This window comes from Lepidochelys olivacea, assembly GCF_965140295.1.
Source record: "Lepidochelys olivacea isolate rLepOli2 genome assembly, chromosome: 6".
NCBI lineage: Eukaryota > Metazoa > Chordata > Testudines > Cheloniidae > Lepidochelys > Lepidochelys olivacea.
In genome coordinates this window covers 121451069-121718180 of record NC_140416.1, presented here as the reverse complement: position 1 = coordinate 121718180, position 267112 = coordinate 121451069, and the positions used below count along the sequence as shown (strand labels likewise).

Genomic DNA, 267112 nt, shown 5'->3' with positions numbered 1-267112 from the left:
TCATATGTTGCTGGCGGGGAGAGGGAGAATGTTTGGTGCTGAAACTTTCCATGCTTAGACTTAGCTCTAAAGGTGACTTTCTTTTCTTTTTTTTTTTAGAGTGAGCTAAATTGTTTTTGGATTGTGAGCAACTGGGGAGGGTGGAAATGCTTTCCTACTCTAAGAAATGTTTCCTACCTTTGTGTGTGTGTGTGTTTGTGTGTATACACACACACACACACACACACAGAGTTTGAATCAGGCCATCTGTAGATGATTTAAGCAATCTTAATATGCCTAGGTATAAAAATAGCCAAATTATCATTACTTCAAATTCATGGCAGATCAGAGATCATTGTGCAAATCTATATTTTAGAAGATTATGTTTCATACAACATATGACACAACCTGCAGTATGTATTATCTTGGAGCAGTTCACATCTCCCCCATACATGTATTCAGTAATCAGATATGCAGAAATCATAAACATATAACGGATAATGATACCTAGATGTCATTCCTAGAGGACTAGAGAGGTATAAAGAAAATAATTTTTAAACCATTTCTTAGTGGGCAAAAACCTCACCTTAGTTTAAGATTATATGGCTAGAGCCCTGCAAATCTGCAGATATCCACAGACCGTGTTTGTGGATTGGATGCAGATATAAATTTTGTATCCGTGCAGGGCTCTATCTATGGCCGATGTTATGCAGGACGAGAGATTAGATCTAATTGTTCCTCCTGGCCTTACACTCCATAAACTAGGAACTGTATTTAAATAAGAGTTTGAATTGACATAAAGGGAAAAGAAATTCTCTGCTCCCTGTACTCTACCATCCAATGATACATATGTTCCAACAAGACTACTAACTAGGCAATGTAGTCTGGGGGTGACCCTAGCAGGATGTCAGCCTGATGGGCTTTAGTTTTAATATATAAAATCAGCTATGTGGATGTTAAACAGGATGTACTGTTCTTCTTAAGAGAAAACAGGAGAAGGGAGGGATCGTGACACCTCGCAAGGGTCCTTTTCTGTCCAAAAACTCTGTCCCCACCAGCTTCCAAGAAGGTCTTGCCTTTCCTAGAGAATATAGTTTCTAAAGGGGTGTGGACTTGATCCTACACATTAGTCAGAGTTTTTCCATTGATGTGAATGGATGCAGGATCAAGCCCTATAATAGAGGCTTTAATCTGTTATATGACTAAATTTATAATAGTAGTAGTAAAAATGCTGTAAGGTATGTGTACACAGCATCTCGGAGCAAGCCTCAAAGGCCAGGTCCACAGACTTGTGGTATCGGGGCTCACACCAGTGCACTAAAGAAAGACGTGTAGGTGGTGCTTTGATATTAGCTTGTGGGGTAGGCTTTAGAGCCCAAGCTCCAGCCCCAATGGCAATATTAAGGCAATGTCTGCATAGGTATTTTTTCCATGCTAGTGTGAGCTGTGTTGACACAAGTCCAGACCCAGGCTGGGAGGCTTGCTCTCAGATGCAGTATAGATAAACCCGGATAGGTTTATAATTTTTTTTCCCCGTTTCCCCCGTAGCCTTACAACAACTGTGGTTTCTGGGAGCTTCTAAACAAAAGTCAACCTCAAGCCTCTCAAGGTCTGTGTACCTAGCCCTCTGCTTTGTTCTGAGACTTGTAGAATTTTGTTTACATGGTGAGTGACTAAGAATAAGGAACAATTGTTTTAACATTTAGAGGTTTTGAAACATTGTATTATGTTGAGTTGCTCCAAATTGAAAACACTGGGGTAACAGTATTACAAATGGGATAGTGTCAACTTAAAAATTTGGACTAGATCTCCAGTTCATGTAATTCAGTGTAGCTCTGTTGAAGCAAATAATGCTGTAGCATTGTCAGTTCATACTATGGTATGGATGGCCATTGTATTCCCATACTCCTAAAACAATTTTGCATGTTTGTTTGAATGAAATTGGGCAAAGCTCTGATCTCTACAGTCTTGTAACTTAGTCTTGGATAGAGCTGTTGTATGACATTTTCCTTAATACTTTTCCTTTCCTCCCAGAACTTTGTTGCTCAACCATGTGAGCGTGGATATGCAGTCAGCCTTATCTCAAATCCTCTACTGAAACTCAAAGGCAAGGTTGGAAATGTAAAGCTGAGGCACTTGCGTCAGCAGCAGTGAAGTAGCTGAGAGCTCTTCTCCCTGTTTGTAACAACTGCTCGCTCTTGAAAAGCAGCAATAACCAAATAAGGTGCCAAAGCACAGTGCTGAGATTTAGACATAAATGATACCTACCAGATCTGCCTTCAGTTTAGCTCCCACGCCTGACACTTCTTGTGGACTTCTGCCTTTTCTTTCTGTGACTCTAGGTAGAATGCTTTCTCTGACTACAGGAAGTTTTATTTAGAAAACAGCTATCCTCGGTGGCAATGGTTGGCCTCTTTGCAACAATTGGTTTGTTAGATAAATATAGCCCACTTTTCTGTTTATAAACAGTACAACCCACTTCATGCAAACCAATTTCAGCTCATGGACTGTGGACAAGCTATGGGCTATTTGCAGTCTGGGTCTGGTCACCTAAGTCAGTTGGTGTAGTTTCTGCTCCCTGATTAAATGACTGAGGCAGGAAAATTATGTGTAAGGAATAGACATAAATATTCACATGCAAATACACTAATTTGTGCAGAGGAGAGCAATTCCCTATGTTGTACCAATAAAATAAAAACCAGCAGGATCTTATTAAAGGGAAAAAGGCAAAATACCACATTTATTGTGAATACAGAAAGAATCATAGTAAGCAGTTAGTTATAGCTATAACATTCCATTCAATCTCATATTTATTCACACATTCATTCATACAAACACACGCACACAGGTTCTGCAAGGTTGTTATCATAGTTACCAGCCTTAGAGTTGCTCATGCCAAGCCACTGGCCAGGTGGCCTGGACATGAGGAGGGAGCAGGGCCTTGTCAGATGCTCATCTGATGCTCCTGGAAGTTGGTTTGCAGAATCAGACCCCAAAGTTCTCACTTTTTAGAGTCTATTTTTATAGGAATTTCTTCCTATGCCAGTCTATGGGAATTGCTTCATCATGCTGTTGCTGAATCAATCAGCAGATAGCACATTCCTGACGGCTCCAAGATGTTATCTTGTTCTTTGGTTCTCCCATTCTTGAGGCTGTTGGGTGGATTCCAGTCTGCCCTCCGGGGGGGGGGGAGGGGGGGTCCTCTGGTTATTTCCACTTGACGCCTTCTTCAGCCAATGGACACTGGATTCTTAGGCTGGCACCTCCCTGATCATTCAGTTATTATCCACACCAAGCATCCATCCACATACTTCCTCTATCTCTATTTTAATCACAATTGTTAATACAACAAAAGGGCGGGGAGTCTCTGGGTGCTGTTTCTGTTGTTAGAGTATTGCTTTGAGTTTCTCTATTGGTTAGTCTCTAAGGTGCCACAAGTCCTCCTTTTCTTTTTGCGAATACAGACTAACACGGCTGCTACTCTGAAACCTTTGAGAACAGACTCTGTCTTAGAATGTACGAACACAATTAGCAGCTTGCAAGTTTCACACATAGAGGGAGAGAAACAGTACCAAAAACCAAGAGACCTCTTAATTAGTAATACCCTGGAATTGAAACTCTGGGGAATCAAACTCATTTGTGATTTTTAATACAGAACTTCTTTAATATGATCCAACATAATCCCCCTTTTGACACTAAGATTTATAATCGTCAGTGTCACTTTCTATGTAGCCTATTCAAGAGAAAGTACTGTGAGGCAATTTGAGTTTGTGATTCCAGTTCATGCCACATACATGATCCTAGTGATGTATCTTTACTACAAGGTTCTGGGGCAACAGGCAAGGTGAGGCACACCCACTTTTGAGGAGTCCATTCGGTACAACCTCTAGTGTCCAATAGCTTCCCTCCCTCCCCAGCCCACTGGCTCAAGGTCCAGGGTAGCCAAAAGGATCCCATGTGTAATATGGGGAGTGGGTTAACCTTCAATACCTTTGCCTCCAGGGACTGTTGGTGTGCAATTTTGACAACAATTTCTCCCATTAACAAGTCTGGTTTACAATAGTGGAAACATATTGCATCCATTCATATTGATAGGTGTCAAACAATGATCTCTTTCTTTTTTAACAAATGCATCAAACCCTTAATATTTCCCAATATGACCCAGAACATTTTGTGTTCCAAAGTAGCTAGTGCAAGTATCTGCATTTCAGTGCATCCCATAGCTATGGCTGTGTAGTTTCCTATTTCTAATATATATATTTTTTTCTTATGGATAAGCCATGTGGTAGTATTAAGCCATTACTAAAGATTCCATTGGCCTTTTAGGTTACCCAGACCAATTTGGACCAAGTCTACATTTGGCATGTACTTGTTTTTGTATCAGGCTGTCCTGTAGCTGGGACAGAAAGCTTAATTTATTTTTAAGTTCCTGCAGGTCTTCAGTATTTTTTTTTAAACACACAACAGTGCTAGCAACAACACAAAACACAAGACAAAACATAGAACACAGAACACAATTTCTATTGTGACAGTAGATTCATGGTATTGGGTTGCTTTTCAGCTGGCAGCTTTTCCTGATTTTCTGAAAGACAAAAAAACATGTTTCTACCCCTTTTGGGGTGGCAGATTATTGCTTAAAATATTTCTTTTACAAATACCCTTGCTGATTGCAGGCAAAACAGAGAAATTGCCCCCATATTTTCCTGTTTTTGTTCTATAGGCAGGCCAGGTTTCAAAGGCTTTTATCTTTTAAGGGTTATGGGGAAATTCTCCCACTGTTTAGTCATTAAATCCCTGAGTTTTCCTTCTTATACAGCAGACCAAGTTTATAATGTTTTTCCTGCTGTGTTAAGCTTTAAGTTTTATTTACAGGTAATAACTGAGAAGCATCATTACCATACGACCTTAAAGGATTTTTCCAAAAATCATACACACTATACGTTGTTACAGGGATACTTATTATCATTACATTTATTAAAATTATCTTGTTATCCCATGCCTTTTATTTAGACAATTTGTTTGCTGACCAGGTATGTCCTTTATCTGCAGCTCCTTTGTGCTGCTAGTTCTTTCCTTCCTTTATCATTTAGGTAATTTGCATTTTCACAGAAACTTCCTGCTTTTGGATTTAAAGCCATCAGCAGCTCAGAGACTCTATCTTAAAAGGGACACAATCAACTTTCACCAGAGTTTTGATTACTTTTAACTTCTGCTTCCAAAACACACAGCAATCTGAAAAAGAAAACCCAACCTATTGTGGCTCCCTTTGGAGCCCTAATAGCATTTTAATTAAGTAGCATGGTATGTTTGCATTTCTTTTGCCCCTTCTACAATATACCCTGCACATGTTCTGGGGCAAATGCACATTTCTTCCATAGTTTAACTTCTATAACATTATCCAGATCCATTTTTACATAAGGTGTCACTATTTCTTTTTTTGCTTACAGAGTTTTCATGTACCTTTATCAAAGTGACAGTCTGATTACTCAGAGCCATTTTAAGACTCAGTGTTTCTAACATTGCTTCTTTTTGTTTTGTGCACCTCACCCCTGCTGTTGCTTCAGAGAGGCACTGTCTTTTTTAATTTTTTTTTTTACTACAACTCTCATCTGCTATTTTGTTACAAAAAACAAACAAAAAACAAACAAAAAGAATCCAAAATTATTTTTTTTTATATTCTCCTGATTTTGACTGCCCTGCTGCAGCCACAACTTAAAAACATTTTAAATTTTGTAAAGCATTGAGTTACCTTTTAAGGGTTAAATGCCAAATCCCAAAGCCAAACAACACTAATTACCTGTGTCTAGCAAAAAGGTCTGTCAGTTTTGCAACTTTGAATTAAAGAGTCAAATGGATTTTTAGTGGCATTATTTAAAACAAAAACAAAACTAACTGGTCCTTAGAACTTTACATATTTACACACACACAGATACATACACATTTTCTTTTCCTTCAACATCCCTTCCACACTGCTCTGTTTTTTACATCTTACATTCCCTTTATACATTTGACGCAGTTAAGTTCCAATAGAACCCTCTTATGTTCTTTTAGCAAATTTGACTAAATTGTCCAGTCAAATGATTTTAATCAGATAGTTTATTTTTGCCTGGCTAATTTACAGACATTCCTTTGGAAAAGGGCCCATTTTTCTTTCAGAATGGCTGCAAAGAAACCAAGAATGCTCTAACACTTTTCCTTTTTAACATTTTCGGTTAAAAGTTGTTTGGGTGAAATACAAAGTTTAACTGCTTAATTCCCTCCAGCCTCTGCAGAGTTAACTTTTTCACTCTTTTTGTATTCCTGGAGTGCCTCTTTCACTATTTTCAGCTGGCTTTGGGTATTTGTAGCCAGCACCTTCCAATTGTCTGCTCCCTTTTCCATTTGTGCCTTTTCCTCTTTACATGAAGACAAGCGGAGGGAAGAATCCTTACATGCCTCCCACAACAACCAAATTGCTGCTGCATCTCTTTTGGCAGCACTAGAAGGTTTGTATATGAGGATATACTGAGCCAATCTATCCTCTAGGTCCGAAATAGTGCAGACATCAGCTAGGGCTTGTTTAGTCCAAAGACTGTGCCCAAATTTTTGAAGGATTTGTTTAAAAGGTGTAATTTCTTTAACAAAAGGTGAGGTTGGAGTTCCTTCTGACTCCATTCCTCCCTCTAGTACTGGCTTACCCTGTTTTCTTTTAAACATCTTAACATGGATATTTCAATCTCTTTGTCACTGCTGGTATTACTTAGCAAGTGACACAGCCTAGATTCTGAAATCATAGCTTAATCTATGCGTTTTTCCCTTGCTACCTTCCCGGAGGCCAGCAGGTCCCCTGCTACCTTCCCAGAGGCCAGCAGGTCCCCTGCTACCTTCTCGGAGGCCAGCAGGTCCCCTGCTACCTTCTCGGAGGCCAGCAGGTCCCCTGCTACCTTCTCGGAGGCCAGCAGGTCCCCTGCTACCTTCTCGGAGGCCAGCAGGTCCCCTGCTACCTTCTCGGAGGCCAGCAGGTCCCCTGCTACCTTCTCGGAGGCCAGCAGGTCCCCTGCTACCTTCTCGGAGGCCAGCAGGTCCCCTGCTACCTTCTCGGAGGCCAGCAGGTCCCCTGCTACCTTCTCGGAGGCCAGCAGGTCCCCTGCTACCTTCTCGGAGGCCAGCAGGTCCCCTGCTACCTTCTCGGAGGCCAGCAGGTCCCCTGCTACCTTCTCGGAGGCCAGCAGGTCCCCTGCTACCTTCTCGGAGGCCAGCAGGTCCCCTGCTACCTTCTCGGAGGCCAGCAGGTCCCCTGCTACCTTCTCGGAGGCCAGCAGGTCCCCTGCTACCTTCTCGGAGGCCAGCAGGTCCCCTGCTACCTTCTCGGAGGCCAGCAGGTCCCCTGCTACCTTCTCGGAGGCCAGCAGGTCCCCTGCTACCTTCTCGGAGGCCAGCAGGTCTGGTTTAATCTGTTTTCCCTGCTACCTTCCCGGAGGCCAGCAGGTCCAGTTTAATCTGTTTTCCCTGCTACCTTCTCGGAGGCCAGCAGGTCCCCTGCTACCTTCTCGGAGGCCAGCAGGTCTGGTTTAATCTGTTTTCCCTACTACCTTCTCGGAGGCCAGCAGGTCCCCTGCTACCTTCTCAGAGGCCAGCAGGTCTGGTTTAATCTGTTTTTCCTGCTACCTTCTCGGAGGCCAGCAGGTCCCCTGCTACCTTCTCAGAGGCCAGCAGGTCTGGTTTAATCTGTTTTTCCTGCTACCTTCTCGGAGGCCAGCAGGTCCCCTGCTACCTTCTCGAAGGCCAGCAGGTCTGGTTAACCTAATAGAAATGCCTAGCTCACTAGAGCTGGCGGTGTGCACACCAATATTTACAATAACTGAGGTTTTTTACCAATATTCCCCCTTTCGCAATTCTCCACCAAAATGTTGTACCAATAAAATAAAAACCAGCAGGATCTTATTAAAGGGAAAAAGGCAAAATACCACATTTATTGTGAATACAGAAAGAATCATAGTAAGCAGTTAGTTATAGCTATAACATTCCATTCAATCTCATATTTATTCACACATTCATTCATACAAACACACGCACACAGGTTCTGCAAGGTTGTTATCATAGTTACCAGCCTTAGAGTTGCTCATGCCAAGCCACTGGCCAGGTGGCCTGGACATGAGGAGGGAGCAGGGCCTTGTCAGATGCTCATCTGATGCTCCTGGAAGTTGGTTTGCAGAATCAGACCCCAAAGTTCTCACTTTTTAGAGTCTATTTTTATAGGAATTTCTTCCTATGCCAGTCTATGGGAATTGCTTCATCATGCTGTTGCTGAATCAATCAGCAGATAGCACATTCCTGACGGCTCCAAGATGTTATCTTGTTCTTTGGTTCTCCCATTCTTGAGGCTGTTGGGTGGATTCCAGTCTGCCCTCCGGGGGGGGGGGGGAGGGGGGGTCCTCTGGTTATTTCCACTTGACGCCTTCTTCAGCCAATGGACACTGGATTCTTAGGCTGGCACCTCCCTGATCATTCAGTTATTATCCACACCAAGCATCCATCCACATACTTCCTCTATCTCTATTTTAATCACAATTGTTAATACAACAAAAGGGCGGGGAGTCTCTGGGTGCTGTTTCTGTTGTTACAGAGTATTGCTTTGAGTCTCTCTCTCTGTGAATTGCTTTGAGAACAGACTCTGTCTTAGAATGTACTAACACAATTAGCAGCTTGCAAGTTTCACACATAGAGGGAGAGAAACAGCACCAAAAACCAAGAGACCTCTTAATTAGTAATACCCTGGAATTGAAACTCTGGGGAATCAAACTCATTTGTGATTTTTAATACAGAACTTCTTTAATATGATCCAACACCTAAACATCCATGCAGACAAAATCTTGTTTGCTCAAATGTTCATGAGTAGCAAATTTAACAGGGCACAGACCTGCTCAAAGTAAACAGCTGTTTCGAATCCTAAGGAACGTTCATGAACACTGCACTATTTGCCCAACTCTAGATTTTTACCCTTCTGTCTGAGTTGAGTTTACTCTTCAGCAAAGGCAACATTTCTGAAAAATCCTAGAAAAGATGAAAGGAGCAATCTTTTTCTCTGTGGCATTTTTGCATTTGTAATGTGTTCCTTCCTATATACTTTTAATAATTATTAAAATAATAATTTCATTTGTGTGTTTATATTTCCCTTACATAACACCTTCCATCTGAGGATTTCAGAGTGCTTTACAGACTTAACTTAATTAGCTTCAACCAATACTTTCCTCCCTCAGAAACATTTTGAAAAGAAATGTAGTATTGGGAGTAAATTCTGAAGCAGTAGCAAGTCCAATATTAGAAAGCAGCTAAAAAGAGCTTAGGCATAGGAATGATAGCACCCAGAAGCACCCACCCCAATCAGATAGAATGAGAATCAGAAGAAGAAAATTCTGCAGCTGTAAGTGGTTTAGCAGATCTGGTACATATCTCCCGGTCCCTCAAATATTCCACCCAGCCCTCCTCCCCTAACAATGCTCCTGCTGACCACTGAGAGCAAGAGTCCCTTTCCCTCCAAGGGAATTACTGCCTTGTCAAATGGCAAAACCTGCTTTCTGTGAGCCCAGGTCTCTGCAACTTGTTTATATTCTGCTGCCCACTTAATTGCAACAGCACTGACGTTTAAACTGAGTGCCATTGTCCCTGTGATTGACTGGAACACAGACTTGCAGGGTGGAATGCCGCAGCATATAAACAGACCTAACCAGTAATATGAAAATCCTGCTTTTAAACCTTGCAGTGGGGGAAGGGGGGAGAGAATTGCTCCATCTATTTCCTGGTGACTGTCTGGCATGAGAGTACTTGCCAGAAGTTCACAGTATTACTGACAAGAGCTGGTGAATAGTGAAAAATTTTTGAACAGGAGAGCTCATTTGGTCCAGCCAGCTTGGTCCATGTTTTACTTTGCCGTTTCAAAGATGTTTGTATGATGGATTTTTGTTCACCTGAATATTAGGGGAGGATCTTTTATTCTTGTGCTGAAGTGTATTAATTGTTCTGCATATACACACAATTTTTCAAGGGCACTGTCACAGAAAGGAAGGATTGGCTTGTGGTTAAAGCACTGGACAGGGGCTTGGGAGATTTAGTTTCTATCCCCAGCTCAGTCACAGACTTTGTGTGTGACCTTGGGTAAATCACTTACCTCTGCATATGTCAGTTACCCATCTGTAAAATGGGAATAATGCTACTTCCTGTCTGGTTTATCTACTTAGGACATAGACAGTCTCTTACTATGTTTTATAGTGTGTAGCACAATAGGGCCTTGATCTCAAGTGCCTCCAGTTGCCCCTGTATTACAAATCATTAATAATAATTTTGACATGAGAAAAATAAATGTGAAATCTACTAGACAGACAATAAATCTGGTTGGTGTCTTCCTTAGGAGAGAGCTCAGTTATATTTGAATATGAATCTATAGATAAAATCATAATAATGATGCTTAGCTCCTCAGTAGATCTTAAGTGCTTCAGCAAAACATAATGTTCTTTCTTGTGCAATAGATCAGGAAAATATTTTAAATATCCCAACTTTTCCTAGGCCTTCTCATCTTCTATAGCTCTCACCACAAAAGGACCCCCATGGGCTCTGCCGGCCACATTCAAAGCTCTAATGGTTTCTTCAGGTGTCACCATTGTTTATAAAATGGAACAGAAACCATGCCTTCTGACTTTGGTGACCAAATACCTACTTCAAGATTCTGAAGATCCAAAGGATTGCTTGCAGGCAGGTTTCAGAGTAGCAGCCGTGTTAGTCCGTATTCGCAAAAAGAAAAGGAGGACTTGTGGCACCTTAGAGACTAACAAATTTATTTGAGCATAAGCTTTCGTGAGCTACAGCTCACTTCATCGGATGCATTCAGTGGAAAATACAGTGGGGAGATTTATATACACAGAGAACATGGACCAGTTCACACAAGAGATCCACTTCCTGGACACTACAGTGCTAATAAGCGATGGTCACATAAACACCACCCTATACTGGATTACTGACTGCTATTCCTACCTATATGCCTCCAGCTTTCATCCAGACCACACCACACGATCCATTGTCTACAGCCAAGCTCTATGATACAACCGCATTTGCTCCAACCCCTCAGACAGAGACAAACACCCACAAGATCTCTATCAAGCATTCTCACAACTACAATAACAGAAACATGGTGGAATAGTAGTCATGACTGGACTACAGGTATTGAAGGGTATGTGCTGTTTAGGAAAGATCGAAATAAAGGTAAAGGTGGTGGAGTAGCATTGTATATTAGTGATGAGGTAGAATGTAAAGAAATAAGAAGCGATGGAATGGATAAGACAGAGTCTGTCTGGGCAAAAATTACATTGGGGAAGAAAACTATTAGAGCCTCCCCTGGGATAGTGCTTGGGGTGTGCTATAGACCGCCGGGATCTAATTTGGATATGGATAGAGCCCTTTTTAATGTTTTTAATAAAGTAAATACTAATGGAAACTGTGTGATCATGGGAGACTTTAACTTCCCAGATATAGACTGGAGGACGAGTGCTAGTAATAATAATAGGGCTCAGATTTTCCTAGATGCGATAGCTGATGGATTCCTTCATCAAGTAGTTGCTGAACCAACTAGAGGGGATGCCATTTTAGATTTGGTTTTGGTGAGTAGTGAGGACCTCATAGAAGAAATGGTTGTAGGGGATAATCTTGGCTCAAGTGATCATGAGTTAATTCAGTTAAAACTGAATGGAAGGATTAACAAAAATAAATCTGCAACTAGGGTTTTTGATTTCAAAAGGGCTGACTTTCAAAAATTAAGGAAATTAGGGAAGTGGATTGGACTGAAGAATTTATGGATCTAAAGGTAGAGGAGGCCTGGGATTATTTAAATCAAAGCTGCAGAAGCTATTGGAAGCCTGCATCCCAAGAAAGGGGAAAAAATTCATAGACAGGAGTTGTAGACCAAGCTGGATGAGCAAGCATCTCAGAGAGGTGATTAAGAAAAAGCAGAAAGCATACAGGGAGTGGAAGAAGGGAGGGATCAGCAAGGAAAGCTACCTTATTGAGGTCGGAACATGTAGGGATAAAGTGAGACAGGCTAAAAGTCAAGTAGAGTTGGACCTTGCAAAGGGAATTAAAACCAATAGTAAAAGGTTCTATAGCCACATAAATAAGAAGAAAGCAAAGAAAGAAGAAGTGGGACCGCTGAACACTGAGGATGGAGTGGAGGTCAAGGATAATCTAGGCATGGCCCAATATCTAAACAAATACTTTGCCTCAATCTTTAATAAGACTAAAGAGGATCTTAGGGATAATGGTAGCATGACGAACGGGAATGAGGATATGGAGGTAGATATTACCACATCTGAGGTAGAAGCGAAACTCAAACAGCTTAATGGGACTAAATCGGGGGGCCCAGATAATCTTCATCCAAGAATATTAAAGGAATTGGCACATGAAATTGCAAGCCCATTAGCAAGAATTTTTAATGAATCTGTAAACTCAGGGGTTGTATCGTATGATTGGAGAATTGCTAACATAGTTCCTATTTTTAAGAAAGGGAAAAAAAGTGATCCAGGTAATTATAGGCCTGTTAGTTTGACATATGTAGCATGCAAGGTCTTGGAAAAAATTTTGAAGGAGAAGGTAGTTAAGGACATTGAAGTCAATGGTAAATGGGACAAAATACAACACGGTTTTACAAAAGGTAGATCGTGCCAACCCAACCTGATCTCCTTCTTTGAGAAAGTAACAGATTTTTTAGACAAAGGAAATGCAGTGGATCTAATTTACCTAGATTTCAGTAAGGCGTTTGATACCGTGCCACATGGGGAATTATTAGTTAAATTGGATAAGATGGGGATCACTAGGAAAATTGAAAAGTGGATAAGGAATTGGTTAAAGGGGAGACTACAACGGGTCCTACTGAAAGGTGAACTGTCAGGCTGGAGGGAGGTTACCAGTGGAGTTCCTCAAGGATCGGTTTTGGGAGCAATCTTTTTATTACTGACCTCGGCACAAAAAGTGGGAGTGTGCTAATAAAGTTTGCGGATGATACAAAGCTGGGAGGTATTGCCAATTTAGAGAAGGACAGGGATATCCTACAGGAGGATCTGGATGACCTTGTAAACTAGAGTAACAGTAATAGGATGAAATTTAATAATGAGAAGTATAAGGTCATGCATTTAGGGATTAATAACAAGAATTTTAGTTGTAAGCTGGGGACGCATCAATTAGAAGTAACGGAGGAGGAGAAGGACCTTGGAGTATTGGTTGATCATAGGATGACTATGAGCCGCCAATGTGATATGGCCGTGAAAAAAGCTAATGCGGTCTTGGGATGCATCAGGAGAGGTATTTCCAGTAGGGATAAGGAGGTTTTAGTACCATTATACAAGGCACTGGTGAGACCTCACCTGGAATACTGTGTGCAGTTCTGATCTCCCCTGTTTAAGAAGGATGAATTCAAACTGGAACAGGTACAGAGAAGGGCTACTAGGATGATCTGAGGAATGGAAAACTTGTCTTATGAAAGGAGACTCAGGGAGCTTGGCTTGTTTAGCCTAACTAAAAGAAGGTTGAGGGAAGATATGATTGCTCTCTATAAATATATCAGAGGGATAAATACTGGAGAGGGAGAGGAATTATTTAAGCTCAGTACCAATGTGGGCACAAGAACAAATGGATATAAACTGGCCACCAGGAAGTTTAGACTAGAAATTAGACGAAGGTTTCTAACCATCAGAGGGGTGAAGTTTTGGAATAGCCTTCCAAGGGAAGCAGTGGGGGCAAAAGATCTATGTGGCTTTAAGATTAAACTCGATAAGTTTATGGAGGAGATGGTATGATGGGATAACATGGTTTTGGTAATTAAATATTCATGGTAAATAGGCCCTGTCATAAATATAAAGGGAAGGGTAAACCCCTTTGAAATCCCTCCTGGCCAGGGGAAAGCTCCTCTCACCTGTAAAGGGTTAAGAAGCTAAAGGTAACCTCGCTGGCACCTGACCAAAATGACCAATGAGGAGACAAGATACTTTCAAAAGCTGGGAGGAGGGAGAGAAACAAAGGGTCTGTGTCGGTCTGTATGCTGGTCTTTACCGGGGATAGACCAGGAATGGAGTCTTAGAACTTTTAGTAAGTAATCTAGCTAGGTATGTGTTAGATTATGATTTCTTTAAATGGCTGAGAAAAGAATTGTGCTGAATAGAATAACTATTTCTGTCTGTGTATCTTTTTTGTAACTTAAGGTTTTGCCTAGAGGGGTTCTCTATGTTTTTGAATCTAATTACCCTGTAAGATATCTACCATCCTGATTTTACAGGGGGGATTTCTTTATTTCTATTTACTTCTGTTTTTATTAAAAGTCTTCTTGTAAGAAAACTGAATGCCTTTTCATTGTTCTCAGATCCAAGGGTTTGGGTCTGTGGTCGCCTATGCAAATTGGTGAGGCTTTTATTCCAACATTTCCCAGGAAAGGGGGGGTGCAAGTGTTGGGAGGATTGTTCATTGTTCTTAAGATCCAAGGGTCTGGGTCTGTAGTCACCTAGGCAAATTGGTGAAGCTTTTTACCAAACCTTGTCCAGGAAGTGGGGTGCAAGGTTTTGGGAAGTATTTTGGGGGGAAGGACGCGTCCAAACAGCTCTTCCCCAGTAACCAGTATTAGTTTGGTGGTGGTAGCGGCCAGTCCAAGGACAACGGGTGTAATATTTTGTACCTTGGGGAAGTTTTGACCTAAGCTGGTAAAGATAAGCTTAGGAGGTTTTTCATGCAGGTCCCCACATCTGTACCCTAGAGTTCAGAGTGGGGGAGGAACCTTGACAGGCCCAATGGCCTGCGATGGGATATTAGATGGGGTGAGATCCGAGTGACCCAGGAAAGAATTTTCTGTAGTATCTGGCTGGTGAATCTTGCCCATATGCTCAGGGTTTAGCTGATCGCCATATTTGGGGTCGGGAAGGAATTTTCCTCCAGGGCAGATTGGAAGAGGCCCTGGAGGTTTGTCGTCTTCCTCTGTAGCATGGGGCACGGGTCACTTGCTGGAGGATTCTCTGCTCTTTGAAGTCTTTAAACCACAATTTGAGGACTTCAATAGCGCAGACATAGGTGAGAGGTTTTTCACAGGAGTGGTGGGTGAAATTCTGTGGCCTGCGTTGTGCAGGAGGTCAGACTAGATGATCATAATGGTCCCGTCTGACCTAAATATCTATGAATCTATGAATACCCACCTGCTGAAGTGAAGAAACAGATTGACAGAGCCAGACGAGTACCCAGAAGTCACCTACTACAGGACAGGCCCAACAAAGAAAATAACAGAACGCCACTAGCCATCACCTTCAGCCCCCAACTAAAACCTCTCCAACGCATCATCAAGGATCTACAACCTATCCTGAAGGACGACCCATCACTCTCACAGATCTTGGGAGACAGGCCAGTCCCTGCTTACAGACAGCCCCGCAACCTGAAACAAATACTCACCAGAAACCACACACCACACAACAGAACCACTAACCCAGGAACCTATCCCTGCAACAAAGCCCGTTGCCACATATCTATTCAGGGGACACCATCACAGGGCCTAATCACATCAGCCACAGTATCAGAGGCTCGTTCACCTGCACATCTACCAATGTGATATATGCCATCATCTGCCAGCAATGCCCCTCTGCCATGTATGTTGGCCAAACCGGACAGTCTCTAGGTAAAAGAATAAATAGACACAAATCAGACGTCAAGAATTATAACATTCAAAAACCAGTTGGAGAACACTTCAATCTCTCTGGTCACTAAATTACAGACCTAAAAGTTGCAATTCTTCAACAAAAAAAACTTCAAAAACAGACTCCAACAAGAGACTGCTGAATTGGAATTAATTTGCAAACTGGATACAATTAACTTAGGCTTGAATAGAGACTGGGAGTGGATGGGTCATTACACAAAGTAAAACTATTTCCCCATGTTTATTCCCCCCCGCACTGTTCCTCAGACGTTCTTGTCAGCTGCTGGAAATGGCCCACCTTGATTATCACTACGAAAGGTTTTTCCACCCCCGCCCCCCCGCTCTCCTGCTGGTAATAGCTCACCTTAAGTGATCACTCTGGTTACAGTGTGTATGGTAACACCCATTGTTTCATGTTCTCTATGTATATAAATCTCTCCACTGTATTTTCCACTGAATGCATCCGATGAAGTGAACTGTAGCTCACGAAAGCTTATACTCAAATAAATTGGTTAGTCTCTAAGGTGCCACAAGTCCTCCTTTTCTTTTTGCTACAGGCAGTTCATGAAAACCCAACCAGGTTCTTCAACAGTGTGTGTCAACCTTTGACAAACTGTCACGGACAATTCCTGAATAGAAGACAGGGCCAAATTCCACCAGTGAATTGTTCATAACAAATAGTTCAAACAGCTCTATTGGCTACACTTAGTTTAGATTTTTCAGACATTTTACTTTTAAAAGAACTAGACTGAAGACTGACTTCATCTTTCATGTGCTGTCATATGGAAACCACGTGAGCTTGCACTTCCAACAGTAGCTCCCAAGTCACAAATGCTATAGAATGGGTCTGTTGCAATTTCTCAGAAGGGAGTCAAGTTGTGGGCTTCAGCCACAGATCTGATTGATACTCTCTATCAAAGGACAGCCCATAGAATCACAGAATTTAAATGCTGATGGAACCATTATAATCATCTAGTCTGAGCTCTTGCATAATACAGGCCAAAGACTCTCACAAAGTTGTTCTTGTATTAAGCTCAAATTCTGTTTGAGCACTGAAAGACACTGTGCCTTGATGTAAGGATGTCAAATGAGAGACTCCACCTCCTCCCTAGTTCTTCTAGTAGTTAATTACCCTGACTGTTAAAAAAAAAATTGCTCCTTGGATGCGATTTGTCTAACTTCAGCTTCCAACCACTGGTCTATTTAGCAGACAAGCATATAACAAAAGAGTCCTCTCATATCAGAAATGATCTCCTCACACGCTGCAGGAAGCGGTGCTGATGTCTGAACAGGTTGCAATACTGCCCCAGTGATATAGCACGGGGAGTCTCAACATTTTTAACAGTGAACCATCTCTTCAGAGAGATTGTTGTGTGGACAGATTCCTCTCCTGTTCACAATCCCATAGGACTGCCTTCCCCCTCTTTACAATAGCGTAACATCTCCAGGGATACTACAGCAATGACTTGCGTGGAAAAGTAATATTAGGATGGTATTTGTATATTCTTTGCTGGGATACAGGAGGAGAGCCAGCACTGTTTCACCAGCCATCTTGGACCATACTTTGAGAATGACCGCTCTAATCTGTCTGATATTAGAGCGCATCCTGCTAATGGAAGTGCCAGATCTAGGCTGAAATACAAAACTGAGCTCCTCACCACTTTGCGGTTATTAAAAAACCTCCATGGAATTCCTCACAGAAGAGGGGGTGTTCAGCCTTCTGGTTAAATTCCACATTCTGTCTACCTACAGTTTTACACAGTAAATTACATGGAGTAATTACTATGGAGTATTTTTCAAAGTCTGTTTTGCATTATTGTCTATTCTTGCTACACCAACCATGTAAAGGCTGCCATCTTCCACCCCAGAGAGAGCTGCATTTTAATGATATAATTCCTGTATGTAATCAGTTTGTTGAGCTCTCTGGCTAAAAGGGAGTGTTTAAATGCAGTCATGGCCATTTATTAGGAGAAGATAAATAGAAGAGATACAGTTCAAAGCTGATTCAAAGAATGCCTTACAGGGTGGCTGATTAGAATTAAAGCTGGAAGGTCAGCAGAAATGCCACCCCACTTTTAAAAAAAAAATTTTTGTTTGCTTTCTTATTTTTGCATCTAGATCTTCATAGTTTCAAGTTTTTCTCCACAACCGTAAGGCCTTCCTTTTATCTGACTTAATTTTTTTAAATTTGAAACTCTCACATCCCCAGGAGCTGTTGAGAGATGCACACTAAAATTCCTGGAATTGACAGTACTGGAAAAAAATATCAATATAATTATTCACCAACCATTAGGAAAAAATTTCACCAGTCATTTTCTGACTATTATTCCACTATCTAAAGAGCTGACCAAATAGTGGAAAACATCTATTTGTAAACAATTTGTTGGGCAGCCAGTGGGAAAAATGCATCAAATAAATTATTCATATATGCTATTCAACCATCTCCAGTGAGAATGCTGTGATAGCAACCAGAGGCTCTGCAAGCCTTCACAGTGGAGTAAAAACCAATGTATTCTTCACCAGCATTATAAAAACAAAGCAGCCTCCCGCTAAACAAGGGAAGTGAAGTTTTATTCTATCGGATCCAGCACCCATCACCATGGGATTTGCACCCTACCTTCCTCCCGTCATTCTATTATTTGTAATGTGTTGTTAACATGAAAACCTTGGTGTCCACTTACATGCTAACATTATTAAGCACGGCAGTTTAAAAAAAAAATCACACACACACACACACACATGACACTTAAACCAAACCACATTTTCCTTTATCACTTTTCTTCCCCCACATTCTTCTAGGATGGGCTTTTTGCCCAAGTTCTTCCAAACAGGGCTTTTTTCCCTCACACTGTTAGCCCTTGACTGGAGTTTTCCCTTTGCAGAACATGCATTTAGCTTCAGGCTAGGCTGATGACTGTTTTGTGTAAACAGTTTGAAACAATTATTACATATCACCTGGAAGGAAACTCTGGGAAAGAGTCAAGCCTTGGATTTGTTCCCACAGATTCACAGCTCAGATCTCGCTTTGCCCTGCAGACTCAGACATGAACTGGAAGCCAGAATCCAAGTCTCAGTTTTGATCTTGGATGCATGCAGAGCTGGGCTTCTGCTATTTTAACAAGTGGCTCCCACAAAAAACCTCAAGAACCCTGTCTCCTTAAGGAGTGATAAGCCTTGTGTAGTAGGGTGCCTGTGTTTGCAGAGGAAAGAAACTAGGGACTTGGGGACTGTTTCCCTGTTTAAACAGAAACGCTTTTTTCCTGGCTGTAATCAAGGAAGGAGGCAGACGAGCTTCTATCAGTAATTGCACTGACTGGAAATGTTTATCTTTGCTGGCTGGGCAAATCCCAAGGTAGAGCACACTGTCCTGTTGTGTAATCTGGAGGTGGGGTAGGCGTGGAGACCTTGTAGGCGACTCCAGGAGGCCCATTCAGCCTATCAATGCTTTTGAAAATACCTGATGCCTGAGGCAATCTGGTGCATTCCAGAGCAAATTTTTGTCACGGCTGGGAGGGGGCCCATCTGTGGTAGGGATGTAGCCACATCTCGAGAAAGGGATGACCACACCAGAGACTCACCCCTCTGTCCCTTCAGTTAGGGACTCCTTGTTACATTTGTCCTATGGTCTGATGTTGAATGTGTATTAAGAACCTCCCTGCGAGGAGGGGACACATGATGTCCAGATCTCACCCTCACAAGGGTGGCAGATGCTTCCAGAACCTTTTCATACTTGTGCACGTAGCCGTTAGTCCTGCAGTCGTCCTACTCAGGATGAAATAAACAAGATAGAAGGTTAATGGAAAATTCATTCAGTATGGGAGGTACCGCTTGAAAAGTGCAAAACGTCCTACAGCTTTAACAAAACTAATCCCCACTCCCCCACCGTTTACCAGGGGGATAAGGACTGTAGACATCCTCAGTTTAAGATGTCTCTGTAGAAGAATTAGGAACAATCATTTGGGTTCAAAGATGATCTTTCAATGCATGCCAAGAACGGTGGTGCAGCGACTGATCTTGGCTTCTCTGGGGATGTTAGTTGCAAAGCTTGTCTCTTCCCCCCCGTCCCCTCAGGACTTCATCTATGATGTCACTTTCCCTCCTGTTGCCCCTGCACTGGATATAGTTGGTGGCTTTTTAAGTCCCTCCTGTTCTGATCAGGAAGAGGTGATCTTGTGAGGAAGGTGAAGATCTCCTGGTCTCCTCTAGGAACTAGGCATCTTTGGATCATGTTAGGATTCCATAGCAAGCTATGCATTTTACAGTGGAGGTTCCCTGCAGCACTGGAGGGGGAAGCAGGCTACAAGCATTCATCTTAATAATGGGAGTCTTTCCACTGACTTTAGTGGATATTAGCTTAGGCTGCAAATGGGCTACTTCAGATCTCCAGGAGCATCAACAGAGTGAGGGGCCACCAGTCACTTTGCCAAGGAGTTGTACAGATGATAATGAAGGGTCCTTTGGTGCATGGAGCTGGAGTCTGGCCAAGAGAAGACTGGAGCAGAGCCCTGTATGATGTGGGAGAGGGGTCTGAGGATTCATGTCATTTGGGTTTTAGGGCGGCATAGGGGAGTGATGGGGGATGGAGCTTCTGGTATTTGAGGGCAGGTGAGGAATCACACGCATGTGAGCATTTCAAATCAAAAGTTGAGCAAAGAAACCCAGAGCAAATGCTGAGATTGTAAATCTTTCTCCACTCTTTCATTTAACAGCACTGAAAGATTCCATAATATTCACAGCTGCTTGGGGTGACGGTATAGCATCCAAAAGAATAAACCACTGGAGCAGTGGCTCAGCTGAGAGAAGTGCTGTTCCTTTAAGCACTGGAAAGAAAACAAAGAGCTCATGTAGGATGCAGCTCAGGAACGGGATGAGGTCACCTCTGCGCACGTAATGTAGCATGCAAGCAAATTAACTGCTCGGGCACAGCAAACAACAAGCCAGGCTGCAGGAGACCAATTTGATTTGCAGACAGATTCCAGCTTTAAGCTTCCACATTATTAATGGCCCATCTAAGTGAAAGGGATTCATACTGAAAGATTACTTTTAATACTTTGCAATGCTGTTCCCCTCATCCAGAGATCCCAGAGTGATTAGAAACATAAGTAACCGAATGCGATAGCAGCCGTCCATGATGTCGGTATTGCAATCCCTACTTTTATAGGCCCACAGAGAGGATTAGGTTTACTTAAAGTCTACAAGAAGCCTGCAGCAAAGCCACCTGTGGAAAGAACCCAGATTTCCTGCCTTCCAGTCCTGTGGTTTAACCGCAAGATTATTGTTCTTCTTAAGCATGGACAGCGCTGACCCTTTAACAAATCATTGTCCGCATTAATTTCATATAACCACTAATCTCAGATGACACACATAGGTTTGTGGGTGTCTTCAGTTTGAAGGCATTATGTAACTAAGCACCCTGGCTATTAAATTGGGAAACCTGCCCCTTTAGAGAGTTAATAAGTGACCGTTTGGAAGTTCAGCAGGCTGCACTGTAATGCCAGAACAGACTAACGCTGTTTTTTAAAAACAGAATAAACATGCTCCACAGCGTGGTTGTTTAGAAAACTAACATTAAAATGCCACATAAGCAGATTAACCGTGTTTGCTCAATAATATTGTTAAACTCGCTTCAAAATGGGAACTGCAAGCCTTAGACAAATGGTTTAAACGCTTGGCCAGTTTCACAGGTCCAGTGACGTGCTGGACAGAAGTGAGATCCTGGGGGCAGCTGGTTGAAGGGATGTTTGGGATGATTCCCAAGTCCCTCATCCCCACCTCCCCTTTGCAGCCCATATGTCCCTACTACATCAGGGTTACCTTAGGCTAAAAGTGAACATTTCTGTAGGAAGTTAATATATTGCCAGGACATCACTGCCCGGTCAGATGAGTTAATGTTTGCAAAGCAGTGGTAACTGTCCCCCTTCCTTTAGGCCAACCAATTCTGCCCATCTCTAATGGGCTGAGGACCAGCCCCTGGGAAATCTAGCCAGGATGTTCATCTTCCAAAGCTGTAAACAGGCAGAAATTAGATGCCCCCATTCACAGAGGATTTTAAAGGGCCTGCGCTACTGATCTGTAAACACACTCTTGAAGGTTTGTCGTAATTGTAACGGAAGGAGGTATGTTAAGAGGAAGTTCTCCTGAGGCACCGACACATCTGGGCTTTTTCCTCCCTCCGCGCTGGAGGACACCGTGAGCTCAGCTAAAGAGGAAGCCTAGAGCATGGCAGTTATCCCTTTGTTCCATTCACCCTACTGCCATATAGCGATGGGGAAATTCCCCCTAATTGCAGCCAACTATGACAACTGCAGGACCAGACTTTGCCAGATTCAGCGTGTGGCTATAGGCCGTCTCTGCCATGCTTCTGAACTCACAGCTTATAGGTCTCCGAGGAGGACTTGTAGACCAGGGCACACGCTTAGCAGCACATTGCAGCTCCCAGACCAGACACTTGGGAGTCCCTTGCTGCAGATCTCTCTCTCTAGGTCGTTATCCCATGCTCAGCACTATAGTATCAACTGCAGCTGGGACCAGCCAGCCCGCAGCTGTACAAGCCCTAATGCAGGAGGTGGCGGTAGCAGGGGTGACGTGCACCTTCTCTGATTTTGCCTCACAGATCTTCTCACACAGTGGCTTGCTGTGGATCCTGACAGGGTGCCAGCCTGCCTCCCGAGCCCAGGAAAGCAGCAGTGCCAAATCCAAGCCTGGGCCAGTCCCTTTTTCTCACAGCTTCAACTTGGTTCCTTCCAACTAACACAATTCAGCACATCTATCACCTCTTCCCTGCCAGCCTGGGATCTTCTGCAGGGGGCCGATCTATTCCCAGCAGGTTCCCACTCTACCTGTCACATGTCTGAGAGAGTCACCATACTCCAGGGCCTGACATGATAGGGGTGCCAGGCGCTAGTCTGGTCCCTGTAGTACTCTTCCCCCACCGTGACCCAGGGGCTTCCTACCAGAGCCTGCCTGCTCCTGGCAGCAATCTCCTCAACAGGCCTACTCGCCAGCTTTTAGAATCACCTGATCCCTGGCGGATCAGTCTGTGAAGAGGTAGCTGATTCAGTGAGGTTGGGCCCAGCTCCCCTTAAAGGGCCAGCCACCTGGTGATAACCCCCTTGGAGGCTCATCCTGAGGTTCTCAAAGGAGGCTACATGGATCATCCCCTGGAAAGCAAGTGTGGCTGCATTCAGTCTTCGCCTCACCTGGCCAAACATCCAATGGCAGCAACTCACAAGCTTTCAGTGGCTGCCACCACATCCAGCATTAAACCCGCGTTGCTGAGTACCCGGTGCAAGAGCCCCATGTAAATAGTTAGATTCAGGGTCACTTTGGTTGCCTTTCTAAAAACGGACTCTCGGCAGGCTTCTGCACAAATGATCTCAGAGCTAGCAGCACTCGATGCTCTAGAGAATCTTAGTACCTTGCCTTTCCCAGGGGCAGAGAACACTATCCAGCCTCAAAATAAATTCTATTTCCTGGAGACCTCAAGACATAATCGTACCAGCCTTCTGTCTGCAGCCCAGACACGGAGCAATAAGTAACAGTACAAATAAGACCTCAGGTGGGCAGTCGGGCCACACAGCAATAGAACAGAGTGCCATAGAAACCACATCTTCCGTTAGCCCACCTGTGACAGGGCGCTCTACTTACTGCCGGATGCTGCTGCCTCCCGGCGGTCCTGGGGATTAGCTCTGCCAAGCAGATGCCCCTGCCAGCGGTTGCACTGCATCATGCTCTCTCATGCCAGGGCCTGCGGCCTCCTCTTTGTGACTCAGCCCTCTGGCCAGGTCACTAAGGGGTTTCCCCCTTCCTGGAAGTCCCTGCTCACTAGCAGTCTCAGGCAATGCCCCGTTCACTGCCCCAGGCGTCACTCCATCAGTGGCTGGTAGGGGAACCTCTGGGTTCTGGCTCAGGGACCCTCTACAGAGCAGCTGTCTGTTCCCTCCTGTCTCTTGCTGCCTTTCCCTGCGCCTCTTCCTTACCTCCTGCCCCACACCTCTGGGTTTGCCAGCCACTCAACTCCCTTATCTCAGGGAGTAACCGTGGGCTACTTCATCTCTACGGCCTCCAAACACAGTTCCCTCCTCCCAGAGAGTAACTGTGAACTGCCTCCCTGCAGCCTCTATATGGTTGCCAGCCTCCTGGCTTTGTAGAAGCCCCACCTGTGCCCTTACAGGTGAGCCTCCCTCTGATTAACTTCCTCCAGCCTCAGTCTCCCCCTTTTGCAGCCTAATTGGCTGATTGGGCCCACCTGGCCTAGTTCAGCTCCTGCCAGGAGTACACCCCAGCGAAGCCTAAAAGCAGCTGACATTTCAGCAGCACAAAGGATTGACAAGTTTGCGTTGCAGATGCTGCGAAGGCAGGACATTCCAGGCCACCACAAAATATAGTGCCCAATCTCAGTCTACAGCAACATAGAACCTCAGGGTTGGAAGGGACCTCAGGAGGTCATCTAGTCCAACCCCCTGCTCACAGCAGGGCCAATCCCCAACTAAATCATCCCAGCCAGGGCTTTGTCAAGCCTCACCTTAAAAACCTCAAAGGAAGGAGATTCCACCACCTCCCTAGGTAACGCATTCCAGTGCTTCACCACCCTCCTAGTGAAAAAGTTTTTTGTAGTATCCAACCTAAACCTCCCCCACTGCAACTTGAGACCATTGCTCCTTGTTCTGTCATCTGCTACCACTGAGAACAGTCTAGATCCATCTTCTTTGGAACCCCCTTTCAGGTAGTTGAAAGCAGCTATCAAATCCCACCTCATTCTTCTCTTCCGCAGACTAAGCAATCCCAGGTCCCTCAGCCTCTCCTCATAAGTCATGTGCTCCAGTCCCCTAATCATTTATGTTGCCCTCCTCCGGATGCTTTCCAATTTTTCCACATCCTTCTTGTAGTGTGGGGCCCAAAACTGGACACAGTACTCCAGATGAGGCCTCACCAATGTCAAACAGAGGGGAACGATCCCGTCCCTCGATCTGCTGGAAATGCCCCTACTTATACAGCCCAAAATGCTGTTAGCCTTCTTGGCAACAAGGGCACACTGCTGGCTCATATCCAGCTTCTTGTCCACTGTAACCCCCTAGGTCCTTTTCCGCAGAACTGCTGCCGAGCCATTCGGTCCCTAGTCTGTAGCTGTGCATGGGATTCTTCCGTCCTAAGTGCAGGACTCTGCACTTGTCCTTGTTGAACATCTCCCTCAGCAACACCCTTTTGCCTTGCCATGCCACTGGGAGGACTGGTGGTGAATGTGTGACATTTGATAGGACCTTTGCTCGCCATCCATTCTGTTGAATGGGCCAGTTTCACTGCTGGAAAATGAAAAGCTCCTGAAAAGTGAGTCTATAAATCAGCCTTGAGCCAATTCCCAAGGCTCCCCACTGAAAATATCACTCTTCCTATGGCCATTACCAGCGCCGACCTTGAAGCTGTCAAGGCAGCACAGGATCAAAATGACTGTCCCCAAGAGGAGTGACAGGATGGGGTGGTGGAGTTGTTCCCAGGGAACTGGGGCCGCTCAGCCCCTGGCAGGGGGACAGCCCTCCATGGCTCTGCACACCTGGCTGCATGGGGGAATCAGCCCTTCTGTGTCATTCAGAACTTTAGCTAGGTGGCTTCCAACCTCAGACAGATGGCTCCAAGCACCAGGGACATTTACAGACCTTTAAACAAAGCCAAAGATGAGGAGGTTTATGGCCTGTTGGGTAACAAGCTTGTTGTCTCCTTGCCTGCACCTGCATGTCCCTTCACTGCTCAGGAGCACTACGCCTCTTGCCCAAATTACTTGCCCCCAGCGCTCTGCTAATGCTGCTTTTCTGCTCAGCACCTGTTTCTAGCTTCCCCTCCCCCTTCAGACCTGATGTCTCTCACCTCCCCTGGCTTTAAACCCCGTCCTGCCTTCTCCATCAGTTTGCCCACACTAGGCACTGCCATTCCTGCAGCTCTGGCTCCTTGGATTGTCCCGTGCTCCCCTCCTCTGCAATGTCCTCTCGCGCTAGTTACTCATCTGGCTCTTAGCAGCAGCCTCGCACTCATGCATGGTTTTGATCCTCTGCACCTCCTGAGGTGGGACAGTGCTATTATCCTTCCTTCCCCGTTCCTCACTTTGGAACAAGCGAAGGAGACACCTCTGCAAACCTTCCATCCCATTCCCCAACTCCAGGATTGGGAAACATGCCAATTACCTTGGCATCCCCAGCTACTCAGATTCTACAGTGATGAGCGTGAATCTCTACAGACTGGAATATGAAGCTGTTACTTCCTGGGAGACTTCCCAGGTCTTATCAAGAAATAAAAATGTCTTGTGTTTTATTGAACCTGGACTACTTAAAATATCTCAGAGCAGCCATTCTCAAACCGTGGGCAGTGGGACACCTGCTAGTTGTCCATGGCTGGCTGGTCACATGTTGCTGGCTTTGCAGCCTTTTTTCCAACTGCTACCTCGCATTAAAAGAAGCTAAAAGTACATTAAATACTTCCCTATTTTTTTTTTCATGATGGGATGTTGTGGAATTGGAATGAGAAACAAGATGGTTTTAGTCGCACAGTAATAATAATACCCAGCTCTTACCTCGCTATTTTCAGCCTTAGTTAGCAAGGTGCTTTACAGAGGTCAGTACCATTAGGCCCATTTTCCAGGTGGAAAAACTGAGGCACAGGGCAGGGAAATGACTTGCCCAAGGTCACCCACTCCAATCTCCTGTCTGCTAAGCCACGTACCTCCCAGAAGTGGGGGAAGAGGTGATCCTTGCCATTGTGAATGGGAGGAGCGGTGGCCTAGACAATCTTGGTGTTAAGATATGGTCCACCCAATGGCAAGGTGCAACAGTTCCCATCTCAGACCAAACCTGCTTCTCTGTGGCCAAATGATGCCACAAAGCCGCTGCTGGAAAATGGCAGCCTTCTGGTGTACGTGGCAATCACAGGTCGAGTGCCCAAGCCGGCCTCAGTTAGCTAAGCCCTTTGCAATTGAAATGCTGCATGCCAAAGCACAGGGCACCCTCAGAGTGTGGCACCCACGGCTCTTCCCATGAGCCCAGCCCAGCAGAGGGCAGATCGAAGTAACCTGGACCATCCCCCCAGAACAGCTAGGCAGGGTGCGGGGAGGTGGGGGGAGTAGCAGGGAACAGTTTCCATAGCCTCCACTGGCCCCACAGGAGCTCCAGGGCAAGCAGCTGCAGAGGTTACTTAGGGCTTGAGCCAACCCTGGTAACAATAGGTCTGATTTCTCTGATCTGAATAAGTTTTTAGCTCCTGCTTCAGCCGGTGTAAATCAGCATTGCTCCTCCAAATCAACCGAACTACTCTGCTGTATGCCAGGAGGCCGTTAAAATGCAACCTGACTTCTTTCAGGAAAGAGAGAGCATTTTGGGGGCTCTATTACCTATTACTATGTACATCCATGGTAGCATCAGTGCATCACCCACTGACCATAGCTGGGGGGGGTTGTGAATATACAAGGAAAACCTCGTCTCCTTTAACAAGGCCTTCTGGACCCCAGAGAGCACCTACAGCCTTTTAACACTGTGAGGACGGCAAGGGCTCAAAACTTTACAGCTGCCTTTCAGGAAACACTCCAGTAAAAATATCTGGACCCCACCAATGATGTGTCAGTGAACCAGCTGATTAACCATCATTTATTGAGTCTTGTGAAGAGTTTTTTGAGTCAAAAAGAGACTACGGGAATGTTCCATAAAAACACAGGCGTCTGTAAAAGAACAAAAATAAAGCTGTACCTCTCATTCTCCCCCTGTGCTTTTAAAATTGGAGTGGATTGACTTGAATGAAGGCAATTTAAATCATGATTTAAATCACCAAGTGGAAAGCCTCGATTTAAAGAATCGATTCTAATCAACTTTTCCATTTGTACGTCAGTTACTTATTTTCTAAAGAAAGGGGCATTCCACTCCTTGATATAACCGTTAAAACATGTTGATTGAGTAGATTTGATACATTGTTTTGCTACATAGGAGGTACACTAATAACTAGACATTTATTTAAGCAATTATGTAGCATAATATTTTCAGATTCTTATTCAGTCTACATTTTAGTATGTGAGAAACTGGAGAAAAACTTGCCTATTTACTAAATAATTAACTTTTTGTCGCAATTTGTGTCTAGCTGCATAAGGGTGGTAAATGGAATGTAATTAAACACGTAAAACAGGATAGCAATTTTATTTTTGTGAAACAAAACAACCTTAAATATTTTGGATACACAAACATCTCTTATCAAAACATATTTCACATTTACAACAGAATTATAAGTAGTTAAGACCGTAACATATTTTGTATTAAATTCAGATTTCATTTTAAACAGGTTTATTTTTAAATAGAAAAACAGAATTTAAATAAAATTAAGACAAGCCGATTTCAATTAAAAATCCATTTTTTAAAAAATCATCTATTCTTATCCACTGTGGAACCATTTAATCTCCCCCACTATGGTGCCAGTAGATACTGGGACTATTTATACAGTAGAGCCGGTACCCACAAAGGTAGATCAAATAATATACTTATACCTTTAACGAATGATTTAATCAATTTTCCTCCCTATGACTTTAAATATACACAAACTTATTTCTAACCAGGGTAATATATACTTACCCTTGTCCTACAGATTTAAAGGGAACAAGTTAAAAAATCATTACAGACATTTCTCCCCTGTGTTACCAAAATGAACCTTACCTTGTTTCGCTTATGAAATGGGGACTTCAAGACAATTCATTTACTGTTCCCCACTCTGTGCTAATTAACATTTGTTCTTCAGTCAGCTTGCAGGGCAGGACATACTGGGACAGCTTCGCTGTGTGTTCACGGTCAGGGCATGAGAAAACCAGGAAAGGAACTGACCAACATGGGAATGCATTTGTCTTTCCACCATTGAAGCGGACTTTTAAAATTGTTACACATATCACTTTGTACTGCCATTTCAAATAAAACCCCGGAGGACATTTTTATTCACACTGGGTCAGATCTGTAGGTGGTGTAAATGACCACAGCTCCATTAATGTTCATGGGAGATTTTGCTGATTGACACCAGCTGAGGATCTGGCCCCTTGTTTTATGAACTCATCCAACCCCCTTCACCTTCCCTTTGCTGCAAAAACAAACCCTATATTTTAGGTCTAAACTAGCCAACCTCACCTGGTTACATTTTACACGAACATCCTTGCAAGAAACTCACTAATAAGCTGGTTTGGATGTTTTGTTTAGACCCAAATGTCCAGGCAGTATTGGAAAGCACATGGACCATCTGTAATTTGGGTCCAATAAAAGGAAAATGGAATATTTCTCATGGCAGTTTAGATCTACGAGATATGCTGAAGTCCCTCAGCCTAGGGGACGGCTTTCCACAGGCTGCACTTGTCATCCTGCTGGATATGGTTTGAGGATTGTGGGTGGGGTTTTTTTTAGTGATGGTTTTGTACCCTTGCCTGCAGTCCGAATGGAATCCACCCCCGGGCTGCCCTTGCATTTATGTGGAAACTTAAACAGCTATTCTTGTAAGCCTAGGCATTTGGCGAGGCCGATGTGTTCTCCTGAAAGGCCACAGTAGGAATCTGGCTTTTAACAACGTATATCGCAGTCCTTTTACAAGTACAAATGCACCAGAAGGAACACAGCCAGCCAAGACAGGCTCCATGTAGCGAGGATCCGCATTTCCTCCTTAAAACTCAAATACCCTGTATTTATAAAGCAGATTTCTAGTCTGGGCTAACAGCTTATAGAATCAAACAACATACATGGAGCTGTCGCCTCTTCGCAGAAAAAACATCTAAAGAATATGGTGCACTGCTGCCATTCCAGCATAACCTGTGGCCCAGAACATCACGGATCAGCTGAGCTATCAGATCAGGAGTGGCAATAGAGGGGAGATCTGTATGGAGCACAGTGAGGATTTAGGGCTAGATCCTCAACTGAGCTTGATAAAGCTGAGGTCAATGGGCATTTGGTTTGCAGGGGACCAAATGACTGTATGCTACCTTTGTGCTCATCCAATGGCAGGAGGGAGGGATGGGAGACTGCTTCCAGAGTAACCTAGAGCAGCCTGAGGGCCACTCTAACATATATACTAGCTAGGGACCTCCCCCACCCCCGGGGCTCCCTTTTGGTGGGGCTGGAAGAGGATGGTACAGAGCTAGCTGGCTAAGCCAGTTCTGTACCTACTAGGCATTCCCCTATACCAGGACACCTTTTTGAGTCCCTGGGATATGTGGACCAGGATCGGAGCCACTTGAGTAATTTACATGCTAGTTTTTGCAGGTTGTGGCTCCAGGAAAGCCCCAGTTAATGACACAACAATAACATAACAAAATCAGGATCAGGTACATTGTGTGTGCCTACCTTGCGCTGCAGTCAGTAGGAAGGACTGCAGGATCGGGCTACGTTAACAGAGTCACCAGTCGAAGGACAGGGCTTGTGTTCTAACTATCCTCAGTCCAGAATGGATCTCTGTGTTCTATGCCTGGACACTCTCCATATTGCCTTCAGCCCTGCCCCAGAAACATCTCTTTCTAAACCATTTGTATCAACAGCACAAACATTAAATACTGTTTCCATACAACTGCTCTCCTCTATCGCAGCTCCCGTAAGCTGCTCTTAAACAAACGAGTTCTTCATCTGCCTAAAACATACACCAGGAGGACAGAACCCTAAACCAGCTCAAAAATATTAAGGTGGGGAATAAAGTAGCCTGAAGATCAGAGGCTTGTTTCAGATATTTTGCTTCCTGTGCTAAGAGCAGAACATTCCACGGTGTGGTCTGAACGGGCTTTCCCAGCACATGCAGCTCACCAACGGGGCTGGAGAAGATCCAAACCACATATTTCCTGCGCTGTCATTTAACAAAGAGTGAATGAATTCAGTGCACATGGAAGGTGCCAGATTGATCAATGCCCTCAATTTATCCTGCGCGCCAAAGACTTGGGAGGCATCATACTGCTAGGGTTAGAAATGTATTCATCCTCTCTACGTGCCTTCTCTTCAGAGATTGCTTGTAGCCACCACTCCCACGCACTAGACTGACACTAGTGTCTCCTTTTGTACAGGTCACTTAAGAGCCATCCGAGGGGAGTGACGGACGTGGCTATGGTTAGACCTGTGGACCAAAGGAAGAAAGGCTTGGTGTACGCCGCTACCAACCCCCAGAGCCATCCAGTCACCTCTCCCTTTCACCATCTCTGCAGAAAAGAGGTTCCCAGGGTCCATCCCTAGCCAAAGGAACATTGCTCAATCTCAGCATATTTTCTAAAGGCAAAATTTTCAAAAGCGCCTGCGTGATTTTGGAGCCCAAGTCCCATCTCCAAAAGTGATGTAGGCACTTTAATAGACTTAGGCACTGACATTCCCTTTGAAAATGGGACTCAGGCCCTTCTGAAACGTTTATCCTAGATCCCTGGTAGTTTCCTAGAGCTCTGTGGTGCTTAGTGGTTTCAGTTACAATTGCATCATCTCTCTCTCTCTCCAGTTTTCTTACCAGTCTTCACAAGCTTTAAACTGACCCCTTCCGGTTTTTGCCCAGAGAGGTAATTTTGCCTCAAATCACAACATACGTTTTTGTAACGTCCTCAAAATTCCTCTTGAATAAATCAGTTCCCGTTCTGAAGAGCCTTCCCATTGCAGAGGATATAAACCTGTGAGCTATTTGCCAGCACCATGTGTGCTCATGATGGCCCCCACCACCGTAGTGTCTGAGCCTCTGATAGTCTTTGATGTGTTCAGCCTCACAACAGCCCTGGGAGGTAAGGAAGGGCCCCATTGTACAGTTGGGGACCTGGGGTACAGAGAAGCTAAGTGACTTGCCCAGGGTCACACACAAAGTCTGGCAGAGCAGGGAAGTGTCCCTGGGTTTCCCAAATCCCAGGCTAGCTTCCTAACCCCTGGACCATCCTTTCTACCCATCGTGGAGCCCTTGCCAACTTGTGTCTATTTCTAGGCATGCCGGGCTGCCTTCTCCCAGTGATTTCATTAATTCAGAAGAGAATTGAATTCAACGTCGCACACAGACATCCACATTAAAGATTAGTCTTTGATTCCTGAAGACTCCAGGGAGATCCTGTTGAATGGTACCTTCCTCCATGAAGTCAGTGGGGACTTTTGCGAAGTGTGACGCTAATAAGGATATTGGAAATCAGATGAAAAAATGAACCAAGTAAGGAGATTGGCTCAAACCAGGAGACGGGCTGGTAAAATGTAAGACTCACAGCTACCCATGTGGTGAACCAAGTCCGGTGACTAGGGCATGGGCCCACAGAACACCAGTTGATAGACTTAAAGACTAAAACGTTGGCGACTGGCTCTAAGCAATGGACATTTAAAGGTAACATTGTAGTGCTCTAGTAGCAGGACGGCTGGTGTGTATAGAAGAGGAATGCCAGTACTTTCTGGCCACACTCATATGGAAAAATCCTTAGATAGCAGCACAGGGATTATTACACAAAGGAATGTGCAAAGAATCTTAGTTATATACAGTAGGCTCTGGGGTCAGCCAGTTTAGTAAAGGAAGCCAGTCGTCATGACAGAGAGAGAGGGAACAGGCCAAACACACATCAAGAGGGTGGGAGAGGGGGGAGGAAATCATATCATGGACCATCTGACTGTATCAGGCTGAAGGAAAGCACTGGGTAGAGAGGCTGCAAAAAGCAAGACCTGAATGAGAGATGCCACACAACAGGGTAATGAGAGAAGCCTTCAGAGGAGAGGAAATCTGCAAGGAAAGAAAGAAATGACTGATTATTACTATTTGTGAGCTGGTAGCACCTGGAAGCCCCAGCTAAGATCGGGACTCAGTGTGCTAGGTGCTGTACGTACACATAGTGAGAGACAACCCCTGCCCCAAATTGCTCACAAGCTCCATAGACAAAAGGAAGAATGGGAGAAAGGATGATTATCCCCATTTTACAGATGGGGAAGTAAGGCCCAGAGAGATTAAGTGATGTGCCCAGACTCACACAGGGAGGGCGTGGTCCAGCTGTGGTCCACCCAGTGCCATCATACTACAGGTCATCCTTCCTCTTGATTAAGAATCGGGTCAGGAAGAAGGGACAATGCTAGAAAATGAGGCTTGCAATTATCCCGCTAACTTAGCGCACGCAGCTCCCACTTGCCGACTAGGCCCTAGGGGCATGTGGCGATAAACGGAGTTTTTTCTGAGCTGGTGGTTTCTACAGCTCCATCCACTGAGGGCAATCAGGACCATTGGCAGTGGCAGGAACTCCATAGCTTTTTTTGCACAGCTAGGGCATATGCCTCAATGGACATGCCAAGTGCCTGTAAGTCCCCTTAGGGTTAAGTGTGGTGACACTGTGTCTTTGAGGATGACTAAGGGAAAGCTGATGTGCCATCTGGCAAAGGCAAGCGGCAATCTGCAGAACTCCCCTTCTCTAGGCACGGCTGCTCTGGTGACTACCTCTTCCTCTTTCATAGGATGTTTAATGTCGTCCCTGGGGACTTGATTCAGAAGCCCTGGCCTGCCAACAGAAGCATGGAAAAGAAAGCCAGACAATGTGAGATTCAAGGGCAGGAGGAAGACTGGACTGCTCTTGGGAAAGAATATTTTCTGTTTCATGTCTCAGATGGAGAAGCATTAAAGGGAAGGCGCACAAGCTCTTTGATCAGGGAGAAGACTGCCCAACATCTCATACGAATGCACAAAGGGCTAGAAAACTCCCAAGACTGCTGTTATTCTGACAGCACAATTAGCAATGAGAGGAAAAGAGACCGAATTTGGCCACCCAATGCAGAATTTCTCCCCACAGGGTCTGATTCAAAACCCACTGAAGCCTATGTGAGTTTTTTCATTGACTTTACTAGGGTTTGGATCAGGCCCCAGGCCTCCAGTTCTTTATTTTGTGCAGTTTAAAGTAAACACAAGTAACAAGGTTTCATCATTTCCTTTGGGAGACTGTTAAAGACTAATGGAGTCCAACAGATCTCGTTGCCAGAATATTTTTTTCCTAACATTAAGTTTAAATATCAGACCCCTCCCTTCTCAGTAGTTGTTTGGCCAAACTTTGTGTGGGTAGCTTTGAATTTTATTTTCTGTATTAGGAGGACTTCCAGCTGTGAAAAAATATTCCACGGTCCAATTCCATCCAAGAGAACACTTGAGTTTTGAGCATGGGGCCTCCAGATGGCGCACACGATGTCAGCTCCAGGGCACAAATCAACAGTGCCAGTGGAAAAGCTGCCACCAAACGAAAAGGGCCTTGAAAAAGACAACGAGAATGGAAAGATCATAAACCAAAGCTAAATAAATGATGTAGAATGCCCGTGAAATTAGCACTCAAAGGTAAGACAGAAGCAGATGCTCTAGTAGCATGGGGATGGCAGAGATGATGATAATCCCAGAGGGGCACAGACAGTGCTGGAAAGATTACATTTGGACAGCTCCTACAACCAGGGTAATCTATCCCAAGCCGCCAGAAGTGCAGTAGTCCTTTTATGTAATAGATTGTGACAAAGTTCCTCCTTGACCTTGGTGGGTCCTGTGCTTATTGGCGGATTTGCTCGCCTTGGAGCCTCACGGCAGCCCTCAGTTTGGCCGTTTTTGTGAACCCACAGTCCAGGTCGACTCCCCCTGTGTCTGACCAGGAGTTGGGAGGTTTGGGGGGAACGCAGCTGTCTAGAGTGCCTCCTGGAACAGCTGTACGACAGCTACAAGTCCCTGGGCTACTTCCCCATGGCCTCCTCCCAACACCTTCTTTATCCTCACCATAGGACCTTCCTCCTGGTACCTGATAATGCTTGTTGTACTCAGTCCTCCAACAGTCCATGTTCTTACTCCTAGCACCTCTTGCTCCCAGCTCCTCACACTCGCACCACAAACTGAAGTGAGCTCCTTTTTAAACCCAGGTGCCCTGATTAGCCTGCCTTAATTGATTCTAGCAGCTTCTTGATTGGCTGCAGGTGTTCTAATCAGTCTGTCTGTCTTAATTGTCTCCAGAAGGTTCCTGATTGTTCTGGAACCTTCCCTGTTACCTTACCCAGGGAAAAGGGACCTACTTAACCTGGGACTAATATATCTGCCTTCTATTACTCTCCTGTAGCCATCCGGCCCGACCCTGTCACAAGACGTACAGAAAGGAGGCCAAGAACCCTTTCAGACTAACAAAAAAGCAGAGCATGCAGTGTAAAGGATGAGAAAGAAATTAGCCTATCAGATGGGACAATGAGGGCCCAGAGATAGGAACTGTACAAAATTCCCGTTACTATGTAGATACATGGCAATTGTGTGTCATACCCCTCCGACAGTGGCTGGTTCACTGGCTCTGCTGTACCCACCACCTCCTGATGTCAGTACACTGAGACTGGATACCTTTCTGGAAGGTCAACACACAAGTTATTGGTCTCAGCACAGGAATAAGGGGAAACAGTTCTTTGGCCTGTGTTATATGGGAGGTCAGACTAGGTGATCTAATGGTCCTTTTTAGCCTTAAATATCTATGGCTCTAGAATGGCATATTATTGCTACCAGAAAATGGAGTTATCCCTGTAGTTCAAGTAGAAGAGTTTGCATTGCAATGCTGAAGGATTTGGTTCAAACCCATCCATGGGCCTAGTCCGTGAGTGGGAGCTCTGTGTGCACAGCGAGTGGGAAAATTGCAAGCCTCATTTTCTAGCATTGCCCCTTCTTCCTGTACCCCTTCCCATCTTAACTGAGAGGAAGGTTGGCCCGTGTGGTTATAGCACTGGGACTCAGGAGGCGTGTGGGTTCAAGTCCCAGCTCAGCGATAATAATCTAGTCCCCAAGGATGACAAGCATTACCTCTGCACGGAAAAAGAAAAGGTTTGATGAATCTGGTATTTTGGCATATTTGTTGCATCTCAAAAAAACCTTTAAAATATGCACTTTTTATTTATAATGGTCAGTGTCATTAACCATTGGAACAACTTATAAAGGGTAATTGTAGATTCTCCATCAGTGGAAATTTTTAAACCCAGATAGGATATTTTTCTGAAAGATCTGCTCTCGTTCAACCACAGTTATTGGGCCTGAGACAGCAATCAATTCAGGGAAGTCCTAAGGCCTGTGTGATGCAGGAGATGAGCACAAAGGTCCTTCTGATCTTCTAATCTGGGGCGAGGGAATCCAGAAAACAGATGTTTAACAACTGTAATTTTGCTCATCTGAGGTTTGTGGGTCACTGCCTGAGCACAGGGTTCCTGTGACCGATTCTATGGCATGGGATGGGGTGGGGGGTTACCACAGCTCCCCCAGGAACTAAAAAGCAGTGTGTGTCTGGGGGTAACTCTGGCAGATTGCTGAGACCATAAACAGCTCCAGAGACATACCACCATTGGAGGGTTTGTGATACAGCGTGGCCAGAGGGCAGCAGGAGAGTGTTAGGAGGGTACCATATTCCCTGCAGAGGGAAGAGAGTTTGCTGTAGATTAATTAAAGCACCTGAAGCCAGTCACCTTATAAAACCCCCCTGCTTCAGTCGGACAGGAGGAGGAGTTGAAGCAGAGTGGTTTGGAGCAGAGAGCAGTGTGGAGGAATTGAAGCAGAGTAGATTGGTGTTGGAGCAGAGGGCAGTTTGGAGGGAAGCAGAGGAGAGTTTGGAGAAGTGCTGTGGTGGACTAAGAAGACCAAGACCCTAGGTAAAGGGACCCTGGTTTGTGTAGAGGGAGGGCAGGAAGCCCCATAAGCTGAAGAACAGGAGAGGGAAATAGCCCAGGGGAACGAACTGCTAGTTCAAGTGGTTTACTGCTATCCCTGAGCTGGGACCCGGAGTAGAGGGCAGGCCTGGGTCCCTGCCTCTCCACTCCCCTCCCCTAGGACACTAGTGGGGCAGTTAATGCCCCAGTTCAGGGGCAAGAAACAGAGCCCTGAACCCCCACCCCAAGAAGAGAACACGTGAGACCCATCATAGTAGTGCCGGGAATTTGCCACAGGTTGCTTAGACTGGGTTCAGGGCAATCCTAGAGGAGAGGCAAGAGGCAAAAGAACGAACGAACTTGGGATATAAAGACGGAGCTTAAACAGACTCGGGGACTCCTTTCTGATCCAGCAAATGAATAGGACCTTTTGTCCAAGTGAGGGGCTCAACCCTCGCTGAAGGTTTGGAAGGGGTTTGGCCTGCCAGGGCCAATCCATGACTAGTGGTATGTTTAAGTAAGCGTGTAGATCAGGTTATTGCTCTTTATATGCTTTCGCTGGGATGCTTTTATCCTTAAATGAATGGGCTTGCTTTGGCAGACCCATGTGATCACTGGTAAAAACACAGTTCTTGTCCTTGGAGAGAAACTACAGAGCAGGGGGCTGGACATTTGGCAGACCTGCTTGGGCTAATCAGTCAAGAGAGGGCAGCGGCAGCCTGAAATCACCGGGTCAAGAAGGGAGTGGGACGTTTATCCATGCCCAGAGACAGGTGATGGCTAGATGTCTCACACCGAAGAGGGCATTCCTTGAGCAGCCCATGGAAGGGGGTTAAAGGTGCCATTACCCAGAAACACTTAATTTTGAGTCCTGTCAACCAAACCCTGCACTTTTGCTGGCATAATTATTCCCCTTCCCTGAGCGACATAAGCCCTCTACCAGTAGAGTTCTGGTGGCATACGGCCACTGCAGATGCAGAAGGTAGAAGCAGTCTGCTAGAAAGAAACCCACAATGCAACTGTCCTTTCAGTGGTGTCTTGTCTGGTCAAAGTTTTGACCTCTGCTGCACACACAGAGACCGCCTCCCATTTAAAATGCCCTCTGTGTAGGGTTGCCAACTTTCCAATTTCTGGAAACTGGACATACCTGCTCCGCCTCTCCCCCTGAGGTCCCATTCCCTGCTCTACCACCTCCACCAAGGGCCTGCCCCCCACTCACTCCTCTCACCCCCCTGCACCCAGCCCGGGAACCACTGTACTCTCCCCACCCCACTAGTTACCTGTGGGGGGTGGGAGGGAGGAGACTCTCTCCTCCCGCTGCACCTGCCCCCCTGGCATGTTTGGACAGTTTCCGGCAGCCGGGACTAGGCAGGGGGTGGCCTGTCACTGCTGCCTTCCACAGCCAGGCTCTCTCTCACGCTGACCCAGAGCAGAGCGGTCCCACCCTTTCCACTCCCCGGCATGTTTCCAGCTCATTCAGCCTCTGACCCTGAGAGCCTGGCCCAGGTGGGGAGCAGAAGGGCGGGACTATCCACTTCTCCTGCTGGCCGCTCCACTCTGGGTCGGTGTGAGAGTCCAGCCAGCGCAGTGGCCGCCTGTGAGAGAGAGCCTGGCTATGGGAGGTGATGATGGTAGTGGGAGAAGGACAGAGCCCCTCTTCCCCCCCCTCCCCCAGCAGGCTAATCTGGGGAAGTGCTTGCTCCCGCATGGGCCCCCCCTCCAAACACATCACCCCTGCTCCTGCAGGTGGCAACCAGACTTTTGGAGTCCGGTCAGTATTTCTGACTGGACACTGTCAGGTGTCCTTTTTGACTGGACATTCCGGTTGAAAACCGGACACCTGGCAACCCTACTTCTGTGTTTTGAACTGATGCTTCTTTCCTTGTCTCCTCTACATGGCAATTACAAACATGGCTCAATCTCGCCCCCTGGTGCATCACAGTCCAGGAAAGAGATGCTGAATTTCCTCTGCTTGGCAGGGAAAGAGCAGTATGGCATTCCTGCAGGAAAGAGAACGTGTTTGCTGACCTGAGGACAGGCAGGGGGACCAGAGAATGGGGATGTGGGTCCCATCTTTTGCCTCAGCTCAGTTGGGGAAACCCAGTTTATAGATGATTTAGGATGATTGATGGATGATTTAGTTGGGGATTGGTCCTGCTTTGAGCGCGGGTTGGACTAGATGACCTCCTGAGGTCCCTTCCAACCCTCAGATTCTAGGATTCTAATCCATCTATTATTTCCTGCACATGGCCCAGGCTGACAACCTTGTACAGCAGGACGTGCTTAATCACCTAGCACACCTGGATGACAACCGTCTCTGCCATTGATTTACCAGCACCCACCTGATTGCCCACTTTGGGCCGACCATAGCTCACCAAGTAAAAACGGGACACTGCATGGGGCTGGCCTGAGCTGCCAGGTGGTGCCGCTCGGCTGAGCTGTCCCCCGTGCACGGTTGCCCCGGACCAGCTTGAGTCTCTGCTCGCCTTGCGCCACTCAGGGCCGACAGCTTGAAATGTGCTGCCCAGCACCTCTTGTTGCTGCTTGGCACCCCCCTAAGAGTTCCTCCACATCCTCATAGGGGGACACACCCCACCCTTTTGGCAAACTGGGCATTTGTTCTATTTGCTCTTGCTAACTGATGATCAGTTGGCAAGAGCAACGGGAAAAATGCGCATTTCTGCCAAAAAATACCAGGATGTCCGGGACAGGGCTTAAAAAGGGGACTGCGTGGCCAAAGTGGGACGTATGGTCACCCTAAGCCTGAACAGTAGCAATCCCACCTGTTTCTCCACCGCCTGAGAAACGCTCATCTTCTTGTCTGGGCAGGGCTGGGGTGAGGTGAGCTCACAGCTCCAGGAAAGCGGATTTCTACCTCTGCAGCCACTTCTGGTCATCCCAGGTTTGCCTCTCGATTATGTCCTTCCACTTGATACCTCAAACCCCACTCCACCCCATGTAGTCAGCCAGTGAATATCGGCAACAGTGGGTCAGGTTCACTCACTGTCCATTGGTCCTCAGTAGCTTGTGGGCTTGCGAATACACAAGAATCCCTTGTTCAGTACTTAAAACGGGCAACAGTCCTTCTGCTCAGGGCAGCGTCCTTGTTTCTAGAAGCAAGATTGAAAACAAAGCGAATTATGGGATAGAACAGTGGGATTTATGGGAATTTGCCCCCCAGTCTCACATTTCTCTGAGAGGCATGAGGGCATGTAGCTCCATAACACAACGGGAAGACTTCCTACAAGGCATCACACCAGGAAGCGGTGGCACCAGGATGCCTATTCACAATGCCACACGTCTTTTGCTGATACAACCTGGTGCTGTTTGGACACACAGAGTCTCAGCACAGGCAGCCAAATGGGAACATGCTTTGCTGGAATCACTTTGTCAGTAGCTGGCTGCATTTTTGCTAGTAAAAGTTTCTAGTGAAGACAAGGGCCAAAATAAGTTATCCCAGAAAAGAAAAAAATGTTAAAGGAAATGGGAAATATGTAAAATCGTGAAGGACTTAGTGAAAATTGATCCATCTCTTGTCTTCACTCAGTCTCCCGAAGCAAGAGCAAAGAGACACAAGATTATACTAGAAGTAAGGCTAATTGGAAATTTTGATTTTTTTTTTTTTTAAGAAAGAGGCCATTTTGATCAATACTGAAATGTAGATTTCAATGAAATTTCATTTCAAATGACTTTTCAAAACTTTTTTCACATTAACAAACATTTTTAAAAGTCAAAATAGAAACAAAACATTCTGATCCATCCGAAACAGATTTTTTTCTCCCCTGAATTTTCTTTCATGGGAAATTCAGAAACTTTTTGCTTACGTTCTGTTTTGGAACAAGAGAAAATAGTAGAATTTCCTGCAAAACAGAAGATGGGGCCCCCTCCCAGTTCTAGTTAGAAGGCAGTGCACTTAGAACAGATCCAAGGAAATGCGTTTTCACAGCCGGCTGGATCAATGAAATTCACCAGTACTGGAGTTCCCAGAGAAGGATGGCTTTGTGTTTAAAGCATTGGGCTGGCACTCAACGAGACCTGGGTTCAGTTTCTGGTTCTGCCACAGATTCTCCATGTGACCTTGGTCAAGTCATTTCTTGGTGCCTCAGTTCGTTATCTGTAAAAAAGGGATAATACTTTTCTCCCACCTTTTGATCTTCCCTACCGCTTTGGATAGTGAGCTCTTTGGAGCAGCGGCAGACCCTTACTGTGTGTGCACACCTAGGTGCTACTGTAATACAAATAATAAATAACATCCATCAGATTGCTTGGCTGGCTTTTAAAAATGGCTGCTGACACAGGTAACAGGGTCTTACACTTGCAGGTGTGAGCCTACTGCCAGTGAGGTCACAATCACAAAGCGTAGGCTAGATGATTTATGGTTTGCTTAACAGGAAGCTGTGGCATGGGTTTCCCTCTCTCTCAAGCCCTGGTACTGCTACAGACAGGATTCCAGGCTAGATGGGTTAATAATTTAATCTAGCACAGTAAATTCTGTGTTCCTAATTTACCAGTGCAGTGAACGCTTTGACTCAGAGACAAAGGTCACGGCCCTGAGATTTATGTGGCGCTACAAGTGGAAGATGAAATTCATTTCCCCAAAATATCCCTGAAAGTGGGCAACTGTTTCTGTAAAATTCTTTATAGTCGAGCCAGCAGAGTTCCCAAACGTCACTGGTTCACATTACCACTGTGTTTACATACCGCAGTTGGGGAACTGATGGGTGCAGATCTCCCGGGCTGCGGGGAAAAGAGACCTCCCCCCCATACTGCTTGAAGTGTGTCGGAGCAAATCAGAGATGGTTCCAATTATTTAAAACTAATTCCCGGAGGAGGGGGGCAGGGTGGATTTCTAGAATTTACTTCAGAGAACAAGAATGATGGTTAAGTAACTTTCTGCTCTGCAAAAGGCGAGTCTGTTTCCCAGGAGATCCCCCCACTCCTGGGACCTAGAACATTTGAGAGAGAAGTGAACAATTCTCAATGTTAATTACAAACACTGGAAACAGAAAAACCTTATGTCAGGGGAAAAAAAAAAAATCACAAGACATCCTGACCAGAAACATACTTGGGGTGTGAGTCAACCGGTGGGTGGGGGAAGAGAAAGTTGTGCTCTTTAACTTGATGAAAAAAGCATAAGGTATCAGACAATACTGTGAACTACATCTGCCCATCCACAAATAAGGCCAGAGTGAAAACACACGACTCACCCATTATTTATACCCAACCCTAAAGAAAAAACATGGTTTGGATGGGTCTCTCTAAAGTGAGTCAGAGATAATTGTGTTAACAGGTTAATTAATACAATAACCTGGAGCAGATAAAATTCTGTGTATGTAACATATGCTTTAGACCAGGGGTGGGGAATCTTTTTTCTATCAGGGGCCACTGACCCACTGAAAAAAATCAGTCATGAGCCACACACAGCCCCGTGGGGGGGAAGAGGAGGGTGTGGAGGCTCGGGGGTTCCCCCCGCAGTGGGGCAAGCTGGTGCTCGCGGCTCCTGGCCTGCAGGGAGGTGCAGAGGCTTGGGGCTTCCCCTGGGCTCTGGGGTGGAGCCAGAAATGAGGTGTTCAAGATGCAGGAGGGGGTGAGGACTCCAGCTGGGGTGTGGGCTCTGGGGTGGGGGTGGGGCTGGGGGTACGGGAGGGGGCTCTGGGCTGGGGCAAAGGGGTTTGGAGTGCGGGAGTGGGCTCAGGCAGTGGTGCGGGAGAAAGTGTGGGGTGCAGACTCTAGTAGGGACTTTGGGTATGGGAGGAGGCTCAGGGCTGCGGGTTAAGCTGCAGGAGAAAGTGCAGGGTGCAGGCTCCGGGAGGGAGTTCGGGTATGGGAGGGGGCTCAGGGCTGGGGCAGGGGCTTGGGGTGCAGGGTCTGGGAAGGAGTTGGGGTGCAGAAGGGGGTTCTGACTGGGGGCAGGAGGTTCAGGATGGGGCAGGGGGGTTTGTACCTCAGGTGGCTCCCTGTCAGTGGCGCAGTGGGGCTAAGGCAGGCTCCCTGCCTGCCCTGGCTCCGAGCTCCTCCCAGAAGCGGCTGCCATGTCTGGCCTCTAGCTGGAGGAGCCAGGGGGCTCTGCATGGTGCCTGCTCCCACAGGCCACGCACCTGCAGTGCCCATTGGCCACGGTTCCCAGCCAGTGGGAGATGCAGAGCCAGCGCTGGGGGTGGGGGCAGCACGCGGAGCTTCCCTGATCACCCCTCTGCCTAAGGGCCGCAGGGACATGCCAGCCACTGTGCGGAGCCGACCAGACTTAACGGCCTGGCAACCCTACCCCCGCAGCGAGTGAGATGGAGCTCAGGGCTCCAGCCCCGTGTGTGTGTGTGGACGCTGAGGTGCAGGGCTTCCAGCCCAGGGTGTTCAGACTTGCCATGGGCTAGATGAAATGAAGCAGGGGGTCGGATTCAGCCAGCAGGCTGGAGGTTCCCCACCCCGCTTTAGACATATATTAAATAAAACGCTGCTTTTTAACACTACACTTACGTAGAAACATATATATATATATACACACACACACACCCCCAATGACATACACACACGCGCTCCAGCTATCCCAGAATAAATCCATGAAGGAAAAATTAAAAGACTTTTTACTATCCAGAAACATGTCTCACACCCAGACATTTTTTTCCCTATGAAGTTTCATAATGTAGGTTGAACTGTAGTCTATATATCGAAAATACTAATAGTATAATTGTGCAACATAACCAAGTTTGACAAAATATTTATTACAAAACCTTACATTCGGGATTATTTTCCCCACATGGCTGGAAATTGTCTTAAAAGCCTTAATGATGCACAGCAATAGGAAATACCATGAATCATATAATAGAATATCAGGGTTGGAAGGGACCTCAGGAGGTCATCTAGTCCAATCCCCTGCTCAAAGAATATGGCACTAATATGAATATATCTACATACATTTGCATGGCTTTCCAGGATCAAAATTTATTGAAAAAAAGTGTCAAATAGTCCCAAAGTTTGCAACCACAAAGTCTTAAAAAATGCTGTTTAATGCCTCTCTGGCCCAGTGACTAGGGAGTGAAAACTCTTTAGAGAGCAGCCCAATAAAGCTGGGAACAACTCTCTGGCCTGTGCTATGCAGGTCAGACCAGATCATAAGGGTCCCTTGTGGCCTCAGCATCTATGAACTTCTACATTTACACAATGCCAAAAAAACCCTTTAAGGTTCATGTTGTCATCGCATGGAATTTTGGCCCAATTTCCCTGCAGAAGCAGCCTATTGAGAAGCTGAAAATAGAATGAACAAGGGACAGTGGATGAGATAATCCCATGGCAGGAAAAGCCACAGGAGAGCGTGCCAAGTTCCCACCCAATTCCATTGAGGATGATGAGGGGTTGGGCCTTCACGAGCCTCAAGATTCCATGAGATGCTGCAGAAGCAGAACTCCCACAGGTCCCTTCGTGGGGTGCTGCCCCGAATGGCCCTCAGGAACGGCTGTGGTCACTTGGGGAGTTGGTTCTGATTGCACCGCCCTTCTTTTCTCTACCGTAAGATTCCACTCCATCCACGGGTAGCAGAATTCTCTGCAGGGTGTCATGCCCTAGAGCATGCTGCGATCCCACCTCTTTTCTGCCCACTGGGCTCAATCCGCTGCTTTCCTGGGGTTTGAAGGAGGAATAAGACCAGCACACCCCACAGCCAGACCAAACTTCCTTCAGTTGGCAGGACAGAGGATGATCTGCCCTAGAAGGGTGTAGAATTAAGACCCAGTTTCAAGACCCGCCTCCTTGAACTGAAATTTCTTAGGGATCACAGCAGCCGCGCCATTGATTTCAGCAGGAATCGGGGGAGGGGTATGACGTCAAAATTGAGCCCGTGCTTGCGGGTGAACCAAATTTCTACCTAGAATCTACACCCTTTAATCCTACTTAGTGGAGGTAGGTCTGCAGCTGTTACTCCTTGCTCCCATTTGTATCACAACCAGACCTCTGACCAAAGCAGCAGGGTGGAACATGCATTGAAGATGCACCTCCTGACGCCCATCACATTGTTCCAGTGATAAATTAAAATATTTTTTTGCGCGGCTTAAACTTGAGACAATTTTAAGCACAGATTTGATCGGTCACCCTAGGACCAGATACTGTTTTGCCATTATTTAATCAGATTTTTCCTTCCCAGTTTTTAAATATAGACACTTCAAATTCTGTCCCTTTCACAAACGATAAAGTCAGAACTCTCCTCCCATTGCAGTGCTGCTCTCCTCCCTCCTTAGTTGCACATGCTTCCTACTTTCCCTTATTTAAGTCTAAGGCCTTGTGTACATTAGGGCTGTAGGTACACGAGTATAGTCAAACTGTCCCAAACCACTGGTTGTAGACACTCTGCATTTGATGTAAACTGGGTCTTCATTGTCACTGGTGCGGCCGACCCTGGCTTCACATAATACTTGTTTCAAAACTGAGTGAGCTGCACTGGTACACAGCCCCGTTCACTCTGGTGCAACATACCTACACTAGGAGTGGCTAAAACCCCAGTGTTGACAAGGCCCATGGTTTATTTCTTTGGCACAACGCACACACCTTCTGAAACAACATTTTTATTTTGTCATTTTTCCTCGTCTCTTTATTGCACTGAATCCATGAACTTCTCTTGGCACACTGCCCAACAGCTCATCTGTAATACTGGTCGAAGTTTATTTGAAAATTAAAAACAAAAACCTTAAACAAAAAGTGAGAACTTCATGTAACTGGAAACAGGTGCAGCCTGTGGAAAATGCAAATGAGAAACTTGGTAACTACTTCAATAGAAGCGGCTGTCTCGTCCTACCCTCTTTTCTCATGACCAAGGGAATCCAGCTGAGACGTCTGATCAACATAAACCCTCAGTGTAAAGGGTCGATTAGTGAGGAGAAATGCAGTCAAGATTCTTTAGTGAAGGTACTTCTCTGCACATTAGATCAAGCTGTGTATCGGACACAGTGCTTAAGCACAGATTTTTATTCTCATTCCAGCAAAAGAAAGCTAAGGGCTATTCACATTCCAGCAGGTGAAGAACTACCTCTTGAAAGTACTAGCAATATGCAGTCATGATTTTCCTGGAATAAATTCCTTTAATTCTGCCATGGAGGAAACTGTATTGATTTTGCTTCCTCATTTGTACCCTGCCAGCTGACTTCTATTGAGACTACTTCCAGCTACAGATGAGCCCAAATTGTAGTGCTTAATACAAAAACCACCCCTAGCTCCAGGGAAGTTCGGATCCAAATTCCGTCTTTGCAGCTCAGGCCCCTTGCTGCTCTGCAAGCCTCACTTGGTGTTCATTAGCATTGCTCCATTGCCGTTATGCCAGTTTGCACCAGCTGAAGATTTGGAGCAACATTCCAAACCTCGGAGCAGCTTTTGGCCAGCCAGTATTTTGCTTTTCCAAAGAACCTGGTGAATCAACTTTTGTTCTTCCTCAGACCACACGGATGCTTCCCACACAACAGTTAATTGGCTGAAGTCCAGGAATGAAATTACAGGTGTAGTCCAGGGAGTGACTAAATTCCTGTATTACATGAAACAGCAGGGCTAGAAATCCAAGCTCTCTCTCATGGGAGAAAACTGGGAGTGCAGCCTCTTTCTAGTGGTTTCATAGACTCATTTCTAGCTCTGGCTAGTCACAAGACAGTACTGGACATTAAATTTGAGACACCTTGATTGATAGAGAAGATAATAATTTTTCTCCTGACACAGTTGGACTCCTGTTGTTAAGGCACTTTGGCTTTACAGAGGGATGCGAAAAAAAATCGCAATAAAGGTTTTGCGCTAAGTATAAACTTTGCTGTAAAATGTTTGGCAACAGCGAGATCCATGTTGTGGTGCGGTGGCCAAAAGGTCACTGGCAGCGGATGTCCGGGCTGGCTTGCCCAGCTGACCCAGGGGCCTGACACTTGCAAAGTGACTAATTCAAATGCCAATGCAGCAGCGTTTTCTTCTCAGACGCAGACGTCAGAGCTTGTTGTGCCGGTGCTGTAACCAGAGGAGAGCCACTGAATCCAGGGAGGCTAGGCGTGGTAAACCGCCCTCCAGATCTCGAGGGAGGCACTCTTCCACCAGATGCATTGCTGTCCGCAGCATTGCCCCACGGGCACAACATGGGGAGGAAATCAGGCCAAGCCGTAGCACAGTTGCTGCAATTCCAGATGAGCCAGAAAATAGCCTGTTGAGCCTGGTCTGGACCTATGACCAACTGGACAAGGAGGCAGGTCCAGGGATGGGCTCCCACCAATGCGTTCACTCGCAACACCTGTGCACGGGAAAAGGCCAGTACGCTCTTGTCCAGAAGCGGGTGAGCTGCTGTAGACAAGGGGTGATCAGCCGTGGTGGCATACCCTGGTCTGCAGGAGCGGGATTCCTCCCCTGAATACATGCAAACCTTTGAGTTGGTGCTGCATGTTTCCTGTATGAAGATGGGGAATAGGGCAAATGGAGATGTATTAAGTTGGTTTCACCTGTCACAGCTCTCCAAGTATTAGCATCTTGTTGAAGGTCTGGCGGAGCTATGTGCTTAGCACATATTAACTGGAGATTGGTGAAGCACTCCAGCAGCCACTAATAGTAAGAGTGGATGAATTCAGCTCCATGTCGACAAGCAGAGTGTGGCAACTACTCTCCAAAACTGCAGAGCAGCATTCAGTTGGAGCAAACAACAGGCTCAATACAGATGTACAAACGACCAAAGGGTCTGGTCCCAAGGAGGTTCCCTACACTTTCCTTAATCTTTCTCCCAAATGTATGTATAGAACCTCTTCTTCTTGTTTTTTATGTCCCTTGCTAGGTGTAACTCATTTTGTGCCTTAACCATTCTGATTTTGTCCTTATATGCTTGAACTATTCGTTTGTACTCCTCCTTAGTAATTTGTCCATATTTCCACTTTTTGAAGGATTCCTTTTCATGTCATTAAAGAGCTCCTGATGGAGCCATATTGGCCTCTTATTATTCTTCCTATCTTTCCTTCACATCTGGATAGTTTGCTGTTGTGGCTTTAATATTGTCTCTGAGAAACTGCCAAACTCTCCCGAACTTTTCCCCTTAGCTTTTTTTCCCATGGGACCTTAGTTACCAGTTCTCTAAGTTAGTTAGTCTGCTTTTTTTCTTTGAAGTTCCTTGTTCTTATTCTGCATCTCTAACTCCTTCCTTTTCTTAAAAATCAGGAAATCTATTATCTCGTTATCACTTTCACCCAAAGTGCCTTCAGATTTGCAGTTGCAGCCAGTTCCTCCCTGTTGAACAGAGGCATAAGACCTACAATAATAAACTGGAGGAAGCATTTAGACACCTGGAATGATACTGTTGATAGCTACTATCTACAGCTGAGGTAATATTGTGACAAATTTCCACGTTTATGGCCAAAGAAATACAATTTCATAATGAAGTCAAGAACAGCAAAATGCAGCACACTTTGGTTAAGAAATTAAATGAGAAGTTAATCAATCTGTGACAGACATTCACATAACTGGAGAATGAAAATGAAAGCCTCTTTCTTGATAAACTATTGAGGCATTCAAAGCCACAAGAGATTACACATGGGACTGACGTCTTTGCAAGAGACTCACTGACTCCTCATACTCTGACCAAAGATTAGCTGAGATGTGTTAGCTGACAGTCTCTACAATTGCTCTCAGAGGAAGATTTTTATTCTGGAATTTGCTTCCCAAGAGCAGCAGAGTTTATTGAACTTCAGAGCTTGCTGCAAACCGGTTTGCCCAGGTATTTCTCTCCTCAAGATTAGAGGTTTAATTTTTGGAAGATGAAAACAGATTGTTGATGTTTTGTCAGTGCCAGATGTGTGTGTGTGTATTTTTAACTGGTTTCGTAATCGCACTTGGGGAACCACACAACATTGCAACAAATACAGCTAAAGGTGAATCAAATAGATTTATATATCTATGTACAAGAAAACCTCAAAAAGGTAGAGAATCCAGCCTCCGGGGAAGCCATCCCAGATCTACTGCTTACCAACAGGACAGAATTGACTGAGGATGAGAGTGTCAGAAGGAAGTTTGATGCTGCCAATGACCTCAAAGTTGCTTGAATTCAACACAGAGGTCCCACCTGAGCAAAACATCTAAATTCACGCTTAAAGTTAAGCACATCCGTAAGTGCTTTGCTGAATCAGGGCTTCAAGGAATAAGTTTAATAGGATACAACAATACAAGGCTATTTGATTTCAACAAAATCAATGTTAGGAAATAAGAAATCTGGCACATATGTGGCCATGCAGTATTTGAGTCCATGAATTTTGAAGACACAGGACATCCTCAAAAGACACTACCATAATGCAAGCTACAATTCCAGTGGACAAATCAAGGCACAAGAAGCAGCCAAAGGCACTAGGAGAAATTAATTTAAGAATCACAGGTCAGAGAGAACTTGTACTGGAGAATATACACTGAAGAGGGAGAGAGAAACTAAAAATAAAGGTCTAGTGTTGAGGAAAAAGAAGGGCTTTTTACAAACTCATCAAGAAAAGGGTGGGGTGGGGAAAAAAAGAAAAGAGAAAGTAGGTCCATTCAATAAGCTGGAACACAAAGATTCTAACATGGATGAGATTGTGAATTGCTTAAAAAACTTTTCACAACAAAGAGAAAAGACAGGTATAGGAAGGAAAGAAAATCTGCTCAGTATAGTTGTTGATGAAGAGTACAGTTGATAGGGTAATACCTGGAAAAATTGGAAAAAATAATTCAGAAGGTCTAGATACAGCTCCCTGGGGTCTTAAGGCAAATATGTAGCGAGCTTACTGAATTAGTGTCAGTTTTTGAAAAATCATGGAAATCCAGCAACAGAAGGAGAGAATGGGAAGATAATTTTGCAAATTACCATCAGATAAATTAAGGTCAATCCTAGTTAAATAAAGCAATGCAGAGGGGAGGTTAAAAAAAAAAAAGTATCTAGCAATTAATGGACCCATGAGAAATAAACAAAGAACAAATTTTGAGAGAAACTTGGCTGCTTGTTTGATAGTTACAAAGTCAGTAGAAAAAAAGACATTCAAGAAATACGTTCTTGTACCTGACTTTAGTAAAAGATTTCATATGGTGTCTCATGAATTCTTACTTGCATTAAGTAAGAATTACAATGCACTTACTCCATTGCAAATAAATTCAAACGGACTTGGATTTGGGCAGTCACACCGACTGACGACTGGCTGAAGAAACAAATGGACAACAATAAATCGCAAGTGAGGAAGAGATGCAGATCAGGAGAGTAACGAAAATGTGAGAGCGAGGCCCAGTTATGTTTACCCTCTTCATTAATGGAACCAGAAAAAGGACTAAACTAACTGGATGGTTTTGCAAGTAACAGTTAGGAAAGTGAAATAAAATAAAGGGATTTTGCGGTTAGACATATAGGCGATAAAAGCCGAAAGTAACAAAAGAAGAGGAATTCCTTAATGTGGCCCAAGGTGGTAGAACTCGGAGAAAGGGATGGAATTGAGTAAAAGAATATTTATGTTCTTATGAAGCTGAATACTAGGAAAAATGACTTAACAGCAAGGACAGCAGTGAAAGTCCTGTGGCCAGAGTAATTTAAAACTGACAGAGCACTCAAGGACAGACTACTGGAAACAGTCACAGATTGGTAGGGAGGTAGACATGACAACCCAACGGGTGGTCTCCATCTCTAATGATTTCTGAAGAAAACTACCAGAAGATGCACCTTGCAAAGCCAAACTCCTCTCTAGTGGAAGAAACACTGGCAGTTGGATGATCTGACATTCCAACTATACCTTCAGATCACATGATTAGGGCCCTACCAAATTGACAGTCCATTCAGGCAAATTTCATGGCCACAGCATTTTTAAACATCTTGAATTTCACCGTTACAGATATTTTAAAAAAACGGTTACCTACCTTTGTAACTGTTGCTCTTCCAGATGTGTTGCTCATGTCCATTCCATTCTAGATGTGTGTGCACGCCCACGTGCAGAGTCATCTAGGATGACCAGATGTCCCGATTTTATAGGGACAGTCACGATATTTGGAGCTTTTTCTTATGTAGGCTCCTATTACCCCCTCCCCCATCCCGATTTTTCACACTTGCTCTCTGGTCAGCCTAGTCATTGGAGATTTTTGCCTTAGCGGCATGAATAGCATCGGCTGTGGCGGCCTCTGGAGAGCTGCACTCATGCGTCGGTATATTAGGTGCCCCAGTGCCAGTGACCTAAGACAAACCAGTGACCTGGGCTGTTGCGGAGACCTGGGGCAAGGAGACAGAGACTGCTGCCTCAGCTCCAGGGACTGGTGGTGTTCGCTTGCCCTCTGGGGGGTTTTTAAGGCAGGCTTGCCCTTGTAGGGAGCCTTTATCGGGTCCAGCATTTTGTGTGGTGCTGAGTCCATTTGCTCTCTGGGCACCAGGAGGGTCTGGGGACCCGCCATGATTCTGGGTCCCCTACTACTCCCGAGAGTCAGTGGTGGATCCCTTAAGGGGCCAGAGGACCCCATCACGGAGGTACCCCCATGTAGCTCCAGGGTGGGTGGGTGGCCCAAACTGGATCCTTTAGCTGAAACCTCTTGGCCTTTCTACCTTGGTGCCGGGGAGTCACACTTCTCTGAGGTCTTCCTGGACACTGAGGAAGGAAAGCGGTGCCGGGTGGAGCCCGATGCCGGGAGTGCACTATGCATTGAGGCTGAAGTACTCAGAGCAGAGTCCAGCCAGGACAGCTCCAAGGCCGGGCAGAGAGCAGCCTCCATGAGGAGGGCCCTCAAACGGATGTTGTGCTCCTTCTGCGTTCTGGGATGAAAGTTCTTACAGATGTGACACTTGTCCTTCACATGTGACTCCCCCAAGCACTTCAGGCAGCTGCTATGGGGGTCACTAACAGGGACAGGCCTGTTACAGTCAGAACCGGGCTTAAAACCTGGAGACGGGGGCATGCCCTGCCTGGGGCAAAGTCCCTACCAGGACAATAACTTACTAACTACAGTCAACAAACTATTTACAAGACACTAAAAGCTCAACGAAAGGAGAGAACCGCTAACCACTTGCTAGGCAATGGAAAAATGTGCTCCGACCAACTGCTATGGGCAGTAAGAAGGACTTTATACTGACGCATGAGCAAACCACTCCAGAGGGCACCACAGTCAACCCTACGGATACCGCTAAGACAAAAATCTCTGACGACTGTACAGGGGTGTGCACAGGTTCCCAGCAGATGAGACAGCACTTGAATCTCAGCGATCCTGGCATACCCCAGCAATGAGCCCCAAGGAGAACCCCAGACAGAGGGGGAAAGGAGGAAGAGAAAAGCTTAACAGAGGAAAAAATCCCATTGAATGAAGTAAAGGAACTATAATACTATACATAAAAGAGAAAATACTAAGTAACTACACAGAACTAATACTCGAGAAACCTAAGACTAAGCTAAAGATTAAGTTAGAAGTAGGTATGCAAGGCACTCTCTCTCAGGCCAAAGCAGCTGAGGTGGAACTGGGGGCGGTTTGCCTGTACAGCTCTGTGTATCCTCGGCGTGGGGCATGAGGATGTCGGGAGTGCCTGCATGGGCTGAACAGGCACTGCTACCAAATATCTGACCAAAGCCACGTGGACACATCTGGACACGGAGCACCCATAAGGACACTACTCGAAGACATGTTCTTCCAGACAATGGTGCCAGGGACAAATGCCTTGGAGGGCATAATTCCATTTTTAATTATGGTCCATGGGCCAGGGTAAAAATTTAGGATTATAAAACATCCTTAATCCACTGAGATAAATGGAAGGTTTTCACAAAATTCAAAATTAGAGCATAGCCCTTTGTAGGTATATCAATGGGAGAATATGCCAGCTTTAGAACTCTTCTATTTCTGCCTGATCTCTTCCCTCCCCAACCTCCATTTTCACCATCTTTTCTGTCTTTGTGTCTCTTCTCCTTTCTTTTCTCTAGCTATTACCAAATTCTTAGTCTCAATCTGTGGGCTTCCTTTCCAAATTCCACCAATAATATAAGCAATGAAATAGCTACCGCTTACACTAAAGTGGTCTTCAGATTTAACACCCCAAGGGGTGCATATCTCACAGACGTCATTTCATAGGATCATAGGACTAGAAGGGACCTTGAGAGGTCATCTAGTCCAGTCCCCTGCTCATGGCAGGACTAAGTATTATCTAGACCATCCCTGGCAGGTGTTTGTCCAACCTGCTATTAAAAATCTCCAATGATGGAGATTCCACAACCTCCCTAGGCAGTATATTCCAGTGCTTAACCATCCTGACAGTTAGGAAGTTTTTCCTAATGTCCAACCTAAACTACCCTTGCTGCAGTTTAAGCCCATTGCTTCTTGTCATATCCTCAGAGGTTAAGGAGAACAATTTTTCATCCCCCTCCTTGTAACAATCTTTTATGTACTTGAAAACTGTTATCATGCCTGCTCTTAGTCTTTTCTCTGCACTAAACAAACCCAACTTTTCCAATCATCCCTCATAGGTCATGTTTTCTAGACCTTTAATCATTTTTGTTCTTCTCTGGACTTTCTGCAATTTGTCCACATCTTTCCTGAAATGTGGCGCCCAGAACTGGACACACTACTGCAGCTGAGGCCTAATCAGTGTGGAGTAGAGCAGAACAACTACTTCTCGTGTCTTGCTTACAACACTCCTGCTAATACATCCCAGAATGATGTCTGCTTCTTTTGCAACAGTGTTAGACTGTTGACTCATATTTGTGGCACCCAGAACTGGACACAATACTCCAGCTGAGACCTAATCAGTGCACAGTAGAGCGGAAGAATTACTTCTCGTGTCTTACTTACAATAATCCTGCTAATACATCCCAGAATAGTATTTACTTTTTTTTTTTTTTTGGGCAATAGTGTTATACGGTTGACTCATATTTAGCTTATGATCTACTATGGCCCCCAGATCCCTTTCTGCAGTACTCCTTCCTAGGCAGTCATTTCCCATTTTGTATGTGTGCAACTGACTGTTCCTTCCTAAGTGGAGTATTTTGCAGTTACCCTTATAGAATTTCATCCTATTTACTTCAGGCCATTTCTCCAGTTTGTCTAGATTTTAAATTTTAATCCTATCCTCCAATGTACTTGCAACCTCTCCATGCCATTATCTAAATCACTGATGAAGATATTGAATAGAACCGGACCCACAACTAATCCCTGCAGGACCCCACTCGGTATGTCCTTCCAGCTGGACTGTGAACCACTGATGACTACTCTCTGGGAATGGTTTTCCAACCAGCTATGCACCCACCTATAGTGGTGGGTTGTATTATCCATCTATAATGACAGGTTTCAGAGTAACAGCCGTGTTAGTCTGTGTTCGCAAAAAGAAAAGGAGTACTTGTGGCACCTTAGAGACTAACCAATTTATTTGAGCATAAGCTTTCGTGAGCTACAGCTCACTTCATCGGATGAAGTGAGCTGTAGCTCACGACAGCTTATGCTCAAATAAATTGGTTAGTCTCTAAGGTGCCACAAGTACTCCTTTTCATTATCCATCTAGGTTGTATTTCCCTAGGTTGTTTATGAGAAGGTCATATGAGACAGTATCAAAAGCCTTATTAAAGTCAAAATACACCATATCTACCTCTTCAGGCTGTCTCCAGTCTCAGGAAGACATTACTGCATCTGTTTACACTGGGTTTGGATCTGTTTGCAACCACCAAGAACGCTTTTTAAAAAAATATATGACATAGGTCACATGAACACATCATCTGGGTCCAGCACACAGGTCGCGTATTTGACCCTTCTGCTCCAGAGCCTTAAAATTCTGTTTTATGATCCCAGAATTGACTTAGTTCTTTATTTGAAGATTTCCTTTCTTCGTAACAGTCCTCTCCTGGCTCCTTAGGAATTTGATCAAGCTACAACTGCAATCCTTTTACAGAAATCACATGATGGGGTCTGATTTTCATAAAATGAAACACGGGCAGAACTCTTTTGTTTGGCTTTTAATAAAAAGTATCACACTGTTTGCTTCTGATATCAATTATGCAAATGCTTCTGAGCTCACCAAATTCGTTTTAAGTGGCACTCTTTCTTCTCAATACATTATTGCACATATTTTCAGTAGCAGTAAATGGAACACACTTGGCTACTGCAAATTAAGTCTAATGAGAAGTCCAAAATAAGCCCTCAGTCATTTGTGAGACATGTGACCAAAAAGGCAGGGGTCTATGAAAGAGGTTACTTACCTTTGAGAAGAATGTAACTAGTGTCATTTGTGTGAAACCACAAAGATTTATTTTTAATGAAAAAAATACTGAAAGTGTGCCACAGTGTCCATATATTCATTTGAATAGTACAAAGATATGTATATCTGAGAAAAAGTCTTAACACTGTAGAAAATAAATGTGGTTCTTAAATTAAGCCAAAAGAAACCAGTAAAAAAGTAATGTTTTATACACTGGAATAAATGAAGCAATTAGTCAGAGGTAATAATAAATTATAATTACAGTATTTCAAATATTTGTCTCATGCTTTTCCAGCAGCTTCTAAACAAGTTATGTGTAATACACCCTTGAAGTCAGCAGTAAGAATGGTCTTTCAAAGGAACTGTGGGTAATAACCTGTAGATTTGAATAAAGTCTTAGAAAAATGACACCAATGTTTATTATTTACTGGTACATAAAACATAGGAACATGGCAGTTTTAGGTTTGCAGCTAACGTATGTTTTGTTAATGAAAGTTAATTAGTTTCAGTTGACTAATCTTTATATTTTAATGAACTAAACAGCAGTTATGGTCATTAGCATGTGTCACCCAAGCACATTGCACCAACAGTGCTTATGTGATGCTACATCTTCTGGCTTGTTTATACAATCAAAATCATGAGAATTTGGAATAATTTTAGGTCTGTAAATATTTAAAACGAAAGTGTTTTTAAATATAAGTCATTTTTGCTCTTTAAAAACAGGAAAAAAAATCCAAACATGCACTTAAACCTGAAACTTCCATGCCTTAGACGCTATGTTTTAACAGTAAAACATCAGTTTTGTGCCATTTGTTGTAAAATTTCCCACCCTCCACAAAATAAAACAAAACAAAAACAAAAAAAATTCAAACAGGGTCTAAATTTGATTTGTCAGCATCTTCTTGGTCCTGTTTATACATGAAGGTTAGAAGAAAGAGAGCAATATCCATAGATGACCAATATGCAGTGTGCGATGTTACTGCAGACCAGTATCTGCTCTCCACAAGACCTTCCCTGAGCTCAAAATCAATCCTGTGCTCCAGTTCCACTAGAAATGAAACAAAATAGAAACAGGAAGTGTTACTAGGATCCATACTTTGAAAAGAAAAAACACATGCTAATTCTTCTATCATTTGTTTTTGTTTCTACTTGCCTGTATATAAAAAATACCCAATATTCCTGTGCTGAGGGTTTAAAGTGTTCTCATTTTGTAATTAGTATATATATGTATGTATGTTGTGTGTGTGTGCACGTGTACTCACGCATGTATGGTTTTATATATATATATGCAATTACTACAAATAATACAATATTGATGGATAGATCACACAGAAAACACTGAAGGTCGGGAAAGAACAGTTTTTTAACAACCTTAATCTTCATTGTAACTAGCTGGAATTACTTGGGAGATGTCCTGATCTTTTCTTCTAAAAAACAGGCTTAGGCCAAGATTTTCAAAAGTGACTAGAGATACACTGATAAGTTAATTTTTAGGGGCCCAACTTAAGACACCTTGAAGGTTCTCAGATTTTCAGAAAGTATGGAGCATCCGCCCTTTGAAAATAAGGCTCCTTTAGGATGTCTCAAGTTAGGCACCGAAACAAATAAAGGTACCCGACAATCACTGACACTTCTGAAAATTTCAGACTAACAGCCATGTTAGTCTGTATTCGCAAAAAGAAAAGGAGGACTTGTGGCACCTTAGAGACTAACCAATTTATCTGAGCATAAGCTTTTGTGAGCTACAGCTCACTTCATCGGATGCATGGCTTTAGTCCCAGTCCCTATTCAGAAAGTCAGTCCTTTTAAGTTTCCAGATTTTTGCAAAATGTTTCGGCAGCTGTTCTTTTATTTCAACAGCTATACCACACACATCAAAGCAGCCTTTACTGCACATTTAACTGGCTTAGTTGCTACCACAATTAACACACTGTTGCAACTCATTTGCAGAGATTTTCTTAGCTCTAAAGGAGCAACCGCATGAAATGGATAAGCTAAAATCCTAGTTAGCCACAAAGGCCAAAAAACATACTGGAGAAAAATAGAATTGCTTGTCAAAGCCATTGGCACAAAGGGTAAAAAACTATATCATCACTCAAAATCTCCACAATCAAGATATCAACAACATTCAGGGAGGTATAGGGCTTAATATTTTCCAACCAACATCTAACTGGTTTCCAAATACAGTAATTCAGATGACTCTGGTTTCTCTGCAAGCAAACTGCTAAAACACTTTTATCTCTTGGCGATTTCACTACAGAACCTTGGGATACAAGCAAGATTTACACACATCCATGCAGCAGGCCTTTCTGAAGTTAACACTTCAGCCATGGATTGAGTCAGCCTGGCTGGGCTAAACTGTGGGATCTCCATCTATGGAACACAATAGAGAGATACAGGGTTTGGGTGGCAAGGCTGGAGTTGCTGAGTTTCCTGAAAAGAACCCCCCAATAGGATTTAACAACGATCACTGTTACTCCTCCATATTTTCCCTAAATTTAAAATTAAACCTATGCCCTGTACGATGAATGAGTCACTCAGATTATCTGTTGAAGCTAGCTCTGATCTAGCTAACTGATGTACCATGTGGATGCTACCACAAGATGCAGCACGGCTTATATTCTTGACTCATCTGTTACTACAGAGATAATTTAAGATGCACAAGCCCAATCCAAAGCCCACGTTGACAACACTTACATTTTTCAGAAAAGGAAAAACAAAACTTCAGCTTTATCTTAATGCCAACATTAAAATTGTCAGAGTGAAACATCTGACTGCACATATAGAGCTTTGACTTCCTATGATTATTTAAAGTCATCTCTTTGAACTTGATTGACTGGGCAGTACTGTGTATATGAATATAGGGAAAACACCTTTGAGAGCGTGTGAAGTCAAAAAAGATGAAATAAGGGGTCACTGAAAAATTGTTGAAAGTTCAGATTAGACTAAATTTTTGACAGTAAATGCCTTGACAATAGAGTGACTGAAAGTTTTGAAATTAATTTGATCAACATTTTGAATTTTGGCATAGAAAGTGCTCTCTTTTTCATAAAAGCTTTTGCTAAATTTTTGTCCTGTATTTGGACCAGCTCTGTTAGGGGCAAGGACTGTGTCTCTCTCTTTATTTTGTACATCACCAAAAAGTATGTCTTAGTGCCAGACATATACTGGAGAATTTAAAAAAATGCATTCTACTATAAATGAAACTGGATTTCTCTGAGGCAATTATGTTGAATTTTTCCAATGATCTTTTAGAGACCATTGTAGCAGAGAATGGACAGTAGAAGCTCAGAGTTATGAACACCAGAGTTACGGACTGACCAGTCAACCACACACCTCATTTGGAACCAGAAGTACGCAATCAGGCAGCAGCAGAGAAAAAAATAAAAAGCAAGAAAGCAAATACAGTGCAGGTTTCAGAGTAGCAGCCGTGTTAGTCTGTATTCGCAAAAAGAAAAGGAGTACTTGTGGCACCTTAGAAACTAACCAATTTATTTGAGCATAAGCTTTTGTGAACTACAACTCAAGGTACCTTAGAGACTAACAAATGCTCAAATAAGTTTTTTAGTCTCTAAGGTATCACAAATACTCCTTTTCTTTTTGCAAATACAGTACAGTGCTAACCATAAACTACTAAAAAAATAAAGGGAAAGCAGGATTTTAATCCTGAATAGTAAAGTTTCAAAGCTGTATTAAGTCAATGTTCAGTTGTACTTTTGAAAGAACCACCATAATGTTTCGTTCAGAGTTACGAACATTTCAGAGTTACAAACAACCTCTGTTCCCGATGTGTTCATAACTCTGAGGTTCTACTGTACTAGCTAAAGTTCTGTGAAATATATGTACCATTTAAAGAGCAAAAGAAAAAAAAAGAACAGATCAAAGATTTAAGCCTCTGGAAATAATTGAAAAATATTTAATGAATGGGAATGAACCCAATTTTTACCATAAAGCTACCCAGGAAACAATTTAATAGGAGCATATGTTTGTTATAACACACACATTTCCATGTCCCCCGTTCCCCCCACAACAAATCCATCCAAAGTCAACTTAAAAAACAGTCTCCATTTCCAAAAGAGAAGCCAGAAGATACAGCTAGCTGCTAAATGTAAAGGTACACTAACATGTGGGGTCAAGGAAGCCAGAGCTGCTGTGTGGGAAGGTCGGCATTCCAACAGTAGAATGAATGGCAACTGGCTTCTTGTCTTCGCCTTCTGTTCCGTCTTTTCCAGTCTCAGAAGTTTGTGAAGTGGGTGCACTAGATCGGCCAAATCTTGAGAACAACATCCCTCCAAGACCCTTCCCAATGCTAGCAGCTCCTGCATTCAGCACAAAACAGGACAGGCACCATGACTGTTAAATCATACCACAAATTAAAGTGGCTGTAACACTCATCAATTACAGCTGAATGAAAGAGAAAGAAAAACACTACTCATGTTTTTCCAGGGTGGAAACAACAGCTTATTTAAATTAAGTCTACATTTTTTATCATGTGACTCACATCTAGTGTACAATCAAGGTTATAATTCAGAAACTGTAGCCAGGGAAACAAAAATATGCAAGAACAGTTTTGGACCCCCCCCTCAAAAATATCCAATACTGAAAAGGTCTATTTTAATTCCTGTTTTACAGACAAATTCTTTTACGATCTCATTCATTTTGCAACACACTGGGTTTGGGTACTTCACAATATTTACAGTACCTTCTATGTGAAAGAAGAATCACATTATCATCTTTAATGAGAGGACACTCCTTTCATCAACTTCTTATGCTTGCACTATTTCTAGAGAGACTTAGAAGTGCTATATCATCACTGAAAGGGGATGATTATTGTTTGAGAATCACTGCATGAAAGTTTAAGATAGTTTACAGATTCATAACCTTAAGAATGATAACATTTTCTCCTGACAGGTTTCAGAGTAGCAGCCGTGTTAGTCTGTATTCGCAAAAAGAAAAGGAGTACTTGTGGCACCTTAGAGACTAACCAATTTATTTCAGCATAAGCTTTCGCGAGCTACAGCTCACTTCATCGGATGCATGAAGATGAAGTGAACTGGAGCTCACGAAAGCTTATGCTCAAATAAATTGGTTAGTCTCTAAGATTTTCTCCTGACTTTGCTGCCATCTTGTGGCTATGTTAAAAAGCTACTTTCATAGTAAAATGACGTTAAATATACAGATCTTACATAGAAAAAAAAGCTATGTAGTGAGATGTCAGATCTTGCTTAGAAGTATTCTATAAATCAGACTAATTCCTTAAGCAGATAGAAAATAAAGATTTACTTGCTCAGTAGGGAAGAAACTCAAGAGCAAGCTACCTTGCTTAAACTTCTTTCTAGTTATTTTAGTATAAAACCCAAACAGTGTAGGCCCACCCTGAGCAATGCTCTTAGGCACATACTTAACTTTAAGTACATGAGTAACCCCATCAAAAGCAAAAGAGACTGTTTATATGTTCAAGGGTAAGCTAGTGCTTAAGCTGGATCAGGATGCTAAAGGACAATGAAGGGGACAGAAAAACATGTCAGGTTAGAATTTTGCACCTGGAAATTCATGTTATATTAAGTTAAACGAAGACCAACATTTCTCATTACTAACCAAGGACCTTGCTGCCACTTGCCAATACTGTGAAATGTGATTTTAATGCAAACATTTTAATTCTTCATGCTGCTAACTGATAACATTTGATTATTAGATACTGACTATTAACCCATCAGGAGGTTATTTCAATTAAACATGCAACAAATAAGACAGCAGTAGCAAAAAAATAACATTGGCTGTAGTTAATATAAACATCCCATTCCCTTAAATAAAAGTTTATTTGGATTTAAATTAGCACTGCACATATGGTGTGGAAGTACAGGAAAGATACCACAACAGCACATTTATTGTTATGCCTTCAATATCACAAAGGAAAAAAATGAAGCTTTGTATGAAAATAGGGCTCTATTAACAATTAATCAAAATGTTATTGCATGAAACCTAATTGAAAAGTGTTATGTACATATGAAAAGATTTAATTAGCAGTTACCTAATATACTTGCTTTGCCTATATTTGTTATTGACTCCCCATAATGGCGTCGAACCATGACTGGTGAAGTAGCTGGGCTTGGTATGGTTGGTATACTTTCACTCTCGGTGACTGAGGTAGGTTCTTTTGTTGGGTTGAGAAAGCTTGGCTTCATGTGCTCATAAGGTAGAGGGTTTGCAGTGTTGTACCAGTGGATCTGGACAGGTGAAATGTTGCTGTAGTGTTTCAAAATTAAAGGTTCTAGTCTATAGGCCTGCAAGATAAATTCAAGAGAAGAAAATCCTGAGCAGTGACATACACTGCAGATTAAATTTACTTACCAATATATAGCGCTCTTCATCCTCAAACTACTGAACAAACACTAATGATTCATCCTCACAGTCCCCTGGGGATGAATGGATAAACAGCAGCAACCCCATTTTACAGAAGAGATACATATAAAAACTAAAATAACTTGCCAAAGGCAATAAAGTGAGTCAGTGGGATAGTCAGAATTAGAACTCAGGAGTTCGTTGCTCCCAATCCCTGTCACTCTGTTAAGAAAAGAAATCTTGCTCTGTTACAGCAAATTAATAGCCAGAAATTGACTAATGTTGAAGATACACTGTGGTCATATTTGTTTTCACTTTCTGGGAAAACTGACTCGTTTCCTCGCTGCTTATGCATATATCCTTGTATATTACTCTGCAACACTGCTACTACCATATTGTTTAATCAGAAGTGAAAAGTACCGTTAATATTACAGCACAGCAAAATACTTTCATTTCTATATGGATAAACGGATTCTGCATTTCACAGCAAATCATTAAAACTGGCTATTTAATTTTGCTTGCACAAGCTGAACAAACAGATTTATTATGCAAATGTGGCAATTGTAGACACAATTTAGGTAGCGAGCTTTGAAAGTGTGAGGAGTAAGATAGAAGCCTGATTACACTTATTTTCAACAGAAGCCATTTCTGCACAGTACAGGTGACAGCAAGTTTTACTTTTCTGGCATCTCCTTACTTGCTCTGTAACTCACCACTGAACAAAATCTAGGTAATCTTTAGGGTAAAGAACAAATGGTTGTAGCCTGGATCAAATGTGTAGGGAGTGGCCACGCTTGCCTTTGAATTAATTGGCACTCAATTAACTCGAGGTAAAAAAAGTGTACTGTAGATGTATTCAATGAGCAGCTCTTCAGTAGATGGGCTGTGGTGGAGAGGGAGAAATAAAGACTTATGGCCCTAATTCAGCAAACCATTTAAACGTGTGATTAGTTCAACTGAACTTTAATTAGACCATTCATGAGCTTACATACTTTACTGAATTGGGGCCTATAGTGAGATAAAAGTAGTAGACTGGATGGGTAAGTCACAGTCCCGTGATGGCTTTTATATTCAGAAAATTCCAATATCCTTAACTGTGTTTCAGGGAGCAGAGATCTTGGCCTCACTTTTGGGATATGTATTTGGCTAGGGCCAGATGACAGGATGGCACGTCAGTTCTCTAGGGCCCCCGTCACCAAGAGTTAAACAGCAGTTTTCTTTAAAATAAATCCTTCTTACATGGATCGCGCTGCAGCAGCAGTCAGATAAGCTAGCAGAATGTTAGGAACGGCTAGGAAAGGGATAGTAAGACAGTAAATATTATGCCTTTATATAAATCCATGGTATGCCCACACCTTGAATACTGCATGCAGTTTCTGTCACCCCATCTCAAAAAATACACATTAAAACTGGAAAAGATACACAGAAGGGTAACAAAAAAAGATTAATTTCAGAGTAACTGCCGTGTTAGTCTGTATTCGCAAAAAGAAAAGGAGTACTTGTGGCACCTTAGAGACTAACCAATTTATTTGAGCATAAGCAGCAGGAGAGAGAGAGAGAGTGTGTGTGTGTGTGTGTGTGTATGTAGAAAACCTGGATTTGTGCTGGAAATGGCCCAACGTGATTATCATACACATTGTAAGGAGAGTGATCACTTTAGATAAGCTATTACCAGCAGGAGAGTGGGGTGGGGGGAGGTATTTTTTCATGCTTTGTGTGTATAAAAAGATCTTCTACACTTTCCACAGTATGCATCCGATGAAGTGAGCTGTAGCTCACGAAAGCTTATGCTCAAATAAATTGGTTAGTCTCTAAGGTGCCACAAGTACTCCTTTTCTTTTTAAAAATGATTAACGGTATAGAACAGCTTCCAGATGAAGAGATATTAAAAAGACTGGGACTGTTCAGCTTTGAAAAAGAGATGACTAAGGGGGGACGTGACTGAAGTCTATAAAATCATGACTGGTGTGGAGAAAGTGAAAAAGGAAGTGTTGTTTAACCCTTCCCATAACACAAGAACTAGGGGTCACTCAATGAAATTAATAGGCAGCAGGTTTAAAACAAATGAAAGGAAGTACTTCTTCACACAACACACTTGTTCCCAGGGAATATTGTGAAGGCCAAAACTGTATCTGGGATTTAAAAAGAATGAGGTAAATTTATGGAGGATAGATCCATCAATGGCTATTACCCAAGATGCTGGCGCGCAATCCCATGCTCTGGGTGTCCCTCAGCCTCTGACTGCCAAATGCTGGGAATGGATGACCGGGGACGGATCGCTTGATAATTGCCCTGTTCTATTCATTCCTTTTGAAGCCTCTGGCATTGGCCACTGTCGGAAGACAGGATACGGGCTAGATGGACCATTGGTTTGACCCAGCATGGCCATTCTTATGTTCTTATATAAAAAAGGTATTAGCCCATTAACAAAGCCTGTATCATGCATGCGCCTAATTAAAAATTTCCAGCTGAAATTATATGCAGCGTTATTGTAGCCACGTCGGTTCCAGGATATTAGAGAGACAAGTTGGTCGAGGTAATATCTTCTTTTGTTGAACCAACTTCTGTTGGGGGAGAAACAAGCTTTCAAGGCACATAGAGGCTTGATGTGCATTACATATTTACTTTGGTATAACTACGTTGTCGCTCAGGGGTGTGAAAAATCCATACCCCTAAGCAACGTAGTTATGACTACTGTAATCCCCCCTGTAGAGTTTCAGTTATTAAGCCGACGGGAGAGCTTTCTGCATCGGTGCAGCTGCGCTGATGTAAATTTGTAGTGTAGACCTGTCCTCAGAGCGTCACAGCTATAAGGCAGTGAGTGGAAGACTGCCTAGGATTGCTGAAGGAAGACTCGTACCCAGGAAGGAGAAACACATATAGTGACCTGGCTGGAGGGCCAAGTCATGAAGAAGGAGCACCTGGAGTTGCAGATACAGGTGGAGAGACTGCCAGAGGAAAGCACAGCACCTGGAAGGAGCTAATCCCCAGAGAAGCCAGGAGAGGTGAACCTTGTAAGTGGACCCTGTGACAATGAGGTACACTACACGTTGTGGGACTTCTGGATCTTGAAAGGCGTGTTGTGGGGGGCGTAGATCATTGTAGCAGGGGAGCTATGTCTGCAAGTTTTGCATCTGTTCTGGCAGGGTCTGGTGCTGCTTTGAGTTGGTGTGTCCTGGTCTGTGGGGAGCTTGCTTCTGATGATGAGCTTGGAGAGGTTGGAGGGGAGGGGGTTGTTTGAAGGTCAGAAAAATGGGTTCAGGAAAGATTTCATTCAGGATGGGGTCATTGAGTCTGGATTGTAGTTTGATGATAACCCCATATGGATTCCAGGATGGGGTGGTAGGTGACAACCAGGGGTGTGCAGTAGGAGGGGGGTTTATTTCTGTATTGAAGCAGGTTCTCTTGGGTATTTGGCTGGCCCATTACATGATGTGATCTACTTCTCTACAAGGACACTGCACCCTTTTTGTCCTATGACTACAGGGGAATTAACGGGCCAATTCACCTTGAATGGTCTCTTAGAATATGGGTTAACCACTTATGCTAAATAATCTGTTCAATCTCTTATTTAGCTGTGACACTGAGTACCTTTCCCAGCCCTGAAGAAGAGCTCTGTGTAGCTCGAAAGCTGGTTTCTCTCACGAACAGAAGTTGGTCCAATAAAAGATATCACCTCACCCACCTTTTCTCTCCAACTGAAATTGTACTTTTGCATGCCAGCGGAAATATACATTGGAATTTTCAGATTGTCTTAATAAATAGCTCACTTATTGCATATGGATCAAAGGCTAATTTTCAAAAGTCATTACCTATTGATCTGTGATCATATTGATTTTCATTAAGGAATTACATTCAGCATGACCCTTTCAGTTTTCTTTGTTTTCATAAGGTAGGAAAGTATTTTGCATCTGAGCAGTATGACTGCTCAGAGCTCCGGTACGAAACTGCAGAAAAACCTGAGTGTCTCTGGATTAAGTTTAGAAGTGTGAGCAACAAGAGTGATGTAGTGGTGGGAATCTGCTATAGATCACCGGACCAGGGGGATGAGGTGGATGAGGCTTTCTTCCGGCAACTCGCAGAAGCTACTAGATTGCACGCCCTAGTTCTCATGGGTGACTTTAATTTTCCTGATATCTGCTGGGAGAGCAATACAGCAGTGCATAGACAATCTAGGAAGTTTTTGGAAAGCGTAGGGGACAATTTCCTGGTGCAAGTGCCAGACGAGCCAACTGGGGGGGAGCTTTTCTTGACCAGCTGCTTACAAACAGGGAAGAATTAGTGGGGGAAGCAAAAGTGGACGGGAATCTGGGAGGCAGTGACCATGAGTTGGTTGAGTTCAGGATCCTGACATAGGGAAGAAAGGTAAGCAGCAGGATATGGACCCTGGACTTCAGGAAAGCAGACTTCGACTCCCTCAGGCAACGGATGGGTAGGATCCCCTGGGGGACTAACATGAAAGGGAAAGGAGTCCAGGAGAGCTGGCTGTATTTCAAGGAATCCCTGTTGAGGTTACAGGGACAAACCATCCCGATGAGTCGAAAGAATAGTAAATATGGCAGGCGACCAGCTTGGCTTAACGGTGAAATCTTAGCGGATCTTAAACATAAAAAAGAAGCTTACAAGAAGTGGAAAGTTGGACATATGACCAGGGAAGAGTATAAAAATATTGCTCGGGCATGTAGGAATGAAATCAGGAGGGCCAAATCGCACCTGGAGCTGCAGCTAGCAAGAGATGTCAAGAGTAACAAGAAGCGTTTCTTCAGGTATGTTGGCAACAAGAAAAAAGCCAAGGAAAGTGTGGGCCCCTTACTGAATGAGGGAGGCAACCTAGTGACAGAGGATGTGGAAAAAGCTAATGTGCTCAATGCTTTTTTTGCTTCTGTCTTCACTAACAAGGACAGCTCCCAGACTGCTGCGCTGGGCATCACAACATGGGGAATAGATGGCCAGCCCTCTGTGGAGAAAGAGGTGGTTAGGGACTATTTAGAGAAGCTGGACGTGCACAAGTCCATGGGGCCGGATGAGTTGCAACTGAGAGTGCTAAAGGAATTGGCGGCTGTGATTGCAGAGCCATTGGCCATTATCTTTGAAAACTCGTGGCGAACGGGGGAAGTCCCAGATGACTGGAAAAAGGCTAATGTAGTGCCAATCTTTAAAAAAGGGAAGAAGGAGGATCCTGGGAACTACAGGCCAGTCAGCCTCACCTCAGTCCCCAGAAAAATCATGGAGCAGGTCCTCAAGGAATCAATCCTGAAGCACTTACATGAGAGGAAAGTGATCAGGAACAGTCAGCATGGATTCACCAAGGGAAGGTCATGCCTGACGAATCTAATCACCTTCTATGATGAGATTACTGGTTCTGTGGATGAAGGAAAGCAGTGGATGTATTGTTTCTTGACTTTAGCAAAGCTTTTGACACGGTCTCCCACAGTATTCTTGTCAGTAAGTTAAAGAAGTATGGGCTGGATGAATGCACTATAAGGTGGATAGAAAGTTGGCTAGATTGTCAGGCTCAACGGGTAGTGATCAATGGCTCCATGTCTAGTTGACAGCCGGTGTCAAGTGGAGTGCCCCAGGGGTCGGTCCTGGGGCCGGTTTTGTTCAATATCTTCATAAATGATCTGGAGGATGGTGTGGATTGCAGTCTCAGCAAATTTGCGGATGATACAAAACTGGGAGGAGTGGTAGATACGCTGGAGGGCAGGGATAGGATACAGAGGGACCTAGACAAATTGGAGGATTGGGCCAAAAGAAATCTGATGAGGTTCAATAAGGATAAGTGCAGGGTCCTGCACTTAGGACGGAAGAACCCAATGCACAGCTACAGACTAGGGACCGAATGGCTAGGCAGCAGTTCTGCGGAAAAGGACCTAGGGGTGACAGTGGACGAGAAGCTGGATATGAGTCAGCAGTGTGCCCTTGTTGCCAAGAAGGCCAATGGCATTTTGGGATGTATAAGTAGGGGCATAGTGAGCAGATCGAGGGACGTGATCATCCCCCTCTATTCGACATTGGTGAGGCCTCATCTGGAGTACTGTGTCCAGTTTTGGGCCCCACACTACAAGAAGGATGTGGATAAATTGGAGAGAATCCAGCGAAGGGCAACAAAAATGATTAGGGGTCTGGAACACATGACTTATGAGGAGAGGCTGAGGGAACTGGGATTGTTTAGTTTGCAGAAGAGAAGAATGAGGGGGGATTTGATAGCTGCTTTCAACTACCTGAGAGGTGGTTCCAGAGAGGATGGTTCTAGACTATTCTCAGTGGTAGCAGAGGACAGGACAAGGAGTAATGGTCTCAAGTTGCAGTGGGGGAGGTTTAGGTTGGATATTAGGAAAAACTTTTTCACTAGGAGGGTGGTGAAACACTGGAATGCGTTACCTAGGGAGGTGGTAGAATCTCCTTCCTTAGAAGTTTTTAAGGTCAGGCTTGACAAAGCCCTGGCTGGGATGATTTAATTGGGGATTGGTCCTGCTTTGAGCAGGGGGTTGGACTAGATGACCTCCTGAGGTCCCTTCCAACCCTGATATTCTATGATTCTATGATCTTCCGAGTCCATGTAAAGAATAGGAGTACTTGTGGCACCTTAGAGACTAACCAATTTATTTGAGCATGAGCTTTCGTGAGCTACACCTCACTTCATCGGATGCATACCGTGGAAACTGCAGAAGACATTATATACACAGAGACCATGAAACAATACCTCCTCCCACCCCACTCTCCTGCTGGTAATAGCTTATCTAAAGTGATCATCAAGTTGGGCCATTTCCAGTACAAATCCAGGTTTTCTCACCCTCCGCCCCCACACAAACTCACTCTCCTGCTGGTAATAGCCCATCCAAAGTGACCACTCTCCTCACAATGTGTATGAAAATCAAGGTGGGCCACTTCCAGCACAAATACTGGTTTTCTCACCCCCCCACCCCCTTTTTTTTTCAAAAAAAAAAAAAAAAAAAAAAAAAAACACACAAAAACTCACTCTCCTGCTGGTAATAGCTTATCCAAAGCAACCACTCTCCCTACAATGTGCATGATAATCAAGGTGGGCCATTTCCAGCACAAATACAGATTTTCTCACCCCCCCACCCCCATACACACACAAACTCACTCTCCTGCTGGCAATAGCTCATCCAAACTGACCACTCTCCTTACAATGTGCATGATAATCAAGGTGGGCCATTTCCAGCATAAATCCAAGTTTAACCAGAACGTTGGGGAGGGGGGGTAGAAAAAAATAAGGGGAAATAGGCTACCTTGAAAATAGGCTACCTTGAAAGAATGTTTCAATTTGTGAGAGGGTCAGTCAATTACAATCTGATTGACCTCTTAGTACAAATTCCACTAGGCATTTTAGTGTCGTCTGGCAAGTTAGAGATGTTGGGACAAATCCTTAAGAGGATGTAAATCAGCGAAGCTCCATTGCAGTCAGATGATATTTGGCGCCAGGCAAAGCTAAAAAACTGCTAGTAACACTATAATGATGTAGAAATAGAAGTTTTATCACAGAAGTCTCCAAGTTTTTAACTGGAAAGTGCAGCTTCTTTGTGAATGCAACATTATATCATTAGTAGGCTTGGCAGTAGTCAATTTTTTTCTACTTTTGACAATTAATATTTATGTTTAAGAGGTTTTCTATTTTTAATTTTTTTTTTAATTTTTACAGTTGCTAGAAATGAAAGGGGGAAGGGATGGAGTTAGGGCAGCACTGATAGTGGGGTTACAGTGGGTTCCCCACATAGTCCAGGGGCCCAAGATGCAGGGGAGGATGCAAGGCCAGTGACACCCAATCCATGCAGATATGTTGCTATTGACTATATTTTTTTTCGTCAATTTCACTGTCAGCTGAAATCAACATTTACCTAACCTTTATCAATTGAAATCGAATTCTACCACAACTAATCATTAGTGATTAGTGATTTAGTAGTGTTCAAATTATGCATAAAAAAATCACTCTGTTACGGAGTAAACTATTTCCAAAGGAAGGATAAGTACTGTATAGGACATTATTGCATTTTCTAGTGATAATTTATTTTGCAATTACAAAACCCAAGACACTGGAAGATGACTGGCAGCAAGCTGTTCTGCAAAACCATGTTGCATGCAGAAACATACCTATGTTGATGTAAGTACTTTGAAGATCACTTCTTACATATTATCTTTTATTGTCCTTCAGCAGACTTTATTTAAAAATACTCTTGAGGTAAAAGCTTGTAACTGCAATAAAAACTCACCACTGGATCTGTTGGATGAAAAATGTTTAGCAACCGGTTACAAATAGTTCTGGGCAGAATGTGATCTTGACTTCCACTGTTTCCTGGACGGATGCCACGCAATGCCAAAAATACTGCTAATGGAGATCCCATACAGAAGAAATTCTCAACCTAAGGAGACATTTCATTTTATATTAATAGCTGGAGAAAATGTAGCTTTCTAACATACTGCGGGGTTTGGTTTAAATCTCAATGTCTCAACAGAGGGACTTCAGAAACACATTATTAAGTACTAGTAGTAAAAGTGAAGAAGTCCACAATACAATACAGGTAAACTTTCCATCTCCCTTAAACGTGATAAGAAATTTACATGTTACTGCACAATGTAAGACAAACTTTGGAAAGTTACAAACACTGTCTCAGTTCAGTATGATACCTCTACTGAAGGAGGCATACAAGTGTTATAGGGGGTGGGGTGAGGGAGCTGATTTTGGAGGATATTAAAGAAAAATTATGAAGTTCGTAATGCTGAAGTCTGATTTCTCATGAAATTGCAGGAAGCTTACCACAACTACTTAACTTCACTTTAAAGAAGTGCTCTGTGGCTGTTTCTGATACATAGACCATCAAGGAAGCAGAAAAGCAAGTTATATTGAAAATCAAAAACTACCTACGTTACATCTGTAGTACACACACACACGCACACACCAGTGTTATGCACAACCTCTTAGAAACATCTTAGGTTGAGTGAATGATTTGGTACTTGTGAAAAAGACGCCAGTATGACAAGGACTGCGAACCGTTACATCCAGAATAGGTACAGTACAGTGGTAGTTTTGCAAGCTCCCCTCATATGGACCCAATCTACTGCAATCTGGTTCTGGAGGGACTGCCTCTGACATTGAGAGGTTAGTTCAGTCTCCACTGACAATTTAAACTTGCAAACCTGTCCCCTGAGAACTGGGCTGAGACCACTAACTTGTCTGACATAGGTCACTGAACATGCATCAGTGGTAACGACTTTTGGTCACTACCAACCTGGGCCGGGATTCAACATTGACCTAGAGGTGAATGGCTTCGTATCCCATTACCAATCCTCAGACTTCCAGTCCCCTAGAAACATCAAATGTAAAACTCTGTAGTCAAATATATTTTCACAAGTCAAAATTACTTTTCAACCTTTAGTATATTTTCTTATCAGAAAAATTCATTCTATTATCATCAGAACTTCATTGTAACTTTCCCGATATCTGGCAGTTCATTACAACAGAATAATTACTAGGGCAATATCATTTAGTGGACAAAAGAAACGGCTGCATTTTTATTAAGTGAATATGCTGAATTCTTGGATTCTTGAAGCAACTGTTACATGTCAGGCAGCATACGGAGCAAGACAGAGGAAATAATGGTCCATTTCATTCACCAGACTTCAGTACTGCTTAAGAAATTCTTCCTCCTCTAAATTGGCCTTGGTAACACACTTCAGAACAAGATTCTCTCTTCAACAGGGATGTTCTTTTCAAACTCCATTTTAATATAAGGACTTTATTTCTACAGCAACGCCAGCCATCTTGCAAGCCACAAAACATCATCTATATTACCGCTCCAGAGCAATTACAGAGCAGGTCTTCTCTTTTATAACCAAGCTTTGCACAGAATCCTGTATTTTCCTAATTGACTGAAAACTTCATTTTATCTTCAATAGCAACAATAAAAATATGGTGACCATTAAATGCAGGAAGATCATCATTGCATAATCCTTTAAATCATGCAGGTAAGCTTCAACCCTGCCAATCTGACACACCTGCATTCAGGGTCTGCGCAATTCCTGTTTCAGAAAGGGGTATCATGAAAGCTGCTGTGACTGCCATCTGATACTTGATAGCTGATACTTAAAAAGGAGTTTTCAGTAAACTCAGCTTAGGTGAAATGCAGACTAGACAAGTATTTGAAAAGGTAAATGGATCCAGTGATTACAAGACACAGGAGGGTTTTTCCTGTTCCTTCAGGCCCATTGATAATTCATCACTGACAATGTCCAGGTGGACAAGGGTTTCCTTCTTGGGTCAGTGTTCTTTACTATATATTCTCCTATATGAAGAAGTCTTTTGATGTGGTGTCCCGGCTAGGTTAGACTTGTAGATTCAAGACTTAATCAACTGTAGAGTTTCAGAGTAACAGCCGTGTTAGTCTGTATTCGCAAAAAGAAAAGGAGGACTTGTGGCACCTTAGAGACTAACCAATTTATTAGAGCATAAGCTTTCGTGAGCTACAGCTCACTTCCTCAGATGCATATCGTGGAAACTGCAGCAGGCTTTATATATACACAGAGAATATGAAACAATACCTATTCCCACCCCACTGTCCTGCTGGTAATAGCTTATCTAAAGTGATTTCCAGCACAAATCCAGGTTTTCTCACCCTCCACCCCCCCACACAAATTCACTCTCCTGCTGGTGATAGCCCATCCAAAGTGACAACTCTTTACACAATGTGCATGACAATCAAGCTGGGCTATTTCCTGCATAAATCCAGGTTCTCACATCCCCCCCACCCCCATACACACACAAACTCACTCTCCTGCTGGTAATAGCTCATCCAAACTGACCACTCTTCAAGTTAAAATCCAAGTTAAACCAGAACATCTGGGGGGGGGTAGGAAAAAACAAGAGGAAACAGGCTACCTTGCATAATGACTTAGCCACTCCAAGTCTCTATTTAAGCCTAAATTAATAGTATCCAATTTGCAAATGAATTCCAATTCAGCAGTTTCTCGCTGGAGTCTGGATTTGAAGTTTTTTTGTTTTAAGATAGCGACCTTCATGTCTGTGATCGCGTGACCAGAGAGATTGAAGTGTTCTCCGACTGGTTTATGAATGTTATAATTCTTGACATCTGATTTGTGTCCATTTATTCTTTTACGTAGAGACTGTCCAGTTTGACCAATGTACATGGCAGAGGGGCATTGCTGGCACATGATGGCATATATCACATTGGTGGATGTGCAGGTGAACGAGCCTCTGATAGTGTGGCTGATGTTATTAGGCCCTGTGATGGTGTCCCCTGAATAGATATGTGGGCACAGTTGGCAACGGGCTTTGTTGCAAGGATAAGTTCCTGGGTTAGTGGTTCTGTTGTGTGGTATGTGGTTGTTGGTGAGTATTTGCTTCAGGTTGCGGGGCTGTCTGTAGGCAAGGACTGGCCTGTCTCCCAAGATTTGTGAGAGTGTTGGGTCATCCTTTAGGATAGGTTGTAGATCCTTAATAATGCGTTGGAGGGGTTTTAGTTGGGGGCTGAAGGTGACGGCTAGTGGCGTTCTGTTATTTTCTTTGTTAGGCCTGTCCTGTAGTAGGTAACTTCTGGGAACTCTTCTGGCTCTATCAATCTGTTTCTTTACTTCTGCAGGTGGGTATTGTGTATCCCATGTAATGGTTCGGATTAATACCAAAAAGTGAATCTCCACAGAATCAAAAGAGAGCCTTTCAGAAATGAATTCCTTCAAACTGAGGAACTGAAGCCATTAGACTCTCGGCATTATCAAGCATGTTGTTTATTTGGCAAGTTACCATATGATGATCTATTGAGGTCAGGAGGCCAGTGTCTTTAAAAACTAGGTAGCATTCATTTGGATAGGCCAGATGTTGAAGCAGCGGCGGGGAATATTACCTATTTGTATGAAATACAGCAGCAAGTTGTCAATGGCACAGTTTAATAACAGAAGCAATGTTTATTTTTAATGTTGCCTTCCAAAGATAGATTATGACGACAGCTATGATTCAGAAGACAAACTGAATTACTGGGGAGGAATGATACACAAGAAGCAGAGCTAAGCTACTTTAGCATCAAAACTTAAATCACCAACAATACCATTCAAGACTTTGTGTAATTCTTCCAGACTAGAAGAGCAGCTGAATGAGAAAATGAATGTGTGACAATGCACCTTTCAATGAGAGAATGTGTGCAAAATGAAGGGGACACCTGGGGATATTTACAGGTGAAATTAAAATGGGAGGCCAATGAAGATAACTGCATCATATGTTTATATATTGTCTTTCATCCAGAAGTATTGCAAAGAACTTTACTGACCGAGGAAATACTTCAGCTGAGCACGAAACTGCAGCCACCTCTAGAGTGTAGCCCATAGCCCTTTAACTGCACCAGAAACACCATGAAACTTTTGAGGACAAGAAATGAAGGGACGAAGCTAGCAGACTAGTATTACATGGGGAATTTAACTAGGCAGTTCTGTTCCGAATTGCTACAGAGCGTTGCTACAAGAAGTCTGAAGACCTCCTTTTCTCTCAGATATGGCTGCATTTCAGTTGTACTCCTAGTAATTCATCAGTGTCTTTTCAACACCATTGACATCTTTGGATAGAGGATGCTGCTATACAAAAGTTGAGTTCTAATATGTTGAAATTTCCCCAGGGAACCAGGGTTATCTGACCTTAAGAATCTTTGTGAAAAGTGCCACAGAATCTTGAAATAGCTTGGGTAACTGTATTGACAAACGCAGAGTTAAATAAACTAATCACCAGCTTTGGGGTCAGGAAGTAATTGTGGTATGTCCCTCCTCTTTTCCACTTCTTAAAGGAAAATCCTTCTATCATGCTGTTATCTTTGACCACTGAAGCAAAAATGACAACTGACATGCCCCAATGCCACAGCACGGCTAGCTTTCCCAGCATTTTTACATTCTTCAGATAAGAAACACATAGAATTCTTCTTTAGCCTTTTCCTCCTTTTCCACAGCTGTTGTCCCACAGACAAGGCCAAAACGAGACTGCATCCCTAAACTTTACATGTCTGGTGAGATACTAGTAGAGTTCTGGCATTCAACTCCTGGTCCCCTCAGTGAGGCCTACCATTCCTAGCCCTGAGAGTTTTAGTGAATCCCTCATTAGGGCTATCAGTGGGGAGGAAATTTAAAGTCCTTAACTCCAAAGATCCTATTTTGGTGGCCACCACCTTGACTGGGATGATGAGTTGGGGCACTGACCAAAGACCCTCCAAATCTTCGTTTTCCCCCCCTGCCAGAAGGAGCAGTTATATGCACCACTTCCTTTCCCATTAATCACCAGGCAATGTAGCTTCTGGATTTCTTCCTGAACTTGTCTTGACAGAGAAATGTGTCTATTTGCTCAAGATCAAGCAGGCATTTAACTCTCACTTAAGTAGGACTAGAGACTTTCCCTGATCTTAGGAACTCTGGGCAATAAAGCAGCAGTGGCCACATTTTTCAATTAATGTAGTACAGGCCCATTCAATCATATACGAAAGCCAGATGTGACCACTATGACCATCTACTCTGATTGCCTGCCTGTCTTCTTTGGACAGCCAAAGAATTTTATTCAGCAAATACCGCAACAAGACCAGTAACTCATGGTTAAACTAGAGCGTTATTAAAGGAATCGCCCTGTCTGGGTAGAACGAGCCAAGACTTTGGTGGATGATATCTACACAGCAGTTACTTGTCGCCACGTCAGTCACATACAACCAGCTGGACTAATATGTCGCTGTGAAGTTGTCCTTCAGTGGAAGCATCCTGTGAAATCTTCCTTTAGTAGAAGCATCTTGCTCTCATATTTAAGGTAAGCCTCTCCCCTCCTCTTGAACTGCTCTCCATCAGAATGAAGGTACTCAGAAACTACAGTGATAGGCACCAGTATAAAACCCTTTGATAGACTATTTAACAGTCTATGGAAAATTCAGCAGGATGAGGAAGAGAGAGGATGTATGACAAGGGAAAATTACTTATGAGTAATTTGGTTTGTCATAGTTCTCTCCTCTTTCCCCATCCTACTTCCCTTGCTTCGTGCCCTTTCTTAGGGCTCTTGTTCTGAAAACGTTCAGACTGAATGCAAGTAGATGAACAACAAGTCTTTGTAAAGAATTGAGGGGTGAAGGGTATCAGTCTATCTCCTGTTTCCCAACCGGCAGAGATAATAGCATGATGTAGATTATGTTTTTTTAAATGATGGTGAAGAGAAGAGGGTTAGGACAAACTGAATTACTAGTAAGTAATTTTTCCGTTTTTCTATCAGCTGATATTGACTTTAGTTACTAAGGCCCAGATTCTTAAAGCTATTTAGGCACTGCTGTGCTCAATGACTCAACACCTCACTGATTCAGGAACTTAAAGCAACAGTCGATGGGATTTAGTCTCTTAAGTGTCTAAATCCCTTTCGAAAATTAGATTTAGGCTACTAAATTTGCTACATATTGCATCGCTGAGCACAGCAATGCCTAAATACCTTTAAAAATCTGGGCCCATGAGTACAAAAGCAGTGACATCAGAAGGAGGAAAAAAAAATGATAATTTTAAAAACTCTGAAAAATGAGCTAATTTTCTTTATTACATAAGGTCATATTTTAAGGTCCAATATCTAAAGACATTATAGGACTATAAATTAGCAAGTCTTGTGCAACCAGTTGGAAAGCTGGGAATCTCCTCTTTCCAATGGCATAAAGCGCCAGTAATTGGCTCTATTGGCTTATAAAATATCAACCTAAACCTATCACTAAAAACAGCTTGTTGTGTGTCTCAGCAGGCCAGTGTAATCTGGGGGAAAATTCCACATTTGGAGGAAGTTCAGCCAGGTTTGAAGCTGTTCAGAGGTTTGGCATGTTAGAAGCAGTCCCAGGGCAAGATGGATTAGTGGGCAGAGTAGAGGTGAGACTGTCAAAAGGTGCATGATAAATGCAAATTTACAAAATGGATTTTACCACCACATGTGGTATAAACAAACATGTAATATTAATATAATTCATATAAATAATATATAATATATATTTTAGATATAAATATATATGATTAATTTTAAATTAAAGACCCAAATAAATATATGAATTTATATTAATCCTTTTATATACATATGCAAATATTAAAAAATAATATCTAAAAATTATGTTAGTACAAGCAGAAAAAGCAGCTTGGGTAGAGTGTATTGAAAGCAAACTTTTATAGTAAATACAATAAATGTTTATTCATTCAATAAAAATCCTCTGAACATACATACCTTAAATTTTAAGGCAGGTGTTTTCGATATTGTTGATGCCTTTAATTCATGTAACCTTTCTTCTATCTCTCTCAACCTAGAAAAAAGGGGTGTCTTCATTAGGCATGGTGTGTACAAAAAGCAGTTAGCCAATTTTTGAGGTTGTATGGGCTCTTTCTGTTAGGAGAAGGAACGGATGTAGGAGTCGCATATTTGTTTGATGCAGTCCTATTTATTAACAAAGAACATACAAAGTTCTATTCCCTGAGCGCAGCAGGAATCAAGCAGCAGGAGACAGTTTCTTCGCTCACCGTCCCAACCCTTTCTCAGCCAGAACTTTACCCAATACATGCATCCCTGATTGTGTCTTGGCTTCCTTCTCTATCTGCTTCTGTGGTTGTTTTGCTGCTTCTCTCCTTTCCTCCCCCCAGTTCACAGCTACAATCAAAACAATCCCTCATTCCTGTGTTTATCAGACCCCAAGAAACCTCTTGGACTGCCTGGCCCAGCCACTGCCTGTATTTGAATGCAGTCTAGTCCACTGCTTCAGCTATCACAGGGGCCTTTAACTGTTCCCTTGTTTTGCATGAACGTAAGGCGGCTATCATGCCCGCCAGCTTTGCTCAATCCACAGCAGAACAGTAGTATTACAAATTCTTTACAGAATCAAAGAAATGATTTTATTCAATTTTCAAAGTGTGTTTTATGAATAAAATGTAGAACATACCTATTCTGCTGTGTATCAGTCTAACTAGCAAAAAATGGGTTTTGGGGACTGGAGCTTACTGAAAAGCAGCATTTTCAACAGTCCACATGTGTTCAAGAGTATGACCCAGGGTCATAGCAAAGAAACTGAATATTTATCTCCACCCATTACATATTGAGATGTACCATATGCTGTAATCACACATGCCACTTATAGAACATTACATAGGTAAGTACAATTTAAAACATTTAAGAATACAATCAACAGAAAAAATCAAACTACTCCGGGAACAAAAATTTTCACAAGCCCAATATTACTTTAGGAAGATTATAAACTTTGAAATCCTGAAGTTACAGAATGTAATTGTATGTTTTACAGAAACATACATATTAGATTCATACTGAACTGCATTAATAAAATTTAAAGATGGCTGTATTCATTTATAAATGCATATGTTGTGTAACATTAAGATTAATGAGGATCAAGCTTGAAATATTTCTGTGAATGGCTAGGCATCTGGGGCAAGAGTATGGCAATGGTGATGTGTTTCACTGGTCGGATCCTAATGACGTCTAAGAGGTTATCCTTCCTCCACGTGTTTTGGGATGCTGAGGAGGTTTCTTCATATTTCTCTCAGTTGAGTCTGCATGTTAAGAGAGAACAGCTGCTAGCACTTCACAGTGGGTGATGGAACTGAGCTGCACGTCTGGCACAGTGAAAGTCTTGTTCCTCTCTATATAGTGTTGTTGTAGCCATGTTGGTCCCAGGTCCTGTGCTGGACCTGAAGAAGAGCTCTGTGTGGCTTGAAAGCTTGTCTCTCTCACCAACAGAAATTGGTCCAATAGAAGATATTACCTCACCCACCTTGTCTTGCTCCTCTACAGAAATTCAAAGGCACAAATGTTGGTAAGCCAGGTACCAGGGCGGAAAGGGAAAGAACTATTTTCCAGAGCCACCATTGGCTTTTGTTGAGAGGAGCTAATTTAAAGCTTCCATCACTTCTTGCAGGATCCCCCTGCCTCTGCCTTATACCCCAAAGGAGTCTGGAAGATGCCCTTCCCAATGCTGCATAAGAGCCCTGAGTATTTGGGGTGTGAAAGTGAGGTCACCACCAATGCTCTGTCACGGTCACCTGCAGGGTCTCCCTGCTGTTGAAGGCCTCCTACCAACACCTACACACCGCAGCTGTCGAGGTCCCATTTACCAAGATACATGCTGGTTGTGAGACAACGCAGTATTAAAGTTTCAGGCTGAAAGATGGCAGCAGGTAAAGGTAGGCAGCAAACGATAAGATGGTCTCCAGTTACAGGTAAGTACTTTGAGGTGTGTGGCCCCTATCTGTATTCCATTGAGGATTACACATGCACACCATGCGTCCAGAGTTGGAGAATTTGAAAGTAGCATCTGCTGGTCTGCGCTTGTGCCCTGGCTCGCCTCGTGTTTCTGTCTGAGGCGATAAAGGGTGGGGCAGAACTTCGTCTTCAGTTCCTTCTTCATGGTGAATTTCACTAACCCGCAGCAGAAGGGAGGGTGAGTGGAATGTGGAATACAGATAGGGACCACACACCTCTAAGAACCTCCAGTTAAAGGTAAGTAACTTTCTCTTCTTTGAGTGATGGTCCCTATTATATTCCACCGAGTGTGATTATCAAGCAGTATCACAGAATCATAGAATATCAGGGTTGGAAGGGACCTCAGGAGGTCATCTAGTCCAACCCCCCGCTCAAAGCAGGACGGATCCCCAATTAAATCATCCCACCTAAGTTGGAGGAGGGTGGCAAGGATAAGGATGGAATGGTTGTCCGGAGATCTGCCATGCTGAAGGAGGCATCCACCGTCAAGTCCTGCTTTAAGGTGTAGTGTGCTGCAAAGGTGTGGACAAACTCCACATGGCTGCTCTACATAAGTCCACGAGTGGCATGTCCTGAAGGGAGGCTGTGGTTGAAGCCTGAGCTCTCGTGGAGTGAGCCCGCAACCCTGTAGGGGGAGGTAGGCCCGACAGCTGGTAGCAGACTTTAATGCAACCTGAAATCCATTTAGAGATTCTCTTGATGGAGATGGCCTGTCCCGAGTGTAAAGTGTGTAAAGACAGAGTAACCTTCTACTGGATGGTGGTATAGACAAATCACTGCCAGGTGGCCTCTCAAAAAGATGAGGATGAGACTTGATGAGTTTTGATATTTCCTTGGGGGCTCATAAGGTCACTGCGGATAAAACTGAGGAGACCTGTGGCACTGGGTGGATGAGTAGAGCTGGAATTTTTGTTTCAGGGCAGGAGTGTAAATGCCTAACAAATGAAGAGCAGCCCTAGAGTCCTTTCGTGTCTGTAGTGATTTGTCTGTCTTCTGGTTAAAAAGATGGGATTTGTCAAAAGGGAGGTCCCTCAGTGGTGTTTTGGACCTTCCTAAGAAAACCAGAAGAATGGAGCCAAGACTCCACACATGACTATCGCTGTAGCGATGGCCCTGGAGGAGGTATCTGCTGCATCTTCTGTTGACTGGACGGCAGTTCTGGTCATGAGTTTCCCTTCATCAACAATGCTTGAAAACAAGCACAATCTTGTTGTGGAAGACTATTAGCAAACTCATCGAATTTACTATAATTCAGAAGATCATATTTGGCTAACAATGCCTGATAATTTGCAATCCTGAATTAAAGGCTAGAAGATGAGAATATTTTACATCCTCGAAGATCTAGATGCTTCCCTTCCTCATCTGCTAATGTACATTGAGGATTGCTGTTTGGCTCTTTCAGCAGCAGCCAGGACTACAAGGGAATTTGGAGGTGGGTGGGAGAAAAGATATTCAGAGTCTTTGGCTGGAACATCAAGGCAATTCCATTCTCGCCAGTCCCAAGATATGAATGATATCCAGAATCTTGTGCTGGGAAGAGGAAGTTACTCATCTTGTGCCGTAACGATGGTTCTTCGAGATGTGTGTTCCTATGGGTGCTCCACTTTAGGTGTCTGTCTACCCCTGCACCTCTAATCGGAGATTTTTGGTAGCAGTGTCCCGTTAAGCCCGTGCATGTGCTCTCCCTTCCTCGTGGTCTGCCTCAAGGCTATTTAGCACTGCACAGGCGAACCCCCCTCACTTCCTTCTCTACCACAGAGCCCTTTAGAGAACTCCGAAGTAGAGGGGAGGACAACGGGTTGTGGAGCACCTATAGGGACACACATCTCAAAGAACCATCATTACTGCACAAGGTGAGTAACTTCTTCTTCTTCGAGTAGTATCCCTATGCGTGCTCCACTTTAGGTGACTCCAGAGCAGTACCCACCACTGGAGGCTGGGACTTCAGAGCGGAGTCTTTTACTACAGAGAGTACTGTGGAGTCAAAGATGGTGTCAGCGGCCAAATCTTCAGTGATCGCATAATGTTCTGCAAAAGTATGAACAGAGGCCCCAATCATTGCTCTATAGATTGGGGAGATAGGGGTATCTCTGTGGAATGTGATTGAGGTAGGAACTGATCTCATGGACTGTGTATGGACGGAAGCAAGTAGCGAATGCAACTAGAGACCCATTTGGATAGTCTTTGAGGAGATATCACAGAGCTTTTGGATCTTTCTGTGGACGAAAGGAAGAGTTTAGGGGATTTCCTTAAGTCCTTAGTCCTGTCCAAGTAGAATGCTAACGTCCTTCTAATATCTAGTATATGCACAATTGTCTCCCAGTTGTCACAATGTGGTTTTGGGAAAAAACAGGGAGATGGATCTGTTGATTCATATGGAAAGCGCAGAAAAAGTAGGGAGAAACTTGGGATACGGCCTTAGAGGTGTGTTTTATTTTTTTAAAGACAAAGGCAGTGAATGAAGGGTGTGCCATCAGGGCCGCTATTTCTCCTATGTGTCTAGCTGAGGTGATGGCAATTAGAAATGCTGTCGTCATGGACAGGTGTAAGAGAGAACAAGTTGCCCTGGACTCAGAGGGACATCTAGTCCAATCCCTGAGAATTAGCTTAAAGTCCCAGGCTGGAGAAGGTGGTGTCACATGGGGGAAGAGAGTCCCAATGCCCTTAAAGAGTCTATGCATTAGTGGTTGAGCAAACTCTAAGTGGGAAGCCATGTTCGCCATGAGATGTACCTTAAGGGAGCTGAGTGAGAGTTTAAAATGTAGTGCAAAATCAGAGGGAGAAAAAAGGGGTTGGGTCTGTCCGTTTGGAATGGTACAAACTTGGAGTTGTTTCCATTTTGTAGATAGGTATGTGGAGTGGTCAACTTGTGGTTGTGTTGCAACATGTGTTTCAGCTTGTCAGTGCATTCTGCTTCTAAGCCTTGGAACAAAGAAAGATCCAAGCCTGGAGGCGGAGGACCCATGGGTTAGGGTGAAGGGTCAGCCCATTGTTTTGAAAGAGCGGGTGAGGAATGGGCTGACGTCAGAGGAACAGGAGGGCATACTGCCATCTGCATCAGGTAAGGGAGCCAGACTTGTCATCGTCAAGAGGGGCAATCACAATAACTCTCGCTTTGTTTCATTGAATTTTCAACAGAATCTTGGACAGGGTAGGAAACTGGGAAAAGACATACAAGTGGGCCCTGTCTGTCTGGGAAGATGAGGGCACCTGCCAGTGAATGTTTCCCCCAAGGATGGCTATATCTTGAAGCACCTGTGAATTCAGTATACACTCATTGTCGTGAGAAAATTCCAACTGAGACTGTTGGTTATCCCATTCTGTATCCCTTGTAGACAGACAGCGGAGATGAGCACATTGTGATGGGTGCATCAATTCCAAAGTTTGAATGCTGTCTTGCAGAGGGAGGGAGATCTGGAAGCTCCTTGGCAGTTTATACAAAACATACAGGTCACATTAAGTCCATCATAACCTTTGTGTGTTGTTTTTGATGAAATATAGAGTTTGTGCACAGGCACTCCTAACAGCCCCTAGCCCCAAAAGAGTGATATGGAAGGTCATTTCTGTGGAAGGCCATTTGTCCTGAACCTTGTTGTTGTGTAGGTGAGCTCCCCAGCATATTAGGGAGATGTGTCCCAAGGTGGTGAATGTGGGTAGTGAGAGGAGTGCTCTCGCTTGTACTGCATCAGGCTGGTGCTGATAAAGTCCAGCCACTATACCGGGGTTAGTATGCTACTACAATGAAGTGAACCTTGGAGACTACCTTGTGTGGAGCATACCTATAATGATCCTGCCCCAAAGGTAAGCAGTAGGAAATCTCCTGTGTGATGGTTGTATTGAGATATGGAAGAAGGCACCCTGTAAGTTCAGGGCTAGAAATCACTCTCTTTGTTCTAGAGCTGGTCCTAACTGCTGTGAAGTAAGGTAAGGTGACTTCTGAGTGGCGTGTCAGGTGTATAGATGGCAGCTGATGCTGTAAGGGATCATTGTTCAGGTCCCTGACCAGCTCATCAAAGTGCTTATAAGAGGCAGTTTGAGAGGTCATGGACTGGGGTGCAGACTGTTCTCACTTTTGAGCCCTGGGCCTCTTACACTGTGGCTCATAACAGCACAGAGATGGTGAGTATTTGAGAAGATTGTGATCTGCGGTGTGGTTGAGAGGTATATCTTTGCTTCTGTTCCACAGTGTAGATTCCTAAGGAGCGTAGCGTGGTCCAAGAAGTTCACCGTGCAATGCTAAATAGCCTCGAGGCAGACCACCAGAGAGGGGGAGCACATGGCCAGGCTCAAGGGGACACTGCTCACAAAAATCTCCGATTAGAGGTGCAGGGGGCACGCAGGCCCCTAAAGTGGAGCACCCACAGGGACGCTACTCGAAGAAGAATCATGGCTCTCCTCCAAAGGATTTTGGCATTTCCCCATGAGTCTCTTTAACAGCTCCTGGAATTGCCTAAAGTCATCCGGTGGGGAAGGGTCTAATGTACCCACCGCCTCATATGGAGAGAAGGAAGGGAACCTTGCCGGTTCTGGCTGAAGAGCCAGAACCAGGCTAAAAATTCATCCTCCATCATTGGAGCTGTATACCTGTTGAAGGATCCTTCAAGGTGACAGTTCCCTCGTGGATTGGGCAGGTTCCGAGGAGAGGTATTATGGCCAAATCTGATGGAGATTGTGAGGGTCCCCATAGTATGGGGAACCAGTGGCTCTGTGGTGGTTCCGGCGGTAGATGCTGCCATGGACATGGTGGACTCCGTGATGGTGCATAAGAGTGGTATGATCACGGTGATTCTCCTTCTGGTTCTGACTTGTCAGAAGAGGAGAAGGTGGATTCCAGTTCTAATGGTGGTACTGGAAGAGTGTAGTGCATCAGTGTGGACGGTGAGGGACCCTTTATCAGAGGCACAACTCTTGGTGGAGATATAATCTCTCTGGAAGTGGCAGAGCCGGATGGAGGGGGTGACTCCAGATCTGGGAAGGCAAAGACCTCCTGGGGTGCTGCAATGGTTCTGGATCTCCCTTGTGTAAGAGGCACTCTCACTTTCCCAGTCATTGATGCCGCCCTTGGGATCTTTCCTGGTGCGGGAGGGTCCCATATCTCCAGGGGTGCTGGAGATGGCAGTACCAAAGGATCAGTGACTGGAACTGCCGGATCCCATTGTATATGGGTCTTTTTCTTGTACCTGTGGGATTTAGAATGTACTTTGTCCCCTTGGGCTGAGCTGGTAGAAGGAGCATCCATCTCCTTTGATTTGGAGAAAGACTTAGTCCCATGCTTATAGGAGTGCTTCCTTACCTCCTGACTAGGTCCTACCAAAAGGTCCGTGGGGGTGGTTCCACTGGCACCAGATTAGGATGTAGATGGAGGCATCCTCCTCGCTAAATGAGGCCAATGTACAGGGAGCAGGGTGTTCCCCAGCCTGGTTCTGAGTGTGATCTCATGGAGAGCTCCATGAGATACTTCTGAGGGTGAAGTGCCCAGCCTTCTTGGGTGTGGGTGGGGAAGGATTGGCAAATACTGCACCTTGCTGTGATGTGAGCTTCTCCCAGGCAGTAGAGACAGAGCTGGTGGTCGTCGCTGACCAAGAAGGATTGCGGGCAGGTGGCATAGAGTTTGAAGCCTGGAGTCCTGGGCATAATCCGGTACCCACACCAGGGTATGGGGGAAGGAGGTGGAAACACCAAATCTATCTAAAAACAAGCTGAAACTATTAACTATTAAAACTAAAAGAAAAATATAACTGGTAAAACTACTATAAAACTTGTTAAAACCACGTACAACGATCTTTTTTAGAAGTGCCTCAGAAACAAGGGCACAGAGTTCCGATCCGGACCATGTAGTGGTCAGAAGGAATTGAAGATGTGGTTGTTCTGCCCTGCCCTTTATCGCCTCAGAAGGAAGCATGGGGCAAGCCAGGGTGCATGCGCAGACCAACGGACACACTTTCAAATTCTCTGACTCCGGATGCATGGCACGCATGCATAACCCTCAGTGGAAGAAGGGACCATCACTCGAAGCAGAAGTAATTGCATCCCAAGGAGCAGCAACTGCATAAGTAGCAGCACATGGCCCTGCCAAGCCCCATCTCCAGTTGGTGAAGCTTGGCGTATTGGCAGCGTTTGGAAGAGAAGAAATGGTTATTAATCCTTCCGTAATTATTGTTCTTTGAGATGTGTTGCACTTCTCCATTCCACTGTAGGTATATGTGCATTCCAGCGCACAGTTGTCAGAGAGTTTTTCCCCTAGTGGTAAACATCAGGGTGGCATGAGTGCCCTCTGCTGCCTCGCACGCTGGGTTCAGGCATAAAGGGCAGAGCCCCTCCCACCCCTCCTCAGTTCCTTCCTACTGGAAAGACTCCGGCAGAGAGGAGGACGACGGCGGACTGTGGAATGGACATACGCAACACTTCACAAAGAACAACAGTTATAGAAAAGTTAGTAACTGTTTCTTCTTCGTAGGGCAACTACCTGTGTTCATTCCACCACAGGTGACCTACAAGCAGTCCAAACCGATAGTGGGCTCGGAGTTTATTTGCACAGGTATTGGTAGAGCACTCGTTCAAATCTGGAATTGTCTCTCACTGTTGAGAGTTTACGTAGTGACAGACAAATGTATGATGTGATGACCAAGCTGCTGCTTTGGAAGTGCCTAATATGGGGGACATGAGCCAGAAAGGCTGCAGAAGCTAGTTGGAACCAAGATGAATGACCCAATGCTCTATCTTAGCAGTTCTCAAACTGTGGGTTGGGACCCCAAAGTGGGTCACGACCCCATTTTAATGGGGTCGCCAAGACTGGCATTAGACTTGCTGGGGCCCGAGGCCAAGCCTAAGCCTCCACTACCAGGGGCTGAAGGGGCTTCAGCCCCTGGCAGTGGGGCTCAGGCTACAGGCCCCCTGCCCAAAGCTGAAGCCCTTGGACTTCGGCTTTGGCTCCCTCACCCAATGTGGTGGAGCTAGGGCTTTGGCTTTGACCCCCTGCCCCACACCCAAGGTGGCGGGGCTCGGGTGACCTCTGGGTTCAGTCCCCCTCCTGGGGTCGTGAAGTAATTTTTGTTGTCAGAAAGGGGTCATGGTGCAATGAAGTTTGAGAACCCCTGCTCTATCTGGAGGCATCACACTAGCCAACTGGTAATGTAACAGCATGCAACTGGCTATCCAAGATAAGATCACCTTACTGGATAGCCCTTCATTCTGTCCACACACATGATCAAGAGTTGTATCAAAGACCTAAAAGGTATAGTCTGGTCCAGACAAAAAGCTAAAGCTCTTCCAACATCTAGAGCACAAAGCCTCTCCTCACCTTTACAACCATGAGGTTTCGGGAAGGTCAATAAGAAGATAGCTTGGTTAATATGAAAACTGGAAACCACCTAAGAAAGAAACCTTGGGTAAGGGCAAAGGTAAACTGTGTAGAAAACAGTATATGGAGGATCTGATACTGATGCCCTCATTCCCCCCCTTTACTAGCCGATGTAATGGTCACAAAAGATGCATCCTCCACAGAAAGGTGCAATAGGAAGTAGGATGCTGGAGGTTCAAAAGGGGAACCCATCAGTTTTGCTAAGACAAGAGAGTCAAGCTCCATGGGGGAACAGGATCCTACATGTGTGGAAATAGTTTGTCCAGGCCTTTTTCAACTCGTATGAACAACAGGTTGGAAAAAAGTGAATGGCCATCAATAGGTGGGTGGAAGGCAGAGAAAATCACTAGGTGCACGCTGAATGAACTAACTGCTAACCATTGATGCTTTAGGAACAGAAGATAGTCCAACACACGCTGAACAGCAAGAACGAGGGAAACGCCTTTCAGTCTGGACTAGTTGGAGAACCTCTTTCATTTACCTACTTTTCTACTATTTAGCAGCAAGTCCTGAACTCCTCTAAAGCAGGACCCCCCTGCAGATGTCAGCCATGAAGCCTCCAGACTGTCACATGAAGCATCTGTAGATTAAGATGGATGGGGTGGCTGCGTTTTTGCTAAATCAAGTTTGTGTCTAGTTGGAGTGACAGCGGAGGATTGATTGAGAGGGATAACAACTCTGAGAGAGTTGTTTTCAACAGAATCTTGGATAGGTTTTCAAACTCTAACAACCCTGTCAGTGTTGACAGGGCCCTGCTGAGGCGATAAGTATAAGATGAGCCGTGTCCTGCTTGATTTTGCACAGAACTTTGGGCAAGAGAGGAATGGGAGGAAAAGCACACACGAGTCCATTTGACCATGGCAGTAAAAAAGTGTGTGTCAACAAATCCAGGCTGTGGCCTATGCGGGAGCAAACCTGGCAACGACATTTTCTGTTGTCTTTTGTTGCAAATAGATCCACCAGTGGAGTTCCTAAAAATGGACCTTGCTATGTCTGGGCGAAGGACCCACTCATGGTGATTGATAAACAGACTGCACAGGTGATTGGCCAGAGTATCCTGGATCCCTAGAAGATAAGCCACTTTTAGATGTACAGAACTGGCAATGTATAAATTTCAAGGCAGAATCACCTCCTGACACACCAGCGAAGATCAGACCTGTAGCAAGGAGGCATGGCCTCCCTCAGAGATAGACCAGGAGGGACCACAACCTGCCCCTGGGGCTGCAGAGCCAGGAAACCCACGCCTGCCCCCATCAGAAGCTGAGAGGTGAGACAGGAAGTGGATATAAAAGGGAGGCCCTACAGCTTAGTTGGGCTGGAGCTGCCGAAGAAGACAGACTATTCTTCCCCGCTGCTGGAGCGGGATGTCGAGGAGGACCGCTGCTGCCCTAAGGACTTGCCTGTGCTTCTAGAGAGCTCTGCCACTCCAGACATTGAGGAATCATAGAATCATAGAATATCAGGGTTGGAAGGGATGTCAGGAGGTCATCTAGTCCAACCCCCTGCTCGAAGCAGGACCAATTCCCAGTTAAATCATCCCAGCCAGGGCTTTGTCAAGCCTGACCTTAAAAACCTCTAAGGAAGGAGATTCTACCACCTCCCTAGGTAATGCATTCCAGTGTTTCACCACCCTCATAGTGAAAAAGTTTTTCCTAATATCCAATCTAAACCTCCCCCCCTGCAACTTGAGACCATTACTCCTCGTTCTGTCCTCTGCTACCATTGAGAACAGTCTAGAGCCATCCTCTTTGGAACCCCCTTTCAGGTAGTTGAAAGCAGCTATCAAATCCCCCCTCATTCTTCTCTTCTGCAGACTAAACAATCCCAGCTCCCTCAGCCTCTTCTCATAAGTCATGTGTTCTAGACCCCTAATCATTTTTGTTGCCCTTCGCTGGACTCTCTCCAATTTATCCACATCCTTCTTGTAGTGTGGGGCCCAAAACTGGACACACTACTCCAGATGAGGCCTCACCAATGTTGAATAGAGGGGAACGATCACGTCCCTCGATCTGCTCGCTATGCCCCTACTTATACATCCCAAAATGCCATTGGCCTTCTTGGCAACAAGGGCACACTGCTGACTCATATCCAGCTTCTCATCCACTGTCACCCCTAGGTCCTTTTCCGCAGAACTGCTGCCTAGCCATTCGGTCCCTAGTCTGTAGCGGTGCACTGGATTCTTCTGTCCTAAGTGCAGGACCCTGCACTTATCCTTATTGAACCTCATCAGATTTCTTTTGGCCCAATCCTCCAATTTGTCTAGGTCCTTCTGTATCCTCTCCCTCCCCTCCAGCGTATCTACCACTCCTCCAAGTTTAGTATCATCCGCAAATTTGCTGAGAGTGCAATCCACACCATCCTCCAGATCATTTATGAAGATATTGAACAAAACCGGCCCCAGGACCGACCCCTGGGGCACTCCACTTGACACCGGCTGCCAACTAGACATGGAGCCATTGATCACTACCCGTTGAGCCTGACAATCTAGCCAGCTTTCTACCCACCTTATAGTGCATTCATCCAGCCCATACTTCCTTAACTTGCTGACAAGAATACTGTGGGAGACCGTGTCAAAAGCTTTGCTAAAGTCAAGAAACAATACATCCACTGCTTTCCCTTCATCCACAGAACCAGTAATCTCATCATAAAAGGCGATTAGATTAGTCAGGCATGACCTTCCCTTGGTGAATCCATGCTGGCTGTTCCTGATCACTTTCCTCTCATGCAAGTGCTTCAGGATTGATTCTTTGAGGACCTGCTCCATGATTTTTCCAGGGACTGAGGTGAGGCTGACTGGCCTGTAGTTCCCAGGATCCTCCTTCTTCCCTTTTTTAAAGATTGGCACTACATTAGCCTTTTTCCAGTCATCCGAGACTTCCCCCGTTCGCCACGAGTTTTCAAAGATAATGGCCAATGGCTCTGAAATCACAGCCGCCAATTCCTTCAGCACTCTCGGATGCAACTCGTCCGGCCCCATGGACTTGTGCATGTCCAGCTTTTCTAAATAGTCCCTAACCACCTCTTTCTCCACAGAGGGCTGGCCATCTCTTCCCCATTTTGTGATGCCCAGCGCAGCAGTCTGGGAGCTGACCTTGTTAGTGAAGACAGAGGCAAAAAAAGCATTGAGTACATTAGCTTTTTCCACACCCTCTGTCACTAGGTTGCCTCCCTCATTCAGTAAGGGGCCCACACTTTCCTTGGCTTTCTTCTTGTTGCCAACAGACCTGAAGAAACCCTTCTTGTTACTCTGGACATCTCTGGCTAGCTGCAGCTCCAGGTGCGATTTGGCCCTCCTGATATCATTCCTACATGCCCGAGCAATATTTTTATACTCTTCCCTGGTCGTATGTCCAACCTTCCACTTCTTGTAAGTCTTTTTTATGTTTAAGATCCGCTAGGATTTCACCGTTAAGCCAAGCTGGTCGCCTGCCATATTTACTGTTCTTTCGACTCATCGGGATGGTTTGTCCCTGTAACCTCAACAGGGATTCCTTGAAATACAGCCAGCTCTCCTGGACTCCTTTCCCCTTCATGTTAGTCCCCCAGGGGATCCTGGCCATCCGTTCCCTGAGGGAGTCGAAGTCTGCTTTCCTGAAGTCCAGGGTCCGTATCCTGCTGCTTACCTTTCTTCCCTGCGTCAGGATCCTGAACTCAACCAACTCATGGTCACTGCCTCCCAGATTCCCATCCACTTTTGCTTCCCCCACTAATTCTACCCGGTTTGTGAGCAGCAGGTCAAGAAAAGCGCCCCCCCAGTTGGCTCCTCTAGCACTTGTGCCAGGAAATTGTCCCCTACGCTTTCCAAAAACTTCCTGGATTGTCTATGCACTGCTGTATTGCTCTCCCAGCAGATATCAGGAAAATTAAAGTCACCCATGAGAATCAGGGCATGCGATCTAGTAGCTTCTGTGAGCTGCCGGAAGAAAGCCTCATCTACCTCATCCCCCTGGTCCGGTGGTCTATAGCAGACTCCCACCACTACATCACTCTTGTTGCACACACTTCTAAACTTAATCCAGAGACACTCAGGTTTTTCTACAGTTTCGTACCGGAGCTCTGAGCAGTCATACTGCTCCCTTACATACAGTGCTACTCCCCCACCTTTTCTGCCCTGCCTGTCCTTCCTGAACAGTTTATAACCATCCATGACAGTACTCCAGTCATGTGAGTTATCCCACCAAGTCTCTGTTATTCCAATCACGTCATAGTTCCTTGACATCACCAGGACCTCCAGTTCTCCCTGCTTGTTTCCAAGGCTTTGTGCATTCGTATATAAGCACTTGAGATAACCTGTTGATCGCCCCTCATTCCCAGTATGAGGCAGGAGCCCTCCCCTCACAGACATTCCTGCCTGTGCTTCCTCCCGGTATCCCGCTTTCCCACTTACCTCAGGGCTTTCGTCTCCTTCCCCCGGTGAACCTAGTTTAAAGCCCTCCTCACTAGGTTAGCCAGCCTGCTGGCAAAGATGCTCTTCCCTCTCTTCGTAAGATGGAGTCCGTCTCTGCCCAGCACTCCTCCTTCATGGAACACCATCCCATGGTCAAAGAATCCAAAGCCTTCTCTCCGACACCACCTGCGTAGCCATTCGTTGACTTCGACGATTCAACGGTCCCTACCCAGGCCTTTTCCTTCCACGAGAAGGATGGACGAGAACACCACTTGCGCCTCCAACTCCTTTATCCTTCTTCCCCTGGAGGAGCTGCTGAGACTACCATTGGTGGTGTATCCTGGGGAGACGGAGGACGACCCCGGGATGCAGGTATACCCGGAGGGGAGGGGAGGGGTGGAAGTAGCCCAGCGACAGCTGACTGTAGTCTGGCTGCGTCACTGCCTGAAGCCACGTCAGCGCGTTGCGGCTGGAATCCCTGCTGACCCCAGTGGTGGAATAATCCACCACTGTTAGGGCCCTGGGCTGGGACACAGTGGAGCTGGGTGGGCCTGGGTCCCCATAACCCCTGCCACCCCACACCTGGGGTAGCAGCCTCCCAACTGTAGGCTAGGAGGCCTGCACTAGTCTAACGTCCGCTAAAGTTAGGACGCTAGACCCCTTTTGCTGCTCTGCCCTGATCGCAAACCAGAGCCCCCTGATTGTTTGCTGCCCACCCTGTCTGAGTGCCGAGGTTCATAGACTTGGTATTGCTCAGCCCAGTTTAAGTGGTCTGAGCTTTAAAGACAGCTAATTCCCCTCTAATTAGTTGCTGTGTCAAGGCATGACAGTGAGGAGTCGTGGCCTCCATCAGAGATAGACAAGGAGGGACGGCCACATGCTCTTAAAAGCCCCTTCTTCTTTGTTTACATAGAACATGGCTACTGCATTTTTGGTCAAAATCCTACAAGCCCTTTCCTGGAACGTGTGGAAGAAATGCCAGGCAAACCAACCACATAACCTGCAACTCCCTGACATTTATATGTAATCTTAGATTACCCTGTGTCTGTATGAGACCCAAGATAGACCATCAATCCAAAGCTGACACATCCGTGACTAAGGTGAAAGATTGTTGAGGTGAAGGGATCTTCCTTGTAAACGTTGGAAAGTTCTGTCCATCTGTCTAGGGAAGAGAAGACCCAATTTGATATCTGAACTGTCGTGTCCATATGGTGTTTCTTTGGTGAATACACCTCGGCCAATCAGCTCTGTAAGCTCTCTGAAACGTAGTCTGGCATATTTGGATGACATAAATGCAGGTTTGCCATGTGCCAAAGCAGCCTCAACGGCTACTTACTGTGCAGAAGAGATATGTCTTTAAACCTAGAATGATGCCTTGCATCGTCTGAAACCTTGATGATGGAAAGGAAGCTTTGGCCATCATGGAATTGAGGACCATTCCAATAAATTCTATTTTCTGTATCAAAGGCAGGATGGACGTCTCTGTGTTGATCAGTAGGTTAAGCACATCAAACTTGGACAGGATAATGTTTATACTGGACAATGTTTATGACTTGGATCAACTTTTTACTAGCCAGTCATCCAGATAATGGGAGACATGGACTCCTGATCTCTGGAGGAACGCGGCTACCACTGCCATACGCTGTGTGAATGCGAGTCAGCCAGCAGACTAAAAGTCAGCACTGTGAACTGATAGAACCGTTGGTAGAATCTTAGAATCTTTCTGTGGCTCTGATGAATTGCCACATGAAAGTAAGCATTCTTTAAGTCAAGGAAAGCATACCAGTCCCCTGGCTCAAGAGAAGGAATAATGGAAGTTATAGTGACCAACCGTAATGTCCATTTGTTTAGGAACTTGTTTAACTCTCTCAGATCTAAAATAGGCCTGAGACCTCACCTCCCTTTCCATTCAGGATCAGGAAGTAACTGGAGTAATATCACTTTCCTCTGAGCAACTGAAGGACCTCCTCTATAGCCCCCACAAGAAGAAGCGATTGTATTTCTCGCAATAACACGGCTTTGAGAGAGAGGTCCCTAAAGAGAGATGGGGAAGTGGGGGGCTAAGAGGGAGGAAACAGAAAGAAGTTGAAGAGTGTATTCCACTTCCACCATGCTTAGAACACACTGAGACATGGTGAAGTGGGCCCAAGCATGAAGGAAGTGGGATAGGCAACTTGCAAAAATCAGAGAAGGCAAAGATGGCACTCTTGGAACTGGTACTTTGCTCTTGACCTACTCAATAAAATGTGTGCTAGGAGGATGCAGTCTACCTTGATGAACCAGCAGCTGCAGGACAGAAGGTGAGGGTGGACATTTTTTGTAACTCCTATATCTTTCCTCGTTGGTTTGAGCTACAACTCCGAGAAACTGCTGGGTCTGATAAGGACAGAAAGACTTCCTCTTTGCCCCCGGAATATAAATCCTTAGGAATTTCAAAGTTACTCTGGAGTCCTTGAGACTATGCAAAGTGTCATCAGTTTTCTCCCGAGAAGAGCGATGACCCCTCAATGGGGAGGTCCTGGATTGTTTGTTGAAGCTCTGGGAGGAGACCAGAGGATAGCATCCATGAGGACCATCATACGGTGATGATGGAGGCCAGGCAACAAGTTGCAGAGTCAGATGCATCATGACCAGCCTGCAGAGCTGTTCTAGAAACCAACTTGCTCTCCTCCACCATCACCTGAAATTCTTGTTTCATATTGTTTGGGAGCTCATCCTTAAACTTCAAAATTGTATCCCACCGGGTAAAATCATAGTGCCCCAGCAGAGCTTGCTGCTTCGCAATACAAAGGTGTAACTCTTCTGTGGAATAAAAGCTTCCTTCCGAACACATCTAGTTTCCCAACCTCCTTGTTTTTTGGTGTCAATGCCTGGAGACCCTGCTTCTCCCTTATATTAGCTGCAGATACTGCCAGGGAGCCCTGAGGGGCAGGACTGTAAAAATGTTAACACACACGAGAGGGGATGTAGTATCTCCTCTCTGCTATTTTTGCAGTAGGCGGCAGGAACAATGGGGTCTGCCAAAAAACCTGCGTAGGCTCCAGAACAGACTCATTAATAGGCAGAGCTAACCTTGATGGAGCTGCTGATGTTGAAAATGTCCACAAGCCTGTTGGATTTTTCCTGGACCTCCTCTGGATGGAGGCCTAGAACCAAAGACATCCTTCGCAACAACTCTTGATGGGCTTTGTAGTCACCCAATGGCAAGGAAATAGGCTCCACCATAACAGCCTCATATGGGTTGAGGAAGAACATGCCAATGACCCTTGGGGCTTATCCTGTTTCAACTCTTTTCAGGGAAGCTCAAGAGAAGGATCATGTCCCTGCACAGGGTAGGCCCACTACCAAGGTTGGGCTGCTTATGGTACTGATGTTCTTGATGACTAGCCAAGGAGGTAGAGTGGGAAGGATGTGGGGACACTCTTGACTGAGGGAAGAACCCCCGTGGGTTCCCCAAAGGTCACTGATATGGGCCTGGCCCCCAATTGTGCGCAGACAAAGGGTCCTTGTGGTCTGCATCCTGCTGGAACAGGGGTTGAAACCAGGGTGGGCAGGCACTGCATACAGGTTACTGGACATGTCCAGACTGAGAGACACACAAACCTACTTTAGAATTTGAAGAAGAATCCACTTCTTCAGACCATGCAGGAACTGTCCCCTCAGTATTCGAGAGGTAAGCTCAGATTCTGGAGAAGGGGATAGCGAGATCCTCTGTGGATTTCCCCTAGAAGGTACCATTTTAGTCTGTATGCTAATTGTCAAATCCGATAGTTCCACATGGTGGGGAGCTGAAACTACGATCATCAGTGCAGATGCCAAGTGAGAATTTTGAATTCCTACGGAAGGAGGTATTGACAGATTCAACAAATGCCTCAAGAGTGGATGGTACTGGGAAAGTATTCTGGTCTTGTGACACTGGAACCTGAGGTGACAATGGTGAAGCTGGTCCTAAACTGGGCTCTGGAGCCAACAAACTCCCATTCTGAGGCTTGTTCTGGATAATGCCTCCTTTTTAAGTACACCTTTGAGTCCTTGGTAGAGGCTTAACTTCTGAGCCTCTGATCTTGAGGTGCCCAGTACCAAGTCCTTAGAGGACTTGTGTTACCTCCTCTTTGACACCAGTGAAACTGATCTGTCTTGTGGTACAACCAAGGCTGGAGGAGCACTGCTGCCTGATGCAGAGGCAATTGGTACCCGGATTGTGCAAGAAGGCTCCAATAGAGGATGAAGCTCCAATTCCAACTTAAGCAGGTACTTAAGTCTAACTGCCCTGTTCTTTTAGGATTGTGGCTTAAATGCTTTACAGATACTGCATCTGTCACTAACATGAGCTCCCCCACCCCCCCAAGTACTTAAGGCAGCTGGACTGCAGGTCTTGAATTAGCATTAGTTTGCCGTAAGAGTGGCAGGGTTTCAAGCCAGAAGAATAAGGCATAACTCCGGTATCAACACCGGTACCCAGATAGGAGCTGGTGTCAAACAAAACTTCCCAAAATGAAAAACAACTCCCCCCCCCCCGAAACCTAAATTAATCTAAACACAAATTGCTCTAACACAACAATGGGTACTAACGACAGTAACCATGCCGCCCCACAGGTACTGATAAGGGAAAACTCTCCAACAACTGCACTAGAGTGCAAATATACCTACAATGGAAGGGACCTATATAATTGCTCAAAGGAGCACATTTATTCCTCCTCTCCCCAGACCTGGATAGGTTTACAATACTTATTGTCCTTTAAAAAACAAATGCTAGAAACTCAGGAAATTCACAACTAAGATTCCAACACCAAATATAACTCTACCCTTTATCACTGCTCATTCCCCACCCAGGTGCAGTGTGCAGCCTCAGCTTCATCACAGATCTAGTTACTTTACGGGGGTACAGTACTGTCAATGTCTTTGGAGGGCCTTGCATTAATGTCCCTTGCTGGAAGTGGTTCCCAAATCGATCAGCTGGCAATGAACAGATGATTCCTGCTGGCCAGCTGTTTGATTCTGGTACAATGGGCAGGACACGGGCTCAGAATTCCAGTCACTGATCCCAGCTCCCCTTACCTTTGACAGCTTTACTAATGTGTTTGTCCTGTGGTTAGAGAATTCCATTTACCATTGCCATTCAATGCCAGCACAGGCGCAGCAGTGGCCAGGCATTTCTGATAAAAGTAATGGTAAGCTCTGGAAAACTCTGAAAGAGTTTCATTTAGTGATGCAGATTTCTCCTTAATAATGAGAATGTGGAATACATTACCGTTGTTTAGTTATGTAAAGTTCTTCAAGCAAATGTTGCTCCTCATAGCTCATCCAACAGTCTTCAAGATCCTCCTCTTCCTTCTGCAACAATTGTTCATAGAGTCTTACTGGATTCCAACCAGTCATTATGTCGTAAGTGATTACACATCCAAGGGAATGTGACACAATTGAGACTTTCCCTCCTTTTTCTTCAAACTCTGGATTCCGAGAACAGAACAGCATATATAACCGGTTCAGCTCCTGTTGAAGGCCTTTTACTAGCTGTTTTAATAGAGAAAACATTGTGTTAAGATTTCATCATTATCTATTTAATCTCCCTGTTTCTTTTCATCTTACTATGAGTTCAAAGATGGGACTGCTTCATGGCTGTGTATGTGGCCATTCAAGTATGCACTGAATGTGACTGTTGCACTGTAGCCCACTCAGGCCTTGAGAATTTTGCTTTATCAACGAGTAACTTAAAACTGTCCAAAAGATAACCATTTATAGAAGAGAACAAACTAACCTTGACTCTAAATCTCCTGTTTTAAAGAAATGTTCTAAGGATTTTATTCTTAAATTACTGACATGTACTCTCTATCTTAACTCCATTTTAACTCAGTTCTCTGTCTGGGAATTTCCAGGGCTTTAGACATGTTTATGTGCATGTGCTAAGAGTCAGGGAGCAGGGTCTCTATGGTGCTTTGGAACTACAAATGGTTCCTAGGTCCACAAGCTGCCACCTATGAGTCCTCCTACGCATCTACAGTTTGATTCCTGCTTACCGTCTCAGCACAGGGCCCCATGATACATAAGGATCTGTTAAGATATGCAGCTTGTCCTGAAAATGTACAAGAGTCAGCAGAGAGGCACCCTTGACTAGGAACAGGAATTAAGGTATGGAATCTGTGGGGGGCCAAGAAGCAAGGAGAAGAGCAGGATCCACTATGGTTAGGGGAAATGTGGAGAGCTTAGTTATGCAGGCATTCTGACCCGGCAATAAGACACATCCTGTGCTCCTTAGGAGCTCTGTAAGACTACAGCAGTCAGCAGGTTCAGAACGGCAGTCCAGCTGCCTTTGCTGATGGACTGATGCTGATTCACTTGTATACAGGGCATTACAATGTAAATCCCTAAGGCACCCTAGTGTTGTATTAGCTGTAAGAAAGTAATTTTATAACAGTGCTCACGGAAACTGTGACTTCCAGAGACCTCTGACTTTTCTGCCCCGGGGCTGGAGCTAAGCAGGCAGCCCAGCAGCGAGCCCCCAGCAGCTCCTAGCCGCCAGGCAACAGGGGAGCCCCGGAGCTCCTAGCTGCTGGGCAACAGGGGGACCCTGCAGCTCCCAGCCCCCCAGCAGGCAGTTGGGGGTCCCCTGGAGCTCCCAGCCACCAAGGGCAGTAGGGGACCCGCAGCAGCCCAGCTGCGGCGGGCGGACCCCACAGCAGCCCAGCCACTGTGGGTGCTGGACCCGCCTCCCTCCCCATTTTGTCAGGGGGTATTTTTAGTAAAAATCACGGACAGGTCACAGGCTTCTGTGAATTTTTGTTTATTACCCGTGACCTGTCCGTGATTTTTACTAAAAATATCCATGACAAAATCTGAGCCTTAAATGATGAATCTTTTGATTCTTTGTTTCTCTGTGATCATCAAGACTTTCCCTTACTCCCCAAAATTGGGACCAGTAAGTGCCATCGGCAAGGGGGGCAAGCTGTGCCACTTCATGTCCCTCTTGTGGAAGTGAAAAAGTGAAAATTTTGCTGCCTGCCTATGGTTAGATAGGGGCCTAAGATAGACAGTGAGTACCATGCACAAACCAACTCAGATGGACCCAGAAGTATTAGCTCCAACTCCCATAGGCATTCAACTGGCATAAGAGTTTGAGAGGCACCCAGCATACAGAAGAGACAAATAACTGAATACATCTCTTTGGTGAGTGGTGGTATAAAGGTTGACAGCAGCTGATGACATCCAAGGCTTCTGATTAAATATTTTCCAGTAGTGTCACTCATCTCAGTTTCCTAATTGTACTTTACCCAGCAATTCATGTATTTTTCCAAAATCTGCTTTCTAAATGTAGCAACATTTAGATTCCTTCATATACAATGTGATATTAAAGGACCAATTAAGACTACACACAAATTTTGCATGTTAGTAATGTGCCTCAATCATCTAACTATAACAGCTCTATTATGTTATCACTGCTTGTATAAAGATGTGTCACAGACAAGTGCATTTACAACCACACCTCAGGCTGAGACTGTGTATTATTCTTTACATGGACTAATGGCATACATGGTTATGGATTATTTAGAGCTCCTTGTGTTCAATAGTACTGATCAGCTTCAAAGGGTTTATGAAGATATTTTGTGTCTAAAAATTCAGAAAACATTTTCCCCAAATTGCTTCTAAGTCCTGTAAGCGTTACCTGATCTGATCAAGAACTTTATTATTCTGCTCACTGCTTGGTTAAACTATGCCATAAACAACAACTCTGAACACTGCTCTGTCCCATTTCTCCTGCTACTGGGCATCTCTGCAATTAGCGTCATTTACCTATTATACCAAAAAGAATTAACAAAAAGCTCCACAAAAGGCAGAAAGAAGCTGTTCTGGAAGAAAAGCACAAATGAGATAGGTGGAGCTGGCATCCACTGAATTTGAAACGCAGAGAACAATGCTCAAGAAGAGAGGATCGAAATGTTAACAATGCACTATAGGCTACAGGCATGTATTCAGCAGACTAATCCTATGGTAGTCCTAAAATGATGGTATATTGTTCCTATGCTAGTTCAACCTACCAGAAACTTGTAATCTACTCTCAAATCCTGTGTGCGCACACATGAATCACAAAGACAAGATTCAAGGAGAAAACTTGCCTTGGTAGAAATACCAACAACCACAGCGGTTAAGGAATGAGACCGAAATAAAAGCAGTTCTACATGTAAAACCCAACCCACTCAGTAACTGAAGTGATATTTCCAGAACTTGGCATAAGGGGTGGCCAAGAACATGCTTTCATTGGTGAGCAAGTGCAGTAATGGGATGGCCTGGTATTTACCAGACGTGGTTTTTGCCAGGTAAAATCATAGTTTTTACTGCTCTGGGAAAAACTAGTTACTCCCAGTTTAAAGCATTTTCAATTTTTAAAACTGTTGATTAATGCATACCACATTATACTTAGTTTTAGTTATATACAGTATTCAAATTGCGGTTACATAAGGCAGTAGATTTGTAGATTAATTTAGGGCTGCATAAATAAAAAGTAAAACTGCACTGGGTGTAATACTAATATATGTAATTATAATACTGAACATCAGAATGCCTGTATACATTTTGGTTTGGTATTTTTTCAAGGACTCATATTTCAGTTTTCAATATTATATAAACAGAAGTCAAAAACATTTGATTATAGGAAAACAACAACAATGCAGAGCTGTGGGCTTGAAGCATTAAGGAACCAGAAGCAGGTAGAGTTGCAGGGGTTACCACTCTAGGTCCATTTGGCCATGCAGCATTCTATAGCAGAAGACCAACTTTGATGTAGTGGATAGACCAAGCCTAATCCCCAGTTTTGAATGGATGTATTCAAAATTTGAAAAGACTCGTTCTATGTTCGCTCAACTTGCTGGACATGGATGCAATTATATTTCTCCGTGTCCTGGTTTAAACCTGGTGTAAGCCAGTATTTACCAGCACCCTCTCCTAAACTAGTTTTTCCCAAGGAAATGCCAACCCTTCCCATGCCCCCAAGATTGCTACAGGAATTTTAATTAAAAAAAAAAAACACAGAGAGAAAGAATTCATTTTTTAACTCGTATTTTTCCAGAATGTTGTATTCTATGAATCGCTACTGCATATAAATATGAATGGCAGCTGTGGGTACAAATGTTTGCAGTATGTTTCACAGCCAGACAGTAATCATTTAACATCCTCAGCTTCAAAACATTTTAAAAACATTAATGAATCCTTACTACAGCCATGTGAAGTAGGCAAGCATGATCTCAATTTCAAAGTAAGTTCTTTGGGCCTGGGACACTACCTACTTTGATGTTTGTACTGAGTCTAATACATTTTGGGTACTACTGAAAACAAAACAAACCATACTACGGATAAAGAAATGGATTCAGAGAGGGTTACCCAAGGGCACAGGGGGAAAAAGAAATAAATCAGTGTCAGAGCTGGAATTAGAACCCAAGACTTCCCGCCTAACAGTCTTGTGCTCAGATCACACCATTCCTACATGTTATGTTTTTCCTGGGATGGCAGAGACCTTACGTGGAAGAAGAAAAATATAATTGGGGAACCCCCCCCACCTTCATTTCATGGACACCTGCATTGATAAGTGACCTTCAGGCATCCATGGCACTACATTATGAATTTCTCATTTTCTACACATTTTGGGGTAGAACAGGGTATGTTCCTCTCAAGCACATCTGAAGTATCAAGCTATCAACCTGATAGGATGCTTCTATCTAGTCTTTAAAAGCATACTGTTATTGGAGAGTTAAACACACACACCAAAACGTATGTACAGCAGAAAGATACTCTGCACATGGACTTCTCAGCAGCTGTAAATTCAGAAGCAAAAGAGAGGCCTGATGACCAGATTACAAGGCTGTAATAAAACCAGATCAGCTGATGGAGATTGTTTCTATACCCTAAATCACTGTATACCTAACCTATTTGCACAGTATAATTTACTACTAAAGCTAAGCTGTAAGATTTCCAGTCACCATTATCATTAAAGTGTCATGAATTAACTTAGTACCCAAATATTTTGCAGCTATAGTAAAACAAACAAAAAACTCTAATTGCATCTGTAAAGCACCATTTGTTTCTCTGACTACACGGGTCTATATCAGCATTAGGATTATATAACTGAATCTTTTGGTATTTAGTAAGCAAAAAAAAAAAGAAAAGAAAAGAAAAAGCAGCTTACATGTTAAGTCCCAGCTAAGATATGACTTGGGTAATCAGTGTATGTCACAAAATTAAGATATTATTATTTAACCCTCAATAGCTTTCTCAATCTTAAAAGGACACAATATTTTGGCCAGCAAAAGGACACCTTGGTCTGAGAAAATTCTTCATCTTGTTAAAAGGTATTTTAACCTCACCAAATCAGTTTTGTCATTTTATCCTGTTATAAACCTCATCTCCTCTCTAGGAAATGCATTCAGTACAAACTCCTTTATGCAAAAAGAAAAGGAGTACTTGTGGCACCTTAGAGACTAACCAATTTATTAGAGCATAAGCTTTCGTGAGCTACAGCTCACTTCATCAGATGCATATCGTGGAAACTGCAGCAGACTTTATATATACACAGAGAATATGAAACAATACCTCCTCCCACCCCACTGTCCTGCTGGTAATAGCTTATCTAAAGTGATCATCAGGTGGGCCATTTCCAGCACAAATCCAGGTTTTCTCACCCTCCACCCCCCCACACAAATTCACTCTCCTGCTGGTGATAGCCCATCCAAAGTGACAACGGCTGTTACTCTGAAACTCCTTTATGCTTCTTAAATCAATGGCCTTACTTTTTCATGTCCAATATCAAAAGTACTGCTCTAATTCTCCATTTCCTTTCCTTTCCTAGACTGCTTTTTTAAAAATTCAAATACAAACAATTCATTCGCTACAACTACTAATAACTGAATATTGGCCTGTCTTATACAGGAGATCAGACTAAATGACCATAGTGTTCCCTTCTGGCCTTGGAATCTATAAATATTTCCAGTTAAGTTACTTCAAAATATTCACTTCTCTAAAAAGGTTAAATAAACCCAACTAATTTACCTTTTCCTCATAAATGATTTTTTTAAAAACAACTAAATATGCTTAGATTTGGGGGTAATATTAATTCTCATGAGAATGTAAACAAAATTGCACACTGTTCTGTATGCTGCAGGCTTTAACATCAGTCTTTGTATCATCACTTTTTATATTTACAAAACAGAGGTTAAAGCCCAGTGGTTCTCTTTACTGGCTTTTCTCTTTTTTAAGCAATATATTTTTTGAAGGGCTGCTGTCCCCCTTCAACCACTGAAAAGTTAAATTAATATTTAGTAGCACAAAAACCTCAAATTGATGTTTCTTAAAAAAAAAAATTAAACCCCAGTTTGTTTCAAATTTAACTGTCGGCTCTTCAAGGGCAAGAACCATGTATTTGTATAGCACCTAGCATAACGAAGCCCTGATTTTGATTGGGGCCTTTGAGTGTTACTGTAACACAAAAAACAAAAAAAATTAAAATACTTCAGTTGTTTGGATTTCTTCCTTAAAGAGAGGGTCCCTGTCTTTCTTGTTTCTCGACAGAGACAGCATATACCCTCTAAGCACTTCATGGGTTATGTAAACCCGAAAGTGGCAAGGTCTAGGGGGCTGACAAGAAACTGTAAGTAGGGGGTTGGTGCAAGGTGGGATATGAATCTACTCATTCAGAAAGTTACTGGTATTGCAGCAGGGGGTGCAAACAGCTAGTGTGCCTCAGTTTCCCCTATGTGTCACACAAGTATCTAGGTGGTGGAAAAAGGGTGTGTGATTGTTTCAGAGACCCCAAGAGGGCAGGTGTGACTGCCATATAGTAGCCTGGAAAAAAGAAAAGGAGTACTTGTGGCACCTTAGAGACTAACCAATTTATTTGAGCATGAGCTTTCGTGAGCTACAGCTCACTTCATCGGATGCATATCGTGGAAACTGCAGCAGACTTTATATACACACAGAGAATATGAAACAATACCTCCTCCCACCCCACTGTCCTGCTGGTAATAGCTTATCTAAAGTGATCATCAAGTTGGGCCATTTCCAGCACAAATCCAGGTTTTCTCACCCTCCACCCCCCCCCCCACACAAACTCACTCTCCTGCTGGTGATAGCCCATCCAAAGTGACAACTCTCTACACAATGTGCATGATAATCAAGTTGGGCCATTTCCTGCACAAATCTAGGTTCTCTCACCCCCTCACCCCCCTCCCAAAAACCACACACACAAACTCACTATCCTGCTGGTAATAGCTCATCCAAAGTGACCACTCTCCCTACAATGGGCATGATAATCAAGGTGGGCCATTTCCAGCACAAATCCAGGTTTTCTCACCCTCCCACCCCCATACACACACAAACTCACTCTCCTGCTGGTAATAGCTCATCCAAACTGACCACTCTCCAAGTTTAAATCCAAGTTAAACCAGAACATCGGGGGGGAGGGGGTAGGAAAAAACAAGGGGAAATAGGCTACCTTGCATAATGACTTAGCCACTCCCAGTCTCTATTTAAGCCTAAATTAATAGTATCCAATTTGCAAATGAATTCCAATTCAGCAGTTTCTCGCTGGAGTCAGGATTTGAAGTTTTTTTGTTTTAAGATAGCGACCTTCATGTCTGTGATTGTGTGACCAGAGAGATTGAAGTGTTCTCCGACTGGTTTATGAATGTTATAATTCTTGACATCTGATTTGTGTCCATTTATTCTTTTACGTAGAGACTGTCCAGTTTGACCAATGTACATGGCAGAGGGGCATTGCTGGCACATAGCCTGGACATTTTGTAACTTAGCAACTGATGGCTCAGAGGCTCACTCAATCTTGGGAGCCAGCCAGTTTTGACCAGCAGGAGAATAGAGGACTGAAGAGAGAGCCCAGGTGATCTGTTTGCCCAGGAAAGAGACAAAGGATGGAGGAGGGGCAACTGAGTGTGACAGAGGGTGGGCTGCTGGAAGCTGGTCAGTCTCCTGCTTTGGAACTCAGGAAGGAGAGCCCAAGACTCTGGATCCCCTCCCCCAGATGGACTTTGCTGAAACTACTTTCTACTGACTTCCTACTTTCTGTGCTGACAAGAACTGTTCTACACTGTGTTCCAGATAACTAATAAATTGTTCTGTTTTACAACGCTGGCGGAGAATCACTGCTTATTGTGAAGTTGGGGTGCATGGTTCCTTCGGGGGCATAAGGCCTCCCCAGGTGTCCCTATCCAGGTGGACTCACTGCAGGGAGCTCATGGTGTGAACAAGAGTGCTGAACGCTCTGAGGTCAGACCCAAGGAGGCCTCCCCTAGTGAGAGCGTCCTCTGAGGGGTAGTCACACTATAAGAGGGTCCTGTCTGAAGTTCATTCAGAGAGGTTCTAGAGCACCGAGACTGTTCTCCGGTGACACTAAACAATGCAGAAGCGCATACAGATGTCATTTGAAGCACCACAAAGGGTTTCCTCTAGCCCTGAAGCAAAGAATAGACCAAAAAAGCTAAGAGTGGGGACACACCCATGCTTCACCCTGCTTGTGATTGGAAATGGATCTGTTAGATCACCATCAACGCTAATTCTTCCAGCCATACCTCCATGGAACTGCCAAATGAAGTTAATAAATTTGTCTGGACACCCAAATTTAGTGAGCCATTTCCAGAGGGCAGTGTGGTTGACCGTGTGGAATACCTTGGTTAGATCCAGAAACAATGTACAAAGGTTGGTGCTTTTGGCGACATTTTCCCTGTAACTGTGGAATGATGAAAAACATGTCAACAGTGCTCCATTGAGCACAAAAGCCACACTGTGACGGAGACAGAATGTTAGTGATTTGGGTCACAAGACAGGTCAAGAGGATCGGTGCAAGAATCTTGCTGGCCACAGGGAGCAAAGAGATACCATGGTAGTTACCACAATTGCTTTCAGAGCCTTTACGCTCTGAGATGTTGGCATCTTTCAGTTGCTGTGGTATAACTAACTGCTTGAAGCTAGATGTAAGAAAAATTCGAAGAGCTTGCCAATGCAAAGATTTCCTCCATGTCTGAAAACCTCTTCTGGAATGGCATTGGGACCAGGGGATTTATTATTTTTCATTACTTGAACACACTGGCTCACGTGGGTGGATCGGCAAGTGCAGCAGATGTGGACAGTTTATAGACATTATCCAGTGACTCAACAGGAACGATTAAGTGGTTCAATAAAATGTTCAAGCCACTGTTGGTAGATATCAGTATGATCTCTGATGAGAGATTCACCATCAGCACTTGTTTGCAGTGTCAAGGCAGATCAGGCAGGGCCATACATAGCTTTGGCCACCTCATAGGAACCGTTGGAGTCATGTTTATCAGCAAGGGCCTGTAGCTCCTCTGCTTTAAGGTTAAACCACGTATTTTGCATTTGGTGGAGTTTGTGTTGGAGTGTACTGCAAGCTGCCTTATACCTGGCCTTTTTCAACCCAGAGAACAGGACAGTTAAGAGCACAGCATGTGCTCGTTGTTTTACATCAGGAAAATTCAATATATCAGGATCATTACTGTCAAACCAGTCCTTATGATGGCATCTCATATACCCAACACAATCCATAATGGTGTTATAATGTCACCCAGAGGTACCCATTCAGCAGATACATCACCACTGATTGTTGGAAGAGATACAATGGTTTAGAAAAAACAGTAGTTAGCTATGTTGAAAATTGTTCGGTGATTGACAGATCATTCAGCCAAGCAACATTTACATACTTAATTGACAGAATTTTATGCATTTTCAACCAGATAGAGAGGGAAAGCTTTGATCAAACAAGACAATGATAAGTCCAACAATAAGCTCTGCGTAATACCCAAGTTATGTGCACATCCTGTAGGTCCCGCTGTCAGACCAACACATAGTCAATCAGATGCCAGTGACTCGAGCAAGGGTGCATCCAGGTCGTTTTGTATTTGTTGAAGAGTCAGAAGACAGTATTTGTAACAACTAGATGCTGATCAGTTAGTTTGCAAATGAAGGACAGAAAAGAAAGTTCCAAGATTTCCCCATATATGGTAGCAAACTGACATCATCTAAAATCTAGGCATGTTTACAAACAAAGCAAGAAATTTGACCTCACAGGATCAAGTTGCTCAAAGATCAGCAACTTATATCTCACGACTGAGAGGGTAAATGCACTATGACCTTCATGAACCTGATTAAGGGCTTTCTACATGCTCATGGAAAGCCATAATGACAGTCAGATAAAATTCAAGGGGAAGATATCTATAAATCAGACTGACAATTAAGCAGCTTGAATGGGTCCTGAGAAGCACATTTACACTTACACTGTGGTGTAGCCTCTTGAATCTGAATTGGAGGAATAAAGGCTGAGAGGATGTCACAAAGATAACTACAGGGCTTATCACATTGGACTAAAGTGTACACTGCCATTCAAGTCTCTTGACTTCTGACAGGGGTATTCTACTCTGTTGCCTCTGTTTCAAGGCCTTCTGATCCAACTTCAAGCCACACTTACTGAAAGCAGAGGGTGAGACCTTCTCATATCCTTTTTTTGCTTCCCCTCTGCCTAAATAGCACAGCTTCCTGAAGTACCTCTGTTCTACTCCTCTCACCCCAAAAGAGCTGCTCTCTGCTGCAGGACACCTCATTCTGTTGAAATGTTGAGGCTGGCCAACTGAAAAACTCATTTTCAGAATCTGCTACAGTCATTTGGGACTAAATTTAAGTATTTTGGTACAGGCACATCCAGTATACTGGCATATTACAAAGCTGAGAAAACATTAAAGGACAAGCAGATAAATTATGTAGAAATGAAAAACCTGTAAAGCAGTTCTTTAGCTATTCGGTTCAGCAAAAACAATACTGCATCAATCTCAGTTATCGGCAAAAGTTAAAGCTTCTGGCTTCACAAACCTCTCACTTTTAAACACAAAAACAAGTGCACTCTCTTGCTGCCAAGTAGGCTGTGCAATGTCAGGAGGCTTCAAAGGTAAATTTGACATCAAGAGGGCACTACAGAGAAGTTACAGTCTGGACAGAAAAAATACTGGAAAATGGGTTCCTTTTCAGCTTATCCTCTTTAGGTACTCCAAGAACTACCTTTTAAAGATTATGCTACCAGTGTGATGTAGTTTGGAAATATTTCCTGAATACTCGAGGTTTCAAGTTCCAAAAACAACACAGAAGTTTCTCCAATTCAGGTCCATACTCTGAAATATTGGTAATACTTAATCTTCATTTAAATAATCCTTTCAAATATGAAAGGATGTTAAAAAAGTAATATTAGATATGAAGCCTGTCAAGACTTGTGCCAAACCACTGCATCTTTGTAAAGAGGGTTTTAATACAGTAATTTGCAAGATATTAATAATGCAAAGGTTAGTAAATTTTTTATTTGTTCAAAATTGCAAGAGTATAACTAATAAATAATTATTACTGAATATTTAGATATTATGAAAATACCAAGTAATTTAAAGGAATACTAGGGCATATCTGCACAAGGAATCTCCTTGGTATGCAGTCTGTGCATTTTAGTTTATTAATTGGCCTAGTACAGCACATTATCTTCCTTTTCTATATAGCAGTCATCGTTCCTCAGATCTCACTAACTACAGGCTGAAATGGACAGATGGGAGACCTTCAAGAAAAACTTAGCAGCTCCAGAAGCAGAGTCATCTGTTAGTAGATGGCACATTTCTTTAAATACTGAATCAATGCCTAATACAGTGATAGGGGACACTGTTTCTTTGAAACATAACACAGGTGACAGATCACAGTTTCCATGGTATGCATCCGATGAAGCGAGCTGTAGCTCACGAAAGCTCATGCTCAAATAAATTGGTTAGTCTCTAAGGTGCCACAAGTACTCCTTTTCTTTAAACACTTGTAATCAAATGGAGGTTTCATGAAATGTTCTGTTAGAACAAAGTTGTTAATCATGATGTCCTGGCCAAATTTTAATTTGTTCAGTTCTTCTGTAGTTTCAGCTGGTTACAGTATTTTTCACTTCCTGTCCTAAGCTATTGTGAAATGTTGCTTTATGTTGTTAAATAGCTGCAGTGTTCCATCCTAGCAGTGGTTGCATTTCAATAGTGGGCAAAGTGCTCCATATGCATCTCCTACCAACTGTGGGTAGGTGTTGCAAGGCTTAATACAGAGAAAATGTTTAGATATCCCTGGATTAAATGTGCAAACTACTATTTATACTGTATTCAGAGGCCATTTTCTGCCAAGAAAATACATATAAATAATGTACAGATTACAATGAGCTTGGAAACTTTAAGTATAGTGCAGATCACTGAAATAAGCATTTAACAAGAGAAGATACGTGACAAAATGCTAAATGTATATCATGTCAATTAATCTTTTTAATCGGTCAAAACCCTTTGTTATTAAAGAAACACAAAGGTACTGTTACATGGTTGTGAAATTAAGAAACCCACTGAAATCATCTTCACATCGTTACAGTACCATAAATGGACACCAAAGAGGAGAGTCTTGAGGTAAGTGATAACTGTTCACATATATGTAGGAGATACCAGCATATTGCAACAAATTTTATCATAGTTTCCCACTATTTTCTACAGAATTTAAAACCTTAATATGTGAATAATATGCTACATGAGTTATTCATACCAGCCAGCTATCTAGTCAAAATCAGAAGCAACTTTTGGAGTTCTGCCTCTGTGTTACAGAAAAATGCCAACTAATGTTGGAGGTGGGGGTCACCTGCCATGTTGTCATAGTATTCAGCAGAGCAATCCATCTACATTAGCAGTGGGTTTGTGTGCTGCTTCCTGGTTGGGACTGAGGGTATGTCTATAGTGCAATTTGGGGGTGGGTGGGTAGGTATATGTGTGGGGCACATATAGACATACACAAGATAGCTTTAATCTAACTAGCTTGGGTACCAATAGCAGTGACACTGAGGCAGTGCAGGCTTCAACCTGTGCTTGCCTACCTGAGTAACTACACAGGATCCAGGGAGGACTTGTATAGCTTGTACTGAAGCCCATGTCTACGCATGCAGTAATTAATTCCCCCGGTGCGCCCATGCCCCCACCCCCACACTCTGCAGTGCAGACATATCCTAAGTGACATGACTCACTTCAGTAAGCGAGAGAGCAGCAGAAGTAAAATGGTAGATACCGTTCATGAATACATTTGTTCAGTTTGCTTACAGAAGAGTCAAAAGTTGTAAAGCAGTAGTTACACTAGTTCTACTCTGTTCTAAATTATTAGGTAGGTTTACTAGGTAGAATAGCTGCTGCATTCCTCCGCAGATACGGCTGAACTGATTCCTACTCATTGCTTAATCTACCTCACAGGGGCATACTGAGGTTTAATTAGTTGCTTGTAAAGTACTTTGAGATATTTGGATGAAAAGCATTAGAAGTATGAGCTGCTTGAAGAGAAACCACTCAATGTGATCGGCAAACAGGAATGCTAATTCCAAGCAGGAAGCGTCCAAATGAATACAAATGAATACAAATCTACAACAAGGAGGCTAATTTAAATTAGAGTAAGTGCTCTGAAAAAGGTATCACAAAACAGCGACATAGTAAAACATTTGCCAAAATACAGTTCTTCTTTCAACAAGATGCTCTGCTTGATACTATTTGATACTATGCACCACAAGCTTACTGAAAATGAAAAGGATAACAAAGGACAGGCATTTTTCTCCCCAAAATGTTTTTGCTGAAATAAAAGAAATTTCAACACAGACAAGTGACAACTGATTACCTTTCTGACTCTTTTCATGGGATGAAGAAAAGGACCTATACATTCTAATACTAAAAAGCTAAATCAGACTGAAGCAAGCTCCACATAAATGGTGTTGATTAAAAATCGTCAGACACAAATTTCAGTACTGTTATTGGGATATATAATATAGACCACACTCAGCATATTACAAGGTTTGAGATTTTTAAAAATTATTTAAATGTTTGTCTTTACCATACTGACACCTTTTTGTAGTACTCATAGAATCATAGAATATCAGGGTTGGAAGAGACCTCAGGAGGTCATCTAGTCCAACCCCCTGCTCAAAGCAGGATCAACCCCAACTAAATCATCCCAGCCAGGGCTTTGTCAAGCCGGGCCTTAAAAACCTCTAAGGATGGAGATTCCACCACCTCCCTAGGTAACCCATTCCAGTGCTTCACCACCCTCCTAGTGAAATAGTTTTTCCTAATATCCAACCTAGACCTCCCCCACTGCAACTTGAGACCATTACTCCTCGTTCTGTCATCTGCTACCACTGAGAACAACCGAGCTCCATCCTCTTTGGAACCCCCCTTCAGGTAGTACGATTATATTTGTTACGGAAAACCTACATTGCCCCATCACAGACAACAGTGCACTATGAAAGAAATCATTATATACATGATTTTGCCATAATACAGGCCTTTTGTAAGTCTAACTAGTAGCTTCTTTTGTAAAACAACTGAACATCTAGTTGGAGGATATTCAAAGCAACTGAGCACCTACAAAAATGACACCTACAAGAAATGCACCAAGGTTTCTGCCTTACCACACAGTGCAACAGCCAGTGCTGAGACGCCACAATCTTATTGCTGGAACCCATCCTCACCACCCTCCCTTTATTGTTTTGCTACCACAATGTTGCACCACTTGTGAAACTGGATTCCACACACTGGGACAGAAACCCATTTGTGTTGCACAGGACCTAACAAAATTCTGGGAGCTATTAATACTAACCAAACTAAAGACAAAAATCACCATATTTAACAAGGTTTTTATAGTTCATAGACACCCCAGAATAAGCCTTTCTTTTTAGAAGACGATGTAAATTTTTGTTTAAATTCTGAAGTGCAGTTTCATTTCACAGCCATTATTTGCCTTGCTCTAGAGCAAAATACATAAAAAACACTTACTTCATCTCTATAAAGAGGACTTGTATAATACATTATATCCATTGCACTGCTGTTCAACATATCCCTTAAACCACGCACTTTATCTGGAGTAATGGAATCAACAGTGTCTAAAAAAAATAAAGAGAGACTCAAGTGTTAGATTCAAAACCTTACAAGGTTTTTATATATTGATAAATAAAATGTGGAAAAAAATCCAGAATATGGCTACATACTTCTGAGAACACAATTACAAAATTACGATTAATGATACATCTAAAAGGAGTTAAGTACTGAAATTAACACTTCAAGCCAACTTAAGTGTTCACTTTTCCCATATTTGTCCCAAAGAGAAGTACTTTCCAATATAAATCACCATTTTGTTAATACTTGTGCATGCCTAAAAATTGTATTTTCAGTAACTGTACCTCCATCAAGAGCAAGTTTTGATCTCCATTCAACAGGCAGAAACTCAACATGTGTTGCAAGATTGCAAAAGTACTTCTCTTCTATTTTTCTTGCAGTATCTCGCATCCTAAAAAAATTAAAATTGCTATGTTAGCTAAGATGTAGGTTACATCAAATAAAATTACAATATTTCAAATTAAAAGTTACCATAATGTACACAAATCAAACTTCTCACACTGTTGCTTTTTAATTATTGCAGTACACATTAATAAAAATATCATGCTTACTGTTACTTCTAAATACCATGTGACCTTAAAATGTACTATACTAAGGTACTTAATTCTTATATAATGGAAACTTTGTATATTAATTACCCAAGAGATAAAGTTTCTGAAATTGCTACTGAATTATATTAAAGCCATGACCCAAAACCCATTAAAGTCAGAGGGAGTCTTCCCATTAACTTCAGTAGGTTTTGAATCAGGCCGAATGGTGAAATCCTGGCCTCAACTGAAGTCCGTGCCATTGATTTCAATGGGCTCTTTGGATTTCACCCAAGTGATTCGACTTGTACATAAAGAAGCTAATTTAGATTTTTAAAATATGACCATGAAAACAATTATCAGTTTGACTACATGTAGTCTGAGGAGTTAGACTGTCACTTTAGAAGTGAGATGGCTCCCAAGGGAGAGGTTGGAAGGCTTGAAAGGCCTCAAAGCAAGCAACAGGAGCGTTTATTAGTATTCAGTCTGGTGGCAATGGCTGCAAATAAACTAACTGTTCTCTAAAGCTTCTTTTCTTTTTAAAGCACATTTGAGCATAGGCATTCATGGGCCTTATTTGAATTTAGTTAATTAAAAAAAAAGTATTTTCAAGTATTGAATGTGTCTCTGACTCCCTCTGCCATTTTTAGGGCTTTTATAATCATTTCCCTTTAAAAAAAAAGTCCCCCTCCTTTGCCTCTGTGTGAAAGACTCTTAAAAAACAAGGGAAGCTGGCTAACCACCAATTAAAAGAAGACAGTAAAATATATATAAAAATGCTATACAATGCACAAAGTAAACAAACAAGTAAAGGAAGCTATGCTTTTCTCTACTCTTTTAGTGATAGTAATCTTAGGTGTTCCTGACAACGCTAGCAGGTAACAATTTTCAGAAAGAAGTGTGATTTATGTTGATGGTGTTCCTTTTTAAAAAAATTGTAAAAGCACACAAAGAGAGATTTTAAAAGGGCAGTAGTCCTGAGCTAGGAAGAGCCATTTCCAAAATGACTGTTTATTCCCCAATTACAGGCATTAGAGTTTGTTCTGAAAACAGGAAATGAGACTTAGTCCAGTGCTCCAACATGCGTATTTCTTTTTATAAGCAAACTCCTTTTAGTGCCTTCAGTTGGAGCAGTATCATTATTATAGATTTGCCTACAACTAGGCAATTTTAGAAAAAACATCCCATTGATATTGAAGCTAGTGTAGACAAAAGTCTGTCAGTTTCCAGGGTTTTTTCCCCCCTTTTTTCTTTTTAAAATCATCACATCAATTAACGAACCGTGAGAAAGTCAGAAGCTGCTGGAATCCGGTCTACACTGGGGTTCTCACACAGGAAATACTAGTTCAGATGAACTGTTGGAAGCTGATGTGAGATTTTTTTTTTCCTTTAGGTTCTCTGGTGTACATATATTGTCTATTTTGGACACAACTGTATAATGAGAGTTTGTCACCTCTGTTTTGCAGGCCTGCCTACAGATTTATGGGTAAGCTGCACTTTTGGCGTTAGAAGCAACTGCATCTAGTGGAACGAACTTGCAGCAGGAAACCAGGTAATCCCAAGTTCTACCCCAGCTCTGCCACTCATTCATTATACGCTGCCTGATTCAAAGCTCATTGACTTTGATGGAGAGATTCTAGGGTGGCTTTGGGCAAGTCACTTCCATGTCTCTGCTTTAGTTTCCCCATTTGTAAAATACAAATAATACTCACCTCTCTGACTGGGAGGTTGTGAGGCGAAAGTAGGTGATGTTTGTGAGTGCTTTGAAAAATATATTCTCTACCAACATCTTAATATTTGGACATAGATTTTTTTAAAAACAATTCCCTCCTCAAAAAGTACACATTACATCCCTCAGAAATCAGAAAGCTTTTCATTTCAATAGGCAGTTGAAGCTAACTATTCCATAAACTAGATATAAAACTATTTCATTTTGACTGAAAGGATTTTTATTTTTGTTTTTTGAGGGTGGGAATGAAAGGAAGGGAAATTGCCTTTTTCACACTCATATTAAAACTGTTGGGCTGACCAAATGGCCTGGAGACACAAATAACCTGTGCCCCCATTTTTAAAACCTGGGTTTGGTTGTACTCCTAGCCTCTTGATCCCCAGACCTATGGGATGGTAAGTGCTTAAGAGGTACAGCAGCATGCTCAGCCCACAAGAGAAGGAAACGGAGGAGTCTACTCAGCCAGACAGTTCATTCAAAGGATAAAGAAGTGGAACTGACTGGCTCCGAAGGAAGCCCTATTAGTCCTCCTCAGAAGGATGTCTCTGATATGAGTAGAGTTGCCAACTTTCTAATTGCACAAAACCAAACACCCCTGCCCCGCCTCTTTTCCAAGGCCCCGCCCCCACTCCCTCCACACACCCCCCCCCCCCATCGCTCACTCTCCCCCAACCTCCCTCACTTTCACTGGGCTGGGACAGGAGGTTGAAGTTCGGGCTCTGGCAAGGGGTGTGCGCTCTGGGCTGGGGGGTTTGAGGTGCAGGAGGGGGTTCAGAGATGGCGCAGGGGTTTGGGTTGCGGGCTCAAGGAGGGAGTTAGGAGGGGGCTCTGGGCTGGGTCAGGAGGTTGGGATGTGGGAGGGGGGTTCAGGGTGCGGGCTCCAGTCGGGTGGCGCTTACCTCAGGCGGCTCCCAGTAGGCAGCACAGTAGGGCTAAGGCAGGCTCCCTATGGAGGAGGGTGGAAACTGTCAGCATCTCCCTCTGGAGGGGCCAGGGCGCTCGTGGCGGGGGTAGTGCGCGGAACCCCCATGGCCGCCCCTGCACCTAGGAGCCGGAAAACTGCTACTGGTGGAGAAATGTTCCCGTTGCAGTTTTACCACTACATCGGCTGCTTCCGGGAGCCGCAGGGAGCCTGCCTTAGCCCCGCTGTGCCGCCAACCGGACTTTTAGCTGCCCGGTCAGCTGTGCTGACCTGAGCTGCCAGGGTCCCCTTTTGACCAGGCATTCCAGTCGAAAACTGGACGCCTGGCAACCCTAGATATGAGGCCAAAAGCATAATGTGGTGGGGCTAAATAGAGCAGCAGAAGAAAGGAAATCCTCAGATTTCTTAGGGACATCCTCAAGGGAAGGAGAAGGGAGGAGATACAGAATGACAATACAAACACCTCAACCACAAACTGATCTAATGCTGGCAGGTAAAGACTCTACTATGCCATTTCTTACAAGATGGCTCCAGAGAAACTCATTTGAGAGCCTAACTTTACCCCCACAGAATCTCCATTTTAGAGATTATCAAGATGATAATGCAGGAAATTCAGTAAATATATTTATAACACCACCCTTAGCAAGCCACCTGCATAGCAAAATAAAAGAAAATACACCTGACTGAATAGAAGAAGTTCATCATATAGCACAAGACACAGGAAAAGTTAAACTTTAAAAGCTAAAGAGCAGTTCTTGGAAATACTAACACTTCTTAGGCAGAGACTAGAGAAGTTCTTGCCTCTTCTGAGAAACAGAACAGTTTGTGGCCTACAAACAGGAGTTCGGAAATTCTAACATCGATATTAAACAGGATGCAATCAGCTTCTAGCTTCAAACAACTGGTAAAAGCGCAGAAGCACCGGACATGCAGAATGCACAGAATTCCACACAATAAGTACAAGAAGTTAGGATAGCAGAGTAACACCTTTGTGAAATAACTGTGTCCTAACAGTAGCCGGAGAAGGTACATAAAGGATTCATACAACAGTGGAAGTTGCAAATATAAAAAACAGTACAAATTATAAACAGGAATAAAGTATTAACTGAAACAGTACATCAGAGCCCTTTAAGACTGGGATGATATGTCGTCAGATACTGCAGCCTTCTTTCTATCAATTAAGTTACTAACCTTTGTTGGGTTTTTAAAGATGTTTAGTTGTCTGATAAAATTCACCCAAAGCTTGGAGGGTTATGGGGCCACAAAAGTCAATCTCATCTCATGTATCCGTGGATCTCTTCTTTCTTTTCAGAAGCAATGGGGTATAGTCTAGGCAAATTGGAACCTTCACGTCATGGAATACTGAGTTCTCAGAGGCCCAGGTTGTGCGCAGGATTCTATTCCTGTTTGGAAGGGTTTGGCATATTACTAAAACCACCCTTGGGCAAGATGATGAAGAGGATTTCCTGGTTAGTCTCCATTACAAACAATCATCCAAATTTGGAGAAGCAGTCCACCCTAGCAACTCTATCAGCAGTTCACCAAGAAACTCCAGCACCCACACACTATGACTTTTTTTTCATTTTTCTCAGGGACACCAACCAAGCACATTTTCTAGTTTGATATTTATTTCTGGATTTTTTTTTTATTAAAACCACCTTAAGACTGTAGAGACATTGTCCAGTCGCTAGTAGCACTAGTCCAAACCTTTTGTCACAATAGATTAAAGGTAAAATTTACAAAAGCAACTAAGTCCCATTTTCAGAAGAGATTTAGGCCTGGTCTACATTTAAAGACTAGATAAACCTAGCTAGGTCACTCGGGGCTGTGAAAAATTCCATGCCCTGAACTCCATAATCAGGTTGACCTAATCCCCAGGGTAGATACAGCTAGGTTGGAAGAAGAATTCTTCCCTCGACTTAGCTACTGCATCTTAGAAAAACTGATTAACTACATTGATGAAAAAACCCTTCTGTTCAGCAGCAGATGTAGTGTAGACATGCCTTCAGAGACTTTGGAGCTTAAGTCTCATTGAAAGTTGACAGGATTTATACACATTTGAAAACATCATAAGTCAGCGGTCCACATAACTCTCATTCTGGGTGATGAGGACCAGTCCCTCAGTCACTGTAGAAGAGTTGGGTTTAACATTGAGGAATGATAAACAAAGAGGGTACAACAATATCCTGTCAGCTTTAAGAAAACATATACAGAAAGAATATGAAAAACTGACAAAATCTGAGCAAAACTACAATCTCTCCATTTATGACTTCCTCACATCTCTCATTTTGTATAAGAGTATCCTGAATTTCTAGTTGGTTGTTTTTTTAATTTCTACTTTCCACATTTCAAATCATATTGCAATCAAGTTCCTCAAAATTGGTTTAAGTATTTTCCAGATACATTACACACTGGCCAAGTTTGTCTGACTAAACATATTCGCAAGTCACTAAAATATATTGCAAGTCAACTTACAACTAGATATGATTTATTGATTTATTCTTTTTTTTCCATCCAGTAAACATTCCTGTGCTGTCCATCTCAATGTTTACAATACCAGGGCAAATACAGTCAAACCTACATGGAATCAAAAGGTCCTTCCACTGGACCGGCTCCCTACTCCCACTATCCCACAGTAGCAGTGCCACATAAGGTTTCTCCGGGCCATACAGTTCTCTCATACATTGAAACCGTTTAGCAAATAGCTTATGCAATCAACGCAAGGGTCCAATGGATAAAGGACTCATCTGTACAAACATCAATATACAGTGGCTTCCCACTTTTTTGATCAATTTCATCCCTTTAATTTTGACCAAAATAAAAATCTGTTTGAGTCTCCTTGCAGATAGCCAGGGGTGTACATCACGATGCACAACACAGGGTTTATAAAATTAACATATGAATGTCTTTTGGGGATAGCCCTTTTATCATAAGACTTCTTTTATTGTGCTCCTTCTCATTCAATTTACTTAAGAATTTTAAGCTACTTTATTAGGTAGCACCTCTCTGTAGCAAGTGACTGAATTAATAATACTCAACTGAAGAGACAGAAACTGATCCAAAACAACAAATGGAAAATTGTCTTCTCTCAATTACAAATGATCTTGTTACTGAAATTTTGATCATATTAAAGGGACAGCCTTCTTGTAAATCAAATTAGTGAAAGTGACTGTAATTCTGTTATTTTAGGATTTATATAAAAAGACAAAAGAATATTAAAAATGGATGCAATGCAGACCTTGAGACATTTTGTTACACAGATATAATTTTATGTATTTAGAATGGTGTACTGAAAATAAAGGTTTTGGGACATGTCATGAATAAAATTACAGTGCACTTTCATTCTGCTGCCTTTATTTCTGTGATTAAAATAATGAAATTATGATCCCTTAATTTAGCTGATGTGCATTAGAGGCTTAAAAAAATCTTTGCAGTTATCACTATGACTTTCTCTTTCATTACACTGCATTACTAAGCTTATTCACAACCAGTATATGAAAGGTCCAATACAACACTGAGAACTGGAAAGTCTGCAAGCAAATTAACTTCAGAGTTAGTATAGCAAGTTTACAGATTCAATTTAATAGCTGATAACAAAGAAAAAGTATAGTGTCTGAAGAGCTGAAAACATTATCCAGAGTCATTAGTGTCTACTCTTCTCTGCTAGTGCTTCAGTCTGAGACCATCCATAACTATGAGAGAATAAATGGGTCCTTAACCCAACTCTCTCAAGATCAGAAAATATTAACACAGCAGTCAACTTCCCAGAGACTAGTCTGGTCTCTTAAAAACTCTACAGACAGGGCAATGAAAGACACAGGACTAGGAGTCAGAAGACTCAAGTTGTATTCCTGGCTCTGCCACATGGTGACAGGGATAAATTAAAATCTCGATACTTCACTTTACTAATCTGTAAATTGGAAATACACTCTTTGTAGGAATGTTGTTCACGCATATTAATACAAGGGGTTTAGAGAAAGCTTCATCTATTGAGGATCATAAATTCTTCTATTTTTTTCCAGAGAGAACCAGTATATAAATGTATGGCTAGAACAGCAAAACCAGTAAGTCATTCCCAAAGTAGTATAAATGGGACAGTCATAAAAGGACTCAAATTAAGAAAGCCTTGTGGAGGTGTTTCTGTAGGAGGAGAGATAATCACCATAGGCCAAAAACATTCCTTTGACTTCGACTCTTCTGGATTTTGTTTTCCACCATCTGGCTGACTGGTTGGTGGAGAAAAAAGGGCAGAAAGGCCAACTAGATGAAATAACTGGCTCTTTGGAGTATATCTGCACTGCAGCTGAGTGTGCCACCCAGCCCAGGTAGACAAACTTGCAGCTAGCTCCACTGGAGTTTTCACGTTAAAATCAGCAATGGGGACATTCCAGGAAGGGCAGCAGCTTGGGCTGGCCACCTGGGCTCAGACCCAGGGAGTCAGGGAGCTTGGAGTCAGGCAGCTAGCCCAACCTACCTTCTGTACCAAAATGTCCACGCTGCTATTTTAGGCACGGTAACTCAAGCAGAGCTAGCACAAGTCTGTCTACCCAGTCTAGAAGGCTCATTCCCAACTGCAGGGTGGACACACTCTTTGCCATCCCAAGTGCTGCTCTTTCATCCACAGCTGGAAGGAGTATGCTATTTTAATACCTGGGAGGAACCATAACAAAGGGTGACTTGTGAGAGGAGCAGATCCAGGCTAGGGTAAAGGAAGGGAGGACGACATGATGATCAGTATAGTCTCCATGACCTTGTGCTCCCTCCTGCTGTTTTTTGTATCCGCCTGTTCTCTCATCTTACACTAAGGGCTTGCCTACACTACCGCGTGGGGTCGATCTAAGATAGCAACTTCAACTACGTGAATAGCGTAGCTGAAGTTGTCGCACTTAGATCTACTTACCGCGGTGTCTTTGCTGCAGTAAGTCGACAGCTGATGCTCTCCAGTCGACTCCGCTTGTGCTCCTCGTTCTGGTGGCGTACTGGAGTCGATGGGAGAGTGTTCAACGTTCGATTTATCACATCTATACTAGACGCAATAAATTAACCCCCGCCGGATCGATCGCTACTGGCCAGTCTGGCGGGTAGTACAGACAAGCCCTTAGATTGTAAGTTCTCAGGGACAGGAGCTGCTTGTTTGTAATATGCCCGTACAGTGATTGGCACAGTTGGGGGTGTGGACTCTAGGCACTACCACAATACAAACAATAAATACTACTACTAACAAAAATAAACTTGTTACAAAAACTCAGCTGACTGCTTTTCTAGTTCTTGTTCTGCCACCTGAAGAATTCTTTACTGGTTGCCAGATGCCATTTTTAATTATTCTTTAATGGAAAGGATTCCAAAAAAAGTATTTTTAGCGGACACATCAATAAGCATCTACTTTGCTGGAAACATAGGCTTCTTGGTAGGTCCAAGTAATTTTCAGAATGATAAAAGTGGCAGCATGCACATCTTTGATTCCACCAGTCTTTAAAAGTCTCCTTCACTAACAGGCCACTCAACCACCTCGATTTGCAGAGATGAAATTTAACATCCTGAAACCTGAAGGCATAAGACTTCCGCAATTCAGATATTCTAGAGACCTAATCAACTTGTAATTTTCAGAAAAGCTTCTATTCACTAAGCACTACAAGTGAATGTGAAAGACTTGGCTCATCTGGTGCAGAGAGCACAATCTGAATCCTATTCAAGTGACCTTCCAAGGCATCCTGGAATATTTGTTGGCAGGCTTCCACAAGGGACTGAACTGTAGCTCTCCAAGTGACAGCATTACAGGCATTCAGTCCACAACCCGAAACAAAGGGAGAGCTGAAGTTGACTATATCCAGTTTTACATTTGTTAGTTTTATTTTATTAGTAATTTTTCTCCCCATAAGTATTTAGGTCTCTTGGTAATTAAGACATCATGATTTACCATCTAATATGCATCCCATATTTGCATATAAAATTCTAACATACCTAGTTCTTGTTCCTCCCACTCGGGGAAATTATCCTTAATACAAACTCTTCCCAGAAGTGGAGGCCAGATTAATAGATGCTTTCATGAGAAATGAAATTACAGGTCAGGAGTATTGTTTCCACTTTTTGGCAACTGTTTCAAAATCAAAACATTAAAAAGCAGATTTTGCACAGAAAGCTCCACTTACCAAAAAGTTTGAGCCCTACCTATTATCTAATATTTTTCTAATCAAGTAAGTTTGCTTCAATGCCACCTCGGAGATTCTTAGCATAGTCATCAAGTTCCTCTCATACAGCAGTTAAATAATACTTTTCAATAGTGGACACAAACTGACAGTGCAGGATAAACTGAACTTATGTGGCTAAAATGTAATGGGAAAATATATGTAACCTAAAACGCACCTGCACATTCTTGATTTAATACATGTAGTTATGCATTAGACGTCTATAAAATAAAATCCACAATGCAAGATTTTAGGAAAGCATTTAAAATTATGTGGGAAACACTGTTCAGTACCAGCTGCAGTAGACATTCAAAGCTGAACAGAATTTTTATTAGTTATGTTAAGAGGCTTTATTCAAGTGCTATCGTTTTTTTCCTCTTTGCTGCCAATTAGATCCTGCTAAGCTCTAGTAAAGCTAAAGTACTGAACATTTCACTTCATTTACCCTGCAAGACAATCCCCAGTTGAGAATGTTAAAACAGCATTAGCCATTTGAATTCCTCAGTTAAAGATGGAAATTTAAGTGTAGCCACCAATGACAAACTATAAATAGGCAGTTAGCGGTGTCCTTATCAAAGCCAGACTCTTGTCTATCAAAACACCTTACAAGTCAGAGTCAAACAGGTAAAAGGAAAACTTAAAACTGCAACAGCACCCTTAATGCAGTCAAGTTGTTTCAAGGATAGAAGAAACACATACGAGATGCAATATGTCCCTTGGATCTAAGTAATTAATTGCTATCTACACTTGGAAATTTACCAAAATAACAATTCCAGAAAATTTATTCTAGAATAGCTATTTCAGTAAAATTTCCGAGCACAGACAAAAAAGGCCAGCAAAACTTTGAGAAAGTGAAATTCAGGAATGAAGGTAACCTAGAGAGATTAGAAATATGGGCAGAAAACAACACTTCAACTGAGGAAAAAAATGCCAGCTAATATGCCCAAGAAAAAATAATGCTCTGGAAGAGCAAGTGCATTGTCTGCTTCAACAAAACTGAACACTATGAATAGGCATTAATCTAAAAGCACAAAACCACAAAAATGTCCATCCAAAGAGGCCCAAAAAAGTATGTAGGCAAATTAACAGGATATCAGAGATGCATTTTCTTCATTTAGGATTGTTCAAGATTAAAATCCCCAAAAGAGTAAGGTTGGGTCACAGGGAATGCGGGGAGATCCAAAACCAGGTGGGATGCATTTTCCAGAAAGACAGTACTGAAGAACGTCTTTCCATTCTTACAGTGTAATGCTGCGTTGGACTGTAAATCAAAATAACCAATAAAATAAACTATGCCAGCGGTTCTCAACCTTCATTGCACCATGACCCCCTTCTGACAAGAAAAATTACTATGTGACCCCCCAGGAGGGGGTACTGAAGCCTGACCTCACCCAAATGCGGGGGCCCAAGACAGAGTTCCACCACCTTCGGTCAGCGAGCCAGCCAAAGCTGAAGCCCAAGGGCTTCAGCCCTGGGCAAGGGGCCTGTAACCTGAGGGGCTTCAGCTTCGGCCCCAGGCGGTGAGGCTTGGGCCCTAGGCCCCAGCAAGTCTAACGCTAGCCCTGGCGACCCCATTAAAATGGGGTCATGACCCACTTAGGGGTTCCAATCCACAGTTTGAGAACCACTGAACTATGCCAATACTCACGAGATTAGAAACCTATGACATTTTCCTCCATAAGCAATAATGATCCACTCTGCTATGCTATCCAGACAGAACATAGTGAAATATTTTGTTTATGTTAAGTAAGGTGAATAATTGTTCTAGCTGAGCAGGAAGTACTGTCCCTTCTTAAGATTAGTTTTGTAGCTAATATCAGCTTTGACAGGAACAGCTTGTTGTGCCAGCTGCCACGCTACATTTAGATAGGAAATGTATTTAAATACTACCGTGAAGAAACAAAGTTAACAGATGCATCATGCCACGTCCTTCAGAAAACAATTTCATCTGGAGCTGCATTCTATATATCCTATCTACTTACAGGACAACTTCCATCAGTAATGTATCTGAGCACCTCACAAACAATGACAAGACTGAACTCCATATTTTTATGCAATTAATACATAAAGTTTAAAACCATACTTTATAAAGTAGAATTTTGTTTTGACCTTTGCAATGAACACCACCAACCAATGGTGACTTCTGTCTGACCCAGTGACTTGAAGACAGAACACACTACAGGCGCCTTGGGCAAGGTCACTAGCCTATCCCTAATCTACAGTTAAAATGTCCTCCAATTGGGTCAGTGTGAGAACTGTGAAATTTTTAAAATGGAAATTAAAAAAAAAAAATCTATGCAGTAAGGCTGGATTTTTTTTTTTTTGCCATGAGCAGAGGTGTAGATTGTACATGACTTGGAAATAAAAATATGAGATTCATAGAGAGGCATACCAGATACAGGAAAAAGTTCCAGTTTATGCTTATGCCCAGATCACCTCCCTCAAAGGTCAAACTCATAGGAGGGTACTCTAGGGCAGTAGTTCTCAACCAGAGGTCCGGGGCCACAAGTAGGTTTCAGGAGGGCCTCCAAGCAGGGCCAGCATCAGACTCACTGGGGCCCAGGGCAGAAAGCTGAAGCCCCACTGCATGGAGCTGAAGCTCAGGCCCCTGGGCCCCACCGCCCAGGGCTGAAGCTGGAGAGTGAGCAACGTAGCTTCGTGGGGGGCCCCTGTGTCATGGGGCCCCAGGCAACTGCCCTGCTTGCTACCCCTTAACGCCAGCCCTGGCTTTTATATGCAGAAAACCAGTTCTTGTGGCACAGGTGGGCTGTGGGGTTTTTATAGCATGTTGGGGGGCAGGGACCTCAGAAAGAAAAAGGTTCAGAACCCCTGCTCTCGGGGTACTTTTTTCCCCCGACCCTCCAAAAAATCTATGGGGACCCACAAGGTTTGTGGCGGACCCAAGGAACAACTCCTCCCCAGCATCATTGGAACCATGCCCCCAGGGACCTTTTATAGCCGCAGCAAATTCCTGATGCCCTGTCGGAAAATTTGTGGGAAATTATACAGTCTGAAACCATATTAGGCTCAATAATGACCCCTTACATGGCAACAATGATCATGAGCGAGGGTAAACAAACAGGGGCAGGGAATTTAGCAGGGAAATTAGAGGGCAATTATTGGGCCGAGACTAAGACCAGAACTGCTCACCTGGGAATGGGGAGGGCTGATGATTACAATAAAGGGGAAATGCAAAAGGATCTCGGTGTTCCCTCCTTGGGATGTGGGGAAGGTAAATAGGTGGTACAGCTATGCTTCTGCAGAGTGTAGCTGAGCTTCTGCTACAATAAACCGAGCTGTAACTGAAGACTCCAGTCTCCGTGTGTTCCTATGTGTGTCCGTTGGTCGTGTCTGAAAACATAGGATACTCCAACACTCTGAACAGGTCATTTCATTGTCTCGGAGCCATGGAGTAGCCATGCCCTCAAGTGGAGTCTTGCCAGGTTTGGGTGGTAGACCTGGCCCACGTCCTGATACAGGAGATGAAGCAGAAGTGGAAGAATGTGTGGTGGGCACATAGACATCTTCAAGAGGTAAGAAAACCATATCTGTCTGGGCCACGTGAGGGCTATCAAGATGACCCTGGAGTTATTGGTCCTTATTTGTGTATGACCTTGGCTAAAAGGGGGGGGTCGGGGGAAAAAGTGTACCATAGATGTGCATCCCATTTGAAGAGAAAAGCATTGCCTGGAGAATGGGGTCCCAGTCCTGCTCTAGAGCAAAAGTATGGGCATTTGGCATTCTGGGTTGTTGCAAAGAGGAATATATAGGGAACTCCCACTGTCTGAATATGCTCTATAGTACCCTGACGTTCATTTCCCATTCATGGTCACGAGAAATTTTTCTGCTCAGTGCATCTGCAGTGGTGTTTTTGCATCCTGTTAGGTAGGAAGCTGAGATGTCGATATTGTGGTGGATGCACCAGTTCTATAGTAGCATAGCTTCTGTGCACAGGGAGTGTGGCTGTGCCCCCTCCCATCAGTTTATATAAAACATACAAAGTGACATTGTCTTTTCCCTGATCATGGGTATGAAGTGTGAGCATTCACTGCGGACTGCCTGCATCTCCAGTAGGTTTATGTGTAGTGTTGATTATAATGGGGACCAGCAGCCTTGGACTGTGTGGTTGTGCAGATGTGTTCTCCAACCTAGCACAGAAGCATCTGATGTGAGTATCATTGATGGAGGGGTCTATGCAAAGGGAACTCCTGTGCAAAGATCGTGTGGTTGAGTCCACCAATATAGAGAATTTTTTAGTTTGGTTGGCATTGAAAGATGCTTGTTTATATTGTGTCTGTGTGGAATATACACTGTCCTGAGCCAGTCTTGCAGGCATCACATGTGCAGTCTGGAGTGTTTGACAACAAATGTCATTGCTGACATATGGCCTAACAGTTGGAGGCAGGTCCTGGCCGATGTCTGTGGGCTGGCTTGCATTGTGGTGACTAGAGTGGTAAACCTGTGACAGGGAAGAGAAGCTGTAACCTCCAGAAAGTCGAGGTAGGCACTGATGAACTTGTCTGTGCCCCTGCCCCGGTGTGAATGTTGATTTTTGCTATTTGTAGACCAAGCTGTGTGAAGAGAGCTACTGTCTTTTGGTTTCAGAGTAACAGCCGTGTGAGAATACTCATGGAGCACAGGATAATCCGAAGGGGAGTACTTTGTACTGGAAATGATCTGTTCTCAGAACAAACCCGAGAAACCTCCCTGTGTGAGGGATGAATCATTATGTGGAAATATGCATTCTGGAGGTCAAGGACCAAGAATCAGTCCCCCCATTCTGGTCCTGGAATTATCATTGCTAGTGTGACCATCCTGAATTGCTGGGTCTTCACAAATTTGTTGAGTCTTCTTATGTCAAGAATGAGCCTCAATCCTCCAGTTTTTTTCTGGGTTAGAAAGTAATGGGAGTAGAAACCCTTCCTTCTGGGTTGTGTTGGCACTGGTTCTGCTGCTCTTAGGCATGTGGAATGGTTTACCTCCTGTTGCCGTAGATGTTCATGAGAAGGGTCTCTGAAGAAGGTCGAGGAGGGAAGTAAATTGGATGGACTATCCAGTCTCAATGATTTCTAATACCCATTTGTCTGATGTGATGTTTCACCATGTTGGATGAAATGGAGTCAGACGGTCTCCAAATGGATGGATGGTGTCGGATGGGCCCAGCAACAGAAAAAAGTGGGATGTGTCTCTGGTCCTCAACCAAACCCTGAAAACTGTTGTTTAGAGGAAGGTTGTTGGGACATTGAGGGCTGGAAAGGGCGCGGTATCTGCAATCCTCTTAAACAGTTCTTGAAACTGTTTAAAGTCATTCCCCACTGTGGGTGGGGGCAAGATACAGGATGAAAAATTTGCAACTGATGTGACTTCCTGATCCAAAGTCTCCTCCAATTCCGCGACTGCCTCTTCCAGAGGTTCTGAAGGTATGGGTACAGAGGGTGATGGGGAATGCCTTGACCTCTCCCTGAGTGGACTGGGAGGCTTAGGATAGTGTGGGCGGTATGCTACCGATGGGTCCCAGTAAGGCCACTGTGGTGGAAATGGCAGAGGTGGGGGTATCCATGGGTGTCTGTATCATCCTGGAGTTTCAGGTACTCTGGTGGACCTGGTCTGGCAGCTGGATGAACAGGCAAGGAGTGATGGGAGGAGTAGATATCCTCTTCATCATCATCATCATCATTCACGTAGCTGGATAAAGGAGGAGCTGATCTGGGTGGTGTGGTAAGTTGGCATGGTACTGAGCGTGCTGGAGTAAGGTCAGTACCGACGAGTGGAGATTCTGGTGCTGAGGAGACCAGAAGATCTTTATGGCAGAGAAACTCCAGAGCATCAGTACCGATGAGGGTGTGGTCAGTGGTACCGATCCCTTTACTGTGGTTGTCTGTGCCAAGGGTCGTGCACTATGCGCTGTGGAGGCAGAAGGCGGTGCCATAGACTGTAGCTGAGCTGCTCAGTACCCCATGTTTAAGCAGCACCAGCGGTACGGAGGCAAGGATAGTAGGTTTCTCTGTAGTGCCTTTTTCCAAGCCAGCCCACTTAGGGTCTTTGGTTCACACGGTATCTGTGGTAATGGATGGTCCCGCTACCTCAGAGTGGATAGTCTTGGTGCGGTTGGTACCAATGGGGTCTGACAGGTCAGGAAACATTTCTTTTTGGCAGATTCCCAAGGAGGGGAAGTTGGAGCAAGTTTCTTTGTTGCCTTTTTGGAGGAGTGCTCCTTCCTCTGAGAGGGTAGTGGGGAACCTCTGTCAGATGCCGCCATTGGATGCCGCCACTGGGGCCCAGGAGGGGTCTGTCAGATGCCGCCACTGGGGCCCAGGAGGGGTCTGTGATCCTGGACACAGAGACTTTTCCATCATGAGGAGTTTTAGCTGTAGGTCCTTTGCTCTCCTGGCACGAGCCCTGAGATTGTAGCAGTGGGAGCAGTTTTGTAGTATGTGGGTCTTGCCAAGGCAGTGGACACACTGTGAGCGCCCATCAGACACTAGGATTGAAGCTCGGCAAGTGAGGCAACGTTTAATACTTGGGGAGCCGGGCTTGCCCCTTAGAACAGGATTTTTCCTGTGAGGGTAACTATACTATACTAAGGGGTATCTGAAATACCTGAAACTTAAATTCCTAAGAATTTTATTTTAAAGAAAGCATAAATGGGGAAGAGGTAGGGTATTAAACTATTAACTAACTAACTAGTGTTCTAAAGTTAAGCTAGACTAAAGATAAAGTTCAGAGGCACTGCCAAATGCTCCATCTCAAGCCCAGGGTGGTAGAGAAGGAACTGAGGGAGGGTTGGTTGCACAGCGCTACGTAACTGCCTGAGATAGTTCAAGACGGGGACAGCACATGTGCGACCCAATCAGGCACGGCTACTAAAAATCTCCAATTATAAGCGCAGGGGTGCAGATTCACCTAAAGTGGAACACCCACAGGGACACTCCCTGAAGAAGAATCTAAGGTTTCATACGTGTTGTTTTGGAGATCAGCCCTGTCATTTTATCAAGGGCTACTGGTCTCTGCCCCTTTGTTTTACATTACTTGCTCTTGAACTTTTAACATGTAGGAGCAGAAAAGCACTAGAAGAGAATCAGGCTATGTCTACACTACAAATTACTTCGCTATAATTTATGTCGCTGAGGGGTGTGAATAATCCACATCCCTGAGTGATGTAAATTATACCAACCTAAGCGCCAGTGTGGAAAGCACTATATTGGCAGGAGAACTTCTCTCACTGATATAGCTACCGCCTCTCACAGAGGCAGGAGTTAAGTAGACAGTAGAGCTCTCTCCCATCAGCTTAGAGCACCTTCACCAGAAGTGCTATAGCAACGTAGCTGCATTGGTGCAGAATCACTGCTGTAATGTAGACAGTCTCAGACCAGCACATTGCTGCTGTAAGACGACAACTTTTATCTTATACGGTAGTTGAAATAAAAAGGTTACTTGGTTTATGTGACTAGTACAGCAAGAAATCTAATCTATCCTAAGAAAAAACCACAGAGTTGAATGACAATTTAAGTTAGGTTTCAGAGTAACCGCCGTGTTAGTCTGTATTCGCAAAAAGAAAAGGAGTACTTGTGGCACCTGAGAGACTAAACAATTTATCTGAGCATGAGCTTTCGTGAGCTACAGCTCACGAAAGCTCATGCTCAGATAAATTGGTTAGTCTCTCAGGTGCCACATTTTAAGTTAGATGAACACTTAGATAACATACTGGTCCACTTACTAACTACAGCAATCGAGTTATTGATGTATCAGCATTGGACTTAGATTTTATTGAAGAATGTATAAATGAAGGTTTACAGAGTAGCTTTCATTTATGAAGTCAGGTAAAAACATATAACCCAATGCTGCAATTACTTTCACATGTAATATTCTTGTTAGTAGTTCCACTGACTTTAGTGAAAACATTAGTGGAACTACTCATATGATTCAAGTTACTCACATGTGCTAAATTGTATGCAGAATCATGTCCATAACATGAACCATCATCAGAAGTTTTTAAGAACTGGTTAAACAAACACCTGAGAGGGATGATCTTTGAGTATATTTAATCCTGCCACAGTACAGGGGGCTGGACTCCTCTTGAGGTCCCTTCCAGCCTTATCTGTCTAGGATTTATGATTCTATTAAATGAAATTATTAAATCTTTACCATCAATGTACCTGACAAATAGATAAATATAGTTTAACACCTCAACACGAAGACTCCACAACAATTTCTTCTGTTGTCTAGCAAAAAAACCCAAAACAAACAAACATTTCCTTGGCATGAGTTCTCCAAGTCCCAAGCATGGCTCTTCCCTACTCCCAACAGCCCTCTAGCACGGTGGTAACCTGGCCTCTGGAGAACAAGTGACTTCCTGTGCACTCTCAGGCCCCATCAGCTCAAACTTGATTAAAAAATTATGTCTGGGCATCGCTAGCTCGACTATTAGACTGGCTAGGAAAACAAATTTGAAGGCTTCTATTATTACATTTTTATTACCAAACTAGCTCTTTAAACTAAATGAAAAACATTTAATAAGCAAAGAAATCTTACACGCACCTCCTAAAAAGACTTATCTACTCAGATCTCACTAGGACACATCAGTATTATATTGAGCTGCCACACAAGACAAATTAAAAACTGGACTTTCATTCTTAGAATGGATGAGGCACAACATACTCCGATAATCAAGTACACTTTTTTAAGAGCTGATAACCCTCTTACTGTAGATGATTTTAGGATCAGCCTTCATAAACCAGTGAAGAGTCATGAGCTTGGCTACCATAAACCATAGCAAGCATGACTGTCAATGAGTGTATTTATATATATTTTAATGTCTTCACAAATTCATAACATTCACTTATCAGTCTCATCAAAAGATGTTTAAGGAAAGGTTTAGTGGTCATTAGTAAGCTTTGGATATGTGTTTCTCTTTCCAGCAGATTTCCGTGCAGAATAAGTCAACCTCCACATACTTAAATAATCTTGGCCCTCTACTGTCGGAGTGACAATAGCAAGACTGACTCCTTATACTTCTTCTAAGATCCTTTTAAACTTACCTACTATTCTGCCAGTCAAGGACAAGATGATATTCTCTCTGATTTGAAGCAAGGGAACACCTCTCCAAACCTGACCAAGTGAGCCACTGACCACCAGTTCTAGAAATCCTCTGACCTGCCCCCTTATGGCGAAGGATACTGGCCAGGAACTAAAACAAACTAAAGGCCATGACTGTAGGTGCAGTTCTGCAGCAGTGCAGTGCGTCTGGTGAAGACGCTCTATGCCGACAGGCAAGAGCTCTCCCGTCAGCATAAAAAAAAAAAAACTACCTCCACAAGCGGCATAAGCTATGTTGGTGAGAGAAGTGCTCCTGCTGGCATAGAGCTCTGCACATGAACACTTGTGTCAGCATAACGTATGTCGCTCAGGGCGGAGAACTATTCACACCCCTGAGCGACATACGTTTTGCTGACGTAAGCTGTAGTGCAGACATAGCCTTAAAATCTTGTGCTTCTCCTAGGCACTGCTCTAACTAGGCACAAAAGTTTAAACTTTAAAGTGAAAAGAACAATGAACATTTGCGCATCCACACTATCAAAATAAATGGCCCCAGAGAAAAATATGTTTTACACTGAAGGCTGTCATTTATAAGCTACTTGAATAATGTCAGCAGAGTCCTGATATGTCTATTACAGCCTCCTTTTGACTTCAGAGTCGCTATTGCATATATAATAAAGCACTCACATAGCTGTGTTTTTGATGATTCTTCCTTGGTCCATTTTCTGCCCAATACCATGCACAACAAACACAATGTGAGTAGTTTGCGATGGCTTGTCTTCTAATGTAGCTTCTTCTACATAGCCTCTATGAAGCCTTGTCCCACTACTTGAAGCTGTAGAAAAAAACACATTATCCTGGATCACAATTATATTCCATGAAGTAAGACAATTCCATACACACAGACAGAACAGGAGCCCGCTTCAAACCAGAACATTACAAATTATATTTTGCACATAAAATACATTTACAAAGATCAGCATACACAATGCTGAGATTTTCAAAGCAGCCTAAGAGATCTGGATAAACAATTTCTTTGACCCTTATCAGCCACCTATGGATTTACATAATTTATGTAATTTCCAGGGAGGATTTTGCTAATTTCTTAGCTGTTTTGGAAAATAACTTTAACGCAGCTGAATAATGCACTATCCATTTTGTTATACAGATAACTTTCTATATGCTTAAGTCATTAATCATTACTTTTTCTCACAGTTCCACAATACTCCTTCAGTGGTCAGTGTATATGTAAAGACTCCTGGCAAGATTATTTCTAAACAACGGGTGAGAAAACATCATCAGCATGACTGATACACAACTCTCGCTCTCATCTATGAATAGAGCTGGACCTAAAAAGCTCAATAGGACCATTTTCATTCAAAATTGAAACATTTGACATGATTTTGCTCATTTTGCTCACATTTTGTTTCAGAGGAAAACATGGAAAAAATTCTCTGAGAGTGCTGATATGTCTTGTTTCAACATTTTTGGAAAGAAACTTTTCAATTTTTGTTTTGAATTTTTTTTATTTTATTATATAATATAAAATAAAAAATAAATCAAAATAAAATGAGATTAAAACATTTTGATCAATCTGAAACAATTTTTTCCCCAAAAACTTTTTTTCAGAGAGAATTTCAAAATTTTAGGGGTTTGGTCTGCACAGAAATGAAAACACATTTCAAAATCTTGAAATCCTTTGTGAAACAAGTGTCTCCTCCACACAGCTCTATCCAGGAACTCTGCAAGCTCAGTCTATGGTCTGAAAAAATGCCTGAATTATATTGCCAGCTGGATACATCAGGGCTATCTCACCCACAGCTTTTGGAAGACCTATGTCTTGTTTTGGGTATCAGACATTAATAAGCAGAGGCATTAAAGTGGAATGAGTCTGTTTGTATAAAAAGGATTAGCTCCAATACAGTGAGTTATTTTAAGAATACATACTGGTCTCCCTTTTTGCTAGGACTTCTACACAAAATCACATCTGATGTGATAAGCAAGTTTCCTCCCCCAGCCTCTGTTACACCATTTGTACCCATGGTGTCTTTATTCTGCGACAATCTCATAACAGCAACACATGCCCTTGGAATCTCAAAAGCCTCATTTATTGTAAATTTTTCTTTGAAGGGATTTCAGCAGAGATGCTCCATTGCTTGTTTGCAACAGCAAAATTGCTGATTGGTTTTAGCTAACATGACCAAATTATGCTGACCTTGCATGTTATATATGGGTTGCCTGCAAAGAGGAGGACTGACTTTAAATTGGCACAACTGAGCTTTAAAATTCTTAGAGGTGCTAGTACTGGCTATATTTGACAACTGCTTCTACAGGCTAATATTGATGATTATCTACCATATCGTCCTCAAAATCTTTAAGGATCATCACATTTTAAGCTGACAAGTGACGTGCTGGACTCTATGGTATAGAACACAGACCCGTATAAAAATCCAGCTCACTTTATATCACCTCCCTTTTAAAAATATTTTGGGAGGAAAATATTTTGAGACTATAACCTCCCCTTCTAATTTCATTTGTCAGGGTCTATGTGTGTGTGTTTTTTAGCAGGGTATTTTACTATATTCCTGTACGTAGTTTTCTTTTGTTCTACAATGTTGTGTGGTATGGAAACAGGGCAGAAGCTGCTCCTGTCTTCCCTTCACAGGATGCAGGAAGAGGCCAGGGAGATAAGGTTGGAAGAGCACACTCTCTGGGCCTTGCAGAACCTGGAACTGAACCTGTTATCCCTCAGTCTCAATGTTCCTTGGTTGTCTAGCAAATAGCTGTGAAACCAACTGGCCAAGCATGTGTCCATCCCCCTCTTGGGGCAGGTCCATACAGAAGAAAGAAGCTTTGTACCGCTACCAGTTACTCCATCAGTTCAAGGGGCAGAGGATTGTGCTGTGAATCTGATTATCCCTGCTGATGGCCATGTTGGGAGTCAATATAGTTCCATATGATAATTTTATTTATTTATTTTTTTTAAGATCAGTTAAAAAACCTATGAAATTACAGTAAAAAACCTGTATTAGAAGGTCAGACAGACTGCTCAATGAATGGCAGCTATGTTTATCCTCATCGTTCAATGTGAGGCCCTATGCATTATTTACTGCACACCACCCAAAGCCTGCGCTTAGTACAGAATTATTTAATTTCCCCAGGAGTTTTTCTATGGTGTTCTCAACATAACATCTTAGTTCTTTACAAACATTAATGAACTATCTTCACAGCCGCGGTGAGGGGTGGGGATATTATTATCCCAATGCTACACTTGGGGACTGAGGCACAGAGATTAAGGCCAAAATTGTCAACTAATTTTGGTTGCCCAATCGGAGATGCTTTGGGTCTGATTTTTCAGCGTTCTTAGCATCTTATCGCACTTTGTGTGTTCAGAGCAGAGCTCCCACTGTCCCGAGTTGTAGTTAGGGACGCTCGCCACTTTTGTAAATCAGACCCCAAATACCCAGAAAATGAGGACACATGGTGGCCACCTGTGCACATTTTAGTTTAGTGACTTGCCCAGCACCATAAAAGAACTCTGTGCAAGTGGCAGGGATAGAATCCAACTATCCAGGGCACCAATCAACAGACAACCTCTCTCTTTGTGCAATCCCCTGCCTCATTCACTACACATCTTTCAACTTCTGCAACAAAATGACCCACGGTACTATGGGCAAAAGCCTCCTTTGCTACATAACCCTTACTCATCACCAGAGCAGGTACATTCTGTGCAGTGAATGAGGCAGGGCTCCAGTGGAAAAAAAAAAAAGTATGTGATCATGTAATTAAAGACCACTGTAATGGCTTCATATTGGGGGGGATCGAATTAAGGTTGCACAGAAAACATTAATTCTGGCACTTCTTAGCTTCGGAATGCTTGACTTTGTAACCTTAATGTACTTTTTAAAGTGATATGAAACTGTATCAGAGCTATTCGGTAATAAGATGCAGTAAACCTGTTTTATTCTTAATTACAAATGTGCATGACAACTTAACAATGCCTTTGAGTTATTTTCCCACAAGAGCGCAATGACAAAAATTAACTATGCATCAAACAAAAATTTCAAACTTGAAATTATGGATGGAACCTGGAATTTTCTTCTCACAGCATTAAGTAACGAACTATTAAAGCAATAATCTTTACAAAATTATTTACAAATGCTGAGAAGTATTACCTTTGGAAAATCCCAACTTTTGCGTAACAGTTCTTGCAATTTTAGATGTTGTTGCATCACTGTAAAGATACACTTCATCTACACTGTGCCAGTCCACGTGGTTGCGACTCAGTTTGAAACTATGAACAGCTGTAGCAAAAAGGAACAAACCTTTATTTAAAAGTGTTAAAAAAATATGGCTTTAAAAAGCCAGGTAAGAGAGAGATGCACAAAGGTATGACTGTACTCTAGATTTCAATTTAAATTCATTTATAAAGGTAAATATTTCTTCTTACCTTTATATTTTGGTCCATATCAATTGGGTAGTTCCTTTTGGGAATCTTCCCACACACACACCCTTTTTTTTTGGGGGGGGGGGGAAGTAGGGAGGAGAGACTCCCTAATGGAGAATACTCTTAGCTGAAAGGAAAACATGAATGCTCGCTCTCTCTCTCTCACACACAAATTATGCCAAACTGCCCAAGAGCAAAAAGGAAAATTAAGATCCACATCCACAAGGTGAAAGTGTTTGCTGAAAGCCGTACCACTGATACACCAGGGGGGCTGTGGTGGATACATCTCCCAAAATAACGCTTAAGTAAGTTGATGCAGTGGAAGATGTACACTTGTGCCCATAATGTTACACTCATGCCATCTTTTTGTTCTATTTGTACAGCTCCTAGGCACTGTGGGGTAATACAAACAAATAATAATGGTAATAATGAACATTCTTTCTGGGCTACATTACTAGCAATGAATGTTAACGCATACAGTCACTTTGCAGACTATATAGTACTAAATTTATGAATGTTTTATGTATTTTGTGGACCAGTGATTGTAAGCTTCTCTACTGTGTGTGGGGGAGGGTTACCACTGTTCCCCCAAGAACTAAAAAATAGTGGGTGTGGACGGGTGATTAATTCAGTCCCTGAGATATAAACAGCTCCAGAGTACCACCAACCCCTGGGTGGTTTGCATATCCTGGGTCAAACTGTTTTTTCCAGAGACTCAAACAAAGAAGGGACTTCAGATATAAAAAGCTGAGCTTGAACAGACACGGGATCTCCTTTTTGCAGACAGGATTTTGGGTCTTAGGGAGACCCCCAACCCTTGCTGAAAGGGTGGAAAGACTTAGGCTTACAAGGGCCCAATGAGATAGGTGGATCCTGGTATGTTTTCTAAGCGTACAGAAAGCAATAAACATTCCTATATGCTTTCTCTGTAATGCTTTTAACCTAGAATAAATTTATTTTTGCTTTGTGAAAGCTGGTTGGTAATTAGCATACACCATTGCTGCCCTTGGAGAAAGGTTAACCATAGCTGCTGGACCTGGGTCAGATCTGCTGGCGAAATCACAGTGAGATGCAGAGGGACTGCACCCTGAGTCTGGAGGGGAAGAGAGACATGGGTCTCCGTCTGAGAGAGGCAACGGCCAGGAAGCCCAAAACCTTGATGAAGACTGAGGGGTTGAGATGGTGGTGATGGGGATCAAAGATGCAGTTAACCCTGAAATCGGGACATATATAGTAGCAGTTATGACAGTGGGGAATTGCCAGTGAAGTGCCAACAGCAGCGAAAGCAAGTACTATATAAGGGAAAAAACACAGAGAAAAGTCTCAGTCTTTTCAAGACAGGAACAGCGAAAAGAGAGATGGTAAAATGGGTTATGAACAGCTGAAAAAAAGTCATCTAATTGAGACATGCAGAGAAAGGCAACTCATTTCTGAAGAAAGGACAAAGGCATAACTAGTCAACTTCCTATACTATGGAGGATCAGAAAAAAGAATGATTGTCTAGGACAGTGGTGAGCAACCTGCGGTCCGCATGCGGCCCAGAGTAATCTATCTGTGTGCCGTGAGACATTTTGCTGATGTTGACCGTCTACAGACACAGTCCCCCGCAGCTCCCAGTGGCTGCAGTTCGCCGTTCCTGGCTAATAGGAGCGGGAAGCAGCAGCCAGCACATCCCTGTGGCCTGCTGCTTCCTGCAGCTCCCATTGGCTGGGAACAGTGAACCGCAGCCACTGGGAGCTGCGGGGGGACGACTATGCCTGCGGACGGTCAGTGTCAGCCAAATATCTTGTGGCCTGCAATCAGATTACCCTGATGGGCTGCATGCAACCCACAGGTTGCCCACCACTGGTCTAGGATCACAGGGACATCCAGCCCGCTGTCAGAGAGTCCAGCAGGTGGGGAAAATCTTGGAGACACTAGAGAGGATCAGGGAAGAGGCTGACAGAGACAGCAGGCACGTTCCATCCAGAGCGAATGCACCACTGCAGCAGAGATGCTGGACAGATGTTCAATTAGAGCAAGAGAAGCTGGATGGGGACACAGTGTGTCTGGAAACCCAGCTGCTTGCTGGCAGGAAAAGAGAGAGAGAGAGAGAGAGCACGCGCACGCACAGTCTGGGAGAACCAGCATCAACACAAGAGGGAGAGAAGGACAAGGAATGTCAACATGAGCTTGAAATGGAGAGACTATGCCAATAAAACACCGATCCAGTAGGTGGAACCAGACCCCACATACGCAGTGGATGGCACAGACTCCAAATTATTTCCTCGCTTTAAAGGAGAGGATGATATGAATGGGATATGAATTGAACAAGGTGGGGCATAAGGATATGGTATGGTGTCTGGCTCCACTACTGTCAGGGAAGGTCTTAGGCACTTTCACCCATATGGACAGAGGGTGATAGAGATAATGGGGTCTATAAAAGAGAGTTTTCTTGCAAAAGTTTAAATTGACCCTTCTCCCACAAGGGTACAGAAGTTCAGAAAACAGGGGATACGAAGTAGAAGGAGGTTTCAACCTGGATTAGGGGTTACATCAGAAAATGGAGAACTGGTTGTGAAGTTACAACATGCAAGTGATTGATTTCCTTGGCTACACCAGGGATTTAGACTACTGAGTAGGTACATGGAAGGGTGAAATCAGAGTTAATTCCAGCCTAGACAAGGCCTAGGTCTTACGGTCCTATGCAAGGAAGCTACATTTTCTGGAGAGGCAAGAGCAATGGCCCTAAGCCAAACAAGTACGATTTAGCAATGTTACCAGCCCTCAACAAAGAGCCTGGCCTGAACTCAAGTAAAGCAGGTTTTTTATGACAGGTGAAGAGGTGTCCTCTGTTTCCTATTTGAGGCCACTGAAGAGGATTTCTTTCTGCTCTCATGAATTCATTCAGGGAAAGGTTGAACTATTATGCCTTGAACAGTTACACTTCACGTTTAAGTCAATTACATTACAAAACAGCTACACAGAAAAGAGCATTCATGCCTGTTCCTGCTGCATGACTTTTGGTCTCATTGTCAGAGTATGTGGAGCTAAAGCCATCTGATGATAAATTAAGTCAGCACAAAGGGCAGCAATGAATTAAGAGAGGATGAAAACATACCCATGATACAAAACTGCTTCACGGACAAATAAGTGAAACTACATAGTTGCTCTGAATTGGCAGCTCCAAAGCACAGAAAAATAAGTTTTAATCTGACACTAGACAAACAGAAGCAGAAAGATTTTTAAGTGGCAGAAAAAACAAAGAGAAGGTATGTGGATTTAGGGTGACCTTTGGCACATATAAAAGGCCACTTTATATAACCATTCAGTGGATTACTGAATGACACTTCCATTTAAAGTTAGCCATTGTAATCTTAGGACTCCATGCTCACTTTATTTCTAAAGAGCAGAGATGAGACCGTGTCCAAGGATCTCTGCTTGGAGATGAGAAGGGAAAGGAGGGCTCTATGCCATACTTCTCCTTCATGACATCACAGAATTCCCTGTGCTTGGGATGTGACTCTGAGTTGGAACGAGGCTAGGAAGACTAGGAACAGAGGCAGACAACTTTCCTAGGTATCTCTGTGGAATTCTTCCCTCCCCAAAATCCACGATCACAGAAGTGTATATTTATTGCATACCAAGTCTGCAAGAACTGATGCTGCTTCCAGGTTCATGTTGTGGAACATCACGCTGAAGTGAGTCCCTGGGGAAGCTGGGGATCAACTTGGAAACGTGGTCCCCGCAAATGCCATTATGTTCAGGCACTGTAGCAAGCTGGGATCTGGGTTAGGCAGCAGTGCAGTGGTAAGGCACCCGTTGGGGAAGTTCCTTGCTTTTGGACAAATGTTGGCTTGGGCTAGCAGAATCCTTGACCTCTTCCTGGGACCAAACCCTGCCCTCCTAATGGCAGGATTCCACAGAAACTCCACAAGGTTCTACTAACCTACTTGGGTTATGGAGAATGGGGACCCCAACATTTGCTGCTACATTATTCTCCAAAAAAGTATAAACTGAATGGTACTTTGTTTGCTTCCCAGCTGTCAAAGAGCAGCTAAGAGCCACACTCACAAGTTTTGTAAAAAGCAAGCAAAAAGTGCAACAATATTTCTCTGCATATTTAGCACTGGATATAAGAAACTAATGTTAAAGATTGGGGCCTATTTTCATCATGAGCAGCATGCAGAACTACCACTGACATTCACTAGAACTGTATGAGTCCACCATGTGAGAACACAGTATATTTCCTTATATCTGTTGAGTTCAAAAGTTAAATACCTTTTAAAATAAATATTTGAAAAGCATCTGCTCATTTTGCACTTGCTAACCAGGACCAAAGTGTAAAATGTATTGCTTTTTATTTCTGCTGTAAAAATCTACAAAAATCAATCCAGATAACTACAATCCCTGAAGTGCTGTAGCAATTAATGTAACAATTGTGCAAAAAGGAAACCCTCTTTGGTCAGATCTAGTATCCAAAGGAGGGGGACCCTTTAACAAATTTACTTTTAATCTGTATGTCTGCATGTTCACACATTATATATTTATTTTTAAAAATGTTTCATGTTGGAACTTTTGTGGATAATAGTAACACAGGCTTCATTATCAACCACGTGCAACAAGGTGAAGGAGATGCAGATGCGTTATGAAATCTAGAACCAAATTCTCCTCTTCAATACATGCATGATTTCCTACTGACATCAGCAGGAATGCCACAGCATAACCAGGAGTAAAATTTGGCCATTTGTCTAGACAATTCTGAAGTCCTGATACATAAAGTTGAGGCTAAAATCTCTGCTGATCTAAAATGCAGTTTTATTTTTAAAGAAACAGAAGTGTTGCTATTCAACCTAAAAAAGACTATTGTTCTTAAGTAAATAGGGCTGTTCTACATTGTTCTCATTATTTACATTATAGCTCAATTTATTCCTCGGCATATCAATTTGTCAGTGTCACAACATACCACCTTAACATCCACTTTTAATTCAAATGCATTGAAGATCACAATTGCACATGTTTGGGTAAACCAAGTGTTACTATTAGAGTTATATTTCTTGTATGCAAGTAAAAATGCAGAACAGTACAATTATTAAATGATTACAGACCCAATCCCACAAAGATTTACTCATGTGCTTTACCTTACATACTGCAAGTAATCCCAAAAAGACTTTTTGAAGTCAGAAAGGCCAACATTTATGTTCCTCAGTTTCCCAATTTTTAACATGGGAATCCTTGTTTATATTTGTAAAGAGCTTTGAGTCCCACTAACGAAAAGTGGTACACGAGAGCTAAATATTAACAGCTTGTATTCAGAGATTTGCATTTTGGGCTCAATTAAGGAAAATGCAATTAAAGAAGTCAGAAGGGCAATATTTTTGTGTGCCAAATGATACAGTCTTTTGGGTCAGACATACGTAAACACATCTATATCCAGGGTCACCCAGATCTAGGAGAATACAGGGACAATTCACAATAACTTCACAGCTACCATCTATATTTAAACTGTAGGTCTAGGGTTGGATTTTCAAAAACTCACTCAGTGTAGGGCTAACTCTGCTCCCCGTGAAGTCAACAGGATTTTACCGTTGCCTTCAAAAGGAGCAGAATTAAGCCAATGCTGAATGGGACTTTTGAAAACCTACCCCTAATCACTAATGGTTCTTAAGGATCGATCCTGTTTATGAAGTGCACTGATTTACATCATGTGAATTCAATTACTTAAATTACAAGTTTCTTTTTCTGACAAATAATGTCCTGATCCCAGGTGCAACAACCTCCCCTTTCTCTTTCAATTCCCTGAAGCCTCACTTCAGATCAGCACTGACTCCCATTGCAAAATATTAATTTAATAAAGAAAAGGAAAACACACATACAGTGCAACTAAGTGAAAAAACACACACACAAATCTACATTTTAAAATGTCAAAAACAATTTTTAAAAATGAGAAAATACGATGCATGTTACACAAAAAAGTGATGACACAAAAAAAACCCTCATAATTCTATCTATTGTCAACCTTTCTTTCCTTTAGCTCCTATTTCTTCTGACATAATTTATCTCTAGGTCACATCTACTTGTGATTGTAAGCTCTTTGGTGTAGGGACCCTGTCTCATTGACTGAAAAGCTCAGAACATACTAACAGCGCTGCAAAAAAAAAAATGCTTACATTTTTCATGATTGTCACAAACACCATAACTAAGTGCTAGCACAATTATATTGTTAGTTTCTACTTTTCTCTAAGAGTCACAATGCTTCTACTTTTCCTCTAAGATTCAAAATGCTTTTTCTTCCCCTTCTGAGGGAAGATGACATAAATATGGCGCAAGAAATGGAAGCACAGAGATCTAACACATTTCACTGAAATATACAAGCTACAATTTAAAGCTTCCTAAGCCAGGAGGAAACGACAAGAAAGAAATCTACAATTACTGTACCTTGGGAACGCTTTCGTTTAAGACATGCAGCATCTGTACTCTCCTTATATCCTCTCCATTTGAACAGAGAAGGGAGGGAGAAGGGAGGGAGGTGGTAGACAACTAAAAGTAAAAACACTGAGCTTCAAAGTAAAATTTTAAAAAGGGGCATCATTTTTCTTTTCATTAGTATTATCACTGAAATGAATGGTCAGGTTTGGCAAATATTACTCAAAAATACTGCAAGCACATAATTTCTTTTTTTAAATGGATTTTGTAGCAAAAGTGTCAATTCATGTTAGCCAAATGTTATTTCTTCAGTTCTCATAAAACAAACATTTATATCATCCTGGCTATGGCACATTTAACACCATCAGTAAAAGACAAACCATGCCACAACGTGATTATCAACCTCACTCAGTGCCTTTGCATTGGCACGTACAAAAACAAAATGTAGTATATTCGTGCAATGGGTAGTATGCAGAAATCTTAAAGGTAATCTGTAAACAATAAAAAAGTTAGTAACTTTAAGGTCAGCTACTGGATGCCTCTCTCAATAGTATGAGGACACGGTCATCAGAAGGAAGTTAGGCTAAAATATCCTACTGTTTCCCTGTTTCGTAGGTCTGTGAACAGCTGCCTCTCACACAGTCAGACAGCACAGCATACACTCTGCTTGAGATATCCCTTCCATTCCTGAACAGCACTGGAGTTTTCCCATGGTGGTAAGGCAAGTCCGTCATTTTTGTAAGGTTTTCAATAGTCTCGTTTCATTCCTTCCAGGATATAAAGCAAGACTATTGAAAAGAAAGCCCTGGGACTACTCTTCAACATTTGATGGACTTACCTTACCCTCATAGGGAGGCACCAGTGCAGTTCAGTTATGGAAGGGACATCGTGAGAGGAATGAGAGTTGCAGTATCCACCAGGCAGGAAGTTAGGTGATCTGGAAGAAACTGCTCTCACACACCTGTGAAACAGGAAAACAATAGGTACCTTAAAAGTCAGTTTTGATTAACTGCTATTGTATTTATTTGGGGCTTCCAGTAGCTAGTCTGAAAGTGACGCTCTCCCCAAAAAAGTGACTGTGTAAAAATGGCGGCATCTTACTAAGTAAAACTGTTCTGTGTGTATTCATTCAGTCATATCTTCTTTCTTTAGTGACTAAGGGCCTGCCTACATGGTATCTCAGTCCACACTAGCTCAGGCGTAAATTCTAGTGCACACTAACTAGTCTGTCTGGACCCTGCTTGCGCACACTAAAAGTTCCCTATTGCATGTTAACATAGTATTGCTTGAAACAGGACAATATTAATTTGCACTAAGGAACTTTTGGTGAGTGCCAGAGGGCTCCACATGGGCCAGTAAATGTGCTAGATGCTGGTGTGCACTAGAATTGACACCCCAGTTAGTGGGGACAAGCCTTAAGGAAGCTTTCCCTTTTATTACAAAATTCTTTTAGCTCCAGAAAGCCAATATGGCGAAGAATATGTGATTAAATTCTGAGAGAATGAAATGGATTCTCTATTCTGGTTCCTGTATCAACAAAATCACTAAGTTCCAATTGCAGGGACAGGTAAAACTTCCACAACCCTACTGAAAACAATGGGCTGGATTCCTCCTTTCACGTAGATCAGTATAAACTGGGAGGAGGTCCACTATGTGAAGAGAGTTACAGAGGTATAAAGACAGGTTTCAGAGTAACAGCCGTGTTAGTCTGTATTCGCAAAAAGAAAAGGAGTACTTGTGGCACCTTAGAGACTAATGCTCAAATAAATTGGTTAGTCTCTAAGGTGCCACAAGTACTCCTTTTCTTTTTGAGAGGTATAAAGCTGATGTATGAGAGCAGAGAATCAAACTCATAAGGGCTGCACTTGTGTAACTGAGGAGAGAATTTAGTCTGCAGTTTGTCGCTGCCTGGTGATTATACACTAGGCAGGAAATACCTGGGTTTTTCTTTCCCAGGTTGAATTTGCCAAGCTGGCAATTAAACAAAAAATCCTCCTTTAAAAAAAAAAAAATTAGGGATGTCAAGCAATTAAAAAAGTTAATCGTGATTAACTGCACAATTAAAAAAGTTAATCGTGATTAATCACACTGTTAAACAACAACAGAATACCATTATTTAAATATTTTTGGATGTTCTCTACATTTTCAAATATAATTTATTTCAGTTACAACAAAGTGTAGATACAGTGCTCAGTTTATATTTTTTATTACAAATATTTGCACTATAAAAAACAAAAGAAATGGTATTTTTCAATTCTCCCATTGCAAGTACTGTAGTGCAATCTCTATCATGAAAGTTGAATTTACAAATGTAGAATTATGTAAAAAAAACCTGCATTCAAAAATAAAACAATGTAAAACTTTAGAGCCTGCAACTCCACTCAGTCTTACTTCTTGTTCAGCCAAGTTTGTTTACATTTGCAGGAGATAATGCTGTCTGCTTCTTGTTTACAGGTTTCAGAGTAACAGCCATGTTAGTCTGTATTCGCAAAAAGAAAAGGAGTACTTGTGGCACCTTAGAGACTAACCAATTTATTTGAGCTGTAGCTCACGAAAGCTTATGCTCAAATAAATTGGTTAGTCTCTAAGGTGCCACAAGTATTCCTTTTCTTTTTGTGAATACAGACTAACACGGCTGTTACTCTGAAACCTGTCATTATGCAAGGCACTGCATTTAGCAGTATGGAGTGGAAATCTATCAACTGCATCCGATGAAGTGAGCTGTAGCTCACGAAAGCTTATGCTCAAATAAATTGGTTAGTCTCTAAGGTGCCACAAGTACTCCTTTTCTTTCTTGTTTACAGTGTCACTTGAAAGTTAGAATAGGTGTTCTCATGGCACTGTTGTAGCTGGCATCACAAGATATTTACGTGCCAAATGCCCTAAAGAGTCACATGTTCCTTCATGCTTCAACCACCATTCCAGAGGACATGTCTGTGCTGATTAAGGGTTCTGCTCAATAACGATCCAAAGCAGTGCGGACCGATGCATGCTCATTTTCATCATCTGAGTCAGATGCCACCAGGAGAAGGCTGATTTTTTTTTTGGTGGTTCGGGTTCTGTAGTTTCTGCATTGGACCATTGCTCTTTTAAGACTTCTGAAAGCATGCTCCACACCAAGTCCCTCTCAGATTTTGGAAGGCACTTCAGATTCTTAAACTTTGGATTGAGTGCTGTAACTATCTTTAGAAATCTCACATTGATACCCTTCTTTGCATTTTGTCAAATCTGCAGTGAAAGTGTTCTTAAAAGAAATAACATGTGCTGGGTCATTATCCAAGCCTGCTATAACATGAAATATATGGCAGAATGCAGACAAAACAGAGCAGGGGACATTAAATTCTTTGGGGGAGAATTGTGTCACAAATTTAATTAATGCATTTTTTTTAAACGAGAGTCATCAGCACAGAAGCATGTCCTCTGGAAAGGTGACCAAAGCAAGAAGGGGCATATAAATGTTTAGCATATCTGGCACATAAATATCTTGCAATGCTGGCTACAAAAGTGCCATGTGAACGTCTGTTCTCACTTTCACGGGACATTGTAAATAATTAAGCAGGCAGCATTATGTCCTGTAAACGTAAAGAAACTTGTTTGTCTTCACGATTGGTTGAAGAAGTAGGACTGAGTGGACTTGTAGGCTCTCAAGTTTACCTTGTTTTGTTTTTGAGTGCAGTTATGTAACAAAAAACACAACAAAAAAAATCTACATTGTAAGTTGTACTTTCACAATAAAGAGATTGCGCGACAGTACAGGAACTCCTCACTTAAAGTTGTCCCGGTTAACGTTGTTTTGTTGCTGATCAATTAGGGAACATGCTCATTTAAAGTTGCACAATGCTCCCTTATAACATTGTTTGGCAGCCGCCTGCTTTGTCCACTGCTTGCAGGGAGAGCAGCTGGTGGAGCTGGTCGGGGCTTGGAACCAGGGTGGACCAGCAGCCCCCCATCCGCTCCCCGTGCGGCAGCCGCCCAGCAGGCTATCAATTGCTGGCAGTTCAGCTGTCCCTCCCCCACTGCCGTGTGCTGCTCCTGCCCTCTGCCTTGGAGCTGCTCCCGAGAGCCTCCGGCTTGCTTAGAGTGATTTTCTGCAGCTTTGATCCAATAGAAAGGTACTAAATTTGTACACACTGCTTATTTTCAAGTTCAACTTCCAGCGTTACTCCCTTCTAATTAAATGTGAATACACATGAAAAACCATCCATCCAAAGATCACAGACAGTGTCACAAATGCAGTTAATATTAAACGGTTAAGTGAAATGCTTTAGAACAGTGGTGTTCAACCTTGTGGCCCAGGAGGGTGAAGAATTTTTTTATTTAATTAGAAACTGAAAATGTGTTCTCTGAACCATGCCCTGCATTTTGAAATATGTTTGAATTACCTCTATCTCTACAGGGAGCAAGCTAGGAGGGCCACCCTATCAACTGCCTCCCTTCACTTTACCTGCTGCCCCAAGAGTAGCTCTAGTATGAGCCAGGAACACACGAGGCAGCTGCAATCCCTTCCCTGTTTGCCACACCCCCACAGGTCAGCTCCTCAAATGCAGGGGAGGAAAAAGAAAGTAGCTTTAACTTGTGCCAACTGGCTATTGTTTCCAAGGGACCATCTGCCAGCTGAACCCAGCTGGAGCACGCCATTGTACAGCCACTCTTCTCATTCCTCCTCTCCAACCAATACGCCCCATGTCAACCCTTGATATGCTCTGTACACCAGGAAAAGGACCTAGGGGTGACAGTGGATGAGAAGCTGGATATGAGTCAGCAGTCTGCCCTTGTTGCCAAGAAGGCCAATGGCATTTTGGGATGTATAAGTAGGGGCATAGCGAGCAGATCGAGGGACGTGATCGTTCCCCTCTATTCGACATTGGTGAGGCCTCATCTGGAGTACTGTGTCCGGTTTGGGCCCCGCACTACAAGAAGGATGTGGATAAATTGGAGAGAGTCCAGCGAAGGGCAACAAAAATGATTAGGGGTCTGGAACACATGACTTATGAGGAGAGGCTGAGGGAACTGGGATCATTTAGTCTGCAGAAGAGAAGAATGAGAGGGGATTTGATAGCTGCTTTCAACTACCTGAGAGGTGGTTCCAGAGAGGATGGTTCTAGACTATTCTCAGTGGTAGAAGAGGACAGGACAAGGAGTAATGGTCTCAAGTTGCAGTGGGGGAGGTTTACGTTGGATATTAGGAAAAACTTCTTCACTAGGAGGGTGGTGAAACACTGGAATGCATTACCTAGGGAGGTGGTAGAATCTCCTTCCTTAGAAGTTTTTAAGGTCAGGCTTGACAAAGCCCTGGCTGGGATGATTTAATTGGGGATTGGTCCTGCTTTGAGCAGGGGGTTGGACTAGATGACCTCCTGAGGTCCCTTCCAACCCTGATATTCTATGATTCTAATTGCAGGCTACCAACTCTATGCCTCGTAGGGATTCCCCCATGCCAGGGGAATCCCTACAAAGGGAATTGTGAATGGTTTTATCTACCTTTGTGCCACCTGAAGCCAAAGAACAGAACAAAGAATCTGTGCCAAATACTGACTGTGACCCCTTGACTTGAAATGTATTCAGCCCTCAGGTCAGACACCACTGCTCTTAAAAAAACCCCAAAAACATGTTTTTTCTGTTTAAGATCTTATCTTAGCAACACATTTAGCTTTAAGACAATAGATTTACTTTTAAAACCTGCCAGGACCTGAGTTCAGGTTTCTGTTTCTCCTACAACAGCTGCAGACATTCCACGTAGACCACTAAAGAATATAGCTCTCTGCACTTGTTTTAGGTAAACTACTGGATAAAAAAACCTAAACTTTAACTCTAGCTCTGGCTAGTATGTAAAGGAAAAAGTGATTTCTGAATTCTTTGTGTAAAAGTGTATTTTAAGTCCACCCTGCGATTTAAGTTGATGATTTAAGATCTTGTAAAGTGTTTTGTACTCACTTCAAAAGCATTTTTTCAGTTGAAGTACTGCTACATAGAATAGCAAATGTGAAATTCTGACACTACTTTAAATTTTTTCATTTCAGCCTTCAAGAATTTCGGTAAGTCTATAAATAAAGCTACTGGGTACATGCAGTACAAGAAAAGCCAGTGTGGGACCTTTAAGAAAGCCAATATTTCTAGAAAACTAATCTGAGATATAAACACAAATTCTAGCCATGATTAAAGAGACACTGAAGGTTTTATTTTAAAAAAAAACTAAAAAAAAGTGATGGATCACAAATGCTTGGAAGCTTGAAACTGAGAACTACATCCTTAATCAATAGTGATTTCACCTTCCATCCTATGTTCAGACTAATTTATAATTGCTGGGTTCATGAATGCTGGGTCAGAGACAATCAATTTTTAGAACAAGAATGAACAAATCTGATATGGAAAAAAACTACAGAGTTGGATGAACTATACAAAAAAAGTATTTAAAAAGTTAATTTTGGGGCCTTAATGTGACACCTAACATTGGTATTTAAAGAGACAAACATCAAGCAAGCAATTGCCATATTTCTGGTCGGTGTTTACCATAACAGAACTAACGCACAGTGTTTGAGGTTTTCAGCAGTCATCAGGGGTGTGACAGTCACGTTTAAGGAAGGCCACATGGCCAAATGTCAATCTCTACTCCAAATAAAGCAACTATGAAATAATGCATTTATTATAATTGTGTGTTAAAATTTGATAATTTGATATACAATTATTTAAGTACAGGCAGAATTTTTTTTTCCCCCTGAAACTGCTGATTTATTTTTGTGACTTGCATTACCCTAAACACTGCCTGTGGAAAAGTTCTCCACATTGAAGCAATCAGACAAATGCAGCCCAACATCCTATCCTCCTCTTCTTCAAGTGTGGCCCTGTCTATAGCTGAAATTATTGTTACTCTGCTTTACAACACCTGTGTCTCTGCACCCTTTCCTACAGAAAAAAACCTCTGGGACAGGTGTCTACTGGTTTTATTCAAGTCAGAACACACAAACTAGTAGATGAGGAAAAATCTGTCTGAAACTTGGCCTGCACCAGAACAGATTCTAGGGTGAAGAGACAAAGGTGACAGGAAAAGGCCATGATGTTACTAATGGAGAAAGTAAGAAAAGCAAACTCAAGGAGGAAGAAAAGAAGATGGAGAACTGCATCTTAGCCTCCTTCCCTGATTCATCTTAGAAGATAACCACTTTGACCTCTCCACTCAAAGGAGCCAGATGCAAAAAACGTCTTGAGTGTCCTGTCTAGTGAGGCTGAGCACAAATGACTCTTTTGTAGTTTCTTTATTTCAGATTTAATAATTTTATTAAGATAATGTTGAAGTAAAAAGAAAACGGTACAGAGTTTAAGCATAAAAGTTTCTGGTTATCAGGGAATAAGGTACAGATTATCAAGGGGTGCGAAATTCGGTTTAGGAATGGGTGGCGTAAGAAATGCATAATCTGCAATCTCCCTGATTGGGGGTAAAAGTTTAACGGGTTGTCAAGGTTCCTCCCCCACTCTGCACTCTAGGGTACAGATGTGGGGACCTGCATGAAAACCTCCTAAGCTTACTTTTACCAGCTTAGGTTAAAACTTCCCCAAGGTACAAATTAATTTTATCCTTTGCCCCTGGATTTCCACTGCCACCACCAAACTTTAACTGGGTTTACTGGGGAAACGTAGTTTGGACACGTCTTTACCCCCAAAATCCTCCCAACCCTTGCACCCCACTTCCTGGGGAAGGTTTGGTAAAAATCCTCACCAATTTGCATAGGTGACCACAGACCCAAACCCTTGGATCTGAGAACAAGGAAAAAGCATTCAGTTTTCTTACAAGAAGACTTTTAATAGAAATAGAAGTAAATAGAGGTAAAGGAATCACCTCTGTAAAATCAGGATGGTAGATATCTTACAGGGTGATTAGATTCAAAACACAGAGAATCCCTCTAGGCAAAACCTTAAGTTACAAAAAAGACACACGGACAGAAATAGTCATTCTATTCAGCACAATTCCTTTCTCAGCCATTTAAAGAAATCATAATCTAACACATACCTAGCTAGATTACTTACTAAAAGTTCTAAGACTCCATTCATGTTCTATCCTCAGCAAAAGCAGCATACCGACAGACACACAGACCCTTTGTTTCTCTCCCTCCTCCCAGCTTTTGAAAGTATCTTGTCTCCTCATTGGTCATTTTGGTCAGGTGCCAGCGAGGTTACCTTTAGCTTCTTAATGCTTTACAGGTGAGAGGATTTTTCCTCTGGCCAGGAGGGATTTTAAAGGGGTTTACCCTTCCCTTTATATTTATGACATGGGTCAAAGTACAGACATTGAGATATGGGGGTATGTTGTCCATATAATGGCTATGTTCAGGTGTGGAGTATAATGAGTGGATACGATGATGAGGATGGATCTACCCTCCTTTGGTGCGATTTAATGTTCAGCGAGTTTATGGTTCCAGTTCATATGGTCCAATGGAAAAAGTCTCTCAGTCCCTTTCCCATAGTTGATGCACGATGTCGTACTGGCTCACACCTCCTGGTACTGTCGGTGGCCGGTGATGTGTTCGATGTAGATGTCCCTGGACCATCGGATGGTGTCCGGGACCATGAGGTGCCCCATGAGCCATGCGTAGCGTCAACCGATCCCACAGGTCGGTGTTGTCTCTCTCCACACAGAAAAACAAGGGACCAGATTCTGGCCCATGCAACAGCCCCTTTGCTCTGCTCTGTGGGGTCCTGAGAAGGCACAAAGCCAGCTCTACACCCCCCTTACCTGGCAATCCTATCTAGATAAAAACAACGTGCCAAGGACATGATCGTGGAGAGGGTGTGGCTGAAGCATAGTGGGACTCTAGATCAGTGGTTTTCAAACTTTTTTCTGGAGACCCAGTTGAAGAAAACTGTTGATGTCCACGACCCAATGGAGCTGGGGATGAGGGTTTGGGGTGTGGGAGGGGCTCAGGGCTGGGATAGAGGGTTGGAATACGGGGGTGAGGGCTATGGGGTGGGGCCAGGGATGCGGGGTTTGGGCTGCAGGAGGAGGCTCTGGGTTTGGGGCTGGGAGGGGGGGAGCCTCAGGGCTGGGGTAGGGGATTGGGGAGCGGGGTTGGGGCATGGGCTTGCCTCGGACGGCTCCCAGTCAGCGGCACTGCCGGGGTGCTAAGGCAGGTTTCCTGTCCTGGCACGGCAGACTGCGCTGTGCCCTGGAAACGGACAGCAGCAGGTCAGGCTCCTAGGCGTAGGCTCGCAAACCACTCAGCATGGCTCTCACCTGCAGGCACTGCCCTCCCCCCCACAGCTCCCACTGGCCAGGGCTTGGGGTGGGGGCAGCGCGTGGAGCTCTGTGGCCCCCTCGCCTATGAGCCGGACCTGCTGCTGCCCGCTTCCAGGGCGCAGCGCTGTGTCAGAACAAGTAGGGACTAAGCTGCCTTAGCTGGGCAGCACTGCCGACAGGACTTTTAATAGCCCAGTCGTTGGTGCTGACCAGAGCTGCCTGACCCAGTGCCTTACATTCCACAACCCACTACCGGGTCGTGACTTGCAGTTTGAAAACCACTGTTCTAGACAACCCCAGTCAATGTAACAGCCCCTCACAAGCTGGTTAAATTACAGTAGCCTCATGGTCACTAACATGTTCAGGACCAAATCAGCACCCAATAGTCATAGGGAAAAGGAGAATGCCAACACTTTGCCTCTGTACCCAGATGCAGCAAGTGGAGCTCTGACGCAGCATAGGACCCGCCTAAAACTTCTGATAGGAAGAGCCATAACAAGGAACTTCAGATAACATGAAGGCTTCTTGGATGCAGATACAGATCAATCTGGATATTGCAAACCTGAAGGTCTCGTTACTTTTCTGGACCTTCTTAAAGGACAAAAAGTGATCCTGTATTTCTACTGTTTTTACACAATACATAATTAATCTGTGGGACTCACTGCTACATGCCACCACTGAAGCCAAGATCTTAGTAGGATACTAAAAAGGATCAAACATATACATGGCTAACAAAACATCCAGCTGCATCACACAGACTAAACAAATTTCACATCTCAAAAGAATAAGACCTATGCTAAACTGACCTATGAAGAAAGGTTGAAAAAAAAATGAGCTTGTTTAATCTGGAGAAGAGAAGATCGAAGGGGTACATGAGAATGGTCTTCAAGTACGTAAAAGATTGTTATCAAGAGGAGGGTGATAAATTGTTCTCCTTATCCACTAAGGACAGGACAAGAACTAACAAGCTTAAATTGCAGCAAGCAAGATTTAGGTTAGACATTAGGAAAAGCTTCCTAACTGCAAGGGTAGTTAAGCACTGGAACAAATACCCAGCAAGATTATGGAATATCTGTCATTGGAGGTTTTTAAGAGCAGGTTAGACAAATACCTAGCAGGGACAGTCTACACAATACTTAGTCCTGCCTCGATACAAGGGGCTGGACTAGATGACCTACTGAGGTCCCTTCCAGTCTGACATTTCTTGGATTCTAATTTATGAGGCTTAAGAAAGAAGGAAATCCCACCATGAGCTGGTTATTCCATTAGGGGGTTTCCTGCACCTCCCTCTAAAGCATCCAGTACTCACCACTGCAAGAGACAGGACACCTGACTAATGGAATACACCCTAATCTAGCAAAGCAATTCTTACTTGCCCAAGACCTACCACTGATATCTCTTAAAGGTCCTGAATAATTCATGATTATTTTCCTTGATGAGGGATTGGAATCCAGGATCAGAACTAAGGAAAGGGATAATTTGACTCAGGCTTCCTCCTCCTACAGAGTGGGACATTCCCCTGAAGGGAAAACACAGAACTAAGAAAGACACTGATATGAGAGTAGCACTTGGGCTATGGCTCTTAAAGTATTATGCCCTTCACAACAAGTGCATATGGAGCCCACCGCGATGACTTTCTGCAGCGCAGTAAATACGAATACATTTTCTCTCCTTGGCACTTACTTTTTTGGGGTTTGCATCTACTGGGATTATTCCTGTCTAAAGAGAGGAAGCAGCATCACTTGGCATACACTTAAGCAGTGTGATTCTACTGCAAGTGCTGCACTGTGGGATTGCAGAAAAACGGAGTGAGAAACATCTGATAAGCTACTGGTTTATTTTCTACAGAGGATCAGCTGGGTAATGGCAACGGAAGAGACGATGAAATGGTAGAGAGGATGTGCCTCGATCACTAGGCTAAAGGATACCACAGGCTGTCCCAGGGTTTTCAAGCCAAATTAGGGAGAAAAAGTTGCCCCAAAAATGAAAGCAGTTAAAAGGAACTAAACTTCCTGTCTATAGGGAGGGAGGGAGATTTCTGCCATGAAATTCTTCAGCTTGCAGCCACCGTCTGCATATGGCTGGGGCCAGCTCCAATAATATAATCTGGATTACTGATCTCTGATATATTAACAATGTGCTTTTTTTTATAATATAGGTTAGTTTTTAAATATAGATTAATATTCCATAGTATATTTTGTGAAAGTAATTAAGTCTCACTATTCTGCTATTAAATCTTTGCTGAGAATTTAGGACTTCTGTTGCTGTTTTGTATTAGCATCAGCAAATTTCTACAGTGCTCTCAAACAGTACAGCTATGAGTGATAATTAGAGGCCTAGTCTACCATCAATTAGTATTAATGAGAGCTACATATGAGCCTGGAGAGGGTAAAAGACTGCTTACTGTAGCACACTATTATATCAATTGTAGCAGACGTATACAATACATTTAATGAATTTATACACATAATACACCACTTTCCCAATTAACTACTCAGGGGAACACTTCCAAGCACAGGGCCACTTTCTGTAATTGCTGTCCAAAGTATTTTTAAATGTATATTTTTTAAAAAAAAGTTTAACAGTAAAGTTGTCTTAATAAAAAAAAATAAAACCTAAAGCCCTATTTAATTAATTTATATTTTGAAACCCCTGTAAATGCAGTCCTTGGTTTAATGGGAACTTGACAAATAGTGGCAAGTAAGGACAAAAACTAGGAAGTTAAGAATACTGAACTTTTGTTGTGCTGTACTTACCCAGAGCCACTGATTCTACTGCCTGTGGTAATTAGTTCAACAACAGTAATTTCAGCGGTGTGATCTTAAAAATGTGAAATGAGTTTGATTCACAACCTTGAGAAACATCAGCTCAGTGTTCTCAGCCTGGTCATTAAAATACACGGATTTCCATCAACACACAGAATTTAATGCAACTGCAAACTACTCTGATAGTCCTGGATTGAGCCAGAATGAAAAATGAAATATCCGATCTGTGAAAATGATGGTCCCTTCATGGCAGAATTTAGGTAACTGGCTGGACTTTTAGAGCCAGTTTAGACTGAGGTCATCAGCACTTTTCCTGGCCCATGAACAGAAAACTTTAGTTTCAATAAGACTTTCAGATACAATAAAAAGCCACAACATGAAATGAGGCAAAATGCTGATATGACAAGAAATTCACCCATGAGTTTAGTTTTACATAGAACGCTGTGAATGGTACCATTTTTGTGATTCAGAAATAAATCCTAGAACCATCAAGCTACATTGAAAAATGGGAAAAGCAACCAGAGCAAATAATCGCTAGTCACCATGCAAGATTACCGAATACACGAAACATTCATATTAATAGAAATCTGTTTCATAACCACAGTAATACAAATAAATAATAATGATATGAACAACAGTACAGGCAATATCTTACCTTCTTTCCCATCTACAGGTTTTGATACTTCCATATCAAAGTTCTCTTGCATTTGTTGGCCTCTGAAACAATTGAGATGTTCTTGTTCTATTAGATTACTTTCTTCTTCTTCTAATGGCTGCCATGTACCATCAATAAACCACTGCCCACGCATTACAGGGATTTTATCCGTTTCTAAAAAGCAAACAGGAGGGATTTAGTATTTAATATACCAGAAATTAGCACTAAATAAGTAAAAGAATTTTAATTTTGTTACGTTTTGATGACAACCTAACTTCGCTGTTGGAATCCTTAATGTGGTAACTGCTGTTGACTTATTACTAAAAAGTAACTTTTCCTTTGTGCCCAATTCAATATTTTTAAAATGGTCCAATTTACATATGGGCAAGAAGCTGATTTTTAGGGATTTCTTCAGTATGGAAGCCAGAGATTCTATTAAAACATAAAACTGCACTCTCACTAAGGGCCAAATTTTTAGTCTCACTCCAACCTCTAAATCTTCATGAAACTATCTGTATTTACAAAATGAATAGCTGGGCATTCAACTTCCCAGTTTGCATGCAAAACATCAGAGGCCTGTGCTGAAAGTTTGCACCAAAGCGTATCCTTATAGTCAGTAGTGGCTGTTGCCCAACATAAGTGGAGGATCTGCAGGTAGCAATCTGCAACCCCTTTCCATCTGCAAGCTAATACCTTCAAAGTGAAAAACGGGCACACTGTAGTCAGGACGTGTCACAATGAAGCGTTTCAGTGGAGGATAAGGGAGTTGGTGGAGAAGTGGGAAGCAAAAAGTGCATCCTCTCCCCCTCTCAAAAATGAAGGACTGGGACACTTTTACATAAAGAGCCCAGTGGAAGAACACAGTTTTTATCCTTTTGTGACCATTTTGCTGTTCTTTCCTAGTCCCAAATCATTCACCTCAAATCACTCCTACCCCTTCATCACTCCTACACTCTCTCTGACACCTACATCTCCCGGCTCAGAACTTCCTCCTCCTACCTCACACCCATCAACATCATGCTCCAACACTACGTTGGAGAACGCATCTTCTTCCCCCAACACACAGGAACAAAACCAGGAACAAAAGCTGAAAAGAGCATAGTCTGCTTCTGCATGGCTGAACTGATGTAGTGCCACAAAAGCCTATAATCCTGATCTGTGCCTCCTCCTTTGGTGCTTTCCGTCTAATGTACTGCTGAGCCAGAAGTCCTTGGTGGAAGTCAGTTGTTCTGCAGTCTTTGGGTTCGAGCAGACCAAGACTCACCAGAAGTCCCTCAGAGGAACCAGGTGAGCCAGTTTCCTTACAAAGGTAGGCTCCAAAGAGGGGAGCTAGGAAAACAACTGGGGCATGCATAGCGTGTGTATTTACAGCTAAACAAATTCAGACATGTTCTATATGTATGGGAGCTAAGAACTCTCGACAATGACAAGGAGAAGTTCTTCAGAAAGAGACTAACAAAGAACTTGGTTTCATGACTGAAAAGAGCCAGGCCACCCTGGAAAGAGAGATTTTTTGGGAGAATGGAGAAAGCAGCTCTCCTCTGAAAAGAAACAAATGGAGGCAGACAAGGACTGTAAGGTTATCACCACTAAGTTTTCCTCTTTGTCATTAGGAATTCTAACCAACTGTAGTAAGGTTCTCTGCAGAACTTGCCTACATGAGAATAAGGCAGATGTTGTTCTGTATTTTAGTCCTTGTTTTTACCAGTATTTTCTCCTTTTTGTTTACAAGACACCCCTGAGGGTTTTTTTTTTTTTGAGCTTTCCATCTAACAATACACATACTGCATAGAGGTATAATCCTCACAGATTCATGGGAGAACCAAGAGGGCTAAATCTCTCAAGCATTCTAATACAATCGCTATATAGCGCATATGGTTTGCATTACATTGGAAAAACTATTTGAAAAGAGGTTCACAAGAGCAAGAAGCTGCTTCCAGAGATTCCTGAATGGCAACCACCTTCCTGTCTCCCTGTAGCAGGAAGCTGTGACATAACGGGAGGGGAAAAGAAAGGAAGAAATGCAGCTACAGCCACTTTGGGAGCAGAGCTTCCACTGGTTCTGGAGCAACTAGGTATAGCTGGGGGTGGACGGGTGGTGATCCTGAGGTGTTGAGGCAATCAGGGTACTGGGGTGGCCTGCAGGGTCAGGAGTGTGCGGTGGATAGCTTGGCACAGCTGGGAGGTGGGGAGAGCAGAAGGCCTGCAGCAGCTGGAGGATTAGTGATGGGAGCTTGTTGCAGGTGGCCTGGGAGGAGCCTAGGGCTACAATTAGCCTCCTTCGCTTGGTGCTGCCAGCTGCTGAAGAAGCAACAAGAGAGATCTCCTAAGCTGCCTGCAAAGTATGCATCACAGAGTCCACTAGTGGCTAGGGGAACTGCAGGCAGCCCCTGTAAGGCAGCAACAACACTTTAAGTCCCAATTCCTCACCACAGACAGCTTCCCAAAACTCAGGCTCCAAACAATGCAGGCCGCTCTCACCCCCAAGTTCCCCTAGATGCTAGATATTTTCCCCCAGTCCCAGCACATCCTAGTTAAACCCGTTCCAGGGCTCCCCAAAGACTCCCCAACTTCTGATGTTCCCAAACTCTGCTTCCCTTCTCACCAGAGCTCAACTCTCTCTGCTGCCCACTCTGCCTCCCTGTGTCACCAGTTACGTATAGAGCACAGCTTGTGAGCCAAGGCAGGCATATCATTCAGAAAACAAAAGCAGCAGACAACTCAAAAAGATTTCATCAAACTTATGGTTGCATAGCTCAGAACAGTTATTCTGTATAAGGATCAACAGTTGTCTATATCCAAGATAGAGAAAGCGAGAGAGGGGGAGGAGTGAGTGAGCGAGCAAGCGTGTGTGTGTGTGAAAGAGAGAGGTTTGGGATTTGTGAGGAATCTGGTTAACTACAGGAATATAAAAATGTGAGGAAAACAGCAAAATTTCAAAAAGGGTCTACTTCTAAATGTCTGCTCTGCAAAAGATAGTAAATATTTCATTTGACACAGAAATTCAGTTGTTCTATAAAAAGTTATTGTGCCAACTCTGGAGTCTAAATTCAGTCATTAAAGTGTGAAATAAAGACATTTTTGGTCCTGTTTAAATACAAACTTTAACTATGGAGTCACCAACCACCACCTCCATAATACAAGACTAGGGTGGGGAGCAAAAAGTGAATTTCAGCTAGTGGTGTCTCATGAAGCACTTATTCATTTTAAACTGTGCTGTATTACCCTATATTTTACACCTGTCAGATATGTGTTTCATGATGGAATTAATTTGTACACACCCAGTAAAGCTACTCTTTGCAACAAAGGAATGTGTGTGGTAAAACTGAATTCACATGATGGTGTGGGTGTTCATGAGGGAATACATTGTTAATGGAAGCCAAGATGCAACTATTCCATGCATAAATCTTTACAAGAAATTCTTCAGTTCTTCATTAAGTACTCTGATCAGATTACACTCCTTCCATAGCTTCTTTAAAGCTGTCATCAGAACAAGTGACTCCAAATTTTACATTACAGATTAAATGACGACAAACATCTGCTTTCAATTTTTAAGGACCCCAAACTTTTCAACTGTAATTTTCCTGCCCACAAATCTTCAAAACCTAAATTTTAAAATAAAAAGTTTAATTTTAACATTTTTAATTCACCCCCCACCCCGACAGAATTTCTCTCGGTGGTGCTTTGCTGCTGCAGACTGTAACATTCAACCGCAGTACCCAGGCTATTGACAGGGACAGTCTCCCCCTCACAGACAATCTTAGTCAAGAGGTGAGACTAGTTTTGAACAGCCAAAATTTGATTTTAAAAAGTTGTTAAGGTGGCATAATTTTGAAGGAATCCAACCTTATTTCAGGTTCCATGTATGGAAAGGGCATGAACACATGTGAGAGTGTGACATTAAGTACAGACCCAAAGATGCTTTTTTGGTAGAGTAGGATTGTTGACCATGATTAGAGTAATTGCATTCTGCCTCCCTAAAGTCCCAACCAAGTTTCAAATGGAAGCAGTATTCTTCCTTTCTTCCTCTAAACTGCCGTGCAAGACAGCTGTACCCAGACTACCCGAAGCTGTAATCTTTTCAGATTTCACAAGGTAAAACAAGGTCAGTACTTCAGTGAGAGACCTGGAAGGAAAATCGAGATGGTACAGGAAATCAGTCAGTAAGTGGCAGTTTTCCTTCCATGTATGTAATGACTTTATCCTACCACTGTCTTAGGGAACACTAACTTTCAGATGAGAAACAACCAACCTTGTGACCATTTAGGATCACTGAATATTCCATGGGACTTCTCACAAGAGTGGGAATGTTTGGTAAAGCTGATATGAACAGTTTTTCATTAACATTTGTGTTTAATTTTCTTCACCGATATTACAGTAATGGGTGTATTAAAAAGGTTTAGAAATGGACTTTAGTCCTGGTCAAATTCTAGTATGGATTATGATGTTCTACTGACCTAAAATCTCCCTGCATTTTCAGTTGTACACCATAGTCTTCATTTCCTGCCTTTAAACTAGAGTGTAATAAATGCTGGATATTGCTAATCAGTTGTCATGTTCTGCTCACAAAGAGACTGCACTTCAGTAGCGAGTGGAGCAACTATATATATCAGGGTTAAGCAATTATACTGGGTCAATTAGAGGACCAAAGGAGGCTGGGAAAATATTACACAACTTTTTTTTTTGGGGCAGGCTCGAATGGTCTTGGGGGGGGGGAGGGGCAGGAGAGGCGCGCTGGGACTATGTCTTAGAGCTATGCCCCTGGCTTTGAATGCCAGAGTTCCTGGATTCAAATCCGAGGGATGCTTTGGCAGCTGGGATACATCTAATTCTCCTTTAATTGTGGTTTGTGTTATGCAGTAGATCAGATTAGATGATCAAAATGTACCTGTCTTGCCTCAAAAAAAAAAAAAAAAAATCTATGAAAAGTCTACAAATCAGTTGGTAAATTGCACTTAAAAATTATGATAGGCACAAAAAATTAAATGCAAGAAGTTATTACAGTTTCTACCAATGTATGGTGAAATCCCCAAACTTCCATTTCAGCCTCATAATTGTTTCAAGTGAATTCTTCATCTTAAACTTTTGTGAATGTTTAAGCAAAATCAATACAGCCATTTTGATGTATTTAAGTGTGAAAGACACATACTTTCCCCTGATGTTTCAACTGAAATTTTTGCCAAAGCATAAATAAAGCCCAGCAGACACCTAAAAACCACACTTCAAACAAAGTATACTTCATAGTCCTCACTACAGAACACTGCTGTTTTAAGAAAAATCAGTTCTTTCAACAGCCTAACCTGTGCACTCTATAGAACGTATTTGATGCGCCTCCTCCTAACTCCCTAAATTAAAGATGTGCTGTGATATTTGTTCCTTCTTTTCCCTCACACCTTTTAAAAAAAAGGATGGGGGTGTGTGGGGAAATTAATGGTATTTTAATGCCAATTTTTGAATTTAAGGTTGAGAAATCAAGCACTTAAAACCTAGAAAATTCTAAAAATTAAGGATGTGATTTTTAAAAGCACGTAAGTAACTTAGAAGAAAAGCCCAATTGTGCTCCTCAGTCACTTAGACACTTTTGAAAATTCCAACCTACAGTTTCTATTATATTATCTGGATACACGTTGCATGTACTGTACCTACATTTTGGCTCTGATTTCCTTGGAAAATTAAAGACTTAACATGTTATTTAGGATCTAGCTTACACTATAAAAATGAGCTAATTTTGTGGCAGAAATCTTCATTTCTGGAACTTCTTGACTTTGATGTGTTTATTTCTCAGTCTTACACTGAATCAATGCTCTTTTTCTTTCACATTTAATGTTTTACTCCTTTGCTTGCCACTGGTGAAGTTTTACTAATTTTGTTGCTTTGCTTTACTTTGTGTCCACAAAAATTTGATTCATAGGGAGGTATTTCCCTTGACTGCTCCAATTTTTTACACATATAATCTATAGTTTGCAATGACTCAGGTGTGAAGATATCAATATGTTTGGCTGGTTATTCATTTGGATGGTGTGTATATATATGATCTTTAAAAATAAATTTCAATGCCAGAGATGACAAGTGGAAGAAAAAGGTGACAAACCAGAAAGTATTTTGTTCTAACTATTCACATAAATTTTACTAGTCTTAGAAAAAAGCAGTTTAAGCATGAGAAATTAAACTGCACAAAAAATTACTCAATTTCATTCTTTCATAGATAGCAGACTTTTTTCTGGAAGGAGTTGTAAGAATGCTCTCACTGCAGGGAGTATGTTCATTTTAATGTAACAGTAAGACCTCTATTTGATATATAGTTTTAAAATCATTATGCAAAGATCAATTTTTAAATCATACAGTCATAAACCAAAACCGAAGAGATGTGGCTGACTATTTAGGCAGGCATTCCTAGCAATCAGGACTGAATACACCCGACACCATAGAATTTAAAACAATAAAAAGCAAAATAAAGCTATGAAACATCAAATTAGTGGTAGAATGATGATCAATAGTTATTAGGAATAAAGGACTGTGGATACCACTCTGAATGGCTCATAAGTCCTTTTGAAGCGGGGGCGCGCGCGTGTGTGTGTGTAGGAACTGAATACTGCATCCAGTTAAAACTCGACAAATTCTGTCAAAACAGCAATTCCTCTTCACTTCTCTCTTTCGCGCTGCTACCTGCACCTTGTGATCTGCACACTACAATCACACTGATTAAAATACTATCAAATTTTTAAATATTGACAGATACACATTGACTCAGAAAGTGAGGTTCAAATAATTCCTCACTCATTCCACTTGAATCAGAGCTGTAAATTGCTGCACTAAAATGTACAGAGACAAATTATTAAAAAATTATGCTTGAACAAAAAGCAACGAGGAAACCTGTGTAAAGCATATCAATAAAAGCTACTATTCAATATGGTATCAGAGTAGCAGCTGTGTTAGTCTGTATTCGCAAAAAGAAAAGGAGGACTTGTGGCACCTTAGAGACTAACCAATTTATTTGAGCATTAGCTTTCGTGAGCTACAGCACAGGCTCCAGCCCGAGTGGCAACTTGAAAGCACTGTCTACACAGCTATTTTTAGCGTGGTAGTGGGAGCCCAAGTCTGTTGGCCTAGGCTGGCAGTCTCACTGCCGTGGGCTGTGTAGACATACTGTTAGAGCCCCCGGCACTCATCACTTGAAAAATTCCCACTTGCTACTTGTAAATGGTGTTTTTTCAAGCCCTGCTAGCAAAAGTTATTCAGCTTCTTTCTTCAAAGTGATCTTGATAATCACAAATAAGTAAACTGTGACAAGATAGCAGATGTTTGTATGGTGGCTCCTGCTGTTTTCTTGGGGGGGAGCTAAGACGCCACCCTTTGCCCCTGGGCACTGAAGGCCCTGCTAGTGGCCCGGGAAGGTAGCAGAGGAGGGAAGCAGGGGAGTGATCTGGGTTTGCTCCTTTCTCTGAGTCCCAGCCCCTCTCAACCCCTGCGGGTTTCTTACCCTCTTCCCCCTTGGGTGGGGTTACCCTCAGTCCTTAGACACTGGGGCAGGGCAAGGTCTCCCCTACTTTGGTTCTCTGGTCTTTCAGCTCTCATAACACACCTCCAAGCTCCAGTCCTCTCTCCTTCCTGAAGCAGGCGGTTTTATTAGGCTCCTGACTGGGCCTTAATTGACTACAGGTGCTCCAATTAACCTGTAACAACCTTCCCTAGTCTTCAGGGAACCACACCTTAATTAGCCTAGGGCTTATATATTTCCCCTCGACCACTCTACCACTGCTCCCTGGCCCTCCTGTATCACAAAACATAAAAAACTAAAAATCAATTTGAACCACTGGAAAGTACATGTGCTGTAGCCCTTTATCCTTCCATCTCCTTCCTGAAGTCTGTTACCCTCTTTCATAGCATCGTGTCTAAAATTATGTCTTCTGCACACTAAAAAAAGTGTGATCTATAAAATTCACCTTCAGTGCAGTTTCACTGGTGGTAGCAAGAGTGTGATTATTGTAAGTTATAAGGGACAGAATTTAGGTGTTTTTTGCCACTGTGTTAACCCGAGTCCCCAAAACACTACAGCTTTAACTATGACTGCCACTAGAGATGCTACACTACTTGGTAACAGTGGCGAACTGCTGGCCCTATTCTTGTTTAGTGTGTTAATTTTTTAGGATAGGGAACTTGCCATTCTATTTGTTCTACTTCTCCAACAAATCTAGCCAAGAGTGCACCTTCTTCAAGGGAGAACTCAGAGGATAGGAAGTTTTATTATAAGAATAGCTGATTACAAAAAAACAGAGTAAACCATCCAAGACAGATAGTGACAACTTTTTTTCTACATAATGTTTGAAAGGAAAGGTCTGTGCAACGAAAGCCAACCACTTGGAGTAAATTCAATACTTGATATCATCTGGGCAACATCTTGGATTCCTTTTACAACTTAGTACTGTACAGATTTCTACCTATTCATCAAAAAAATGATTTCAGAATGCAGTAGGTTACTACTATGAAAATGGATGGAAGCATATTTAATCCCATTACGTTGACCTTTCTATGTTTTAATGGAAAGGTGCGCAAACTGCTCTGATCTATTGTGAGGAACAACATAACCTTAAGAAGGAGACTTAAGGGTAAAATTCTAGCCCCACTGAAGTCAATGGCAATCTCTCATTGACTTAATATGGTCAGGATTTCATCCAGCATCCCAACTCAGGGGAGTAATTTCATTTATAAAGTGGTGAGGAAACTTCCCCTGCTCTACTCCCAAACAAATATTTCCAAACTATTTATTGAGGGATTTGCAAAAATTATAGGGGCGGGGATATTCTTGGTGGCTAAAAACATTAAATGCAATCTGCTAAACAGGGTGGATAAAAAAAAATCAATATATATTTTTTTTAAATCTGATTTTTTTATTTAAATTAGATTTTTTGATAGGTTTTTGCCTCAAAAAGCAATTTATCTAAAGATTGTTTTAATTAAGATATCTTTGAGCTATAATGTATCTCACCATGGAATAGTTATTATAAATTCTAATTCTATAGTATGAAACAATATATTCATGTAATATTTAAGAAAAGTTTTGTAAAGGAGTTCCAACAGTTCATGGATTAGGGACCCAATCTGATGGGGTTCCAGTATAGATTATTTACATTAATCTTTCTATCTACCCAATGGGACTCAGTGCTCAGTCTAGAAGATACCATCAGAGATGCTTAGTTTTGCAGTTCTCAGAGTGTGGATTTGTGTCTCCAGAGACAACATGCTTGTTAACAGCAAAAATGTAAGACAGAGACAGGTGAGAAATAACAGACCTCAACTCTATTGTCCCTCTGCAAAATCTGTGTACACGGAGTCAATCCCTTACTGCTCTCTAAAAGTGCAAAGTTTCAAAAAAGTTCAGTGAATAGAAGATGGTTGCAGGTGGAATAGATCTGGACAAGGAGAAGAAGTTTGGAGATAAATGTGAGAAGGGAGGGACAGGCAGAAGAAACAAATGTGAAACTGTTTGAGCAGCATATTCGAGAAGTCTTGAGGTCTTTCTGAATGTAGCCTTCATTGATTTGAGATCTACCATACCATTCTCTCCCTAGAAGGGATAGCCTATAATGGCAGCAGGCTGTAAGAGAGACTCAGTTTGGGAATAAGAACCATTCAAGAAATATATGTCTGCTGACGACGTTTTAAAGAAAGTCACACCAGTGAACTGGTAGAAGTCACTTAAGCACTTGGATAGAGACTGTTGAAGTGAATCTCACTTTTAACAGCAGTAGCTTCTTCTGCTGATGTAGAAAGAATATTTTCTTCCTTTGGACTAATTCATTCCAAATTGAGAAATCATTTGGGACCTGAAAAAGCAGGAAAGCTTGTTTTTCTTTTCCAAATTATGAACAAACAGGAAAATGAAGGTGAAGACGACTGCTTCAGTTAGCTGCAGAAGACAATATTATAAGTTTCTCATGTTGACCTGGCTGACATAGTCTATTTAATTTTTGTTTTTTTAAATATTTCATTTAACTATTTTAGTTAAAAACAATGTAAACAAAAACAAACCTGATTTTAAAAAACTTCAGTGTTTAACTAAATTCAAAAATTCATATGCTTGTTTTGTTAAATTATTATATGTTTGCTGTTGAAGAAAAAAATCCAGAATACATAACGTTGTTTTAGTTAAATAAAACAATTTAAATGTCTGTCTGGGGATGTTCTCCTCCTAATACAGCCTGACAAGAAAATCCTCTGAATATTAATGATTAACCTGAAATGGAGATAATCATTGGGAGGTGAACTTCATAAATATCTGCTTCAATTACCTTTGGTAAATGAAATAACCAAACCATCATTCATTTTGAGATATAGCTGTAAAACTAATCTGAAAAGTTTTCAAAATAAATCACTTTAAAAATGTATAGTGTGCACCTTCTAAAAATGAAACCTACATCTATCTCTGAGTTGTGAAGAATATGTATTTAGGTTCTAACAACCAACAAAAATGCACTTTTATGTAGAAATCTATTACTACATCGAGTCTTCCTGACTAGTGATTTAAATCATGATTGAAATCAATTTGATTTAAATCAAATCCACCCTGCTGCTAAACAAAGATTCTCTTCTCTTTCCAGATTTAGGCCCTGATCCCACAAACAGTTACACATACAAGTAAAAAGAAAAAGGAGTACTTGTGGCACCTTAGAGACTAACAAATTTATTTGAGCATAAGCCTGTGTGAGCTACAGCTCACTTCATCGGATGCATTCAGTTACCCATTTAACTCAATTCTACTGTCACACAAGTGGACTAACTGGGGAAAGAAACAAGGATTCCACTACCTCTGTGAAAAGGAAATGTGAAGTTGCCTTATGTAAACTAGCCACTTCGGGTATTCTGCAACAACTTGTAAACACATTTCTATGAAGCACATTTAATCAGTTTATAACATTGACTGCGGGCTCCAAAACAAGAATTAGATCTGAAGAGTGAAAGTCTTTTAAAGTATCACACATAATGTACACCAAAGAAAAGGGAAGACGCCTCCAAACTCACACTCAGGTTACTACTATATATCACCACAAAATAAAGATTCTGATCCCACTGACTGGAAGAAAAAACTCATTTAATTTCATACAATCAGGAATCATTCAGCAGACCAGCAACTGTTTGAGGTGAATCCTTTTGTTAATCACTCTTTTTTCAAGCCATTAGTAAAATAAAAGATTCTGTTTCCACAGATCTTCCATTAACAATCACGTCAGTTCCTTAATCAGGTAAAGGCTACAGGGCTACAGTTCCAGCTTTTAAGAAATTATAGTTAAAAATACAGCCCCATCAATTAAAAGTAACGAGTTTGCATCAGACTTCAGATTACCATAATCTAATCAGATATGTAAAAAGCTTGAAATCCATTTTACATCGGTGTAATATGAAGGTATAGGAAACCAGCTCCTTTGGACTTTGCATCTGTAATCCAACGATACTTTGCCTGGCAGAGTGGCTCTCGTTTTTAAACTAAACAGAGCAAATTGACAGGAGACTTTCCAGCATCTATGGACAGCAATGCCACACTCAAAACTTTGGTTTCCAAAAACATACAAATTAAGTATGTTGCAGGCAAGAGAGGTAGGGGAATAAATATTTTTATCATCAGCAGATCCATTTGAGTCTTGTTAAACAATATTAGGAGATAAATTTCAGTACAGGTTTGTGAATATTCTTCTGTCTGAGCCTGATTTTTTTTAGAAAATAGTACTGTACCGGAAATTATATAATTAATTAAGAACCTTATGATACTTCACATTTTAGTGCCCAACCCAACGAAGCTTGGTAAAATTTAATTTAGGTCACGTAGGGGCAATTTTTCCAGCCTATCCACTAAGACGTCTCCACTTACAGGGCTCTAAAGTGTCTGTTAAACAGAACTACAATTCAGACTCTGAAGAGCATAAATACATACCTTACACACACACATTCTGAATAATAGTAGGCATGGCATTGGATGTATGAATGACAATGGTCAAAGAGTTCTCGAGCTCTATCAGTGACTAACACCTTCTTTGCTGGTAACATCAGAAGAACATCATTGTGGAGACACCCAAGGTTCAAGCACTGGTATCAGCTGAACTTGGTATTGACAAGACATACATATTTGAAAGATCTTGCATACATGATCCTTCCAAAGTGTAGTGCCCATCTTTAAAAAAGGGAAGGAGGAGGATCCAGGGAACTACAGGCCAGTCAGCCTCACCTCAGCCCCTGGAAAAATCATGGAGCAGGTCCTCAAGGAATCAATTCTGAAGCACTCAGAGGAGAGGAAAGTGATCAGGAACAGTCAGCATGGATTCACCAAGGGAAAGTCATGCCTGACTAATCTAATTGCCTTCTATGACGAGATAACTGGCTCTGTGGATGAGGAGGAAAGCAGTGGACGTGTTATTCCTTGACTTTAGCAAAGCTTTTGACACAGTGTCCCACAGTATTCTTGCCAGCAAGTTAAAGAAGTATGGGCTGGATGAATGGACTATAAGGTGGATAGAAAGCTGGCTAGATTGTCGGGCTCAACGGGTAGTGATCAATGGCTCCATTCCTAGTTGGCAGCCGGTATCAAGTGGAGTGCCCCAAGGGTCGGTCCTGGAGCCGGTTTTGTTCAATATGTTCATTAATGATCTGGAGGATGGTGTGGACTGCACCCTCAGCAAGTTTACAGATGACACTAAACTGGGAGGAGTGGTAGATACGCTGGAGGGCAGGGACAGGATACAGAGGGACCTAGACAAATTAGAGGATTGGGCCAAAAGAAATCTGATGAGGTTCAACAAGGAAAAGTGCAGAGTCCTGCGCTTAGGATGGAAGAATCCCATGCATTGCTACAGACTAGGGATTCAATGGCTCGGCAGCAGTTCTGCAGAAAAGGACCTAGGGGTTACGGTGGACGAGAAGCTGGATATAAGTCAACAGTGTGCCCTTGTTGCCAAGAAGGCCAACGGCATTTTGGGATGTATAAGTAGGAGCACTGCCAGCAGATCAAGGGACGTGATCGTTCCCCTCTATTCGACATTGGTGAGGCCTCATCTGGAGTACTGTGTCCAGTTTTGGGCCCCACACTACAAGAAGGAAGTGGAAAAACTGGAAAGCGTCCAGCAGACGGCAACAAAAATGATTAGGGGACTGGAACACATGACTTATGAGGAGAGGCTGAGGGAACTGGGATTGTTTAGTCTGCAGAAGAGAAGAATGAGGGGGGATTTGATAGCTGCTTTCAACTACCTGAAAGGGGGTTCCAAAGAGGATGGAGCTCGGCTGTTCTCCATGGTGGCAGATGACAGAACAAGGAGTAATGGTCTCAAGTTGCAGTGGGGGAGGTTTAGGTTGGATATTAGGAAAAAAATTTTCACTAGGAGGGTGGTGAAACACTGGAACGCGTTACCTAGGGAGGTGGTGGAATCTCCTTCCTTCGAGATTTTTAAGGTCAGGCTTGATAAAGCCCTGGCTGGGATGATTTAGTTGGGGATTGGTCCTGCTTTGAGCAGGGGGTTGGACTAAATGACCTCCTGAGGTCCCTTCCAACCCTGATATTCTATGATTCTATGAAAACGTAGACTGTGACACAGACCACTCATTTGCTAAAAAGTGAAATTTCAAGCTAAGAAGATTCACCATAATAAAACTGCACACAACCTTGTATTCACTTGAGCCAAATCAATGATCCTGTCAAGAAACCGCTTTTTAATGAAGTACCAACAAAGACAGCTGGAATGAATGAAACTGCTTCAGATGCATGGGAAGTCCTGGAGACAAGTTCATACAATGCAGCAATCAAGAGTTTTGGAAAGAGTACTAAGAAAAATGTCGACTGGTTTGTAGACCATTCTGAGATACTGCTGCCACTCATTGAGAGGAAAAGATCTGCCCTGATCACCTACAAGTCTACTCCTACTACTGATTCACTCAGCAACCTAAGCCCTGGTCTACACTAGGACTTTAGGTCGAATTTAGCAGCGTTAAATCTATGTAAACCTGCACCCGTCCACACAATGAAGCCCTTTATTTCGACTTAAAGGGCTCTTAAAATCGATTTCCTTACTCCACCCCTGACAAGTGGATTAGCGCTTAAATCGACCTTGCCGGCTCGAATTTGGGGTACTGTGGACACAATTCGATGGTATTGGCCTCCGGGAGCTATCCCAGAGTGCTCCATTATGACCGCTCTGGACAGCACTCTCAACTCAGATGCACTGGCCAGGTAGACAGGAAAAGAACCGTGAACTTTTGAATCTCATTTCCTGTTTGGCCAGCGTGGCAAGCTGCAGGTGACCATGCAGAGCTCATAAGCACAGGTGACCATGATGGAGTCCCAGAATCGCAAAAGAGCTCCAGCATGGACCGAACGGGAGGTACGGGATCTGATCGCTGTTTGGGGAGAGGAATCCGTGCTATCAGAACTCCGTTCCAGTTTTCGAAATGCCAAAACCTTTGTGAAAATCTCCCAGGGCATGAAGGACAGAGGCCATAACAGGGACCCGAAGCAGTGCCGCGTGAAACTGAAGGAGCTGAGGCAAGCCTACCAGAAAACCAGAGAGGCGAACAGCCGCTCTGGGTCAGAGCCCCAAACATGCCGCTTCTATGATGAGCTGCATGCCATTTCAGGGGGTTCAGCCACCACTACCCCAGCCGTGTTGTTTGACTCCTTCAATGGAGATGGAGGCAATACGGAAGCAGGTTTTGGGGACGAAGAAGATGAGGAGGAGGAGGAGGTTGTAGATAGCTCACAGCAAGCAAGCGGAGAAACCGGTTTTCCCGACAGCCAGGAACTGTTTCTCACCCTGGACCTGGAGCCAGTACCCCCCGAACCCACCCAAGGCTGCCTCCTGGACCCAGCAGGCGGAGAAGGGACCTCTGGTGAGTGTACCTTTTAAAATACTATACATGGTTTAAAAGCAAGCATGTGAAAGGATTACTTTGCCCTGGCATTTGCGGTTCTCCTAGATGTAGTCCTAAAGCCTTTGCAAAAGGTTTCTGGGGAGGGCAGCCTTATTGCGTCCTTCATGGTAGGACACTTTACCACTCCAGGCCAGTAACACGTACTCGGGAATCATTCTACAACAAAGCATTGCAGTGTATGTTTGCTGGCATTCAAACAACATCCGTTCTTTATCTCTCTGTGTTATCCTCAGGAGAGTGAGATATAATTCATGGTCACCTGGTTGAAATAGAGTGCTTTTCTTCAGGGGACACTCAGAGGAGCCCATTCCTGCTGGGCTGTTTGCCTGTGGCTAAACAGAAATGTTCCCCGCTGTTAGCCACAGGGAGGGGGGAAGGTTGAGGGGGTAAGTCACGCGGTGGGAGGAGGCAAAATGCGACCTTGTAACGAAAGCACATGTGCTATGTATGTAATGTTAACAGCAAGGTTTACCCTGAAAGAGTGTAGCCACTGTTTTATAAAATGTGTCTTTTTAAATACCGCTGTCCCTTTTTTTTTCTCCACCAGCTGCATGTGTTTCAACGATCACAGGATCTTCTCCTTCCCAGAGGCTAGTGAAGCTTAGAAAGAAAAAAAAACGCACTCGAGATGAAATGTTCTCCGAGCTCATGCTGTCCTCCCACACTGACAGAGCACAGACGAATGCGTGGAGGCAAATAATGTCAGAGTGCAGGAAAGCACAAAATGACCGGGAGGAGAGGTGGCGGGCTGAAGAGAGTAAGTGGCGGGCTGAAGAGAGGGCTGAAGCTCAAATGTGGCGGCAGCGTGATGAGAGGAGGCAGGATTCAATTCTGAGGCTGCTGCAGGACCAAACCAGTATGCTCCAGTGTATGGTTGAGCTGCAGCAAAGGCAGCTGGAGCACAGACTGCCACTGCAGCCCCTCTGTAACCAACCGCCCTCCTCCCCAAGTTCCATAGCCTCCACACCCAGACGCCCAAGAACGCGGTGGGGGGGCCTCCGGCCAACCAGCCACTCCACCACAGAGGATTGCCCAAAAAAAAGAAGGCTGTCATTCAATAAATTTTAAAGTTGTAAACTTTTAAAGTGCTGTGCGGCATTTTCCTTCCCTCCTCCACCACCCCTCCTGGGCTACCTTGGTAGTCATCCCCCTATTTGTGTGATGAATGAATAAAGAATGCATGAATGTGAAGCAACAATGACTTTATTGCCTCTGCAAGCGGTGATTGAAGGGAGGAGGGGCGGGTGGTTAGCTTACAGGGAAGTAGAGTGAACCAAGGGGCGGGGGGTTTCATCAAGGAGAAACAAACAAAACTTTCACACAGTAGCCTGGCCAGTCATGAAACTGGTTTTCAAAGCTTCTCTGATGTGTACCGCACCCTCCTGTGCTCTTCTAACCACCCTGGTGTCTGGCTGCGCGTAACCAGCAGCCATGCGATTTGCCTCAACCTCCCACCCCGCCATAAACGTCTCCCCCTTACTCTCACAGATATCGTGGAGCACACAGCAAGCAGTAATAACAGTGGGAATACTGGTTTCGCTGAGGTCTAAGCGAGTCAGTAAACTGCGCCAGCGCGCCTTTAAACGTCCAAATGCACATTCTACCACCATTCTGCACTTGCTCAGCCTGTAGTTGAACAGCTCCTGACTACTGTCCAGGCTGCCTGTGTACGGCTTCATGAGCCATGGCATTAAGGGGTAGGCTGGGTCCCCAAGGATACATATAGGCATTTCAACATCCCCAACAGTTATTTTCTGGTCTGGGAATAAAGTCCCTTCCTGCAGCTTTTGAAACAGACCAGAGTTCCTGAAGATGCGAGCATTATGCACCTTTCCCGGCCATCCCACGTTGATGTTGGTGAAACGTCCCTTGTGATCCACCAGAGCTTGCAGCACTATCGAAAAGTACCCCTTGCGGTTTATGTACTCGGCGGCTTGGTGCTCCGGTGTCAAGATAGGGATATGGGTTCCGTCTATAGCCCCACCACAGTTAGGGAATCCCATTGCAGCAAAGCCATCCACTATGACCTGCACATTTCCCAGGGTCACTACCCTTGGTATCAGCAGATCTTTGATTGCATGGGCTACTTGCATCACAGCAGCCCCCACAGGAGATTTGCCCACTCCAAATTGATTCCCAACTGACCGGTAGCTGTCTGACATTGCAAGCTTCCACAGGGCTATCGCCACTCGCTTCTCAACTGTGAGGGCTGCTCTCATCTTGGTATTCATGGGCCTCAGGGCAGGGGAAAGCAAGTCACAAAATTCCATGAAAGTGCCCTTACGCATGCGAAAGTTTCGCAGCCACTGGGAATCGTCCCAGACCTGCAACACTATGCGGTCCCACCAGTCTGTGCTTGTTTCCCGAGCCCAGAATCGGCGTTCCACAGCATGAACCTGCCCCATTAGCACCATGATGCATGCATTGGCAGGGCCCATGCTTTCAGAGAAATCTGTGTCCATGTCCTGATCACTCACGTGACCGCGCTGACGTCGCCTCCTCGCCCGGTATCGCTTTGCCAGGTTCTGGTGCTGCATATACTGCTGGATAATGCGTGTGGTGTTTAATGTGCTCCTAATTGCCAAAGTGAGCTGAGCGGCCTCCATGCTTGCCTTGGTATGGCGTCCGCACAGAAAAAAGGCGCGGAACGATTGTCTGCCGTTGCTCTGACGGAGGGAGGGGCGACTGACGACACGGCTTACAGGGTTGGCTTCAGGGAGCTAAAATCAACAAAGGGGGTGTCTTTACATCAAGGAGTATTTCAGGCAGGACTTCACGGAGGGTTCCAATAAGAAATGGTGCACCTAAGTTATCGTTCTTATTGGAACAAGGAGGTTAGCCTGGCCTCTGATTGATACATGGCTAGATTTACCTCGCTGCACCTTCTCTGTGAGTGACTGCAGTGTGTCCTAGAAGAATGAGTTCCCTAGACAGGGGAGGGGGGAAGCAAATGAGTACAAAACAAATCTGGTCTATTTCTTGTTTTGATCCACTCCATCTATCTTTTACATCTTTGGCTGGCAGCAGACGGTGCAGAAGGACTGCATGCCATCCACATCTCATGGTTGTTCGGCAGAAGATGGTACAGTACGACTGCTAGCAGTCCGTATCGCCTGCCCGCTCACCATAAGACGGTTCAATAGGACTGACTGCAGGACTAAAGAGAATGACCTGGTCAAGTCACTCCAAATTTAGTCCCTGCGCCCATGTCTGCCCAGGCGCTCCCAGCCGACGTGGCCAGGAGCACCTCGGACATGACGATGACAGCTACCAGTCGTACTGTACCGTCTGCTACCACAAGGCAAGGGGTTGCTGCTACTGTGTAGCAATGCCGTACCGCGTCTGCCAGCACCCAGGAGACATAGGGTGACGGTTACCTGAGCGGGCTCCATGCTTGCCGTGGTATGGCGTCTGCACAGGTAACTCAGGAAAAAAGGCGCAAAACGATTGTCTGCCCTTGCTTTCACGGAGGGAGGGAGGGAACGGGGGCCTGACGATATGCACCCAGAACCACCCGCGACAATGTTTTAGCCCCATCAGGCATTGGGATCTCAACCCAGAATTCCAATGGGCAGCGGAGACTGCGGGAACTGTGGGATAGCTACCCACAGTGCAACGCTCCGGAAGTCGACTCTAGCCTCGGTACTGTGGAAGCACTCCGCCGAGTTAATGCACTAAATGCACTTAGAGCATTTTCTGTGGGGACACACACACTCGTATAAAACCGATTTCTAAAAAACCGACTTCTATAAATTCGACCTTATTCCGTAGTGTAGACATACCCTAAGAGAAGCTTGTAAGGCAGTTCAAATAGCTTCCAGGAGGTGTGCTCAAGAATTTTGGCTGTGACAGTATCCAAAGGTGGCTGATGCAAGTGACTGTAGATGGTTGTATGAGGGCATCAGAAAGGCCATTTTGCTGATAAAGTACAAGACAGCTCCACTGAAAGATCTGGATGGCAATATCGTAACTGATAAAAGGAAGCAACTTGCGAGGTAGATTGAGCACTATGGAATGATATACTCAAGGGAGTCTGTATTAGACTGTGTGTTAGACGAATTGCCTGGGTTTGAAGTTATAACTCCACTGGATGCCAAAGCTACACTAGAGGAACTTGAACAAAGCATCAAAAAGATTCCAAACAACAAAGTTTCAGGATCTGACTGTTCACCTGCTGAAATCTACAAATGTGCAAACAAAGACTTGCTGCAAAGATTGCACGAGGTATTGCTACTCCGTTGGAAGGAAGAAACTGTTCCCCAAGTTTTTAAGAATGGTCATTTTATCCAACTCTATACAAACAAAGGATACAGAAGTGACTGTAATAACCAAGTATGCTGCTGCTTTCCTTTCTTTCTTGTGTCAGGATCCTGAACTCAACCATCTCATGGTCACTGCCTCCCAGGTTCCCATCCACTTTTGCTTCCCCGCTAATTCTTCCTGGTTTGTGAGTAGCAGGTCAAGAAGAGCTCTGCCCCTAGTTGGTTCCTCCAGCACTTGCATTAGGAAATTTTCCCCTACACTTTCCAAAAACTTCCTGGATTGTCTGTGCACCGCTGTATTGCTCTCCCAGCAGATATCAGGATGATTGAAGTCGCCCATGAGAACCAGGGGGTGCGATCTAGTAGCTTCTGCGAGTTGCCGGAAGAAAGCCTCGTCCACCTCATCCCCCTGGTCCGGTGGTCTATAGCAGACTCCCACCATGACCTCACCCTTGTTGCTCACGCTTCTAAACTTAATCCAGAGACTCTCAGGTTTTTCTGCAGTTTCATACTTGAGCTCTGAGCAGTCATACTGCTCCCTTACATACAGTGCAACTCCCCCACCTTTTCTGGCCTCCCTGTCCTTCCTGAACAGTTTATACCCATCCATGACAGTACTCCAGTCATGCGAGTTATCCCACCAAGTCTCTGTTATTCCAATCACATCATAATTCCCTGACTTTGCCAGGACCTCCAGTTCTCCCTGCTTGTTTGAAGATGTGGAGCATAATCTTTAACCTAGATTTTTCCCTCAATTGTTTGTTCAGGCATTTGAGGTAAAAAATATATTAACAAAATAAAAAAAATGGATTTTAGTGAGTGAAGAAAATTTCCTTCTTAATTCCACAAGCGTCTCCTTGGTATTTGTGATGACATAGTCCATTTAGCTCTGCAATTGTCCATACAATCTTCCAGGAAAGACAGGGTAGATGAGACCTGAATTACTAGTACAAAAAGAGAAGCTTAAAAATAGGTTCTCTGTCTCCAAAAAAGAAGAAGAAGAAAAAAAAAAAAACGTTTCAGGCTCTTGCCATACATTGCACATCAGCAAAAAAAGGAGGAACAGTGCCAAAGGGTTTCTTCTTTGTGGGTCAACTTTAAGGGAAGTGGAAGTATTACATCTCTCTTAAAATATAAGCAGTATTCTCGTGCTCAGGTAGGTAATGTCCAAAGGGGTGGGGGTGGAGGGGGCACAAGAACATTTTGTTTTTATCCTGACAACAAAATTCTTGGCTCAAGTTATAAATTTCTACTGATAGATGTCAGTTTACATGATGGACAACCCTGACATGCAGTTAGAATTCAAAATAAAGAACATTCTGAGAACTAGAGTTAGCAGCAGCAGCAGGATTGATTTATGACAACAGATTAAAAAAGCTAAGTATGTGTAACTTGGCGAAGTGACTACCAAAGGGGAACACAGACAAAGACAAAATGCCAATCTACAAATATTTGATGGGTTTGAACACCAAGTGGGATGAAATTAAAAATAGGAAAATTAGACTATCAGGACAAACCTTCCTGTCACCACTATGATTAGGCTGTAGAACAGACTGACTTGCAAAGGAAGGGGAAGAAACCATATTGTTTGGGATTTTGAAAACTAAACCGAGCAAAACTATAGAAAAATGTATTGTAGAAAGAGTCTTGCATTGGCAAGGGGATGGATTGGATGATCTAACAGAGTCACAGAACTCAGATGGAAGAGACCTATGAATTATTGCTATGTGTAATCAAATATTCATTGCCATATTAATGGAAGAGACCGAATGAAACTTCAAGTTACATATTTATCTAGAGGCCTCCTCCAATAACTTTACTGATTTGCATGGTACCCTTGCTAGTTTGCAATATTCATTAAATAAATCTCCACTCACTGGGTAAAGATATTCTCAATAATTAATCTCTTCAAGCTGTAACACAATCTGGTGGTTCTGATGTTATAATTGACTCCTCAGATGAACCTAGGATATCTGAAGACTTCTAGTGAGGAAATATTGTAGCAAGCAAAAGGTTTTAATCAAGTCCTTCCTGTCACTTGGGCAATGAATTTCATTGATTAGTTAATGAATTGTCAGTGTTCATCACTATCAGGCCTGATCTACACTACAGAGTTAGGTTGAGGTAAGGCAGTTTAGGTAGAGGTAATTATATCAGTGTCTACATTACAGCCTTGCTCCAGCCGATGTAAGTGTCTTACTACAGCGGCATAATTCCACCTCCATGAGAGGCGTAGGACTTATATTGGTGTATTTAGGGCAATGCATTAACTTACATTAGCTGTTTGCTGTCATTCTTGTCAATTTCACAGCTCCTCCTGGAGCTGTGAAATTGACAAGAAAAGCTGGTAGGTTTCCTGCTGTGAACCTTCTGCTGGGCTCACAGCTGGTGAGGTCACCCAGAGGCAGATGGGGGGGCTCCAGCTCTGAGCCCAGCTACTGTCCAGGCTCTCAGCTCCCCATTGGGAGCCCAGCTGCCCCCACCCCCAAGCTCTCCCAAGCCCCCACCCCGGAGCCAGGCAGCAGAAACAGAGCAGTAGGCATCAGGGCAGCACACAGCCAAGTGATGCAGGCCTGCTGGGGCTGGACAGGCTGCCTCACTTGGTGGGGACAATTAAGGACTCAGAAGTAGGAGGAAGATGAGAGCCCATACTAGGGCAAAGAGAGGATGAAATGTGAGAGTAAAGAGTGGGAGCTAGAGTAACAGATGATCAGAGAGAGGTCCCTGAAACACCAGAGGCTCTGTTTATCCATAATCCAACCCTGATAAGGTCAAGCATTGTTGTTCCAGTTAGTTTTATGTGGACAGAAAAGCATCCATCATCCTTAATCTTCTCAGTACCATGAGTTTATTTTCTCTCTTATACAGTGCTGCTTTAGGTGCTGGCATCTAGGAATCTCTCCTTTCAAACCTCAGAAATCCCTCTCTCTGAACAACATGTTATTATTTAAAACTTCTGTTACTCAGACTTAATGAGACTGAATCAGATTTCAAAATGGACAAGGCACAGGATCAAGAAATTAAAGCTTTCCACTGCTGGTCTGCATTTTCTCCTGCCCCACCTCACAGGTGTGTTCACTTACTCCTGTTCTGCCCCCGGCACTGTTGCTAGGGGGAAGAGAGCAGCTTTCCCCATTCCCAGGGTGACCTGCATAGTCTCCTCTCTGCTACCAGGGGCCAACTGTGTCCATTATCCACTCTCCCATGGCACAAGTGCCAAGGTTGTGGTAGGTGGGGAGAGCTGAGAAGAGAAACCCTTCTCTGCCTGTTGCAGGGCAAAGGGGAACAGAGAATATGAGGGATCCTCATGGTCTTCTCCTCATCACCTGGTACCTCTCTCTCAGAGTCTGTCTACACAGCATTTTGGAGTGAGCCTCCAATCCGGGGTCAACAGACCTGGCGATAGCAGGACTCGTGCTTGTACTCTAAAAAACAGCTGTATAGACAGCACTTAAGTTGCGGCTCGGGATGGAGTTTGGGCTTTGAGGCTTAGGGAGCTGTCTACACTGCTATTATCAGAACACAAGTGCAAGCCCCACTAGCCCCAAATCTATCAACCCAGACTAGGAGGCTCGCTCCAAAATGCGTAGTAGACATTCTCAAAGGCCCAGAACATAGTGGAAGGGAAAGGATGCATCTCCCAGTTCCCAAATAAACTACACTTGCTCCCCACTCTTTTGCCCATTTCACCATGGCTCAGGATGTATGGGGACCAAGAGCAGTGCCCCTTATGTTGTGCTTCTTCCACTACAGCTCTGTGTCTGTGTGGGGGATGATCTGAAAGAGCAGATAAACCCTACTCCACAAGTGACATTCACAGCCCATACCCCCCATGATGTACGGGGAGAATAGAAATCAAGTGATTTCCCCAGTCTCCAAGGGATCTGCACTGCCTCTCCAACCTGTGCCATTCCCACCATAATTCAGGGGGTGGGAGACCCTGGGGGAGAAGACATGAGTCTCAAGTCTCCTTCCTGAGTCTGTTCTGTCCAGGATGTGTGTGTGTGGGAGTGACCCCAAGTACACAAATGAGCCTGACAGCCTCCCTCCCACACATTCCCACCCAGGTGCGATCTGAGGGGAGCAAGGGGAACCTGGTGCCTGCTGCTTCCCAGGAGCTCTCCAGAGTAGGTGTTCGCCATCTGAGTAGGGAGTGATGGGGACAAGGTGGAGGCAGATGCCTGTCCATTCTCAGAGGCTCTCCAGGGCATGTGCCCACCCCGGGCAGGGACTGAGGGGAGCAGGGGCTGAGGAGTGTGCAAGGGCCTGCTCCTACACGGGGGCTCTCTGGGGCTGGTACCCTACCTGGGTCTGAGGTGGGCAGGGCCTGAGGGAGGCAGGTTGGGGGGGCAGGCGCCCAGCCCCGGGCGGGGCCTGAGGAGCACAAGGGGGGGAAGGGGCAGGTGCTTGGCCCCCGCCCCCCAGGCAGGCCCTGAAGGAGACAGGTGGGGGGGCAGGTGCCCAGCCATGGGCGGGGCCTGAGGGGGACAGGTCCGGGGGAGGGAGGCAGGTGCCCGGGCGGGGCCTGAGGGGGACAGGTCCGGGGGAGGGGGAGGGAGGCAGGTGCCCGGGCGGGGCCTGAGGGGGACAGGTCCGGGGGAGGGGGAGGGAGGCAGGTGCCCGGGCGGGGCCTGAGGGGGACAGGTCCGGGGGAGGGGGAGGGAGGCAGGTGCCCGGGCGGGGCCTGAGGGGGACAGGTCCGGGGGAGGGGGAGGGAGGCAGGTGCCCGGGCGGGGCCTGAGGGGGACAGGTCCGGGGGAGGGGGAGGGAGGCAGGTGCCCGGGCGGGGCCTGAGGGGGACAGGTCCGGGGGAGGGGGAGGGAGGCAGGTGCCCGGGCGGGGCCTGAGGGGGACAGGTCCGGGGGAGGGAGGCAGGTGCCCGGGCGGGACCTGAGGGGGACAGGTCCGGGGGAGGGAGGCAGGTGCCCGGGCGGGGCCCGCGGGGGACAGGGGCGGCAGGTGTCCGCCCCCCCCCCCCCGGGCGGGGCCTGCGGGAGTCAGGGGGAGGGGCAGGGCCCGCACTCACGCTGCCAGTAGACCGGGTAGCACTCGGCGCTGCTCACATCCACCTCGTAGAGACCGCCGCGCACGCAGACCGGCAGGCCGGGGCCGGGGCCGGCGGGGCCGGGGCCGGCGGCGGCCCCCAGGGCGCGGTAGGCCAGCTCGAGGCGCAGCGAGTCGTAGCCGATGAAGGGCTTCCAGCTCTTCCTGTCCTCGCGGTAGAGCCAGCGCACCTCCTCGGGACCCAGCTCCCGCACCACCTCGTAGCGGGGCCGCCCGCCGCCCGCCGAGCGCGGCCGCTTCCGCTCGGGCAGCGCGCTGGCCGCCAGGGAGAAGCCGCTGCCGCCGCTCTCGCTGCTGGCCAGCCCGGCGCCCTCGCTGCCCTCGCCGCCCGTGGAGTAGCGCAGCGACGTGCCGGACTCGGCCGAGTCGAAGTCGTAGCCGCCGCCGCCGCCGGCCTCGTCGCTCAGGCTGGGCTCGCGGCGGCGGGCGGCGGCGGGCTCGCCCTCGGAGGAGGAGGACGAGAGCGCCGGGCGCAGCGGCGGGAGGTGCTCCGAGCCCCGCGCCCCGTCCTCGCCGCCGGAGCCCCGGGCCGAGTGCTCGTAGCAGCAGCCGTAGCCGGCGTCGCTGCCCAGCTGCCAGGGGCCGTGCGGCGGGCCGGGCTCGGGGGACTCCATGCCGCGCACGGGGCCGCTGCCTCCGCCCGCGCCCCCCCGGCCCCCGCTCACACCCGGCCCCGGCTGCCGCAGCCGGCTCCAGCCCAGCGGGGCGGCGCGGCGGCAGCGTCACGCACGCGGGGGTGGCGCAGCCCTGCCCTCTGCCGGGGGGGGGCGGAGGGACCGACCATGTGACCCCCCGGTGCCTAGTGACTGACTGGTGGGAGAGAGACCGGCCACGTGATACCCCCGTCCCTCCTGACTAACGGAGGGGAGAGTGACCATGTGACCCCCCCATTCCTTGCTGACTAACGGGGGGGAACGGCCGTGTGACACCCCCCCGTCCCTACTGAGTAACCGGGGGGGGGGGGACGGCCGTGTGACTCTTCCCCCAGTCCCTCCTAACGGGCGGGAGAGCGACCGGCCATGTGACCCGCCCACTGACTGACGGGGGCGGGGGACCGGCCACGTGACACCCCGTCAGTCCGTACTGACTAACGGGGGGGTGGGAACCAGCCATGTGACCCCCGTCCCTCCTGACTAACGGGGTGGGGAACCGGCCACCATGTGACACCCCCCAAGCACCTACTGCCTGGGAGGGGAGACTGGCCATGTGACCCCCCCCAGTCCCTACTGACTGATAGGGGGAGGGAGCCAGCCATGTGACACCGCCCCCCAGTCCCTACTGACTGATAGGGGAGGGAGCCAGCCATGTGACCCCCCCAGTCCCTACTGACTGATAGGGGGAGGGAGCCAGCCATGTGACCCCCCCCCCAGTCCCTACTGACTGATAGGGGGAGGGAGCCAGCCATGTGACCCCCCCCCAGTCCCTACTGACTGATAGGGGAGGGAACCAGCCATGTGACCCCCCCCAGTCCCTACTGACTGATAGGGGGAGGGAGCCAGCCATGTGACCCCCCCCCAGTCCCTACTGACTGATAGGGGGAGGGAGCCAGCCATGTGACCCCCCCCCCAGTCCCTACTGACTGATAGGGGGAGGGAGCCAGCCATGTGACCCCCCCCAGTCCCTACTGACTGATAGGGGGAGGGAGCCAGCCATGTGACCCCCCCCAGTCCCTACTGACTGATAGGGGGAGGGAGCCAGCCATGTGACCCCCCCCAGTCCCTACTGACTGATAGGGGGAGGGAGCCAGCCATGTGACCCCCCCCCAGTCCCTACTGACTGATAGGGGGAGGGAGCCAGCCATGTGACACCGCCCCCCAGTCCCTACTGACTGATAGGGGGAGGGAGCCAGCCATGTGACCCCCCCCCAGTCCCTACTGACTGATAGGGGGAGGGAGCCAGCCATGTGACCCCCCCCAGTCCCTACTGACTGATAGGGGGAGGGAGCCAGCCATGTGACCCCCCCCCCAGTCCCTACTGACTGATAGGGGGAGGGAGCCAGCCATGTGACCCCCCCCCCAGTCCCTACTGACTGATAGGGGGAGGGAGCCAGCCATGTGACACCGCCCCCCAGTCCCTACTGACTGATAGGGGGAGGGAGCCAGCCATGTGACCCCCCCCAGTCCCTACTGACTGATAGGGGGAGGGAGCCAGCCATGTGACACCGCCCCCCAGTCCCTACTGACTGATAGGGGGAGGGAGCCAGCCATGTGACCCCCCCCAGTCCCTACTGACTGATAGGGGGAGGGAACCAGCCATGTGACACCGCCCCCCAGTCCCTACTGACTGATGGGGGGAGGGAACCAGCCATGTGACCCCCCCCAGTCCCTACTGACTGATAGGGGGAGGGAACCAGCCATGTGACCCCCCCCAGTCCCTACTGACTGATAGGGGGAGGGAACCAGCCATGTGACCCCCCCCAGTCCCTACTGACTGATAGGGGGAGGGAACCAGCCATGTGACCCCCCCCCAGTCCCTACTGACTGATAGGGGGAGGGAGCCAGCCATGTGACCCCCCCCAGTCCCTACTGACTGATAGGGGGAGGGAACCAGCCATGTGACACCGCCCCCCAGTCCCTACTGACTGATAGGGGGAGGGAACCAGCCATGTGACCCCCCCCAGTCCCTACTGACTAAAGAGAGGGGAACTGGCCACCATGTGACACCCCCCCCAAGCACCTACTGCCTAATAGGAGGGAGAGGGGACCGGCCCTGTGACCCTCCCAGCTGCTTACTGCCTAACGGGCGGTGGCGGGTGAACGGCCCTGTAGTACCTAACGGGAGGGGACAGGCCATGTGAGCCCCACAGCCAGCTACTGCCTAATGGGGGTGGGGGGAGACCAGCCCTGTCCACCTACTGCCTAACAGAGGGGGCACCAGTCATGTATGTGTCCCACACACCCATGCCTCCATCCACCTTATTCCTAATTGTGGTGCGGGGGTGGGGAGGAAGTACTGGCCATAAACCCTATTGCCTAACAGGGGAACCGGGTACCAGCCATGTGTGTGACTGTCCTACTGCCTAACCTGGGACAGGGATTACCAGCGATGGGTATGACCCCCTCCCATCCACCCTGCTGCCTCTTTGGGTAGTGAATATCAGGCATGTGTGCAACCTCCCCCATCTTACTGCCTAGTGGGGTGGGGTGGGAGGTGCAGCGAGTACCAGCCATGTGTATGACTTTCCCCATAATACAGGGGAACAGGTAACAGCCATTTGTCTGACACCCCCAATCTTGCTGTTTAATTGGGAGTGGTGGGCATGGTACCAGCTTGGCTGGTTACACGTCTATCAGGGGAGGTGCGTTTTCACTTGGCACAGTGTGAATCAAAGAGAATCCAGTAACCATAAGCTTGGCAGAATTCAATTTTTATTTATTTTTGCAATTTTGATGGATAGTATCACTTGTCTATTATTAAGCATTTTAATATATTTTTTAATTTATTTAATTGTTCACAGTTGCAGGACATAATGAGCAGATCAGGCAATTATTTAATGACAAACTTTGGGATTTAAAAAGTTAGTTTTATATCCATTAAAACACAAATTGTTAATATGTATGTCAAAATATACAGAGTATATATCCTTTAATTAAACTCTAATAAGTTCTCAAGCAGCATATTTCTTACCTTACCGATCTGTAAATTTTCATTTCTCAATGAAAATATTTTTTTTGTTTGTGTGTTTGGTGAAATTGATATTTCCCAACATTTGCTGATAAAAATCAAATCCTTCCAAGCCTAAGTAAAGGAAATGGGCACCTGTGACCAGTTGGACCCCCCTTCTGGGATGCCACCTGATGTACTTGGATTTCACTGAGCCTTCCTGCTCCATTAGCCTGGGGTCCTGCTCCCTGTTTTGCTGAATTAGGCTCTCCGGCCTTTGGTAGCACACACCCACAGGTAGGGATGCACCAGCTCTAGAATCTCACATTCTGCAGGCAGCTCTCTATGAGAAGACACAGCGAGGAAAGGACCCAGCACTCAAGTGCAGCTCCCCTCTGGAAAGTACACCCAAAATAATATTGTCTTGCGCTGTAGAGAAATCTATATAATGTAAGCTCATAAATTTGTCCCCTCCCCCAATGTGGAGGAAGATATGCTCAACTTCTTGTCCCTCCCCCCCAGTTATAAATTGCACAAACTGGGTTTAATAATCAACAAAAACAACTTTAACAATTATAAAAGGCAGATTTTAAGTGATCATAAGGGATAGCAAACAGAAGAAGGCAGATTACTAAACAAATAAAACAAAACATGCATACTAACCTTAAGATCTTAAAGAGACTGGTTTCAAGAAGTAATTTCTCACCCTAAATGTGGTTTTAGGCAAGTTGTAGATTTTTTGTAGCTTGGAGTTCCAGGTATTTCTCTTCACAGACTAGACTCCTGTCTTAGTCTGGACTCAGCCCTTGCCTTTCCCTCAGGTCTGTTCTTTTGTCTCTTCAGGTACTTTCAGCATTCTGTCTTCGTGGGTGGGAAGGCAGCGAAGGGAGAGACCTGTTTGCCTTACTCCCTAGCCTTAAATAAGATTTACATAAGGTGGGAATCTTTTGTTTCCCAGTCTTGACCTCCCCCTCCTTTTAGTGGAAAATTACTAGAAGTCCAAGATGGTATTTAGTACCAGGTGACAGGACCACCTGACCTAGTAGTGTCACAGCTACGTCCCAGGACACCTCTCAGGAAGGAGAGAGATTAGTATCTTCAAAGTCTTATTGTTTCTTCCTAATGGCCCATCAAGGCTGATGGCCTGTTGTCTGGTGGGTGTCTCCTAAATTCACACAGAGTTGTAATTGTTACATAGTCAATATTCCTAACTTTAGGTACAGAAATGATACATGCATACAAATTGAATAATCACATTCAGTAAATTATAACATTTCCGATGATACCTTATAAGACCCAGCTTGCATAAAAATAGATCTCAGTTATGCCATATCCATATCATAAGCATACTTCTATAAAGAATATGGGATGTAACATCACAGCACCATCTTTCTCCTCCACATCCGTCTTCCAAACAGAAAGGGGGATTACAGTACAGAGGGTAAGATCTCTCTCCAGAGGAGCTGGATCCTAGATCTGTCAGGCAGTCTAATACTGTATTCATTGATATAGCACCAAACATGTTAGTTGCTTTACAGACATGTAGAAAGGCAAGATTAACCTAATGCTGGGGGGATTTTTAAAAACTATGTTCATGTATGTATTGTTTTCTTTAATCATTACAATTATAGTACCAAAAAAACACATCACACAATTCCTTTAATTCATTAATAATACTTTGCATTTCTGTAGCACAACCTACCCAAGGATCTCTGAGCACTTGACTAACATTAGTGAATTTAGTCTCACAGCAATTCTGTGCCAGAGCATTCTCATTTTACAGTTGGGAAAACAGAGGCACAGACAGGTAAAGCATTGAACATATAAGAAGTCAGTGGCAACACCTGGAATAAAATGCAAAGTAGAAAATCCCTCCAGCATTAAATTATGAGTGAGGCCATAGCAGTGAGGGGTGTCATTCAACTGCCCGTAGCCATGGTCTTCTTGGAGACCGCATTGCCCAGGAATTGGCATCATTCAACAAGGAATGGGGTGGACCCTAGGGCCTGTAGTCCACTCCAAGTAGACCCCCCACTTTGAATGTGTGGGGAAGAGGCTTGCTGGGATAAATAGGCAGGCCTGGGAAGAATGCTGGGAGGATGATGGTTGGGTCATTAAGGTGGGAACCTGACAACGCCTTGGGTAGAAATCTCAGATGAATCTGCATCACTACTTTATCCTTGTGTACTCTGGTATAAGGCAGACAGTTACTAGAGCTGAGAGATTGCCCACTCTGTGAGCTGGAAACATTGTCACAAGGAAAAACATTTTCCACTTAAGACAGGTACAAAGCATCTCAAAGGTGCTGTCATACCACATGATGTACATCGGTATAGGAAAGGACCCAGCACTCAAATGCAGCTCCCCTCTGGAAAGTACACCCAAAATAATATTGTCTTGCGCTGTAGAGAAATCTATATAATGTAAGCTCATAAATTTGTCCCCTCCCCCAATGTGGAGGAAGATATGCTCAACTTCTTGTCCCTCCCCCCCAGTTATAAATTGCACAAACTGGGTTTAATAATCAACATAAGAACATAAGAATGGCTATACTGGGTCAGACCAAAGGTCCATCGAGCCCAGTATCCTGTCTTTTGGCAATGGCCAATATCAGGTGCCCCAAAGGGAATGAACAGACAGGTTATTATCAAATGATCCATGCCCTGTCACCTAATCCCAGCCTCTGGCAAACAGAGGCTAGGGACACCATCCCTACCCATCTTGGCTAATAGCCGTTGATTGACCTATCCTCCATGAATTTATGTAGTTGTTTTTTGAACCATGTTATAGTCTTGGCCTTCACAACATCCTCTCGCAAAGAGTTGCACAGGGTTGACTGTGCATTCTGTGAAGAAATACTTCTTTTCATTTATTTTAAACCTGCTGCCTAATAATTTCATTTGGTGACCCCTAGTTATTGTGTATTGAGAAGGAGTAAATAACACTTCCTTATTTACTTTCTCTACCCCAGTCATGATTTTATAGACCCCAATCATATCCCCCCTTAGTTGTCTCTTTTCCAAGCTGAAAAGTCCCAATCTTATTAATCTCTCCACATATGGAAGCTGTTCCATACCCCTAATCATTTTTGTTGTCCTTTTCTGAACCTTTTCAAGTTCCAATATATATTTTTTGAGGTGGGGCGACTACATCTGCACGCAGTATTCAAGATGTGGGTGAACCATGGATTTACATAGAGGCAATATGATATTTTCTGTCTTATTATCTATCCCTTTCTTAATGATTCCCAGCATTCTGTTAGCAAAGCAACCACAAGAACTCTTTATTAAAGAAGGAGAGAAAGGATTTTATCGAAATTATATGCACATAAAGGAATACATGTAAAAATGCACACTTATGCATGGTATTTTTAAAGCAATGGCTTATTTATTATTACATGTCATTTATATAATACAGAGATAATATCACCTCTCCACTGCTCAATAGTCCCTTGTTTATTCATCCAGGGATGCTGTTAGCTCCTTTTGCCGCAGCATTTCACTGGGAGTTCATGTTCAGTTAGCTATGTATAGTGATCCCTGAGTCCTTTTCAGAGATGTTGCTTTACAGGATACAGTGCCCAATCCAATAAGTATCGCCTGTGTTCTTAGTTCCTAGATGTATGACCTTGCACTTGACTGTTAAAACTCATGTTGTTAGATTGAGCCCAGCTTACGAATTGATTTGCGTTGCCCTGTATCAAGGACCTGTCTTTATAATTATTTGCCACACACCAGGCTTTGCTTTCAAAGCCAATTAGGGAATTAATATAATTTTAATGGAAGTTGTGTGTTTAAATCTAGCCAGTTTTGAAAATCTCAACCAAAGTTTGCAGATGACACAGGTCCAGAGCTTCTGTCAAGGTTCCTCCCCCACTCTGAACTCTAGGGTACAGATGTGGGGACCTGCATGAAAACCTCCTAAGCTTACTTTTACCAGCTTAGGTTAAAACTTCCCCAAGGTACAAATTAATTTTATCTTTTGTCCTTGGAATAACCACTGCCACCACCAAACTCTAACTGGGTTTACAGGGAAACGTAGTTTGGACACGTCTTTCCCCCCAAAATCCTCCCAACCCTTGCACCCCACTTCCTGGGAAAGGTTTGGTAAAAATCCTCACCAATTTGCATAGGTGACCACAGACCCAAACCCTTGGATCTGAGAACAATGAAAAAGCATTTAGTTTTCTTATAAGAAGACTTCTAATAGAAATAGAAGTAAATAGGAGTAAAGGAATCACCCCTGTAAAAGCAGGATGGTAGGTACCTTACAGGGTAATTAGATTCAAAACATAGCGAATCCCTCTAGGCAAAACCTTAAGTTACAAAAAAGACACACGGACAGAAATAGTCATTCTATTCAGCACAATTCTTTTCTCAGCCATTTAAAGAAATCATAATCTAACGCATACCTAGCTAGATTACTTACTAAAAGTTCTAAGACTCCATTCCTGTTCTATCCCCGGCAAAGCAGCATACCGACAGACACACAGACCCTTTGTTTCTCTCCCTCCTCCCAGCTTTTGAAAGTATCTTGTCTCCTCATTGGTCATTTTGGTCAGGTGCCAACGAGGTTACCTTTAGCTTCTTAACCCTTTACAGGTGAGAGGATTTTTCCTCTGGCCAGGAGGGATTTTAAAGGGGTTTACCCTTCCCTTTATATTTATGACAGCCTCAAAGATGCATCAATGGCTTTTAACCAAGATGGTCAGGGATGCAATCCTATGCTCTGGGTGTCCCTTGCCTCTGACTGCCAGAAGCTGGGAGTGGACAACAGGGGATGGATCACTTGACTGCCTGTTCTATTCATTCTCTCTGAAGCACCTGGCATTGTCCACTGTCAGAAGACAGGATACTGGCTTGATGGACGCAGTATGGCTGTTCTTATGTTCTTAATCTACTAACTTCCATTGAATACCTTTGAGGCAGGAGAGGCAGAAGCACCCTAAAAGTGTGTGTGGGGAGGGCCACAGGCGCCCAAACCGTGGCCTCACCCTCCTACCCCATGCCACCCCCAAGGCCCTGCCCTCACACCACCCCTTCCCCCAATACCTCCCACCCCGCACCACTTCTTCCCCTGAGGCCTCGCTCCCACACTGCCTCTTCCCCCCACAAGATCCCACCCCTGCTTGCTCCTTTCCACCCCCTCCACCCTTACAACCCGTAAAAAGTGAGAGGAGGCATAGCCCCCTGGCCCACCTGTTCTGGCGCTCCTGCTTTGAGGATCTGCTCTGCACTGATTTCATATCTTTTTCCAGGGCAGAGATAAAGTCAGATAAGAATAGCAGTGGGCCAAAAATTGGGGGCTGCAGGACCCCACTAGAAGCACCCTTTACTTATTGATGATTTCCCTTTCACAATTACCTTTTGAGATCTAACATTTAACCCATTTACTGCATGCCATGCTGATTTTGTAGAGTGCTGATTTCATAATCCAAACACCGTGCAGTGTTAAGTCAACTCACCTACTTTTACCCAACCACACCTGTAATTTTATCAAAGAACAATATCAAGTTTATTTGACAAGACCTGTTTCCCAAGAAACCACGTTGACTGGCATTGATTATATTTCTGTTCTCCAATTCTTTATTGCTTGACATCAATTGCTTTATTGCTTGACATTCCGTTATTTAGTCCAGGACTGATGTCAGGCTAACTAATCTGTAATTATTTGGGTCACCCCATTTACCTTGTTTAAATATTGGCACAACAGTAGCTTTCTTCTAGTTCTCTGAAACTTCCCTTTTTTCCCAGATTTATTTTAAAAGAATCATCTAGCTAGAGAGCCAACTCCTTTAAAACGTTGGAGTGCAAGTTATCTAGACCTCCTGATTTTAAAATGTTTAACTTAGCACTCCTGTCTAACATCCCCCTTAGTAACTGTTTGAAGATGAAGTATTTCATCATCATCATACCACAGAGGTACACCACACAACTTTGTTCCAAAAACAGATGGGAAATATTTATCCAACACTTCTGCCTTTTCAGCATCACACCTATCCAAATATATTTCAGGCATTGAGGGCATTATTAATTAAAACCCACTCAAACACTCTTCACCAAATTAAGCAAAGCTCTGAAAAAGCTGCAGAACTTTGCTTACAGCAGGAAACCCGCCGCAAAGGGAATTTTAACCTGCCTAGCTGTTTTAAAAGGGGTTGTCGCACATATCAGTTAGCTGGGTTAAACATCCCCCACGAGAGAGTTTTGTGCTGGTGGCAAAGCTGTGAAGCTTGTTTTTTTCTGACGTTCTAGTAGATAATTCTGTATAGTTGTTGTTTCAAGGTCAGTTGTGTCTTTCGCTGGAGCTGATATGTTCTTTCAAAGGTACAGCTTGAAATTCTTTTCCTCTCTGCTGCAAACAGCAAAAGAAGAGTAGTTCATAGGGTCTATCATTTAAAGGAAAGAATGGGGCAATGGAGGGTCACGTACGTGAATTCATATACTATACCTAGCAATGCAATGTTTTCTGTAAATTGTATGTGCTCTTATGCTGCTATTCCACCGCAAATAAAGAAGGGAAAACAAAGTAACAAATCCTGGCATAAATATTTACTCTTGTAGGCCCCAATCCTGCAAAGACCTATGCACGTGCTTAACTTTACACACGTAAGTAATCCCACCTGTGCTTCATCAGAGAGGAACTTGTAGACAGTAATCCGCAGACAAATTGCTGGCTAAGGCTGCAGCAGGAAGGGTGGAATGAGTAGCTGCACTGCTCACATGACCTCAGCTCTCGCTCACCCCCCCCCGCATATATCCCCACCTGATCCTCCAGAACTAACAAGGGGCATATATTTTTGGCAATTTTACTGGGCAGCATTACAGTTGGATGAAATGTGTACCTTGGGGTGATAGTGAGTGATGTAGGATTACGTGGCAGTGGTGAACTGTAACCAAACATGCAAATATGGGTAGACGTCAGTGGATACATGTTTTGGATGCAGAATGCCCCCTCCCTTTATTAAAACAATGCCTGGCTGTGATGGGGCATGGGCCTGAAACACTCCCCTTGCAGGAGCATAACATGGTCCTGTGAGTGTTCTGCCTCAGTTTGCCGTCCCTCCCCCACACATCCTGTGGCCTATCCAGCCATAATATCAGTGTAACCTGCCAGCCAGGTGATCTCTAACTGTCTGACCCCTTCCAAGGGAAAACAAAATCCCAAAAGATACAAAACAAAGGAATCTTCCATCCTGCCAGGCTCTACCTCCAGGCCCTGTTCCTGTCTACGTTGTCCAACATTACACCGCCGCACGTCTCAGACAGATAGTTGGGTTCAGTCACTATAGCCCTGATCCACAAAGGCACTTAGGTGCCTAAACCCCAGACTGAGGCTCCACTGTGATTCACAGAACTCCTGCCTCAACTCCCTCAGCGCTTATGTTTCTGCCTCTGAGCACGCGCACTGCTACCTCCCAATAGGCTTCTGGATGCCTACCGCCCACCTATGCCCCAGAATGATCCACAAATAGGCAGGCCATTCGTCCGGTTTTAAGCTAGTCTTTTTTGAGTGATTTGTCTCCCGCCCAGTACTGAGACAAAATTGGACGTGATTTTGGCTTGTGTCGCATGGGGGACACCACTTGGAAGAGCGCATCGCTCCATCCCCACCCGTGTGACCTCGCATGCACTGTGGGGGGCCTGATCCAGTAGGCATGCTCAGAGCAATGCCCACAGCTAGGGTTATGAATTTCATTTCTTGCCAACCACTAGATCAACAGCAAAAGCATGAAGACTGTGCTGAGGAAAACAGGTGCAGACCTTTGGGAAAATAGAAAGCTGATGTCAGCTATATATTATATAAAATAAAAAATGAAAGGCAGAGAAGGAAAGAGCAATCTCACTCTCATGTGTATTCACATGCTCAACTATTAGTCCGATGATTGACCTTGATATTAGGGGGCCTGGTTTGTATACCAGCTTCTCCATATCCATCGATGAATTTGTACAGTACCGAAACACAGATTGAAGAGGATGGAACTGTGGTGAAGAGGGATGGGGGAGGGAAGCTGCCACCACTTTTTAAATTCATGGACTCATATAAATGTATAAGTCAGGCTATGCCTGCTACTGAAGGAGATTACACGGTACTACCTGTGGCTCATCAACCCTATTGCCTTGTGGGTAGCCCATGGGGGCGAAAGGCTGAGGGAGCAACCCCTGACAGAAAAGCCCCCCTGTCTTATGGGTGAATTCGGGAGAATGCAAGGCTATGAGAGTAAACTCAGACAGAAAATCTGGAGTGGAGCCCCAAAGGTGGTTAGGTACTAACTAGGGCTGTCGATGAATCACAGTTAACTCACGTGATTAACTCAAACAAATGAATCGCTATTAATCACAGTTTTAATCACACTATTAAACAATAGAATACCAATTGAAATGTATTAAATATTTTGGATGTTTTTCTACATTTCATATATATTGTATTCTGTGCTGTAATTGAAATGAAAGTGTATATTATTTTTATTACAAATATTTGCACTGTAAAATGATAAACAAAAGAAACAGTATTTTTCAGTTCACCTCATACAAGTACTGTAGTGAATCTCTTTGTCCTGAAAGTGCAATTTACAAATGTAGATTCTTTTTGTTACATAACTGCACTCAAAACCAAAACAATGTAAACTTTCAGAGCCTACAAGTACACTCAGTCCTTTCTTGTTCAGCCAATTGCGAAGACAAACAAGTTTGTTTACATTTACAGGAGATAATGCTGCCCTCTTCTTATTTACAATGTCACCAAAAAGTGAGAACAGGCATTTGCATGGCACTTTTGTAGCTGGCATTTCAAGGTCTTTATGTGCCAGATATGCTAAACATATGCCCCTTCATGCTTCCACCACCATTCCAGAGGACATTCTTCCATGCTGATGACGCTCATTAAAAAAAATGCATTAATTAAATTTGTGACTGAACTCCTAGGGTGGGGAGAGCTATATGTCCCCTGCTGTTTTACCCACATTCTGCCATATACTTGATGTTATAGCAGTCTAAGATGATAACCCAGCACGTGTTGTTCATTCTACGAACACTTTCGCTGCAGATTTGACAAATCGCAAAGAAGGTACCAGTGTGAGATTTCTAAAGATAGCTACAGAGCTTGACCCAAGGTTTAAGAATCTAAAGAGCCTTCCAAAATCTGAGAGGGATGAGGTGTGGAGCGTGCTTTCAGAAGTCTTAAAAGAGCAACACTCCGATGCGGAAACTTCAGAACCTGAACCACCAGAAAAGAAACTCAACTTTCTGTTGGTGGCATCTGACTCAAATAATGAAAATAAACATGCATCGGTCCACACTGCTGGATTTGTGCTGGAAATGGCCCACCTGATGATCACTTTAGATAAGCTATTACCAGCAGGACAGTGGGGTGGGAGGAGGTATTGGTTCATATTCTCTGTGTATATATAAAGTCTGCTGCAGTTTCCACGATATGCATCTGATGAAGTGAGCTGTAGCTCACGAAAACTTATGCTCTAATAAATTGGTTAGTCTCTAAGGTGCCACAAGTACTCCGTCTCTTTTCGCGAATACAGACTAACACGGCTGTTACTCTGAAAACTGCTTTGGATTGTTATCGAGCAGAACCCGTCATCAGCATGGATGCATGTTCCCTGGAATAGTGGTTGAAGCGTGAAGGGACATATGAATCTTTAGCGCATCTGGCGTGTAAATATCTTGGGACGCTGGCTACAACAGTGACATGAGAATACCTGTTCTCACTTTCAGGTGACATTGTAAACAAGAAGTGGGCAGCATTATCTCCTGAAAATGTAAACAAACTTGTTTGTCTGAGCGATTGGCTGAAGAAGACGTAGGACTAAGTGGACTTGCAGGCTCTAAAATTTTACATTGTTTCATTTTTGAAAGCAGCTTTTTTTCGTACATAATTTTACATTTGTAAGTTCAACTTTCATGATAAAGAGATTGCACTATAGTACTTGTATTAGGTGAATTGAAAAATACTATTTCTTTTGGTTTTTTTACAGTGCAAATACTTGTAATCAAAAATAAATATAAAGTGAGCACTGTACATTTTGTATTCTGTATTGAAATCAATATATTTGAAAATGTAGAAAACATCAAAAATATTTAAATAAATGGTCTTCTAGTATTGTTTAACAGTGTGTTTAATCGCGCAATTAATCACGATTAATTTTTTTAATCGCATGATTAATCACGATTAATTTTTTAAATCGCTTGACAGCCCTAGTACTAACATCTTAGTATCTTTCCAGCAACTCCTGCAGCGGATCAGGTACCACATATATTGGTTCTTCCTCTCTTCTGGATTTTACTGGTGGCGCCAAGAGGTAGGTCGTGATTCATGGGCAACTCAGGGCCTCCAGATCATCTGCCCAGGCTTGTGCCCTAGAGAGGTAATCCAGTTTTCTTTATCTTTCAGGGGTGCAAACCCATGGTCTCTCGAGACTGAAGGCTGCCTACTACCACTACTCATATAAATGTAGGGCTGGAAAAGCGTGACAGGGAATTTTTATTGGCAGATACAGAAGGGCTGAAGCTGGCATATTGAACGGAGGCAGGCAAAGATTATAAAGAAACAAAATTAAAATCCCAGAAGATTTATTTAGAGAGGCCTGCTGACACAGAACTGAACAGAGGGAAGGTTCTGCAGCCCCCTGGGGCTGTGTCAGAGATCAGAGCTGCTGGGGACCTTGGGAATGAAATCAGGCCATGAGTGAAGAGACTTTTCAGAGCCATGTCCCAGAGTCATGGCCAGAGAATTAGCATCTCTAAGGCGACACAGATACTTTTTCAAGTATAACTTCAGCAATGGTTGTGTGTGTCTCAGGACCTGAAAGTTTGGCTCCACAAGGAAATCGGAAACCACTATCAATAAAGGTACTGGGTGAAATCTTGGCCATACTCATATCTTTGGGAGTTTTGCCATTGATTTCAATGGGGCCAGAATTTCATCGGCTGTACACAGTTAGTCTTCTCCCGTGTCTTTATTATTTTCAATTGATCAGACAGATTTACTGGGAATAGATTTCTGGCCCAATCTTAAAATGGATGCTATGTATGATGAAACCTCTAATGGCAGCGACCCAGTGTAATGCTCCAATGATAACTGTATACCCTATCCCAGGAAAGGACAGTGGCAAGGGAAGCTGGGCATTGCAACCCTCATTCAGAAACGTACTTAAGAATGTACTCAACTTTAAGCATGGGAATAATCCCCCTGACTTCAGTGGGGATAACTCATGTATTTAACGACAGGCCTGTTCTTAAATATCGTGCTGAATGGGAGCCTATATTAGAAAATTGGAGACACCAGCCCTTGCATGCATCCACAGGTTTTTACCCTTTTTCAAAACCAGCCTTCAGTAACAGCTAATGATATTTAAATGACATTTGGGATCATATTTGTTTAGCAGACACTGATAAATTGGGAATGTTTTACAGTTAAGACCGTAATTCGTTTTTATTGGTTAACATGGTTTGGCTATAGTGTAGTTACAGCACATCAAAATGCAAAGGAGGGTGTATGCAGAGGTACGATATTATCATAATACGGAAGGTCACGCTGTGCTGTCAGTCTACCTGGAGCTATTCCATAGGTCAGGTGACTGTGAGGACCTGACTTAGACTGAGTTATCAATATAACCTATTGTAGTAATAACACTTAAATGCTTTCAACCCAAGATTGAGTTCTACAAGTTGTTGATTTCTACAAGTTCCAGAACACCCCAGTTCTGCTCTTTGTTGAATATTTCAGCTACCTTGGTTTGTCTCCATTGCATGATTTATTCAGTTCTCTTCTAATTTACCTTTAAAAAATAATTACTTTAATGCCATTTCTAGTTAATGGATTGAGCTTTAGATCTACAAGGCTAAGCAGGACATAAGGTCACTTGGTCCATAAGCACTTGTCCAGGTATGTATGAGGCAGGATACGTCCTCTGTATTTATGGTAAAGAGCTTATACAATAATAAAGTGCATGGCAATAAAGCTCAAGGAAGGGCCTCAGAGATTAAGCTCCCATCAATTAAACTAATTAACTCTCACTGTATCCAGGATATCCATGTCAGGTAATGCAGTTCCTAAGTATAAGGTAATGTTTGGCAAACAGACAAAACAGCTGTCTCTGTGGGAACCCCCTCCCCCAGCAACTCTATTACGTAATGAAAATCCATTAGAGGCTAAAACTATGTAAGAAGTCTTCAGAGGGGTTTCCTCCCCATGTTTCTTCAGCAGTATACGGCAGGGGTAGCCAAACTGTGGCTCACACTGGGGGAGCATGGGACCTCTGCCTTGCAGTGGGGTGGTCGGGTAGGAACTTCTGCTCAACTTGGAGGGGGGTCTTGGGGCTTCAGCCCCATGGGGTGCCCCTGCCAGGGCTCTGGGCTTCAGTAGGAGTGGGGCTGAAGCCCCGAGCCCCTCTAGGTGTCCCCCAGCTCCCAAGAGTCTGAAGATTGTCCTGTGCAGCTGGGAGGATCAGTAAATTTGGCCACCCCTAGCATACAGTCTCCTAATTGTGGAGCATGCTCTTTCCCTGTCAGATGTTTGCGTTTAACCTTCAACATAAAAATCTAATCCAAACAACTACCATTGATACAATGCTTCTGCATGGTAAGACATGGTGGTATTTCCAACATAATCTTCCTTGGACACATTAAGTGTATTTATTCTCACAGCTACTCATGGAATCAGCCAAATCATGCCGATACACTCCTGAGAAGTTGTATGGAGGGCAGTGGTAGACTCTTTTATAGGATCTCTTTTTATTCATTACGTTCAAATTCACTCCTGTGCAGATGGCTGGCACAAGGCCTATGGGCTTCTTTAAGTCCCAAGTCACCAGCTCTCTCTCTTCCAAGCTTAGAATTAGACTTTTACAGCCATATTTTTTAAAGGAGGCCTTGCAGGTGCAGCTGTGTGAGTGTCACTGAGCAGAATCACCCAGAAGCAGGCAGATAAGGCAGTGGAAAGCCACGGTGCTTAGTCTTCAAGATGAGCCTTTTCGAAATACTTAGAATTCCTTGCATGGGTGATGCAAAGACAAATGAAAGTGCACAGCATGTGTTCCAGCACACAGTATATACAGGGATGTGGCAAAGGTCATTCCCTTGATAGTTTCTGTTGTGTGGTGAGTATTTGCTTCAGGCTGGGGGCTATCTGTAAGCAGGGACTAGCCTGTCTCCCAAGGTCTGTGAGAGTGAGGGATCGTCCTTCAGGATACATTGTAGATCCTTGATGATGCACTGGAGAGGTTTTAGTTGGGGTCTGTAGGTGATGGCTAATGGCATTCTGTTACTTTCTTTGTTGGGTACCCTTCTGGCTCTGTCAATCTGTTTCTTCACTTCCCCGGGTGGGTATTGTAGTTGTAAGAACGCCTGATAGAGATCCTGTAGGTTTTTGTCTCTGTCTGAGGGATTGGAGCAAATGTGGTTGTATCTGAGGGCTTGGCTGTAAATTCGGCCTGAAAAAAGACTCGGAGGGCTGGGTCACTACAAAAAATAATTTTCCCTCTGATACTCGCACCTTCTTGTCAACCGCTGGGAATGGGCCGCATCCATGTGGATTGAATTGGCCTATTAGCACTACAAAAAGTAATTTTCCCTCTGTTGATATTCACCCCCCTTTTTGTCAACTGTTGGGAATGGGCCACTTCCACCCTAATTCCAGAGCTAACCCAGCCTGCAGCTGTCACTGGCATAATCTCAAAGACCAAAGATAGCCGCAATTAGAACCAGTGTTTTGAAATCCTTGGGCTAACATTGATCAGAAACGTCAGTTTGGGGTTTTCGTTTGTTAAGGGAATAATTTCTCTGGTCTCCCCCTCATATCAAGCTGTTTGGATCTCTAGACTGGATCCTGAGTCACAAAGGGAAAATGAAATGCATGCACATGCAGCATGTTGTTTCTTTAAGCCCAGAGCAATGTGAACAAGTAACAGAGACTACTTTAATGTATTGAAAAAGTCAGCTATATATAGCAAGTCTCGGGAACTGCATCTCCCTGACATTTCATTCTGTATTGCTGTCACTGTAACAGGTGAAATCCTAATAGCATTTAATTGTTTTTAAGCTTTGAGACTGCTCTTGTAAAACAATCTGATTTGCAAGTGACAGAACTAATTTATTTCAAATGCACTTTTTCCTCTTTTGTGACTGCCCAGCAGGCTCTGCTGGGAATATCTGAGAAAACCAGAGAATGCAAAGCTTTTCTGAGACTCTTGAGGACATATGGATAGATATTATATTATTAATTATTATTATTATTCATTTAGAGTCCCCATCCAAGACCCGGCCCTATATTGCCAGGTGCTGTACAAACACGCAGTAAGAGAGTCACTGCCCCAAAGCTAAACAGACCAGACCAAGGATGGGAAGTGCTATTATCCCCGTTTTACAGATAGGGCATTGAGGCTAAAACCCAGATCCTCCAAGGTATTTAGGTGCTCAACTCCCATTGGTTTCAGTGGGAGTTGGGTGCCTAAATACCTAGGAGGATCTGGACCTAAGTGACTTGCCCAAGCTTGTACAGGGAATCTGTAGATGAACCCAGATCTCAAATGACCTGTCTGCTTCCTCAGCTTCCTGGCAGTGTAACTCCACTGAAGCTGCAGTGCAAAGACTTACTCCAGCCAGCGTCTGGCCCTTGCAAACCCTCTTAAAGAGGAAGGGGGGGTCCCTGCCATGGAGGTAGCTACATCAGAAAGGGAATGTAGCCTGAGGCTGTATTACTTTTTCCTGGAGAGTTTTGGGGGGCCAGTGGGAGAGATGATGCATGTCTCCCTGCAGCCCTGCTCCTGGCCTACCTACTCTTTCCCTGGCCCTACCCCCCTCCACCTGGTTGGTTGCCCAGAGAAGAAGGATAATGTTGCCATAGAACTAACTCCCTACTCCTGCCATGTGGGGAAAGGGAGATCCATGCATGCAGGGGACAACGTACCCAGATCAGTGGGGCATGAATGCACCAAAGAGAGCAATGGGGAAGTAGGGAACATACTTAAGTGTAGAAAAGTTGGCTGTTTTTGTGTGTTAGATAAGACTGAATGTTAGTTAATAAAAAGCTACCAGATGTTAAAGTAATTGGCATATGAGCATGGATGGCATGTGCACCCCCCGTTCGGGGAGGCTAGCTGCCTGCTCCGACTCTTCTGCCCAAGGTCCCATCCCCGCTCTTGCTGGCCGGCCCACCGGTGCAGCCCCAAACCCGGCCAGTGCCTGGAGCAGTCCCAGCTGGCCTGCCAGCTCCTGCAGCAGGCTGTGAGCAGGAGCCCGGGCCGCCCAGAGGAGCTCTGAGCCCCGCAGTGTCCTAGCCCCAGGTCTGCAGTGCAGAGCATTAGCTGAGTTTTGTAGAGACCTAGCCTCCCACAGCCTCCATTACCTGCTGCACATGCATACAAGCCTTTTTGAAATTTGCCAGCTTTTCCATAGCAAGACAATCCCAAACTTTTGTAATGCTCAGTGAAGGTGAATCTGGACATGCCCATTCTGCTCATCAGACACTTCGACTTCTTGCCCTTGTGCAAATCCAACAGAGTCCATAAAGGTGAGAATAGCAACCCTGGCCTCACCATTTCAGAACTGTACTGAATAATGTGATTTTTCCATTCTACCTCACACCTAGGGAAATGCATCCCCTCCAACACTTCCCCACTAGTACATTATTCCTTTCATTTATTTTCTCCAGAGTGAAGTGGCATTGACAAAGAATTTAGTGATTGTGTTATAAGATGTGAAGTAAACATATAGATTTTGCTAATAAATCTAATGACAGACAGCCAAAATTAGTCAGGTCTTGCACATCAAACTCTCACTTGCAAGCTATAATTCAGGACTCCTTTTTAGGAATCAATGATGAGAAGAGGAGGAGAAGACACGTGAGCACTTATTGTTCTTCCATCATTGGAATAATTTTTTCTGACTCAGTCAATGGTTTAAAGCCATCATCTGCAAGGTGGGAAAGAACGAGATTCATATATAAATAATGAGGATGTGAAACGGCCTCATAATCTTTGCTCTATACACAGAACAAGGCTCAATTTCAATTAGAGAATTGCATTACTCAAACAGCTAATTTCCCCAAGGTCAGCGACCACAGATTGAAGTTTTTTGCTCTAGGTAAAACTCATCAGACCTCAGCCAATTTAATCAAAAGCATTATGATCATATGCCTTGGATCCGGCTTTTGTGCTTCATAAGACCATGAAGAATACTACTTAGCCAAATGTCATGGAAGAGGCTATGTACTTTCTTTTTGTGCTGTAGGAGCCAATTTCTGCAAAGTGTTGAGTGCTTCCTGCAAAGTAAGTGGGAGCTGAGAGTGCTCAGCGTCTCGGGAGACCAGCCCTTTATGAATACTCTTTTGAAGGAGATAGCTGGCACACCAACATCTGGGGCAGTGAGCCGACGGGGGCGTGAATCTTGCAGCAAGCTCAGCATGGGCACAGGGGTCCACCCACGCAGAGCTCGCTGCATGAAAAATGTAGGCAGCTCTCTCCAAAAATCATCAAAGAACCGGCGTGAGCATCAAGCTCCTACATTCTCTTCAAGCAAATACAATTAATGCCAGTCAGTGGCAGAGCAGGGGTATCAATGTGAATTACACAACTTGGCAGATGCATTGCATTTTCAATAACTTTTATGTTTCTAGCACACCTTGTTTCCAATGGCTCTACAGGAAAGAACAGGTTTCATGCTGTCTCTCTCACCAACAGAAGTCGGTCCAATGAAAGATATTACCTCACCCACCTTGTCTCTCTCTTGTAGGCTGACATCAGATAGCATTATCTTCCTGCACCTGACACAGGTGAGGAGTTTCTTCCTTGTATATGGAGAAGACTCTGGATAAATGATTCCAGGGGTGTGCACAAAGTGGGGCAAGCAGGAGCCATGCCCCTCCAATAATCGTTGGCGACACAGAATTCCTCCAGCCCCAGGGCTGGGGTGGGAGGGGAGAGAGAGCTCCTCCCTCCCGGGCCTTGGCGGGGGCACAGAATGTGACCCTCCAAAAGGGGTCACATTGAAATTCCTGAGCATGCCCCTGATGGATGATTCTTACAAAACATTGTTAGTTCTTTGTTTCATCACTTATGGGAACCAATATATGCAAAGAGCTTGTGTGTACTTTATAGATGAACCTAACTCAGTTCAACTTGCAAACTGAACGTCGTCGAACAAGGGGAAATGGCTGGTTCTTTTACCTTCATCTGTGAGTGCCATTTAAAAGACAGCATGAGAGTTGTACCCAAACTTTAAGAGAAGGTCCCACCAAACTGCCAATACATCATCCCTGCTAGTAAGCTGCAGGGGTATGACTATTTGTAGTGCGGTCACAGCCTCAGTCATGGACCAGAACACCATGGTGCTCAGTATTGTACAAACACAGAACAAAAACCATCTAAGAGCTAACCCTTGCTATGGTCTCACCGAGTTTGTTTTTGATTTCTTTTGTTAGCAAGGACCATTACTAGAACTGCTGCTCAGTCATTTTTAACGTTGACCCCTCCAGAAAGCCTTCCTAGGGCCAGATCCATTAGTAGGTTCCGGCAGCTTTGTGTTATTCCGGCAGTGCAAAACTGCTGTAAACCCAGCGGAACGGGCTGGAGTTGCTTGAGTAGTGCAAAGTAGGCAGAACGCGCTAATGAATCTAACCTCTCCTCTTCCCAGAGTAGGGAAACAGAAAGAATTGGCTGCCCCGCACTTTCAGATACAAGGGGGAAAATCACTTATCACCACAACACAGATCTGCTGTCATTTGCCTGGCACAGTGACATGGGTGTCTAACGACTGGTCTGCACTGAAAAGTTAGGTCGACCCAGCTAAGGCACTCAGGGATGTGAAAAATCCACACCTCTGAGAGACGTAGTTAAGCTGACCTAATCCCCTGTGTAGACAGTGCTAGGACGATGGAAGAATTCTTCCGTCGATGTAGTTACCTCCTCTCGTGGAGCTGACTTCAATACAGTGCCAGGAGAACGCCCTCCCCCCGTCGCTGTAGTGAGTACTTATACTGAAGTGCTACAGCAGCTGTGCCAGTGTCTCATTTTAAGTGTAGACACAACCTGTCACAAGTGGTAATCTTTTTTTAACTCAGTTATAGTTGGCTTTCACAACATCCCCTGGCAATGAGTTCCACAGGTTGACTGTGTGTTGTGTGAAGAAATACTTCCTTTTGTTTGTTTTAAACTTGCTGCCTACTAACTTCATTGGCTGACTCCTGATTCTTGTGTTATGTGAAGGAGTAAATAACATGGCCTTATTCACTTTCTCCACACCAGTCACAATTATATAGACCTCTATCATATTCCCTCTTAGTCATCTCTTTTCCAGCCTGAACAGTCCCAGGCTTGTTAATGACTCCTCATACAGAAGCTGTTTCATACCCTTAATCATTTTTGATGCTCTTCTCTGTACCTTTTTCAATTCTAATGTTTTTTTGAGATGGGGTGACCAGAACTGCACACAGTATTCAAGGGGTGGGAGTAGCATGGATTTATATAGCGGCATTATGCTATTTTCTGTATTATTGACCCCTTTCCTAACAGTTCCTAACACTGTTTGCTTTCTTGACTGCCGCTGCACATTGAGCAGATGTTTTCAGAGAACCTTCCACAATGACCCCAAGATCTCTGTCTTCAGTGGTAACAGCTAGGGCAGGTCTAGACTACAAACTTACATCAGTGCAGAGCGCATCTGGTGAAGAAAGTCTAAGCCATTGGTTTAATAACTCCACCTTCGCGAGAGGCAGTAGCTGTGTTGGCAGGAGAAGCTCTCCCATTGACATAGCGGGTTAAGGTCGGTATAACTGCGTTGCTCAGGGGTCTGGATTTTTCACATCCCTGAGCGATGTAGTTATACTGAAGTAAGTATGTATTGTAGACCAAGCCCTAATTTCAATCCTATCATTTTGTATGGATGGGTGAGAATATGTTTTCCAATGTGTATTACTTTGCATTTATCATAATTGAATTTAATCTGGCTATTTGTTGCCCAGTCACCCAGTTTTATGAGATCCCTTTGTAACTCTTCACAGCCAGCTTTGGATTTAATGATCTTGAGTAATTTTGTATCTGCAAATTTTGCCACCTCACTGTTTACTTCTTTTTCCAGACCATTTATGAATATGTTGAACAGCACAGGTCCCAGTACAGACCCCGGGGGACACCACTATTTACCTCTTTCCATTCTGAAAACTGATAATTTATTCCTATCCTTTGTTTCCTGTCTTTTAACCAGTTACCAATCCATGAGAGGTCCTTCACTCCTGTCTGCTTAGTTTGCTTAAGAGTATTTGGTGAGGGACCTTGCCATAGGCTTTTTGAAAGTCTAAGTACACTATATCCATCAGATCACCCTTGTCCACAGGTCTGTTGACCCTCTCAGAGAATTCTAATCAATTAGTGAGGCATGACTTTCTTTTACAAAAGCCATGTTTACTCTTCCCCAACAAATAGTCTTTATCTATGTGTCTGATAATTCTGTTCCTTAATATAGTTTCAGCCAATTTGCCTGGCACTGAAATTAGTTTTACTGGCTTGTGATTGCCCCGAGGGCCTTTTTTAAAGGTGTCACATTAGCTATTTTCCAGTCATTTGGAACAAAAGCTAATTTAAGTGATAGGTAGTAGTTCTGCAATTTCATATTTAAGTTCTTTCTGAACTCCTGGGTGACCAGAAGTAGGAATTAGCTGGTCCTGGTGACTTACTACTGTTTAATTTATCAATTTGTTCCAAAACCTCCTCTAGTGACACCTCAATCTGGGACAGTTCCTCACATTTGTCACTTAAAAAGAATGGCTTAGGTTGGGGAATCTGCCTCATTTCCTCTGCAGTGATGACTGATGCAAAGAATTAATTCTCCTCCCCCGAAATGGCCTTAACTTCCTTCAGTGCTCCTTGAGCATCTCAATCATCCAGTGGCCCTACTGAGCATTTGGCTGGCTTCTTGCTTTTGATGTACTTAAAATTTGTGTCGTTAGTTTGAGTCTTTTGCTAGTTGTTCTTAAAAGTCTTCTTTGGCCTGCCTAATTATACCTTTACACTTGACTTGCCAGAGTTTATGCTCCTTTCTGTTGTCCTCAGTAGGATCTGACTTCCAGTTTTTAAAGGAGGACTTGTGGCACCTTAGAGACTAACAGATTTATTTGAGCATAAGCTTTCGTGAGCTACAGCTCACTTCATCGGATGCATGCAAAAGCTTATGCTCAAATAAATTTGTTAGTCTCTAAGATGCCACAAGTCCTCCTGTTCTTTTTGCGGATACAGACTAACACAGCTGCTGCTCTGAAACCAGTTTTTAAAGGATGCATTTTTGCTTCTAACCGCATCTTTTATTTTGTTGTTGGCACTTTTTTGGTCCTTACTATGTTTTTTTTGTTAATTTGAATTGAGACTCTATTATGGAGTTTTTAAAAAGATTCCATGCAGCTTTCAGGCATTTTACTTTTGTGACTTGTACCTATTACATTTCTTTTTAGCTTCCTCATTTTTGTGTAGTTCCCCTTTCTGAAGTTAAATGCAACTATGGCGGACTTCTTTGGTATCCCATTCCCCCCGCCCCCAACAAGGATGTTACCTTTAATTATATTATGGTCACTATTACTGAGCGGCTCAGCTATATTCAGCTCTTGGATCAGATCCTGTGTTCCATTTAGGATTAAATCAAGAATTGACTCTCCCTTTGTGGGTTCCAGGACTAGCTGCTCCAAAAAGCAGTCATTTATGGTGTCTAGCCTTCTGCCTACAATCCCACAGGTCTGTATAAGCTGTTTACTGGATAGGAGTCAGAGAAAGAACTGTTTGAATCAACTTGTATTAAACCTGTTAAAGCTTGTCACTAAATGTTGCTTTAAATCTATTGCAGTTTTTCCATAGTGACATGCAATGTAAAAAAACCCCAACAATTTAGATTTAAGAATTTCCTGCTTCTGTTGGTTGAAAATACTGGCTTTCTGACATTGAATGCACTGGCAAAAAGGATCAATGATGTGATTTTTTTCCCCTAACAGTCTGTGATTATAAGCCATGAACTGTGATATTTTCCATCAGGGTCATCCTATGAAAATTGTTTCCCAGGATTCAAGCCATTAATAATCCTAGGAAAATATTATCTATATTCTCTAATGAAGGTGAATTATAAGGTAGTAGAAAGAAAGTATAAGGGATTAATAAGATTTATCTGACCACCAGGTGGCACCTGGAGTCTGATCATTATTTTACATACACAGTAGCTACTGCAGAAAAGTAAATAATTTGCCAATTTAGTTTTAAATAGCACAAGACAAGACTCCACACCTGGGAATAAGAACCTGCAACATTTCAGCTCTGAACTTTTTTTTCCTGTTCAGTTTGAATGAACTACAAAACATCTGACTCCTTCCACTTCTCCAGCCATTTCTTGACTATTCAATAGCAAATACATGATTTAACCTATTTAATCCCCATTGATATGAACATAGTTGTGCATCTGGTCTAACACTGTTTGGATCTACCCTGATCTGACACCAAATTATGCAGAGGACCTCTAGCCAACCCCCCTTGTCCTGTCAACAGTTGCCCCCATGATTTCCATTAGAAATGGGATTCTTATTTGCTAGTAAAATGCTTTATTCTTAAATTGCTGTTTCTGTGGATTGTTACATAGATGCTGTGTTCCACCCCAGAAGTAACTGCATTTCAGTAAAGTGATCCCTATATATTGCTGCCCTTCTGTACAGGGGCATTGAAAGGTATAAATTATTTGGGCTCCAGTACTGCAAAGGTTTAACACATGAGTAACTTCACTTATGGGAGCAGTCCCAATGAAAGTCAATGGGACTATTCATGCAAACAAAGTCAGACACCTGTGTAAGTGTTTGCAGGATGAGGGCCTAAATGTTTGTAAAGCTCGTCAAGATCATCAGCTGAAAGGTGCTAGAAGTATAAATTATCACATTAATATTGACATAATGTGTGATTGCAAGGGAAAATTGGGGTTTAGAGCAGGAATTAATATCAGCAGAGGAAAATAATTAATAAACATTTTAAATTGCACATAGAGTTTATACAGATAAACTCTATGTACAATTAAATACTTATTAATTAATTATTTTCCTCTGCTGATATTAATTTATATATTGATATTAATTTACACAGCCTGGGAATACTATTGCTCATAATGGCAAATATTTTGTTATGTACATATTGCGTTGTGCTCTTGAGCAATCTGTAGGATGTGCAATTTTCACTGTCAACCTTTGTTAATTCCTACAATAGGACATACCCTTAAAGCCTGGTTTTTGTAAGTATTTAACTTGTGGCACTAGGTGTCAGTTATATTAAATAGAAATTTCCTAGGATCTATCACATTTAAGGCACTTGAAACCCATTGAGCAAACCTACAACTTATTGCAAAAATTGATATAGCAATACAAACTAGGAGGCCTGGTAGCCTGCAAAAGGGAGGGTGGGTATGAAGGAAACTATTTGCCAAAGAAGCTTGTTTGTAGAGCTTTAAATAAGAAAGGATTTGAGCTATGAGTGTGTTCCTAGGAGATGTGCAAAGCTCAACAATTTCTGGAAGGTTTTGTAGTCAAGCCAAAAGTTCAGATTATTACCAGAAGTTTCAGAATCCACTTAAAAATAAAGATTTTCAAACACTTCCTCTGTTTTCCTTTCTTCTCTCTCATGGATTATTTGTGTCACAGTAGCACCTAGAAGTCTCAATTGAGATGAGGGTTCCACTGCGTTAGGTGCTGTACAGACACATTGTAGCAGACGGTCTCTGCTCCAAGGAGTTTACAATAAGTAGCTAAGGCAATGGTGGGAGGGGAATCAAAGGTACCAGAAGGTGAAATGACTCATCCAAGATCACAAAGCAGGTCAGAGTTAGGAATAACCTCATGTTGCCCAGATCCCAGGTACGGACCCACTCTGCCGTTGCTTCCGAAGATAAAAGAGCGTAACCTCCCTATCTCTGCCAGCCTCTTTTTCTTCCAACCTTTTTGCTTTCATATTTAATTAAAAATAGTGTTACAACTCCTACCTGAGGCATTTGAGCTTCCTGCAGGGCCATTCTGGGCCATACTGACGTACAACACAGAGGTACTGGGGAAATTGTGTGGAATAAAGGGTCAAGAGTTGTCTGCCAAGGAAATATTGCTGCAATAAGCTGGGTATCTCTTGGGTGGATTCATAGTGTGAAACGAAATCTACAAAGCTCCAGGCAAACTTATAGATCAAGCTTTCCTGCTTAACAGGATAGGCTCTTTACACAGGATATGGTGAACATGCCCAGACGTTGGCTTCAGGACAGTCTTTTAGCTTCTTTTCTCTGATCCAGTGTGAATTGTTTACAAAGGTCTGAACCAAGTTAAAACTGAAGTGTGGGCCAGCTCAGAAAATTCCTGTGTCTGTTAGGTAATATTATACAGCTGCTATTCTGAGACCTGATCCAAAGAGCACAGAAGTCAACAGGCCTCTCTCCGCTCATCTTCATGAGCACTTGATTGGAGTGGATGCATTTGGAAGAATTCTTCAAATATTTTAACTTGACATGTGCTGAAGCAGTCATGTTGGATCCAGTTTAGGGTTATGGGATTCAAGCCCAGTTCAGGCCTAGGTTTTGGTGTGGTAGTTTATTATTATTTATGACTTAGGAGAATCCAAATTATGCTAGACACTATCCACATACACAGGAGGAAGAGAGAGTCCCTGCCACACAAACTTACCATACAAGGCCCTAATCTTGAAAGCGGTTTCACCTCCCTGGACTCTCATGCCTGCGTGGAGCTCCACTGAAGTCCATGGGGCTGCAATGGGCACAGAGGTTGGCCAGAGTAGATTTGCTTACAGGGTCAAAAACTAAGAAGCCAAACAATGCTGTGACAGGCTGTACCTCAAAGTAGCACCCTGGAACCCACATATTCACCACTGTGATATTATGAGGATAGGTTTTGTACACAGTATGCCTTGTAAGGTATCATTTGGTAAGACTTGATCTGTTGAACGTTAATATCCCATTTCATTGTATGTACTATCGTGGTACGTGAACTTATGAAGTATAGCTGTATGTGTTACTGAAATATGTTGCAAGGTTGGGAACACCCACAACCAGCCTTTCAGTTACAACAAAGGAGTAGCCATCAATAGGCAGACAGCGTTAATGGCTCATCAATACCCATCAGGAAAAGAATCCACTATCCCAGGGGCTTCTTATAGAAGGCACATATGCAATGGAGAATGCATGATCCCCACATCACAGCAAAGATCTTTCCAGCAAGCTGGAAGAAAGTATAAAAGAGGGGAAGTGACATTATCACTTGGCCTTTCCTGACCTCCTTCCCCATCTCAACACCCGGAAGCACATCTGGAAGACAAAGGCTTTGAACTGGGGAAATTTGGTCCGAGGCTGGAAAGGGAGTCTAGCCTGTGTATTGAGGAACTGTAACCTGCTGGTACCATCTGTGAGGGTAAGAAAAAGTGTTAGATTCAATTCTTGCTTAGACTAAAACTTTAGGATTTAGAATGCATGTTTACTTTGTATTTTCTGAAGGTAACTATCACTGACCCTTATGCCTACCACTTAGAATCACTTAAAATCAATCTTTCTGTAGTTAAACTTATTTTAATGTTTCATCCTTACCAGTGAGTTTGTCTAAAGTGCTCATCTGCTCAGGTTACAAAGGCTGGTGCATGTCCACTTTACTATGAAGAAGTGACAAACTAAGTAATGAGCTTACACTGGTCAGGCTTGTGACCAGTGCAAGATGGTACAGTCCTGGGGTGCAAGAGTGGCAAGCTGGGGGGTAATTGGCTGGAGCCTCTCTATTGATGGTTCATGAGTGGCTGGGAGATCATTCATGCAACACAGTTGGGTGTGTCCCTACTTGTGGATGGCTGTGCAAGCGTAGTGCATATCAGAAGTTTGTGGTTTGACATCAGCGTCACAACGTGAGAGCCCACCCAGGTTGGCAGATTTTGGAGGGTTCAGTGGTCCAACAGTCCAGGTTGCATCCTGGGGACCCCATCACAAATGCACAAGGTGAGGGAAGAGGGATTGAAGGGAAGAGGATAGTGGCCTTACAAAATATTTCAGGGAGGGCATTCCATGTGCACAGGGCACTATGGGGAAAAGCTTGAATATGGTTGTAAAAGAAGCAGATAAAGGGTGGTCAAGGCTAGCATCATTAGCAGATGGGGATGGGAGCAACACAGACACAAGAGGAGAGAAGTAGTGAAGGGCAGAGCTGTGAAGAGACTTGGAGACAAGGAACTTTATGCAGTGGATAAGAGGCAGCCAGAAGATGGATTCAAAAACAAGGTCAGAGTGATGGGTCAGGAAGATGAGTTTAGCAGATGCATTTTGAATGGAGAGAAGGGGGAAAGAGGTGGTTATCGGAGCAGCCAGAGAGTAGGAGGCTGCCGGAATTGAAAGGAGATGATGGGATCCTGAATGAGATTGAAATAAAAGGTCAGATTCAAGATGGCACCAAAATCTCATGAGCCGCACTAGATCTGACCCAGAACAAAAACAATCATGGTGGGTTCAAAGGTCAGAAATCCATCAAAAGGTACGCAGAGTCTTGGTCTTAAGCCATTTTAATCTTTACCAAACTAAGCTAAAATAAATAATTCATTTGGGCACAATATTTGCAGGGAAATAATCATCATCAGAATTTGTCTGGTTTCAGGTTGCTGAAATGGTCAAAAAACAGGATCAGTTTTGTCGTCATTTTTGAAGTTCTTTACAACATTTTGCATGGATTTCTTTCTTCTTTTGCTGTTAGGGGACAGCAAAAAGGTGTGGCAAAATCTTCATGCCTCTTGTTTGAAATTTGAGATGGGTTTGCTGGTTGTGATTAGTGCTGGTATATATATTTAAAAAAAGGTAAAATTTTTAAAACTCTTACCAGATAAAATATTTAAGGAGAATTTTTCATTGAAAATTCTCCCTTTTATTTGAGTTAAAATTTGAAATTTCAATAATAATTTGGTCAACATTTTGAAAATTTCTTAACATCCTTAGCTGTGGCTGATCACAAGGTATTGGTCTTTGTTTTCTGACTGACTGAACCTGGCCTATGTGATCAGCAGGGCTAGCAGAAACCATCTTGATTCACTTCCACGGGGGTTAATGGCAGCCATGTGTGTGCCCAAGAGTTTCCGTAGTGATTACTCACATGGGACTTTATGGAATCTGCCGTTTTTCAGCCCCTGTGAACTGGTGGCAGCAGCAGGGAGTAGTTCTGTGCTGTTCCTTGCTTCAGTGAGGGGAACACGGCTTGCTTGTCATCTCCCACTCATTTAATGCTATCGGGAATTTGAGGGTGGCAGTAACCTTGCTGCTCTCCAGAGACGCTGGAGGGAAGAGCCGCTCATCCACCAAAGACTCGAGGAAGTTAGCAGTCAACAAGTCATTCTCCACAGAGACACCAGCCAGAGGCGATGGAGATGCTGGGCTGGGCTGAGGGGGAGATGTCCCAGGATCTACGGGATGGAGGGGATTCGAGTGAAGACAGAAGGTCTCTCACAGATTTGCATAGTTCAGATATGCCTAGTTCAGGTTCTGCTGAGGTTCCCCATCACTAACATGACTATGGTGAGGCAGTCATAGGTGGAGTTTGGGAGGACATGGGAGCACTGCCCCCCTAAATGGCAAGCCTCAGGCAGGCAGCCTGAACATGCAATGCAATCAGTTCTGCACAGGAGACAGAGATGTGCTGCTCCCAGAACAGAACCACTAACCCAGGAACTTATCCTTGCAACAAAGCCCGTTGCCAATTGTGCCCACATATCTATTCAGGGGACACCATCACAGGGCCTAATAACATCAGCCACACTATCAGAGGCTCGTTCACCTGCACATCCACCAATGTGATATATGCCATCATGTGCCAGCAATGCCCCTCTGCCATGTACATTGGTCAAACTGGACAGTCTCTACGTAAAAGAATAAATGGACACAAATCAGATGTCAAGAATTATAACATTCATAAACCAGTCGGAGAACACTTCAATCTCTCTGGTCACGCGATCACAGACATGAAGGTCGCTATCTTAAAACAAAAAAACTTCAAATCCAGACTCCAGCGAGAAACTGCTGAATTGGAATTCATTTGCAAATTGGATACTATTAATTTAGGCTTAAATAGAGACTTGGAGTGGCTAAGTCATTATGCAAGGTAGCCTGTTTCCTCTTGTTTTTTCCTACCCCCCCCCCCAGATGTTCTGGTTTAACTTGGATTTTAACTTGAAGAGTGGTCAGTTTGGATGAGCTATTACCAGCAGGAGAGTGAGTTTGTGTGTGTATGGGGGTGGGGGGGATGTGAGAAAACCTGGATTTGTGCAGGAAATAGCCCAACTTGATTGTCATGCACATTGTGTAAAGAGTTGTCACTTTGGATGGGCTATCACCAGCAGGAGAGTGAATTTGTGTGGGGGGGTGGAGGGTGAGAAAACCTGGATTTGTGCTGGAAATGGAACTTAGTCTCTAAGGTGCCACAAGTACTCCTTTTCTTTTTTCTCCAACATCTGATTCTATTCTGTCTGCCACTTTTGATTCTGTTCACCATAAGCTGGTGCTGCTAAGAAAAGTGCATAGATGGCTCCTGTCCTTCCTCACGGACCGCATCAGAGTCGCAACAGGTAACGGCACCAAACTGAGCAGGGCTTTCCAGGTCTCCTTCATGACAGGCCATTGCTCAGCTATCCCACTGCTGAACAAAATCAGCTTCTGGAGGAGAAGCAACTTGCAACTACATGCAGGAAAGGAGGAAGTGGGTTGGGGGGAGACACAGAGAAGAACCAGCCAACTTCATCCTTTCACTTGCTATAGAGGTCCTCTGCCCCACCATTATCAAAACTGTATGTAGCCCAGGAGTCCTTAACAGTAGACACCCAAATAGTGAGGTGCGCAAGAAACTCCTTATTCCATCCTCAGCTGGCCAGGAACCTGCACCCTCTCCTATCAGACACAGACCTTGCCACAGTGATATATACATTCACACGCTACTGACTAGATCACGGCAATGCACTGGACATAGGCGTGAATCCACAGACACTAAAGGAACTCTGGTGCAGAACACAGCAGCTTATCAGCTCTGCCATAGCTCAGTACCTGCTCCCACTCAGCAGCAAGATTTGGAAGTGGCTGTCCACTACTTTATGAAGTCTGATGACTCCGCTTAGCCTGGCACCCTGCAGAACCAACCATGGCATGAGCTCTCTTGGGGATGCAGGGCTGTGACACGTCTAGAGATGGAACTCGAGTGTGAGAGTCACAGGCCGGTTCTGGCCTTGCCTGAGCTGCTGTGCCTATATAATGTATGTTGCTCTATCCTCCTCTGGCATTTTCCCCCAAGCAAGACTATCCCAAATATGGCTGCTATGGTACTTTGGCACGAATTGACAAGCTCAACATGGATTTGGCAAACCAATTCATGAACCATTTTCAAGCCCTTGCAATCAAGGATGTGAAATCCTGAAACACAGACAAAATACCAGGCATGAAATGTTGTGAGAAACTTGTCCCCACCCCTGGTGATAAGTTTACATGAAGTGTGGCTATACATTGCAGTGCATTAGTTCACAGTGGTTCATACGACAGGGTGCTACCCATAAGTCCTGAGCCAGCTGAGGTTATTCTATGCAAGTCATTTCCACATGACTTGCAAACAGAAGTGCTTTGCAAGGTTCTGCCACGGCATTGTTAATACGCCTTTGTCTCATGCACATGGCACCTAGGCTATTTTGATTCAGAGCCCTTCCTAAGCAGATGGCATCTCACCGCAGTGAGAGGCTTTGTAATAGTTACAAAGAGAGGTGAGGAAGGGGACGTATCCTAAGGCATGGTGGTTTCCAGAGGTGAAATGCTAGTGCAATCAGCCTGTACTTCCATAATGAAGCATCCAGACTGCTGTAGGGTGTTTGGGACTTTTCTCAATTCACTACTCCACATTCCCAGTGCCAGTTCAGGAGTATTATTCTCACTGTGGAGTAATTGTAAGAAATATTTATTTCCCTCTAACACAGCACAAGAAGGAAAATGGACTCCATAGGAGTTTCCACTGGCCACCATCTGTGGTTTTGCTAAGTACAGCCATGCTTAGGTGAACTGCATGAAGTCTCCTGCACTGACATTGGTGCCAACTTTTCTAAACCTTCCCTGGGACAATTTGGAGAAGAAGACAGGGCTCCTGCACTTGACCCATGAGAGGTGGCTGCATGTTGGTGAATTTAGGGGATTGTAAAATGAATCTCTCCATGCCTAAGGCCTCAGAAGTTCTGGGTGCTCTGCCAAGGACCCAGAACCCCAAAGACCCTTTCCCATCCCAAAAACCCCCCTCCCAATAGGGGCTTCACCCCACCTACAGCTGGCTTCCTGGTTCCCAATGGAACCATCCTTGCAGGGTCTCCCCCGCTGCAGCTTCCCCTTGAACCTCACTCTTTAGAAGAAAAGGAGGACTTGTGGCACCTTAGAGACTAACCAATTTATTAGAGCATAAGCTTTCGTGAGCTACAGCTCACTTCCTCAGATGCATATCGTGGAAACTGCAGCAGGCTTTATATATACACAGAGAATATGAAACAATACCTATTCCCACCCCACTGTCCTGCTGGTAATAGCTTATCTAAAGTGATTTCCAGCACAAATCCAGGTTTTCTCACCCTCCACCCCCCCACACAAATTCACTCTCCTGCTGGTGATAGCCCATCCAAAGTGACAACTCTTTACACAATGTGCATGACAATCAAGCTGGGCTATTTCCTGCATAAATCCAGGTTCTCACATCCCCCCACCCCCATACACACAGAAACTCACTCTCCTGCTGGTAATAGCTCATCCAAACTGACCACTCTTCAAGTTAAAATCCAAGTTAAACCAGAACATCTTGGGGGGGGGGGGGGTAGGAAAAAACAAGAGGAAACAGGCTACCTTGCATAATGACTTAGCCACTCCAAGTCTCTATTTAAGCCTAAATTAATAGTATCCAATTTGCAAATGAATTCCAATTCAGCAGTTTCTCGCTGGAGTCTGGATTTGAAGTTTTTTTGTTTTAAGATAGCGACCTTCATGTCTGTGATCGCGTGACCAGAGAGATTGAAGTGTTCTCCGACTGGTTTATGAATGTTACAATTCTTGACATCTGATTTGTGTCCATTTATTCTTTTACGTAGAGACTGTCCAGTTTGACCAATGTACATGGCAGAGGGGCATTGCTGGCACATGATGGCATATATCACATTGGTGGATGTGCAGGTGAACGAGCCTCTGATAGTGTGGCTGATGTTATTAGGCCCTGTGATGGTGTCCCCTGAATAGATATGTGGGCACAGTTGGCAACGGGCTTTGTTGCAAGGATAAGTTCCTGGGTTAGTGGTTCTGTTGTGTGGTATGTGGTTGTTGGTGAGTATTTGCTTCAGGTTGCGGGGCTGTCTGTAGGCAAGGACTGGCCTGTCTCCCAAGATTTGTGAGAGTGTTGGGTCATCCTTTAGGATAGGTTGTAGATCCTTAATAATGCGTTGGAGGGGTTTTAGTTGGGGGCTGAAGGTGACGGCTAGTGGCGTTCTGTTATTTTCTTTGTTAGGCCTGTCCTGTAGTAGGTAACTTCTGGGAACTCTTCTGGCTCTATCAATCTGTTTCTTTACTTCTGCAGGTGGGTATTGTAGTTGTAAGAAAGCTTGACAGAGATCTTGTAGGTGTTTGTCTCTGTCTGAGGGGTTGGAGCAAATGCGGTCTAAAACCCCTCCAACGCATTATTAAGGATCTACAACCTATCCTAAAGGATGACCCAACACTCTCACAAATCTTGGGAGACAGGCCAGTCCTTGCCTACAGACAGCCCCGCAACCTGAAGCAAATACTCACCAACAACCACATACCACACAACAGAACCACTAACCCAGGAACTTATCCTTGCAACAAAGCCCGTTGCCAACTGTGCCCACATATCTATTCAGGGGACACCATCACAGGGCCTAATAACATCAGCCACACTATCAGAGGCTCGTTCACCTGCACATCCACCAATGTGATATATGCCATCATGTGCCAGCAATGCCCCTCTGCCATGTACATTGGTCAAACTGGACAGTCTCTACGTAAAAGAATAAATGGACACAAATCAGATGTCAAGAATTGTAACATTCATAAACCAGTCGGAGAACACTTCAATCTCTCTGGTCACGCGATCACAGACATGAAGGTCGCTATCTTAAAACAAAAAAACTTCAAATCCAGACTCCAGCGAGAAACTGCTGAATTGGAATTCATTTGCAAATTGGATACTATTAATTTAGGCTTAAATAGAGACTTGGAGTGGCTAAGTCATTATGCAAGGTAGCCTGTTTCCTCTTGTTTTTTCCTACCCCCCCCCCCCAAGATGTTCTGGTTTAACTTGGATTTTAACTTGAAGAGTGGTCAGTTTGGATGAGCTATTACCAGCAGGAGAGTGAGTTTCTGTGTGTATGGGGGTGGGGGGATGTGAGAACCTGGATTTATGCAGGAAATAGCCCAGCTTGATTGTCATGCACATTGTGTAAAGAGTTGTCACTTTGGATGGGCTATCACCAGCAGGAGAGTGAATTTGTGTGGGGGGGTGGAGGGTGAGAAAACCTGGATTTGTGCTGGAAATCACTTTAGATAAGCTATTACCAGCAGGACAGTGGGGTGGGAATAGGTATTGTTTCATATTCTCTGTGTATATATAAAGCCTGCTGCAGTTTCCACGATATGCATCTGAGGAAGTGAGCTGTAGCTCACGAAAGCTTATGCTCTAATAAATTGGTTAGTCTCTAAGGTGCCACAAGTCCTCCTTTTCTTTTTGCAAATACAGACTAACACGGCTGCTACTCTGAAACCACTCTTTAGAAGGAGTCCTATAGCATGGAGAAGGGAAGCAGCACAAATTAACACCTTCAGGCTGTATTTGCTAGTGCGCAGGCTGCAGTGACTTGTTCTCGGTTCTCCCATGGATTCGAAGTAGAATCTGGAGGAGCCCAGCCTTCTCTCTCCTCCCCTCCCATGCCTGGCCCACTCGCTCCCACTCCTCCAAGCCCCAGAGAGAGGGGATGGGGGGAGCACACTGCAGAGGCAGAACTCCCTCCTTCAGCGAGCACAGTGCACAGAGTGGGGCCATGGGTTCCTTTGTTTTTACTCTGAGCTCACCTATGCAAAGCTCTTGGGACAGTAACGTCAGTCTCATATGCCTGTGGTCAAGTGAAAAGGACTTTAGGTTGCAGTCTATAGCTAACTTTGTATAATGCAGGATTTAGGGCCTGCTCCATAACCCAAAGTTAGTGGGAGCCTTTCCACTGACTGCCTGGGGCTTTGGATTGGGCCCTCACACAGCCTGAGATTTTGGGTATAAAGAGTATTGTTCATTAAGAAAGTGCCGGGCTGCAGGTCCCACCGTCCTCCACATTGCTGGGCAAATGGATCCCACTTAGTAAAATGAAAAGGAATAAAAAAACCTTTCATCCCTAACCACATTTCGTTCATCTTCTTTGTCCGTTTTGCGGGAAACTTGCTTTTGCTTTTTCTCCCTCTGCATGACTACGTCAGGAGAAAGCGTTAGAAATAAATGGGCACCAGTGCAAGATCGTTCAGAGGGAATGGCAATGGAGAGAGACGCTCCCATCTCTGCCTGATGGATCATCCCTGCCCACTCCTGGACGTTTGGGAGAACTTGGAAGATTTCTCCCCAGGAAAATAGGATTACGATGAATTTTCTTTCAAATCTATTTCAACGGTTGAGAATTTAGCTAAGCATTAAACAGATTAATTTTTTTGCCTGGATGCAACCTTTTGATTACGCAGCCGTTGTAATGAACTCAGCGTGGTGGTTTCCGATTTGGCCTTGTGGCGTTTGGCAAGAAGCCTTTGCCTGAATGTGAGCCCTGTTGAATCCAGATTTGATTCCTCTCACTTGGCACTGCTTTCCCGCCTGCTGATGGAAGCTTTAAAGAAATAATAAAAAAAACAACCCTTGCATCTGAAATGCTGCCAGAAAACATCAACGTGCTTTCAGGCTGCCATCTATTGTGCAACGCAAGCCTCTTAAGATTTAATATTTCTAAAACGGCAGTGCACCTGCTTGCAAGAAAAACTACCTTGTCACTTGATGACATGTTTTGTTAAATCACTTATTTTTTTGTATTTATTAGCTTCATAATGTGGATTTCCCCCTCCCTCTGACTTCTATATTGAATAACACTTCCTCCTAGAATTACAGCTCATAATAACATGATGCATTTACCAAGATGCCTCAGTTCTCAGTCATTCACAAATGAACGACTTCTATTTACAGTCACAGCTTAAATGATTTTTGGTTGTCCTGGCCTAGTCCTTAGAGCATTGCATCCTGCTGTACAAAAGCACTGCTAAACCCAACTTGGCATACTTTGAAATTATGCCGGTGCTCTAAAGGTCAACTTGATTAACTCTGGAGATTCAATACCCCTTGTCTGACTGAAGAGGGCACGACTATCAGGCCAAAGTTGGTCCCACTTGGTTGCTACAACGTACGGTTTGTTTTGCTGATTGGGGAGAACTTGAAAAAAGGATAAGTTTCCAACTCAACAGGTGTCTCGCAAAGCACTGGAATCTGACATGTTGCTGTGCATTCTGTGTGTCTCAAGTGGGGAAGGAAATCTCCTGGTGCAAAAGTATATTTCTGAGCACATGGCACCCTTTTACTCTGTGTCCACGTGTTGGATCAAAGTGCGGCTCTGTGATAACCACTAGCCAGTTATCTTCTGCATATAAATATGCAGAGAAGTCACGTCAATGACATCACACTCTCCCTTTTACAACCCGCCACTGGCTCCTTCACAGCAGACAAAAACTATTTGTCTTTGCCTAAAAGGCCCTTCTTAGCTCAGCCCCGCCCTACCTATTATCAAGCCATCGACCCCAGCCTCCACTCTGCTGTAAATGCCAGACTTCATCGCTCATCAGTCCAATTGTCCCTCAAGTTCCTCTGCATTTTCTCCAGTGCATAAAGGGCAACCTGGAGTGGGGAGGTGGGGCTCTCCTTATAACTCTCCATAATAGAGTGACCAGACAGCAAGTGTGAAAAATCAGGATGGGGGTGGGGAGTAATAGGAGCCTATATAAGAAAAAGATCAAAAAATCGGGACGGTCCTTTTAAAATCAGGACATCTGGTCACCCTACTCCATAATATCATGACATCACCCTGCTTCAGATCCCCACCTCTGCTGCAGAACCTACAGCACACTTGACAACGATAGGCATTGCTGCCTTCTAATGCCAGATAGGATCATTTCGCTCTCGCCTTCTCTGCCCCACCAAGTACTGTCTCTTATTACATGTGTGCACAATGCCTGGTCCAAAAGGCGGTGGCTAGGGCCTCCCAGTGCTGCTGAAATGTAATTAAGTATCGCAACTGTGTGTCCAAGTTCCCATCTTCAGCATTGCCACCACAAACAGCAGAGTGCAGCAGAATTCACCTGGGCTACATATGCCCATCAGTAAGAGGGGTTTGTGCAGGCCTGTGTGTATAGTGGAGGGGTATTTTCCACACTCGGGGGCTTTGGAAGCAGGAACTTTGGGTGGCTCTATCTGCTGCAGTTTGGAAATTTTCCCTGCGGCTTTCGGGGGCACTGGAGAGAGGAATTCCGAAGCCAAGAGGACTGCTGGTGGCTGTTCCTTTGAATACCTCCTGCCCAGAAATCTTTCCCAGAGATTGCCATGGAATCTGAACACCTCCCAGTCTTGGATGCCACAGAGTTTAAGGCCAGAAGGGAACAGCAGACCATCAAGCCTGACCTGTGTATCAGACCATCCACACACTCCCACACCACAGCCAACAACCAAAGTACTACACCATTAAACCAATGTATTACATCCCTCAGAAGACTAACACAGGCAGCGAACAGGAGAGACTGAGGTGCACCAATACCTGAGCCTCTTCAGTGGCAGGGAATCGATTAAGTGAGATACGCCCAGATGATCCAAGCAAGTGACCTTCACCCCATGCTGCAGAGGAGAATATTTATTGCCTGTGAGGTAGAAGAGTACTTTTACAGCTGGGGAACTAAGACCACAAAGAGACTTACCCAGGATCACAGAGAGAGTCCATACAGAGCAAGGAACTGAACCCCAGCTCCCCAAGTTCCAAGCTAAAGCTCTAGTCACCAGACCATTCTTCTTCTAGATTTACAAGCAGCTTCTAGTAGTTGAGCTCTGGTGACATGCTGTGGGTATGTCTACCCTGCAATTAGACACCCACGGCTGGCCTGGGGCCGCTGACTCAGGTTCATGGAGCTTGGGCTAGGGGCGGTTTGATTGTGGTGTCGACGTTTGTGCTCGGGCTGTGGGGAGGGTCTCCAGCCCGAGCCTGAATGTCTACACTGCAATTAAACAGCCCCTCAGCCCAAGTCAGCAGGCATGGGCCAGCTGCGGATTTTTAATTGCAGTGTAGACATACCCTGAGAGGCTTGAGTGTGCTCATGTTGCTGCATTAAGTCCTGTTTGTGCACAATTTACCCTTGTGATATATACAAATAGGAATTATAATGAGACCAACACTCTTACTTTTACCCGAGACTGATGCTGGGAGGTGGATGGCGCTATGAGGTGACAGGCAAATGCACTAAGCCACCTGTTCTCTGTACGACATCTAAATAGGTTATTGAATAATCTGAGAATCTAAGACACTTTGTCAATATTTATCCTGCCTGCATATAACAGAGCAGCTTTAGTAAATTAGGCTCTGCACTGCAATTGGCAAGCAATGTCTGATTGTTCCAATCAAGCCTTGCCAAATGTTCTAATTTATGAAGAGTATGTCTGCTGTGCTGGCTAGCAAATCAGCTACTCGCTGGAATGTTTAACTCTATTGATTGCTGGTTAATTAGCAACACGCTCAAGAACAAATCCAATCCACTCTGATACTTGATTTTCCACAACATGATGGTGCAGCTAAAGGCAACCAATCAGATTCTGGCTAATGCAGGGAAAGGGGCATGACCTTCTGATCCCACCACATGGGCGCATCTCTGTTCCTTTTGGCCAAAGCTTTCCCACTGGAAACCTCCCTTTGTAATCAACACCCACCCTTATTGTGCCCCAAACCAGTCCTACCCACAGACCTCAGCACGCTCTAATTTTGCTAGGAGTAAGAGTGATTTGCCTGCATATAGGACCATTGTTTGGGCCAGGCATCCACATACACGTAAGTGCATATTGGTGTGGACGGTGCCCATTTACTCCATGGCCATGGCTTGGTTTTGTCCTTCACTGCGAATTACCAATACTCTGCTAAATATTCCCCTGTCCTTCTGCAGAATGGAGCAGGCCACTTCCACCCACGGGAGTGGAGACATGCACATCTTCACAGAACGATTTCACTCCACGCCTTTACATTTTCCCCATAAACCTCAGTAATTGAAATGGATCCAAAATTGGTTAGCAGACGTCACCATTTTTTTTACTGTTGTGGTAAAATAAAAAGACAGCACCAAGCATTGCCAATGATGTCGCAAGCACTCACTTGATTTGGGAGTTTGCTTTCCTAGATGAAATTGTGGGAGTTAGTACAGACCCTGGCTTGACTGGTAGGTCAATGCATCTCTTTCATTTCAGTGGAAACCAATTTAGCCAAAGCTTTTGGTTGATCCTATTTCTACAGGATATTCCAAGAGTCCTTTGTAATGGCAGCAAGCTTTGCCATTGAATACAAACAGTGTTTAAGACGCGTTTCCTCTAACTCCAGAATAGTCCCGAGTTACCCCCTAATCTCCGATGGGCCTATTCCAAAGCCCACTGAAGTCAATGGGAATCTTTGCAATTCTTTCAGCTAGCTTTGAATCAGGCCCTGTATGTTCAAACAATAATGGGCAAATCTCATCTCCTGCCTTATCAATCTTGCTTTCGAATAGATACCATGATTCTCTTCTTAGAATGGTTGTGCCCCAATTAGCTTCACACTGAAAATATGCAGTATCAATCATAATTCAGATTATGACAGCCTTGTTCTCTCTGTAATGGGAAATTATTACAACTATAGTTGTATAATTTGGCTGTTAACTAACCATAACCCATGTTTTTGTTGTAGTGATTTATGATTTAGTTGTATTGGCACTTTCAGAATACTATCAGATTTAAGATTTTGTTATGTGATCTTTCAGAATGTTATCAGATTTCATTTTTCACACATATCTTAGTGGCTTTTCTGTTATTAGACTTCGCTGAAACATCAATCATTTGAAGTTTAAACACTGGTAAATTTGACTTTACAGTTTATCAGATCAGAAGTAAAAAGGCAGAGAAAACAGGCTTATTCTAAATTAATGAGCAGGGTAATCTGTTTCTCATAACCAACAATGAAACACTAGATAAATGGAAAGCCTTTCTCTGGTTGTATGAGGACATAACAGATGGTCATAAAATTTATGAATCTATCAAACAATGCAAGCAGTGGCATAGATTTGTTCACTAAAAAATCACAAGCGGCTTTAATAGCTAGAAATCATGGAAGATTCACTTTAATTTACAGTGAAGTTGTGTGTGAACCTATTTGAATAAATGTTTAAGTAAAAAAAAGATCCATTTCTAGTTATAAAGAGAATTACAACCAAAGTAATAATGCTATATAGAAGAAATGCCTATATCATGAACAAGGTATATAAATCAAATGGACAGTCCCAAGGTCTGCAGTGAACAAAGTCTGGGAAAGTTCTATAGCTGCCAATTATGGAGTCCTATGAGGGACAAAACAGACCAGAAGGCCATGGCTAAACTTATTTTGGTTTATGTTGTTCTTTGCAAGATAGCTCCATGAGCTAAAAACAGATATTTATTTATACTCCAGAAGAGGCATTAGAAACACTGGTAAGACTTTGACATAACCAAAGTTATGGCGGGCAGGGATAGCTCAGTGGTTTGAGCATTGGCCTGCTAAACCCTTGAGGGGGCCATTTAGGAATCTGGGGCAAAAATTGGGGATTGGTCCTGCTTTGAGCAGAGGGTTGGACTAGATGACCTCCTAAGGTACCTTCCAACCCAATATTCTATGATTCTGTGAACCTAACAAAATCGAGCAAGATTGAAATGTACCATGCTATATCCTCCAACGCCGAGACACAATGGGATGCATGAAGAAAGTGGCTAAGAGATACCCCATTGTTCCCCAGTGGTGGGAAGACATACAAGGCCAGGTCCTCAGCTTCTGTAAATGGAGACAAATTAGCTCCATTGATGAGGTGGCCCATGGTACATTTCAGCCTTCATTGTGAAGTTCTTCACTTGTATTGATTGGTGTTCCAGCTGCACTGAATTTTTTAATTTCTGGTTTGGTGAGTGAGTTTCCTCGTTTGAGATAACCTGCAAACATGAATTCTGGAGCCTTACCTACCTTTTGTGGGCATTTGTAGAGCACTTTGAGGATGGAAAATGCTACAGAAGTGATACAAATAATAAATGACAATAAGAAATCTTATTGGAGGTGAATGTATGGACTAAAATTTGTCTGATCCTGCATCAGAGGACCTGCAGGGGAATTCATGATCAACCTGTATCATATGCTTGTAAAATGTGTGCAGTGTCCCACTCTAGTCCCTTTAGAAGATAACAGCCCACTACTGCTGTCAAGCTAGTAGAACTATTCGTCTATCTCAAATGGGAAAGGTCCATGCTTTGGTGCTGAAGGTCCTTGTTTTAATTTATAGGCTAACGTCTCAAAAGGATGCAGGATTCCACTGGGAGCTGAGGGCACTCAGCACCTGGCAGGATCTGGTCCAAAGGATTGGATGGCTGTCAGCTCCTGACACTGGAGCTAATTGGATGGGTCAGACAGAGGCAGGCAGCAGTACTGATTACAGCCCAGGATTATAACTGTAATGCAATTATACTGGAACAGACCACAATGGGACTAAGCTACACTGATACCAAGGGACTGAACTGCTCAATGACATCGGCTGCAGTGTGTCCAGAAATGAGACGTCAGAGGCTTGGTGACTTTCCTTCAAAGAGGCTCACGGAGACACGTGGAGCATGGCTTGAATGCAAGTCCCTGCTCCCGCGGCATGATAACTGTAGTTACATTCTCAGATTGCTAATGGGAGAGAAGTCACAGCTGCTAGGGAAGCCGCTAGCTCGCACCGCCTGCAGTGGTTATGGCAGCGTAAACACAGAGAGCTGATGTAAATAAATGTTTATCTGCCCATGCTCCCTCACACGGTCATGGAGAAGCCGTAGGAATCCATGACCTTTGCCAGGGAGCAGCAGGGATGGATCAGACGGGGCTGCAGGGACTCTGCTCCCTTCCCCATGTGCCAAAGGTTGGGAGCCCACTATGGAAAAGGCAGTTTGGTTGGACAATGTCACTTAAGGTGTTGGAATGAACCATCCCACCGAGGTGCCAGGGAATGAACGCCTGCATTAGCTCTGTTTCTCTCTGGGGGATGGGCAAAGAGGGAAAGGGTGAATGTCACTCAGTCCCAGACAGACTGTAGCTTTTCTTCTAGAAGGAACTGAATGACAGCTAACATGCTACAAAGGAGAAACACAGCTCTGCAGTCAGCTGGCCAGCACTGTTAGAATGAACATGGGTGCAAACTTTATAGATCAACAAAAGGTAACAATCACAGACCATGTGCCCCTCTCCTTGCTAGGTGAACACAAAGGAAGCATTTAGGTCTGAATTCCACCTCAGCCTCATGCACACAGCTCCCACTGACTTTCAGGGCATGCATAGCCAATGGCAGAATTTTGCAGCTAATGTTTAAAAACATTTCTCTACATAAAAAGAAAAGGAGGACTTGTGGCACCTTAGAGACTACCAAATTTATTTGATGCATCCGATGAAGTGAGCTGTAGCTCACGAAAGCTAATGTTCAAATAAATTGGTTAGTCTCTAAGGTGCCACAAGTCCTCCTTTTCTTTTTGCGAATACAGACTAACACGGCTGCTACTCTGAAACATTTCTCTACATAGGCACCCTGTGACACCCTCTACCCCACTTTCACATTGTTAGGATATGTTTTGTATAAAGTATGCCCTGTGCGGTATCATTTGAAAGCGCAGTCTGCTGAGCGTCATTGTCTATTAAGATGCGTGTGACATTGCTTGATGTAAAATTATGATATTTTGCTATTTCATTGTTACAGAAGTATATTGTCATTCTGGGTGGTGCCTACAAACTACTTTCTTAGAGACAAAGGCACACTGGCAGGCCAGCAAGGTTCTAATAAACCATTGCTGGTTTAATCAGACATTCACCAGCAAAGGGGGAGGTGTGAACAAGAAAATCACAGTTCATTTGAAGGGCAGCTTGGAGCTCAAGTAAACAATGGAACTGCCTGCCCCCATGACCCAGCAAGGATTTTTTCAGCATAAAGAGTTGGAGTATAAGAAGGGTAGAAAAATGTCCCTGATCACCTGTAGTGGCTTGGAGTGGTTCCTCCTAGTCAGTGTCAAAGGGAGGACACTCCGCCTCCCCATGCTGCCTAGTGGCTGAGAGCTGATCAGCAGGGGATTATCTCAGTAAATTAGTAAATAATCTAGGGCCCTGGCCCCTCAGGACAGGGCAATTGGCAGCGTTTAGCCCAGCCCCATGGCTGGGGCAGACAACCACCACAGTCAGGCTCAAGCCCTCTGGGCAGGGCAGAGCAAAAGCAGTCTATGGCCCAGCTCTCTGGCTGGGGCAGACAGCAAACAGGCAGAGGCTGTACGGCCTAAGGTGGGTAGCCTGCAACCCAGGGGTAGGGTTGGCACTAGGGGGTAGGGGGACCCAGGTCCACCCTACTCCATCAGGTCCCAGCCCAGGGCACTAACAGTGATGAGAAATCCTGCCATTGGGTCAGTGGGGATCCTGCCAAAACACATTAACTGTGGTTTTGGCAACAAAACCAGACTAATGTCTGGTTTCTTTGGACTACTTCCTACCCGCACCTGTTTGTAGGGCTTTGTCGCTCATGGGCCCTCAGGCTCCTCAGAGTACTTGGCAGCTGGCAGCTCCAGCAGGTCCTCCAGTTATTCGCCTGGCAGCAGCTTCTCAGAATATTTCTCCAGAGGCAGGGGTGGAGACAGCTTGGTCCCTGGTTCAAGAGGCAGCAGCATGGTACCAGTGTCCAACTCCTTCCCTGCCTCTTATAATTCCTGTTCTGCCCCTTTGCTTCTGGCGCAAGGGGTGGGCTCAGTCTGGCTCCACCCATCGGGAGCAGGAAGTGGTTCCTCCCTGTCAGCGTCAGGAGGTGGCCACTCCATGTTGCTACACCACCTCTCCGCTCCACCTTATATATTTCTGCTCATAACATCAATGAATACCTGAAGACCCACTGAGCTAAGGGGAGTGGTCCCATGCTGAAAGGAAATCCAGACTGTGAACTCAGAACTGAACTGTCTGAGTCATCTGCTGTGGTGAGAAAAATATTTGCTAAAAACCTAGTTAGCTTGGTAAATTTTGGAAATAGCTTGCAGTTTTATCTTTTTATTTCTTTTGTAACCAATTCTGACTCTTATGCCTTATCACTTAAAATCTATCTTTCTCTAGTTAATAAACTTGTTTTATTGTTTTCTCTAAACCAGTGTGTTTGATTGAAGTGTTGGAGAAATCTCTACTTGGGTCAATAAGGCTGGTGCATAGTCATTACCCATTGTTAGAATGACAGACTATTTATGAGCTTGTGCTGTCCAGTGGGCTACTGAAGAGTACAAGATACATTTCTGGGGGGCAAGGCTGAGACTGAGGGATATGCGGGTGTTGCCCTCTATCTAATTCATGGATGGCTGGGCATAGCATTCGTATATTTAGCTGGAAGTGATTTTACATGCTAGTGGCTGTTCACAGCAAAACAGTGGAAACGGCATCCCAGGCTGGTGGCTTAAAGGGACACAGCAGTCCAGGTTGCACCCTGGGGAATGTCACACACCCCTCTTCCTTCTTTCCCTCACCCTGTCTCCTGGTAGTGCCACACCCTCTAAACGACCCTGCCGGTTCTCCTCCCTGTCAATTGACTCCTAGTTCACTCGTCTCCTGATCTCATCAGCACTTCTATCCAGCCACAGGGACCCTCCATCTCTTCCAGTCTCCCCAGTGCTGTGGATCTACTTCATGAGGGGGCAGTGGTATAAGAGGATGGTACAGAACTGCAGAAATGCCATGGAAACATGAGACTCAACTGGGCCAGGCAGAAGTTGGGGCCTGATTTTGAAACTGCCTCAGATTTGCAGACACAATTATGCAATAGCTGTGTTGGTCTCAGGATAGTAGAGAGACAAGGTGGGTGAAGTAATCTCTTTTATTGGACCAACTTCTGTCTCACCAACAGAAGCTGGTTCAATAAAAGATATTATCTCACCCACCTTGCCTCTCTTACCCTAGATTAAGCACTTATGCCAACTGATCAGGCCTGATGCTAACTGCTAGACTCTAGTAGGCCTCAGACTTGTTGCAAAACCTATTTCTATTTATACATATTGCTCTTCCCTACTGTGATGGGGTGTTCACGCCACACTTGCCCTGAAAGGGTTAATGCAGGCTAAAAAGGGGACCAATAAGCCAGACACGCCACAGTTGAAGGAAATCAGTTGGTTTAAGTAATCCGCTAACTGAATAATGAGGGAGTCCAGCTGAGAAGGAATGAGCTGGGCTGGGTTTATAAAGACAGGAAATGGGCAGCAGAGAGGGGGCTGCAGGGAAGTAGTCTGCATTCACTCCCTGGGAGGAGGGAGTTTTGGAGCTGGGAAACTCAGAGAAGGGGGGAGTCAGAAGGGCAAGAGAAGGCTCAGGGAAAAGGTAATAAGTCCAGAATGGAACAGACCTTGGCTGTTGATTAGAGGGTCCCTGGGCTGAAGCCCAGAGTAGAGAGTGGGCCTGCGTCACCCTGCCAGCCACTGGGGAAGTGGCACCAACCGGGCAGTGAATGTGAGGACTGCCCGAGCCCGTTTGTAAGAAGAGACATTGGTACCCTGGAAGGGGACGGTTCGTGTAACTTGGCTAGAGGGCTAAGCCATGAACACAGAGCATCTTGCCACACTGAGAGGCAGGAAGAGAAGGCAAGGCATGTGGCGAGAGGCAGACAGGAGGCATCTATCTGGAATTAGCTAATTCCCAGAGCGACCAGGAGGAGGCACACTAGTGGTGAGCAGACCCCGTGACATCTACTTACATTACTACTTTAATATCAGCATCCTAGATTTTCCTAACACATAGGTTGGGATAGGCAACCTATGGCACACAAGCTGATTTTCAGGGGCTCTCACACTGCCTGGGTCCTGGCCACCGGTCCGGGAGGCTCTGCATTATCATTTAACTTTAAATTAAGCTTCTTAAACATTTAAAAAATCTTATTTACTTTACATACAATAGTTTAGTTATATATTATAGACGTATAGAAAGAGACCTTCTAAAAACGTTAACATGTATGACTGGCACGCAAAACCTTAAATTAGAGTGAATAAATGAAGACTCGGCACACCGCTTCTGAAAGGTTGCCGACCCCTGACATAGGTTATAGTTTAAATGTAAGCATAAACTGGTCAACCTGGGACAGAATTTGGCTCCCTAAATAAAAGGGATAAATTGTTTAGCCACTTCATGTAAAGCACTGCCGGGCGCTCACATGCTTCGTCAATGTGATGCTTTCAGTATCTTCGCTCTGTCAGCCTATTACATATTTCCAGCTTCTGGAAAAATGAAACATTCAGGACTCAAAGGCTTGTGTCTCCCAGGTACTTTACACAGCATCGTTTCACACTGCTTTCTGTCAGATCTGGACCATGCATCTTGCCAGCTGTCTCAGGGCTGGTTAAGTGTCTGCAAAGATGTTAGACTTTATTTTCAGACAAGCAAAGGAAACATTTTGCTGGCTTGGTAGCTGTCTGCATACTACTGAGCACGAGGACTGGATTCAAATTCCAGACTTGGTCTCCTCTGATGGGGAGGGAAATGGATGGAGGGAAACAGGGGTTCTTAGCCTTGCCTAACAGGGACACGTGATAGCTGAGCCAGGTGTGACATTAATTTCACCCCAAAGAGAGCTCATGTCAGCCTTTCTAGCCAGAGAACAATTGTAACAGTGTGAGGCATGTGGATGCAGGTGCAGAGGCAGCTGCAAGCGGGAAAACTATCTTGAAGGCCTCCAAGAAGTAAGAGGCTTGACTAAGACCTTTTGGATTTTATCCATATGGGCTAGATGCTCTCAACCATTGCAGAACTCAGAGGGGAGAAAATGAGCAATATTTCTACTGATGTGAGGCTGGGGAGTGCACAAGGAGATCGGTGGTATAATCCAGCACATCATCATCCCCTACTGAGTAGCTACCAGCAGCCCCTCTGGAGCAAGAGAGCAGGAAACCAACATTAACATCCAATAACTAAATCAGAAGACCTAATCTGACAAATCTTCACAATGGACAGACTGGAAGCAGTATCTTGCAAGATTTCAAATGGCAAACGCCACAAAAACCAGGAGATATACAGGTATCTTTCAAATTCATGCGATGGGGAAGCAGGTAGAGCAGGTCTTTACACCCTTTGACTTTATTGAAGATGGTCACAAAGATGACTGGGAAAGGGTTCTGGCTGTGTTTGATGCATACTTTATACCCCAGAGAAATGTGGTTTATGAAAAAATATGTTTCCATCAGAGAATTCAAGAACCATTGGAAAATGGTGAATGTTTTGTAAGAGCTCTGCCTACATTGCCGGGAATGCAAAACATGAAAATATCAGAGACAGGCTGGTTATTGGGTTAACAGATAAAAACCTTTCTCAGCAGCTATGACTGACTAAAGAATTAACCTTAGCCACATCTATACAGAGAGCAAAGCAGTCTGAACTGGTGAGACAGCAAAACACAGAGCAACTTGACAAACTTGGAAAACCCCAAACTAGCTTAGAAACTGTAAACAGACACCTGAGTGTTAAAAGTCATGATCATAAAACCCCTGAAGCAAGGAGAAAGAACTCTTGAGCTAAATTCCAGACTACGTGCACAAGGTGTGGAAAAAGTCACATCCCAAGAGATGACGCATATCCAGCCAGAGGCACATGGTGTACTAAATAGATGAAATATGGACATTTTGCAGTTGTTTGCTGCAATAAAGCAGTCAGGGAGTCAACTAATATTACAGACAACCAAGAGCCCTTGTTTCTGGGATCTCTTACTTGTGATGACAGATCTTGTCTAGAGAGTGAAACTGAATATTCACGGCAAGACTATGGACTTTAAATTTGACTCAGGAGCTGATGTCATAGTCCCTTCAGAAAGAACTTACAATCACCTTCAACCCCTCACACAGCTGAAGTCATCTGACACAGCTCTGACTAGTTTTGGAGGTATTCTGAACTGTATGGGCCAGTTCACCACAGAAACAACTCACAAAGATAAAAGCCATGCATTCAGAGTGTATGTAATGAAAGGACCACAGACGAATAATCTTCTCAGCTGCAGCATGGCAGCCATGATGGGCCTACTGAGAAAGGTGGAAGAACTTGATGGAATATTTGGTAATATTTGACTTTTGAAAGAAGATCCAGTACAAATAATGTTGAGACAATGCTGAACCATATAGTGTACATACACCTTGCAGGATTTCTATCCCGTTACTTCATACAGTGGAAATGGAGTAAAAGAAAATGGAGCATAATCAAGAAAATCTTTGAGTCAACAGCATGGTGTTTGATCCAGATCTTTTCCAGTGATGAGGGTTACAAGTGATTTATGATCTGTTATCAGTGTAAACAAATCCAGTCCACACTGATACCTGTAAAAGTTCTCACGCTGGCAATCCCAAAAGGTAATCTGTGAAAGCAAAGTCTTCCAAAGGGTGTGATAAATATAGTCTGTTTAACACTTTCTTTGGCTAAAGGGATATGCTGAATCCACTCGACGCATCCAGCTTGGAGAATGTTATAGCCCCTTTCACTTTGGGGGGGGGGGAGGGAAGTCATCCGGTTTTGGGAGGATAACTTTTCTCTCACAACTGCTTCATTAGGTCTTTTAAGAGCCACATAAGTTTGTATTTTTCCATTTTGCTTTATAACTAGTATCATTAACTGAGATGCCAGTGTCTATTGTTAAGGTTAATGCAATTTAATGCAATTGCTAAATATGTTCCTGGGAAAAAACTGGTAGTAGCTGACGCTGTCACAGAGCCCAGCATTGCACTCAACCACCCATGAGCTCAGAGATGACGTAAAGACAGATGTGGATGCTGTGGACACGTCAGAAAAGAGATTAGTCCAGCTACAAAAAGCAAACTCAACAGACATGCAACTTTTGGAAGTTTTAAGTTACATTGGGGGTGTGTAGCCCAAGCATCTAAAGGACTCTAAGGAAGTGACAAGAGACTACTTTGTGGTGTGTGGACAATTGAGTAATTAAACAGACTCATTATTAAAAGGAATTGCATTGTAATTCCAAATGGAATGAGAGGAGAAATCCAAAACCTCATCCATGGAGGGCATCAAGGATTAACTAAATACTGTGAATGGGCCAGCAAGTCAACATCCCCTGCCTTTATGGGGACCGATAGTGAGGCAAGTCTACTTGGCTCTCCCACTGAGAATATTTTGGCCATTATCATTGAAAACTCATTGTGATCGGGGGAGTTCCTGCATGATTGGAAAAAGGCAAATATAGTGGTCCATCTTTAAAAAAGGGAAGAAGGAGAATCCGGGGAACTACAGACCTGTCAGCCTCACCTCAAGTCCCTGGAAAAATCATGGAGCAGGTCCTCAAGGAATCCATTTTGAAGCACTTGGAGGAGAAGAAGGTGATCAGGAACAGTCAACATGGATTCACCAAGGTCAAGTCATGCCTGACCAACCTGATTGCCTTCTATGATGAGATAACTGGCTCTGTAGATATAGGGAAAGCAGTGGACATGATATATCTTGACTTTAGCAAAGCTTTTGATATGGTTTCCACAGTATTCTTGCCAGCAAGTTAAAAAAGTATGGATTGGATGAATGGACTATAAGGTGGATAGAAAGTTGGCTAGATCGTCAGGCTCAACTGGGGTAGTGATCAATGGCTCGATGTCTAGATGGCAGCCAGTATCAAGCGGAGCGCCCCAGGGGTCAGTCCTGGGGCCGGTTTTGTTCAATGTTTTCATTAATGATCTGGATGATGGGATGGATTACACCCTCAGCAAGTTCGCGGATGACATTAAACTGGGGGGGAGAGGTAGATACGCCGGAGGGTAGGGATAGGGTCCAGAGTGACCTAGACAAATTGGAGGATTGGGCCAACAAGGACAAGTAGTTCAACAAGGACAAGTGCAGAGTCCTGCACTTAGGACGGAAGAATCCCATGCACTCCTACATGCTGGGGACTGACTGGCTAAATGGCCATTCTGCAGAAAAGGACCTGGAGATTACAGTGGACGAGAAGCCAGATATGAGGCAACAGTGTGCCCTTGTTGCCAAGAAGGCTAATGGTATATTGGGCTGCATTAGTAGGAGCATTGCCAGCAGATCGAGGGAAGTGATTATTCCCCTCTATTTGGCACTGGTGAGGCCACATCTGGAGTATTGTGTCCAGTTTTGGGCCCCCACTACAGAAAGGATGTGGACAAATTGGAGAGTCCAGCAGAGGGCAATGAAAATGATTAGGGGCCTGGGGCACATGACTTACAAGGAGAGGCTGAGGGAACTAGGCTTAGTTAGTCTGCAGAAGAGAAGAGTGAAGGGGGGGGATTTGATAGCAGCCTTCAACTAACTGAAGGGGGATTCCAGAGAGGATGGAGCTCGGCTGTTCTCTGTAGTGGCAGATGACAGAACAAGGAGCAATGGTCTCAAGTTGCAGTGGGGGAGGTCTAGGTTGGATATTAGGAAACACTATTTCACTAGGAGGGTGGTGAAGCACTGGAATGGGTTACCTAGAGAGGTGGTGGAATCTCCATCCTTAGAGGTTTTTAAGGCCCGGCTTGACAAAGCCCTGGCTGGGATGATTTAGTTGGGGTTGGTCCTGCTTTGAGCAGGGGGTTGGACTAGATGACCTCCTGAGGTCCCTTCCACCCTTAATCTTCTATGATTCTATGATGTTTGTGCAGAATGCTGAGCTAGGATTATCCTCTTCTGGTCACTGTTTGGGAAACCCATAAGACCCCAGCCCAATTAGGATAAGGGCAGTCAGGTTCAGTGCTGCCAGATCCATAGTAGGTTGAAATACGACTTGTAACCGCCAATAAAAAATAATGAAAAGGGGGGAGGAAGGTGTTGAGGGTTCAGGACCCTATAGCAGCTTTAGAGAGGTCCAGGCTGATTCTGAAAGCTTCAACCTGGACTTCAGAAATCACCCAACTGAACTTGAAATAAAACAACGGGAAGGTTGAGAGAGCAGGTCTCTGCATCTCTTCTATTGCTGTCTGCCTGGGCAATGGAGGTTCCTCTTTAAAGAGCCACATCAAGAAGTTGCCTTGTCCCTTTTCCAATTCTTTCCTTCCTTCCATCTGCCCCTCCCCGCCGGGTCCTTCCTCCCTTCCCATCACTTCCCCCAACACTCCTCTTGTCTCCTGACTCCACTACTTTCCTCCTCTTCTCCACTGGATGATACTCGGTCAGATATCTATGGCTTCACTGTGGGCCATGTAGGGATGAGGTGCAGCAGCAACAGCTCCTGTAGATATTGGGTCTGAAATAGGCACAATGGGCACCCTATGGCTCCTCTGTGCTAGCTCCCTCTGGGAAGGGGGAGTGTCTGGAAGATGTAGGGTCAGAATCACTAACTCTCTGCCACCCCTAGCAGGAGCCCAGGTGCAGGGATGATGGTGGAGGCATTCCTGGAGTAGTCCTATGTGCTGTCTAATAACTGCTGGAACAGCTGAAGGTATACACTGCAGCTGGGAGTGATCCTCCCAGCCAAGTAGACAGACTCACGGTAGCCTGGTTCAAGCTAGTGCACAAAAAATAGCAGTGTGGACATCCTGGCTCTGGCAGAGGCTCAGGCTAGCCACCCAAGCGCCGATCCTGGGTGTCGGATGGGCTCAAGAACCTAAGTGCTGGCCGCCAAAGCCACAACATCCACACTGTTATTTTTAGAGCACTAGCTTGAGCTGAGCTAGTCTGTCTACCTGTAGACATAGCCGTAGGTGGGGCTGCAGGCAAGTGGGTTCAGGTGAGAGCAGCTCAGTGGCTGCTCTAAGTTGTGCTGACAGCTGGCCTGGCCCCCACCAGAGGGGAGGCACAAAGGAGGAGATGAAGTAAGGGTAGCAACCATTGGAAATTTTTGGCACAAAGCCTAGTGCAGAGAAGGCCTCAGGGCATGGGTGACCGGTGACCCGACCGTTGGGGGAGGCTAGCCCTGGCCCCTCCCCTTGTGACCAAGGCCTCGCCCCTCCCCATCTGTCCTCTCTTACTTCCCCGCCTTGCAGGAGCCCAGAGCACCCCCACTGCGGCCCTCGACCCCAGCCCTGGGCAGCCAGGGGCCATGGCCCCAGTCCTAGTACTCTGGGCGGAGTGGCCAGCCCTGGTGCGCGGGGCGGCAGAGCTCCCAGCCCCGGTGCTCTGGGCAGCCGGGTGGCGCAGCCAGCCCCATTGTGCCAGGCAGCAGAGCTCCCAGCCCTGGGGCTCCAAGCAGCCAGATGGGGCAGCCAGCCCCAGGACTCCTTTCGGGAGGCAGGCCAGCCAGCCTGGGCCAGCTAAGGCAGAGTGCTCTGGGAACCAGAGTCGGGGGCCTGGCCTGGGGACGGAGTGTGGGCTGGGCCACGCTAGGCTGTTTGGGAAGGCACAACCTACTCCTGCCTACGATACCCGCCACCCATGCCTCAGGGTCTTGCCTGGAAGGGGGCTGCAGCCTGGCAGGGTGTGGCCCCAGGCAGTGAGTAAAGGAAAGCAGAACAGAAGAGGGTGCTCCCCAGTTCTGGCAGCCATTGAGAGGGGTGAAGGAATTTGCTGGAGACCTGAGTTTAGATAGGAGCACCATAGCCTGCCAAGCTGAAGAGCAAGTGTGTGTTCATTCATTCTGCTCTATTAAACATCTACTCGAACCTGCAGCCCTTTGCCCTCCTCCAACCAGAGCTAAGATCCCCTCTCCTGTCTGTAAAACAAGTGCATCTCGGATCTAAACTCAGGTCTCTAAGGTCAGTCCCTGCCCACATGCCAGTTCCACCTCTTGACATGTCTAGCAAACACCCAGGTGCACTTTATTGCAATATTTCAGTCCCACTTTCAATACAATTATTTTATTGCGGGGGGCGGGAGGGGCATGTTTGTTTGTTTACACTGGATGAAGTCTCTAGGTCGGGCCTTTACAAGAGTCACAATTGCTTCCTTGCTCTCCCTTTCCTCTTGGGTGGGTGAGTAATCAGCTACTGCCCCTTTCCAGCAGGGGCTTATAGCCAGTGATGACTCAGCTGAGCTGGCCAGCGCTCAGGGCCTGAGTAGTCAAGCTCTGCCTGCCCCCAGCCCTTCTGTGCACACTGCTGCAGGGGCACTGGGCAAATAGCCTGGTGGAGCCTGTTTTGGGTCAGCCCCACAGAGTGTGAGAGTGCTCCTCTCTCCTGGCTTGCTCCTGCATTCATTGCAGTCAGGGACAAACCCCCAGAGTGAAATCCTGGCCTCATGGGTGCCAAGGGGAGTTTTGCTGCTGATTTGGAGGGGGCCAGGATTTCACCCCCATCGACCGCACTGGGTGAAGGATTGGGACCCTCTGTGAGTTCAGTGTAGGCAGCATGCATGTTCCATCCATGCATGTTTTTATCCCCCATTGCTGCAACGTCTCAGAGCCTACCCTTTCCGTTCTGGTTGGTGGTGGTGCCGAAGGCCGGGTCCTGCGGCGAAGTGCACAAACAGTGGAAAATTAGAGCCGTACTGTGAAAAGGCAATGTTAATATTCAAGTCTCAAAATCTGCTCTGAGGTCAAGTATCTGCTGCCTTTGCCAGTAAAAAGAACCCAGATGTTTTTCTATTTATTTAGGCAACCTTTCCGAATGCAGGTTAGCAAGCTAAAAACTTTACATTTGTAACGTTCAGGATCCCTGTTTGAAAAGTCCCAGGCATAAAATACATGCTGTGAAACAGAAGGTCAGGGTGCTGAAGTGATTTAAGAGGCTTCGTTTCGTCTAAAGAATTTTGATGGGGTCTGTGCATTTGTTGGGTTTCTGGATTCTAATATCAATAAGAGAATTAAATCATTATATTAAAACATCAAAACCCTAATGCTTTGTTTTTATTGGCAAGGGCCAAAATGAGCTAATTCAAATGCCATGAAATATCAATTTTTTTTTCGCCGATGAATAATAAGACCTCTGGCCGCTCGTGATAGTAAATTTCATAATGTCAGTGATTCCAACAGTTTGAATCCTAAACATGAAGAAATGTGTTTTACCACCCCCTCTGCTCCCTTTCTTTCTGTACTACTGTCAGGAAGTTTTGTGGCAAATAAGCCAAAACACATAGATTAGAGCATATCATTCACATATGCCATACGGATGCCAAAGTATGAATACCCACAGCAAACCTCCCTCTCCCAGGTGGTCTGAATTTGCTTATAGCTGGGTCCTGTAAGAAGATTTAATATTTCATAAGCACTACTCCATCTCATGCCTACATTATTGACACCACATGGATGTCAGGAAATTGGGTCTTTCTGGGAACAGTTTGCAGAAATATGCAGCCTGTCAGCTCCTTTCTCCTGGGGTACATTAACAGAGAGGCTCACGATTACAAGTAATGAACCTTCGCCAGATGTCTGCAGCCACTCAGCTCCAACTTTATCTTCGACGTATGAGATGGATTGGACAAGATGGATTATTTGTGGATATAATATAACAACTTTGAAAAAAAAAGTGGAATTCCCAATTATTGCAATAGAGGATAAGTATTCAGTAGTGGAGGAATGCTGTGGATTATCCTCTGTATAAACAACAACAACCAAAGAGGAAATAAGTTCTGGCATTTCCCCTTCTCGAAACGACAAATGTTCCCATGCTGTTTTAATTCTTCCTCTTTACGATACCGTTTATGTTACACACATTAAAGTTAAGTCATGTCTTTAATAAGATGGAACCTGGAAGTGAGATTTAGAAAGAAAGGAGCTGGGCTTCTTAGCTTCATTCTGCACTTGGAGAGCAAAAAAACCCAGAGAGGATGGGCTCTACCAAAGCAAACAATTTTAATTGTCATCTTCCATGGAAAACTGAATCCAATCATTCCCCGCTGAAGCGAGTGCCAACAGACTTCTCTATATATGGCTGGATGCTTATTTTAGCAAATTGGCTGCATGAAAAAGTGAAGTTTCTTGGGTAAAAATCTGCCTACAAATGATGCATAGGCTTCTTGGGTTATAAATTATGAGATGGCTATTTCAAGGCCTGCCTAAAGTAATTGGGACAAATCTCTTTCTCTTTGAATTTGATTAAGAGTGATAATTCCATACTAAGACTCTCTTAAGGCGCACTTGTCAGGCTCGGATGAATGGATGCTGCATTACCTTTCAGTTAAATCCCCAGTCTCTTGGTACCCTAGTTGTAAGACTGGGCTCTCCTTTGGGAAGTATTTGTACATCTTCAAGGGCTGCGCTGCAGCGCTGTTTGATGTGGACCGTCAAGATAAAATGACTGTGTTCCAGATGTTATGGTTTAACTCGAAATGTTTGTACATAGGGATTTCCTTGGTCGTTGAAGAGAAGAGAATCAAAACAGACTCAGTCACTCAGACGTCTATTTCTAGCACACACGTTGCTCCGATAGGCTTTAGGAGGAGGATTTTGAGAGAGGCTTTTATACACAGGCATTTCTTGTTCACAGAGGAGTTTTGTTTATTGGGCAACATGCAGAGCAGACCTTTTCAAGACTAACATCTTGTTAAAAATGGAACTGTTGATTTAAACCATCGTTGTCCCACCCCCCAGCCTTGCCCCCGCCTCTCCCCCTCAGCGCTAACCGATCTTCCAGTTTCACTAGGACCAGAGAATAGAGGGGGAAATTCTATTCAATACCCCTCAGAACAGTCAGTGGTGGGGACATGCGGGTCCCATGTAAAGGCTGACTGCTGCCCACATGTCCAGGAGCATGACTGAGCCAACATGATTTAGGCTCAGTCCGGGTCAACCACAGGAAGAGGGCTAGCATATTTACTGGCTTCCAGTAGGATGAGCAAGACAAGCAGAGAGTGTCAGAATCCCGCTACTGACACCAACCGATGCGAACCAGGAATTCCTTCTCTAGTGGAGGAAAGGCCTAAAAGTCTGTCTGTTTTCTCAGAGAAATCCTACACACGTACAGCCCCATCCTACTGCCACCAAAGTCAGTGTCAAGCCTCCTACCAACCTCAATCAGACAAGGAGCCAGCCCCTATAATTTATGGGCCCTCGTAAGTCATCCTACAGTGGGCTTATGCTGGTGCCATGTGCTTGGCAGCCCCACAAACCAATCAGAAAGTAAAGTGTGCAAAGCAAAGTGGTGTAGTTTCTACAGAGGAGTTCCAAAACTATACACGCCCCCACAAGCCTTCTCCCACACACTCCTTTAACCCTTTGCAGGCCTACAGGCAAGGACACGCCCCTGCAAGGCCTAACTCCAGTGGGACTACTTGTGTCAGTAAGGGTTTGCCCAGTGTCCATCAACAGCAATTCCAGGGAGTTCAAATGGGCCCCCTGCCTATAAAGCCCCTTGCAGCCTTGCTCTTATGCAGCCCCTTCGCTATCAATGCCTCCTTTAGTCCCACTGCCTCCCCGTCATCTCCAGATGGCCAAGGGGATGTCTCTCATCTATCTCTGCACAGCACGATTTCGCTTTGGGGCACTGTACACGTTTTTTAATAATAATGTAAGTGGGGAGTTGCACATGGCCAGCAGGGGGAGCTAGCTTCCCCCCCCCCAATCGGCTCTCAGCGCTAACAAGCCCAAGCTAGTGATGGGGAACCTTGGAAGCTTTGGGGTGCAGAGGCATCTGGAGTTTGAATGGTAGCGGGTGGAGTCTCCTCCATGTGACCTGCTGACTCTGGATAACCCCATCCCTCCAAGCTTTTGATCTTTAGGGAGCCGGGAAGTCCAGTTGCTTTCTCATGATGTGTCTGGGGAGAGTAGGCAGGGCCAGTCCCAGCTCTGCAGGGGGTGTCTCCCTCTTCTGCACCTTGCGATTCTGTGTCTCCCCAACTGATCCTGCTCCTCCCCCATCCCCGTCACCCTTTCATCCTGTCTCTTTCTTTACCACACCTGCCTAGCCCGACTGCTAGCCATGGAGGCTGCTCTTGCCACCTAACACAAATGGCTTTTAAATGCAATGTAGCAGGTGCGTTGCTTCATGCCACTATCACATGGTTATTGTGGGAACGTAGGCAGAGTTACGGTGAAGTAGTACAATGCGGTCCTAGTGGCTACACTCAGTGAACCCTGCAAACCATATCCGTCTCCGACTATCAATATGAAATACAGCCAGGTCACTGAGCTCAGATGCTAAGAATTCACCCCGTCAGCAGACTATGACATGACTGAAAGTCAAATGTTTAGAATGGTGTTTGTTCCTCTCCATTCAGGAAATGCACATTAACATAAGTGTAGCAGAGAGGCACCGTTAGCATCCATCAGGAAACCAGCACCTATTCTGAGAATGAACCAAAACGCACACAGCATGGTTGAGTGCCGGAAGACAGGCTGTAAAACCACTAATAACAGGTGCCCTCTGCAATTTGGGCCTGAAAAGTGTTTCAGAGCAGCAGAGAACATGTATAAAGGCACAGGCTCCTTCAAATGTCCATGTGCAAGTGTGATGAATGCAAGCACTGGTGATTAGCATGAGGGACAGCCAACTCTTTGTAAACAAGGCTAAACCACTGCAGGCCTGATTCACCAGTGCATTAATCCAGCGTGACTTTGGTTCAATGGAGTTATGTGGCTAGCTGTAGGGAATCAAAGCCTGCATTCCCCCCCTAGATCAATTAGTAGACAGCCACGTAAGGGACTGCATTGCTTGGACACAGAGTCCAAAGGAATCTGTAGCAAGTCCAACAGTAATTATTCTTAACTAGCAGAACATTTGGGCTAGACCAGCTGTCCCACCAAAGGATTTTGCCAGCACTTTGTGTGCATAGGACTTGCTTGTTTCCAGGTACCTACCATCAGAGAAGTGCCTGCTGTCTCTCCGCTCAGACCATGGGGAAGAATAAAAGCTGGGGTGGGAGGAGATAACTGAGGGGGGGTTGTGGGAGGCAGACCAACTGTAGGGAATACAGTGGTGTGGTGGAGGGAATGAAGATGATCGATCTAGTGAAAATTAGAGTTGAAAAAGTTCATCAGGTTCCTACCAGTTCTAGATGGACAACCGGGATTTGGAACACAGCAATGGGTCTACTGGCCCTCCAGATGAAACCAATAGGGACCAATTTAAGGATCCTAAGGGGATCTTCTGGAATTTGTACTAGGGATGGGGCCTGAAGCCTGCTCCGCAGGCTGAGAGGAGAGTGGCATCCCTTGTGCCTGCTCATCCCTACAGGCATTAGAGTCATGCCCATCGCCATGGGCCTGGGCTCAGAGGACCCAAAGCCGTCTGTGTGTGTGCCCATGTTGAAAGGCGGAGGAGGGGAAGGCCTGTGAGAGACACGTGGGGGATTGCAGTCCATGGCGGTAGAGGAGTGGGGGGGATCTGTGGGCAACAATGAGGGGTGAAGGGATTGATTTGTCCTGGGCTCTTGCAGGAAGGTATGGAGTTGGGGGTGCAACCTCCTGACCCCAGCTCTGCTCCTAGAGGATCCCTGCAGTTCCCTGACTGTGCGTAAAACTGTTTCTCTGCTGTCCCTGCCCCTCCTGTAGCCCTCGCCAACGGCCTCAAACTGACCTGCCTCTTTGGGATCTGTCAGCATTTATGATTTGCATCCTGGTAGCGCCTGCTAGCCCCAACAGAGATCTAGGTTCCATTGTGTTAGGAGCTGCACATGCTCATACTGGGACACAGACAGTCCTTGATTAACATGTCCAAAGCCCCAGGGTGTCTGTGGAAGAGCTGGGACTTGAACCCAGAGTCCTAGCCCAGGGTCTCGCATTTGCTGTCGATACCGGAATGACGGTGGCCGTGAACCTCCATTCCCTCATTCCTCTGAGCCCTACAGCATTTTGAGGAGGGAGAATTGTATATTCAAAGCCCAGCTTAAACGCAAAGCTTAAAACAAACACACCCTGCAGTCACCTCTTGGATCCTTCCGAGCAGCCCTGGAATCATGAGGCATGTTGATGTAAGGGCAGCTCTAAGCTGAAAACACATCCTCTCCTGGTGTTATGTTCTCCTCTTCCCTCCTCTTCCACTCAGCGTGCCAGCAACATAGCCAGCACCTGTAGCCACAGATGAGGTGTGCTTGGCAGCTGCACAGACCAGATGCCAAGCTCTAATGTATTTTTCCAGTAATAGCATCTGGAGCTCAGGCTGGCTTCCTGCTGGCACCTGGATCCACTGCTGTCTAGGGTGGTGGTCTTGGAACCGCCTGCTGCTCTGAGGTAGGACTGGCTGCCGAAGGGCTGTCTGAGAGGAAGGCACTCACTGTTATATTCGTTGTGTGGGAATGAGCCCCACTGATGTTTCCTAGGCTGTCCACGTAGAAGGCCCTTTTGTAGTACGAAAGGATGTTCCTCCAATCTCCACCCAGCCCCGTTCAGAGTAGTGTGTTCTAAGGGAGCCATGCAGACCCCCTTTCTTCTCTATCCCGCACTTGGATGTTAAGGGTTCTTTGTAAATCCAGAGTAACATGGGCTGCCTCCAACCCTTACACTGGGAATATTTTTGTCTGCAGCTCACCAGAGGCCCTTCTGCTGAGTAAGCCCTACAAGCCGTACCTTTTGGTGCTCTGGGGTGTATATAAATTCACCCTCCCACCAGCACTAACCAATGCCCCAGGCAGGTCCAGGAGAGTTTCAAATTTTGTTCTTAGTTCCTTGGCTTTCCTTCACTTAGACAGACATGGAAGGAGATTTTAACACAACGCTGTGTTTGTTCATTCTTAACAATTCCCTAAGCCCCTTTATGCTGCTCCAGGGTTTAGCGGGAGTGCCCCTGAGCTGGGATGGAGAATTGACCCCCGCATATTAAATTGGCATACACAGATTGATGCGAAATTCAGGTCTGGGGTAACTGACAACTCCCTTCAATGTCCATGAAGTGGTGCCTGCTTATGTCAGGTCTGCATTTGACTAGTCAATTAGTGCTGCATGGTATCTCCAGCCCATGTAACTGTTGTATAATTTAACACTGTCACTGTAAAACTAGATGTCAGGTACGTGTGACATACTGTAAATTGTACTGTAACTAGCTGGTTCTATCTCCCCAGCTACTTCTAGGGGCTTCATCACCATGGTTCAGAGGATAATGAGACGCTCTTTGTTCCTCGCTCCTTTGGCTTTAAAAGAACAGCCTTTCCGTGCAGTGTGCTATCAAAGCAGCAGGCTTCACATCAGTCAGGCTGAGAACACTTTGTTCTTGGATGCTGATTACAATGGGATTGCTCGGACAAAGACCTATGAGCCAGCATAAATCATGGTTTAAAGTTTTCAGTGACAACACGGGGAAACATTAGTTTAAGGATCATTTAATAAAACCCACATTGTTTCAATTTGGAAGCTTTAAAAAGATCAATATCAGGAGCCAACTGAATCCAGACCTTCAAGGCAGCAAGTGGAACTATTAATCTGAGACTCACCATTTAGACAGAAACACAGGAATCAGGACTGAAAATGGACTAATCCAACAGTAGTTTGCCTTGTGGGCCCTTCTTGCAGGGTTTGGGATTCTGTGCTATTCACTCCATTCCTTGGGAGGGAAACTATTTTATAGATCAAGGAGACCCCAGTGGAGACTCCAGCATGGGGCCCTCAGTGAGAATTGAGAAGATAATGGATTTTTTGGTTCACGGGCAATTTAGAGATAGAAATACAAAAAAATTCATTTCAGGGCAAACAATGTTCTATTCAACCCAGAATGAAACATTTAATTTCAATTTTGAGCCTTTAAACATGTTTAATGGCCTTAATACATTTGAAGAAAATATCAAAACAAAAAGTAATTTTGAACCGAAACACTGAACTTTTGTTTCAAAAATGCCAAAGCGAAATATTTTAACTTTCCTGATTTTTCTGTTTCGTTTTCTGTGATATCACAATTTGGTGACACTGACACGCGTTCACAAAACATTTCGGGTTCGCCAATTTAGCGCAGTGAAAAGTTTCAGCTGAAAAACCAAGAACCACTCTTGATATTTTTCTTTACCCCCGTCACATTTGGAAAGCTGTAGGTCTGCGCTTACATGGACCCTGGCCGCCTGTGGGCTGCCGTCAAACTGGCTGGTTTAAAATATAGTATCAGAACGAGAATCCATTATAATTAAATGGATTAAAATGAGAAAGGTAGTAGACCAAGTGCCACTGTACTTTAGAAGAGGTATTAGGGCTGAGAACAGCCTGTGGTCAGACATCCCGCAGGATAGATAGATTGGTCTAGTTTCCTGTCAAAACTCAATTTAGCAAGATCATTCAATTTTCCTGGTAGAGATGTACAAGTCAGTGCCAGGTCCCAGCCAGGGGCATTATTGGTTTTATTGTGCCAGCTGCTGTCTTGGCAGACAATATATTTCCATTTCCCATTTAGTAACGAGAGAGAAGTTTGGAAGTTTCACAGCCTGTCTTGTTTAGATTGTACAAGCCCGTTCTCCACATACACATCTGTAGTCCCCCATGTCACTCAACGAGCAATCAGAGGGATTTGTTTTTGTTTTTCCAGCTTTTTTTTTAGAATTCATAGGAACAGGAAATGATTGTTCTGAGTGAGAGTTAAAGGGTGAGAGGCGGTGTTCCCAACTGTCATGATTATATTGCAATATTTGGTGTTTTCCTTAAAGTCCCAGCTCTCGGAGCCTTGTGATTAGGTGAGAATCTCAGTTTTCATTTAGAAAAAACTAAGTTTCCAGCCATGGAGCTGTGGGGAAAAGCTTGAAAATGTGACCCAAGTGTATTGTAAAGACTCAGAAGTCAGGAAGCAAAGAAAAAGAACCCAAAATGTGTGTGTGTTTTTAAAACCACTATTTGAAGCTAATTGTGATTTTGGGGGACCTGACTTGTGATTTTTTTTAACCTTTGGAGTTGCCAATATTTATACCACCCATGTACCCTGAATGTAGCATTCTTGAGGAATAACAGAGCCCCAGGCTTCAGTTTAATGTTTTAGCCCTGGACCCCTGCTGCGTCGCTGACCAGACTTTTAGCAGCCCACTCAGCAGTGCTGTCTAGAGCCGCCAGGGTCCTTTTTCGACTGGGCATTCTGGCAAAAAAAACAGTTGCCTGGTTTACTGGCTTCCAGGATATGAAATGTTGGAACAGTCAAATCAAAGTAAAGTAGTACTAAACCCAAGTGTGATGGAGTGCCCTCCCCACACTGGGCTCTCAGGGGTTAATGTGTAGGAGGCAGCCAATCACAGAAGGGCTTATAGAGGCAGCCAATCATGGCTGGGCAGGTCCATATAAGAAGAGCTGCAGTACAGAGCACTTTCAGTCACATCCTGGAGCTTGAGGAGGGAGAACTGGCTGCCTTGCAGGGGGAGGGCAGCAAGCACCCTGGACCGACCAGTGCTGCAGGCAGAGACCCAGGGAGCTAAAGGCAGCTCCTGGCAGGCTGCAGGGATCTGCAGGATGAGGCCTTGAGGCCAGGGCAAAGAGGGTGCTGGGGCCATGGGGAAGTGGCCTACGGAGATCTACAGAGGAGACAGCAAAGATGGAGTAAGTGGCGGCCACCTACAGGGTCCCTGGGCCGGGACCCGGAGGAGTGGGCAGTCCTGGGTCTTCTCTGTCTCCACTGAGGAAGTAGCTGAACTGAGAAACTGCAATATTGTCCCCCAGAAGGCAGGGAGCAGGGAGTGTGGCATGGCTGGAGGGCACAGCTGACAACTTTCATGCGGTAAATCAGCACCCCAACTTCCACAATAAGCCAAAAATCAAGCTAATCCCATTTCAAAACAAGGCCAAAACAAGCCAGTCCCTAAGAACCCAACACTCTATGTGACTAGATCCCCACGGCCTGCAGTCTGGGAATGGGGTGGACCTGCTGGGCACCCCTGACTGTCTCCCCACCTTGCCCCTGCTTGCCAGGAGCTGATAAAAAAAAAAGAAGCAACAAGCTACAAGCCAAAAACTAGCCAACAAGCAACTCACAAGCCAATTAAGCCAAAAACAAGCCCAATTTCTGGTTTTTTTCCATGGGTTTGGCATGTCTGTCAAAGGGCTGTGTCACGAAGAGGACGCTGTGGTCCTGGGAGTGACGCGGGTCCCTGGAGCAGAGGTGACAGCAAGAGAGACCACCAGCAGCAGGTGCCGCAAGGGTCAGTTGCACCCCGTCACACCAAGTAAAAGTCCTTCCTGTGTTATTTGTGTACTAGCAGGGAGCAAAGTTTGTCCATAGGAGAAGACAGTTAGGGAGAGAAAGATCTAAGGCCCAGTTCTCCCCCGCTTTGTACCTTGGGTAGGCGTTTATACCTGTGGAACGAGAAGGCAGAGCGCTATTGCCATTCGCCAGTGTGACTGGAGAGTTCTTCTGGTAGCATTTTGCGCCGGTGTCAATGGCTACACAAGGCAGCCGAGAACTAGACCCACAAATATGGGTGAGCTAAGGCCTGTGGAAGCCAAATGTTAGCAAAAGTAAAGCAGCCCCCTGGGAGCTCAGTTCTCATCCAAGAAGCAGCTCTAAGATCATATCCAGGCTGGTTTGCTAGTCCTCCAATTATTACACTTGGCTGCCTTAAAACCTTGGCTCAGTAGCAGGAGGGGAACGCTCTCCTAGTCACCTACTTGAAGGACACCAGGTGGCATCCCTCTCCCAATTTCTGATGACTTGCTACCCTCTCTCATCACTTCCTCTTCTCCAGTCATGAGCAATGAGATGACTAAAGGGAGCCAGGGCCCATGCTGTATTGCCATCATAGTTCTTTCATTTTTCTTGGCAAGCCCCGTTTCTCTCCCTTTGCTGCGTCCTGATGGCGATGTACTTTCAACCCCTCCGTTCAATCTGCGTTACATGCTGGAGGTCTGCGCGAAATCAGTTCTCCAAACGTTGAACTGGCCTTTCAGCAAATCTAGCCATTCTTCCCGTGAATCCTCAGGTGGAACTACACGGTCATTTTACCTTTCAGCAGGACCCAGCAGCTAGATTTATTTGGTTTAAACTTAGTTCTGCCTCCCTTGATTAGTTTATCTTATGTTGATAACTGCCATCTACTTTGAATTACAGACCATGCCTAGGTAGTTATTGCAGTATATATAGCAACCCTCCCAGCTCCCATGGGGCTGCTTTACTTTTGCTAACATTTGGCTTCCACACTCCCTCTTGGTAGATTTCACGATCAGATTCATTGCTTTGTCAAACTCAATCACTGATATGTACAACCCATCATGGTTCCTTTTTCTGCTGTCTGCTAGTCTAATTTCCTGGCCAATTCTAAAGCCCATGAAAATTGTTCTGAATTAATCTTTTTTTCATCTGCTGCTCTTCATGCGAGATGTAGTAGCTTGCTAAGGTTTTTTCTAACACTCTGTGTGTTTTGTTCATAGACGCATTTGCTAAATGCGACCAAAATACTTAGGTGTTTTTGTTTTGTGTTTTCAAAATTTTGCTTCTCTTGTGAATGCTGAAATCAATTATGTTTGCTTGGGAAAGCATGGGGCCATGTTTTTTGAAATCGTATAACTGGTCTTTAGATCGGTTTTCTTGCATAAATGTGCTATTCTATGAGTTAGGATACCGAAGGTTGAGAGTGAATGGCATGTAAAAGGAGATGAAATGCTTGTACAATTCAGCAACTGGGTGTTGGCAAATTAAAGGAACGTGTGTTACCAGGGCATATTGGGGTATTGCTGACAGAGGGAAGAGTTAAGGTTACCTGGCCAATTTTAATTGTGCATTTCCTTGTTTTCAGAAGCTTGAATTTTGCTCTACTCAGTGTTCTGAATGGGGACAATATACTACCAAGCAACCTTAACTCTGCACTAACAGTTTTTTGCCATTGAATTTGCTAGTTTTTTTTTTTTAAGAGGAAAAGACACGGTATTAGTGGGAGGTAGCAGTCATTTTGGCAGTTGTATATATCGTTTGCATATTGAGCCAAATCAGCTTGTAGTCAGCAATCCCCATGTCACGGTATGCTCCCCCAGCGGTTAAGGTACCTGAGTTGTCAGTGTCAAACTTCTGCACTGTGCGTCTTTGGAAACACCACATTAATCTGCCTTGTGATCAAGAAGTAGCCATTTGCCTCCACCTTCCCCTGGGGCTAGTAAAATACAGATTTTCCTCAAACACCAAATCCAAAGCTTGCCTACCACCCATCCTCATTGCCCAACCCCTCCGCAGCTGCAACTCCTCTCCCTGTCCCCTCTTCCCCTACCCCACAAAGTCCTCTGGCTCTGGCTCCTCCACACCCAAAATAATAAAAATGTTGGTTAGAGTGGCTGCTGAATATTCTGCTATGTTCACAGTAAGCCTTCCGTTAAAATAAAGACACTTAATATTATAACAGAGACAACTTGTCGCAAGCAACATGGCTTATTAAATCTTTCTTGCACAAGTGTACAAAGGTTTGGACTGGAAATGGCCACGGCGGGATGTTTACCAGGGACAATGGCACTTGAATTACCCAGACGAGCAGAAAGAGGCTGCATTTCTTGGCGCATGTGCCCTGTAATCCTTCCGGACCGCACAGCTGCACAAGCGAAGGCGTGAACCTGTTCATGAAGACGGTTCACAGTTTGGGGCCCCCAAAGACTTAGTGGGTGCCACACACTACGATGAGTAAAAATTGACCAATTGAGACCAGTTTCACCTGCATCGCAGCAATCTTTTGATCTCTAGCTCTGCGCTGGAAAACTTCCACCTAGAAACCTTTTTTAAAAAATGACTGTATAATAAAGAGGGAGGGAATCGCTTTGGTAACCGGGACCCAACCAGTATACAGCTATAGAGAGAACTATCGGCAGTCACAACGACTCCCAGAAGCAAACAGGAAGCTGGCATTGTTCTCAGAAAACTGGTAGATGCTGAGCACTTTTGAAAAACTGCCCCCTTAGTATGTTGCCTAAATAGGAGCTGGGATTTTTGGAAAATCTGGTCCCAGCTGTGGGGGCTGAACCTTACTGAACATTCTGGACGACAATTCAGTCCTTCAAAATTCCCGAGCATCTCCAGACGAGAGGATGTCGCACTTATGAAAACCACCAGCTGGTCCACTGAGCAGTACACCAGTACTAAGCAGGATGGCACTTTCCACCATCCCTCCACTCCATCAGCTGCTCCATTCAAGACTATTCATGTTGGCAAGGATCCTGCTCAGAGGAAGCATACCTAGGAACCAACATAACACTGGGTCTTTCCCACTATTTCAGAGGATGGATGGGAAACACGTAGGGAGTATTGCATTAGCAAAACCGCCGGCAAGCCAACTTATTTATGGCGAGAACAGGGGTGTAGCCAATAAAACGTCTCCACACACTTGACGTGAGCTGTATGGCAATGACAGAATAATGGATGGGGTGAGCCCCTAGGAAATTTTGGATCTTGAATGCTTTCAGATGCTGTGTTAAATCTTTTATTAAAAGGGCATTCAGGGGAGTTTCCCCCGGAAACATTTGCTTTATATATGCTTCATTTTCTAATTAAATTCTGCAGGGTTGACCAGCAAAAAGGAAGGGCCACACAGCCTGCCAGTAAGGACATTAAGCACACTTGTTGAAATTTCCACTTTGAAATATCAAGAAAAGCCAAGTAAGCATATTGATAGCACAGCACATAAAGGGGCTTTCTAGCACAGCTATCCCACACATGATGGCAACAGGCGGTACCTACTGCACAAGACCAAATGACAAATATAGCAGCCGGTGACTAAGCTACACGGCTCACAATCACATAAGCGGGGGTCAGGATGGCGCACATGTGAAGTGATAACACGGTGGCAGTGTGCAGACTTTTACTGTAGCTCTCATGGCAGGTGAAAACACCTTCCACCATTTGTCTCGCATACACAAGAGTCAACGCTCAGACCAAGGCCCCAATCCTGCAACAAACTCTGCCCAGGTGAAGCCCATGGAGAGCGTAGCACAGAATCGGGGCCCAAGTGACAAGCGCATGAGCAGAACTTCATCGGGCTGGCCCATGGGGAAGCACAAAATTCCACTTTAAATGACATGCAAAGAATGGCTCACTAGAGTCAAGTCAACATTTCCTGGGGAATTAGTTATAAAATTCCTTAGCAACTAAGACAATTTTTTTTAACCACAGCGTCAAGAAGATCCAGCAATAGTTCTGATTAACGTCGTCTCCCCATGTTGTTACCAGCCAAAAGACAATGCCGGGAAATAAGGGGAGAGAGACATTTACCGTTCAACGTGGCGAATGTGGATTTCAGGCAGGCTGGCTGCTAGCTTTTTTGGCGACTTGCGGCATGCTCTCCCCAGGGTGATTATCAGCACCAGCCACTCCCATGTCTCAAATTACCTCCTCTTTACACGGTATGTGGAAGGCCCCTCTCAGTCCTGACTCAGGGTCTGGAATTCAGGCACAGTGCCTTCTGCCGCACAGGGCCAGATTTTCAATAGTGCCCAGAACTCATCTTACGGCCTGTGTGCTGAGATGGCTTGCAAAATTCGGGCCGCTTATTTCAGTGCCCAAATGAGAGCGCACAGCTCTTTGGAAAGTCTGGGCCCCACATGCCCAACGCCAGGTGCTTTCGAATACGATTCATATCCCAACACGACAGCATTCTGCCATCCAATGCCCTGCCCTCCACAGAGCTGTGAGATGTCAGTTGGGTCAATGCAAGGACACGCAAGTCGCAAACGTAGAAGATGTCTCCTTGCAGCACCAGAGGAATCACCCAGCAGCCAACTTGCAGCAGAAGAAAAATGCTCCCCTGCCCACCAGGGAGAGAAGGAACAAGCATGGCTGCCTATTTATTGCCTTTGCCCCCATCCGAACTATCAGACCACTCCTCTACAGGCAGCACAGAGCCTCATGCAACTTGTATGTATTGCCTAGACCCAGCGGTGGATTAGCCACTGGCCAACGGGGCCCGTGTCCAGGGATCCTGGCCAATTAGGGGCCCCTGGAGAAACCCGGAGCCCCGGAAGAAGCACCAGGTGGGGTAGGGGAAGCCCCTGCACCCTGACCCCTCTTCTTAGCAGAAGCACCAGGTGAGGAGGGTGGGGGAAGCCCCAGCGCCTGGACCCTGGTTGTGGCCCCGGGACTGGAGGAGCTCTCGGTCCCTGCCATGGCCTCAGGGCTGGGGGAGCGCTCACTCCCTGCTGTGGCCCTGGTGCTGTGGTGGGCAGGGGAGGCAGAGCTTCTCCGATCTTGGGGGGCAGAAAGGAGCAAATAGATTGTGGGCCGCAATGGGGTGGGGGGGAAGGCGGAATCGTGGGTGGAACAGGGACAGGGCCGCGGGGGGAAGGGGCAGAACGGGGTGGGGCCATGGGCAGGGCTGCAGGCAGAAGAGGTGGGGAGGACCCCCCACACACTTGCTCTTGCCCAGGGCCCCACAAAACCTTAATCCACCTCTGCTTAGACCTAACATTGACTATTCTTCTAAGGGGCAGTTTTAATCCCATCCGTCTTGATGGTGCCTCTGAACAATTAGAGCAGGCTCTTTGGAATGATATCAGATGACCCCGGCAGGAGAAGGGACATTAGATGGGGTGGGCCACTGTTCTGAAGCTGTACAGAGAATGATCTCTGTCAGCTGCTTGGCTGGCTGGTTCTTGCTCACATGCCTGGGGTCTGACTGACTGTCGTTTTTGGGCTTGGGAAGGAATTTTCCCCCCTGGGTCAGATTAGCAGGGACTCTTGGGGTTTGTTTTTCCCCCACCTCCTCAGTTTGAGACGTGGGTCACTTGCTAGATTTCATCTGGGCAGATTCCACCAAATCATTTCCCTGCCATTGCAGGGGCTTCAGGCATCTTGGTCCCTTCTGTTCTCAGCCTGTGGCATACAACAGTTTAGTCTTCTGAGGGCTGTAAAACTTTAATCCAGGTTACTGGGCTCAGTACAGGGGTGACTGCATGGGGCTTAGCGGTCTGGGATGTGCAGGTGGCCAGACTAGATGGTCTGGTGGTCTCTTCTGCCCTTAAATCCTACATGCCTATTTGTTTCCTTCAGCTTTTACGTACCAGGCAGGAATGTCTGTGGTCGTGCTTGCTCTTGATTTAAAAGTGTGTGTGTGTGTGGGGGGGAGTGAAAACCCCATCCCTGGGGTGGTGAGGGAAGAAATAACCCACCTTCCTACAAAAGGACCACATCTTCCTGCCATTATGGCAGGAATTTGCAAGGGATCAGGGCAAGGTCTGCTCTGGAGGGTAGGGGGCTTAGCAACCCTCTCCTGTCTCCTTAAAAGGGGGGCAGTGGGAGATAAGGGTGTTTCTCGGCTGAGCTACCTTTCTATGGGATAAAGTAAGTCCAGCTCCATTTCCGTTTGGTATGTACCCCTGTGTAAAGGCTTTGTTTGGCTTAGCTCTGCATGCCCGGGCATCCCACAATGGCAAATCAGAGCAGCTCTGAAGTGTTGGTGGTAACTGGAGAAATAGGGTGGTAATGGATAATTAAAGGATGCAGCCTGTCTTCAGGCAGAGAAGGAATCTGGTGGCCACATGTATTTTCCTCCAACTTGATGACTATGATGAAAGATGTCATGCTAAGAAACTACGGAGATCGAAGACACACAGACCACAGACCTGCATTTCAACAGAAAACACAGCTTCCAACATATGCGGAACCTTGGAATTTGCACCTTGCAACACAGAAATGTACATCTGCAAACTAAAGAAACATCCTTGTGTACACACACATTTTATACCATTACGGCTGGAAAGACCAGGAGGGGGCTTTCTTGTCCCTGACAAATTGCCAGGGGAGAGCCCCAGTCACAATTGTTCCATTTGGACTCAGAACATAAATCCTTGAGTTATAGCAATTCCCAAGATCTTCAGTAACTAGTCAGTCCTGAACCACTTGTCCCAGTTTCGCAAGGACAAACTCCAGAAGGTGGGAAGTCCTGGCCATATTTAGCTGACAGAATAGGATGCATTCAGTTCTGCCCTGAGGAAAAAATTGCTGGTCAGTTGGAAGTAATTTAGTACACAATTTTCAGAAGTGACTAGTGATTTTGGATACCTTAAGAGACCTTCAGAGCACCCTCATTTTCCAGGCTGGGTGTGTAGCATCTTCTGAAGCTCTCTGCAGAAAGTTGGGGTCTCTCAAGTTGAGGCACCCAAATCACTAGTCACTTTTTGAAAATCTTGGTTTAATTCTTTATGGAATTTCCCACTTACAGAACTGCCTGGTTGACAGACAAGAATGTCTAGCACCAGATTTTGCTCTTAACCTGATGTGAATTAGGAGCAATTCCACTGAAGTCACAGGAGTTAAACTGGTGTAAATCAGGTCACTGGCCATCTTCCTTTTCCTTTTCTCAATGAGTAGCCTGTTTCTGCTGTGATCTGCCCAGAGGGAGCATGAGTCCTGCTCCCTTTAAGTGAATATCAGAACTCCCATGGACTTCAGAAGGAGCAGGATTATGCTACATAATAATTAACAATAATAATAATAATGAGAGAAAATGGGGTTGTCTAATTATTTCCCAAGCATGTGTAACCCCCACACCTACTGGGTGCAGTGTTCTGTCCCATCTAATGGCACTGACACTGGGGCGGGGCGGGGTTGGGGGGAGGAAAGAGGGAGAGAGAGTTAAATGAGTCTGCTCTATAGCCTTAGCTAACAGCTGGTTGGCTTTTAGCTCATGCACTAAGCGCCAGAGGTCCCCGGTTCGATCCTGCCTGCTGCCAACTGGGGTCTGTCGGCATTACATATACACTGCTAACCTCTATTGGCCTGAATCTAACTTTCCACATAGTACACCACCCTGCAGCTCCCTAGCCAATGGGGCAGCTTTCATTCTATTAATCACTTACAGAAATTATTTGCAGATGTGCACCTTCAAAACAGTCTTTTTGCCATGTGAGCGGAGCCTTAGAAACATGCATCTGGCAATTTGGACTTTACAGCATAAACAATTTGCAAGGTATATGGGGAAATATATCCTATTCTCATCAGTGCGGGCTGTAAACTCTAAGCACTACATATTCTCCTAAGCCACACTTATGTTGAGATCGGGTGTGGTGCTCTGCAGAAAAGCATATTAGATTAAGCAAAGTTCTCAAATCACAAGCAAAACCAAAACACAAACTGATTTGAAATGAATTATGAAAAAAATATATATCACCCCAGAAATAGAATGCATAACAGGAGCTCAGGGTACTTGTTAGGATATAGATATTCAAGACTGACTGTAAAGACCTATAGTATAAGAATTTAGGCGTATGTTTATCATTTAGCTGGTTATAGAGCTGTAACCCTTCTGCCCGCCAGAGTTGGCAGCAACAAGGGCCGGGTTCAGTATCTAGGGGATCCATTCCAATAACACAATGCAAACTGGCTCGAGCCCCCACCCAGTGACCTGGGACAATTATATACCACCCCCACCGGGCGCCTCCAAGAGGCAATACTTCCCCTCTCGCAAGCACAGAGTCTGAGTGTAGCAAAAGCCTTTTAATAACAGAGAGAAACAATGTGGCATTATGTTGGGGAAATGCCACCAACAGGATTCGTAACACAACCCATGAGCAAAAAACCCACCCCAAGCAAACTGGGGCGTGTCCTTTCCCTTTGGTTCTTGAGTCCAGCAACCCAAAAGTCACCCAAAGTCCCAAAAGTCCAACAACCCAAAAGTCTCTGTCCCTGGTCAGGGCAGCCCCAGAGTTCAAAAGTTTATCTGCAGAGTTTTACCTCCCAAGCTGGGTGGAGATGGGGGGGAGGAGGGCTTAAGGGACACCTTACGTGGTCCAAAGCCAATTGCCCCACCTCTCCATTGGGCTCCGCTCTGCCAGCCATCCCATAGCTGCTCCAGCCATCCCACAAACTGCTCCACTCCACCAGCCGCTCTGCTCTGCCAGCCGTCCCATGAGCCACTCCAGCCATCCCACGAGCTGCTCCGCAATATATCTTCAGGCCCTGCCCCCACTAAACACAACACTCAGTGATTTCAGCTGTAACCCTTCTGCCCGTCAGAGTTGGCAGCAACAAGGGCCGGGTTCAGTATCTAGGGGATTCATTCCAATAACACAATGCAAACTGGCTCGAGCCCCCACCCAGTGACCTGGGACAAATATATACCACCCCCACCGGGCGCCTCCAAGAAGCAATACTTCCCCTCTCGCAAGCGCATAGTCTGAGTGTAGCAAAAAGCCTTTTAATAACAGAGAGAAACAATGTGGCATTATGTTGGGGAAACACCCACCAACAGGATTCGTAACACAACCCATGAGCAAAAAAAAAAACCGACCCCAAGCAAATTGGGGCGTGTCCTTTCCCTTTGGTTCTTGAGTCCAGCAACCCCAAATCACCCAAAGTTCCAAAAGTCCAATGACCCAAAAGTCTCTGTTCTTGGTCAGGGCAGCTCCAGAGTTCGAAAGTTTATCTGCAGAGCTTTACCTCCCAACCTGGCTGGAGATGGTGGGGGGGGAAGGAGAGAGGTAAGGGGCACCTTACATGATCTGAAGCTGACCGCCCCACAGCTCCATAGGCCTCTGCTCAGCCAGCCGCCCCACAAACTGCTTCGCTCAGCTCCGCTCCGCGGCCCACAAGCAGCTCCCGCCGCCCCACAAACTGCTCCGCTCCGCGCCCCACCAGCTGCTCCCGCTGTCCTATGAACTGCTCCACCAGCCTGTCCACAAGGCACTCCAGCCGTCCCGCAAACTGCTCCACAATCTATCTTCAGGCTCCCCCACTACTTAACACACCGCTCAGTGATTTCAGCTCTTAGTCAGTTCAGCTCTTTGGTGAATTCAGCTTGTAGTAGGGGAGCCCCAGTGCTGGTGCACTGTCAGCCCAAAGTGAGCTCAGCAGCCTGTAACTAGACTCTTAATAGAATCAAAATTAGCTCTGATATTCCACAGTGGAGAGAGGAGGCAGTGCAATTAGCATGTAATTAGCATGCCACCAAGTATTAATACTTGTCCCCAGCCTCTCTCAATTCACAGAGTTTTGGAACCCATGACCCTTGCCTAGCGAGTGCTACTTAGTTGATGGTGAGTCCCTCCATCATAACAAACGGCCAAGTACAGTTCCAAGCACAGTTCCCATAATCAGGGTAGTAACAATTTATTCTTCCTGCCCCAATAACAGAGACACTGGGGATCCCACAGCAGCCAAAGTGACCATTTGGGCAGCTATGGCCTCATTCTAGGTGGGGTGGGTGTGCCTATGCAAATGAGATCAGCCCCTGAAGTTCTTTTCCACAACTTGCCACAACTCAGCACCAGATGTCAGGGTGGAACTCATCCTGACTCTGCTTACAGAGGTATAAAAGAAAGACACTGTCTAAGGGCCTTCTCTCACTATGACAGTCTGAGGCCCTGTTCTTAGGCTAAGGCCTTTGGCTAAGCAGCAGAGACTGCCTTAAGCTGGGAAGCGAATGTTCAGATCCTCACGTTCCAAACTAGTCACATTGAAATAAGGTGCTATTGGACTGTTAGGAATACAATCCTGTCCTGATAATGCCTATCGTCTCCAGAGAAAGGCAAGTGCCTGGAAGATGTAAAAGGAAACTTAGTTTGATAGCATCCTGTCTGGCAAGAACTCACTTATCAATAGCTAGGATGTGAAATCCTCTTTTCTTTGTTGTTCTATCACTGTAGTCCCCATTTCCCTATTGTTTGTCTGTATAATCTCAGTCTGGTTCTGTGATTCTTTCTGTCTGCTGTATAATTAATTTTGCTGGGTGTAAACTAATTAAGGTAGTGGGATATAATTGGTTAAACAATCATGTTACAATATGTTAGGATTGGTTAAATTTCAGTAAAATGTTTGGTTAAGGTACAGCTAAGAATATTACTATATAAATTAGGGGCAAACAGGAAGTAAGTTGGGATTCGAAAATAAGGAAAAAGGAACTTGGATTTAAGCTTGCTGGAAGTTCACCCCAATAAACATGGAATTGTTCGCACCTTTGGACTTTGGGTATTGTTGCTCTCTGTTCATGCGAGAAGGGCCAGGGAAGTGAGAGGGTAAAGGAATAAGCCCCCTAACAGTACTTACCAGCAGAAGAAAGAGGCAGCAAGCAGCAAAGAGTTGTAAAATGGCTGCTTTAGCAGGCCTACTGCTCAGCTCTGTCAGATTTAAAGGGCTACTCCAGAAAGGCATGCTGGGAACAAAGATCCTATAAGAGAGTAACCTTGCCCTTAAGTGGGTTAGTAGGAGCAGGAAGCTAGTAAGGCAGGTCCTTCTGAGAGCTGGGTTGGTGGTGATAGTAGTTGCTCTTGCTGAATGGCATCTGATTGTATTAAATGGAAAGGAGAAGCGTGTAAAAGAGAAATCAGTTAAGATTCTGAATGCAAAATTTGGTGCTATGAATGGCTCAGTTCCAATTCCATCTCTTACACTGTGTTTTTATGTTCTTGGGCAAGTCATGAGGAGAAAACACTGAGTTCTAAAGGGCACTTTAATCAAGCAGAGAAAGGCATGACAAGAACTAGTCGCTGGAAGCTGAAGCTGGACAAATTCAGATTAAAAATGAGGCACAAATGTTTAACCACGAGGATGATTAAGCACTGGAGCAAACTACCAAGGGATGTGGTGGATTCCCTATCTCTTGATGTCTTCAGATCAAGACTGGATGCCTTCCTGAAATTATGCTTTAGCCAAACACAAATTATTGGGTGCAATACAATGGTAACTGGGTGAAATGGCCTGTGCAATACAGCAGGTCAGATGAGATGATCTAATGGTCCCTTCTGGCCTTAAACTCTCTGAATAGACTTAACCTCTGTGCTTAAATCTTTCCATCTTTAAGGAGGTGAGAAGTCTCCCATAAATATCTGACAAGAGTATGGTGAAATTAGTATAGTGAACACAGCTGAAGTGCACGTTAACTAAGACCATGACATAAATACTAAGTAGCATTAACACAATTAATAGTATTTAGAGAAGCATCCCATGAATGCTAGTTCGGTCCCTTGATATGGGGAATAAAAAATCAAGTATGGGACTCCAGGCTTACGCTACAGTGGTGGTTTTTCTTTTTAGTTGGATCTTGTTAGTGCATGGTGTAACCATAGAATATCAGGATTGGAAGAGACCTCAGGAGGTCATCTAGTCCAAACCCCTGCTCAAAGCAGGACCAACCCCAACTAAATCATCCCAGCCAGGGCTTTATCAAGCCTGACCTTAAAAACCTCTAAGGATAGATATTCCACCACTTCTCTAGGTAACCCATTCCAGAATATGGCCTAATGCAAAAGAGCTCGTGACTGTCGGGACAAATTCTGATATCTTCTAAAATGCATTTCGGCTCCATTAAATTAACTGCCTACAGCTGCAAACACTAAAGGTCCCATCTTGCTCATGCAAACACTCATTCACATGCTTCACTTTTTACACCTAAGTATGCCTTAAAGAGTTGAAATAATACCTCAGGAATCTGAAATAGCAATAATAGTTTCAACACAGATTAAGATTTGTGAATGAGTTTTTAATTGTGCTAAGTGAACGATAAACTTGAGCACAGTTCAGCTTGCACCTGTGTACATTAGATAACTAAAGTTATAGATTGTCTAGCAAACACTTACCTACTTTGCTTGGCAGTAGGGCTGAGAGACTTCTAAGTAGCAAGTGTTATTTTATTACAACAAAACTAACACTTAAGCCAAGAAGCATTGCATGTGACAGGGAAATAAAGTAGGTAATTATAGAATAGCCCTTTTAGGAGAAAACAACTGAAAGGTCTAAAGAAGTTTTCTAATGCAAGTCACACAACTTTACCGTGTCTGAGCAAGTAACTAATATACTCAAGGTCAAAAAGAAGCATTCTAAGGATGTATTCTCAGTCTCACTACCTACAAAATCCATTGCCAAATAGGATACAATCCTGCAAAGTGCATATGGGCTACGAGTCGCTTTTGGTCAGTACGTTGTGAAAGGAAAATATTAACCATCCTTTTGGAAGGAAAGCAGTGGAATTAAAACTTGATCCAGTTTTTCTGCACATAGTCGTTCCAAGTACAATGGATTCCATGCAATTTAACAAATCCAGTAGCTACCCTGACATGTTTAAAACCCAGCAGTATAATATATTGTGAATGGCATGTTTAAAACCCAGCAGTATAATATATTGTGAATGGCATAATGAGTACAAAACCTAGATATTCAAGTCATATCATTATAACATACTATGAAATAATCTTGTGATATGTCTCAGATTGTCTTGGACAACCAGACTTTGCTCGGAATTTTCCTTCTTTTAAGAGTTTTGGTCGCAAGAACAGCTGGTCAAAAATGGACTTTTTCATGAAAATGTTCATTCTACTTGTTTCAAAAAGGAACAGTTTTTGTGCATTAAAATTTGTGTGAAAATTTTCAGCTTAGAAATATTCCCCATTTTGTGTCTCTTCCTCCCCCTCCCCCCCAGTTTTTCAGTTGCACAATGGAAAATTGGAGAAGGGGAAGGAAACAGCAGGAAACATTTTTGTTTTCCAGTTTAATTGGAAAAACAGGAACTTTCTTTTAAAAAAACCAAAAAGTTTTGATGCAAAATGTTTCAGAAATACCATTTTTGATTAATGATATTTGTTGGAATACTTGACCAGCTCTAGTCATAACTGCAATGTTATTTAATAGCAGGTTATTTCCATTTAATATTCTTGGACCTCACTGCCCCCCTCCTGTGGCCACCACTAGAAACTCTGAGGTTCACCTCCCAGGTTCCCTTTCTGTTCATCTTCAATAGGGATGAGTTTCTAACTGCCTTCTGCGGGAAGGTGGTGCGAGTTAAGCCCATGTTGTGTGGGGAAAAGCAGGCTGCAGTCCCATGTATCCTGGGGTTATACAGCAGACGGGAGAGCCAGCCACCCCATGGAGGTCCTCAGTTCCTCCAACCCAACAGCGCTCCTGAGCAAGTCATGCTGCTATTAGCTTTGCCCTTTTGTTCTACAAGGGGTTAGAAGGCGCAGAGGGTGAATTCGTTCAGCTTGGAGCAGCGATAGCTCTTAGACGGGTTGGTGGATGTTCTGAATGGGAATGCGCTATGTGTGACTCCTTATAAATCACCTCCCAACCCATGGCGTGACTTCCATCGCCACAGCTGAGAAGGGAGCATGTACAGCACATACTGTCTACCCTGTACCTTCAGCTGTGCCCCTGCCCGGTGTGCTAGCTTTATCTTCCCTTCTCCTAAGTAAGGGCTAATTGCGCCCCTCCTTTATGTATCTACAGATATTTTCCATTGTAGCAGCATGCACAAATTCTTCACTGCAGCTTATCTGAGGCCACTGCTCTTAGATATAAACCCTACTGCCCATTTGATGCCAACTGCAGTTGCATGTATAACCAGAGGCTAAATCTGGCCTTCAATATTCACCCAGGAATCAGTTCAACTCCTACACTTCCACTTTTCAGTAAATGGCTACAACTTCTTTTGAAGTCAATGGGAATTGCAGCTATGGGTGGTGGTGGTGGCATTTGTATTACGGTAGCACCTAGGAGCCCCAACCTATCTCCTGATCCCATTGTGCTAGATGCTGTACAAACTTAGACCAATAGACTGTGCTCCTAAATTGCCAAGACAAAGAGTAGGAGAAAGGATAGACTATGCAGACTGATGGAGCAGAGTGATGGGCAGCAAACATGTTAGTACCATGATTTTTTTCCCCCAGGGGTGGGGAGTTGGTGGCTTTTTTTTAGGTGTGGAAGGGAATGAAAGGAAAAACAAAGGAATAGAGAGACCACATTGAAAGAAGGTGGGTAAGGAGAATGGGGAGCATGCAAAGAGGGGAGCAAGGATGGCAGGTGCAAGGAGGTCTTGTCTTTCTGCTAGAACCAAGAATGACTTGGCAGATTATTTTTTCCAGAAGGAAGTCCTCTCGGAGTTTTGTATGTCAAGTTTCAGTCCTGGTGAGATATTTATAACCCAGTTCTGGTCACCTGAAACAGGGAGTGAATGCCAGGGCTGCCCCCACCTATCCTGTGAAGCAACAATATCCCCTGCATTTGCTAAGTGAGCCATGAGGCAATATTTATTAAGCTCATTACCAATCCTGTTAATTTTATTTCTGATTATTTATGTTGCTCATGAGCGGCCATTAAATGTTCATTTGTTAAAGGCTTAACACATTCCATTACACCACAAAATTTATACTTGTAACAAAACCATGTCTCTGAGTGATTCAGAATTAAATTAATGTGACATGCTCTATTTATCAATATGGCAGCTTGGCTACTCAGGAACAAGGAATGATTTACTGGTGTATGTGTAAACGTATGGGTTCTGCCCTGGTATTTCTCTCATTCTGCCGAGGAACTGATAAAATAATCCTCCAAAGTACCTCGACATATGGTTTAAATCACCGAAGAGAAAAATACTTGTAAAAGCACAAAGAGGGAAACCAATAAACATGTACATCTTACCAGCTAATTCCCTTTGTAGTAAATGTAAACCAAGAAAGATGGTGATTTGAATCAAATTTTGTCATGTGTATTTTTTAATTACTCTAGCATGTTAGCTTAAATTACAATAGGCCCTTGAAATCAGTAATTTTGGGATAATTACAAAACTCAGAGCTTCAGGTGATGTAAATTTATGCTGATTTATACCAGGTGATGATCTGGCCCATAATTTTAATAAGTGGTGCCCCTTTCAGCCCTAGCACTTAGTGAAAATTTGGGGCCTTGCTGGATTGTTTCCATTAGAAGAATACATGGTTAATGAGGCAGAGTCACAATTCCAAGCCTTCCTTTCTAGACAGCTCTCTGACCCCCAGAAGCTCTCTCTCTCTCGGCTTCCCGTCAGGGCCACACTGCCAGTGTTTCTCTGGCTCCTTTCTCTTGGCTTTTTCTAGCTGCTTTCTGCTTCTGACAGCTACCCACACATGCCTGCAATCCAATCAGTGCCCCAGCCTCTGCATTTTCAAACAGTTTCCAGGGAAACCCTTCCTATTCTCCCTGAGTTACTTCTTGCTTAGGCCTTCTCAGATGGCCTAGTGCCTTGGATGGTGGCTTCTGTTGTTTCAGTTATCTTGCTCCGTAAAAGAGCAGAAGGAAGTGACAGTGGCCCATAAGTTGGGCACAAAGGAAGTGGAGAAGGTCGAAGAGACTCTATAATGATGGAAGGTAGGGAGGACAAAAGAATCCCAAAAAGATAGGGTTGAAAGATACCAGGATAAATACAGAGACTAACCCGGACATGGTGGCAGCTCAGAGGCTGAGGGAAAGGGTGCTGGGGGAGTCTATGGAGCAAGGGCGTGGGCTATCTGAGAATTTGGTAGCTGCAGAGAAAGACCTTCATGTAGCTTTTCAAGATCTAGAGTTCCAATAGCAGAAGTACCAGGACACCATGGAAGAGCAGGGCAGACTGCCCCTCTTAGTGGGTGACCTAGAGCAGGAAAGAGATGACCAGAGGGCCCAGTTATGTCAAATGCAAGGTAGGGGGCACGCATATCTCAAAGTGATACAGTCTTAATGGGGTGGGTATGTGATGGGGTGTCTACTCCACAGTTCAATTAGGTCAATTAACCTGATAGGCTGCACAGGGGGAGACCCAGGGTTTGAAAGGCTGATTGAAGATGAAGCACAGCTGAGAAGGAACAGGTGGTGCTGGTGTAAAGCCAGGAAGATGGCAGCAGAAAAGGGCTGCAGGGGAAATAGTCTGCAGTCACTCTCTGAGAGAAGAGAGGTGTTTTTGGGTCTACAGAGTTAAGAGGTCTGCAGTTATTCCCTGGCAGGAGGGAATTTGGGTTGGTAAACACAGAGATGGATGCGGGGCAGGCAGAAGTTAAGAGCAGAGAATAGGAAGGAGTCCAGGGAAACAACAACAGGTCTGGGTGCAAACAGACCATAGTAGCTGGAAACAGGTCTCTGGACTCAAACCCAGAGTAGTGGGTGGGCCGGGTTCCCCTACCAGCCACTGGGAAAGTGGCACAGGACCCGGCCTTAGATTGGAAGACTGTCTGGAGCAGATAAGGACACCTGATCCAGTGGGCCTTTGGTACCTCAGAAAGGGAGGACTACATAGTGACCTGGCTGGAGGGCTGTCATGACCAGGACGTGGGCAGTCTGACCTAGTGGTCAAAGCAAGAGTTGAGCATCCAGGCTGGGTCGGATACCAGGAGGTCAGAGTCCAAGATAGGCCAGAGGGCAAACCAAGAGTTGAGTGTCAGGAATCAGGCAGGGTCAAGGTACCAGGAGATCAGAAGCAGGAGACAAATTTGAGAGAAGAACCACAGATCAGTAACCAGAGTCAGGCCAGGTTGGGATACCAGAAAGTCAGGGAGAGAGCGTGAGAGCAGGAAGCACACAGTTCAGAGCAAGGGGGACCCCTCTTGCATGGATAACTTCCTGTTCCTGTGCTGGGTTTAAATAGTGGCTGTGGACCAGTCAGCGCCCCCAGAGTTCTGCTAGTTAGCTCTTGGGACTGAGTCCTCTGTCTGAATTCAGCTCCTATCCTAACAACTGTTAGGAGATCCTTGAGTGGCAGGTTGGAGCCTGTTAGCTCCAAAGAACCCTGTGGACTGAGGTTTGAGACCCATGGTTCCTGACAAGTGCTGAGTCATAGAGGGGCTGTGGTGTAAGCAACCAGCAGAAGCAGGGGTGTCAGACACATGAACTAGGGGGCACCAAATGACATTAATAGGCAGCAGGTTTAAAACAAACAAAAGGAAATGTTTCTTCACACAACGCACAGTCAACCTGTGGAACTCTTTGCCAGAGGATGTTGTGAAGGCCAAGACTATAACAGGGTTAAAAAAAACTTAAATAAATTTGTGGAGGGTAGGTCCATAAATGGCTATTAGCCAGGATGGGCAGGGATGGTGTCCCTAGCCTTGGTTTTGCCAGAAGCTGGGAATGCATGATAGGGAAAGGATCATTTGATGATTACCTGTTCTGTTCATTCCCTCTGAAGCACCTGGCATTGGTCCTTTGGTCTGACCCAGTATGGCCATTCTTATGTTCTGAGTGGAGCTAATCCCTAGGCCAGCCACAAGGAGGCACCTCAGCAATGAGTGACCCTTGTGTCAATTACTATTATCTATTAGGCAATACAAAGAAGAAAAAACAAATCTCCATCAGATTTTATTAAGAAATTAGGTAATAAAAGACAACTTGGAAGCAATGCAGACAAATGGCAAAGCTCTTTGTCATTGCCACTGGGATAAAAGAAAAGGAGGACACTGAGTTATAGTTTGTCCTAACTCCTTTCGATTAGATGATTCCATTTTTAAGTAACAAGTTACTTATTAATAGTTACCCCACTGTGATAGCAGAGATCCTGCACTACTGCCTTACACGTGGGATAAGAAATAACCAACAACTGATATGCTATAGTGTGGTCACTGCCAGTAAGCTTTAATGGATGCCTCTGTACTTAACATCTTCATTTATTAAACTAGAAGAGGGAGCAAACAGCATGTTAATCAGATTCACACATCCTATTCAGAAGGACCTAGAGAGACCAGGAACACAGGGAGAAAGCAACAAACCGAGATTCAGTTGGGAAAAATCAATGTTTGTGAAGGGCGACTAAAATAATTAAATATCAATACCTTGGCTAAGCAGTGATTAAGGAGGGGACATGTGTCAAATATTTGTGGCATTTAGATATTTGTAAAGAGATGTATAACCAGGAGAACAGGATAATTTAGGAGGAATAGCATGAAAATCTTCCTGACCCTGAGATCTATTAGGCTGTGGAATAGTCTCTCAAGGAAAGTGATGAAAGATCTGTCAGTTGTGACATTTAAAATTAGGCTGGAGACAGGGAATAATGCTGCATTCACATGGAACTGGCCTAAAAGCGCTTTCCATCTCTAACCTGTGTGACTCAAACTGCATGAGCATTTCCATTTCGTTGATTGGACAGCTGTGTATCAAGCCACTCCTCCAGGTTATTAGTTGGATGAAAAAATTCTTACAGGTAGCTGAACAGGGCCACAAATAAGATTTTCTCCTCCCCACCATGTCTATGCAAAAGGGCTACTCTTAACTTGGACCTTCCTGGACACCATTCTTCTGCTCTGGCTGCTGTGGATTTGGGAAGTACCTATGGCAGAGAGGAAAGCTGGGACCTGATAAGTACACTGGTTTTTCACCTCTGAAAACTTGCCTTCAAATCCAACCTCACATCGCATCCTAGTCCTATCTGTGTGTTTATCCATGTCGATGTTGGTAACATTTCTATATAGGTTCTTATTCTGTCCTGACCACCATGGTATCTGAGCACCTTCCAGTCATGCATTAGACAAATAACTAACATCTGTCACATGTAGTTCATTTTCTTTCTTATCCTCTCCTTAGGGAGAGAATTGAGTGTTCAGTAGAGTGTTGTGTTTTGGAAGGAGTTTGGTTTTGAGGTTGTGAAGGGTTGTCACCCCCGGGGTGCAGTCTGGGAGCCAGTAGAACTGCTGAGTCCTCTAACCATACAGTTGGGCTGGCCCTTCTCACACTGCTTTGCTGGTGATTCAGCCAGCCTCTACAGGCCCTGTTATCACCCAACACGACAACAGGTGGCGCCACACACCCAACCGAGCTACCTGAGTGCTTTACCTAAGGCACTCAAGGACAAACAAGCAATTTACTAGCTCCCCAGCCTTGCACTCTTATTGGAGTATAAACCCAGAATTATACCGTACAATGTAAGTTCATTAATATAGTTTGCTTTCCTCTTTATGTAGGAAAGATATGCACAACAAGCTTGTGTTAACCAAGCTGAGATTTTCCAGATACTTCACTCAAAACACACTGGTAAGATAAGCATAAAACAAGTTTATTAACTACAGAAAGATAGATTTTAAGTGATTATAAGTGATAGCAAACAGATCGAAGCAGGTTACCTAGCAAATAAACAAAACCACAAACTAAGCCTAACATACTAGATAGATAGGATTTGAATTAGCAGTTTCTCACCCTGACTGATGGTACAAGCAGGCGTGCAAATTCTTAAGGCACAGACTGCAATTGCTGTACAGTCTGGGTTCCCCTCCCCTGTTCCAAGTCCTTTGTCTTTCAGAGCTTCCTTCAGGTGTTGAGTTGTGGGGGAGTGAAGACCCAATCATGATATCACTCTCCACCTTATTTAGTCTCTCCCTATGGCGGGAACCCTTTGTTTCAAGCTAAGTTCCCAGCCCAGTTTGTAGAAAAATACAGGTACCAAAACGGAGTTCAGTGTCATGTGGTTTGGTCACGTGCCCTTGCATGCCTTGCTGGGTCATAGCAGCCATTATCATAGGCTGTCTGAAGCATTCACAGGAAGGCAAAGCTGTTCCATGGTCCATTGTCTTTGTTGATGAGCTATCAGCACTGTCTAGCTTCTTCATTGTTGTACCTGAAAGGCTAGTTGTGGGTGCTAGCCAGAGTAACCACATTTGAAATACAGATACATAGTCAATATTTATAACTCCAGATACAAAAATGGTACATGAATACAAATAGGATAATAATATCCAGCAAATCATAACTTTTCCATAGACACCTTACATGATACATTTTGAACAAAATGCATCAGAATTATGTCATAACCTTATCATAATCATACCACTATGATGAATATGGGGTGCAGTATCACAGAGGTATCTTTGAAACAAAAAAACCAATGTACACACTGCTACTGTGGAAGCAATATCAAAGAAGTGAGCCTTAGGACTTGTCTTTTAGTCCACACTACAAGCGTGTAAATTGTAGTATGCATGTTGTGCAACTAAGTAGCCTGTGTGGACCACACTGGTGTGCACTAAAGGCTCCTAGGGCATGTGGCTCAGGGCTTGATCCCTCTGGGGCACTGGGACTGAGAACTCCAAGTGGCCCTGCTTGGTGGCCCCCCTGAAATGGCTAACGGCCCCCCAGTGGGCCGTGGACCCCCAGTTGAGAACCACTGCCCTAGAACATGTTAATGTAATATGGGACTACATTAACTCACACTAGGGAACTTTTAGTGTGCACCAGCAGGATCCACACAGGCCAGTTAGTGTGCAACACCAGTGCGTGCTAGTCTCCATTAGTGAGGTGCAAATTCTAACACACTGTGTAGACAAGCCTTTACACTTGGAGGCAAAGGTTTGGGCTTCAAACTCTCAGTTTGATATCCTCTCACTAATTCCTCTGACAAAAGGTATCATTTTTTTAAAGAACAGCAACCCATGTAATAGAACTGAACTTACTCAAACTGATACCCAATCCCACAAACCTTACAATTCAGCAGAATTGTGGGGTCTGATCAAATATGTGGCTTAGGCTAGCAGAGGAGCTATAAGTTAGAATCAAAGTTCATTGGGAAAGGCTTATGTGGCAGTAACCCCAGCTGTCTCATTCGTGTCATGGCTATACTGTTGTTTGCTGCAATTAAAAAAAAAAGCAATAAAAGCTAAACTATCATGAGGGAAAAGCTCCCTCCTGTTCTAAGTTTGGACAAAGAAACAACAACAGCTTCTAGCATTCTCCTACTTCTTGTCTGGCATTGCTGTTAAGAAGTTGGGTGCAAATGTCCACACCACAGAAACGCATTAGATGAATGTGCTGGGGTACCCGAGTGCCAGCACTATTTAATGTTCCCAGTGGTTGTGTGACTTCAGCATACACTCTGGAAGAGTGGGAAGATGAGACACGCAGAGCACTTCATCAGTCAAGCGCAACTTCATTTCCTTCCTGCTTCATAAATGAGTTTCCCATGGCAGATAGAGAAAATATGTCGCTTTGATAACCAAAACAGATAAGCATATGTACAACCGCTAACCCAGCTGGACAGCAAGCTTGGGTTTATAGGCAACCCACAGGGGTCACCTGCTTTTTTGCTTGCTCAAAGTGAGATTTCAGATTCCAAAAATCATCCTCAGAACACTAAAGAGAAGGGAGATCAATCTCAGTCTTCCTTGGACATTACAGATTTACTGTATTGCAAAAATGCTGGAATATTTCTCACATATCCAGTAGCTTTAAAATGAGCATAGAGAAACTGTGATGGCCATTTATTGTATTGTCCTAGCTAATGTATTTATCCCTTTGTATTTTTTGGCTGGCCAAGAATTTCATTTATCTTGGGGGAAAACAACAGGGAGAAAGTTCTCTTACCTTGAATAAAATTGTTCAGACAGACTATGAGGTTTCTTCTTCTGTGCCAATAAGCTGTAGAGGGCAGACAGCGCATCTATGATCACTTGGGTTATTAGGATGCAATTAATTACAGAAACCGGCAATTCTTACAGACACAGTGACAACAGCACACATGACACACGTGCTGATCTTTTGGATCCAAGCTCTCCCTCCCAGCCCCAAAGTTCAATGGTATATGAAAGATCTATGCTACTTAACATTCCACAAAATTGATCTCAAATAAGAATTACACATTAGTGGCCCAATCCAAAGCCTGTTGAAGTCAGCTGAAAGACTCCCATTGACTTCAATGGCCTTTGGGTCTGGCCCCAAATGTGACTCAAAGAATCCATGGTTCTGTATTTTCCAGTGGAACAAGTGAATCTTCACCCTCTCATTCTTTAGCTGACAACACAATGCAGAGAACAGACACATCTCACTCCATTTTCCAGGCCTTTCCTGTGCTAGGACTTTCCCCCCTCCCCCAGAATTTCCAACCATTGACACTACCATCGCTATCCACCGAGGATAGCAGTAACAGGAGTGCTATTGTAGAAAGGGTTTTAGGCAGCCCCTGACACTTGAAGCGCTTTGGCTTCAACTCTGCTCAGAACAATTCCATAAACAGGATTGGAAGGACGAGATTATTATTGGTGAATGTCGGTAAACATTGATTTCACTGTACACTCACAAACTGACAAAAACCCATTTCCATCTAAAACAACTGACACTGAGACAGGCAAAGTAAGAAAAAATGCTGCTGGAGAGTCACAATCCAGTGATTTTGACTTTTGAATTACGCTTATTACAAATGGACCCGGCAATGAATAGAGAAAACAGGGTATTTACTTTGTATAGGTTGACATGCAATGTCGACAATTTGTGTTCTAACAGTTGATAAAGCTTTAACTTTTTGAATCTCAGTGTGTATGGTCATTAAATCATTGTCGGTCCCCCATAATTTCTTGCAAATGTGAAAATTGATGATAAAAATCTAAAAAAATCGGTGAAAAACAAACATTGGTATTATCTGTCAATTATAAAACAATAACTATTCAATTGTGCCAAGATTATGGGGTGCCTGGTCTACACAAGTGCTCCCAGCAGTTGAGGTAACAGTGGTAAAAATACATCCTACTGTAGCCCTAGCATCAGAAATATATAAAGAGATAACATCCCCTTTGGATGGCTCACAAGGGGCCCTCTCACCGTTCTTATAAAAACAGACCATTCCAGTATTTAATTTTGTCTGTTTAATGCATTGTGTTGGTCTCTCTGTGCTGTATAGTGATCAGTCTAGTTATAGGCAAATATACTTTCTTGTGGCCTCCCAGATAGGCAGACATTTCTAAGAAGGAGATTCTTCAGAGTGCAATATACTGAAGTGCAATGGACTTGTTTGGAAGGGCTTCTCTTCAGGATAAGAACAAAAAGCCATATTTTAAAGCCAATGTTGGTTATGGAATATTCAGAGCAGCAAATTATTATTGTGATAGTCCCTAAAAGTCCCAGACAACATTGGGGTTTCTTTTTGCCACTCACTTAACACACACACACACACACACACACTAGGAGAGAGTCCCTGCCCCAAAGAGTTTACAATCTAAATAGACAAACACAGAGGAAGGATTATTATCCCCATTTTAGAGATACAGAAGTGATGCGCGGAGAGAGATTACATGACGTGCGTAGGGTCCCACAGGGAGTCTATAGTAGAGCCAGGAATTGAACCCAGATCCCACACCAAGCCCAGGTCTTAACCGGAAGCTCATCCTTTCCTCATGTGTTTATTAGTTAACATTTTCCATGAGAGGGCAAATGTTGGAGAAGGCCCAGTGAGTTTTTTAGGTGTACTTAATCCTGCCTCAGCCCAGGGAGATGGGCTAGAACCTGGATGCCCACAGGCTCCTAACTTCCTAAATACCTTTGTGGATCTAGGCTGAGATGACCACTTGAGGGCCCTTCTAGCCCTACACTTTTGACGCCCTTGTCTCCAGGGCTCTCTGCAGTATGAGGAGTATAGCAGTCCCGCTCAGTCTCTTTAAACTGTGTGCAGAGGTATGGTGCATTTAACCAGGTAACTCAGCTCTGAAAGTCAGTGGAGCTATTAAAAGGACAAGCCCTTCCCTGGTTTCATTAAGTGTCTAAATTGTTGACATTCCTGTCAAATGTTAAGTGGGGGCCTTTTAGAGAGTGGCAGCTGGGTCAGCTGGGTGCGCTTAATGAGTTAATACCATTGGGTAGCGAGTAAGGAAATTACTTTTCAAGAGGGAGGCCTTCATCTTGAGGAATGTGTTTGGCTGTTTCTTCTGCGGGGGGGTGGGGGTGGGGGGTGGTGGTACTGACCTGTGAGCTCAGAAGGAGTGGAGGAAGCGTGAGAGCTCCGAAAAGCATCACCATAATGTGATGAACGCTTCACATTCAGCAAAGGAGACGCTGATGTGAATTTTTTCCAGCAAAATACCTCTGAATTCCTTCAGCTGGACAACACAAGGATTTATCATGTCCTTGCACAGTGCACTGGGAAGTGTTGTTTAAAGGGGGCAAGGATTAGAAACAGGGACTATTAAGCAAACTGTGCCCCAAGGGCAGTAAAATAGTTCTTATTTTATATTTCTCGGATAGTCTTTTGCATCTGCAGGTTTTGATCTCGTATATTACTCTACAGAATACGGATGTCCAGAATGATGCCATGCAAACGAGGCTGGAGTTTGTGACAATCATGCCGTTTTCTGTTTGGGTGGTGTGAAGATTTGCTTTCGTATTTCACAGTAAACGGATCTGATTTTAAAGAATAAATATCTCCTGTGGGTAAAACCTCCCCCTGTACAGTAATAAATCTAGTCAACAAAGGGGGACTAGGGGTAATAGCAGGATCAGCTTCCAGTTTAGTTTCACACAAACAAAAGTTTGAAAGTAGCCCAGGTGCTGATGGCAGAGAGCTGCTCAATTTAGCACTGGGGCTGTGGGAGTGGAGGGGGGAAGGGAGCCTGAGGCAGGAATGCAGGGGAAACTGAGAGAGAGGTATACAGCTATCATAAAAAAATTATACTGTACATCAAGACATCAATAAAACAGAAGGAAAATCATAGTTAATACCTTTTTCATTGTTAAGTTCCTGTGCGAAGAGTTTTCCATTATGGGAGGATAGGTCAAATGTCTTAGAAGCCTGGTCCAATGCCCCTGAAGGCTCCCATTGACTTTGGATTAAGCCCTAGCAGAAAAATCTTAACAGGATGGCTTGGAAAAAATGAAAGCAAAAAGAGTTACACAGCAATAGCCATAAAAGTTGCTGGGGTCAGTGTTTCAGGGGCACTAATAGGTGAAGGGGTGACTTGATCACTGTCTATAAGTATCTACATGGGGAACAAATATTTAATGATGGGCTCTTCAGTCTAGCAGAGAAAGGTCTAACACGATCCAATGGCTGGAAGTTGAATCTAGACAAATTCAGACTGGAAATAAAATGTACATTTTTAACAGTGAGCGTAACAGTGGTGGTGGATTCTCCATCACTGACCATTTTAAAATCAAGGTTAGAAGTTTTTTTAAGAGCTCTGCTCTAGGAATTATTTGGAATTATTCTCTGGTCTGCACTATACAGGAGGTCAGATTAGATTATCACAATGGTCCCTTCTGGCCTGAGAATTTATGAATCTTTGACTCTTAAATGCATTAAGGCCAATGATGTCCTGATACGCGGCATTTCTGCGCCTAGAATTAAGCAATAACTTTTAGTAATACCTGCCTGTCCCAGTTCTGAGCTCACATAAGAAAGCACCAGCCCTGCGCTCCAGGATTTTGAGGATAATATAAAGCATTTGTTATAAAACTGAATCTTGTCTTCAGAGCTACCAGCCTCCATGTAAACCTAAAAGGCACAAAACTAAATACCTTTCCTCTCCTGTTCAGCTGTATTTTCAACTGCTTTAATGTCTGCAGCACCAAGAATGTCCCCAATGCCCTTAATTTATTTCCTGTCCCTTGTCTGCCCTGCCAGAAGACTTTGCACCTGTCAGTTACAGTGGGAGAGGAACTCGGAGCCTTCTGCATGTATCACGGCCACTGCAGGCAACCTGAGAAATTACAGGCTTGGCAGCCATTTGTTCCACTTCAAATATGGTGCCACTCTGCAACTTTCCATTGGATAGAATTTCAGAGCTCACCTCAGTGGAGCAGCTCCAGAACATGAGAGACTCCTTGAGAAACTGATGGCTCTTGTGGCAAGAGAGGAATCTCAAGACCACTGGTGCTACTGCTTCTGAAAGAAGTATTTCTTCACACAACGCACAGTCAACCTGTGGAACTCCTTCCCAGAGGATGTAGCGAAGGCCAAGACCATAACAGGGATCAAAAAAGAACTACATAAATTCATGGAGGATAGGTCTATCAATGGCTATTAGCCAGGATAGGCAGGAATGGTGTCCCTAGCCTCCGTTTGCCAGAAGCTGGGAATGAGCGACAGGGAATGGATCACTTGATAATTACCTGATCTGTTCATTCCCTCTGGGGCACCTGGCACTGGCCACTGTTGGTAGACAGGATACTGGGATAGATGGACCTTTGGTCTGACCCAGTATGGCCATTCTTATGTTACGCTCTTCTGTTCTTATGGCTGTCTTACACTCCATAGCAACTCAGGTAACTTCCCCGTTGACGTTACTTGTGCTAAGTTGTCATTGTGTGCCACACAGATAGATGCTGGAAGTCAACCATTGGACGTTGGATCAGGGGCTGCGTTGCCAAGCAGCTGAGGACATTTTCCATTCATAGAAGGAAGACACGTGCCAAGTTCTTGGGGTAGGATCCTCAACTTGTGGTAGCATCAAGACACTGCTGTTCCCTGCTGTAACAAAGACAGGTGCCTTGGTGTCTGTGTCCTGACAGGACAGGCAGAGCTCTGCAAGGGCCGAGGGTGTGTATTTGAGAGCCGTCTTTATAACCAATGAATACATTCAGAAGCTAAGCAAGTATCAGTACCAATGTGTATTCCATAAACTACTGAAGTTCAGATAATGAACAGGCCCGGTGGCTATGCAATGCCCCCCATTACATCACCTCATACCAATGTCTGCTCAATATATTTTAGGAGGAAAAGGTAGATTCAGTAGCCTGTTTTCAGAACACAAAGACATGGCGGATGAAACGGGCGAATAGAAGACAGCCACCGCATACTTCCATTTAAAACTTCATTCCTTACTGGTAGTAAATACAAATAGTTTTTTCTCAGTGACTCACAGGGCACACGTCGCATGGAAAGGGGGGGAAATGTAGTCAGAGATGGAAAAAGGATAGTTGTACATTTTTTTCCATTTCCCTTTCATCTCATACACCTGTGTTTGAACTGAGCCAAGCTTACAGAACCCTTTAAACAGCTGTCTAAGTCACATATGAAATAAGCTGAAGTTGTCTCAGCCAGGCTAACATCTCTGCACTCTGGATAGTTAAACCCAAACAGGTTTCAAGAGTTTGCCAAACTCGAAGGATAATGGCCTTCCCACAGCCCTCCACTCCTTCAAATGTTAAACGGCTTTTGCCAAAACTTGCACTGTAGATGCCACTGGATGAAGCCCCCTATTT

The 267112-nt window shown here is 44.2% G+C and overlaps 1 protein-coding gene across 2 annotated transcripts; it reads right to left on the bottom strand.

Moving 5' to 3' along the window:
• Positions 1–54641: 54641 nt before the first annotated feature.
• DDHD1 (DDHD domain containing 1) lies at positions 54642–176595 on the bottom strand. 2 transcript variants are annotated; one of them, XM_084631389.1, is made up of 13 exons: positions 175839–176595; positions 151641–151814; positions 139004–139105; positions 132315–132443; positions 128827–128974; positions 110025–110131; positions 109621–109727; positions 95016–95278; positions 75981–76056; positions 68983–69132; positions 60438–60690; positions 58531–58725; positions 54642–55454 (listed from the first exon to the last, which is right to left on the bottom strand). In XM_084631389.1, the coding sequence occupies exons 1-13, from the start codon at positions 176488–176490 to the stop codon at positions 55273–55275; spliced, it is 2538 nt and encodes an 845-aa protein (XP_084487515.1). In that variant the 5' UTR covers positions 176491–176595; the 3' UTR covers positions 54642–55272. The 2 variants fall into 2 exon arrangements, with proteins under 2 accessions (XP_084487515.1, XP_084487516.1); XM_084631390.1 differs by lacking the exon at positions 139004–139105 and having other exon boundaries at positions 175839–176594.
• Between the last annotated feature and the right edge of the window lie 90517 nt (positions 176596–267112).

Excerpts from the sequence above, each read along its gene's own strand:
- DDHD1 (XM_084631389.1), bottom strand. The coding sequence starts at position 176,490 with ATGGAGTCCCCCGAGCCCGGCCCGCCGCACGGCCCCTGGCAGCTGGGC. Across the intron at positions 128,975-132,314 it reads AAAGTTGGGATTTTCCAAAG|CTTCAAGTAGTGGGACAAGG; the intron begins GTAATACTTCTC and ends TTTTTTCTACAG. Across the intron at positions 110,132-128,826 it reads ATCATCAAAAACACAGCTAT|GATGCGAGATACTGCAAGAA; the intron begins GTGAGTGCTTTA and ends TAATTTTTTTAG.